Below are 288,358 nucleotides of genomic sequence, written 5' to 3'. Positions count from 1 at the left end.
GTTAGAGATTGTTACATTTATCTAAATTCTTAAACATAAAAAATAAAAATGATGACTCGTGGATCCAAGGCGCGCCAGGCGGAGGAACAACTCCAGCTGGCGCTCCAGGAGCTAAAGACATACAGGGTACAGTGTGAGCAATTACTAAGGGAGAGAGACGAAAATGAGAAGGAGTTGGAGAAGATTTTCAAAAAAAATACAGAATTAAAAAAACAAATGTCACAAATGTATACTGAATATACTAATGTAAAAAATGAAAATGAAAATCTTCTCAAAATAGTCAATGGGTTTGACCAGTGCAGAGATGAGTATGAGGAAACCCTCAAATTCAACAGTGAATTGAAACATCAGCTGCATGAGGCAAATAAACAAGTTATTCAGCTTAAAAATATAAACCATAGTCTAACAGCCTCTCAAACCCAGTGTCTATACAATGAATTGGTTGAAAACGCACCAAACTTAGTGTCTTCTGTCTCAAACTTGAAAAATAATATTAGTGTAATAGATTTAACCAGTGATGACTCGAACACTACCATCCCTATGCCAAGTAAAAATAAATTAAAAAAATATATCAAAATTAATAAACTCATCAAAAAATGTCACAAATTCTTAAAAACAAAAAATATTTATAAAAAGTATAATAATATTTGTAAAGAGAAAATAGAAATTAAAACAAAAATGATATCATACTGTCAAGAAATTAATATATTAAAAAAAGACTATGAGGCGGATGTTAGCTCACTGCAGTCTGAGATTGGAAATTTAAAGCATAGTTTAGAAATATTAACATCTAAATACAGTACTGCTCAGAAAGAAATTGCTGAACACATATCTGCCATGGATGACCTGGTGAAACTTGGCAACAATAACCTCGAGCGTTTTGACTCTTTTATTAATTATCATAATTGCGAATGCCACATTTCAGCCTCCGGTCCAACAGGGCAGATAGATACTAGCTTAACTAGTGAATCCCTTACTCGGCCTGCGGGGACTCACACCGACCCCAAATATTATAATGTACAACTACCTGTACATTCCATATCTATTCCTGAGGAAAAAAATAAAATAAAAATTTACAGTGATGAGTTAGGAAAAGGTATGGGAGTATTATTGAGTGATTTTTGTGTGGGCCAGCGAGTAATCAATCATTGCATGCCCGGAGCCACTTATAATCAAATAGTAAATAGCATTTTGAGTGAGGCTCACTGTCCCAACACAACTATTATTTTATTAATTGGGAGAAGGGGTAATGTAAACAAACACCTAATGGAAAACATTTTAAATAGATTGAATCAGTTAAATATAAATAAAATTTTATTGTTTACACTACCTTATTTAGCTAAATTGCCACAGGAAAATAGGTTAAGATATGACATTAATAATCTAATGCACACAATAACTACTTGTAAGTATTTAAATGTAAATATTAAAAAAAGTAACAAAATTGATGTTATTGACATAAATAATTTATGGAACAATAATAATTATATGTTGACATATAGTAGGCTGAGCCTACCATTTTTCTTTAAACGACAGATAGCATCTGTGCTATCATATTATATACAAACAGACATAGCCAATAATCTGGTTACTTTGATATCTGCTCATATTGAGCAAAACTGTAATATGACATTTTCTGACGTGGAATCCGTTCCAAATAATAATTTAAATTAATTATTAAGACAACAGAGGAAACCTCTAGCATATTAATAATCCATGACATTAAATCAGATAAATGTCATAATAATTTGGTAAGGAAAGCCCACAGTTGTAAAAATTTATATACTGTAAACCTGGTGCACCAAAATATACAGGGCATGCTAGGTAAAGATCTTGAACTGGAGTTATTTATGAATGGTGAAAATATCAATATTTTATGTTTAACAGAACACTGGCTCTCTATTTCCCAGTCCATATTTAACTTCAGCGGTCACCAGGTAGCTAGTATGTTCAACAGAGAAAAAGCTATACGCGGTGGCTCTTTAATAATTGTAAGTAAACTTTTTAAATATAAAGAACGTAAAGACATTGTGAGCCTCTCTGTTGAGCAAACTATTGAATTAGCCTGCGTAGAGCTTGAGCACTTCATTGTTGTATGCGTATACAGACCTCCTAGTGGGTTATATGAGTACTTTGAGAAAGTATTGGAAGAAGTTTTGTTAAAATCAAATAATTCTAATAAGGCTATTGTTGTATGTGGGGATTTTAATATTGATTTATTAGATAATTCTAATATAAGTCTGAGATTTAAGTCTATGCTTCTATCATATAACCTACATAACTTATTTACTGAACCCACTAGAATCACTGCTACTAGTGCTACATGTATTGACAACATATTTACAAACTGTAAACCTTATTCTAAAGCTATTATTAATAAGTTAAGCTCAGACCATTGTGGCCAGTTAGCTTCCTTTTCTTATTCTTTAAATGTCAACAAAAATATTTTAAAAAAGACCTTTGTACCTATAAGTGCTACACGTGTGGAGAAGTTTAGAGGTAGTATTGTGGCAAAACTTCCTTATTTATCATACATTAATGACCCTAACTACTTATATAACTCTTTATTTAAATTAGTAAAAACTGAATTTTCTACAATATTCACTTCAAAAACAGTCAATTCAGGGGGTCTCTTGACATTTGGTGAATGGGCAACTACTGGCATATACAAGAGCAGGCAAAGGCTTTATGAATTGTACAGTGAAAAAGCCTATAATCATAGTGTATCGTTTGCTTCTTTTGTAAGTGCCTACTCAAAAATGTTTAGAAGAGTATGTTCCATGGCAAAATCCTTGTATATTAAAGACAAAATAAGAAATGCGCATAATAAAATTAAAATGACATGGAACATAATTGCTTGTGAAAGTGGAAGAGTCACAGATCGCAGCTTCGATTTTAAGTTAAATGTCAATGATAAATTTGTTACCTCAGACCGAGAAGTTGCATCTGAGTTTGAAAAATTTTTCACTGACATTCCGCTTTCTACAACGCAATCACTTAATTCGTCTCCAGGCATTGCCGAATTTTTGCTAAAGAAAAACGTTAAAGAATGTAATGTAATATTTACATTTAAACCTGTAAACCCCAAAGATATAATAATAGCCTTCAGAAGCCTGGACGTCAAGAAAACAGCTGATCTATGGGGTTTATCTGTAAAAGTCGTTAGTTCGATAATTGATGTTGTCGCACCTCATCTAGCTACTATATTTAATGGCTGTATAGAACATGGTGTGTTTCCTGATCTAATGAAACACAGTAAAGTAATTCCTATTTTTAAATCAGGCAGTACCCTAGATCCTAATAATTTCAGACCAATTTCAGTACTCCCAACATTTAGTAAAATTTTTGAAAAAATCATCCTCGGGCAAATGTTATCGCATTTTAATGCACACAATCTACTACATAAGAAACAGTTTGGTTTTACAAAAGGTCGCTCCACAACAGATGCTAGTGTTGAGCTAATTAAAAATATTTTTGAGGCATGGGAGAGGTCGCAGGATGCTCTTGGGATATTCTGTGACTTATCCAAGGCCTTTGATTGTGTGCACCATGAGACGTTGATCAGGAAACTGCATCATTATGGGATTAGAGATAAGGCACTCGACCTCCTGAATTCCTATTTGAATAATAGAATACAGAGGGTTGATATAAATGGTAAGAGATCTCCTGGGGCTCCTCTGGATATGGGGGTTCCACAGGGCTCTATCCTTGGCCCATTTCTCTTCCTTATTTACATAAATGATTTGCCATTTTTTGTACAGGACAAGCATGAGATAGTATTGTTCGCTGATGACACTTCACTTATTTTTAAGGTGAAACGTAATTTACTTATATACGACGATGTAAACGATGCTCTCTCAAAGGTTGTCTACTGGTTTGATTCAAATAATTTATTATTAAATAAAAAAAAAACAAAATTAATAAAATTCACGACACCTAATGTTAAACTTGTTGATAATGGTGTAGAATTGGGAGGAGAGATGTTAAAACCGGTGGAGTCCACTAAATTCCTAGGCATCACTATAGATTCGAAATTGCGGTGGGATCTTCATATTGAGGGGATAGCGAATAGGCTCAGCTCTGCAGCGTTCGCGGTTAAAAAAATCAGACTTATTACTGACGTAGATACAGCTCGCGTAGTATATTTTAGTTATTTCCATAGCATTATGTCATATGGAATCTTATTATGGGGAAATGCAGCTACTGTCAATACTATTTTTGTCCTGCAGAAAAGAGCTATTCGTGCAATTTATAGTTTAGGCCCTAGAGTATCATTAAGAGATAAGTTTAAAGAAATAAAAATATTGACTGTTGCTTCTCAATATGTGTACGAAAATGTTATGTATGTTCATAAAAATATACACGAATTTCCCAGGAATTGCGACATGCATAGCATTAATACTAGGAACAAACATAAACTTGCAGTGCCTGTAACTCGCTTACGCCGAGTCAGTAATTCCTTTTATGGACAATGTATACGCTTATACAACAGGCTCCCAGAAAACGTTCAAAAAGCTTCTATTGCTAAATTTAAAAAAATTGTGAAAAAACGATTGTGTAGTAAAGGATATTATTCGATTAATGATTTTCTAGAAGACAGTACGCCTTGGGAATGATGTGATCGCTTCCAGGCTATTTCAACTTATAAAATTATTGTTCAATTCGATTTGCTTTGGGAAAAAAAAAAAAAAAAAAACATTACTGTAAAAAAAAAAAAAAATATGATATTAGTCCCGCTGAGTTTCTTCCGCCAGTTCTTCTCAGGTCAGAGGCTTCTTCTTTCCGAACTGGTAGTAGACTCATGACGTTCAGTAAGAAATTGTAATAATTTTATGCTGAATAAAATATTTTGAATTTGAATTTGAATTTAGATCATAGTTCATAACTCCGCCGTTGCCGGTCCCAAGCCCGGATGTGAAAGGAGGAGGGTTCGTGAGAAGAACCACTCACTGGTAAAAACCAGCGGTTTAGGCTACCAGAAGCCTTAGGTCTCCCTAAAAAGACTGGCCCTGTGAGCACGGTTGCAAAGATGGCAGCCCCGTCACCGTGATCGGGATGCTGTGGGCTAATCACCTGCACATTCTTAAAGTAACAGATTGTGAAACCCTCAAAGAGAAAGAAAGACCGATCCCCCTTATTACCGATGACCTTTAGCGCGAAATTACGGACACGGATTGGATGTTGGAATGTCAGAACCATGACTCAACCTGAAAGGCTTCCACAGATAGCCAAAATCATGCGGGACTACAGCATTCATATCCTAGGATTAAGCGAAACGAGATGGAACGGATTTGGTGAAATAACATCTGATTTTGACTCGACCCTTCTGTACAGTGGAAAAGAGGATGAGAACGCAACTTGGGAGTACGGCGTGGGGCTGCTCCTAAGCCGTAGCGCGAAGAACAGCCTTCTGTCTTGGAATCCGATATCGGAACGAATCATCACAGCTCGGTTCTCATCTAGAGTCAGAAAAATCACTGTGATCCAATGTTACGCCCCAACTAACTCGGCATTGCCGGATGAAAAGGAGAGTTTTTACGAGCGGCTGGAGTCGACCTTGAAGAGCACAAAGAAGCAGGATATAGTAATCCTGATGGGAGACCTGAATGCCAAGATGGGCTCAGACAACGAGGACCGAGAGCATTACATGGGACGCGAAGGGGCCGCCGGAGTAATAAACGAAAACGGAGAACTCTTCGGCGACCTGTGCTCTGCACACGATCTGGTGATCGGAGGAACCCTGTTCAAGCACAAGGAGTGCCACAAAATCTCTTCTTGCATGACGTCAGAGCTAGAAGTTCGAATTCGAAATAATACAGTGATAATAATTCCATTCATAAAAGTATGCAATTTTTCATTAATGTTTCTTTATGACGTTATCACGTAAAAGAATCGTCCGTAAACCGACTTTACCGACAATTAAATTTATTAAGTTTTACTTCAGACTTCAGTCGTGTGTGTCAATCTCTAAAGAGCTAAGCTTCTAATTTTCAAAACATAATCTTTTTTTTTAATAATCACTACACACCTAGTATAAAACAAAGTCGCTTTCTCTATCCCTATATCCCTATGTATGCTTAAATCTTTAAAACTACGCAACGGATTTGGATGCGGTTTTTTTAATAGATACAGTGATTGAAGAGGAAGGTTTATATGTATAATAACATCCATTAAATAGTGGAGAAATACTGTTATTTTTGAGGTTTGTAATGTGATGTCGTAAATAATTACAATTTTTTTCCGCTTACATTGCAAACGCAGCCTGAACCCTACGAGATTTATCAAAATAATGTACTAAATATTGTACACAAAGTGAAAAGGTCTACAGAAAACTCCGCTATGGTATATGTCTATCTCTTATGGATATCCCATAATAACATTTTTTTATCATTTACTTTTTACATAGAGCAACACGGAGGGGAGTAGCCATTGCGTCTGCTACCGATACAAAACTGTCGTCATTTTTTGCGGGGGGGAAATTACACACATGCACACTTTATCTAATTTCCACACAAAAATAATCGTCTGTCACTACGAAACTCACACATACTAAATTAAAATAACACTTACATTTTTCACATACGCATAAATACATTCTGTGTCATTACAGTATAATGACACGCCGCAACTACACTGACAAGTTGCTTACAGCCGTGGTTGTAACAACTGTCGATATCCATTATCGATAAATTCAAGTACTCGGTTAGGGAAATAAGGTTTTTAAAGTGATACAAATAGGTAAGATGTTATTATAAAAATAGACTTAATTTATTATATACTACAAATCAAACATCCTCATGTAAAATAAACGATTATAAAGAGTAAAGATTTGATTGTTTGTTTGTTAGCATTGAATAGGCTCCGAAACTACTGGACCAATTCAAAAAATTATTTCACCGTTGAGAAGCTACACTATCCTTGAGCGACATAGGTTATACTATATTTTCAAAAATATTAGGGATCCTTACTAAAACTCCAATAATGTAACCGTAATAGGGATAAAAAAATAACCTAAAAAATTCCTTACATTGCGTGCGCTGCATATAACATAACTAATGATAATAGAAATACAAAATGTAGTAAGACTTTGTAGAATACATCATTATCTACTATAACTGTATTTGCTCGCAAACGGAAACAAAACTGACTTCAATTACATCGACAAGTAATATAATATACGTAATATATACGCGTTATCAAAGGTTACTCAAAAAGTTGCTATCAGATCTCGATGAAATTTAAACGCGACCACATGATAAACATCAGCTTTCTGTTAAATTAAAAATCATCAAAATCGGTTCACCCAGTCAAAAGTTCTGAAGTAACATACCTAAAAAAATACAGTCGAATTGAGAACTTCCCCTTTTTGGAAGTCAGTTAAAAAGTGTCGCGACAGCCTATGTCTAACTATTATAATTATGTCACAATATGTTTGGTGCAACGTTGTTGTGCCAAACAATGCCAGTCTACAATAAACGATTTAAAGTTAACATACATTTTGAGGAGTTGATGATGTACCCGGTGATGTCAACGAATCGGGAGTAGGGAGCGTGACACTAATGGCATCATAGGATGATAGCTTGTCATCTGCTAAATTGAATGATTTGTTGATGACTTTGAAAGGATGGACATTGTTAATTTTCAAAGTTGATAAATCTAAGCTTCATTTCACTACTATGACTAAGGTGAACCATATCTTGATTACGTTGTACATGAGACAAAAAAAAAAACTTACGGGACAAAAACAGTGGCGTTAGTGTTGGTTTGGTGCCCTCGACTAATTTCCTTCTATTGTTCGCCAATACTTGAAAGTTAGTGGTATTGATATGATCTGAACAAATTACACTATTTTTTGTGGGCGTCCAGGTTAGTCTGTTATTACCATTTTTCCCATGTATCCCTTAAATTTGGATTTTTAGAAAACCTGCCAAATTTTTATATAAAACATTATGGTGGAAGTTCACAATAAGTAATTCTAGTAAAATGTATTAATACTCATAATAGGTGTATTATATTTAATTTAATGCAATTTTATTATATAACTATGTTTATTAAAAAAAAGCTAGCAATATAATATTTTAAATAAATCAAAATCTCAAAAATGTCTGTCTCCTCTTTTGCCTTTGCCGTTTTTATCGATAACCATCTACAAACAAACCGGTAACAACACTATCGCTCGGCAACAGTGACTTCTCGGAAATAGACTCCGATCAGTCGCTCGACCGGTCCGCATATTGTATGAGGGCGAGCAGCCTGTGTTGGTAAACAAATCGAGTCAACACGACCGATAATATTTGTAATTTTTAAGTTTAAAAAAGGTTTAAAAGAAGTATACAAGTAATAATGTGATTAAAAAAGACGAATGAAAGGTAACGTCATGTTTTAGTAAATTTGACGTGGCAGATCTTTTTTTGCAGCAAAAAACAGAACGATTTGGCATTTTTTGAAGCACGTTTATTTAATTGCGCAACTAGATTTAGTCTAGTGATCAGTGCGGCTGCAACTAGTTTTATTGTTTGCATATGGCCATTTGGCCTTATACCTTGACAGAGGGGAACGCCTGTACATGGCTACTCCCCTCCCTGTTGCTCTTTGACTTTTTACGACAAATATAATTTTCGAAGCGATTTTAACCAATACAGCATTAATCCTTATCTAATTAAATACCTTAAATACATTGTTGATTTAATATAGATCTATATACCTAGCCCTTTAGAGCATATGATATAAATTAATATTTTCGAAGATATTACAGATTTAAAAATTGCGATACGTAGCGTTTGTTCGGCGGTTCCGGCCGGCTTTTACTCTAAAGTTAACGCGTGCGGGCCACGGGCAGTAATGAATAAATCAAAACTACTGGATCGATTTTAATTATTTTTTCAGTGAATGACATATGCTATAACTATATTTTATACCCGTGCGAAGCCGGAGCGGGTCGCTAGTATATTTATATATTGTATTGTGTTTGTAATTTTGTATCTTAAATCGTTTTCTTTTATATGACATTTATTTAGTTTGGCAATATTATTAATATTTAGACAGGTAAATCCCGCAACGTATAAAAGTGTTTCTAGCCTGTAAATACTAAAGATAAATCACCACCTTGCTTATACATATTATAAGTATACTTAACTTTAAATTACTATGCGTCTTGAAAACATCATTACGTCTCCGTTTGCATTGAATTTATATTTTATCAGTGCTCTGTAAGTGAAGTAAGTGCCGTAGTAAAGTTTAGCTCATGTCATGTGCATAATTGCATGTTTATTGTTCCGTGGTACATAATAAATTTACAATAAAATATGGGTTGTTTTTTTTCAAAAGAGGTAAGTTTTATTTATATATTATAATACTACATATTTTCTACATAGAAGAAGACTAGAGACCCGCTCCGGCTTCGCACGGGTATAAAATATATAGCTTATGTCATTATCATTAATCTATTCGAAAATATTTAAATTATAAATAATTATATAATAATTATATAAAAATAATTATATGCTGTAAAGGCCCATATTAATCTATACTAAATGCACAATGCATTTATGGTTAGTAATTAGATAAAGTTTAATGCTGTATTGCTTAAAATCGCTTCGTTAATAAGCCATTATTTCTCGTAAAAATTAAACGTTAAAAAATGGTTATTGTGGGTTATCCCTGGGTTATAAAATCTCGTAGGGTTCAGCCTGCGTTTGCAATGTAAGCGGAAAAAATGTAATTATTTACGACATCACATTAGAAACCTCAAAAATAACAGTAATTCTCCACTATTTAATGGCTGTTATTATACATATAAACCTTACCGTAAAACATGGCAACTTTGCCCTAAAAATCAAAATATTTTTGCATTAGTTGAGTTATTTTGGAAAACGCAAATGTATTTAATATTGTGTTTGTACCACACAATACTATATGTTCATGTTTCGATATTTATTACTTAACATATCCTGAAAAATGTATGCGTGTTGGTAAAAAATACAATTATAAGTGTTGGGCAAAAAATCATAGGTTCTTGGCAACTTTGCCAACTTGAAATATTTCTAAAATTACAAGCCGTATCATTATTTTAAAAATAGCTAAATATAAATACAGGGCAATGTAGTAAAGTATCAAATTATGAGATCAATAAACATATTTGTTGTTATTAAAAATTGAGTGGGCAAAGTCAAAAAGCCCTCTAGAACATTTTTCCTATATAATGATCAATGTCCAAGGGCTGTCACCATTGAATAAATGCAACATACAGTTTTTAAATTTTAAACATTTTTTAAATTGCAAAACTTTTTAATGTGGAATATTTTATTGATGAAAATGTCACATAGGTAAATAATATAGGTAAGTTATGATTTAAAAAAAAAAACACTACAAGATACGAATCAGATACTCCGTATTTGGCATTTGCAGATGCCGATAGATAAGTACAATTGAATAGTGTCATGGTAATAAAGATTTATAAATATAATTAACTAACTTTACATACGATCACAAAATAATTTTCAATGTGCCAAGACAGTCACAGCGAGAAATTTGAAAGAAATAGTAGTTTTATGGATTTTTCACACAAAATACCGGTAAATCCTTCCATGCGCAGGGAGTGGATGATCGGGCTCGAGCTGTAGATTCTATCGTACTGATGGCGCAGCAACGTCTTTTTGGGTTTCGATGCGTGCACGCACATACTAAATGCTAACAAGGACACACCGATGCTAGCGCATAATAGTTCGAAGTACCTAACGGATAAAATCGCATAAACGTCAAATTTGCGTGGGGATTTTACTAAGGATTATCGGTATTTTCAAAATCGAATATCTTTTTTCCCCTGCAAGCTACAAAATTGCTCCCATACAACAAAAAAAAAATATTTTTATAGACCTTTCTAATAGTACCAATTTAAATCTGCTACGAGGTGGGTACGTTTTGTTCCATGTTCTTTAAAAATAAGTTACAGGAGACAACCCTACGGGAAAAAAATTGGTGGGCAATGTCGTCAACAATGCTTCAAAATCGTGCATGTGACTTTGCCCACCAACGTATTTTATGATTTTATAAGATTTATTGTGTGTTATTTTAATGTATATTAATCATTTCATATATACTAACGGTGGCAAAAAAATTATTTACCTGCTGTAACTGTAACTATTACTTTTTGGCAAAGTTTTTGTACTGGTTTTTGCCCGCGAAAAAACACTACCAACTTGTACAAGTTCTTACAGGCAACTGAAGTGACATCGGTGATATTACATCACTTAATGTTGTCAGAAAAATAATTAAGTTTCTATCACAGACATAAAAATACTTCAAACTACAGACAAATTAGCTATGTGTCGAGTTTTCCAAAAAATACCTAACTGGGCAAAGTCAACCCTCAAGGGCAAAGTTGCCATGTTTTACGGTACTCTTTAATCACTGTATCTATTAAAAAAAAACCGCATCCAAATCTGTTGCGTAGTTTTAAAGATTTAAGCATACACAGGGATATAGAGACAGAGAAAGCGGCTGTTTTATACTATGTAGTGATGAAGAAGAAGAAATATACTTTATCGTGCATAAAAGTACATAGGTATCTTAGAAAAAAAACTTACAAAATAATATGCACAAAGACGGTCTTATTGCTAGGTAAGCGATTTCTTCCAGACAACCTTGGGCTAGAGGAGATTTTAAAACAAAACAGAGTATGGTCATCAAAAAGGCAAAACAAAGTGAATCCTACAATCTAATAACCTAAGCCTAACCTAACCAAGTACCTGGGTGACAGCTTAGCTTGGTATTCTTAGTAAATCGTGTTTTTTTGACATCATATTTAAATACGAATTACATATTGATAAAATATGGGCTATTATGTACATAACCGGCCTCTAATTTATGGGAGGTTAAATTTTTGTTATTTCTGATTCTACCTTATCTCCGGTGCTGCGGGAACTGCACTCATGCTCCGTTCCACGACTGTCACACGTTATTTTCGAACAAATGTACGTAAAAACGATCTCTACTGCAAGATCAACATACGACACGAATTGACCTTTAACGACTGACAAATAGACACTTTTAAACAAAATAACGCATGAGATATAATATTCTAATAAAATTAGAAATATTGCGTGTTAGAATGTAGGTATAGAAATTCTAAAAATACCCAAAACCGAATCGGAGCGGCCCACTGTCCACTTGGTCTTGGTCTGCCCTACCCCTAGATTTTATTAAGCCGGAGGCGCGGAGGGCGGGCGGCCCTCGCCCGCCGTATTTTCGGACGCAAGGGCTGCACTTCTCGCAGCGCCGGAGCCACGCGTTATTTTAACCTCAAAGGTGGTAGGTTAATTTTTTCCAATTTAAAAATTTAACCTCAAAACTTTAACCACGATATCTTCGTAACCACGGGGTTTACACGATAATAGTTGTCCAGGGTGGTAAAAAAATCCAACCAATCCTCCCTTCACCCCCCCCCCAGCCCCATAAATTAGAGGCCGATTTTGTACATAATTACCCAAATATGAATAATATATTCCGATTTTACCAACATAATAAAAATATGAACTGGTTATTTAAATTAAAAATCATGAATGCAATTAGAAAAAAAAAAGGAAAATTAATAATCGAACTGGAGCCATGGGGATTTGAACCTTGGTTTTCTCGGTCGATCCCTACCGGCCGATTTCCCACCTGAACTATTACAACTTTATTGTTTACCTACGTATTCTAACGATATTGTAGCAATTTTTTCACTGCTTAATAACAGGGCTAAAACGACATTTTCTAAAAATGAATCCTAGCTAGATCGATTTATCGCCCCCGAAGACCCCTGCATACTAAATTTCATGAAAATCGTTGGAGCCGTTTCCGAGATTCAGATTATATATATATATATATATATATATTTTATACACATATATTTATACACAAGAATTGCTCGTTTAATAGTATTAGATAATATAAATAAATAATAAACATATAAATAAATAAATAAATACACAAATAAATACATACCCATTATATTATGTTTTATCTAAGTACTAGTATTTTATCTAAGTAACATTTAACAACTGGGTTTATTTATTTTTAAGAGTAATGAATCAACAACTCCTTACAAAAGGAGAGTGACGACAAACATTCACGACGATATACTTGGTATACACAGACGGCAGACCAATCAGCATTTTACACACCCAAGACAACATGTGGCCCTATATGTAAGTCGAATTTAATCATAATTAGCCTATCATAGCCTATGCCTACTATTTCATTAACTAACTTCAAAAAAGGAGGAGGTTACTCAATTCGACCGTATATATATATATATATATATATAATGTACGTTCGGGGATAATTTCGTCGTTTGTGAACTGATTTTGATAATTCTTTTTTCGTTGGAAAGGAGATATCCCAAGTGTGGTACCATGATAAGGAAACCAGGATCTGATGATGGAATCCCAGAGAAATCGAGGGCAAAATCGTAATGACAACTAGTGCGTTTGTTAATTTTTTTCGTCTACTTACGTTGTATTACTTGTCGATGTAATTGAAGTCGGTTTTTTCGTTTCTGAGCAAACAAAATTATTTTATTACGTACATGGACATAGTGTAAGTTTATTATATAGTTATAGAATCATTCAATTTATTCAATTTTATTTATCTATTGACTAAATTTTGATTAATTTAATGTTTTGATTCATGGCAACTTTACTCGGTCTTACTTATTTTAGTTTTAATAAAGTAAGTTTAATATGTACCTATGCTTTAATATGGTTGTACATTTAGAAATGTAGTCTATAATAAACTTAATATTGTAATGTATCATAAATGATCAACTGGTAGCAAACCTTAATAAATAAATGAATTTTATTTGTTAATCTTAGGAGCCTCAATATAGGAACACTGAGTCATATCAATTAAAAACTCGACTGGGAACTCGGAATAACACCACAACTATTAAGGCTGCCGTAGAAAAACCTCTATACGGAGAATATAAATGCAATAACTGTGGTCGGTTTTGGAATAGTCGACTTTGTTGGCCTGGGACATACCAACTTTGTAAAAAATGTAAAAAACCAGTTTTTCCACACATTACTGTAAGTAGCATTACTATTTTAAATAACAAAATATTAATCTATTAACAATTGTAAGAAACTTTTTGCTTCATAAATATGGAATGTGTAAAGTTGATTTATAAATTTTTCGTCTTAAATATGTATGTATATTGTTTTGTCTTTGTTAGTTATATTTTTTGTTGCCTAGATTGTATTTGGGCGACAGGTGAATTTTAAAAGTCAACTATTATTAGATTCTTATAATTATCTACAATAATTCTAATTTTAATTCAATTCTATTTACAGAGAGAATTACTTCCATCTGATCATAGTAATGATAAAGAAAATAAAGAGCATGAAAAAGAACTCTGTCAAATGTGTAAAAGTTTAGGGTATTACTGCAATAACAAAAACAAAATATATAAACATTCATTATATTAGTACACACAGTATTTAGTACAAAAGGTATTAGCGTCTATTAGTTTATATAAATTTTGTATGAAAATTTTATTTGAGATATTCTAAATTGTTATTAAATTGACTGTACTTTTAAAATAATATTTTAGAAACAGCATTAAAAACAAATGAATTAAATTGTGTTTTCACTGTAATGTATCTTAAGGTAGCTTAACAAAAACAATAAAGATGAAGTTTCATTATGTGTATTTTTAGTTTTTCCTATTTTTTAAAAACATATCATAAAATAAACTGCAAAATTCCTTATATTTTAGTTTATCTTTTGTCTTTTGTACTGTTTCAATACTAATATCTGGCTTTGCTTCTGCTATGTATGATAATAAAGGTATAAATGTTATAGCAAAATGGCATAAATCATGTTCTTCTATTAACTTTTCTGTTAGTAGAAATTTGTTGAATACTGCTGCTACTTGATTATCAGTAATTGAATCCTTCAAGAATTGATACTGCAAAATTAAAAATAAAATAATAAAATATTGTAATAATAAAATATTAAAAAAAATTATACTTTTATTTTGCACTAGATATGTTCACATACAACAGGAATTAAATTTCTTACATACCCTTATTGTACACACGAAATTTTGCATACAAAACATTAAACATGCCTTGCTAGTTTCTGTGTGAATTGTTTTTTCCGCTACAAATAATAACAGTAAGGCATCATGAAAAAGATCCAGTAATTGTCTGTTTCCAAATTGTTGCATACTCTCCCAAATTAGACACCATTCTTGAACTATAGTACAACAAAGCACCTGAAATTGATATTTCATTAATGTTGCAGATCAAGTCATAAATCACTTGTTTTTTATAAAATTAATCAGTAACAATATATATTTTTTATTCATTTAATAAAGGCCTAATATATTAATTATTTATACGATTTTTGTGATATATACTTATACATTAATATTTATAAAATAATTCAATAACATCAATCTATGTCTTACATTTTAGAATGTACACAATACACACATAATATTAAATTATTTAATTTTAGACTGTAGGTATATTAAAATTAAAAAAGTACCTTAGAAAGCCATAATGTTAAATTTTCTTTATCCATGTTTTTATGTATTCTTATACCACTGATAACCTCAGCAAATGTGTTTCCTGGTGGGTCCCAAAGGTACCTATAGTAATACATATTCAGTGGGTTAATATTTCTTATCTTACATCTTAACCATCTGCTGTCCTTAGCTGTAATATTAAAATTAATTTAGTAATCTTTATGCACATTTTACTAATTATTATAGTTCCTCTTTCTTTTAATAGGTCAGATTTTATTTTCAATTTATTTTATTTATATACCCTTTAACATTAATTTTGCAAAATTGTGAAAGTATATTTATTACAGATGATTTTCGTATTTAAAGTATAACGCATTATAATTGTATTATGTTTGTTACCTGGAATCTGTAATCCATATGTGAACAAAATCATGGTTTGTATTTTAATGACCCGTTCCAAAGTCATAGGTGCTATTGGTGAATAAGTATCCATTTTCCATCTCACAGTATCAAGTACTTGAGCAAACATGGCTAGTATTGGTGGTCTATAGTCTATTAGTTCTGGGAGAGGGTAGCATTCTTGTATGAGCTTGCAATGTAGATCAACATCAAATATATTTTTATTTAGAAGTGCCTTATGCAAGTTTGGCATAATTATAAGTAAAAGTAATTTTGGTCCAGGAATAGCCCCTGACTTCTTAAGGGAAATTAAAAATCTTATAAAATGATTTTGTTTCGTTTCACATTCTAAAATACTGGCAATTATATCTTTAAGTACTAGTATAATACATGGTTCAGTATCCTTTTCGTAGTAATGATTAAAATATTTTTCGAATGGTTTCATCACTGCGATCATTGTATTAGTTTGTTCCGTACCATCACAAGCTACAGTAAATATTTTGGTAAATACTTTTCGAGGATTTTGTATAAATACATTAAAAACTTTAGACAAATCCATATTTGGTGTATTAATAAGTTTATTAAAAATTTCAGTTACCATACTATCAAATTCTGTAGTTTCCAAAGTATCAATAAAAATGTTTTTATTAAAGTGCATCTCAATAATGTCATACTTCGCAAAACTGCTACAACGTTGAAATATTTTACTTGCTAATATTTTTTTTTCTTCATTTTCTGTAGCAACATTTACGTTTAGGTATTCATACATTGTTTTAAACAATCTGTGACATTCGTCACTATCAAAAAGTTCTAAATGGGTTTCGATTAGCTCAACAAGAGCAATGTCTTCAAACAACTTGTGTCTATACAAAAGTGCTTTAATCCATTTTTGTCTTTCCTTGTCGTTAACTATTTTATGTATAATATCTCGTGCGCTAAGTACATTAATTATTTCAGCAAAGTTTACGGGTTTATAGGCAATCTCTCTTAAAAAACTTTGTACCGGGTGATTTTTAAGTTTTGGTATTCTACATATTATACACAAAATCTTGTAAGTTAACATACCAATAACTTTTTGCATACTGTTTTGACCTTGAAATTCAAATTCACTCCAAGCACAAAATACGTTTACGTTAACATCCATGGCTAAATATTTACAAGTGTCCAATAGAGCTTCATTAGACTTATCCAAAATTTCCAGCAAATTTTTATATTTATTAGTGGTAATTACACACGAATCTTTGTTTACAACAGCACCTTGCCTGTAGGTTAATTTGTATAGTTCTTGAAAGTCAGGTGATTTAAATTTTTTGGTTAAACAATAATTATCCATACTCTCTATTATTACACACAGGATAAAATACATTTGCCTTCCCATAAAATGATATTTTTCATCACCTTGAAGTGTTTTCAATTTTATTGCATTAGGTAGTTCCCTAAAATATCTAAGGCACTTTTCAAAGTTTCTAAATGCCTGTGTTAGCACATTTAAATCAATTTTAAAGTAAACTAATCTCTGTATCATTCTATAACACGCAGAGGTCAACGTTCTTATTTTAAGCAAGGAATCTGTTGGATTAAAATATTTAAAATTTTCTAACACAGCATCTGCTACTTCTATAGCTAATTTTGGACAGCTGAACACAATTATTTCATAAATATATCTGTCCATATGTAGTTGCCACAAAATTTCACACATCAAATATTTAGGCATTATAGGTGAGGTCCAGATAACATATTCAAGACCATCGAAATCAACTAAATCATTCAATATCTTAAGGTCCGAATTGATAACAATATAAAAAGCGAATTTGCGCAAATCATTTATAGATTTCGAATTAACTTTGTTTCCAACGATGTGATTTTCTTTGGCTAAAAAATCCTTGAATAAGTCTACAATATACCGTATTTTAGATTCATTACCTAAAATATAAAATTATATGTTAACCAAAAGCTGCCTCTATTTTTCAAATACCTATAAACACAAAATATTTGTTTACCTCCTTTTGAAGTCAATGTAGAAAAAGAATACGTGCTGTCAGCTGCTATAAGTACTCCTTGAAATGCCGTTAAACTTGGAGTGAATTCCATAATGCCAAATAATGTGTAATATAAATAAAGAAAACATAAATTTCCCACTGTTTCAAATAATTTGAATTGGTTGCTTTTGCTACTTCAAATCCAACAATAATGAATTATTTGACAGCCGTCCGGTTGACGTTAGTGTATAGTTCAAAATCTACTAATAATAAAATACAATACATTGTACTACGTATCAGATCAAAATTAAAATAAATTACAAAAACATGAAAAAGTACAAAGCGTGGACTTATCGCATAAAACAATTTCTTCCAGGCAAGCTATAGATGGAAACAGTAAAATAAGCCTCAAAAACCTCAAGTGCTGTTTAAAAAAACCATTTTAAAAAAAGTATGCACTTTTTTTACAATGGTCAATGAAATGCAATACTGGATGCGCCCATTTCACCCACAAAATATAGGTGGTTCAGACTTGATTTAATTTAGAATTAATGGCTTTCACTAGTGCCGAATAGCACAGATGATTTCGCCAATGTCACGTAAGACGGGAAAGACACGACGAAGATTGTTCGGTGAATTAGAGGTAACAACCTCAATAGAATTTTGAAGACTGCCGAAATAGTAGGTAGTTTAGATCCAAAGAGCAACACGGAGGGGATAAGCCATGTACAGGCGTTTCCCTCTGTCAAGGTATAAGGCCAAATGGCCATATGCATACAATAAAACTAGTTGCAGCCGCACTGATCACTAGACTAAATCTAGTTGCGCGATTGAATCAACGTCCTTCAAAAAATGCCAAATTGTTCTGTTTTTTTGCTGCAAAAAATGATCTGCCACGTCAAATTTACTAAACATGACGTTAATCACATTATTACTTGTATACATCTTTAAACCTTTTTTAAACTTAAAAATTACAAATATTATCGGTCGTGTTGACTTAATTTGTTTACCAACACAGGCCGCTCGCCCTCATACAATATGCGGACCCACACATATTCAAAAATGTTTAGAATTCCTATAACACAAAAATAAAATCGTACATATTAAAAATAGCATGGTGTCGTCTCCTGTCAAAAATTTTCATTGTAATATGAAACTCTTTGACAGGAAACTTTTTTAATTGTTACGGGTCTCTGTAAAGAACTCACTATAGACGGCGCCACGGTTCGCTTAAACCGAAAATAAAAATCATCATATCTAAAAATTTCGCTCTAGCGGGTACATCGTTCCATAGCTTAATTGGCTAGAGCGCCGACACGGTCAGTCGGAGACGCGGGCTCGAACCCCGCTGGAGCGGTCAATTTTTGATATGATATTCAAAAATGTTTAGATAATCCTCATCTTGCGCGACAGGCAAATTTTCAAGAACAATTTGGTTTAACCATATCCATACCACAGATATAACCATAACCACAGATGGTTAGGAATTGTCAACGAACAATGAATTGGCCCATTTCAATTACCTGACTGATTGAATGGTGATGAATATTTACACTTTTTAAGAAATAATCTGGACCCTCTGCTTGAAGAAATTGATTTAAAGACGAGGCGAGACATGTTTTTTCAAAATGACGGCCTAAATGAATGTCACTAAGGATTGTCAGAGAATATATAAGCAGGCGTTTTAGAAGCAAGTGGATCGGGCGAGCGGAACCATAGCGTGGCCCCCGAGATCGTTTGACCTGAACCCCATCGACTTTTTTGTATGGGGTTATTATAAAAAAATCGTGTATGCAAAAGAATCAACAAATTTAGACGATTCCCCTATCTCACTCTAACACTAGTTCATTAACTCTATTTGTCACTTTTCGAACAACTGGCGCGGCTATCATACCGTTTAACTATTGCTTAGAATACAAAAGATTCTGATAGGAATTGTTTTTTATCTGTTTGCAATGTCATACTCCCAGTAAATACGACCAAATTTATTACAATTTTATAAAATTAAGTTTTCAAATATCAGACTTGTCGTCTTTAAACCAAAATTTGGGGATGATGCCATAAAGTTAACTCATTGAATTTTTTATGGTAGAAACTAGATAAACTAAGGAAGTTTTTAAGATTCTTTTAAATAAATTATTTTGTTGCTATTATTTTTTTTAACCTTCGAAGTTATGTTTTTTTTTTTGCACTTTTCCTTTTATAAGTACTTCTATTATGTTTAAGCGCATGATTTTACTTTTAGGGTTTATTTGTGTATGTATTAGTTAATTATTTACGAAGTTATGATCAAAAATAGCGCTAAGGTCGAAAAACATTGAAAACATAGAAAAAAATCATATCTCCTAAACTATAAAAAATCGGATCATATACATAGGGGTGATTTGGAATCCCCAAGGGATGTTCTAGCTCTGGACTTCCGCTTGACAGTCTTTCCTGGGACACCCTGTATATATATGTACGGGTTAACGCACATTGAGCAATATGATTGTTTTGCAAATTAGTAACCTCTTTAATTTAGGTGAGCTATTAGGAAATCGATATTTTACTAATGCAGATTTCTAATGAAATTGATATTTGTTTGCTACGAATGACGTCAAATGACGTCTGTACTTCTGCCTATATATACTCAAAATAATCTTAATAAATTTTGTGTTAGATCGACTTTCATTGGGTTTGGTTTCTCTCATAACGTTCCCTCACATGTCATCTCTCACTCAACCATAGACTGTACCATACAATATATATATATATATATATATATATATATAAATTATTTCAATAAAGTAGAAAATAAAATTAAATATTATAATAACGATAAATTTAAATATCGTACGATGTAAATGGACTCTGCTTATTATTTAACTTCGTTACCGATCGATTGTTTTTCAAATCTACCGACATCGACATTGTGCTTACTTGCTTACGTCTCGTTTACGATCTATGTCTTCGCTTGCTATTTATTTAATATCTAAGTGCTAAAGTAGTGTGAATTGTTATAGTGTGTCATTCAATGTACTCTAATCTATTGTGTTGTGTATTAAACTATCTCTTAGTGCTGTAATTTGACTTTCTTTTCTCTGTACGACGACCCGGCTTGCATAAAGGTACTTACACCGAAAATTACTACACACCCCTTCTGAATTGTTATCATAATATATACAGTGGTAGTGAATAATCTGATTATAACTACCATTACCACCATACCATCTATCTCTATAAAAGAAATTATAACATCCCTTCTTAGTTAACAAAAGAAGGAATATGAGGAAATCGCAAATACCCTTAAATCCCTTCAACAAACGAAGACAATTATAGAATCGAACATCTCTCTGTTAACATTACAAAACGAGGAATTTCAAAAGAAGATTGATAAATTAGAATCTCAATCAAAAAAGGGTTCTTCAGTACATATCACTGCTCGAAGATAAAATAGAAGACCTTCAAAGATCCTTACGCAAAACGAACATCGAAATAAAAAACGTTCCTTGAAAAACGGCTGAGAGTAGAGAGTATTTAATTCATATTGTTACGAACACACAAAGAAACTAGCGCCATCTAGTGGTAACCATTGAAACTACACAAAGACAGAGACCGCATGAACGTTGACATGACCGCTCTCTACTCAATACTAGATGGCGTCAGAGGAACTACTGTGGAAATATATCTACTCTATATATATATCTCGCTGAATGTGTTGCTAAGCGCAAAACTCGAGAACGGTTGGACCGATTTCCCTAATTCTTTTTTTTTAAATATTCCTTGAAGTACGAGGATGGTTCTTACGGAGAGAAAAATTCTAAAAAAAAAATTAATGAAATTAAAGAATCGACTGTTAGGCGATACGAAGTTCGCCGGGTCAGCTAGTAGAAGTATAGTTTCGAAAACCGGGTACATGCGCGAACTTTCCAGAATGGTCTGGGACTCGTCCCGGCCGATATAAATAGCCGCAGGGAGGCGAGCGAGTTCTATTGAGTTTGAGCGATCTTCGAGGCGACTTCAAGAGTGAAAACTAGTGATCAAGAGTGATACCAGCGAAACCTACGACATTGGCTACGACTTAGGACATCGTTAGTGCTTAGTGGTTGAATCTAGTGCTTTGTGTTGGACCTAGTGCTAGTGAATAAAGTCTCCAAAAGAGTCAGCAGGTCTTTCTCTCCAAATCCTTCGAACCCTAACACGTAACAATATGATGACTTGTCTTTTGAAAACCATAAACCTCGATCTTAGCCCACGCGATATAAAGGACATTTTCAAAATAAAGGCGCGTAATGATAGGGAGAGCAGCCCCACCATCGTTGTGGAATTAGTTTCCACGGTTTTAAGAACTGACATGTTAAAAAAACCCAAGGAATTTAACATAAAAAACAAGTGTAAGTTGCAAGCTAAGCATCTTGGTTTTACTACAAATGTAGAAACGCCTGTATACGTGTCAGAACAGCTTACTGCTAAAGGTGTCCGACTATTTGTCCTGGCGCGTGATCTCGCCAAAAATAAAAAGTTTAAGTACTGCTGGACTGCTTTTGGAAGAATTTTCGTGAGAAGCGATGACGCATCCAAAATCATCTGCATTCAAAATGAGGCTCAAGTACACCAGCTCCTCCAGGATATATGACTGTCTTCAACCACTTATTTGGTATTTTTGTTATTTCACTTTAATAATTTTTCTTGTTTTTATTTACTCTTAATATAAATTTTGCATATGCTGAATCATTTGTAACTACGCTTCACAAATTCACACATTTTCACACAGTTATAAAAATATATAGGTACACAAATTTCACTCAAATCCAGAATCACAACCACGTATAAACAACACCTCAAGACAAAAAACAACTAAGTTTGTATTTAGATATGTACATCGCACAATTGCTATTTTTCATACAAAGTATCTACTCTCATACAAAACATTTTTTGAGCACTTTTAAACTAACATCCACGTTCACCTTGTACTTCTACATAAAAAAGCATCTGATGAATATTTACCATTGTAATTTGTTAGTGTGTTACTGTGAGTACATCATAAGTAACTCATTTCATGTACAACCTCAATTCAATGGATAGTCATCTACGCAGGAATTGGACTGCATGCAGGTGGCACGCTCTGGTAAATATGGCATACAAGATTGTTTTAACCATATTAATAGATCTTCACTCAATAATTTCACTGCTGTAAAACAAAATATAAGAAGCATATAAAGAAACTTTGATGACCTACAGGTAACTTTGGCACAAATTCAGTATGAAGCAGACGTTTTAATTTTAACAGAAAGTAGAATTAATTTAAATACACAGCTGCCATTATTAAATAATTATATAAGTATGGAGAGGAAGTTTCCTATCAAACAGCTAAACTACAAAATCAAAATGATGGTGTGGTCGCGTATATCAGAAATAATTATCAGGCAGTTGTTACCGAACTTGACCTCTCTCACGCAACTGGACTTCAGATAGTTGTGATTCTCTTGGTATTATCTGCTGATTGTGTTTCTCTCGGTATTTATCGCTCCCCATCTTCTCCTAACGCTGAAAGTTTCATCAGCTCTCTTGACTCACATCTTGAAACTATCTTACATTACAAAAATGTGTTTGTTATTGGTGAAATTAACATAAATTTGATTCCGACAGAGACGGAATAACCTCATGCACGCCGTAATAGACACAGTTACCTAAATGTGCTTTCCTTGCATGGTCTCTTACCCGGTCATAATCTACCTTCGAGAGAGAACACCTGCCTTGACCATGTTATGTTGAAATTGGATGTAAGTTTTAACCCAGCTTTTGTTGCTGTTATTAACGCTACTATAACTGATCATGATCTTATATTACTCCAATTATCCAATATTTCTACACCTAAGGATACTAGCAGGTCCAAAATTATTATTGATTGTGATAAAGCCCTTTAAATTCTTAAATCTACTGATATAATCTTCCTACAATTACGTAATAATCCTAAGGTTTATGCCAACTCTCTTTTAGTGTCATAAAATCAAGTATTCAAGCCAATTTAAATTAATACACTTCAAAAATAAATACAGGATTTTAAAACCTTGGATAACTTCCGGGGTCTTAAAATGTATTAGGCTTAGAAATAATATGCAGCTAGGGCTTAGAAAAGACCCCCACAGTGTAATATTAAAAATTACTTATAAATGTTTTCGAATTTTTTGTACTAATCTTATAAATAGGCTAAAGAGGCAATATCACAGTGAACTCATTGACAAATCTGTCAATAACCCAAGAAAATTCTGGACCACAGTAAACGAGATTGTTCAATATAAACCTCCTAAGACGAATAACGTGGCTCTTCTAAATTCCAAACCGCAACAAATAGCTTCTGTTAACTATGTTAATAATTATTTTGTGTCTGTTGGAGCTAATCTGGCTGACGTTATTATCAAACAGGCTGGATTATATGGTAATGGCTCTGTTACTCCCAATTTTTACTATACTCTTCCATCATCCTTGGTATTTCTGGACACTGATGTTGAGGAAGTGCATAGTGTCTTAATGAGTCTTGACTCAGGAAGTGCACCGGGTTAGGATGGGATTGGTACTGTCTTTTTGAACATGCTAAAGACTTTGTTGTTCCCTGCATATGTTATCTTGCAAACCTTTGTTTTAAAACTGGTGTCTTCCCCAGCGCTCTTAAGAGATCTATTGTTACCCCTGTATACAATAGTGGAGACCAAACAGATGTGAGCAATTATCGACCAATCTCCGTCTTTACTTCAATCTCTAAAATCATTTAAAAACTGCTTAATAACAGATTGGTTATAGTTACTTAAATAGATTTGAAATATTATCTAACTCACAATATGGTTTTAGGAAGGGTTTATCGACCCAAGATGCTATTCTGAAACTGACTTCTATCATAGTGAAGGAGGTTGACTGTGGTAATAAATGCCTGATTGTTTTTCTAAACCTGAGGAAGGCTTTTGACACCGTCTCTTTCCCTATTCTCCTGCAAAGACTGCAGGGCATAGGTGTTAGAGATATTGCGCTTTCCCTTTTTGCAAGTTACCTTCAAGACAGAACCCAGGAGTTAAAAATTGATATTTATCAAAGTGATAAAGCCAGAGCCCAGGGAAGTGTCCTCAGCCCGACTCTTTTTAATATACATTAACGAATTATGGAATCTTCGAAATGTCGCGGGTGCGATAATCTCCTACGTAGATGACAATGCTATTGTTTTCACGGGTAAAACTTGGGATGTAGTACATGCTCAGGTTGAGCGGGGCTTAACTAAAATATCTAATTGGCTTCGGGATAACCTACTAAGGCTTAATATTCAGAAAACACATTATATCTGTTTCACTCCTTATTCTTCGTCGCAGCCAGACTGCAAATATAAAATCAAAATACACTGCTGTCCAGTACCTGGTGCTTCGATTTGTAACTGTCCACCCATTGAGAAAGTTAAGGAAATGAAATACCTAGGTATCATACTAGACCAACGGCTTAGCTGGTACTCCCACTTGAATTCGCTAATTGATCGAACCAGGAAACTCACATGGTTTTTAAGTCTTTGCAACAGGTTATGTCCAATAAACTTAAGAATAAAATTTACATAGCCCTGGCACAATCAATACTCACCTACTGCATCTAGATTTGGGGCGGTGCCAACAAAACTTATTTTCTTGACCTGGAGAGAGCGCAGAGATCTCTTATTAAAGTCATGTACTCTAAGCCTTTAAGATATCTAACTGAATCCCTTTATAGAATTAGTGGTCTTCTATGAGTGAGGAAACTCTATATTCTTAATCTCGTTTTGCAGTGCCACAAATCTCTAACTTATGTCAAACTCAGTCGAAGAAGAAAGGATATAATAGTTCCCTCATGCAAAATTCGTACAGCCTTTGCTAGAAGACAATATATTGCCCAGTCCACTTACGTCTAAACAGAGTCAACGAAATACTTAATATATACCCTATACAAAGCTATAAATGCAAAGGAATATTAACTAGATGGTTGCAATCTCTCACTTTTGTTGAGGTTGAAAACCTTATTGCTAAAATAAGTTAATAATAAATGTTTTACTACCGCTGCTATTGGTCACAACTCATACAACGTACAATGATCCCCTACTTAAGCTTTATTTAAAAATCATAGATAAGACTGTGTATTCACATACACACACACACACACACATACTCACACAGAACACTTAGTTTTAATTTTAAAATTTAAAATGTTAAAATGCTAAGTGTACTATAGTCTTAGTCGACCGTAAGGGAGGTAGCGAGTCATTCCCGATATAAGTGTCTCTGACTACTTACTGGGAAGAGACTCAGTGATGATTTGTACTAGAGATTATAGAAATAAATTATTATTGGATCTGAGGTCGCAATAATTTTGTATTTATTTGAGCTGAAAACTTTTGCAAATAATAAAGACAAGATTTTCGTAATCGAAACTTTCGATTTTCGTAAGTAGACGAAATGCAAAACGGTTCAATATATCTACAAACAGTTAATAAGATTTTTTTAGTAGTTTGTCAAGAAACTTGACAATCATTCAAATGACATTTAATGTAGCCCTTAACCCTAACCCCTTAATTGCGTTATTTTTCAGCTATCATCTAAAAGAAAGAACTCTCTTAAAGTAAAGTGGTAGGTTTAATTTTCTAAGCATAGTTTTGAACTTCTCTGTTGATATGTATATTCTATTTTTTTGGAAGAGTCCTAAATAGTAAACAAATATGGCGTACTTCCGACCACAGACAATAGAGTAATATTGTAAGTATAGTAAAGTGACATAAAGAGCAAATGAATGAACAATATCAATAAGCCATAGACGAAAGTAAAATTCATTTTATGTTTAAATATTTTACGCTAACATATTGCTAAAATTGTTTCAAAACCTAATAATATATTGAATATTTTTTCTAAGAATTAGTAGAGGTACAGAATTACGAAAAAAAAAAAAAAATATTAATCGAGCATCGAGCATAAAAGGCAACAAATTTATATTTCGTTTATGTAAAATGGTCGGTAAAAAAGACGTCAAAAATAAAATTTACAGCAAAATAGGGGCCACCTGTGTCTAGAAAAAAAAAGTCGACCCTATTAGTATTATTGTCACATTATTTGTATTCAACTGTGTACTGTGTGGCTACGGTACTAAAGAATAGAGCCACCCCCTCTCTTCCCGTGGGTGTCGTAAGAGGCGACTAAGGGATAACACAGTTCCACTACAACCTTGGAACTTAAAAAGCCGACCGATGGCGGGATAACCATCCAACTGCTGGTTTTGAAATACACAGGCCGAAGACGGGCAGCAGCGTTTCGGTGCGACAAAGCCAGCCCTGCGGTCACTAACTCGCCTGCCCAGCGTGGTGACTATAGGCAAAACACATGAGTTCGCGCTATTTTTTGGCGTGAACTTGTGGAGGCCTATGTCCAGCAGTGGACTGTATAGGCTGTAATAATGTAATGATTATAAAACAATGTTACCGTAAAGCGATTTGTTATTATGTTTTAGATATTGTTTTTTTTTTTATTTTTTAATTGTTTTATAACTTACTAACAAATTATGATTCGTGAAAATTTAAAATATAACTAAAAACCACGGCCCATTTTATCGCTCATGCCGTTCATTCTCTTATACTCATTCACCTCTAAAAATATTATGACCACATCCCTATTTGCGTCATAAAAAAAGATATTATAATGTCATTTTCGAAAATATTAATTATCTGTACGCTTGAAATCCGTATTTTAATAATTTTTATGTGTTTAAAATGATAAATATTGATATTTGTTTTTAGTGAAATAAATAGTAAATGGAGTCTTACAAGTGTCCGTAAGCTAATGTTGTGAAAGTGAGTGATAAATGCGGAAAAAACGTAAATTACGATTGACAGGGGTTTGTTTACGAAATAAGACTTCTAAAAAAACGGAATATACTTGTAAATATTGGTATCCAGATGACAGAGGTGGCTTGTGACATTTTTTGATAGGGGTTGACAAAAAAATAAACGAAAAACTACCCTATGGAAAAAAATCTCATAAAACATGGACAAATGCAGACCAAATTCTCATACCAAGTTATGAGAATCTACGAGAACTCTTATGCTCTCATAACATGGTATGAGAATTTGGTCTGCATTTGTCCATGTTTTATGAGATTTTTTCCATAGGGTACCATTACCAGCTTATCATTTATATTATTTGTATCGAAAATCCATTCCGTCTATGCAGATTCACCAACACAAAACAGAACAGAAATCAAATTAATTAAAAGCTTTTTTCACATCCACACAACCTGATGTGTTTTGAAATGTTATTCATACTTAAAAACACTTGGAAAAAAGATTTAGTTGTCATACTAAATTATTGAGTGAGTGCAATTTCAGGACGTGGTGGCCCCTTTGCTTTCATTTAAGGCGTATTTCTTATCATACTGTTAATTAATAAAAGATAAACTGTATTGTTCTATTTTTATCAAAAACTATTATTCAATACTTATTTAACAAGAAAATGGCGAAATAACTGACGAAGCCGACACGTATGTTTGTATACATAAGAACGGCAACAGGGTATAGGCAGGCTTTCCCGTGGCGTCCCAGAAAGAATGGATAATCCCGGAGCACCTAATAGTTTGGCTATCAGGCGCTCTAATAAAAAACACAACAAAATATATTCCAATTGGTGCCAAAAATATGAGGTTTTTTAATAAAACATAGATTTTTATTGACCTTATTGTACTTTCATCTACACCACGACCGCAAATAGGGGAACGAACGGTTATCAGATTAAAATCTATAATATAAATGCTAGTGTAGTCGACTGGTTAGGGGCTGTGGATGGTAGGTCAGTTAATGAGCAAGTCGATATCTTTAAATCCTTATTCACTCAGCTGTACGACAATCATGCTCCAATTAGACGGATTCGAATTAAACATCTCTCTGCACCCTGGATTACTACATAAATCAAAACATTACAAGTGAGAAAACTTAGCAAAAGTAAAATATAGGTCAAATCCAACAGTTGAAAACGAATCCCGTTACAAAATAATCCGGAATCGCTACAACAAGCTGTGCAGAGATACACATCAACGGCATATTTTCAAATCTGTAATACAAGACTACAATACCTCTAGAGTTTGGAAATTTTTAAAAACACTCGGAGTCGGCAAAGTACACTGACACTGTTTATGGCTTTTTATTGGAAAATCAACATTATGAAGTACTTTTTCAAACATCGTGGAATACCCTATTGGAGTAACTCATTTGGTCTGAAAGTAAATCCTGTGAAAAGTCAAGCTATTATTATTGGCAGCCACCATTTAATTCGTCGTTTGGATCACTCTCTTTTGCCGTTAGTTATATTTAAGAACAATGTTATTCCTTATAGCTTAGAAGTAAAAAATCTAGGTAATATTGTTGACCAAAATATGATCTGGAATTCACAGATTATGGAAGTTAGTCGTAAAATGTTTTCTGCTATTAGTTCCATTCGTAGGCTACCAAATCTTTTGCCGATTCCTACCAAGATTGCGTTGGCACAATCCATTCTTCTTCCTATTCTCGACTATGCTGACACCTGTTACCTTGAACTCAGAGAAGATTAATTAAATAAACTCGAGTGTATTTAGAACCTTTCTATTCGCTTCATATTTGGACTTGGACCACATTTCTGAGTTTTGCAAAAAGCTCGGGAGGCTCCCAATTGGACTTCGCCGGAATACTCACATTTTATCACTTCTCTACTGCGTACTGTTTATTCCAAAGACGCCTCGCTATTTAAAAGAGCGCTTTGAGCTACTATCAAACTTTCACGACCGGTCTCTTCGACCGGATCGGATTCGATCTTATTCTTAAAATTACTTCTCATGCTTCTCCATTTTATACCAACTCTTTTTCGGTACAAGCCGTTCGGTTGTGGAATGCTTTACCCGTAAATATAAGGCAGGCACAATCACCAGACACTTTTAAAAGTTAATTAAAGAAACATTATTTAAACTCAAGAGTCACTTTATAAGTTTATAAACATACTATAAGTTTATAAATTAATTTACTGCAAATATATATTATTGACAATGAATTTGGTCGGTCCATCCTCTCTTCTGTCTTATGTATATTTGTATTTTTAATTTTTTTTATATATTATGTTTATATATATTTGATTATATAGTTTTAGGAACCAGATTTGGAATCGAAATAAATAATTGTGTTTACTCACAAACGAAAAAAAAACCGACTTCAATTACATCGACGAGTAATACAACGTAGATCGACGAAAAAATAGTCAAGTAACTACGCGTTATCAAAGATTACTCAAAAAGTAGTTATCAGATCTCAATAAAATTTATATGTGACCACATGACAAACATACAGCTTTCGATTAAATTAAAAATTATTAAAATCGGTTCACCCAGTAAAAAGTTATTGCGGATTTTCAAGTTTCCCTCGATTTCTCTGGGATCCCATCATCAGATCCTGGTTTCCTTATCATGGTACTAAACTAGGGATACCCCCTTTCCGACAAAAAAAGAATTATCAAAATCGCTACATCCAGTAGAAAGTTATGCGGTATATACAATGCAGGTCGACGAAAAAAGTGTCAAGTAAAAACGCATTATTAGATATAACTCGAAAAGTAGTTATTAGATCTCAAATAAATTTAAATGGGACCAAATGACCACCTTTCGATTAAAAGAAAATTTGTCGAAATCACTCCACCCAGTCAAAAGTTCTGAAGTAACATACATTAAAAAAAAATAGCCGAATTGAGAACCTCCTCCTTTTTTTGAAGTCGGTTAAAAATGTATATCAGCTGATTCATTAACAACGTAATGGTTTTGCGCTATACTACCATACTTAGATAAAAGGCCGTGACTGTTTTTTTACTCGCATTCATCACATTCAGCCTGTAGCATCCCACTGTTGGGCATAGGCCTCTTTCTCCATCTAGGATAAGCATTGGAGCTTAACCACGCTGCTCCACTGCGGGTTGGCGGATATGATCCCTACTATGAGTAACGATCGCTATCAGGTATTTATGATAACAACCGGGACCGATAGCTAAACGTGCTCTCCGAGGAACTTTGGTGAGACCCACAAGGAGAGACATCCAAAACGAAAAGGAATATTTGCTCAAATACAAATATCCTTCCCGAGCGGGAATCGAACACGCAAACCGCCGGTGTTTTAAGCGACTCCTCGCACCACTACACCAGAGCGTTTTTTTAACTTCTTTCGTAAAATATTGACGCCATTAGATATCTTTTATGATTACAATAAAATAATCAACTTAATGAACCTATATTATAATACCATTTATTAAATTCAAACAACTCCTTAGATATATTTAGATTAGATATAGCTCGAAAAATACTTACTTACTTACTTATTCTTTATTGTACACCACACAGAGTAATTTCATACAGAATTGTAAAGAAAAGAAAAAAAAAAGTATAATGCACAATGAGGCGGCCTTATCGCTCGATAGCGATTTCTTCCAGGTAACCTTAGGGTTAGGATTAGAGGAAAAAAAAAAGAAATAAGTAGGTGGTGTATAATAAACGTACATCAAATAAAATAAGATACAAATAATACATAAATAAAATTTATATGATAAACTATTCAATATTCCTATAGGTATAAATATACACGTACATAACAATGAAATATAAGTACACGGTAAATAATACACACATACATATATACATACATACAAACATTTATACACACACACATATATATATATATATATATATTATATATATATATAATTAAGTCCTATTAAGAGACAGATAATGGTCTTTTATAAGTTTTTTAAATGAACCAATGCTTTGAGCTTTGCGAATATGTAAGGGTAAAGTATTCCACAAAATAATAGCCTGAACAGCAAATGAACCTCGACAATATTTGGTCTTATGTACAGGCATTCTAAGCGTAAGATTTCCAGACGAACGAAGTACTTTACTGTGATCTCCAACGAATTCAAATTTGTTCTTCAAGTATAAAGGACTAGTTGGTTTAAATAGTACACAATACAAAAGTGAGAGAATGTGTAAATTTCGGCGAAGGCGGATAGGAAGCCACTTAAGCTTAGAGCGAAAGTCAGAAATGTGATTGAATTTGCGCAATCCAAATATGAATCGGATTGCAACATTTTGAAGCCGCTCAAGTTTATTAAGTTGATCTTCAGTTAGGTTGGTATAGCTTGCGTCAGCATAGTCAAGAACAGGCAGTAGTAAAGATTGTGCTAACATAGTTTTAGTGGGAATGGGAAGAAATGACTGCAAACGTCTCAACGAGCCCATGGCCGCGAATGTCTTTTTACTCAGTTCTTTTATATGATTGCTCCATGACAAGGTTGGGTCTAAGTAAATGCCTAAATCCTTTACAGAGGTGCAGTAAGGTATTACAGAAGAATTATATGTTACAGAAGGAAGGCTACCCCAATCAACTCTCGACATGATATTGGGACTACCAATGACAATGACTTGTGACTTGCTAGGATTAACTTTGAGTCCATATGATTTGTTCCATTGGTATATAGCTTTGTTGCCAAGTCATTGTTAGTGGCAACCACAGCAGAGGATAGGTTATCGAGACTTGACTGAGTATAAATTTGCAAATCGTCAGCATACATGTGGTAGAGAGAAGTTATTTTTTGGGATATGGAGTTTATGAAGATGGAGAACAGTAATGGAGACAACACACCACCCTGGGGAACGCCAGCTCGGACTTCACACCAAGAAGATAACGAATCTTCAATTTTTATTCTCTGCCGGCGCCCACCGAGGTAACTCTGAAACCAACTCATTACGGATGGAGATATGTTAAATGTACGTACGTACGAAAAATAGTTGTTAGATCTCAAATAAATTTAAGTGGAAATCGAACCCAAAACCTTCGAAGCTGAAAGCAGCGACACTACAAACTGCACCAACGGGCTAGTCAAAAATTCGCTCACAACGTCCGCGGCGTTTTTTAAGTTAGTGGAACAGCAATTTTAGCAGTCGTGATCGACGGCGTTGTGGGTGTTAATAAATATCCATTAAGATTAATTTAAAACGCTTTCTGAAAATTTGTCCGATCTCCTATTAGTGAAGTTTGTTGTGTTTTGGTGTTATCTTTTTCTTCATAGATTATACTATTAGAAATGCAGTAGTGTGAGTATCTATTGTACTTTTTTGGAAAAAATATTAACATAAATTTTTAGCATGAAATTTGTTAAAAAAATAATTTCGACAAAGTTTGAGAGCCTTTCGTGAAAAAAAAAAGAATGAAGACCTAAGCGGCCAACTATTTCAAAAATATGCGCAATTAATACAGTTTACAAGCTAGAAGTAACAAGAGAAGTGACGGAGTTGATAAACAGAGAGAATAAAAGAGGACTAAGTATACCGCCTTGAGGAACGCCTGCATTCAAACAACACCAATTAGAGTAATTCTGATCTAAGCGAATAGCCAGCCGACGCCCTCGAAGATATGATGAAAACCATTGCATAGCGGAATCTGGGAGATTTTCGTGAGCAGGACAAGCAAGAAGCAAGTCATGTTCCACAACATTGAAAGCATTGCTAAAGTCAATGTTGTCAATGAGGACAAGAATTGTGATGCTCTTGTTTTCCATAGCTTTTCTTATATCCTTAGTTTCCTTATACAGTGCTGTAGCAGTACTGTGTCCCGCTCTAAAACTGGATTGGAATGGGTTATTTGGCGTTGGGGAATATGTCAAAGGACCATTCGATCAGGCACTTCCATTAAACCACAGTAGTAAAAAAAATCTAACCGAACCTAATGAACTAATTGTCTAATTATGTATACAGTGTTGTTTTTAATTAATTACAAAAAAAAAACAGCCTACCTAACCCAACGAACACACAAATTTCACAATAAAAATTAAAGAGCCAGGGGGAAAAAGGGTTTCAAGTTAATTTTTTTTTGTAAAATGTGTCTTTGACTGATTGTTATAGCTTTTGATAAATGAAAAGAAAACTCTGTATACTCTGTCACTTAAAATTTTTTAATAAAATAGTGGCAGAGATTTTTAGTCCCTTTTATAGTGGTAGCGTGTTTAAGTGGTGGCCTTTTTAACATGAGTAAATAAAACTATATATCATTCACGCATTTGCTTGATTAGGAGTGTGAAAGATTAAGTTGGGTTTCTGAATAATATAATCCTTCATATTAGTAGCTTTATTTTTCTTTGATGGCTGTTTCTTTTCATCTTGATGTTTATAAGCAGAACACTTGAAACATCGTCGCTATATTAAGTCTGCAATCTGTGAACACAGTCTAGACACAGCTAGCCATTATATTAGATTCGATAAACCACAGATCCTCGCAAAAGAACACCGATTCCAACCAAGGATGATCCGTGAGGCTATTGAAATTAAAAAACATCCAAATTTCAATAGAGAAGATGGCTGGCAATTACCACCTGCTTGGGACCCCATTATTAATATAATTAAATCAAAAACCAAGCATAATTTACCACAGATTAAAGACTCAATTAGCACATTCTGCGTAGATAGGACTAAATAAATATTGATGTATGTCGGGTAGTTTCGAATAACTTTGTAACGTTAGGACGTCTGACACCTCAGTCCTCCCGTGACCATGGTTGCTGTAAAGTATCCGAAACGTCGGGAATCAAAATTTAATAATAAACCGCGATAAAATCCGAAAAAAGTGTTTTATTAAATTGTTCAAACCATTTTGATAAAGCTTGACATACGGTACGGTACAAAACGTGGACTTCGCAGAGTACCATCACGTATATACTACTACTTACTACTAAGTATTTTAATGTTGAATTTTTTGTTCTAGGACCTACCGGGTGAGTCTTAAATTAGTCGTTAACCAAGATTCAATCTTTGATACAGCTAGAAAACATAAACTGAGAGAAAAGTTAAAAAAACAGGAACTTTATTTAAAAAAAAAAATGTAAAAAAATTAAATCATTACAGCAAAGAGTTAGACGTCTTTAAAATAGGAACTTGCCCTTCAGAGGAATCACCAATTACTTAAAAACGCAATTTTCATTGACACAGATTTATATAATTCATTAAATCAAAACATGGCTGCAATAGATTTATTTAACAATTTGAAGCAAAAAAGGAGTAAATATATTTAAAACTATAAACAGATTTTTATTTTCGCATACCCATTTTACCCATATTAAATTAATTGTGTTTAATCCCATTTAATAAAATTTTCAGGGACTTTTTTTAAAAAGTGTCAACACTTCACTCACTCACACATATTTAAAAAAGTGGCTTCACTTTTTTGTTCTAAGTGCGTTATCTATTCTTTTTACTTGATCTATGATATTAGATTGATAAATTTACGAATAAAAAAATACGGGCGAATGAAGCTCGCTGGCGGGCAGGTAGTATCACCATCGTCATCATCACTTCAGCATATCGCAGTCCTCTGCTGGACATAGTCATCCACAACTTGGCACCAAAAATGGCGTAAATTTAGATAGTATCAAATAAAACAAATATTTAAAGATAGAACAATTTTTTTTACTCTTTATTTTTTATTCTTTTTAAATTACGGAGATTTTTAAGAGCGCTGGAAAATTTGGAATCAATTTTTAAAGCCATTTTATACATTTGTATTGCTGAGTCATATTTTTTCCATCGATGATATAAAACTCCTGTAAAAATATCGATTAATTACGTGTAAACGTTATATGCCCAACATTTAGAAGAAAAAAGTTCATAAATACCAGAATTTTAACCTAAACCACTATTACCTACACAATAAATTAATAAAATAATGTTTACCAAGGTTTGCGTAATGTATAGCTTGAACGCGATTTTTAAATAGTTTAATAGCTTTAAGAAAATATTCTTCAGCTTCATCATATTTATCAATCTTTCCATAAATATTCGCAATTGCAAAGTTAATAACTGGTATATCGGGTAATTCCTCGAGTGCTTTTGGTATTATTTGTAAAGCCTTCTCTATTTGTCCTGAAAATATAAAATTTTAAATTTCATATATTTTTGATATACATGTCATCACTGAACAAAAACACTTAAAAATAAAGTATAATTTTTTATTATTATATCTAAAATTATATTTAACTGGATAAAGATGATTTCGTTTCATATTTACATCATAATAATTATTAAATAAATATATAAAGGTGTGTCGTAAATATATATTGAAATCTGAGAAAATTCAGTTCAAAGGAGTTGTTTGAATTTAATAAATGGTATTATAATATAGGTTCATTAAGTTGATTATTTTATTGTAATCATAAAAGATATCTAATGGCGTCAATATTTTACGAAAGAAGTTAAAAAAACGCTCTGGTGTAGTGGTGCGAGGAGTCGCTTAAAACACCGGCGGTTTGCGTGTTCGATTCCCGCTCGGGAAGGATATTTGTATTTGAGCAAATATTCCTTTTCGTTTTGGATGTCTCTCCTTGTGGGTCTCACCAAAGTTCCTCGGAGAGCACGTTTAGCTATCGGTCCCGGTTGTTATCATAAATACCTGATAGCGATCGTTACTCATAGTAGGGATCATATCCGCCAACCCGCAGTGGAGCAGCGTGGTTAAGCTCCAATGCTTATCCTAGATGGAGAAAGAGGCCTATGCCCAACCGTGGGATGCTACAGGCTGAATGTGATGAATGCGAGTAAAAAAACAGTCACGGCCTTTTATCTAAGTATGGTAGTATAGCGCAAAACCATTACGTTGTTAATGAATCAGCTGATATACATTTTTAACCGACTTCAAAAAAAGGAGGAGGTTCTCAATTCGGCTATTTTTTTTTAATGTATGTTACTTCAGAACTTTTGACTGGGTGGAGTGATTTCGACAAATTTTCTTTTAATCGAAAGGTGGTCATTTGGTCCCATTTAAATTTATTTGAGATCTAATAACTACTTTTCGAGTTATATCTAATAATGCGTTTTTACTTGACACTTTTTTCGTCGACCTGCATTGTATATACCGCATAACTTTCTACTGGATGTAGCGATTTTGATAATTCTTTTTTTGTCTGAAAGGGGATATCCCTAGTTTAGTACCATGATAAGGAAACCAGGATCTGATGATGGGATCCTAGAGAAATCGAGGGAAACTCTCGAAAATCCGCAATAACTTTTTACTGGGTGAACCGATTTTGATAATTTTTAATTTATTCGAAAGCTGATGTTTATCATGTGGTCACTCATGTATCACGTTTTTGAGTAATCTTTGATAACGCGTAGTTACTTGACTATTTTTTCGTCGATCTACGTTGTATTACTCGTTGATGTAACTGAAGTCGGTTTTTTTCGTTTGCGAGCAAACACAATTATGGAGTAATAATATTGGGGTTCCTATGTTGTTAAACCTTAAGAACAGTTTTTCAACAAGACATTGCTTTTTACATAATTAAAAATCAGAAAAAGCATGACTGTTTGTCTTCTAAGTACATAGTCTTGTTCCACTTAGTTTCGAACCCAATATGTCAGAATATTATAGAAACAGGGCTTAAGACTTCTAGACAGGTAAAAGAAAATGCTCAAGATCCATATCACTACTATTAACACAGTGGTAACTTTGTACCTGTATTATCCAAATATGCCAGTAAGTTAGTCCAAGCAGAGACATGTTTGGGGTTTAAATTGATCGCATGGAACCAATTTTCTAAAGCAGTTTCAGTTTTATTTAGTTGTAAGTACTAAAACAGAACATTATATACATAATAAGAATTTCAGTATTCTGTACCCATTGCTAAGTCATTATAATAATAATATATGTTTACCAAATTTCCTAAATTATAGTAACAATCTGGATAATGCTTTCTATATCGAAGTGCAGTCTTGTAAGCATATTTAGATTCAATATAACGACCTGTATGAGCTAATATGATTCCTAAATTCATCCATGCAGCTGGAAAATCCTGTCTAAAACATGAAATTTTTAAATCTATGAATATTTGTTTGAAGATATAATTATGAGTAAGGGGTCAAGTCACCAGTTATGGATAAGGCGGTTTGATGGATAACGGTATCTAACGAATAAATGTTTTTGATATATTATTCTTTTTTACCATCGAATTCTACTATATTTATGAGATATTTCTATTCGCAAATAATTATCAAGAGTTGTAGTTTATTAATTGACGAGAAACAAATCCTTATGCCTTATTTTACTTCGTGCTGTTAAAGTCTATTTATAATATAGCTTTATTTGGAAAATAAATTTATCCACAACTGATGAAAGGCAGATTACTCATTGACACGGTCTTATGTATAATGATTTCAATGGTGAGAGATTAGTACGATAATGTCATAACTTTTCGTTTCCGTAAACGCCACTGTACGTCACTGTTATCGATGTGTGCGGTCACACGGCGCGGTGCGCATTGTATACGCCGGTTGAGTGACTAATTGGTTATTTTAAAACATAAATGCGTGACTAGTGATAGAAAAAGAGACAGAATGCTGTTCTGTTTTCGTTGCACAGCACACCCATCGATCGTCATGTCTTTGGCGGCTGTAAACCATTATGACGACGCACCCCCACTATTGTAGTTGTTTATACACATGATCTTATGTCCGTGCTCATTGATCACTCACTTTGATGTGCTTAAGTGAATACAAGTTGTTTTTTCAGTGAACTTTTATTTTAACTGTGGCTTATCAAAATGAGTGATCAATGAGTAATCTGCCTTCCCAATCTTCTTAAATTTAACATTGTTAACAAAACATGAATAAAATTTAATGTGCAGTATAAAAATGTGCCTTTTAAGTTTTAAATTACTCAAAATAGGTGTTTTTTTTATACATTATTCTTACATAGGTGTTTTTGCTTAATTTGCTTACTTGTGATGGAGAGCATTTCTTAAATGATATTCTGCATCTGAATACTTTTTTTGATTTTTTAATAAATTTGCTAAATTATTCATGGCTTGAATATATTCTGGGTATAATCTAAAAAAAAAGTAAGACATTGGGAAAATATCATAGTTCAAAGTATAAGCGATTAGTAGTAGTTATCGATGTATTTTATAAAACATACAAAACTTAATAACAAGAATTTGATCGACTCTTAAATTTGAAAAAAAGAAAATTATTAATACAAAATATAAATAATTCTGGATTATGATCAAATATTATCTACCTGTTGATAACTTATTGGCGCAATGGCTACAGCCCCCACTGTTGCGATGGCGGTCGCGAGTTCGATCCCAGCTCAAGAGAAACATTGGAATAGGCCATACAGATTCACTTTCCCCACTACTGTGGAACATAGTAATAAATGACCTCATAACCAGACTGAACCAGCACAACTACTTCACGATCGGGTATGCTGATGATGTCTCCATTTTAATTAGCGGCAGAGTCACAGTACCGTGTGCAATGTCACGCAGTAGGCGCTACGAATTGTGGCGAGATGGTGCATAGATAACGAACTGACCGTCAATCCTAGAAAGACGGAACAGGAACCCCACTAGACTGTTTGGTACGGAGCTACAGTTCAGCTCGGAGGTAAAGTATTTAGGAAGCATTCTGGATAGCAAACTGAAGTGGAGCAACCATCTCAACAGCAAGATCGGCAAGGCTACAATAGCCTTCTGGCTTCTATAGTGTCGCAGAATGATAGGTAAAAGATGGGGTCTATCCCCAAAAATTACTCTGTGGATGTACCCGTCCGTCATCAGGCTCATTATCAGCTACGGTGCAGTGGTTTGGTAGCCAAGAACCAAACTAGTTACCGGTGAAGCAAAGTTGCAACGACTTCAAAGGCTGGCTTGCATGGCGACTACGGGCTCTGGGAGCCCTACTGAACTTGCCGCCGCTGCATCTGTTTATCCAACAGGAGGCGGAAGCGGCTGCGGTAAGACTCAGGAAGCTAAACCTAAGGAGGAACGTAAAAGTAACACACACAGGAATACTTGGCGAACTGGTAAACAGGGAACCGCTCATCGAAGCGGTCACCGACAGGATACCCAAACAGTACGTATTCGATAAAAAATACAGAATACAATTACATGAAGACCCAGGGGAGGGCCTCAAACTTAAAGAGTTAAGAATCTTCACAGACGGGTCGAAAACATCAACAGGTACAGGTTCTGGGATTCACTCAGAAGACCTGAATATCAACATCTCATCGCCATTGGGAATCCATAATATTGTCTTCCGGGCGGAATGCATGGGAATCATAATGGTAACAACAGCAATCAACTCCAGAAAGGTACAGGGTTTTCCAATCCGTATACTGTCTGATAGTAGATCGGTCCTGCAAGCCCTGCAGAGTGATACTATGACATCAGGGCTAATATACGAGTGCCACCGAGCTCTGACGAAGGTAAGTGAAACAAACACCATTACTCTTCAATGGATAAAGGGTCACAGTGGATTGCGAGGCAACGACGCGGCTGATCGACTGGCGAGGGATCGGAGTTGAGAGTCTACGGACCCGAACCTATTCTGCTCCTGCCTTTCGGATGGTTGCGCGGCCAGCTGTGATACAACACCAAGGTAATGCACCAAGAATATTGGACAAACCTAGTTACCTGCAGGCAGACCAGGGAAGCTCTTCCGAGGATCAACTCAGGATTGTCCCGCAAACTTTGCGGTTATTGGAGAGCTCAACTCACACTACTGGTCGGGGCTCTTGCTTGACATGCCTTGCTTAACAAACACACAATTTAGGTGTTACAGACAGCCCCTATGCAGAGCGTGCATGGAGGCAGAAGAAACGGCCTCACACATCCTGCTGGAATGCGCTATTGTGGCGAACTACAGAGCACTACACCTCGGGACACCGAGGTGGCTCCAGGAAGTCATCGGGAACGTGAAGGGTCTGCTAGGGTTCGTTAAGGAGCTGGGCTGGCACGAATAGTGTCCACAGCCAGTCACGCAAAATAGGCGCACGGAGACATCGATTTGCGAAAAATGGCTCGTTCATCATCATCACCACCACCACCATCATCATCATCATCATCATCGTCGTCGTCGTCATTGTCATCGTCATCATCATAGGCCTTACAGATATATGTCGTGGTCTATCCGTAATTGTATATTGTGTGTATTCTGTACCCTCGACATAGGACTAAAGTCAACTGCAAGCCTTATTTGTGAAGAGTTATTTGTTATATTTGTTATTTTTAATTTTATATTTCTTATTTTACCTGATAGCTTCTTCATATTCTTGTAAAGCCCAGTCTATGTTATCTTTGGCATCAGCAACTTTCGCAACATTGTAATGAACTTTTGCATTTAAAGGACAAATAGACAAAGCATTTGTGAAAAGTTGATATTCATTTTGCCAGTCATATGATCTTTGCCAACTTCTTAAAGCAAAGAAACATATACTACAGACATATAGTACTGATACTAGCTGAAACATTAAGCAGTTTGTCAATTTTATTTTTTGTATTTGGTATAGCTATTGTTACATAATTTTGAATAGAGGTAGGGCACAGTAGGAAATATCTTGCTCAAAATTTTGAGAAGCTTGATTGGAGAAGTGCGTCAATTTTACAGAAGAAACACACACGCCTCAGCCTGTAATATCCCACTTCTGGGCATAGGCCTCTTTTCCCACGTAGGAGAAGGATCCAGAGCTTAATCCGCCTCGCTGCTCCAATGCGGGTTGGCGGATATATTCCCTACTATGAGTAACGATCGCTATCAGGTGTACATGATAATAACCGGGACCGACGGCTTAGCGTGCTCTCCGAGGCACGGTGGGGAGACCCACTAGGACTGCACAAACACCCAGACCACGGCAAACACCTGTATGGCCAATACAAATGTTTGTCATGTGCGGGGATCGAACCCGCAACCGCCAGCACAACAGATACAATCCATGGCTGTAACCGTTGCGCCAACGCGGCGTCTGGTAGTAGGCGTAGTAGTCGCGGCGGGAGAAACACACACACAGCTAAAAACACTGTTCTCAAGTAGTATTGTGTTCCTGTGGTGAGTAATGTAGCCAGTAAGTATGGTAGCTAGAGCTCCAGGGGAAGGTCAGGGGTAGGGTCGGCAACACGTTTGCGATGCTTATGCTGTTGCTATCATCCATAAGCTACGGTATCCTCTTACGATCATTACGATCATACAGACCATGTTTGTTCGTCACCTTTGTAATAAAATAAAAAAACATTAAAATTTTAGACAAACGTATACATTTCTCAAAGAAAAAAACTATTGATACATACAAACCTTATAGTATTTGTAATTTAGTTTTGATATTTTATATAATCCAATAGAAATAAGAAAACAATAACCAATGGATGGAATGTAAAGAATTCTTTCAGCAATAACAAAGCCAACTGGATACACAATATTAGCAGCTGGTAAAAAAGGAATTATCAACAAAGATATTGCTAATAATTTAATTCTGAAATGAAGTTTTGAATGTATTTATTAAATAAAAATAATATCGTAATTATGTAAAAATATATATTCAATTTATTATAATATGACAAGTGTGGCATAATGTATAAAAGGTTAAAAAGTGAGTTATTGAATAATAATTTCTCAAAATCTAGACCAGCCAAACTGAGGAACTACCTTACAGAAGATCACAGCAAAATTATACTGCTTTCAAGCAGTGTTGTGTTCCTGTGGTGAGTATGGTAACCAAAGCTCATAGCGAGGGATTCGGGGGTAGGGTCGACAACGCGCTTGCGATGATTTTCGTGTTGGAAGACTTCTAATAAGCTATGATAATTGCTTATCATCAGCTGAACCGTACGCTTATTTGCCAACATAGTTGCATAAAGAAAAAATAATAATCATAACATGTTTTTTAATAAAAAAAATTATGTTACCTCATAATTGAATTTGTGCTTTTTACTCTTACAATAGACGCAATATATAATATTGCATAAGTGTATAACAATAACACCAAAAAAACTCTATGATCCGTGAAATTTTTTAGAAGAGGTATACATCCCATTGACCAATCATAGCACAGCCATTGAGGCCATGTTAATAGAAGTATGTTAAGGAAATAAATATAATTATATGTTGCTAACTGGAACAAGATATCATAAATATTAAAACCTAGTTCTTCATAATCTATACTACTATTAGAGTTGGGTTGCCCATTTATTTAGGAGGGCTAGAGATTATATGACTTCACGCTAAAGCAAATATGATCGGAGCATCAATGACAAAATGTTGAAAAGCAGGGCTAGCTGTTAGTATGATAGATATACAAACAATTTTTGTTTGATGGAAGTAAATATATTATAAATTCACATTGAACAATAAAGGTCTCTACAAACTTCATCAATGGACTAATCAAAATGTATTAAAGGAAAATAAAATTACTCTTTCTTTCTTTCTTTCTTTCTTATGTACCTTAGTAAATATATTGTCACTGAAAGCTGTTGGATTATCAGTTGCATTAAATTCAGGTCTTGTACCTCCCATTACACTCCATCGCGCATACAATAACAGCATTGCAGAGAACATTGTACAAGCTATTCTATAAACACATTTAATGCCAATTTTTCTATTTGAAAAATTACGTAAAATGTCTTTTGTTTTTAATTTTCCCATTGTTTTCACTCTCGTATGGGTAACTAAGTCATAGATGCAGCAGAAACCCTAAAAAGGTTTTATATTATTATTCATAGTTTAACATTTTTTATTAGTATAATAGTATTGATTGATTGCATACGAATCTTAATACACACAGGAGAAAAATATAGTAACAATGTAAGAATTAATTTGCACCCTCAAAGTATAAAGTAAACAAATATGCCATACATAATGAGTTGATTTGCTGTAATTGAAATACATTTTATTTTTATTCTGAACATGTTCTACATAGATACTATTTTCATTAATATTAATGAGTTTAAATTTATTATTGAAAAGAATATTGTTTCATTACCATGTACATAATAAACTATCTAATATTTTCTTGAACTACACATGCAATGTACAATGTAATATAAAAAAGTATTTAAAGCTCTCACCAACACTGTTATTCCATTTTCCTTAAACAGCATTGAAACTCCTGCTATTATAATACTGAGAAGTAAATAAATATTTGTCATACTTTTAATATTAAATGCTTTATCATATAGTAGGAATGACAAAAGGAATGTTATGGCAGCTAAAATGTCTGCTCTACCAACGGCACCACTTACTGCCTCCACATGAATTGGATGTACACTGAACATAATTGCTGCTAGAAATGGTACATTCAAGATGTTATTTTTCATCTTCATCCTTTTCCAAATACAGTCATATGTTATCCATACAAGTATACAACATATTATATGACAAACGAGATTTGTGACTTTAAAATAAAAAGGAGATAGTGTGCCATTTAAAAAATAATTTAATCTGGAAAGGAAGCAAATTAAGGAATTTATTGTTGGCTTATCAAATAATGTTTTTATTGAAAAGTTTAATTAACGATTTTTTCACATTAATGAGTATTTCATTAATGAGTAACTCACCTAAAAGATATTATTAAAGATATAAATTAGTACGAATGAGTATTTTCATTATCAACTCACCTAAAAGAGATTATTGTCAAAGGCCGATAGGATTTATGACTTAAATTGCTTTTGATATTGGTTCCCCAAAAGTCATTACCAAAGGGATTTAACCAGGAGTCTGAGACAACATCTTTGTTTTTAACGATTGCTTCAGAATCGTCAAAAACAAAATCACCGGTTAATGTGAATATAAATGGTAGACTCGACGTGATAACAAGACATAGTAATCTCGTAAACATTTTAATGAATTAAATTATACTCATTTTATACTCAAGCTCACATTTTCAATTATTACAATTTTGTTGTTTCACAAATTTAAAAACATTTATTTATATTTTAAAGGCATCACAAAATATTAGCCAATAACATTATAGGCCCGTTTTGACATTTGTGATCGAGACCATAGATACCTAAGTATAATATTTTTGTAAGTATTACTATGCTCTGTGGTATAATATGGTGTATAAATATGGTGTACAATCGAGTCGTAAATAGCGAAGTAACCATACGACTCGGTCTTCGATACTCACGATAAATCACGATACAAGTTTGTATGAGTATTTGATCGATTAGATTATGTTGTGTAAAGTGCATTTGATTAAAATTTTGATCAGAGATTTAACAAACTTTAATATTGTATTTTATATTTTATATTGTTTTCTATTGTTTACACGAATTTTAATCATTATATTGAAACAATTTTTTTTCAGATTTTTTTCACGGTCTATTAGCCAAATCCAAATTTTTATTTCCGGCTTTGAGCGCCAAGCTCTTTTTTTTCAGTAAAGATCACTGCACAATATTTAATTACGATTAAAATCGAATTAAGCTGGTGAAATTCAGTAATTAATACTTGGAGTGAACAGTGAACAAGTTGAACAGGTGAATGAGTTTGTGTATCTGGGTTCAAAGTTTACAAGAGATGGAAAGTGTGAGAGTGATATTGAAAGAAGAGTGAATGCAGGAAACAGGGTGAATGGAGCTTTGCACTCATTTATGAGCAGTCGGAAGGTGTCTAACAAGGCTCGTTTGGCTGTGCACGAGGGGGTGTTGGTTCCGACGCTCATGTTCGGAAGTGAAATTTGGGTATGGCAGAAGAAACATGAAAGCAGAATAAATGCAGTTGAGATGAGAGCGTTGAGAAGTATGATAGGAGTTAAACTGAGTGTCAGGATAAGAAATAGTGAAATAAGGAAACGTTGAGGTCTGAAAGAAGATGTAGTGACAAAAATTGAGAAAGGTATGCTCCGATGGTTTGGTCATGTCGAGAGAATGAGTGAAGAACAATTGACGAAAAAAGTGTATAAGGCAAGTGTGGATGGAAGGGTTGGAAGGGGTAGACCTAGGCAGACGTTCCGAGACCAAATAAGGGACGTCTTGAAAAAGGCCAGATCAAGAGTACCCTAAACCGAAGAGCATGTATGAAGGGAATAATGAAAGTGGACGAAGCGAAAGAAGTATGTAAGGATAGTAGCAAGTGGAAAGAAGTGGTCTCTGCCTACCCCTACGGGAAAGAGGCGTGATTATATGTATGTATGTGTTATATGTGTGTATGGTACTTATTTCCTTCATAGGCAAACCTATCAAAAAAATGTGGGGTATTCCCCTTTTCATCGAATGGAATGTAACTATATCTTTCTAATATAAATTATTTGAGAGGGAAAGCTGTTGGGGGAATACCACATGTATTAAAAAGATTGATTAGGTAGGTATATCTTTAATTTTTATTCTTTTCGTAACCATTCGTGCCGTGAACCAGTTATGTAAAAGTTATCAATTGATCACTGCAACTCGCGATTTTGGTGAATAAAAACCCATAAAATGACTTTAGGGTATAATCTCCCGATTTACTCTATTTTAGCACATGAAACTGAAACGATTTACGAGGTTATACGAGTTTTGAGGTTTGTAACACTGTTTGTACCTAAATTTAACTTCATATAAATGGTACTTTAGTCTTGGGCTTAATCGGACGTTGTCAGGTGCGCACTTTATTCGTACAATTCAAAAAATGTACTAGTGCACCTTATTAGTACTATATGTGACCAAATGACAATAAATAGTACCTGGCTACAAAACAGTGTGCAGGTTGAAATACTTTTTTTTTTCATTATTTTGATTTTTTTTGTCTTCTAGCACAAAAGATACGATTGTGAAATAACAAAACTCACTATACAAATTATTTGATTCCCACAAAAATAACATAAACAAATTCCTTTTACGTAAAAGTGTATTTAAAAGGTTTTTTAATCACTAAAATTCTCAATATTTACTTACCCGCGCTAAACAAAAACTATAACAAAAAAAAAAATACTTTTACGCAAAAGTAATTAGTTTACGTTGTGTTCATAAAACTTTGATTAAACAGGGGACATTAAAACGCGAAATGGATAGAATCCGCGACGCGATGTAGCTCGTTCGTTCGTACTGTTCTGCTGTATAGCTCTGTTTTATTTTAGAGCTAACGAACGTCGAACGTCGCCTTTTACGTAAAAGTGTATTTAAAAGGTTTTTTAATCACTAAAATTCTCAATATTTACTTACCCGCGCTAAACAAAAACTATAACAAAAAAAAAATACTTTTACGTAAAAGTAATTAGTTTACGTTATGTTCATAAAACTTTGATTAAACAGGGGACATTAAAACGCGAAATGAATAGAATCCGCGACGCGATGTAGCTCGTTCGTTCGTACTGTTCTGCTGTATAGCTCTGTTTTATTTTAGAGCTAACGAACGTCGTACGAAGGTACGAATAACATCATCTCGGACAGTCGAACAGTTGGACAGTCGGATAGTGTGATACTCGGACCCTTAGACGTACAATACAAACTCGTCGCACCGCGGTGAACGTAGTTCAAGTAACATAGATTATACAATTGATAGTACTGTTACAGTGTACGATTAGTCCGATTACGTCCGAATAGCGATTGACGTTTGGTACTGTTACATTTCGTAACTCGTACTAAGTAACGTAACTTTTTAGAACATCGTACATGTGCTACCCAAGACTATGGTATTTCCCAGAGACATTTTATATGAGCCTCTTATTAAACAAGCCAATTTAAGCTGTATTTCATATACATTAAGGATTAAATATTATTGTTCTTGCAATGTAGGAGCTTCCCACAGTTATCAATTCCGAGTAAAACACAAAAATTCAATAAACAAAGTAGAAAACGTTACAGATGCTAAGAAATAGGGCTTCCAAATCAAATTAATGGTCCCAAAACAGCTTTATGACAATGTTACCTAACATAATGAACCGACCATAACTCGACCACAATTTAAAAATACCTATATTTCTGTAGATTTTAATTTTAAGTAATAAACATTGATTTATCTAATATACGGTGTTTTCTTGGTTCATCTTATTGTTTTATCGTTAAAATCAAGAGAATAATATTATACTTTTTCGTTGTAACACAACAGCGAAAACATGTAATAGGTTTTTAATATTTTCTCGTTCTCTTTTGCTAGAATTTATAGTTTTTAACCTCCACAAGCAGTAGATTTGTGACGGTGTACGCGCGCATTCTAAAAATTTACTCTCATAATTTTTCCCTAACGTGTCAAAAGAAGTATAACTTCAAAAAATAACTGTATTGGGAACTGACCAAAAGAGTCATGACATTTGGCGGTTGTAATTTTAATTTTTAATTATGGGTACGTTCCACCAAACACCTCTGTATCATTCCACCCACCCTATGGAGAAAGTCTCATAAAACCTCATAAAACATGGACCAAATGCTCATAGATCTCATAACTCTGTATGATACTATTATTCGGCTAATTTATTTATTGTGTTTCTTAAAGCCTACTATAACTTTAACTTTTGACAGAACGAAGTCTGCCCAGACAGCTAGACTAGCTGCCCGGACAGTAGAAAATAAATAAGCCCGACTTAAATATTTTGTCAATATGTAACAATAATTCATTATAATGTACCTATTATTTTAATAATATCTAATAAGGTAAATATACTGTAAATAATATAAACTACAAGACAGATAATAATAAAAACCAATAGAAAACTTTAAATTTAAGGTAAATGAAACAGCTAATAGATAAAGTACATTTATTAAATGACAAGATTGATACTTGATTACGGTAATTAAATAAAACAAATCTCAGAGTCAAAGCACTTGTCTTCTTTTTTTAGTACGAAATAAACTTTCCATCTTAAACATTGTATATTTAACTAGCTGAACCCGCTAACGTTGTTTTGCCATATATGTTAATAATCCCCTTAATCCCCCCCCCCCTCTCCTATAACTTAGATTTATGAAAAATAATTGGTCGATTCTCAGATTTATCCGATATGTAGACAAAATTTCATAAAAATCAGTCCAGCCGTTTCGGAGGATTATTGTTAAAGATTTTGTATCTATGCTCTACACCGGATATTGTAATTGGCTTTGGTATGACTGTAGTCGTGTTGACGTATAGTCTATTGTTAACTTCACTTCCGTTCTTCATCTTGAATCGTTCCATCTGCTTGTGACAAATTGTTAAATTAATTGTATTATTGTATTTTACTTTTATAATCCGACAGTGTAATGCAGTGATAGTTTATTGAAATAAAACTCACATTTCATTACAAATTATATTTGTTATTATTTCGTGCTGCTACTCTCTTGACGATCTCCACGACGCAACCTAACTTTGCTAACAATTATTTAAACTAGCATTGTGACACGAGAATTTTATATATAAGATTTAATGAGGCATAGATGTAACAGTAAAGTTGGTAGCGAGTGGTTGGAGCGTGTGCTTGATGTCGAGCGCCGTCCTTGGGTCCCTGAGTGCGGCGGCCGCGTGTGCGAGTTGTAAGGCACACTCCGGTGGAGCGTTCGTAGGCAATGATGCACACTCCCTTTCTAAGGCGCTACCCACACATGTCAGAAGCTCCGAGAAGCCTAGGGATATCGCTGCTCGTCGTAATCGGTTTAGCTCCTGTATGCATATTAATTTATTTATTAAAAACATATTTAATGGGGCAAGTAATCAATAAATAGCTTATAACAAAATTAAAGAGTTTTGATTACCGTATTAATAATAAGCAATATTGTTTTCAGCGAGTCAAGAGGCATCATGATATTAATTTTTTCGACACCAGCAATTTATACTAAGCTAATTCATAAAAATGAACTTTACAATAGAGGGTTATAAAAAGGAAAAAACGTGATACCTTTTATATTTGTTAAGAAACTGATTTGAAATTTGGTATCTTTAATCGTTAATTTATTCATTGCAATTTCACAATTTTTATTATTACAAAAAAAAAAACACATTTATTCAAGTTGTATTAAGAAAACCAACTTATCGAAAATTCGAGTTGGCGTAGTATAAATTGTTGGTGTCGTTTTGACTCTATACGTCGGAAATTTTAATGGGAAAATAGTATAAAAGGAATTAAATCGACTTTAATGCAACTTATTACAATCAAAGAATATACTAGTTACAACTTAACATAATATTATTATTTTATTATTTATTATATTATTAGAACTCAACATTAAGTATATAAAGTCTATGAATCCAAGAGTCTTAAAAGACACCAATAAGGTTCTTTTTAGTATAAGTGAGCACTTAAAAAGAAATTAATATGATTAAAGGATTAAGGAAATACGTATAAATAGATTAGCAATAGTGCTTCCTTATATATACTGTTTTGTCTGTATTTTATAACGTAACTACAACATATATATGTATGTCTGAAATTGTAAAAAAATATATTTTCTGTTCAACAAATTTCATTTCATTTCATACATAAAGAATGTACATGCCTTGTAAAGGTGCTGCGTTTTGTCCGGCAGCTTTCGAGCGTGTCGTAGAACCTTTTGCACGTCTGCGAGTAGCGCGTGTGGGCGCGCCCACGCACATCCCGATCCGCCCCCACTGTACGAACGCCACGACCGTACTGGGAATGATTCCGCTGGAGACAGAATGCCGCTAATTAACTAAAGCTGTCAGTCATCTTATTTTACACTATAAAACACACAGATCTCTCTTATGGAATATATTGTAAATTTTTTCAGTGGCCCTTTTGCTAAAGATTTATTTTGATACTCTCTTCAATATTATTAAATTGGAAAACAAAGGATATATGTAATCGCAATATTTGTCCTTTTTCCATCGATTTTTTTAAATATAACTTAATTTTAAATTATTATTTACTTGGTCAAGGTTGAGTTAACCACAAAAATTAAATGTGTTATTGACATGTTGCAACTACAGTAAAATTAATGTAGTTTGAATCGTTTAAGGTGGCTCATTGACAGATAATCTATACATAAACGATTAAAACAAAGTATGTTAAAGGAGAAAAACGTAAAAACAGTAATTGAAACTGTAAGTGTCCTTAATGTGGGATATATTTAGGAACTTACTTGAAGTACTGTTTTCTTCGGAAGGTCCTAACTGATCCAAAGGTCCGAGCCAGGGAGCCGCAGAAGCCCCAGGTCTGAGGATGCTTAACAACAGACAAGACCTGCGAGCCCTAGACACTTCGCACCAAGCTGACAGCGTACCCCACCAGTCTGATCCAAGCTGTACTATTGCCGACATGCCTTCTACCTGATTGGATGTAATTAAAATGTGTAATTTCTTATTTGGAATATTCTAATTATAATATTTATATAATAATTCTAATGTTTTATTAAACAATTTAAACAGAATGAAAAATAATTGTGTTTGCTCGCAAACGAAAAAAAAACTGACTTCAATTACATCGACGAGTAATACAACATAGATCGACGAAAAAATAGTCAAGTAACTACGCGTTATCAAAGATTAATCAAAAAGTAGTTATCAGATCTCAACAAAATTTATATGTGACCACATGACAAACATTAGCTTTCTATTAAATTAAAAATTACTAAAATCGGTACACCCAGTGAAAAGTTATTGCGGATTTTCAAGAGTTTCCCTCGATTTCTCTGGGATCCCATCATCAGATCCTGGTTTCCTTATCACGGTACCAAACTAGGGATATCCCCTTTCCAACAAAAAAAGAATTATATAAAATCGGTACACCCAATAAAAAGTTATTGCGGATTTTCAAGAATTTCCATCAATTTCTCTGGGATCCCATCATCAGATCCTGGTTTCCTTATCATGGTACTAAACTTGGGATATCTCCGTTCCAAGAAAAAAAGAATTATCAAAATCGGTACATCCAGTAGACAGTTATGTGGTATAATACAACGTAGGTCGACGAAAAAAGCGTCAAGTAAAAACGCATTATTAGATATAGCTCGAAAAGTAGTTGTTAGATCTCAAATAAATTTAAATGGGACCAATTGACAGACACCACCTTTCGATTAAAAAAAAAATTGTCGAAATCGGACCACACGGTCAAAAGTTCTGATGTAACCATACATTAAAAAAAAAGAAAAAAAAAAATACAGTCGAATTTCTTCGAATTCTTCCAAAAAAGGAGGAGGTTCTCCTCCTCCTTTTTTGGAAGTCGGTTAAATAGTATAAGAAAACACCTTGAGTGCTCCGTGGAGTAGAACACAGAAGTTAGGAACTTTACTAGGATCGGACATATCGTCTTCTGTTGTAGTACCCTCAGTACTGCTACCTTCCTGAAAAATATAAAGATTGGGTGTCTTAGATATGGTCTTCAATCAAATTTCGAGGTCTGGTTACCTCTCACAAGATAGAGTCGGAGCTGTGAACTCAATCGATTCAAATCAAATCAGTTCAACTTATCTGTGGACTATAAAACGGACTGCGTTCGCGTCGCTGAGTGCGTGAATAGAGAGGGTATTTAATTCATTTGATCGCATCGAATTCTATAATCGAACGAAGTTATTTGACCAATAATTTTTAACGAATAAGAGCCTTGAGTTGTTTATTTAGCAAAAGAGCTGCAGCTCCGACTCGAATAATAAGTGCTCTGAATATTTGAACCAGTTTAGAGCTGAGTTACACACCTCTACTTATAGATAAACTAAACCTGCACCTCTATCACAGCAGTCCGGCTGTTTTATTCCAAAAGCACTTCGTTTTGCTCACATTTCGTTCAACTTCGAGCATGTCGTTTTTTGAATTGCTTAATTCTTATGCAGCTAGGATAAAAACTTTTTATAAACGTTTTTTAAGATTGATCTCTATTCTGTCTATATAAATTACATATTTTAAATTTATTTATTTAAAAAAATATAGCAATTTCTTAATTTTAATACGCACTATGTATTATTATGTTAAAAAAAAATAAGCAGTAGGTATATTGTGGCTTCCAACCTCTTAAATTCCTGTTATTTCTTTTTAATACATTTTTAAGACAGTGAACAACAACAAGACAGCACATAGACAAGCAACCTTGATCAAACACTTCACACTGAATGGTCCCATGTAGAATTTTCTTGTGTTGGATGGCCGAAACAATCCGCTTAATACACAAGCACAAATTCCCAGACCACGACAACAATCTGTACAGCTAATACAAACGTTTGTGGCTAGTGGGGATCAAACCCTCGTCCGCAAGCACAACATCCAATGCTGTGACCGCTGCACCAACACACTTGTATATTTCGATATATTTTATTAATTATAAAAGCTTACCTTTGTAGGTGTTTTGGAACCATAATTTTCACGATTTGTACTGTTATTACCAACTTGAGCTTGAGGTATCACTAGATGTTTGCTTATTGCTATAGGTGTACCTATTAGAAATCAAAACATTTTCAAGTAGTACCAATATATTTTTAATGTTATAAAGGTAAAACGCGTATTTACACTAGAAGAGATGTTCAACTAAAACCCAGAACCACCCAATATCAAAATTAAAAGTCTGTAATCGATCGATGTGTATTTGATCCAAAAAATGACAATGTTTCAATGTTATATTTTAATTTTTGAGAATATCACACGTAATTTGTTTCTATTTGTATTACCCTACAGTGTAGCAGTGTGATGGATTAAATGTTCATATCTTAGAGGATGGATTGGCACAAATGCAGAATATATATAATATTATACAAATTAAAAAAAAAATGTAATAAACAAAATAAATCTACATATATTTAAAGATTCTTAACTAAGGGCACAGAATGAAATATTCTGCCAAAAATCTGGAACAGCATGAAACAAGAAGAAGCTTGCGATGCTTCTGGTGTTGCAAGCGTCTATAAGTTACAGTGATCAATTACCGTTAGGTGAGCCGTACGCTTGCATGCCAACCTAATTGTAAGAAAAAAAATTAGTTACCTAAATCTTGTTGCTGTAGGAATCCAATTACATGTAGTTGATTAGATAATGTGTAACTAGCTGATAAACCCTCGTGAGAAGCTGGCTGTGGAGCTGGGAAGAGTTGTACCCTTGTCTCGAGTTGACCGCACTTGAGTGTGCACCAAAACTCTTGATAATGTTGCTCACAAAGACGTGTCATTGCTGTTACAACCTTGAAATATAATTATAATAAAGTAAAGTATGTATAACTTCACATTATTAACAGTCACCATGGGCTAAAGTTTAATATTTGTCTAGATTTTCAGAAATTTGTCAAGTATGTTAAGATCACATAAAAATTTTTTTGTCTACTTGCTTATTTGAAATTAACAAATTTTTGCTTGTTAAAAATATGTGAACTTAATTCTTTATTGAACAATATACTGTATTAGAAAAATGTAAAATTAAGATTATTTTATACCAATAATTCATAATATCAAGTTATATTGCCTAGAAATAAATACATACTCCTGGAACATTCAATTGATCTGGACAATAAATAGCACCTCTCATTATGTTGCCATTAGTATTGTTTGTTGTGTTACAGGCCAGGTCAATAATCTTCTGATAGAGTGGCATAGCTGGAATATAATAAGAGCTTATTTTCATGATAAGAAAGCTATTGAAGAAATAGTATAAAGTTTCTAGCTGCAATGCTAAGTAGCAAGACAATAAATGCTATACAATTATTCTAAGTAGTCGAGTGTTAAATGCTACAAGTAGAAATAGTCAAATACTAGAAACTACGGTTCTTAATGGCCAAATTCTACGAATTCTGAAACACTACTAATATAATATCTTTATAAATACCATGTTGCAAGCTTGAATCATGCGGAGATACCACTGGTAACACATGTATCTTTCCTGGATATGTTGGTGGAAGGGGAAGTGCTTGGATTATTCTATTTCTCCCAATTGCACCAACACCGCTACTGCCGTCTGTAACCTTTTAAAAAGAAGGTTTTTGATTTCTTTGTCATCATTGATTTTACATCACTTTTAGTATACATGTTTATTAAAAGTATTACCAATATGATTTGAACCGGTGTTTGGTAGCCCCATTCATTAAGAATCAACTGATTAACACCATGAAGAGCTACTTCTATACATGTTTTGTCACCTTCTTCTAGTTGGGGCAATTTGACCCTGATGTTGTCAAATTCACGGGTAAAAGGCACAGCAACTGCAATCATTAAAAAATACAATCTGTTAAAAATAACTATAAAAATGTAAGATTGTTATTAAAATATTAGTAGATAGATTTTGTATGAGTACCTTCATAAACTGAAGAAAAAGTAACTAAAGCAACATATTCTAATTTAGCATGTACGCATAAATAGTCAAGAAAAGTGTTTATAGCCGCCGTAGCTAATGTAAATCGAGTGTGGCTTTCCGATGTATCGGTCGTCGGCACTGGCCGGGACATTGAAAGGGAAACATCTAATAAAATGACCGTTGGCATTGTTGGTGAATTACTTAGTCAATTATTTTCAATAAGTTGATTATTATGTCCAAATAATGTATGGAAAATCGAACTTATTTATATTAAAAACACTAACAACAACACAAGTGACATGATTACAATTTATTTACATTCTAAGATTGACGTAAATCGTGCGCAAGTGTCAGTTTTGACATTTATAGTAGTTTCATTGCTTTTCGCCCTGAATGTAGTTACTTTTAACCATTTATAAGCTTTTAAAAAATCTAATGTATCATATGTTTTGCGATTTTCTATTGTAATATAATAGAAAATACAGTAAACTACCATTTTTGAAAAGTTTGATTCTTGGTGATTAAAAGTGGATCACGTACGACAATACATGACAACACATGCTAAAAGATCATTATAATAATTGTGTTTGCTCGCAAACGAAAAAAAACCGACTTCGATTACATCGACGAGTAATACAACGTAGATCGACGAAAAAATAGTCAAGTAACTACGCGTTATCAAAGATTACTCAAAAAGTAGTGATCAGATCTCAATAAAATTTATATGTGACCACATGACAAACATCAGCTTTCGATTAAATTAAAAATTACAAAATTTGTACACCCAGTAAAAAGTTATTGCGGATTTTCAAGAGTTTCCCTCGATTTCTCTGGGACTAAACTAGGGATATCTCCTTTCTAACAAAAAAAGAATTATCAAAATCGGTACATCCAGTAGAAAGTTATGCGGTATAATATAACGTAGGTCGACGAAAAAAGCGTCCAGTAAAAACGCATTATTAAATATAACTCGAAAAGTAGTTGTTAGATCTCAAATAAATTTAAATAGGACCAATTGGCACACACCACCTTTCGATTAAAAAAACATTTGTCGAAATCGGACCACACGGTCAAAGGTTCTGATGTACATACATTAAAAAAAAAATACAGTCGAATTGAGAACCTCCTCCTTTTTTGGAAGTCGTTTAAAAATATACACAAAATCTTCTTATTATTATTTGACCCTCCTCCATTATCGATGCCTTGTTTTTTCGACTTTTCCCATGTAGGATAAGGATTAAAGCATAATCCACCACGCTGCTCCAATGCGGGTTGTGCGGATATGTTTCCTACTATGAGTAACAGTCACTGTCAGGTGTACATGATAATAACCGGGACCGACAGCTTAACGTGCTCTCCGAGGCACGATGGGGATACCCAAACATCTGTATGGCCATACATAAACATATGTATGTATGGTGTAGAGAAATGTTTGTCCTGTGCGGGGATCGAACCAACAACCGTCAGCGCAACAGCCACAAACTAGTTTTGTGACCGTTGCGCTAACGCTTCGTAAACTACTTAATTAAAGTATTATAATAAAATTAATTAACATAGTGGCACTTATACTCGATTCGATTGAAGACAACCATGATTGTGTAGTGCTAGTGTACGTTTTATTAGTGGTAATAACAGTTCCGAATCCAATTCCTATTCTGAGCTGAAATTTGTTATTTACAATTATTCTTTACAGCCTTGTTGGTTGCCTGCTTTGAAGAGGACGTAATATTTAATTATTTCTTGTCTTCCTTCGGTGTTTTCTTCGTTGAATATTTGAGCAGTTTTAAGCGAAGAAACAGATAGGAGAATTTATCGACTTTATTTCATATTGAAAGGTCACAAAAAGTATTAAGAAATATTCATTTTATTGTTAATTAGAAATGGCTTAAATGATTTTTACACGTAAAGCAATTTTTAATTAACCAAAAACATTTAGAATACTTATTACTTACGTAGATACTTAGATAGAATAGGTATGTAAATAGGTTTTTACTTTTCTAGATTTTAATAATAATCAGTTAATAAGTAATGACAACACTACTAAAAGAAACCTTCTCGAGTTTTTATCAATATATTAACAAATAAATATTTTTGTGAAGTTTAATTTATTGTCTCGTTGTTTCAAGAAAGTATGGAAATGGAAAATAATTCTGAAAGCACTAAAACTATTGCAGACTTGGAAAGAGAAGAGTATAAATTCAGTTTTAATTTTGTTAACGAACCTTGGGATGATCGTTCGAACAGAAGTAAAATTGGCATAATTTCATTACTTGTTACTATATTTATTTCTACAATGGCTTTGGTTATCAATAATTTGTTTATGCATTATAGAGGTTTTGATTGTGGCTCCTTCAATAGTAATGTTGAAATCGATTGTAATTTAGTTAAAGTGGACAATTATCCATATGCAGCACGAATCCATTCTGTATCATCAAATAAACTCATATGTTTAGGAGCTGTTGTGTCTCCTACTTCCGTACTAGCAAACGAATTATGCATAAAATCTGGTCCGATATGGTTACGATTAGGGAACCCTACAAAGTAAGATAACTTTATTACTTTAATGTATTATTATAAATTAAGTGCGCTATTTTATTTATTATCAATTTTAATAATTTAAGAATTGTACAATAATACAAAAGAAAAATGGGTTGAGATATTTTTTTCACGCGGAACGTGATCGTATTACACCTAGAGACCCCCCCTTTTTTATGAACGCAGTTAGGAGTCGAACATCTTACTATTTATAATTTAAGAGCCATTTCACAATTTTACGCTCTGCAAGTTTAGGTAAATTTGGTCGCATCGCGCGAGTCGTACGAGCCGCGCGATCTTTGTGCTAGTAAGTATAGTGTGACAACCAAAAGACCATCGTGATCATTTTCTGATGTATAATAAAAATTATAACTATGGTATAAAATGTTTTTTACATAATTAATTTGTTAAAAATTTCAAGTATGTTATATAACAACAGTCAATAAATTTAAAATAAAATTAAAAAAATCAATTTTATGAAACAATTTTTTTTAAATTGATTTAGTTTTTTCAGTTTACGAATGAATCTAATATTTACGATATGAATAAAAAAGCATTTAATGACATCGACACCGACAAACATATTAATTAACAAATAACAAGACACACAGATTGAAATGCCTATTTGTATTGATAGTGTGAGAAAAGAAAATTAAATTATACATTTTTTTACAGAAATTATCATTATATTATTTTACAGTCATTTTCGTAATATGTTTATTTTATTTATATTTTATTATGAAAGTATCAAATGCGTTTTATCCGCTATAACAACAGGCGCTTGGCGCGTGTGAGCGAAAGAGACGGCTGCGCAGAATTTGGCGTGGACCTTACCTCTAAGAGCGCTAGCGCTCGACTGATTTACCGGGCTTGATGCGTGGCAATATATACTATCTTTTTATTATTTAATATAAAATGTATTAAAAATAATTACATCTTTTAATTATTTTTTTTGTATTCCTTAATGATGTAAGTTTACTTTGATGAAGATAGTTCGTTAAAATTTCTTAGTTTTCTAAGAGAAATATCGCTTTTAAAATTGTACTTATTCGGAAAATATTCGTAACTTTAAATTTTTTTTATCGTTTAATAGAGATACAAATGGAATAAAAATCTATGATAGTGGACAACAAAATTATATTCCACATATTATGATATTTTTTTAAAATGGTTTCAACGTAGAGGTTATTGAAAAGTAGGACTTCAAAGTATACATTGCGACCGTTTACCCAGGGAGGAGGCTGATGAAAAGGTTAATAATTTTATACACATAATATAAATCAAAATTCTGATCTGACTATGGACTACAACAAAGGTTGCTCTATTATATTTCAAGAATATAAATTACATTATTGCATCCAACACTGAGATTAACGACGTCAAAATATTACAATTTCGCGGATTGTTACCGATTTTTGTGAAATGGCTCTTAAACATATTAATTTTTTTATTTTGGGCTTTTTTAATTTAAACCCACATTTTATAATTAAAACCTTTGAAGACTACACACACACTCACGCACGGTGAGCGTGGCTTTGCCGATTTCGCGGGAATTCATTCAATTTTTTAATTTATTAAACAATAATGTTTTTATTTTGTTAAAGTTAATCTCGTACAATGATCCTTAATCTTATGTGCTACGTATAGTATTTTTTTTATTTAGAAAATTTCCAAGTGTTGTCATTTACTATGCAAAAATTTAATATTGCATAATGAATATACTATAGGTGGTACTTAAAAAAATTGTATAATAAAAACAAAAATGCTAATTTTGTATAGCTAGAATACCTACCTGAAAATTCTGTTTTTGTGCACTTTAACGCCCACAGAATACGTGCAAAAGATTCCTAAATATTTTTTAATGTTGTTTAATTTTAATTGTTGCAACAAATTGTTGATTTGTTTGTTTGTGTTTATTTCAGTCCACGATGTAAAAAAGGTTTTTCTATTGACTCCATGGATTCTATTCCACACGACGGCACAATCACAAAGAGCTTGGTACTTTTGACCAATTTTGAAAATATGAAAGAATGTATCGAGGAAATCAAGATTGGCGTTGATATAGATCCTAAAAATGATTTTTACATAATTGGGCGACCCATTCGTGGTGAAAAAACATTGTCATTACAAATTGCTACGTACGATGCTCATGACAAAACTGCTTTGGAAATTTTGCGAAGTTACGACAAGGATAAAACAATCTGTGTGCAAACTGTTGGCAAGTGTCCTGTAAGGGCTGGAGATCTACTCGTGCAGAACAATCGCTTACTTGGTCTAGCTTCAACCAGTGTACATAGAAGAGATAAGACGAATACTGCTTGTTTTGCTTATTTAAATATCGTTAATAAAGAATTAAAGGCTTTTCATATTGATATCGAGAGTAATAAATTTTAAATCACTGTCGAAAACGAGTTGTTCAAATCCAGAGAATTGTCAAAATAATTAAACGTAACGTTACGAACACATAATGTATACTTATTATACTACACCATCATTGGCCTTAGTCCGTCTATTGCAGACGATTTAAACAGTGTCAGACAGACACTGTGTCGCCTAGGACACTCTTAGGAAAACGCAGGGAGCGCATACACGATGTAGTACATACACTTTATAAGTCATAGTAAGTTCTTAATTTTTAGAGCCTACAGGGTAAAAAACCAATTCACCTAGCGACAGCCAGCCACATTGCCTAGCGAAACTTAAGCAAAACTTCGCATTATTATATAAATAAACTAGCTGTGCCCGTGGCTTCGCCCGCGTTGAAATCAGTGTGTCACATTGTTTTCCCGGCAAACTTCCAGTGAAACTCTATCAAAATCGGCTTAGACGTTCTGTAAACCTTCCGCTTGAAGGCCTCTCTCCATTGGTGAAACCGTATGAAACCGTTCAGTAGATTTTGAGGGAATCGATCACATACACTTTTGAGGACTTTATTTTATAATACACTAACTGTTGCCCGCGACTACGTCCCTGTGGTTATGAAGATATGCATTACTATCAAGATGTTTAACGTAAATTATTTTTTTTTTATTTCAGTCACTTGAAATGCTTATCACACTGAGTAACTTTTTAAAAGGCACAATTTAGTATAATTTAATAGTTATTTTTATAAAACCTCTGTATACACCACATTTTTAGTTTTATTTTCAGGCTGCAGTATAATTAACCTATCAGGCAAACTTATAGCTATTGTATATGTTTCATACAAACTATCAACCCCAATTAAACCCCCTTAGCGGTGGAATATCGCAAAATTCGTTCTTAGAGGATGTCTACTAATTATAATTTCGCTTCAACTGTAATATCTTACTCCTGGGCATAGGCCTCTTTGTCCATGTAGAAGAAGGATCAGAGCTTAATCCACCACGCTGCTCCAATGCGGGTTGGCAGGGCTAACTATAATTTACCTCCCTGCTAAATTTCATCTTTGTTCATTCTGGATGGATGTTCTCGTGATGAGTGAGTCAGTGACCTTTCTCTTTTATATATATATATATATATATATATATATATATATATATATATATATATATATATATATAAAATACGATGCATTATTTAAACACCTTCTCACCATCTATAGAGCATACATTTTAAATTTCAGGTCTCTTACTTCAAAAACAAAAGACTTTCATACAAACTTTCACCCCCCGTTTTATTCCCTTAGGGATCGAGTATCATAAAATCCGTTCTCAGCGGATGTCTACACCCTATAAGAAACCTACCAGCCAAATTTCAAGTTTATAACTTTTATAGTTTCGGAGATTTCGTGATGAGTGAGTCAATCTACCATCCCCCGTTTTAACTCCAAAAGGGAATTGATTTCTAAAAATACATTATTTTGACACCTCACCATCTATAGAGCATACTTTTTAAATTTCTAGTCTCTTACTTCAAAAACATAGGACTTCCATACAAACTTCCAACCCCCGTTTTACCCCCTTAGAGATCGAGTTTCGTAAAACCCGTTCTTAGCGGATGTCTACGTCCTATAAACAGCCTGCCTGCCAAATTTCAAGTTTGTAGGTGTTATAGTTTTGGAGATTTCGTGATCATATATCATTATATTATAGATATATATAGATAAATAAATCATCAATTTTTGCTTGTTAGGTACCTCTAGGTACTGACAAAAGTTATAAGTACATACACAACAACAGTTTTGTTATGGTTTCTTATAAGCCAAAATAAATATCAATGAAGTATTAAATTGTTTATACTATTTTTTACATTTATTTTATTTATCAACTCTTACGACAATTTTGTTTTTGACGTATCGTGTGCCGCATAACTCTTACAGAACCGAGATCTATTTCTTCCGGAGCTGTAAATCCTTTCCAATCTTTAGTCAATAAATACATTGCGAGCACAACCACGAATGTTAGCAGGGTGTAGGTAAGCAAATTATTATTTTCTCGTGTTATATTCCTCAAACTTTCTGTGTCTAAGATAACTTTTATATTCGACTTCGTACTACGTGATCTTAAAGACATCATCTGAAAAAAAAAACATCCATGTGTACGTTAAACCGAATAAAATGTTTTATCACTTTTTTACAGCACAACGTAGCAAGTAGGTAACCTTATTTCTAAGGAAGTTAACACCTAAAGAAAATTTGCTTCTTTCGAAGCTAAAACACATACAGTTTTGTTCACACATAATGAGAATACAGTGAATTTCCGTAGCTTTTTTTAACAATAGACTGTAAAACTAACAAGGGTTAAAGCAACTAAGCCCAAAACTATTGCAAATGCAAATAATGCATTATTTAAAGGCTTACTTAAAAAATTGGTTACTAACGTAATTTTAGGTTCTACTTAACACATTCTTTGCTAGTAAAAATATAACCCATTAATTGCTTGTCACACGCCCGATTGGACGTCACACGGCTGTCCTGAGTGATTTTCCAAAGCTAGTGATCGTCAGATGAAAGTCGGCTGCTAAAACGACCTGGCACATACAATTAAAATGTTAATTTGTTCCAGTCGCCCGTCACCGCCATCATAAAAACGTCTAGTCAATGATTGACAAAATTGTAATCTGAAATGACACATAATTTCAAAAATACGCTTTTCTACAGTAAATTTTGTCGTAGTTCTTAACCGACTTCAAAAAAAGGAGGAGGTTACTCAATTCTTATACATGAATGTATGAGAATCGAACAACATCTATTTTTCATCCCCCTAAATGTTAAGGATAGTCCCCTAATTTTTTTTTTAATTTTTAGATAAATTATTTATTTTTTATTTTATTATGATTTGGCGTTGAAAAATACATATAACCCTAAATTTTCATCCTTCTACCACCAACATCTATTTTTAAATAGCGTTTAGCGGCAAGACAACGTTTGCCGAGTCAGCTAGTTTATATATATATAATGTATGTTCGGGGATAACTTCGTCGCTTATGCACCAATTTTGATAATTCTTTTTTTGTTGGAAGGGGATATCCCAGGTGTGGTGCTATGATAAGGAAACCAGGATCTGATGATGGAATCCCAGAGAAATCGAGGGAAACCCTCGAAAATCGCAGTGAAGACTAGTTCGTTTGTTAATTTTTTTCGTCTACTTACGTTGTATTACTTGTCGATGTAATTAAAGTCAGTTTGTTTTCGTTTGCGAGCAAACACAATTAATATATTTAATATTTATACACAGTCAAAATATTATTTCTGAGCTATGTTAGTCGCATGTATAATTAAGTATATCCCACAAACGATTTCGCAATTGCCAGTGAATAAATTTAATATTTGTATTAAAAAGATTTTATGGCTAATTATTGCTTAATATTCGTTGCAGGGTTATATTAATAATAATGATGTTTGGATTTAGTGACGCTGTATTTTATGCAATGTGATACCAATTTTATAATAAAACACAGTTATTTTTAAAGACTAAATGCGAATCTTCTTGCTGAAACTTCTCTGCTGAATTTACACTCCGAATTGATAGTACCTTAATTTTTAACTATAGTTAAATATTTAAGGTCAATAATACAATTTTTATTTATAAAATGACCGATTCATGGGTGCTTTTGAAGCCTATTTGAATCAAGTAATTTGATTTTTACTTAATACACACATTATTTATACAAAACCGTATGTATACTTAAACGAATTTACTCACCTTAACAGTTTTTTTAAACATTAGTAGCTGTGGTAAAAGGAAATGCTTAAATAATGTTTTAACAATTTTAATATTTTTTCGTGTAAGGTCAAAAATGAAATCATTATTTATGAGGAATGTACTATTTTTCCATTGTTAAAAGTACTTATTATTATAAATAATTGATATCGACTGGTTAATGTCAGTGACTTAATGACTACTGATTGTCACTTAATTTTTTTCAATTTCATAAAAATAATTACCAAAAAGTTTCTAAGCCAGCCCTTTGTAACTTTATAATTACTTACCTTTTTCTTTCGTTGTTATATAATAAAAATATATATTTTCGAAGTTGATGAAAGGTGTAATGAAACGAAAAAAAAAAAGAAAATTATATAGAAAATTACAATTTAAGCTACAAGTAATTTCATACTTTCATAAATCTTAATTATAATTTTGCTGCTTTTGTCATGCATATTTTGTACTCTGTAGGAACATTTCCATTTAACGAATGGTGACAATGATCACATTAATAAAATAAAGAAAATTCTATGGAGAATTTGGAATTAATGGCCGTACAGCTGTCGATAAAAATATTAATTGCTCCTATATTAATTGCTTGCCTCATAAATATTTCAAGGAGATAAGTCATATTTGCGATACGCCATGTCTTTTTATCGACCTTAAAAATGGAATTATTGAACAACTATAATGTATAAATCTTTATACATACACATATCACATGGATTTATTTCATTATGTATTTGTAAAGTTTTATATACATATAGTATATAAGAACTGAAAATATCACAAATTAAACTTAGCAAGTAGCATGCAGATGAAAATCTATAAAGAATGAGTGTGCTTTAGACCACACGACTAAAGTAAAACTAAGAAACGTAACTCTCTCTCGTTCTATCTTTACTAACTTATATCTCCCTCTAAACTCTCGTCACGCCTTCACCAGCTTACTCTCCAAGACAAGCGTGCGTAAAGAAGTTTTACTTCAAAACTTAGAATGGAAAATCTCAACGCAGGTATTTATCAGGTTTCCCAAGGGAGTCATGTGGAGTGGTGGATAGGGGAACACTACTCGCCTGCGAGTTGGAGGGGTCTTCGGACCCCTGTGGACCAAAACCAGCAGGTGAAGGTGCGACCCGTGAGCGCAGGTGATGGAGCGGAGACGTAGGGGTCGGGTTTTCCTTCCCTCACGCGGATTTTGCTCACCCGCTCTTAGGGGCGCAAGCGCATGCCACCGCGTAGTGCTGGGCACCCTGCAGTTTCTGCAGGGCAGCTAGGTGTGGTCCGGTGGCCGAGGACGAGCTGGACCTCAGAGTCACCTGAACTCAGGTGGTGGGCAGCTCCTAGACATCGTCTCCCTCCTGCAGACGGCGGAAGCTGAAAGGCCATCACCCGGGGTGTCGTGTTAGTGTGCGAAAGCGATCCCCTGGCGTGCCCACTGCGGTGCCGGCGGAAAAAGATGTGGTTTTGATGGATGGTCTGGCATTGCACATTAGGCTGGGAGTTCCACACTCCCGTCGCCCTCGGGTGGCGGGGCTAGTGCATAAACTGCATTTCTCCATCTATAAAAAAAGGTATTTATCAGGTTTCTATCTGAAAATATTATACAATTTTATTATGGACTATGACTGATGAAAGGTCAAAGGAGAAAGGTAGGTATTGCTTATATATAAAGGTACAAGACGATCCAACCACAACTATCTAGTGTATCGTAGATTGACTATTGTCGTATGAAAAAGACCGATATAATTCTTATGATGCGCTTTCGTTCCGGGCATATACCGCTGAATAGGTTCACACACCTCATTAAAAAGTTGACTCGCCAAATTGCAATACTTGTAATACTATAGACGCCATAGAGGATGTTATATATTTTAGCGGATTGTGCTCGGAACAAAAGTTACAGACAACATTTTAAGAACTGTGCTTATAATAGTGGATATTTGATTATTGTATTGGCTAATCTATATTTAATACTTACTCTGTCGAGGCTCGGCGTATATTGCGATTGGTGGGGATTCACATTGACGACAGATGATTCGTACAGCCGGTCTCTTTCTTATTACATTTAATCTATTAAACACAAATGTATTTAATACCAAGCGACATAGTTAGAATTAGCTGTCAAAACTCTTACAATTTTAAAGATAAAAAAAATATAAAATGCTTTGATACTGCTTTGGCAAGAAACTGATTTAAAAGAACTGGAATCCAATATTGGTCTTCTATATATGTTTTTCATTATTTTTTTTATACTTTCTGTATTTCTATTCAGTATTGCATGAAATCCATTAGTTCCTCTGATGTTACACGTGCTCACGACCGGTGGTAAACACTTATATATTACTTACTAGTTTGTACCGACTTCTTCGTAGAATGATCTCCAAAATAACTATAAATGTTGCCGATTTATTTTTTTGAATGAAATTGTATTTTAGAAAATCCGATTACGATACAATATTACTGTCATTAAATTGCTTAGACTTTAAAATTGAATTTGCATCTTTTCCGGTCTACTGTATTCGATAATTGTCGGTTGTCGCTTCGCTAATAGATCCAAACAATTTGTTTGTGTAAATGCTTGAATATTTTAACAATTTGCATAAAGTAGATTATAAAACTCCTTTCTTAGAATGTTTTTCTAGTAAGATTTGAGTGTTTGATTAAGTTTGCTCATATCTAAAGTAAAAGTGCCCTTTTCGATTTTGCATTTGTTTGTGTGCTTTTAAGTTAATTAAGTCTGAACTCATCACATTTAAATCTAGCTTCTTCTATTCTTTAAAAATAGTAGTACTTGTATGAAATTTGGTAAATAATAATTTTTACTTTGTTTTCAAAAAATTATGTATCTTAGATTTGACATATTTTAATGTAAAAGAATGTTAGAAATTTACTATATCTATAAATATTGAACGACTTATTTATACTTACTACTAACCAGTAACGTTACATCAGTCAGATCGTGGGAATCAAATTGAAAACTTCAGTAAATAATATATTTAATCAGTGGTGCAAATAAATAAAGTTCAATGACATACACATCAAAACACAGTCACGTAATAATTTGGCGACAATACTGGTAAATTATTTATGTCGCGAAACTACATCATTGCATTGTGACAGGTTCGCGGGGACGAGGCTCCGAATACTCCGCGGTTGCTAGACCTTGAAGGTTCAATGTCGTTGTTGATACCGGTAATCGATATTTTTTCCTATTTGTTCATTACACTAACAATATGCTAAACTTAGTCTATTGCACGTGTAGGTAAACACCTCTTGATACAAAACGTGGTGAAAATGATTTTATTTATATTACTCATTTGTACAACTTTTATTAAAAATTAAGTTAAAGATTTACATACCCAACAGTATATGCTAATATTGTAAAGAGTTAAGCTTTGATTTTCTGGGTTTTGAACAGATTCAAAAACTATAAACTCAAAAAGTACTGTACCCATACATATAACACTGAGGTATTTGATAAAAATTGACTCGCTTAACATGAATAAAATAAAATAAAAGTGGTTTTGTAAACAAATAAATGTTTTAGTTAACAATATGGTGACAAATATGTTACATATATTTTGATATTAAAAAGTATATTAAAACTCGTTAAAATTCAACAGGAAAGGATATATAGACCTCCGATCCCACGAGAGTAAAACTTTAAAATTATGTTTTCTGACACAATAAGTATTTGTTATGTGGGGTTAATCATTTCTATGTCACATAATATGATTTTCTATAATAATGTAAATATTTTATATTGTGATATAATTTTATTGTTGCATAGATATTTTTCAAGTAACGCTAAAAATATTTTGTAAGCCAACTTGTATTACTTTAAGTTTCATTATAGTAGTATTTCTCAAAAAAATATGTCACAGAGAGACAAAAAAGCATATAGTTATAAGCATATAGTGTCGAAAAGTTGTATGAATATAAATTGTTTGATTATGTGATTCTTTAATTCCTTTTATATGCTATGACGCTATGAGTAACAATCTCTATAACATATCTATAAAAACAATCGGGACCGACAGCTTTAGATGCTTTCCGAGGTACGATGGGGATACCTATAAGATGGGAATGTAAATATGAAGTTATAAATAAATTTTCTAGGTTAATATATCAAAGGAATCATTAAATCATAACTGTCACATTAGACTCGTTAATTAAACGTACACAGCAAGTGACTGACTGACAGACAGACAAGAAGAGCCTAAAGGTGGTGATAGACGTACGAACTTAAAGAACGCGGTTTTTAAGATCGCGGCTCGACGTCGGTGACACACGTGAAGCTTACTCATTCTGTATTGCGATGTCGTAGGAATTGTATCGTATTACATTTTAAAAACCAAAAAAAGACGAAATTCGGAAATAATTCATTTTGAGTAACTTCACAATCAACAGTAATAAAAATTACAAATACCTACACTATATACGTTGCGCGTCCACGGACTGGCGAAACATAATTATATTTGTTCGCAAACAAAAAAAAAACCGACGTCAATTATTTTATTTATTTATTTTTATTTTATACTTTATTGTACACCACAAATATATTACAAACAAAGACGAAAAAACAGTCAAGTAAATACGCATTATTAGATATAACCCAAAAACTACTTATTAGTTCGCAATCAAATTTAAATGGGACCACACAACACACACTACCTTTTGATTAAAACAAAAATCATGGAAATCGGTCCACCCAGTCAAAAGTTCTAAGGTTCCGAATTAAATTGAGAACCTCTTCCTCTTTTGGAAGTCGGTTAAAATTGGCGGCTCGCGGCTCGCAGTGCTGCCACACGCAGGAGCGCAGGCAGGTTACGAGAAAGATTTCAAACTTGTCGGATCGCCAACGAACTTACTCGGCGGTTTTAAAGTACGCGTACTTAGGGTGACACACGAGCGAAAAAAGTCGACGAGCCGCAAGTTCGCGAACTTACTCTATCGGGGTGATAGAGTAAGTTCGCTTTAGCCGTTGGATCAAGAAGCATAAAATTGTCACGTTTGATTGATGTCGTGCATTACTTTACTGTACATCGGAAGTGAGAAAAAAATCGATAATTTATCCTCTCAGAGGATTAAATGGGATATGTAAGTTACGTCGGAAGCGTGCATATGGCCCTGTGTCATTGTGCTTCGATGGATTTTCCTAGCTTGGATAATGCAAAAATGCATTGCATGTATGCAGATAAATGAAATTTGTTCGGAAAAACTTACTTACTAATAATTATGTTACAATGATTATGTTACCGTTCATCTAATTCAAGAAGCAAGTACTAAAAAGTTTACTTGTAAATAACTTATAATAATCTTCTCTTAAGCTTAACTGCTTATAACGTACTTTCTTATTCGTCGACTAGCCATTGGCGCAGTTTGCAGTGCTTTCCACTCCACGTGTGGTTGTGGGTTTGACTCCTGCCTAAATCTGGGTATAATATTTGCATTCATATATTCATATATGTATTATTCCTATAGCCGACTGCGACTGCTATAGCTATATCAGTCGGCTGTTACCAATAGCACAAGCATTAAGTTGCTTACCATAAGAAGAGACGACCGTGAGTGTATGTTATAAGATATAAAAAAAAAACAATCATCAACATAACAACAACATCGACATTTAGCCGAGACACCGTCAGTGCTGCTGTGGTTGAGATTGATCATCAAAGCAATCCGGAGGCTGAAGATGTAAATGTTAACTAGCTTACTGTAATAAATGCAGATATAAGCTGGACCGCAAAGAAAAAGGGTCGGTTAAAAAAAATCTTTGAAATCTTCAAAATGGGCCATTTTTAGTAGACATGAGTAAAATCGCGGAGGCAACACAAAGAACTAAAATGCGTGAAAACAACACATCTGTAACCAATATACGCATTTACCAAAATACTGGAAAAACTACGCATTTTTATTTGTGTTACATTGATTGAAAACAAAAAAGCTTGATTTTTTTTTCATTTAAGCACATTAAAATATAGTAAAATTTCGTCTTTATGTAATAAAGCTAGGGCAAGTACTTTTCAAGAAGGTTGAAAGTCACCCTATAGCATCTTGCTGTGAGCTTATGTATATCTGTCCAAAGCCCGTTTAGGAGTCAAAGTAAATTTTATCTACCAGCAGATGTATTCTTGATAGTGATATACAAATAACTTCAGACATAAGTATTTAAAATTATAATTAATATTGGTGAACTGAGCACGGAAATCGAAAACAGTAGGCACTAATATAGAAGCGTAGCAACATAATACAAGCGCCATAAAGTAAAATACTTAATTAGATAAATAAATCTCATGTCATTTCTTTGTTAAGTTTATGAACGTTTTAATTTGCATGAGTGGTGTGAGAGCTGGCTGTAAACTGTAAAGATTTTATTGTTTTCTTTGCGATGTATATACCTTAGAAGCTTTATCATGTCGACGCGAGGAGAAAAACAATTAGGTATATGTACGATACCTTTAATGTGACGTTCCATGTCACAAAGTTTCAGGCGAAGTCTTTGCAGTAATAGGATAATCACCTTGCAAAAATATGAACAAATATAATATCATTATTATCATACTATTTTTATGTTGGTAATACTATTAAGTCGATTCGTTAACTAAAAAACATAAGAAGTTACTAGTAACAATCAATCTTCGTCATTTTTAACCGACTTCAAAAAAAGGAAGGTTACTCAATTCGACCGTATATATGTTTTTTTTTATGTATGTTCGAGGATAACTCTGTCGTTTATGAACCGATTTTGATAATTCTTTTTTTGTTGGAAAGGAGATATCCTTAGTTTGGTACCATGATAAGGAAACCAGGATCTAATGATGGGATCCTAGAGAAATCGAGGGAAACTCTCGAAAATCCGCATAACTTTTTACTGGGTGTACCGATTTTAATGATTTTTAATTTAATCGAAAGCCGATGTATATCATGTAGTCACATTTAAATTTCATCAAGATCTGATTACAACCTTTTGAGTAATCTTTGATAATGCGTATTTACTTGACTATTTTTTCGTCTACCTACGTTGTATTACTTGTCGATATAATTGAAGTCGGTTTTTCTTCGTTTGCCTGCAAACACAATTATATTTGAACAATTATCATAAAATCGTACGATTAAAATAATAAAAAATCGTAAATCAAAATTTATTTTTATTTATAAATTTATTTTCATATTATAATATTGTTATTCTTTTACCTCCTGGGGGGATTGGGGATTGGGTCGGCAACGCGCTTGCGATGCTTCTGGTGTTGCAGGCGTCTATTAAGCTACGGTAATCGCTTACCATCAGGTGAGCCATACGCTTGTTTGCCTACCTAGTGACATAAAAGAAAAAAAAACCTTATTTATTTATTTACCTTTTTTAAATATTATCTTAATATTAAGACATAAACTATCTTTTACCTTTTTTTTCTCAGTTGTTTTATTATTCAGTACACTAATAATTTAACAGAATGGCTCTACTGTCAAATTTTAAGGTGTTGGAGAGGCTGTACCTAGATTTCAGTTAATATTGCAGCATTAGGTCTTGCAATGTCATTGCAATAATAGTCTGATAAATACCCAATAAATTAGACATGTATTTGAAATGAAATAAAATAGACCTTAAGAGAGATAAATGGACGAGCGTATACATTACAACTTTTAAGACGAGGCATGTGTTTAATGAAAACATTTAAGTTCGCGCTATTTTTGGCGTGTACATGTCGAGGCCTGTGTCCAGCAGTGGACTGTGATAGGCTGAAATGATGACGATGATGAATGATGATGTGTTTAATGGTAATAAGGTATTATTCTAATTTAGCCTTTTTAGCCTATTATTATTTATACTATTTAGTATTTATTACTGATACTAACACAATTATACATATTACATGACAATAATATTAATACGATGGTTCCTCTGTTTAGTAAATCTTCCACTTAAGATGTTTATCTAACATATTCTTCTCTATTGCGATCTTTCAATGTCATCCCCAACATACTCCTTTTCATTGTCCTTTGACATGATCTCGATTTCAATTAGTGTTTTTGAGTCAGCGCCCAACTTTGGCAGCCTTATGGGGCAGGATACACGAGTTGAACACCCAATTTAACATATAAAATAGGTATTTGGATATTTAAAATATTGTTCCTCATTCATTAATACCGTATATTATAAACGATTTATCCAAAAATAATAATATACAAATATAATATATTTGAAAAATATAAAAAAATATATTGTTATGTAAAAAAATAATATGATAATAAAACAGAAAAAAGTTTTAGACCCTACATTTTAAACAGTACGAAATAATTTCTTTTCATGAAAAATTATTTTATTACTTTGTCAAAAAAGTATAATATACTATATTTTCATTTTATTAAAAGTAATTAAAAAGGCATTTGTGATAAAATATTCGATTTAAGTAGAATTCGTTTTTAAAACGTTTTAATTTTGTTTTGTGACTTTAAGTTCGCTTTTTGCTCACTTCAGCTAAAGTATGAAAATTTAAAAACTTTTTTAAAGTACGTTTTGAATGTTCCAAATTTCTAACTGGATTATACGGTCATAGTAAGGTCAAATTTGCCAAACCACCACATTACTTTTTTATTTAAACTAGAAGATGGCAAACAAGCGTATCTTTCGCTTGATGATCAGCGGACACCGTAGCATATGGACGACTGCAACAATATAAACATTGTTGTCGCGGAGCATCCTTACTCTTCCCAGGAGCGCTGGTCACTTTACTCATCACGGCAACACAATTCTTGACAGTAGTATTATTTAGTTGTGATTTTCTGTAAGGTCGAGGGACTTCCTCAATAGGGCTAAAAATTGTTTCGAGTAATATATTTCCTACTGTGCTCTACCTCAAAACATTAAGCTTAAAAATGGCTTGCATAATCTTCATGACTATTCGAAAGCCGAAATAATGCGTAGGGCGATAACCAACAGTTTTGTCATATGGGCGTAAGCAATAGACTTTCTGAGAAGTCTAGGTACTGATCTGTCGATGGAGGTACAAAACATATACAACATAAGTGTCTTCAGACGAAGCTTTGTTATATCTCGAAAAGTATCGTTTTGATGATATTCTGAAAGGTCACCCAGATGAAGAGAAAGTCGATAAATTTAGGTACTAAGTGGGACAACTGCTTCGCGCCGGAACACCTTTCTTTCCCCAAGTTTTTTCCATCTTGGAGTACTGCTCTTACCTCTAGGTTGGTAGCAATAAAACTAAAACCAGCTTTTTCTATTTGACTCTTTGCAATACCAACAGTTCATATTCTTAAGGACCATGTAGTCTAGATAGACGATCTATAAACTTTGTTTTCGGAGAGTCCTTACCTGAACCTCCTTAAAGTTTCTACCACTTACTAATTATGTTTAGCTTATTTACTCTTACTTTTCTCCCCTAATCAGTCAAAAATCAGTTACTCAATTATTATCAATCCTACAATCCCATTTCAACAATATGTAGGGGCTATGTATAAGTTCTTTTTAATAAGACAATATATAAATACTAAATGTAACGATATCATTGCTGATAAAAAAATCTTGTTCATGATTCACGTTATTTTTCTCGGGCTAAAAATAAGCCACAATCGTGGATGTGACAGAGCGAATGAAATTTTTCAACGAATTTGTCTGTTTAGTATATAATACAGTCAGGTTAGACGGAGCCATCCCATACAAGTCTATAAAGGATTATATGCTATTTGTAAATGACATCGTATTACTAACGCTTAAGTTATATTAAAAAAGTGTTTTTTTAATTTAATTTATTGTGAATAGCAGTGTCATATGCATAAAAGATTAAAGTTGACATAATAACTGCACTACTTAGTTTAATCTTCTGACAAAATTTATTATTGGTTTAGTTTCATACTTCATTTTGTTGGAAATTTTTAACGATAAATGATTAGAGGACGACTTTACAAATTGAACTGACTTTCAAGAAGTATTATGTCGCTTAAAACTGATCCTATGATCACAGATTACATCATGTTTTTACTCTTTTTAAATAAAATAAAGACCGATTCAGTTTTCATAAAATAAACCTTAAAGCGTTCTGAAATATTTGAAGTTGTTACACTAGGATGTTTCGTCGTTGTGGTGATGATTACTCAGAGTATTATGCTAATAATTAGTCAGATTGATATAGATAACAATAAGTATTTGTCCCATGAAAAAGATACCTTTAAAAAAACAGACGTTTAATTTTCCGTGTAATTGCTTAGTTTTCTTAACGTGTGTATATTATCAAATCTGATTCAGATAATTAAATTATACAAAATAAAAAATAAACATTAATCATGATAATTATACCTTAGCATATAGAACAGTATATACACCAGTTTAGAAAGAGTAAGAAAGTGAATTGGTTAAGTGTAAATGAGCCATAATGTGAATTTACATAATTTGATTATAATTACATAACAAAAATGACATATGATGAGCGATGACGGTTGCGGAGGCGGTCATTGAGAGTATGCGATGAATGGTGCCGGCGCATGCGTGTGCTGCCCGTCTTCTTAGATATAAGCACGCGCCCCGTACCCAGCCCTCATAACTTTGGCGCGCCCAAACGTTCCGCTAGAAGTTGGTGAACGAACGCAGAACATCGCTGATCACGTACTTTAACTATTTTCATTGTACTTTTTCAGTGACTTGTGATTAGTTGTCGTGTACGAAACTTTTATTTAAACCGATATAGGCTAACAATTAACATCGAAACTCGACGATTTTAACGAGGTAAGTTGACTTTTTTGTTTTTTATATAAATAATTTTTTTTTAAATAAGAAACAATGTTATAATTTTTAACTTTAAAATTGTATTTGCTTTTATTATTAAATAATAATATAATATAAAGTTTTAAAGTTCAAAATAAAATAAATTGTTAGTTTTATATATTATATATATGTTAATTAAAAATTATATTTACCTCATATTATTTCAATTAATATCATTTTTCTTGTTTTAATCAAAATTACATTAATTGACAAACATAATTAAAACTAAAATACGTCACGAGTTACTCACATCGCAATATTTCGAAATATTTTTTTTTATAATTTTTTTTTTTTGATATTAAGAAGGTTATTTACAAAAATTATTTATTTTTATGATATACACAGTATATACTTATTCCATATATTTATTTACGATTAAAGTAGCCTAAAGTAGTTGCGACAAGTTTATAGTTAATTTTTAGCTGTAAATCCGAGTCTATAATAGCAGTAAAAAAAAGACTTCCTGCTTGGTTCCGATGTTCCAATTTGAAGGATCTCTAATTACTAAGCCTGGGTAGAATATTCCATTAACTTTTCTCGTTACGTTCGTTAAAGTATTTTACGGTTACCTCGAATATAAGCTATATTTCTAACCATCTTTTTACGTACATGTTTAACTTGACGATTTAAATTGAGGATTACTTAAATTGTACAATTAATACTTCTTTAACACAATAATTTTAATTGAAAATATTAAGTTGGAGATTTTGTTATTCTATGGGTTTAAAAAAATTAAAGCCTGCAAAAAAATTGTGAAAATCCTAAGGTTTTCTTTTTCTATCCATGGTAAAGCATAACAACTCCATCCCCGTTTTATGTTTCGTTCGCTTAAGTTGAAACAATGGTAAGATTACGTCGAGGATTTTACTTTATGAGTTATTTCTCTGAAAAGATTTCACTTTTTTGTTTGTAGAGATTTTTCAAAATGCGGATACGAATATGGGTCTCATAATTATCTGGATTTAATTTAATATCCAAATAAAGAAATATTATAACAATCTTTAAACATATATCTATCATAGATTTGATTGAAAATTCCTTTCTGAGTATATAATATGTAGTATGTGTTACATTATTTAACCACAATCTTACAACACAAGAATAGCTTTTACTATAATGGAAGGTAAAATATTCGTAGCTTCTTAATGACGTTCAAAGTCATATCTCGCAGGTTAATCAAACCTGAGTACGTCAGCCAGTGAACTGTTTTAAAGCACGGAATAGATCTCGTATTCTATCGTTTTATTGCTTCAAGAATTTATGCCATAGTTTATTGGAACTATCGTTTCCATATCTATAAGTAACAGTTATTCGAGTGCTTTATATTATTTATTCTTTTGAATTAATCGTCCTTTGATATCTAAATATATAAAAATGAATGTTTGTCTCATGCCTTTTATAGAATTGTAAACTCTGCGTTTGATCATGTCATGATCTTCAGCAAAGCGTTGTGCATGAACCCACAAAGGTTTCTGAGTTGTTACGACCAAACAAAAAAAAGCGTTGCAACGCGCGCAAGGTACAGCTAGTTCATTATTACATTTATTACATTAAAATAAACAAAAAAGTCTGGACACCCTAATCGTCTCACGTTATGAAATATATTTTATGACCTACACTCATACCTACCAAATATATTTATCAGGAGTAATAAAAATCACTCGAGTCATGTCGAAAAAGTGCGACCACACAAGATTTATATGTATTAGAACATAGAAAATAACAAAACTCGTTTGTTACCAAATGACTTCAAGCAAAAAAAAAGATTAAGGTAATGACTCCGAGTTATATATATTTTGTACCAAGGGAAACTTAAAGAATGGATGAATTTTTTTCTTACGCTTTACACGTTTATCAATAATCTAAAATACGCTAAAAATAAATAAGCTTTTTATTTATTTATATGTAACAAAATTATGATAAAAACTGATAAAATTAGAACTAACTACAATCATTAAAACGTTAAACACCTGAAATTTTTTATTTGTACCTAACGAACTCCTACAAAACGTCGACTTTGTTTTGAATCTTGTCTAGACTGGTATTTTTTTTAATTGTCGAATTCCATAAGTGGTTTTTTCCTACGTTTAAGAAATAAGGAATCGTCCTCAAAATTTAGCGATGTTCAGCTTTAATGTTTCCCTGTCGTGTTTTTCAGTACGCCGCTAACACGATTTTGGTATATCGGTGGCGACAGATTATTATCAAATACACATATCGCTTAAATGTATACAGGTATCTATACAACTTAAAGAATCGTACGATAGAATTAAGAATTCATGACCATCATTCATGTAATTACATTTTGATCACAAAAGTGTGTCGAGATTCGAGAGACCTAGATGATCAAGCTTTGCTCGGTATTTTTTTTGGAAATATGAATAATATTTTTCGATTTTACCGACATAATAATAAAAAATATGAACTGGTTATTTAAACAATAAATCACGAGTGCTATTAGAAAAAAAGGAAATAAATAATCGGACTGGAGACATGGACTCGAATCGGGGTCTTCTGGTTTCGGAGCCGCCCGATTTCCCACCTGAGCTATTAGGTATAACCTAGTAGACAGTGGCATTTCGCCGCTACCTACAAGGTAATTTACCTTCGTATTCTAATGATATTGTAGCAGTTTTTCATTGCCTGTAAACACGGATAAAATGACATTTTCTAAAAATTAACCATAACGAGATCGATTTATCGTCGCCGAAACCCCCATACTACGTCTACATAGTAAATTTCATAAAAATCGTTGGAGCCGTTTCCGAGATTCAGATTATATCTAATATATAAAATTCTCGTGTCGCGGTGGTTGTAGTTAAACTCCCCCGAAACGGCTTGACCGACTCCCATAAAATTTTGTGTGCAATTTTGGGTAGGTCTGAGAATCAAACAACATCTATTTCTCATCCCCCTAAATGTTAAGGGTAGTCCACTCCAAATTTTTTTTTAATTTTTAGATAAATTATTTATTTTTATTATTATTTTATTATGATTTGGTGTTGAAAAATACATACAACTCAGACTTACTCAATATGCACATAAAGTTTCATAAAAATCGGTCCAGCCGTTTCGGAGGAGTATGGTAACTAGCATTGTGACACGAGAATTTTATATATAAGAAGATATACACAAGTATTGTCGTTTAGAGGTATTAGATGTTCGTTTAAACTAAATAAAGTTAAATCATGTTAAAAGTTTGTTTGTTGTTGTTTTATGGTAACAACTTATTAATGTTATAAATGAAAGTTTCTGTTTATGTCAGTTAATATATTTTTCTGTTCATACTGTACTGATTTTAATGAAACTTGGTACATAGACAGAGATCTAAAATAATACTAGGCTCCTTTGTATGCCGATATTCGTATATAATCGGAAATTAACAACGGCGAAAACGCGAAACGCAGCTAGACATCTGTAGTGATCTTCTGGATATCTGTATCCGCATCCGCAGATATCCGCGGGAAAAATGAGATTCGTATCCGTATCCGTATTTGTCTCTTTTCTCGCGGATCTTTTTCGGATCTTTTATTAATTTTCAAATTTAATTGACAGGATAAAATGTTGCATAATAACTTAGATTACGTCATCAAGTAGTATAATTAAAAAGATTTGGCACCTTTAATTGCAAACATATATTCTAGTAAGTTATTACCATACTAATCAATTATCTTGTGATATCACTATTACATAAAGAAAGTTATGATATTACTTCTATAGATATAAGAAAATGAAAAACAAATAACTTATCGAAATAACTTTTTCGGATTTCACCGCGGTTTATTAAGTTTTTTAGATGTCCGACGTTTCCTGGACCTGGTTGCTAAGCTCCCGAGTCGCGACAAATAATAAAATCTCCCGAAAAACAACTTCAGTTTAGAAAACAATAATTTTAAGTTCCGAATTTTCGTCAAAAAGAAACGTAGCCGCTCGGCGCTCCGTCAGTATTGGAAGTACCTCGACATTAATAATACTGATCACAGCTAAATAATACTGATTTCAAACAGTGTTGTGTTTCTGTGGTGATGAAGGTGTCCTTGGGGGATTGGGAGAAGGATCGAAAAGCGCTTGCGATGCTTCTGGTGTTGCAAACGTCTTTAAACTACGGTAATCGCTTACCATCAGATGAGCTTGTTTGCTGACGTAGTTGTAAAAAAAAGATGCTGTAGTGAGTAAGTTACTAGTCAACTCAAAGGCCGAATGCAAGATAAATTTTATGGCAGTAAGAACATATGTATAAGATCTATTAAGTACTTAAAAGAACGATTTGATTTCAGTGAGAACTCCTTATATAAAAAACTCCCAATTTTCATTAAAAAAGAAGACTTTGTTCTTATGGAATGAGCTCTTGGATCAATAACGATAAATTGTAAAATGATTATTCTTTTTTAAAAGAGACATTTAATTTAAATCACCTCCTAGAAGGAAAAACGAAAATATCCAATGACAAAATATGGGCCTATTTTATTAGTAGGTAAAAAATAAAATAAAAAATATGTGTCTAGTGCTGTCTATTCCAGTAAATAATGCTTATTGTGAAAGAGTGTTTAGTTTACCGAACAATCTATGGATTTAACAAAAGCAGAGGTTATCATTTCACTCAGTTTTGAGGTAAATTGTTTGAATTACAAGTTAAATAGTGGAAAACACAAAATACATGTGGCAAGCTGAAAAATAAATTACTTTATTAAATTTCATTGATTATTGATAATATAAGTAATGAGAGAACGATTTTCTGCGTTTTTTTTTGTTAGTATTGATTCATACAGACATTTATGGGCAGCGAATGATAATAACGCTAAATGTTGTTGTTTTAAAAATATATGTATGAACTTATCCCGTTATCCCGACCAAAATTCCAATATCACGAAAAACTGTCTTTTTCTTCCGATAATAGGGTCATTCGATCTGGTAACCCTAGTCCTGCTAGTCGTTGCGGCAGGCGTGACATCAACTATCGTTTCAAGGTCATGTACCAACACCGATTGAGTGAGTAAATAAAGATCCGTATCCGTATCCGCGGATCTTGACACTAAATATCCATATCCGGATCCGTATCTGCGGATATGCATTTTTGAGGATCTGGCACATCACTAGTCATTTATAAACGTCTATTCATTTAAGTTTTCGCTCTTTGTTTTATATTTAAGACAGATGACAGCTTCTGTTTTTTTTTATCTTTCTTATCAGTAACGAATTTTTTAAATTAAAAAGCGTAATATTGATGTCACACTAGAAAATGAGAGATGGGCAGCGTTAACGTTAAATAAAAGTACGCTCTAAATTTAATATTTCATTAACGTTGTATTAAAATTATGATAAGAGCTCGATTAAAATTAATGCGGTGGTATGTTTTATCAAATAGTGAATGAGACTCAGAAGAACAATGGTTAGATTTCCAGCAGCGTTTGAATAATTAACGTTAGATATACGAGTACATTGCTCGCACCCAGTTGACATCGTGTTAACAAAGTACAATAGACTTTAACACAATTATGGTATATAAAAGAAGAGCAAGTCATGTTGATATTACTAAGCATAATTAAGTGACGGCTAAAGATTTTATGATTGACAATTTCCGCTAAGTTTTGATATTTTATATAAATGCGCTTCTTACGCTAAATACCACACGACGATAAAGAAAGTAAAGGTTTTTGATGCATAAAAGCAAACTAAAATAATTTCGTTCGAACTATTTACGACAAATTTAATATGACTTACCTACGATCTTACTCATTAATAAGAAGTCTAAATAAATAAATAAAAATATTAATTTCGAACCCATCAAGATCAAAAGTCCATCATCATATTTTATTCATATTCAGCATGTTCACTACATGCTGAATATGATGATGCAGCTCCTTTACTTTGTAAATTTATTAAAACATTTAACTATAACAATATTTTATTTTTCTCGAAAATTGTTCTCGTTTGTTTTGTCCATTAAGATAGACGCAATTATTGTTTTAGGGGAATACTGAACTAAATCTTCTTATCAAACATCCTTACACTCTCCAGGGATACTCCCTAGGGTTCATCTAAACGGTGCATGAGCCATGAATACGGCTTCAAAATTATTTGATCAAACCTGCTCAAGAATCCTAATAAATAGAAATAGAAATTTCTTATCATATTTATCTAGAATTTTTAGAATTTTATTTAGTTGTAACCATTAATTTTCGTATTTTACATTTGCCTTAACAAGGCAAGATAGCAGATTTAAAAAGGTTTTACATATCTAATCACGTTTTTTTATTAGTACAGTCCAATTTACAATGGAAATGATAAAAAAAGAGTTCGTTTTAATCTCAAGGGTTCGCAACCAATTATTTATACTTTTATATATTCACTGTAGCTAAAGTTATTAATTTTAAAGCACTCATATCCAAGTCACGCAGTTTTTGCCTGAAAAATATAAATTCCCAACAATAAAATAATCTATTTAGGGTCTCTACACAAGGAAAAAGTTTAAACCTAATAGTAATATAGTATTTTAAGTACAAGTACTAAATATTTTTGAACGAAATTAATGTAATAGACTTATAGGGGTGTCTGTGACCGTCCAATTTCCCTTTGACAATTTTAATGTATATTGTCAACTTTTTAACTTTATTGGCTCAACTAAAAGCCATTAAGAAAAGTGTTGAATTGAATTTTATCAAGACATTTTAAAGTCGTTTTAAGTGGTCTAGTAATGAAGTGGAAAAAATAGTTCATTTATCGTTTCACATTGCATTTAAAAGATTAGCTATTATCTCAAAATAGTAAAACTGTAAGAGATTTCCTTAATTATTTACGTTATTGTACAGTTCATTGATGTCCACAGGAACAGTACTATATTGATTAACGTTTATATATAACGTACGAATTGTAGGTTACATGTATGAAATTACATGATTATATAGGTACATCTTTGATTACGAAAAGTAATAAGTTTTCAAAAATTATCGTTAGGTTCTTTTTAGTTATTTAAGTATGTAATTGACTTGAATCAAGTACGTCACTGCGATTGAGTTTTAATATATTGGCTGATAGTACTAAACTGTTAATCGAAAGATTTAAATGCAAAAAACTTCGTCGTGTACCTTTTTTACTGAATTCAAAAAGGAGGAGGTTACTCAATTCGACCGTATATTTATATATATACGGTCGAATGGCGACACGAGAACTTTATATGTTAGATATATATCTAACATATAAAGTTCTCGTGTCGCCGCGGTGTTTGTAGTTAAACTCCTCCGAAACGGCTTGACCGATTCTCATGAAATTTTGTGTGCATATTGGGTAGGTCTGAGAATCGAACAACATCAATTTTTCAACCCCCTAAATGTTAAGGGTAGTCCACCCCAAATTTTTTTTAATTTTTGGATAAATTATTTATTTTTTATTTTATTATGTATGGTATTGAAAAATACATACAACCCTAAATTTTCACCCTTCTACCACCAACCCCTATTTTTAAATAGCGTTTAGCGGCAAGACAACGTTTGCCGAGTCAGCTAGTATATATATATATATATATATATATATATATATATATATATATATATATATATATATATATAATGTATGTTCGGAGATAACTTCGTCGTTTTCGAGATATCCCTGGTGTGGTACCATGATAAGGAAACCAGGATCTGATGATGGGATCCCAGAGAAATCGAGGGAAACTCTCGAAAATCCGCATAACTTTTTACTGGGTGTACCGATTTTGATAATTTTTAATTTAATCTAAAGCCGATGCTTATCATATGGTCACATTTAAATTTCATCGAGATCTGATTACAACTTTTGGGGTAATCTTTGATAATGCGTATTTACTACTTGACTATTTTTTCGTCTACCTACGTTGTATTACTTGTCGATATAATTGAAGTCGGTTTTTTTTTGTTTGCCTGCACTCAATTATTCTATGTATTGTAGGTATAAAAATTGAAAAGAATTTTTAAAATCGAATTTAATGAAAATAGATGAAGAAATTTATGTTTTTGAGATTAGCAATATAAATTAAATAGAAATAATAAAATAATAAAGTCCTGAGAACCAAAGATGATGATTATTTTGACGTTATAAAAATAATTGTAACTTAAAGGATTAATAATGTTAGGAGTAATTAGATATTTATTATTATTTTTAACTAAAATATATTCAATTTGGAATATATATTAAAAATTTGAATCATAATTTGGAAGTTTTTAGGCATATGAAAAATTACTAGTAAGAAGTTCGCTTAGAGCTGATGAATGAAGTCTAAGTTTTGAATTTAAAAAAAAGAACAATATTTATCCATCTCACATTTCGTTTAACATTTATAATAACTTCTAATAAAATAAGTTTAGAACTTTTTGAGTTCAGTCTACTGAACTCATTAATTATTATTACCGTACAGTATTATGGTCTATTGAAGTCATTATTAATTTACATAATTTTATTTAAAATTATTTATATCATATTTATAAAGATATTAGTGTTTCAACACACAGCGTATATATTGGATCTTAAAGTTTTAGTTACTTTGTAGAAGATATTATGATACGTAACATAAAACTTAAATCATAACAAGTTTAGCAATATGATTTAACATTCATGCACGTTGTAAGAAGTCTATACAGTGTCATTTAGTTAGATAGTATAAGTCCATAGAGCAAACAGAACGTCGAACACGACGTATGGAGAGAATGAGGGTTTGATAGGCTCTACGATCCTTACGTAAATAGAAAAACAATTGGACTTTTATTTTTCTATGTGAATTTCTGGAAAGAAGAAAAAGGTACCTATTGGCTATTCTGGATGTATGTATATGTTAATAGAAAATAGAAAAACAAACGCGAATGATTAATAAAATTTAAGAATTAAAAAATATTGAAAGAAATTAAAAAATAAATAGATATCTGTTTAACAAAATCTAAAACTACAATAATTATATCAAAAACAAAAAAAAAAAAAAATTAAAATTATCTTTTATTTTTTGTGATCGCTTCCTGCAACTCTTCTTCTCTTTTAGTGATGTAGGAGGCTTCATGGAAGAACATCTAACATATTTTTATACCATTAGAGTGGCCAATAAGCACATGGTCCACCTGATAGTTCTAGCTATCTTAGTTACCACAGGAAAGCAACACTTCTTCAAAGCAGTATTATTTAGCGGTGATCTTCTCTAATCTTTGAATAGTCCGTCTATTTAGTTGGCTATTATGATGCCTTAAGGATGTACCGATCCGTCGTTACTTTAAATTTCTTACAGCCATCGCCATTTTAGCTTACCGTATTTCAAATAACTTTGACTAGTTTTCTGATGCTAAATTTAAAATAGCATTAGTGCTAAGTTCATATAAAGCAATACTAGGTAATTAAATGTTGAAAGGTTTAAAGAGTTCGGAGTCAGAAAATCGTCCAAGTTTTTAATCGTTACTCTTAGTAGTTTCTTCGATAGTAACACTTCATTTAGCTTGTGTAACTTAGCGCTAGTTCGCGATGCCGCCCCCTGGCTGACTTCATTCAATACTTCACTTCGAACTTTTAAAATCTGATTCTACTCGTATCTTTAGATATATTTTGAGATTACTTTGAGATTGGGTCGCCTTAACTCAATATCTGTATAAAAGTTGTAATGACTAAAATAATAACTTTTTAGTATTTACAAATGTCTTTAATTAGTACTTAGTGAGGTCGTAAAGTAACGCGTCTTTTTAAAATTGAATATTACCGATCATAGACCGAAATAATAGTATTCTCCGTTTTTTTATAGTATTTTTTTCATATACCTAATTTTCTTTACTATAAATTTTCTTTATTTAAATAAAGAACTAGTTATGACATACTTATTGAAAAGACAACACAATTAAAAGAACGTGTTTGGTGATACCCTTTTGTTCACTGTAACAAAGTACTTCATCAATATCCTCAAATTCCAATACTGCCTGAATAAAATAGATAGCTTTTAGACCCACGTGAATACAAAACGTACGAAGTATTTGGTAAAATTACAATGAAATAAAGTAGAATTACTAATTTAAAGTAGCGTGATCACGTTCATTCTATTTATAACCTAGTTTTATCTTTGCGTTGTTTAAATATATATATATATAAACGAAAAAATAATCATAATAATGAGATCAGCGTTGAAACAGGATGTTCAACAGCTTTATCCCTTGAAACGGATTAAGTATCTTTAACGGTGTTGATAAGAAAAACCGAAATAAATAATTTTAAACTAATTTTTTTATAATATCAGGCTTTTCCTTTTAACGATGTCTGTTCTTTTTAATAAGAAAAAAAAAACATTTCATTTTTTTCTGTTTTATCTCAGTCTCGTAATTGCTTTGATCATTTTTTGCTTTTGAGTTGTTTTATTTACGTTATCTAAGACAAGAACAACAGTTTCGTTTATTATCAAATAATTTAAGCGTTTAATAATAGCAGAATATTTCAAGTGAAACAGACGAGATATTGTTCCAACGACACAACTTTGTAGTTAAGACCAAGGCCTATTAATCCCGTGTCGAGAACATATTTTGAATTGATTACCTACGTTAATTCGACAAGTTATCAGGTTTAACTTTTATTGCTTACAAAAGCTTAGTTTCTTATTTTTCTGGATTTTCATTATACTGTATAGTTCCGTTCTCTTCGAATTAATTTGTCATGAAAATAATTCTACTCTTTTGTAAGTCCATTATTTTAATTTCTACTGAGTTTTTAACTCGCGTCGATTTTAATAACAAAATTTTACATCATTATGCTAAACCAAAATGAAACGTCGGCGACATTAGTGTTACGAGGCCTATTTCTATTTCCATTTAGAAGAACATTAAATTCAATTTATTCAACTGATAACGCGAATCTCCCTCCGCTTCGTCATTTTCGAGTTTAACTTTTCTTTACTCGCGCATTGGTCTCACAGACCGACAAATCAATATTTCGTTGTTTTGTTTAAAAATAACAAACACTGAAACGTTGGGCTTTCCAGTAGTTTCTTAATTTGTTGTTAGGCATTGACTAGTGCGGCGCTAGCGCTGGTATCAAATGTAGGTGTGGGTTATCGGTCTGTGAGACTGAAGCGAGTATATGTGTATTGCTTTTTCGCGTGAGTATCTAAAGGTTCAACAGGACGTAATGTAATTTTTTTTTAAATAACTTATTTAATAAAATAAATAGATTAATAATATAGGTATGGAAAAAATATACAAAAGTGTTGGAGTAATCCGACTGGGGAAACACCTCAACTACACAAGATCACAGCCAACCTTAACTAAGGAGTTTATATGTATAAACAATTTAGGAAATATTTACAGTCTTAATTCATCATCATCATCATATCTAATAAATTTTAAGCGTTGATTAGAGATGATACTCCTGATTTTGTTCGTTTAAAATATTACTTAGGCTGTAATCTAACAAGTAAAATTCTAATAAATGTTTACTTACTAATTGTACCATTAGCTAAATAATTATTTAACAACACTTATTAATTTATTCGAGTTGATGAATATCATAATTACATATTATATGTTAAATTACGATATAAATATATATACTAATACTATATTGCCAAATATTTCATTAGATTGTTCGAATGCTGTGATGTCTCAAGTTCGTTTGTTACGATTTTGTAATTACTTTTTGCGAGAGTGTGTTTGTTGAGGAAAGTTAGTCTATACGCTGTTGTTGAATATAAAATGTATTAAACGTGTACGCTACGGCATATAGCAACGGAGCAGTAAAGATAAATTAAAAGGTTGTCGCAAAAGGTTATAAATATTTTAAAAATTACTTAAGATACAATTTATATATCATATTTTAAACAAAAGAGTTTTTAACGCAGTTTATAGTTATTGATAATAAATGTTAATCTAAATAAGTGTCTGAACAAATCGTTCATAAAGTGCACTCGGCATAACGCAGCTGTCGCGACTCGTGAGCGTATGGCGCGTAAATCTGTCATCGCAGCGTATTGCCTGCCTCCCATATCGATGCATATTAAATGAATTTTATTTATAACCGTGAAACTAGTTCAAAATAAAACGTTTTAGTAACTAGAAAACAACTTTTCATTATATATTTTAATAATTTTGTACAAAATGTCGAGCGGCTTAAGAAAAATAGACTAATACGTTGAAGGATTTTTAAAAATTGTAGATTCCAGTAGGATTTTCGGACAAAGTAAGAATATAAAACGATTCTTTAATTAGGCGCGATAGTAATTTGAAAATCATTGTAAAAAACTTTCAATATAAATTTGAAGGTCAAGTGAATTTAGAAAAAAGAAATGGTTGGCAATCCATTTAAATTTGTATAGTTAGGTAGACACGATGACCGGTAGAGATGCCCGCAAGTCCACTCCGATTAAATTACCCGGACGAGTTTAAGTATCGTCGACAATTACCTAACATATTCGACAAAATGATTATTATCGCATGCAAAGTTTTATAATTACATAATGTTATATATTTTATTTTACATTGAAATTATGTGTTGTTTTAATTACTTCGAACCTTTAGAATAACGTATATTGAAAAGGTTTCTTCGAGCAATCTCACGTTTCATTAGTAAAAATATCGATAATTGTAATTATGTTTCAAAAACGGTCCTTTAAATTGATCAAGAACCTATGGAAACCATATAAGCTCTATAAAATAATGATTAATTGCCGCGCTCAGTGGAAGAATAGAGTTACGAAAAAGCTTAGTACCTACCTACAAATATTTGTTGAAATTCTTAGCTTTTAGTTTTAATATGTACGTTTTTAATCTTAGTATCAAGCTGTCAAAACGTAGAAATTTTTGTGTACACTTATCGGAATTAATTTCCAAATAAATTACTTTACAATACCTACATATATACGGAATGATTTCAGAACAATTTTTGTGCAAAATTGGTATTTATTAAAATTCAGTATTTTACTATACTTCCATATTTCTAGTATAGTATCAAATCAAGTAATCTTTTGATGGTTTAAGTTATAGCACAATAAATTGTTCTAATCGCAGTTGTGTTCTTTTAAGCATTCTTTAGAGCGAACTCGTAATACGCAACTTTAGTGCCTTTATCGAATTCGACCACTATCAAAATTAAGTGTTTTTGCATTATTTTAAGAATTAAAGACCATATAGTATTAAAAGTTGACACGAAATACTTCTTTAAAACGATTTCTCTAAAAACTTTATCTCTTTACTCAAATACGACAAACTCTAAAATGTAGCGCCTTTAAATCAATCCAGAACGGGATTAAGAATTATTTTAAATTTCATTTTTGTAAGTTGTAGGATTAAAACGTCGGCTAGAAAAGTGTTCGTAGCAGACTCACTTAACAGGGACACGGATTCAAAGTTAACGCTTTAATTCCATGCTAAGCTCTTCCTTAACCAATATAACTTAACACTATTTAGGGAAACACCGAGATTTGAATTCATACGTTCATTGGGGGGCGATTCTTATACTCGTAGCTAGTTAGCTTTACTTTTAAAAAATAACAATCACTTTAAAATTCTAATTTGTAAAATGACGACTCGAAAGTCCTTTGAAGCCTATTTGAATAAAGTTGTTTTTGATTTTGATTTTATGGTAACACGGCTATTTTTGCTGTAGAAGTTCAAGTAGTAGGTGCTTTAGTTTATACAAGAGTGTGTTATATGCCCGCTATCATTTTCCCTAATAAAATTACTATTTAATTTTTTAAAAATTTTAATTGAAATAGTCCTGGTGATCGCTCTTTCAGAGTATATATGTATATAATATATTATACGATTACATGAATCATCTATAAATAATTATTTATACAGTATTTAAACTTAAAATTTTTTTTTAGTATTTCTTTTTGCAAAAATATTTAATGACAATTTTCAAAGTAAGATATGGTATAGTTTTTACAAAAATGTAACGTAACTTCATGCAAAAATTGTGAAGTGTAATTAATCTGTATAATGAAAATACAGCTTAATAGCATACATCGCATATACCTTACAATACAGAGACTGGTATGATTATTGCTAGTATCAAATATGTGGTGCAAGGTGCTTTAGATTCACAAAATTCCAACCTAACCGATAGACGAAGTGAAGCTAGGTAACTTATTTGGGTGATGCTAGTGTACGTCTAAACAAAGTACATGATAAATTAGAAATAAAAAAGTGTTTTAATAATGTTACTAAGTAATTAGTTAGTTATAATGCGTATAGTTTCTAGTTTATTTACAATGTCAAACTGCATCACGCCACGGTCACGTCAGGATTTAATTTATTAACTACTAGCTGTGCCCGCGGCTTCGCCCGCGTTGAAATTAGTGTATCACAAAGTTTTCCCGGCAAACTTCCAGTGAAACTCTCATCAAAATCGGCTTAGCCGTTCCGTAAACCTTCCTCTTGCCAATGGTGGAGCCCTTTCTCGAATGGTGAAACCGCGTGAAAATCCGTTAGTAGATTTTGAGCGAATCGATCACATACACTTTTGGGGACTTTGTTTTATAATACACTAACTGTTACCCGCGACTACGTCCGCGTGGTTATGAAGATATGCATTACTATTAAAATGTTTAACGCAAATTATTTTTTTATTTCAGTCACTTATCGAAACGCTTATCAAACTGAGTAACTTTTTAAAAGGCACAATTTAGTATAATTTAATAGTTATTTTTATAAAACCTCTATACACCACATTTTTAGTTTTATTTTCAGGCTGTTTAAGTTTCATACAAACTATCAACCCCAATTAAATCTCCTTAGCGGTGGAATATCGTAAAATCCGTTCTTAGCGGACGTCTGCTGACTATACCTCCCTGCAAAATTTTATCTTTGTCCAACCTGGATGGATAGACCATCCAGCGGTTTTTCAGTTCTCGTGATGAGTGAGTTAGTGACCTTTCTCTTTTATATATATATAGATTACGATGCATTTTTTGGACACCTCCTCACCATCTATAGAGCATATATTGTACATTTCAAGTCTCTTACTTCAAAAACGTAAGACTTTCATACAAACTTTCGACCCCCGTTTTTTGGATCGATCCCCCCTTAGGGATCGATTTTCGTAAAATTAATTCGTAGCTGTTTACACTCTATAAGAAACCTACCTGCCAAATTTCAAGTTTGTAGGTGTTATAGTTCCCGAGATTTCGTGATGAGTGAGTTAATCTACCATCCCCCGTTTTAACCCCAAAAGGGAGTTGCTTTCTAAAGATACATTATTTGGTCACCTTTTTACCATCTATAGAGCATAAATTTTAAATTTCAAGTATCTTACTTCAAAAACATAGGACTTTCATACAAACTTCCAACCCCCGTTTTACCCCTTTAGGGGTCGAGTTTCGTAAAATTCGTTCTTAAAAGATGTCTACACTCTATAAGGAAATTATCTATCAAATTTCAAGTTTGTAGCTGTTATAGTTCCGGAGATTTCGTGATGAGCGAGTCAACCTATCATCCCCCGTTTTAACCCCATAAGGGAGTTGATTTCTAAAGATACATTATTTAAACTCTTTCTCATCATCTATAGAGCACACGTTTTAAATTTCAAGTCTCTTACTTCAAAAACATGGGACTTTCATACAAACTTCCAACCCCCGTTTTATCCCCTTAGGGATCGAATTTCATAAAATCCGTTCTTAGCGGATGTCTACGACCTATAATGAGCCTATTTGCCAAATTTCAAGTTTTTAGGTGTCATAGTTTCGGAGGTTTCGCGATAAGTGAGTCAACCTACTATCCCCCGTTTTAGCCCCAAAAAGGAGTTGATTTCTAAAGATACATTATTTGGACACCTTTTCATCATCTATAGAGCTTACATTTTAAATTTCAAGTCTCTTACTGCAAAAACATAGGACTTTCATACAAACTTCCAACCCCCGTTTTACCCCCTTAGGGGTCGAGTTTTGTAAAACCCGTTCTTAACGAATGTCTACGCCTTCTAAGGAGCCTATCTGCCAAATTTCAAGTTTGTAGGTGTTATAGTTTCGGAGATTTCGTGATGAGTGAGTAAACCTACCATCCCCCGTTTTAACCCCAAAAGCGAGTTGATTTCTAAAGATTCATTATTTGGACACCTTCTCATCATCTATAAGGTATACATTTTAAATTTCAAGTCTCTTACTTCAAAAACATGGGACTTTCATACAAACTTCCAACCCCCCGTTTTACCCCCTTAGGGGTCGAGTTTCGTAAAATCCGTTCTTAGCGGATGTCTACGCCCTATAAGGAGCCTTTCTGCCAAATTTCAAGTTTGTAGGTGTTATAGTTTCGGAGATTTCGTGACCAGTGAGCCAACCTACTATCCCCCGTTTTAACCCCAAAAACGGGTTGATTTCTAAAGATACATTATTTGGACACCTTTTCACAATCTATAGAACTTACATTTGAAATTTCAAGTCTCTTACTTCAAAAAACATAGGACTTTCACACAAACTTCCAACCCCCGTTTTACCCCCTTAGGGGTCGTTTCTCTTAAAATCCGTTCTTAGCGGATGTCTACGTCTTATAAGGAGCCTACCTGCCAAATTTCAAGTTTTTAAGTGTTATAGTTTCGGAGATTTCGTGATCAGTGAGTCAACCTACCATCCCCGTTTTAACCCCAAAAAGGGGTGTATTTCTAAAGATACATTATTTGGACGCCTTCTCATCATCTATAGAGCATACATTTTAAATTTCAAGTCTTTTACTTCTAAAACATAGGACTTTCATACAAACTTCCAACCCCCCGTTTTACCCCCTTAGGGGTCGAGTTTCGTAAAATTCGTTCTTAGCGGATGTCTACGCCCTATAAGGAGCCTTTCTGCCAAATTTCAAGTTTGTAGGTGTTATAGTTTCGGAGATTTCGTGATCAGTGAGTCAACGTACCATCCCTCGTTTCAACCCCAAAAAGGGGTTGATTTCTAAAGATACATTATTTGGACACTTTTTTACCATCTATAGAGCATACATTTTAAATTTCAGGTCTCTTACTTCAAAAACATAGGACTTTCATACAAACTTCCAACCCCCATTTCACCCCCTTAGGGGTCGAGTTTCGTAAAATCCGTTCTTAGCGGATGTCTACGTCCTATAAGGAGCCTACCTGCCAAATTTCAAGTTTGTAGGTGTTATAGTTTCGGAGATTTCGTGATGAGTGAGTGACCTTTCGCTTTTATATATATTATATTATTATAGATTTGCCTGGTCCTAATAAATCAATTTTATGGACAGATTGCTCTTATTGAAAGTTTCTAGTTTACTGATGGTATTACTTAGCAATGTGCGCTGTGTCTTTAAACTCAAAATAAATCTAAAGATACGCTTAATTTTAAGCTTCTTAGAATTTGGTATTACTGAAAACGTTTTGCGTTTACAAATAGTTCCTTTCCACACACCAAACAAATTATTTTCGTGAATATACCTAACATGTAATCGATACTATTTAATATTATAAATCTGAAGAATAAGTTTGTTTATTTGTTTGAACGCGCTAATCTCAGGACCTACTGGTTCAGATTGAAAAATTCTTTTTGTGGTGGATAGCCCGTTTAACGAGGAAGGTTCGCTCCAGCCTATAATATCCCACTGCTGGGCATAGGCCTCTTTTCCTATGGAGGAGAAGGATCAGAGCTTAATCCACCACGTTGTTTCAATGCTGGCTGGCGGATATATTCCCTACTATGAGTAACGATTGCTATCAGGTGTACATGATAACAACCGGGATCGACGGCTTAACGTGCTCTCCGAGACCACGGCAAACATGTATATGGCTAATACAAATGTTTGCCATGTGCGGGGATCGTACCCGAAACCGCCAGCGCAACAGCCACAAACCAGTGCTGTGACCGTTACGCCAATGCGTCGTCGAGGAAGGTTATAGGCTACGTAAAATTTTAGTAACTTTTTGCCTCAAATTAAAGAAAGTGACACAGCTAGTATTAAATAAAAGTCAATAGGCATTCATCGGTTTAAACCTAAACCTAAAATTGAGCACTACTTAGAAAATAAATTAATAAAATGTATTCAATATTATGTAGGTATATAGAGCTTGGTATACCATTGCTTAAAATAACTGGCTGTTTTAACGATAAAATTTAAAATTAATGAACTCATATTTTTATAAACCTACACAATAAATTTATAATAATTACTTACTTAAGTTATAAGTGATACTATATTATTTTTATAAAATTTTTCGACAATTATTAAAAAATAAAATAAAAGCAGTTACATAATGCTTCAAATGTTAAGCCATTTGTTAATAAGCTATTTTAGTATTTACCTACACAGAATATAGGATTAAATATGTTATAGAAGGTACGGTGTGATGAATTCTCTAAACTAATCTGAAAGTTTGATTTGGAATGCATGAGAAACAGAATTGTGGAAATCATTATTCATGCGTTACGTTCGCGTGATTGACTTTGTTTAACACCTACTAAGATAAATGAAAACTTTATATTTTAAAAGTTGCTAAAAATAAACTAATTAAGTACAGGGAGTAACTTAATTTTTAGCAATCTTTATTACGATTAAAACTTGTAATTACTTTTGCAGACGGACTTGGTGATTTTTGAGAAAACTTTTGATATATTCGTTGATGTCTTTTTTTCTCTGTAATCCATTAAACTTATTTCAGCGTTTAATTACTTGCGTGTGCCTGTAATATAATATACTTAACAGTGATGGGACAATTGAATTATAAATAGTATCTGTTTTTATCTTTTTGTTGTGCTAGTAGTACCTATTTAAAAATATATAATCACATTAAACGAAAAAAAAAACCTTATTAAAAACAAGCATTTATTTAAATTTAAAACTTTTAATATCAACATGTGAAGTCATTACACAATTTATATAATATATTAAGGCTTGTCGCAATATTTAAGTGCTCATACTAACTTTCGTCTTGGTTTTGAACTTTTTAAAAATTAAAATAAATCAGATTAACTTATTAATTGCTTTTACATACATACATACATATATACTTACATACATTGCAATTTAAATAAAAGCCTTTGAAATCTCGTGTCACGATGTTTGTCCCTGCTAATATCCTAAACTACTCGAGCGATTTTCATCAAATTTTGCACAGATATGTAGCTTTGTCGAACTTAAAATATAGGCTATATTTTATTTCGATTTAATGACTGCGAGTAAAACCGCGGGGCACAGCTAGTACTTTATAAAAATCAAAATTCGCAAAAACGGTTTGATGTATAAGTATATACGTACATATGTATAAATATTTGTTATTTCATTTTAAATTCCGATAAACTAAAAATATATGCCGAAAACGGTCTTAAAATTAAGTTACTGTTTGTACAAAGTGGACGAACGGAAAATTTTCCAACAAGATGACTTAGAACTTGAATAACAAACACTATTGACTTACAAACATTACTATCCTTCTTTTTGTCCTTGTTTCCTTAACTTTACTTGTATATTAAGAAATATTATTATCAATTTTTTTTTACAAAACACTTTCATTAATGAACAATTTAAATTATTAGTGCCTCTAACGTAATTAAAAGGCATGAAGTATCACATAAAATTTTTACATAAAGTCAAAACTCTATCTATTATGACAAAGCATATTACGTTCATGACAATATGTATATGTTTATGCTCGGATTATTTTATGCAATGATGCGTTCAATATCAATAGCGATACGTGAACTAACGTTTAAATATTTTGGTTAATATTTACACTTATTTTACTTACTTGTTATTTTTAGTTTTAGTTAAAAATCTAATACAAAATATTATTAATAATTATAATTTATGTATTTTAGAACCAAAAGAAGGAGGTAAAATAGAAATAGAGCGCAAGAAAAAATAATAAAAAAGTAACAATACTCGGTATTGCCATTAATATAGCGATTCCTTCCAGGACATCCTTTAGAAAAAGGATTCGAAAAAGTATTAAGCGGTGTAGGGGTGTATAACCACAAATATATTTTCATTAGTCATTCAGTAAGTTCCGTCTATTGCAGTCCACTGCTGTACATAGGGCTCCCCAAACTCGCGCCAGACATCCCGGTTTCCAGCAATCGTCAGCCTACACTGGCAATCTTACGTAGATTGTCAGCTTAGCGAAATGGAGGATGTGCCATACTGCATTTGCCAACACGCGATCTCCCCTCCAGGAGACGTCTGCTCAAACGACCATCGGTCATATGACACAAACGAACAGTTCAACTTGTTTAGTCTACGGGCTATTCCTTTTCAGGCCACTTTCACTTTTGTTCGCTCGCGGATAGTCTTATTTCTAATCATATCGGACTAGTTGGATGGTGTGACCTAGGTAAACATAATCCTGAACAACTTTGAGAAGAGTACCATCGACGAATACCGGTATCGGTATAATTATACTTGTAAAATTTCCATCCAAATTCAAACCGAGACCGACTCGTCGGGAGGACTCATTTGAAGGCCCAGCATTTGGTCTAGCTCGTCCAACGTCTCCGCAAAGGTGATGATATCGTCGGCGAAACGAAGGAGTGAGATGTATTCGCCGTTGACATTGATGCCTCATCTTCCCCAATATAAGGTCTTAATGATATCCTCCAGGACAGTGGTAAACAGTTTCGGCGACATTACATCCCCCTATCTTACCCCACGACGAAGGATAATGGGTCTCCTTCGCTGGTCTTGTATATGGACAGTTGGACGGTTATCGTTGCCGCTTGGCTCGACAGAGTCAAAGGCTTTCTATTACTTCTTGTTCTTGCTTAGGTCCGTAAATTTTCATACCTGCAACAAATTAATTAACTAATTATTCAAATAAATTCAATTGATAGTAGTTTACTTCGTTTTAATGATCGTTTGATAGTAGATTAGGAGTTTTGTAGTTTTTTTTTGTCTCGGCAAGCAATAATTTGAAGTATATAATTATATCATTAATAGATCTGTAATATGTTATATCTTATCTTATTAAGAGATCTATTAATTATATAATTATATACACAGAATATAATACACGGTGCACTGTACACACATCACACTAAATAATAGAGCTTGTTTTTCCATATTAGTGGTTATTTGTAGCAGTTGGGTTTTTTTTTAATAATTAATTTTTATATACAACTATTTGTTATCTTGGAAAAGATTTTACACATCTAGTCCCTGTATTAGATTAACTAAATAATATATGACTTGTAGGGATGTATCAGTGCTTTGTAAGTAAAGACGGTAATTCCAGATTTAAATTAAAAGCTTAATAAAATGTTACATAAAGCTGTTTTCAAGGTTTCTTTTCATTGCGGTATTTTCCGTAACAATAACCAGTCCACCGCTATTTGATGAGAATGCTCGGATCTGTAAGAAACAGTTTTTCTGTTTCACTTGGATCCATCTGAAATGTTTCGTAAAGTAAAATATTATTACAAATGAAATTGTTGTTTTAAAATTATACTCACACAACAATATTTCTTAGTAATACGCGTACGCGAGTGTTTTATTATTTTGAAATAAATATAAATATGAAACATAATTGTTAGCGGCATTCATTTTAAAGGATATATAGAATTTACGGTTACATAGCTTATCTGATGTAAATTTCGTGTTGGACATTAAGTCATGTCACGTTAAAAACTGAAATCCACGTAAAAAGCAAATTAAGTCTGAAATATCGGGCCTGAAATTTTACCATTTATTGGAGTTTTGTCTAACGATTGTGAGTGGGTGCAAGCAAATTCAAAAGTCTTATTTTATTTGGCGCTCCCCTATCTTTGGACCATTTGCCATTCGGGTTCGGTAACTTTATACAACTTGGCACGACCACAGCCATTAACCGTAGGTATCAGTTAATTTCGGTATTTGCTTAGGATTATGCAAATAAAATCAACAGACTACCATTCAAATGGAGCATAACTTGACATTCAGTTTCGTCACTTGTTGAATGCCTGGTTTGAGGATACAAATTATATTTAAGTTAACTTCTGATGTTAAATTTGATTAGGACCTTTTTAAATATGTGATTATACGAGTTGGACATATTTGTAGAGCATTGAAACTGAAATACATATTTTTATTTATAAATTTAATGTGAATTTATTGTTTCGTGTGATCTTTATTACATCGTTTTTTTCTTCTTCAAAGACTAACTGTTCCTAAATGAAAGTTCGTATGTGTGTTCGTAAGAAAAAGATAAAATATTTCTCGATACAACTATCGAGAAATATTTTATCTTTTTCTTCACCGTTTTTCTGCGATGTTTTTAGTACAAAAGAATCCATAGTTGAAATATTGTGAATAAGGAAATGTTTGTAGATATCATGTGCAGCAGTCCACTTCAAACGTAGGATACGGCTATTGATGTGTAAGGACGCCGTTTAAACAACTCGAAATGGTACTCAATGCTTACATCGGATATTGTAAATTTTTCAAACAAATAAAATTTCAAACATATGATTGCTTATTAATAGCGATTTCTTTTCTTCAATTATTCAGTTAGATTTCATGAGAAGATTTCGATAAAATAAAATAGACTCGAGTATAAAAACCTAACGTTTGAATAATAATGAAATGTAAAATTTTTATTCAATTAAACGTCACAGTCACTTAAGAGAGATATGAATAATAAAAATTTTTGGTAATCAATTAAACTGACAGACCAGCGAATTGTTTTAACTGAGAGGTGCAGCCTCTACTGAGACGATTAATACCTGTAATAATTGAGTACCTTTTCTTTTAAATAGTGCCAGAGATTATTTTTCAATAATGATAAGCAACAAGATATTTTACAGGCTTGTATATTGTTATTTATAGGCTAGTATAGTAGCTACTGTGTACAGAGTGAGTACTAACCACGAAATAAAGAAATAGCATCTCAGGCATTTGATAAATGTAGCTTCATTCAATATCTTCTTACACTAATATTTGTTTTGCTTGTCATATATGATAAATGAAATAAAAGTAACAAGAGATAAACTAAGTTCTGTGCACGATATGATAAATTATCGTATAAAGACGTATTTCTCGTCTGGATATACATGAACTATGAGATTATCTTCTCATACAACGGTAAATTTTATCGAATATGTTAAATATTTAATATATTTTATTTCTGTACTCTCATAATGTGGGTTATTTTAATCGTACATCAAAGACGTTCACACATTTTCATGTTTGTCCGATAGGCTGACATTGCCATGGGATACATAGGACGGGGATACGTAGGACGGGGTCTCTAATAGTAGTTTTATAAATTACTAGTTTTTCCGTTTCTTGTTCTATTTTCTCTTATTAAAATATTGCTTATGTCACTCAATAATAACGTAGCATTCTCCTTGTGAAAGATTTTTTTTTAAATATACGGTCCGGTTAGTATTTAAGTAACAAAAAATCTAATTTTTTTCTTTATAATATTAGTATAGAATGTAAGTAAAGTAGAAGAGAATTTTTGAAAACGATTAACTAAAACTCGAGAGTAGCGATTATCAAAAGACTTGACTTTTATTGTATGAGACTAGATTTAAAACATTAACTTTAATTTTATTATACACCCGTGACTGAAAACATTACTTTGCTCAAAGTCAGGGATATTCCTGGATATACGTACAGGATTAAGTCAAAGCTATTTTCTGTAATGGCTCGTAATAATTATGACAATACGTTAAACGTGTTATAGGAAAACGTAACAGTAGGTTCGCGACGAGAACAATTTATTTCTTTCGTCGTCAATTTTACGAACAGCGGGACAACCATAAGTAAACTATGAAGTTATAAATATAACATTTTTGTAATTAAAAATTTTCACTTTTCGCTTTAGTGGTTATTTTTATAATTCCTTGATAATTTTAAGAAAAATTTAATTATAGAAGTAAAACAAACTCTGTCTTGAGTAATTTGTGTAGTATGACATATACTTTTTATACTAATCGTAAACTGCATGACATGAAATGCATGCATACATGGTGAAAGTACCTGACGTGTAATAATTAAGTTTTGTAAGTTGTTAGAAGATTAGTAGCATACGAACACAAGTAGAAGTTTGTCACCGTGAAAAATTGTATGCAAATGTGTGTATAGCTTTAATTTAAAAATTCTAGTTATAGTAAGCACACATAGCTTTTAATCATAAAGTAATACGTATAAGGTTTGCCGTGTTTTAGGGAAATGTAGAAAGATTAATTTATTTTCTTTTTTATATAAAAGCAGTAGTAGTTTTTAGATAATTTAAGAAATGTATAATAAAATTATACCGCGCCGGGTATTTTAAATAGGTCACTCAAATTTCACTGATGTTCTTCATTTTATAAAAATGCTTAAAAGCATAAGCTCCTTACTTTATTAATAATTACAAAAACAAACAATTCATTTATGACGAGTATAATCCCGACACTTAGTTTTTTTTTTTATATTTACAAAATGTTTTTCATGTTTGCTTTTTGAAGTCTTTAAGAATGCAATGCTTTGAAAGTTTTGATTAGTAATTTAAAACGTCGATCTAATAAATTTTTCTTTGGAACTGATTCACGTTGAGGTCGCGGGAGTGTGCGATGGACAGATCGGTTTTGTAATCAAGTTCGTATTGAATGTGATGTGTTTAAAGTGGTAAATACATAAATATCGACGGTGACTAAAAAGGAAAAAATAATGGTTGTGTAGTTTCATAAAACTGAAAATTCCTTAAAAAGTATTTATTACTTTTCAGTAATTATTAAAACAAACAAAAAGTAAACGAATAGTCCAGTTCTGACATAATCACTTTAGGAAAAATTGTCTCTAGCGAACTCCAAATAAAACTTTCGTTGTCGTCGAGAAACCTGTGAATCTCGTTCTTCGTCGCCAGTGCCGACTTGAACACAGAAAAATAATTCGTATATTACTTTCGATATTTCCACAAGCTCACTTTGAGTGCCACACAGACTTATCCGTTAGTTTCGCCACTTGTGTGTTTTGTTCCTAAATGGGTCTCATATTCTATTATATCTTTAATATTTAGAAACCGTTTCCTCAAAGCACTAACGAATCAAAGGAAACAAGCTCTAAATTCATTTATATTGCGTGCTATGTTTTACTAAAAGAATAATTGATTTTATATACATAATAATAATGTGTTGTAGCAACCTGTAAATCTGTAACCAGAGGCATAAGATAATATGTTAATACTTCTCTTCTAATCTCGATAATATCAGAGCTTAATGTCTCATACTGCTTTACTTCATATTACCGTTTAAAATATCAAAAATATTTTTACAAGAATATTTAGAATATGTTTTTCTATACCACAAGATATCATTTTTCTTAAAAAAAAAAACAGATTTACGCTTTACTTAACTTTTACCTACTTCCTATTCAGTTACTCTGACTTAAAGTTATTTCAGTTTTAATGCTTCTCTTTTTGTACCACAAAGGTACCAAAGACGTACGTTCAACCTTATGCTTAAGCCTTAAGCTTATGGACGCTTGCAACACCAAAAGTATCGTAAACGCGTTGGTGAACCTACACCAGCTCTGTCAAGAGCTTTAGCTACCTTACTTACCTCAGGTACACAACACTACTTAACAGCAATATATATTTGGCTGTAATTTTTTGTAAGTGTGCGATACTTTCCCAATCGGGCCGCTCTAGATTTTGAGCTAGATATTCCTTGTTCGGCTCTATCTTAGTTAAAACGCGCAGTATTATTAAATAAAAGTAAAAAAAAAGATTTAAATAAAGATATTAAATATTTCCTTACTTAAACATCGAATCCACTTTAATGATGTTCTCATCAAAGGGGTCAAGGAGATGTTTGTAAAAAGAAAAGTAAATTTTTATGTCTCAAACACTTCAAGAGTAAGCTTTTAAACTAATTGGTGTTTGTACTATACATAACGGATAAATAGTGCAATTTATTAAATCAATAATTATAACAATAATAATTATTAACTATTACCAATGTTTATGCAGTATTAACATTTTAGCTACTTTTAGTCATTACAACATATGTGTAATAGTACCATTTAACTCTAATATACTCATCATCATCACTCATCACTTCAGCGTATCGCAGTTCACTGCTGGACATAGGCCTCTACAAGTTCGCGCCAAAGATAGCGTGTGTTGCCCATAGTTAACATGCTGGGTAGGCGGGTTGGTGACCGATGACCGATCTATTGTACTACCTTAATGTAATAGTACCATTTAACTCTAAAGTAGTACGACAAGGTACTACTAAATACTTCAATCCGACTTTGTATCCGGCTAAAACTTCTTTCATTTCAATTGTGCACGAAGTTCCTACTTTTCGAAAAATTTGAATTTCTCTTTGAGGTCATATTATTCTTTCAGGTTATCTAAAGTTATTAATAAAAGTAATAAATATTTTTGAACGAGGTAAATCAATACATTTAGAATAATATGCATGTTACTTCAATAATAAAACCTTGTATTGTCACTTGACTCACTCATATAATGTGTAAATATGTATAATGTATACGTCACGGGACAAAAAGATTAAAAATAAATGGGCATGAAATGTCGAACAAGTTGTTCGAGTGTTAGTTTCCGCATAATAATTACGATAACTCGCTCGTTTGGTTTTTACAAATGGTAAAATTATACAAATGTGTGTGTTATGACGCTATCACGTATATTGTTAGTGTTTTCGTCGCGAGTCCCGATAATCTGCACTTTTACCCTCTTTTCATAGCGTTCGTAATAAAATTATCATAGGAATCGCGCGTTAGATTTCGCGCGTGAAGTTGTAGCGCTATGAATAGGGCTTGAAGCATAGTTTTGTTATTTTTCGGCTATACAATTAGGTTTATGTGTTCAACACTTGCTCCTTTTCACATGAAAATAGTTCATGAACAATTTTTAAATGAGCTTTGCAAGTTCCTAGCAGTGGTTTTTTTTTTTCTTTTCCTCCGATATGGATGGTCGGAGCACGTTTTATGCTATTTACTCTTTTATACCAGTTCTCGCTTTCATGCCTTTCGTACTTTCATGCCGCATATTATTCTTTATTTCATTCATCTCTTTCTTACTCGAGGAGTGTTCCTCACTACTGTTAGGTCTACATACGTACATCCCCACTACTGTTAGGCCTAGCAGTGGCCAGTGGGTTACATTAAGGTGTCATTATATTTTTTGACTTGAGTTACTCATATAATTTGTTGTCATCATGATCTTCTTGTTTGTCTTGACGTTTCGGTGTTTTTTTTTTCCCAAATTTCCCCCTTCTTCCTTTTCCCCCTTCAGAGAAAGCTCTTTGTTTTTTTTTTTTTTTAAATTATTCTGGAGGCTGTTGAGTTTTAGGAGTAGAGTGTTTAATAGGAGATGCGAAAGAGACGAACTTCACCCATCTCCTTAATAGATGAAAATTATTTTATATTTATTTTGGTATATTAGAAAAAAAACGCGGAAGGCCTGGCTGAAAAATTAGAGGTCAAGTTATTTTTAATACGAAATTGAAAAATTTATTTTTATTTAAAAATGCACCCACGAGTTTAAAGAATAAATTTAATACCTACTGACAGTATGAAGCATTTGTGTGTATGTTAGACTATTTGTTTCATTTGTAAAGATATCAACGTGGGCTTAATGATATTTTCAGACACTTATACATTGTTGTAAACAGTATTACAAAAAGTGTACTAAAACAATACTATATTATTGAGAATAAAATACATTGATGCGCAAAACTGAATGGGATGTCATCTATGTTTATATAATAACAATATTGCATTCCAAAGTTTTCAATGTTCTTTGAATCTTTCACTCCGATCCGACATTAATCTTGACCGAAGCACAGTCATCACTATTTAATCAATCCTAGTCAGTCTTTGATTAATAGCGCAATGAGCCGAATACTTAAACATTGAATATTTAAGCTTTCGACAGGACCAGGATTAAAAAAGGTTCTTTATTTAATGACTTGATAAGACTATATCGATACCGAATATTAGATTGATTTTGTACTTTACTGTTTCGTTTAATTCTTAAATGAGTATAATACAGACGGTGTTACATATAATTGTATGGGTATACTCGTACTCGCTAATCGTAACATTCTACGCAACCCTGTTGCCTGGTAGAGAAGGCCGCGAATTGTATATAATTATTACAATTGTATAGGTTTTGTTTTACATGTATTATTTTATTCTTGGCTTACAATAAAGACTACTTATTTATGAAAACTACATACGCAACGACATTTTAGAACATTGTCATTGTTAAAAATATTCATTTTATATAAGTTTGACTAATACACGTATGTTACCTATTTTAATTTTTTAAAAATCGATGTGTAATTTAATTTTGTTTAAATAAAATGCGTTCGTGAAAGTTTTTATTCGCTCTGTACAAATTGGTCCGTTGACTGATTGACACTCGATTATTAATTGGATATGCGAAAAGCTTGTATTACAAAACGATTGATTTGATTGTGCTGTGTCATATGTTTCTATTTTAAAGTCTTTATTGTCGTTTAATACGAACTTAAAACATATATTTTTTAATAATGCTACTATCGATATATTGCTGTGTATTTTTACAAACATATAATAATATTTGTGTTTTTTTTGAATGAATTTGTTCAAAAGTATTTATTGCAGTATTTTTTTTATTAAATATAGTTTCACAACAAAAGACATAAGAAAAATATACTTTCAGGATTAGTGATCTAACGGGTATAATTTTTTAAGCAAATTAATTTATAATTTGAAAAACGCTTATTGCGTTTGACAGAACATTTCCTCAGACTCGGTTAAACAGAAGTCGTTAAGAGTTATTGAATAAATTACAGAGTGATTAATTGACTATTAATTACTCTGCCGCTTAGCACCTGAGCTTTGTTAATTAATAGTCGAATAGTAATCAATGTCGACTATTAAAAATTTCTATTTAAAAGACCTATCTTATTAATTCAAAATTGATTTATTGACGGAAACTGCTACAAGATATCAGAGGAAAACTTTAACAAGTATTTAATTTCAAAGATTGTCCCAAACAATGTCCTTCTAGCGCGTATCTGCAATTAAGCTTAAAGAAATTGCCCGTATCTGACATAATTAAATACCTACCTAAATATAATAGAAAATAATTAAACAAGCGTTTTCGAACAAGTGCAATTATTAGTACAATATATAAATTTGCCGTGGTGACGTTCAGTAAAATATATTTTTTCTAAATTTATATTTTAAAAAATAAAAGATGTTTCTCTTGTCATACCCAGAGCTAAAGCTGTCGTGTTCAACAGGCTAAATAAAAACTCGTTGTTCCGCGAAATCCAAGACAATATGCCGCATAATAAAAGACAACAGACAGGGTTAAAAAAAGATCGTCTTTGGTTTTCATTTCACGATAAGGTTATTTTAATTACCTGTCTTTAGCAAGGTAAGAATATTATATACTTTTCTAATAAAATAAATTTAAATAACGAAATTAAGAGTTGTTACTTTGAACAATCCTTTTGTATAAGCTTGACGAAATTATTTTCCATTAAATTGGCACTGAAAATTTCAAGTACGTAATATTTTGATCGTTAACACGAGCGACTCTTTGATAGGTCGTTTATTAAAATTGTTCTACCTATGTTATCATCGATATGACGTACCTTGTAGTGACAATTACTCGAGCTAAATTTTATTAAAATTAATATTTTTAAAGAGCGAGAGTAATTTTAAATTGCAAACTTGTTAAGAAACACTTGCAAAACTTAAAATGAAGTGTTTAGTTCATAAAAATCTCTTTTAAATAATTACCACGATTATACTCGCATTGTATATTAACTGTATAATACTACTGTAACAGATTTTCAGTAGTAGTACATCTTTATAGTCACGTTAAAGAAATTTTATTTTACCTAATAGTGTAATAAAATTTAAACTTATACATCACACACTAAATGAACATCGAGTTAAAATTAAGTACCTACAGCGTTAAAAATATATTAACTATTTTAATGACATAATTTTAACACATTTTAATATAAAGAAACACATTTTTATATTAACATTTTTTACAATTTTTGTCTGTCTGTTTGTTTGTTCCGGCTAATCTCTGAAACGGCTGCACCAATTTCACTAGCTAATGTAGAAAGGAGTATCTTTGGAAATTTATTTATTTTATTACTCTGCGAACTGTATCATAACTTTTTAGTAAAATTTCGCGAGGACAATGTCGCGGGCACAGCTAGTATGAAATATTTATTATAACAAACTTGCAACTTTTAAAAATATGAATGAAAATATATTTAACTTGCTTTTTTACTATCGCATAGACATTCTTGTCTACGGTATTATTAAATTTATAGTCCAGTAACTTTTTAATTCAATAAATATAGCTCAATTATATCTAAATGGATCTTAAGAACTATAATAACTCTTATATTCTTGAATATAAATAATAAGTTAAAGCTAATATTTAAGTATATATTTCTTATAATATAGTTTAAGTAATAAGTACTCTTATTTTAGCATCTTTAAATGATAACAGTCTTTAATTTGTCCTATAAAGGTAATATATAAATATACAAAATTTGTGTGCATTATTATTTCTTTAGGGATTTATTTTCTTTCATGTCCAATGTTTGTATATAATGCAGACAATATTTTTTTAATTATGTTGATTTTGGCACTATTTTATTATAAACATTTTTTTGTAAAAATTAAACTATTAATGTCTAGTTTTCGTGCCCTTTATTTAGACAAAGTATATTTTTATCAATATTATAATATCATAAAATAATAAGTATATAAATAATAAGTATTCACGTATTTTCCACTCGATGTGACATTTCTGAAATGTGCTTCTTTGCCACTGTTACATTAATCCAAATCAATAAATGGATAAGCAAGTATAATGTCACTAATTTTGCGTATTATTATATTATTAATAACAGTATTAGGGTAAATAGTTTAAAACGAATTGATTCAAAGCTATAGGTATCGTAATTGGTGATAATATGAGTGGGTAAGCACGTATTATTACTAATTGCATCTTGTTAAAATCTAAACACGTACGGTATTCAATAATTATGACGTTACTGACCGCTCCATATCACTATTATTGCAGATAATACAATAATAACAGACATTGTACGAACAGTTAATCTCAGTCCTTTAATTAATAATTTAAATTAAACTACGTGATATACGAAAATTCAAGAATAATATTGAAATAAATAAAACAGTGTCTTTTACATCTTCGTTTTGTTGTTGTTTCCGTTGCTTTTTATTAATGTATTTAAAATTTTCAAAAATACTTCTTTAATAAAATGTTTATGTTGTAATTGTATTGAGAGGTATCTGTGTCATAACATATATCTTTGTTATAACATAAAAGTTTTTGTTAGATTATATTTATAAGAAAACCCAATTTTTCTTTGTAACTTCACTTGAAAGTAACAGGCAAGTTTGATCCAGCTCAGAACTGTTAAGGAATACAATTTACATACAATTAAAGTTTTGTAAAAGTCAATCGACAACTAGTATTTTAAATAATCTGTATAATATGTTATATATCTCTGAGTACTTTTGGGCAACGAATTGGAAATTTTCAATGGATACTATTTTTGAACTTATATATTTCAATTGTTTACGAATCGGCTTCAAAAGATTTGTGCTTGTGGCAGACATTCACCCAGAAAGTTTGAACTATATTTTAAGTGATACCTTTAGTACCTATAAACGTTGTGAGTAAAAAAATACATTTTCTCTACAAAAATAAATATTAATTTTATACTCGAAAACTGAATCTGAATTGAATCAATTAACGGGCTTACTTAGTGATTTGGGTGTAATGTGTCAGTAGCAGGTGTCGCTACCCACTACTGCGCGTCCGACTGTATTGTTCCATTGACCAGCAATCAGATATACGAGTAAGGATGCGCTTGATTGAAAGCTCTACCAAAGACTCGATTGTGCGGTAATAATTACCTACTAGCATCCCTATAGACGGCGCCCGAAGCGCTTTGTAATACGATTTGATTAACATAAGAGAGCTCCATTAAAACATGTATTCACATGCTGATATTTCAACACTCAACCACTTTAGCATTTAAGCGTGATGAGATCATACCTACAATTGAATTACACTTATTAGTAACTAGTAAGTTGTAATTATGTTATAAATGAAGAAAGTGTTTTGTTTTACTTTTATTTGCTTGTAAAGTATTAATTAAAATGAAAACGGATAACTAAAAACACTACGATAATCTAGCTTGATGTAAATTAAATTATTCTCACCAATTTGCAAGGGTTCAATTGTATTCATCAATCCTTTGGTTAATTTTAATAATTACAGAAAATTGTTAGGACCTCTTAGTTTCTTTATCAAATGGATTACTAAAGAAGTCAAAACGAAGAAAAAAGTCTTTAAGCCGTAACTCACCAGAAATATAGCGGTTAATATTTTTTCCCAGTCTCTTTCTATACTGTACTTTTTCAATTAAAGTGAATACAATCTTATTTTGTTTTATAAGACTTTGAATATATTTTTCTTGTTGACAAAAGAAAACATGGACAAAAAGTTGCAAGTTGTTTCAATGTTTTTTTAACCGACTTCAAAACGGAGGAGGTTACTCAATTCGGCCGTAAATTTTTTTTGTATATTCGGAGATAACTCCGTCGTTTATGAACCGATTTTGATAATTCTTTTTTTGTTGGAAAGGATATATCCCTAGTTTGGTACGATGATAAGGATTTGATGATGGGATCCTAGAGAAATCGAGGGAAACTCTCGAAAATCCGCATAACTTTTTACTGGGTGTACCGATTTTGATGATTTTTAATTTAATCGAAAGCCGATATTCATCATGTGGTCACATTTAAATTTCATCGAGATCTGATTACAACTATTGGAGTAATCTTTGCTAATGCGTATTTACTTGACAATTTTTTCGTCTACCTACGTTGTATTACTTGTTGATATAATTGAAGTCGCTTTTTCTTCGTTTGCCTGCAAACACAATAATTAAATTAACGACTGGAAGTTAATATGAAAAAATTAAACTTAAATCCAAAACAATAATAAATTTTAACATAAAAAAAATTCTGTCCTCGTGTCATTTACTTTACACTTATACAGCTTTAAATATGCGTAAGCACTAATGTATAAATAAGACTACACATAAAATGTGTGTGGAAGTTATAAAGTAGAAAATTTTAGTTTAGTAGTTATGCATAATATCTCCATATTCGTGTAATAAGAGGACTGAAGAGAGAAGGCAAGAAGAGAGAGAGAGAGAGAGAGAGAGAAATAAAAGTATTTATATAAAAGGTAAGAAAATAAAAGTTATGTATACATTTAACTAGCAGTTGTCCGCGGCTTCGTTAACGTGGAAATTACAATCATAATATTGAGATTAGATTGACAGAGAAGCTAAAGCAGCGTATAATCGTTATATTACCTATACCAACCATAAATGATGGTTCATCTTTTGTCCGCTAGACCTAACAGACAAACGTTGCGAAAAACAGTTTTAGGTCTTCTTTAGCCATTTTTAGATAAATGTCAGTAATACGAACTAATCTCCTATTTTACCATACAGAATTTCCGCAAATCTATATAAATAAAAATGAATGTTGCTAAGCGCATAACTCGAGAATGGCTTGATCGATTCGACTAATTTATTTTTTTTGTACTTTATTAAGGCCCACGGAAGGTTTTAATACTAAAAAATATATTTTTCTATTAACTTTTGACATACGAAGTCTGTCCGGGCAGTCAGTACTGGAATAGTTATTTAAGTTATATGCAATCAAAAAGCTAAGTTCTTAGCGGACGTCTACTTATTATAAACTACCTTCCTGCTAAATTTCATATTATAAAAAAATATATAAATATATAAACTCTACACGTATATTATTATTTATTATAATTGTGAAAACTAACTCCTACACAATCCGAACTACCAAGTAATCGAACATTGTAGAAATAAAAAAATCAAAGTTATAATAACGAAAATTCAAGAATGTAACAAACAAATGAGTGTATCGTATGAATAAAGGAACCATTAAAAATCTAGAGTGTAAAACGCGTGTTCTAGATACGAGCTCGGACCAGAATAAATTAGGTCATGTCGATCATTTCCTTCTTCATCGGGAGCTTGACATGACACACGAAATTATATTAATTACACTATATATATTATAATTTACTTACCGACAGACGTTTCTTACTCAAATATACAAAATATGTATAACATACACACGTGGTTGTTTTTTTTAAGGTAAGCAAATTACTGCTTGGAATTTAGGTAACAGCCGACTTCAATAGATTTTTTTCCTAATAAATGTGTTTTCTTATAAATAATACATATATAAATAGATATACCCAGACTAAGGGTGGAAATCAGGGCAGCTCCAAACTGCGCTAACAGACTAGTCAAGTAAATCCCTACTACATTCCTAAATATCTTATTTAGAAAATATCAAATAAATAGTATAATATTATTCTAGGTCAAGTCAAACAAAATAAGTCAACTGTGCCTTTTTATAGGCTAATCATCGTATCATTAAATTTAATTATTTGAAGTAATTACATCATATAAACATGATGATTACATCTGTTTTATTTTAATCCACATATGTTAACAATAAAATTAGTCATTTTAACGTACTAAAAGTACCTACATATTCAATTATCAATGTAACCCTGATAAAATATTTGAATGTTAACTATTTTTTTCCTTGAGTAGCTTTCTTTAAGCTCTTTTTAAGCGTCTTCAAAAGAGGAGAAAGTTACTCAACTTCACCGTATGTATGTTCGGGGATAACTTCGTTGTTTATGAACCGATTTTGATAATTCTTTTTTTTTTGTTAGAAAGGAAATATCCCAAGTGTGGTACCATGATAATATAAGGAAGCCAGGATCTGTTAATGGAATCCCAGAGAAATCAAGGGAAACATCCGAAAATCGTAATGACGACTAGTGCGTTCGTTAATTTTTTTCGTCTACTTACGTTATATTACTTGTCGATGTAATTGAAGTCGGTTTTTTTGCGTTTGCGAGCAAAAACAATTATAATTTATATGCTTTTTAACAAAATAGTAAAGTACATTAATTAATTTTATACACATCGTTTTTATAAAGTTGTTTTCATTTATTTCAGATATTTACCTGGACAACTCGCACCCTTTTATTGACTTCGTAAAAATGGTAAGCAAGAATTTTGAATCACTTTTTTCTTTTTTTTTAACACTAGCTTTATTTAAAAAAATAAAAATTATATATATGTATGTATGTATGTATGTATGTATGTATGTATGTATGTATGTATGTATGTATGTATGTATGTATGTATGTATGTATGTATGTATGTATGTAGGTATGTATGTATGTATGTATGTATGTATGTATGTATTTTTTGTATGTATGTGTTTATGTGTGGTGTTTGTGCTGTGTGGCTACGGCACTAAAGAATTTAGCCACCCCCTCTCTTCCCGTGGGTGTCGTAAGAGGCGACTAAGGGATAACAAGGTTCCACAACCACCTTGGAGCTTAAGAAGCCGACCGATGGCGGGATAACCATCCAACTGCTGGCTTTGAAATACACAAGCCGAAAACGGGCAGCAGCGTCTTCCGTGCGACAAAGCCAGTACTGCGGCTACCAACCCGCCTGCCCAGCGTGGTGACTATGGGCAAAACACATAAGATCACGTTTTTTTTTTGCGTAAACTTGTGGAGGCCTATGTCCAGCAGTGGACTGTATAGGCTGTAATGATGATGTGTTTATGTATGTATGTAAGCAAATATATTTAAACGTTTATGTCTCAATTTGTACACCTACACCGACACAACACCATCTCCTCTGCCTCTAGGGTGTCTGGAAGAGATCGCTTTTCAGTGATAAGGCCGCCCTTTGTACCTTATGATACTCTGTAAAAATCAATCTGATATGTATTATTTCTGTACTGGTGTACAATAAAGTGTATTGATATGTTATGTTAACAAAAAAAAAAATTAAATACGCAGAGCTATAATAAAATAAATAAATTTCTAAAATAAAAGAAGCCTAAGTTATTCTCTATTATATCAGCTATCTGCCAGTGAAATTCCCGTCAAAATTGGTCCAGCTGTTCAGAGATTAGCCGGAACAAACAGACAGATAGACAGACAGACAAAAATTGTAAAAAATGTCATTTTGGTACATATACATACCGAGTATAATTCCATATGCATTTAGTAGAAAGCGGTTAATTTCATATTACAAACAGACACTCCAATTTTATTTATTTGTATAGATAAGTTTAAAAAAATTCTCTTGAAAACTTATTGAAGTAATGATTGATTACCTGATATTTACAAAGATGTGTTACGTATCATAATGATTTATGGCTTAATAGACCTAAAACATAGGAAGTGGGTTTATGTACCTACAAAAAGTTTGCATTCTTACTTAATTGTTTACTAATTTATATTATAAGTCAAAATTAATGTTATATAAAAAAGTTATAATAGAAGAAAAGATTTAGTAATTCTTGGGAACATTGTAAAAACAATATATATTTTAAAAAAATTTAAATTTAAAACATGGAGGTAGAATTGTTCTTGTAAGAGAATTGCTTTGAATGATTAATGTACATTCCTTCCATTGACGAAAAAATTTTTTTTGCTAAATAGTGTCTCAAAAAAGACTTTTCGAATTTTTCTAAGCACGTACTGTTCATGTTCTCCCTAATGTAATTTTTCGTGGTCAAAGAATTGTGTAGGAGTTTTCATATAAAAATTGTGTTACTAAAGTAACATTGGCTTTTGTGCAGCACATGGGCCCAGATTGAGGTTTTTGCTAACACTTCTCTACAGAATCCACATTTATTTACACTTTCGCACACCAATCCAAAGTTTTAACAATATAACAATAAAAGAAAATACAAGTTGAATTTCAATGGTCGTCTTCAGACCGTGACTTTCAAAGCCAGCAGGTATCCACCTGGTTTTCTCACCATCGGTCGGCTTTTTAAGTTCCAAGATTGTAGTGGACCTTTGTTATCTCTTAGTCGCCTCTTACAACACTCACGGGAAGAGAGGGGGTGGCTATATTCTTTGCTGCTGTAACCACACAGCGCTACTCATGGTAGGGAATATATCTGCACACTCGCAGTGGAGAGCGGGGTGGATTAAGCTTAAGTTCCGACTCTTCAAGTCCTAAATGGAGAAAGAGGTCCATGCCCAGCAGTGGAATGTTACAAGCTGAATCTGTCACTCAATCATATAGATACAAAATTACAATTCAAATTTTATTTACCTTACAAAACTTAGCTTAACTTTTTTAAAAGCAAAGTGAGCTATTGTACTAAATATTCATTGTTTAACTTTTAAAAGCTAAGCGTTCTTTCAAATTTTTTCGTAATATACTCTAATGTATAATTATGAGTTTAAGCATTTAGAATCTCATCTATCATTTTCAATTATTAAAATTAACCCTGAAATAACGAATATTTTCCTATTATTATTTCAATCGAAGTATGTAAAATGAAATAAAGGACGTGAGAATCTCCGTACATGTAAGTGCATTTTAATCACTCATTTTCACCCAACGAGATCTAAAAAACTACAAAACTAGACACTTCTTTTTGAAATGAACATTTCTGAAAAAGATACGAGGAGGCACAATAAATCGTTACATTTTGTTCATGTCATTTTACATTTTTAATTTACTCTACGTCTACTAACACTACAAATGATTAGTAGGTTTGATGAAGTCATATAGTCAGTTTCATACTTCATATTTCAGTTTTTCAAATATTTTTGTAAATTAATAGTTACATCTTATCCATAGTTAGTAATTTTAAGTTAGTAATTATTAGTTTTAGTTAGTAATCGATGTAGTACTTTAGTTATGTTACCTAAATCATGTCGAAACCTATATTGCAAAAAATCTTGAGACTCAACTTTTACAAGAACAAAATAGTGATAACAATATTTTTTTAACTCAAATCATTATTAATATCATCAACTTTTTCTATTAAATTTGTCCAATAAATGTTATAATCGAGAATGTTATAACTTACAAAATGATACAACGTACACGGCGTCTGAAATGAGGCCAATTACTTTCCGATTGAATTTCAACACTTGTCCGTATTGGACTAGGTGCGAGTCGATCTGAAATGCATCTCCAAATACTATATTGGATTTCTGATAAACCTGCCAATGTACACGAGATTTTATTTGTAAAGTTCATTTTGTGTGCTCGTAAAATATTATCTTTCAAATAGCTGATAAATCGAGTTCTAATGAATTACGATGTCTACGATTACTACAAAATTATTTATTACAATACTGTGAGTGTGGTTATCAATTAGGGAATATTTACGAATAATTGATTTTACGTATATGCCTAAATTTCACCTGTAACGTATAAAACAGCAATAAATTACAATACCTATTTTGTATAAAAGGTAGAGTTTATACCTCTCAAAAAGGTTTTAATTGAAAATTTCTTTTGAAACAATAGTAATAATTATAATGTGCAAGCAAATTAATAAATTTATACATAAACCTTAATTGTAAAATCGTATGTACCGTTAAAGAATATTAAAGTGCAGCGGAAGTTCCTAGCAAAGAACTTCCGGCCGTGAAACGACGTCAATATTTGTAGACATCTAAACGCTATCTGTAGCACTTGTTGCATGAGTCTATCGATGGATTTCAGTCAACTGCAAAAGTGTTACATGCATTTTTTCTTTTTTAATAGACTCGTTTCAAAGTGAAAAGTCTTTAATTCTGTTATATTTGTATATTTTTCCAAAGACTCGAAAAATTTCGGTTTAAAAATTACCGTAGTACTTTTTTCGACTGTACAAATGTCAATTGATAGTTTGAATAGTATGTAATATTACGTATAATTTGAATTACATATATTCAAGTTACTCTTCTCCAATTTTAGTAATACTGTCATTGAACTAAATAAACCTAATAAATATCGTGTCGATTTTGGGGTTTTTAAAAGGAAAACATTCTTATATTACAAATTGAATGGGGCTTCCAAGACCGTTTTACGCATGAAGTCACGTAAGACTACCAGATGTTTCAATTTTCAATATTATTTACGTTTTTATTTTTTATGAGACTTTTTTAACACAATAATTTATCGGCTTTAAAATTTCATTTCGTAGTACTAAACGTTTTAATACATCAAACTACGGGACTTGAATAATTTGGTACTTCATAAATCCCGAAGAGTTTCTCCATCAATTTTTCATATGTTCGATGGTATTAGATGGTGTCTAAGCTGCTACGATATCGCAAACTTAACTCGCTTAAAAAGGCTTATCTAGTAAAATTTATTATGGGGTTTGACCTGTGAACTATACGACTTAACAACGGATAACGCATAACTTGAACAATTTATAGGCAAAGTTTTGGATGGATTTCGCTTAGCTGGTTTATTTCTTCTATTCCTGGGCATAATGTTATTATCATGCGCTTGTTATATATAATTACGTTTACAATCTAAGAATTGTTATTGAAGTGATTGATATTAGCTTGAGTAAACAGTTTTTTTTTTTGTTTTTGAAGAATTTTAAATATGCCTTTAATTTAATTAGAACTGAAATGGTATCAAAAGTTACTGTTGAATAAAGAACATTCTTCTATATAGGAAAATAGGCTGGCGGTTGCGGGTTCGATCCCCGCACATGACAAACATTTGTATTGGCCATACAGGTGTTTGCCGTGGTCTGGTGATTGTGCAGTCCTTGTGGGTCTCCCCACCGTGCCTCGGAGAGCACGTTAAGCCGTCGGTCCCGGTTGTTATCATGTACACCTGATAGCGATTGTTACTCATGGTAGGGAATATATCTGTCAACCCGCATTGGAGCAGCGTGGTGGATTAAGCTCTGATCCTTCTCCTACATGGGGAAAGAGGCCTATGCCCAGTAGTGGGATATTACAGGCTGAAGCGTTCTATATAGGAAAATAGATGTTAATAATACTATGTAATCTTGTGTTCCTGTGGTAAGGTTATTAAGTGAATTGACAGCAAAGGATCGGCAAAGATCCTGTGATGCTCCTATTGTTGCAGGAGTCTATGTTATAGGCTAACGTAACCACTTAACCGTTTGATTGTTTGCTTACCTCATGGAATAAAAAACATTAAAGTTTAAGGGGATTACATTTATTATTCATTTATTCTTTTGTTACAAAAACAATGCACACATCATCGATCAATGTAAAGTTAGTTTGTTCATATTATAATGTTGATATAATAAAACGACATGATCGATCACATCCTTGTGTGTTATTTTCTTAGAAAGATAAAATACAGTACAACAATGGATTTTAAGAACTGATCCCAAATTCTATTGATATTGTAAATATATTGATAAACGCAAAAAAAAAACAATTGGATATACTTACGTATGATTTGTTTTGTTTTATGTTTTCCTTGTACTTGCTACTTAAAATATTACATTGGAAATAATTTTATTTAGAAATTCAAAAACGGTTTTCTTTATTTTTACTTTTATTATTTATTTATTTATTTATTATATATAATTAAAATTACATATGGCGACTAACGTTTTACATATATGTTAGTTCTTTTTGTAGGTGTAATGAAACACTACGAGATTTTTTTTGGTCTAGCTATCTTTTTTTAAATTAAAGTAAATATTTCGTTTAAACGCAACACATTTTTAATTTTTTGTGTTTCGAAACTTGTACTTAACTTAAGATACTGGGAAGTACATCGAGTTGATGATGTAAGCTATTTTTACTTGTCGACAACATAACAAGGTCGAACACAATTACTAAGCATGCTCTATAGATTTTCTATATGAGCAAATATATAGTTTTACCTTTATTGTTATATTATTTGCATTATAATTATAAAATTGAGAATAAGGAAAATAGAAAATAAAAATCATGAGTTTAAATAATTGTTTTGATGTTGAGTTTATTTTTTATAGTCTAAAAATATACTCTTTAAGTTTTGCGCATTAAAATTTGATTCTTGGGTAGTAAAAATCTGCAAAAATACAAAGTGTGCATGCATACTGTAGTCCGTATTTAGTAACGATTCAAACGATGCCAAGCGTTCACATTTGATATTGGCGTTATATGTAAGTGCTTATTCTTAACATAAGTATTCATCTTTTGCATTTACGATCTATTTTGATCAGCTTTCATATTCAATGCTATCGGCCTGCATTGACCTCCTGACCCTCCTGAACACAATATTTAGTTATCTTTTAAGAGTTTCTTCTTCGATTTTAATTTTTACACGCTATATTGAATAATAATTTTACCGTTTCTAATAATGAATCTCATGCATAAGTGCTTTTGTGGAGATTCTTTAATAGATATAAAAATAATAGTTATTATTATCTATTATTACAACTTACATTAACGGTTGCGTGTTTTTATTTTATTACCGTTGAGTTTTTATAGTGTTACATTTAGGCTAAGGTGTGTTAAATTATTTGACTGTGTAACTATATAGTTTTGAATATTATACAATGAAAGTATGTTATAACTATATACATTAAAGTTTCGTAAAAAAATTCAGAAGCCGTTCATCACCAGAAGATGACTTATTAAGCATTAACACTTCTACTTCGTAGGAGAACAGTTCACTACATAAAGTCACTCGTAACGATCATCATTTCACACAGTTGAATAAGTATTTCAGAGTTTTAGTCAGAAATAAAAAATCGAAGAATTTTCGGATGCACGGATCTCGGTTCGTCGAGATGATTACACAATAGCGACTGAGCTTGTTCCCGAAACGATTTTTCATTGTTCTCACAAATTATCACCTGGCTTCGAACTGCGGACTTTGAATCAAACGATTTTTTTTATAGCAATTTTGTATGCGATATTATTTGCGTGAATTACTCTCCTCGAGAGAATTATTATATTGAGATTAAGTTATCATCAAATGTGCGTTGGTATGCTGCGAAGAGCTTGAATACATACACATGTAAGTGTGCGTGTAAAATAGGTTTTGAGCCTATAAGTCAAATTGTTGTTATTACTTCCATAATATGTTTACAAAAAAATTGTGTATCAAATGTGTAAATTATTTTCATGACAAGAACTGGCAAGAAAAAAGAAGGACTATAAAACTATATAAAAATGTGTAATCTATCGAATTTTAAGATTATTTTCGTATAATGTCACTTATAAGAGTTCATTAGCAATCGCTAATAAGGTATTTTATCTAACCATAGAGTTGGTGTGGTTTAGAGAACATTTGTCGCATCGGTCATAAATATCGTGGTTGCATATTAGCAATTACTAGCATAGTCACTCAGTCAGTCAGTCAGTCAGTCAGTCAGTCATTACAGGCTTCCGCTTCCCCAAGTTCGCGCTAGACATCCTGGTTTTCCGCAATCTTCATCCAGCCTACACCGGCAATCTTACGTAGATCGTCGGTCCAACGGGCCGCAGGACATCCCACACTGCGTTTGCCAAGACGCGGTCTTCACTCCAGGACCCGTCTGCTCTAACGGCCATCGGTCCTGCGACACAGATGACCAGTTCACTGCCACTTTAACTTGCTAATACTAGCACACATACAAATAATTTTAAGCGATTAATATAAACTAGCTGGGTGATTAATATATAAACCGCGGGGCGGTTTCACCTGCGTTGATTTAAGGAAAAAATAGCCTTTTTTCTTCTTAAAGCATACCCAACCTTTCTTTTTAAATAATTAATTTTTTTTTTTAGTTGTGGATGCTGGTAAAGTAAGCAGTTATCTACAAAATGAAATATTATTTATGTGGAGCAATTCTGAGGTTTTTTCTAAAAAGGGAGGCAAACATCTTAAGCCTTAGCGTATTACTACATATGATTCGTTTTCATTATATCGTCAAATATTTCTTTAATGTAAGAACATTGTCATACACCTTATTCATCATTTATTACAATAAATCATACAGTAGGTAGTCAAATATCGCTCCATGTATAATATTTAAATTAAATTACTGAAGATCCACAAGCTTGATATGTACGAGTAGGTACAATAATTCTAATATAGCAAATTATCCTTTCTGATTTATTGACTGACTAATCCATTAATGAATATCAACCTTGCTGTACATGAACATTAGGCATTAAAAAGTAACTTACAAATTTACATTTAACTTTACAAATTTTACATCATAAAGGAACGGGAACCTTCTGTCAATTCTATGTCAAGCATCATAAGGTTACATTAAAAAAGTTTATACTGTCCAAAGCGCTAAGGTTAGATTAGAAATAATTTTGTATAGTGGATAAGTATTCTTGAATTACTAATTTTCCGTGCAATTTTCCTAATTTTTTCTTACATAAGAACCTTTTCCTGTCAATAACAATCACAACAAAAAAAAAAAAAAGAATTAGCGAAATCGGTCTAGCCGTTCACGCGTGATAGCGTGACCAAGGGAAATAGTGATTCATTTTTATATATTATAGCGGACCCGGCAGACGTTGTCCTGCCTGAAAAACAGCAACCGGGTCCAATTGAGATAAAAACTACCATATCTCCCATGTTAGACCAATTTACAGATACTTACAAAATTTGATAAAAATTGGTTTAGTAGTTTCGGAGTTACATACCGATAGCAGCGTCACCTATCCGGTCCAACTGAGATAAAAAGTTCCCTATCTTCCAAGTTGGATCAAATTACAAATGCTTACAAAATTTGATAAAAATTGGTTCAGTAGTTTCGGAGTTTATCGCCCACATACATCGTGACACGAAATTTTTATATAACGGAGAAGGGTCTCTAGAGTAGGCTTCTTATAAAGTGACGTCATCAATATGACGTCACTTTATTAAGTTACGTTTGTCTCACACTTATCAAGAGGTTTTTATCTTCCACTTTTTAAAGTAAGAGAACTTTTTTATAATTTATATTATATAGTTATGCGCGACCAAAACTGCAAACTACAGCTAGTATTGTATTCATACACGTTGAATAGGTACTTTTACTTCGATAGTTGGTTATTCGCGAACAAACTTTACCCCGACTTTGGTATTAAACGAAATACGATTTCTCGAAGTTATGCCTTTATATGAAAATGACGAATGTTTTCAACAGATGAACTTTAGGAGTCTAATAATCTTTCATTCGTTTTTATAACAATAGGTACGATTCGTATACATACGAACAATCATTGTAAAAATAATGAGTTCGAGATATCGTTCAGTCTTTAGAAATAATTTTTCGAAAACCAGAGCACTTTAAATGAAAAATCCTTTCATTACACCTACACGTTTCGTCAGCGCTTTATTTGAAATTGAGGTCTTTTAAATGTAAAAACTTTAAATTTTTGGTACTAGTTAAGTGTAGTTGTTGTATAGTTCTGTGGTTAGGAATTATAAAGTCTTGTTTTAGATAACTTAAAACATGAATTATAAAAATTAATGAATCTTGATTGAATTATAAAAAAGAATGTTCTTTTCGTTATAGAAATAAATTTTATGTAACTGTGAACTCTATTTTAAAATTTAATTTTGTTGAGAATCTAGTGCTTATTATTATTACTTAAAGTGGAAATTCTATAAAAGTTATATCAGAAACCTCTTGTTACAAATTCATGTAACATTTTATTGGGGATAGGCACAGCAGGATATATCCTCCTCAAAATCTGGAGTTGCCCGTCAGGGGAAGCGCCTAAACCTTACAGATGATAACAGCCAAGTAATACTGCTGTTAAGTAGTGTTGTGTTCCTGTGGTGGTCAATAAAATGAACAGAGAGGCCTCAAGTTGCTCAAGATTATGTTTACCTAAACCATACAATTACACTAGGCCGACCTTAGCTGTGTGGCTACGGTATTAAAGAATTAAGCCACCCCCTCTCTTTCCATGGGTATCATAAGAGGCGACTAAGGGATAATAAAGTTCCACTACTACCTTGGAACTTATAAACCGACAAATGGTGGGATAACCATCCAACTGCTAGTTTTGAAATAAACAGGCCGAAGAGGGGCTGCAGCGTCGTCGGTGCGATAAAGGTAGCCCTGCGGTCACCAACCCGCCTGCCCAGCGTGGTGACTATGGGCAACACACGTGAGTTCATGCCATTTTAGGCGTGAACTTGTGGAGATCTATGTCCAGCAGTGGACTGCAATAGGCTGAAATGATGAAACTAGGCCGAAACGACTTCGAAAAGGAAGCCGATAGGAGGATTCGCTTGGGCTGGATGGCGTTTGGCAGGTTTACCGAGTCTACACTTTGAAGATTCCGCCATGCTTGAAGACAATTTTTCTTCGAGCAATGCGTCCTGTCTGTTTTGAAATACGGTGCCGAGACGAAGTGGTCAATGACGAAGGGACTAGTCCACTAGTTCAAAGTCGCTCAACGCGCAATGGAAAGTGTTATGCTTCGGGTCTCTCTCAAAGATAGTATAAGAAATGAGCCTTACTACGAGAGAACAAAAGTGACCGACATAGCCTATATAATAAACAAGTTGAAGTGGCAGAGGGCTGGTCACCTTTGTCGCAAGACCGATTGTCGTTGGAGACAAATGCAGTGTGGGACGCCCTCCGTTCCGCTGGACTGATGATCTACGTAAGATCGCCGGTGAGGGTTGGATGAAGAGTTCGGAGAGCCGAGAAATTTATCGCGAACTGCCGGTGTCCTAGGTCTAGCAGTAGAATTCTATAGGCAGAATCGAGCGAGTGACGTTTAGGAGAAATGTCTCTTAAGTAAATAAAAGCATGACAATACTAAATAATAATTTAATACGTAACATAAATTTGTGTCATTGATATTCATAAACACTCAAATAAGTAGCGATAGAAATAAACTATACATCTATTTATATCTATACAAATAAATAAAATTGCAGCGTCTCTTTGTAATATTAAAACTTTTTACTAAATGTATATGGATGTATACACGGTACATATACTAAAACAACATTTTTTACAATTTTTGTCTGTCTGTATGTCTTTCTGTCTGTCTCTCTGTTTGTTCCGGCTAATCTCTGAAACGGATGGACCGATTTTGACGGGAGTTTCACTGGCAGATAGCTGATGTAATAAGGAGTAAATTAGGCTACTTTTATTTTAGAAATTTATTTATTTTATAATTTTGTGAACTGAAAAATATTTTTTTTTAATTCCACGCGGACGAAGTCACGGGCAAAGCTAGTCTGTTATATAATTGTGTGACTAATTAAGAAGTTGTACTATTACCACATAAATAGAGGTAGTGTGTGGAGTCCTGTGCAAATAACGCTCTCAGAACACACTCAAATTAAGTGAGACCGCGGTAACACTCGCTACTAATGGCTAACTTGAGAAAAGTGCAGGTTGTTTTCCTTTTCATTATTTGAAATGAATTTAACTCGCAATTCCGTTGTAGTATATCCGTGTGCTTGTGTTGTAAAATAAAATAAGCTGTTACCTTATATTTTCAAAGGTTATATTAGTACCATACCTCCGTGGTTTAATTGACGTATATCTTAATTTTAAAGTTTACCAACAATTGCTTACACTAATACAAATGCACTAATACACTAATACAATGCTGTGTGGTTACGGCATTAAGAATATAGCCACCCCCTCTCTTCCCGTGGGTGTCGTAAGGTGCGACTAAGGGATAACACAGTTCCACTACCACCTTGGAACTTAAAAAGCCGACCGATGGCGGGATAGCCCTCTAACTGGTGGGTTTGAAATACACAGGCCGAAGACGGGCAGCAGCGTCTTCGGTGCGACAAAGCCAGCCCTGCGGTCACCAACCCGCCTGCCCAGCGTGGTGACCATGGGCAAAATACATGAGCTCACTCCATTTTTGGCGCGAACTTGTGGAGGCCTATGTCCAGCTGTGGACTGAATTAGTGGTTACAAATGATATTACAATATATATATCCTAATTACATTTATGTGTAGTATAAATAACTATTTGAACTTAAAAAACACAGTTATTTTGATATCACAGCTAGACATTTTAAATTTATAGACATTTTAAATTATATGCATAGATATATAGATAAAACATAAAATATTTATTGGTTGTTCCTTCATTAATAATATCTCCTATTCGTATATTACTATTATTTAAATTACTTTTTTAAATCTCTTTTACTTATAAATCTGATAAAAATACATTTGTTAAAAAAATTGAAATTTATTTTTTAATACCATGTACCTAATTTTAATCCGTAATATAGTTTTAAGTATTTGTAAACCGATATGCGTTCCGCCGTCAATTAAGTTGCTTTAGAAATATTTGAAAAATAACTGAATTGACCGAATCCCGAATAGTACTCGAATATTTGTAGCATCTACTTTAAATAGCAGGCGAGAAATATCAAATTAAATCAAATGGAACGTTAGTTTATTCAATAATGCTTCAAAAGCACTTTTAAATCGTATTAAATCATAAATTAAAAGTATATTATTTTTCAATCAACTAATAGTAGATAAATGTGAATCTACCGCCGATTTGAAATGTAGAATATAAAAAAAAATATTTAAAAAAAATCTATCAATTATTATGAATTTAGTCGTGTAAAAGATTTAATCTAGTATAAGCAGATAGAGTTCTACAAATGTTTACATTACAGATGGCCTGGGCGATCTGGTGCGCTATGGTGGTAGCGGGTTGCGTGTGTACGGACGCCGCGCCAGCGTCGAACGCGCTTACACCCGCTCTCGACTGGGCTCAGTTCGATTCAACGGGACCCGACGATGTAAGTAGATATTTAAGTTTTTAAATATTATCTATTTATGTAAATAAAAATTATTTCCTAAATGTTGCTAAGAGCAAAATTCGACAGACTGGACCAATTGGCTATCTTTTGTTTTGTGTTTCTAACGCTCTCTTAAGGTACTAAGGGAATGAAAAATAAATAAAATTACGTAAAAAATTGCATTTTTTTAAATGTAACGATCATTTAAAATTCTCTTGCTTGACAGTTCGCAAGATTGGGCAACTCCTGTCGGGTCAGCTAGTTTATACAATAAAAATATACATGAAGCTGCTTCAAAACAGATTATAGGTTTGAAAAAGAAAACTACAGAAAGTAATGTGGTATAGCTAAATAAGGCAAAAAAAAAATCATAAAAGAAATTCCAAGTCAAATAACAAAATGAGCTCGTGAGTTTGTTGCACTGAAAAGTGCTAATAATTTTGAAAAGCAATTTATAAGGTCACGTCCGAAATTCAAGATCGTCACTTAATTTTCAAATTTGCATAGAAATGTTCCTTAAACATCAGATTACATTGAGACCGTAACTCCAAAGACTTAAAAAATATATTCGCGTTAATATTTATTACCAAATTTAAAAAATAATTTCAATCTAATCGATTTGTTTTGTAAACTATTTTTTGAAAGATTAACGTTATTAACGATGGAAAAGTTTTAAGTGCTTACTTGTGGTCTCCCAGTGGTCGTAATTCGACCATAATTATTTTAAATTATAAGTTTGAACATTAGACAAAAGAGTATAATTATATGCGTATGTGTGTCAAATACATGGTAGTATGCGTAATGTTTTTTTGTTGATTTAATGTATGTTTTATTCTTAATAAAAAAAATTAGCATTCTGCGCTCCTTCTTCATATAAGTGTGTGAAATTTCATACTCCTCCGTCAGCGCAGTTTTCGTAAAAAGGTGTACAAAGATTTTGGTTCACGTATATAGACATAGGTTGTTACTATTTGCATGAATTGATAGGATAATTTATACCTAATTTTGTATCACATGATTTTTTATATACGAAAGATTGTAAAAAACACTGGCTAACTAGGAGAGTTTCGTATTCGCCTTTTTTTCGTGAATATACCGATTTATTAAAAAAAAATCTGTTACATAAACGTAGTCATGATAAGAACGAAAAAAAAAAATCTGATTTGTTGCAGTTGTTTCGAAGTTATGCACGTACATACACTATTTCAGCGATTAATTTTTATTTAAACCTATAGGTAGTATTATAAAATTTGTTCGAACGAAACAAAAATATAATGTCAACCGATTTGACGCATCCATGCGAAATTATGCTACTAAACAATAACTTTTAATGCAATAAATTACAATAGTTCATAGGAACTTGTTATCGTTTAATATCAGTCAAACCTTCATAATTCAAGTATTTGATAGTTTACGAGTACTGCAATCAAAATGTCAAAATGTTAACAATTTCTGTTGGAAGTTTGCAGACGTACATGTAATAACAATTTAACTGAGGGCCTGTTTCATCGGTTAACGTTAACTCTATTTGACTGTTGACGGTATCCAAAAGATAAAAGTTTACGATTTACTATTCTTATTCACATTTTAATTCTAGTTTATTTATGGGATATTTCTATTCGCAATTATGAATCTAAACGTTGTAGTTTCTTAATTGAGGTGAAACAGGTGATGACAGTATATTTCACCGCCTGCGGTTTAAGTTTTTTCGTAACTTATTTGCTTGATAAACGTTATCAACAATTAGATAAACAAGCCCTTAAGGTGTAGGTGGAAATGCCAATATTATGAAATTTATTTATAAACAGTAAATGAGTTTTGAAATGTATTTAAGAAAAAAATTAACAGCATTTACAATTTGGAGATCTATGTCATTACGTTCTTGCTTATTGTAAATTTCTTTATTAAAAGCTCCTTCGTTTAAATAAGATAGATATGTCCGCCTTTCTGTTTTAAGACAGTATTCAGAGTATAAAAAGACATGAGCGACTAATAGCCCGTAGATTTTGTCTCATAGAATAAAAAAAAGTTTCAGAGTCTTCACAGCTTAGTTCTATAACTAAATAGGTACATGTTTTATTTAGAAAGCGTATTAAATAATAATATACTTTATTGTATATTTAAATAAAGAACAAAATTTACATAGCAAGCAATTATAGTCACAAATTGTACAACCAGGCGATCTTATTGCTAAAAAGCAATCTCTTCCAGACAACCTGATAATGAGAGGGATATTGCTTTTCAGATGGACAGGCGGTATATAAATATAAATAAGTAAAAAAAGAATATATTAAAATATAAAATAAGATTTTTATTAAATAAAAGTACGTAATAAAAGTATCTATTGTCAAGTTCAATGCTTACTTTTAACTTTATTCGGGCCTAGCGCCAAAGTATCACCACTTTAAACTCTGGAATTCTATCCGCATAATTACGGAGCTAGTTATTCCTATATTCCGCTTTGAAGAAAATATAACTTTAACAAAGTCATAGCGAAAAAACAAAATTAGGCTACACTACTCCTAACTTTTATTTCAGTTACAATAAACGCCATAAATTGTTTACGCTTATTATATATACGCTTACATTACATTAATCATATTTTAAAAAAAAGATGATTTTTCTATCGAATTATTCTATTACACGTATTAAATTTATATAATCATATGAGAGAAAAAAATAATTATCGTAGGTATTATTTTACAAAATACGCAAGCTGACTCGATAAACATTGTGTTGTTTCGCAAAATGTCAAACTCGTAAAGTATAAGTTTAAAAAGAAACTGGACCGATATATGACCGATATATTCTCATACTTACTAAATAATACATAAAAATCGTAAAAATGACAATACAATATTTTTATATATTAGGTTACATATTGACGACCACACACTTCAGCCTATTGCAGTCCACTGCTGGACATAGGCCTCCCCAAGTTCACGCCAGACATATTGACGACCGCTCTGGTGTAATGGTGCGTGTGTCAGCGGTGCCTAAACACCGACGGTCGCGGGTTCGATTCCCGCTCGGAGTGGATATTTGTGTTTACACAAATATTTATCCCCACCGTGCTTCGGAGAGCACGTTAAGCTATTGGTCCCGGTTGTTATCATGTACACCGGATAGCGATCGTTACTTATAGTAGGGAATATATCTGCTAGCCCGCATTGGAGCAGCGTGGAGGATTAAGCTCTGATCCTCCTACATGGAGAAAGAGGCCTATACCCAGCAGTAGGATATTACAGGCTGAAGTACGTAGCGTAGGTTACATATTAGACATTAACGACATACATATGACACAAGTATTTTAATGATTTGTACATGGTGAACATTATTAATTATATATTATAATTTGTAGGAGAGCCTCGGCTATGCTGTTTCTCCTATGAGCGGGCGTCTGTCGGCTGGTGCTCCTTGGCTATACCTCCTAGCTGAAGTACCCCGTGATGCTCAGGTATTTCATATTAATTATTTCTATATAATTTACCGACCAAACCCGGTTTTCGATCAAAACGGACTTGACTTTTCCTAAATACTTCGGTACATACATACTAGAACTGTAACTTAACTCGAATACCCAAAAAATGCAAACCGTGCTGTATCAGCAAGGCAAGGCTAGTAATATATCATAACACGTGTAGGATAAAGCCGCTAGTCCAATAATAAAGCAGCTTGGCACGAACCTTTGGGTTTGATCCGCAATCGCATTTGGCTGATTACACATAATAAAAAAAAGTTTTTACCTTTGTTTATATGTATACAATTATCTTATTATCGATATAATTTATTTTTGTAGAATAAACGATTTTCAGTTTGTCGGGATTTTTAATAAGCGAAAAATTTGTTGTAATTGTTAATTATAAATATTAAAACGATGATTAAGTATCTCTCTTTAATTACAAGGCTGGTATCACTTAAAAACTAATTGTCTCGAGAAGGAAAACGGACTGTCTTAATTATTTTCTATGTAAAGTTGCAGAGTAAACTTGATATTCTTTGTTCCTCTTAATTTTATTAGACTTTACTGATTAATACCTTATAAAGATACAATACAATACAAATACTCTTTATTGTACACTATCAGAGAAAAATAATTTTACACCGAAAAAGAACATATAGACATGTACAAAAGGCGGTCTTATCGCTAAAAGAGCGATCTCTTCCAGACAACCTTAAGCATGAAAAGGACATGACAAAAGAATTAGACGGCATGGAGGTGTACATACATAATATATACATATAATACGTAAATATACATACATATACATATTACACACTCATACACACACATATACATATATATATATATATACACATATATATATCAAATATATATAAACATAATATATAAAAAATATGAAAATACGAATATACATACGACAGAAGAGAGGAAGGACCGTTCCGAAAGATACGTTCGCGCTTATTATTAATATTGTTTTCTCGCAACAGACATTGATCATAATTATATGTATATAATATAATATATTAATACGGTAAGGTTTAAAATGTTTGCCTCCCTTTTTAGAAAAAGCCTCATAATTATTCCACATAAATTATATATCATTTTATATATAATTGCTTGCTTTACTGGCGACAACAATAAAAAAAATTGTTATTGCTTTTTTTTGTAAATTAATTAATTATAAAACTATGTATATATGACGGCTTTAATTTTGAAACAATGTCAACACGATTGACGGTCGGTAATTTTTTGTTGTTCAATTTCAAATCAACTCACGTATAGATACTTAAAAATAAATTAATAATTATTATACTTATTTAATGCGACTTATTCGCACGGGTATAGCTAGTACGTAATAAATTGTTAATTTACCAAAACATTAACAGGAATCTCATCTCGTTAGGTATCATCCATTTAATATAATATGACAATGTGTGTTTCTTAAAATAATTAATAATATGAAAATATGAAAGAGGTAAATTGTTGAGTAGTTTTGATAAATATTCTCTGGGCATAAAGTAAAACTTGTGAACGGATATTCACGTCCTTTGCAATGAAAGCCTTTTATTTGGACGGCATGTCGGATGACGCAATATTCTGCATACAAAGCGATTTACAGATGTGACGACGAAATAGATAAAATGTTATTCGCTGTGAGTATAGGTATATAACGAATAGGATGTGTACAAAGGTTCCAACTAATGAGGCTATGGCTCGCACACGTCGCACCCTCTACGTATCCGTCAACCCTGCTGTGGAAGTTCTTCAACGAGAGGCCTACAACAATTTCTTGGAAAGACAAGCTCACGCAAATCGCGATTTTCTCAACTGCGTGGGAAAAAGAGGTTAGAATGAAACTGTTTAAACTACGTTTGAGACAGCACTGTTACAAACTTACATTTGTTTGCTTCCTAAATGGAAATTTGCTGTTTTTCGTTTAATTTCATGTTAACATTCATGCACGATGGTAGGAGAGAATTGCAACTTTGTCTCCATTTTTTGCGTAGTATTTGCAACTTATCTACAAACTTTAGTAGCGTACGTTTTTAGCATTATGAACATATTCAGACTGATATAACAAGCGCATGTTGTAAAGTTATTTTTGTCCAACTAAAGCGTTTTGTTGCTTACCTCCTTTTTTATTTATAGTGTAGTTGAACGTTGTAGCTCTTCAAAAACTGAAATGTAATATTTGTCTGTTATTTTATAAACAGATTAATTCAAATTAATAATAACAATTATATATCTCTCGTAGATCCCTGGAGCAACCCAGACTGCTTTAACCATTAAATTTTCACAAATTAGAAGATAGATACTAACATCTGCCGTCCTGCGAATAAAAAAAAATAACGTAATTTAATGATTTGGTAATGTAAAAAATTTAATCTTAATAATATTGTAATAAAAAGCCTTATGTTGAGGATAAATAAAATGATTTGAATAATATATTTTTTAATTTATTACCTTTTCCTTTAAGACATACAAAACTACATATTTAAATATTATAAAATATTATAACTATCATTGTCAACTTATTTAAGAGCACAGTACTTGTAGAAATAAAATAATAAACCTAGAATTGTACCAGTAAATAGAAAAAATATTTATAAATTTATTACTCTTATTATTAATATTTATTACTTTATACTACTATCCAAGATTTTACCATTTTTTTTAATAAAACAACTGTTTAAATTATACAAATACAGCCTAATTCATATACTTCATCATTACATTGTAAATGTATACGAAAATTATACGTCAAAAGAGTTTGTTTTATTTAAAAACTTTATTTCAAATTCCAGTATCAAATTTTTAAATTCTTTTTAAAAAAAAGGTTCACTTGTGGAATCAAATAATATATCAACACAAGTCATACAAAACGTGTCGTGTAGTATATTATATTGAGTTATAATTATGAAGGAGAGTGAGCGTCTGAAGCGACGCATGCCTCAGCTGTCCATCGACATGCCGATGTCCGTGTTGCGAAACAAACTGAACCTCGAGAAGGAGAGGAAGGTTCAGGCCCTTCGCGCTGCCATCAACAGGAGCTTCCTTAATGACATCGGAAAGAGAGGTATGTTTTAATCGTGTGAGACCATTGTAGTGTTCTAATACTGTATCTAGTTTCAACTGAACTCCTCATATTATACCCTAATTTTTACGAATCTAATATTTCGTTAGTCATAACAACTAATCTCTCTTATTCTTAAGATATTGAATATATAAAAGCTCTTTTTCATTTACTTATATGGTATTCATCAATAATAATATTGTTTTTCTTTATCACAGGTTTTGTCTTAAGCCCGTCAACGGAAATGGATAAATATTAAAAGATGCAGTTCATCGCCTTCCAGGAATACTGTTATTGATTAAATCTCCAACGATTACTGCCTTGATATTTTAATGTTAGAATATGATATTCAACTAGTTGATATTTGTATAGCGAACTTATGAAAAGGTGTATGGTGTACTGTTAATATTAAAATCATAGATTTAAATTGTTTTATTGCTTACTTATTTGTTTGTTACACGTTAAAAATGTGATTACCATAATTATGTTAGATAATGTAATTTTATTTCGAAATTGTGCGCTTAATGTTAAGGTTTACCATAAAACAAATAAAAATCAAAATTAGTTAATATTGTGGTTTTATTTTCAAAATTCGTTCATTTAATTTATTATATTTTGACGATAATTAGATACAATTACATTATAAATACCATTATAGTTCAAATTTTATTAAATAACTTATAAAGAAAGCTTATATTATACACAAGTACATAATATTGTTTATTTCAAATTTTGAATACAAAACCTTGTAAAATATAAATTACATAGTCTTTAATATCGGCAATCTAGTTGTCAAAGCAAACATGTTACTTTCAATTAATGAGCTGACGTTAGGAATAAAAGATAGTAAACTTTTTCAAAATAAACATTTACTGTTCAAAGAATCAAGACCTAAAGAAATTTGTCATTTTTATATATTTTTTCTCTTAATAAAAGAAAAACATGAAATCTAAAAAAGTAAATATGTATCGTTTACGTGCTTAAGCCTGCAATACCATAACCCACTGCCATGTAGTAGAAGTATCAGAAATTAATCGACCACGCTGCTCTAATGCGGGTTAGCAGATATATTCACTACTATAGTAACCGATCGCTATCAGGTATACATGATAACAACCGGGACCGACGGCTTAACGTGCTCTCCTAGGCACGGTGGGGAGACCCACAAAGACTGCACAAACACGCAGACCACGGCAAACATCTGTATGGCTAATGCAAATGTTTGTCATGAGCGGGGATCGAACTCGCAATCGCCAGCGCAACAGACATTGTGGTTATATAATTGATATGATAACAACAATAGTAAAAATAGCGATATTATTGCCGAGAGTCGGTATTAAAAATTACATACACGGACGAAATTAACCAACCACGCAATCTCTTGTTAATTAGCTGTATCAATTACAAAAGTCAATAAACTGCTTTGAACGTTGTTATTGACATACAATCAATGGTTATTTAATGAAATTAACATTTTTGACAAAAAATGATGTGCTAATAAACTTCGGAACAAACGATACTGGCGTGGTGTTACGCTAACGAGCGAATTTCGTTAAAATTTTCCTATATTCAATTTGTACTCGTACGATGCAACGTGTATTTCCCTGTCAGCGATATACAAAATATATGCAAATTTGTATAGAAATAGTTTAAACTTCTTGTTCGAGACTTCGACGAGGTTCGTGTAATGAGATGTTAGATTTTTATTTAAAGTTTATTTATTGTTGTAGAGTTTGGGTGAAGTACATGAGGGACGTGCGAGACCGAAGCGAAAGATGCCATCGCTGTCGATCAACAACCCCATGGAGGTGCTCCGCCAGCGACTCTTGCTCGAAGTGGCCCGCAAGCAGATGCGTGAGGCAAGCCAGCGACAAGCCGTCGCCAATAGAGTCTTCCTGCAGAACGTTGGCAAACGAGGTCTGTAATAATTAAAAAATATAAATAACAATTATACTAATTACATCCTGTTTCATCCGTTCTTATTATAATTTTATTCATTAAATAAAATAATTATTTATTACAAAAAAAAAACTAATAAGACTAACATAGTAATTAATTACAATTAAATTTAGTAAAATCAAAACAATGTTTACATAAATTAGCAATCAAAAATAAAATTTGTTCGAAGCTATTAATTGAAACTTTTTGAACTTTCTCAATTTTATACTTCGAAGTTTTTGAAGGACGGCGTTCTTTTGCTTTTTAATTTTCAACCTGGTAAATAACCTCAATTTTTCTTAATTTAGTACTAACGATAATAAACTAGAATATAAAATAGTGGTTATTTTTATTTTTATTTTTATTTTTTTCTTTGACAGGATTTTGGGCAAATTCAGTTCCATCGCGCTACGACAATTAAAAAGAGCAGGAATCCTTTTTTAGTTCCGCTGATCGTCTCTCACCGGCTGGGTACAACACTCTGTGACACCTATATTTTCGAGAAAGCAACCCAAACAATATGTATAATTTAACTAATCGTAACAATTGCTGTACTATTTGCTCCGGTACATTTGAGTCATGAATACAAAAGTAGAAAGTTTAGACGCTAAGCTTAATTTAAAAAAAATAAACTCTTCGTAGTTATTAGAATGCAAGGCGACAACATGACGTCTGCTTTTGAATTTTTCAAGAATATAAAGACCGAGATGCTATAATTAACAGAATTACCGTCCTTATTTTAACTGCTTATAAAAATAGTTAATTACGTTCCTTTTACAATTAGTTCGGCTTGAATGTTAACCAGCTCAACATTCACTGTTATTGTAATCTTATTTTATATGTCTCTTTTCTTGTCTACGTAGTGTTCTTAATTATGTTGTCTAGATGTAGAAATAGTTTTATATTTTGTGCCAAATATATCTTATATAATATAGAGTGATACGATCGCTACAGTTATATACCACCTATAGATATATTTTAGGAGATTGTAATTAAATAAAAACCAGCTATTCACCTATTTTTATGTTCCTTATAGATATGTACAGAATAGCTGTTACATATAATACTTTTTAATTGATCTCTATTAGCTTAAAATGTAGGCGAATGTAATAGTCAATGATATTGAAATATTATTTACGTTCAATAAAAACGTTAAATTATTATTTTTCGTTTTATTTTCCGACTAATATAAAGATTTGTATAATTTCTGTATTACAAAGGAATTTGACGTAACATTGTAGCCTTGCGATAGCATTTCTTAGACAACGGCAACATTTAAACATTATGATCTTAAATATGTTAATGAAAGCTCGGGGAAATATGCGACGTATGACTTTGCATCGTTGTTCTTGTTGTGTAATGTAAATAACATGTCTATTCTCTACCTATATCATCTTGAGGCCACAGCAGGAAATTTACTGCTCAAAATATGTAGCAGCCCGACTGGAGTACTACCTCGATCTTACAGAAGATCACAGCTAAATAATACCGCTCTCAAACAGTCTCCTGTTCCTGGTTATGACCAGAGCTCCTGGGGGGGATTGGGGATAGGGTCTGTAACACGCTTACAATGCTTCTGGTATTGCAGGCGACTATAAGCTACCGTAATCGCTTAAAATCAGGTGAGACCTACGCTTGTTTGCCGAACTAGTCTATTTGTAACATTAAAATACTTTTTAGTAAATGCATATTAACGTATACACGATATATAAGCCAAACTAACATTTTTTTTAAAATTTTGTCTGTCTGTCTGTTTATTCCAGCTAATATCTTAAACGGTTGGACCAATTTTGACGGGACTTTCACACTGACGGATAGCTGATATAGTAAGGAGTAACTCAGGCTACTTTTAATTTAGAAATTTATTTTATTTTATTATTCTGCGAACTAAACAATAACTTTTTTGTTAAATTTCACGCGGACGAAGTCGTGGGCATAGCTAGTTATACACACACACACACATATATATGTATACATATATGTATATATATAACCCAGGAGTATTTAATAATAGAGACAACTACCGAACTTGTGCTTATAACGAGGACAGTAAGTTTGTCGAAACAAGAAAATAACAACGTCCAATGTTTCAAAAGCAATACAAACTATATTTTAAAGATATCTTGCCTTTGTGTCGTCAATTTATTTGTAAAAATATTTATTAAGTGTATATTCAATATTCAAATATAACATCTTAAACCCTACGGAGGGTAAAAATACTTAAATAATGTTATTTAACTGTAATAAAATAACTAAAATAAACCTGTTAAAGTATATAACCAGTTGAATGAAAAATAATGAAATTATCTTTAATAATAATTATTACAAAAAATGTCTTACAAATTTCTTATTGTTAATAATTAAATTCTTATCTTTTTCTTTAAATTGTATCATTAAATAAAGAGGTCGATTTTTAGCCATAGTCAAATTGGAATAGCCTTATAAAGCACTCTCATCAACTTTCACTCTGAAATTTCACTTTGACGACGCTAATTAACTTTTTTAGAAACTACCCGAAGTTTTGACTCACAGTTATCCATACCTATGATATTTAATATCTACTAAAAATAACAATAAACTTATTGTAACGAGTATAAATGTTTTCATTAAATTTAAATACCTGATTTAAAGTGCATTATCTAAATGAATAAAAAAAAAAACAAATTAATTAGCATTTCAAAAAGCATAAACCACAAAAATTAAAATAAATTAAGTAATAATTAAACAAAATTAATAACATGAACGTTGTTTTACATAGTAAACCGGTAGATAGTTCGGCTAAAGTTTGGTGATAGCAGGCAATTGCCCGCAAGATACAAAACTCAAACATCAAACGAGCTCCATCATTCACTTGATAAAGGTTAAACAACGGCACTTCCTACTAACGACTTCTATTTGTTTGAAACCTGATATCATATGACTCGCTCAACTTAGAAGTTTCAACTTCTTATCTGTTATATAATTTATTTAGTCTTTTTCAAAACGACGAACACGGAAAGTCCATCATTAGTAGGCAAAACGTTCTTATTTATTATAGGAAACTTTATAGAGTACTAGCTGTGACCGCGACATCGTCCGCGTCAAATTAACAAAATAGTTATTGTTTAGTTAGCATAAAAAAAAATCTAAAATAAAAGTAGCCTATGTTACTACTCATTAAATCAGCTATCTGCCAGTTAAAGTCCCGTCAAAAACGGTCCAGGCGTTTCAAATATTAGCCGGAACAAACAGACAGACAGACAGACAGACTAAAATTATAAAAAATGTTATTTTGGTATATGTAGGTACGGTGTATCACTACATAGTATAAAACAAAGTCGCTTTCTTTGTCCCTGCACATGTATGTACGCTTAAATCTTTAAAACTACGCAACAGATTTTGATGCGGTTCTTTTTAAAAGATAGATTGATTCAAGAGGAACGTTTATATGTATAATAACATCCGTAAAATAGTGGAGAAATACTGTTATTTTTGAGGTTTCTAATGTGATGTCGTAAATAATTACATTTTTTCCGCTTACATTGCAAACGCAGGCTGAACCCTACGAGATTTATCAAAATAATGTACTAAGTATTGTACACATTGAAAAGGTCTATAGAAAACTCCGCGATGGTATATACCTATCTCTTATGGATATCCCACAATAACATTTTTTTGTCATTTACTTTTTACGACAAATAATGGCTAATTTTTGAAGCGATTTTAACCAATACAACATTAATCCTTATCCAATTAAATACCTTAAATGTATTTTTTATTTAATATAGATCTATATGGCCCTTTACAGCATATGATTTAAATGAATATTTTCGAAGATATTACAGATTTAAAAATCGCGGTACGTAGCGTTTGCGGCGGTTCCGGCCGGCTTTTACTCTAAGTTAACGCGTGCGGGCCACGGGCAGTAATGAATAAATCAAAACTACTGGATCGATTTTAATCATTTTTTCAGTGAATGACATAGGCTATAATTATATTTTATACCCGTGCGAAGCCGGAGCGGGTCGCTAGTACATTAATATGAATTGAGTAAAAGGGGGTTATTTTAATATTACAAACAGACACTCCAATTTTATTTTTTAATTTGTTGTAATAGATCAAAATTTTTATACATATTTGCAAGTTTCCAATTTAAAGTTGTAACAATACTTGTAAGAAAGTTTAATAATAATAAATAAAGGCCTCACCCTCAACTCAGTTCAAAATATCATTTCTATGAAATGGAAGAAAACGTGTAGTTCAAGGTCTATAATTTTTTTAAACATGATCTTAACTGAATTTTTTGGTAGGTACTGAAAATTTGTATGATAGTCTTTCATTTTTTATGCTAAAAATATTACAAATACTACAAATTTAATAGACGTCCGATAGCAGATTTAAGAAAAATTATACCTCTAAGGGCGTCAAACAGGGGTTGAATGTTTGTGTTTGACATACAATCTGCCCGTCCGTCATTTCTTTTTAATTCATCATTTTTTTTTAGTTTTAAAATAATTAAACAAATAATTAAACGCGTATTATAAGCATTACTGGATAATCTACTCTTAAAGGGATGACATAGGGGTTGTAAGTTTAAATTAAAGCTACGAACATCAAATTTTAGTTAAAATGAGTGAACACGTGTTTCAGTTTTTGTGAAAATTTTAATCTTTAAGGGTCGAAATAGAGGATGAAATTTATAATATGGTAATCCATTATTTCTGGAGTTACAAGCTTTATATTTTTTTCCATAGACGTTTTACTCTTTATGTAATTTTTACGTCTCAATATGTCTTGAACGTTTTTCTGTCATATCGGAGGCAGACATTTTAGAAGTATATCTCTATGTATTATCTACATATTTCTACGCGAGCGAAGCTGCTGCTAGTATAATATAAAGGTAATGAACAAGGCACAATATAAATGTAAGAACAACCTAATAAAAATCTGAACCGATCAGGAAAATTTAGGACACTAGGCCTTTTTATAAAGAGAAAAACAAATTATTTTAATTTACGGAGTTTTGAGTCATTCAAAGTTAAAGTTGAAGTCAAAATGAAATTCTTGTTTTGAATAACTTTCAAAGAAGAGAATTTGGCTAAAAATGTTTAAGAATTTTTTTATAGGTGATTAAATTCCCTTCAAAAACGTCGGAACGTTGGATTTTTTTTCGAATGTATACTGATTTTTGAGTGAAGTAGAAAATTCCCAAAGTTAAAAAATGAAAGTGTGAAATCATACAAAATTTCAGGGCGTGGTTATGAGAAAACGTTTCATCTGACAAACGATTTCAATCAATTTTTTTTTGTAGAACATTTAATTCTCTAAAAAAATGTTTAGAAGTCACTTTCATTTACCTCGATGGTTTAGGAGTTATGAGACGAAAACTTGCTCAAGAAAAAAAAAAGATGATGCGATGACCTCTTAATATTAATATTAAGGGCTGAAATTCTCACAATATTTTTCCTTTGTCATCCCAAATTATATTTTCGATATACTTTAAAAAAAAAGTTGATGTTTTTACCCAGCATAATATACACACATGTACATACTGTATGTGCCTGTAACACCCCACTGTTGGGCATAAGCCTCTTTTTCAGGTAATTATGATAACAACCGGGACCGACGGCTTGTAAGTGGACAATTTTTCTTTACATTAATTAACACTTCAGGGGTCCATAATAAATTATTTCTGTCACAAGAATTTTATTGAGTCAGAGCGTAGTAGGTAGCTAGGAAATATCTTGCTCAAAATTTGGAGAAGTCCGACTGGGGAAGTACTTTATCATTACAGAAGACGACAGCTAAATAACAGTGCTCTTAAGTAGTTTTGCCTTCCTGTGGTGAATAAGGTAGGCAGAGCGCCTGGAGGGTTGGGGATAAAGATAGCAATGCGTTGCTCCTGGTGTTGCTGTCTTCCAAAAGCTACGGTATATAAATAGACACCATCAGGTAGGCCGTACCTTTTTTTTCTAATCGTATGATAATATCTTTTAAAGCATTTAAATTTATATCTATTTATATGTATAAACAACATGTTCTTTATTGAGATAATCTGCTAGAACAACACAAAAAACTCTCCTACAAAATATATGCATTATTTTCAATATATTGAATAATGAGTTAATTCAAGTTATTTCTAATCAGATGTTTTTTACCTTTACTAAGCAATTTAATATGACGGAGAGTTTAATTTGGAAATTAAATCGTAAAGATAATTTTCTTTACAATAACCCAAATAAACAGGGACAAGAATAAAGTTACACCTTTTGTTTATGTGGAAAATTACCTGTACCTCCTAAGGCTGAATTATTAAGGTTTGAAACTGACGAATGGAGTTCTCACCAATTCTTGTCCGCCTAAAACCTTTTTGTAGTATTTTGCACATTTAGTATAGGCTTATTTTAATTCAATGTGGACGTAATTTTATGGATGTCAAAAAGTTATTTGAAAAAAAAAGCAACGACAAAATGCATTTAGATCCTGATATACCTGAAACCTTGGCTAAGTTATATAACAAACATAGGTATATAGAATAAAAATATATAGATCAGTGGTTAGTAAGTACTTATACTGAACTTTTATAACATTTGTATTATATTTATAATAATTAAAAGAATATATCTGTTTTTAATTTTCCATAAATACTTACTTTCGCGAAGTTTAAAATAAATTTCAGAGAAGCGATGGTAAAATTCTAAGTATCGACAATGAATTTAATTACGCCTTTTCGTGTTTGTATTTTGCGTTTACTTAAGATTTATAGGAGTTCGTTGTTTTCACTGTTACTTGTGATTGATCGTAACAACTGTCCCAATTACTATAAAAAAAGGTATTTTGATATCCGTAATCATTTGTGCACTTTATTTATTTAATGTTACTAATTTGTTTTCATAAATAATGTAATTATACAAAATATATATTTTGCTTTTTTACTTTACAATTTGTATTTAAGCGTAGAATCAAAAAATACGATAACACTTAAAGAACTTGTTTTCTTTGTGTAAACTAGCGGCTACCTACTACTTATTAGCTGAAAAGATATCTTTTCTTCTTTTCCTCTATACATACAAACTACTAATTAACATTATTCGCTGCACATTCTGCCTAAAACATTCTGCAATTAGCTAATATCATTTAGTGCATTAGCAACAGTTGTGCTAATGCTACGCTCGAAGGCTCACCGGCAGCGGGACGACGAGACACCGACACGACGACTCTACAAATGTCAAGCGATAATTAAAGGTCATTTAATTTGAAGCGGCACGCCGAGAGCCACATGATTTCATTACTCACTTCTCGACACGTTTTCGTTAAGTAAAGAGCCCCATATATAGCCACTTAAAAATTATTTCATATTTTTTTTTTATTAAATTTTTTCCGTGAATACGTAATTACATACTTTTTTGTTCATTTAAATTCGACGCATTGATTGTTCATAGACGACGCGTTGGCGCAACGGTCACAGCAAAGGTTTGTGGCTGTTGCGCTAGCGGTTGAGGGTACGATCCCCACACATAACAAACATTTGTATTAGCCATAGAGCTGTTTGCTGTGGGCTGTGTGTTTGTGCAGCCCTTGTCAGTCTCATCACCGTCCCTCGGAGAGCACGGTTAAACCGTCGGTCCCGGTTGTTATCATGTACGTAGGTAGCGATCGTCACTCATAGTGAGGAATATATCCGCCAACCCGTATTGGAGCAGTGTGGAGGATTAAGCTCTGATCCGTATCCTAACCATGTAGGAAAGAGGCCCAGCTGTGAGATATTACAGGCTGAAGCGAAGATAATCATTATGAAGACTGTTGCCTTGAGTATTAGGCGGATGCGTACTTTCACATCCTTTTCTTTTACTTTTCCATGCTTACTGCTATGTCAAAGGAATTTTTGACAACTCCTGTAAAATCATATATTTTTATAAAAAGCATAACTTAAAACCCAAGTATAATATAACAAGAAAAAAAAATCTATCTAAAACAAAACACTAATGAAAACAATCAAACATCCAAACGTGGTGAGTTGAGTTGAGAGTGAGTGGTGAAACAGCCTGTTTCACCTAGCATAGCGTATTAAAATCGGTTTTCATTAGGTTTGAGCTATATGTATATCATGGAACACTTAGGATAAAATAACTACTTATTTTTTTATTATACTTAAATCGAGGGAAATTTATCATTAGGATAAAAACTTACTTTTATCGATTTTTTTTACCTAATTTTATAAAGGAGAAAATATTAATTTTGGCTCGAAAACGACAACAAGAGGGCTGGCGGACGGCAAAAGTGGCAAATTAGCCATATCACAAAAACTATTTAGGGCTTTTAGATTCCGAAAAATTTACGTTTCATCTCTCCTCGCTTTTCCCGTCTATATATTCGCCCTTGACTCTTTGAAAAATAAGGCAAGTGTTAAGCTTATTATTTATACAATTGGCAACTGTTGTAATTTTTTTACACATCTACATGCTCGCAAGAAGACGACATAATCATGACTGATATAAATTTGCTCTTTAAACCTTAATATTGCATAAATAGAACTCTTAGTCAAAAATTGCTTTTACTTATGTATATCGACTTAGACAACATCTATTCTATGTTAGATTATGTTCAAAGGCTTTGACGGTGTGAATTTTTTATAGATTTAAATGTCAATTTTTTAAAGCCTGAGCTAGCTATGAGATCAAAAAGTATTAGCCCTAAATTAAGAAGCAAACAAATAAACAAAAGATGATGACCTGAACGCGGTAAAGCAATTAGGGTTCTGTGTTAACTGCGGAATATCACAAAATTAAGTTAAAAGTGTAATTAACGAATAACCAAAAAGTAGTTATCAGCAACCTTGAGCAAATAAGTCCTTGTGTTTGAAACTCATTTTTAACCGACTTCAAAAAGGATAACGTTACTCAATTCGACCGTATATTTTTTTATGTATGTTCGGGGATAACTTCGTCGTTTATGAACCAATTTTGATAACTCTTTTTTTGTTGAAAAGGAGATATCTAAGTGTGATACCAGGATAAGGAAACCAGGATCAGATGATGGGATTCCAGAGAAATCAAGGGAAACCCTCGAAAATCACCTCGAAGGTCACATTGAATTTTTTTTTTTTTTTTTTATTTATTTAAGTTAACAAACAGTGTTCACAATAAAGTTTTACATAACAGACTTACAATACAAACATTATTAATCGTGACACCAACATCGTCAACTCCAGATTACAATTTTATAATATTAAAAAAATGCACATCAAGGAAAAGAAATGGTAGGTATCTAATATACATAATACATCACAAATACATTTTTTCCCTAAATACCATCAACCAAACACTAGTGATTATTATTGTTATTATTACTCAGCTAGAAATACATACTAAGCAGACAACTTATATCTTTCTATCTCTTAAAAATTAACTGTACATTGCGCAGCCAAAGTAGAAATAGGGTGCATTTTTGTCGATATGGATACCCTAGCCCTACGACTTGCATCTTGGGATCAGTGGTAACTACTAGGCTACCCACACCGAGTCCGTATGCAAGGTTTGAATTCAATGAGTAAACCCGTTTACGTTTGTACTGTTAATGCAATAATTCAAAAATTTCTTTTTTAAACTTAGCAACTCTTGCGAATAAGATATCCACCGACAAAAAATGCTTATTATAAACATCAGTAACTCTATACAAGGGTGAGCGTTTACCAGCATTTGTTCTACAAAATGCAGTGGCAAATATGGAATGTGGCTTACGAGAGTGCGTTCCAGTTGGAATCTTATAACATAATTTATTATTTAGGGGGATACAATCATACTTATTATGACATAAGTCGTAAAGCATCATTAATTCAAGATATGTTCGTCTTGATTTAAGAGTGGAGAGTTTGTATTTGTCTAACATCTGAACATAAGATAAATGCGAAAAGCAATATTTATAGTGCATACAACGTAAGAATTTTTTTTGAACTGTCTCTAGCGCATCTATATATTTGCCATAATATGGGTTCCATATAGGTACAGCATATTCAAGTTGAGGACGTATTAGTGATTTATAAATATGAAGATATGTTGAAGCCAACTTAAACTCATTACAAGTACGCATCGCAAATCCGTATAATTTATAAGCATTGCTAATTATATAATCGATATGTATATTTAAATGTAGCTTTCTGTCTAGTATAACCCCAAGATCTCTGATGTGTTCCACAACCTGAAGACGCTCACCACATAACATATAGGAAAAACTGCTAAGTGTCCTTTTTTTTGTAAAAGTTATAGCTTTGCACTTATTTAAGCTAAGCGCTAATTTATTTACCGTGCAGTAAGCTGAGAATCTGTCAAGGTCCTCTTGCAGTCTCCTATGGTCATCTGAATTTTGGATTTTATGATATATTTTAAGATCATCCGCGTATAACAGAAAGTAACTAGACTTGAAACAGTGGTGAATGTCGTTTATAAACAATATAAATAATAATGGCCCCAATATAGAACCTTGTGGCACTCCAGAGCTAATAGATACGAAATTAGATTCATATCAATTGATCATTACTTTTTGGGTGCGATTTGCTATATAAGATTTAAACCAACGCCACAAGTTTCCGCGTATTCCATTAAAGGCAAGTTTCTCAAGAAGTATCTTGTGATCCACCCTATCAAATGCCTTTCGAAAGTCATTATAAATACTGTCTGATTGTATGTTAAGATCTAGTGCTTCAAATAGATGACTAATATAAATTAATAAATTTGTTGTCGTAGAACGCCGCTGTACAAAACCGTGTTGCTGTTCTATTATATTTTTATGTAAAGATGGGTAAATATTATTATGAACTAATCTTTCAAAAAGCTTCGACAGAGTAGGTAGAATGGATATGGGCCGGTAATTTACAATGTCATTTTTAGTACCACCCTTGTGTATCGGCACAATCCGAGCGGATTTCCAAACAAGCGGAAAAGTCCCTTCACGTAAACAACAATTAAATATTATTTGCAGCGGCCTAGAAATAGATTCTGCAACATTTTTTAAGAATATTGGTGGAATGCCGTCCACCCCTGCTCCCTTATTAACATCAAGTGCTTGCAGTTCTTTATTAATTTCATTTTGGGTTAAAATAATAGTACTAATCATCAAATCCGAATCATGATTTTTATCCGGAATATCATCAATATCAAAAAAATCTATCATCATAAACATTTTTGAATATCATATCAAAAATTGACCGCTCTAGCGGGGTTCGAAGCCGCGTCTCCGACTGACCGTGTCGGCACTCTAGCCAATTAAGCTATGAACGAGCGGGTGCAGCTCGAGCGAAATTTTCGATATGATGATTTTTATATTCGGTTTAAGTGAACCGTGGCTAATGTGGGTAACACAAAAATAAAAATCTTAGATATCTATCATCATCATCGAGATCTTAGAGAGATCTCTAAGATCTTTAGAGATTACAAATTTTGGAGTAATGTTTGATATTTACTTGACTATTTTTTCGTCTACCTACGTTGTATTACTTGTCGATGTAATTGAAGTCGGTTTTTTTCGTTTGCCAGCAAACACAATTATCAGTTTATTTTTTGATGTTTTTTTTTGTGATATAAATTTTGTAATATTAGATATTTTAAATGTTACGTTCTTTTATTTGATATGATTGCAGGCAGCCACCGAGGCCTTTATCTTCGTTGGGCCACTGATAATAGCTTTAGTACTACGTCATCGTATGGGTCTAATTGTGCTTAACTCTGTTTGAGTATCATTAATAATAATGTTTATAAATAATACTTCTAAAAGCATTGCTGTTGTATTAGAAGGCGACTAATCTATACAAATATAACAAGGAGAAAAGATGTGACTTTTTTTGAGAACGCCATGTAAAATTTTACTTATTCTTCACAATCCTTTGACTGATATATATGACCTGTATATGGTGAATGAACCACGGAATTTTTGACTCCTCGCTTGCTGAATTAATTGGAAGACTGAGTTTCTAGTCCATTTCAATTTTTAATTTCGTCACGACGAACATGTTTTCACTGAAGCTCCGTAAACTGAGTAGGTACTGAAATATGTGAATTAAATCACTGATGCAACACTGTAGCACTGATACTGAACTGAGTGAAGACGTTGATGGAACTGTGGCTTCACTTGTACATGGGTAGATAATCTGCAGCGGGATGTTACAGGCTAAATCGAAATGTTAGTTAAGAAGTATACATGTCAACACTTACATAATTCAATGAACTCTAATTTTCTATTATTCTACGAGTGCTATAAGTTATTATTTCATAATTTTTTTGATTATAAAACGATTGTCTAACAAGTGAATTTCTTAATTCACAAGTCGATATCTATACAAATAAATAAAATTGTAGTGTCTGTTTGTAATATTATAATAACCGCTTTTTACTAAATGCATATGGATGTTTACACCCTACATATACCAAAATGACATTTTTTACAATCTGTCTGTCTGTTTGTTCCGGCTAATCTCTGAAACGGCTAGATCGATTTTGACGGGATTTTCACTGGCAGATAGCTGATGTAATAAGGAGTAACTTAGACTACTTTTATTTTAGAAATTTATTTATCTTATAACTCTGCGAAATAAACAATTACGTTTTTGTTAAATTCCACGCGGACGAAGTCGTGAGCACAGTTAGTTGAATAATAAAAGTCAATTCAACTAAAATGCTAGGTAATTTTATTATTTTAATTTTAATTATTGTTTGTAACATAATTGTTTCTTTGTAATAAGGACAATGTCGGTAAAGCCTTCTGCGAAAAATGAACCAGTTATCATGTTTACGCTTAAACAGCTGCAGCTGTGTTTACAACATAATATATAGTTAGTACCTGGGTGACCGAGCTTAGCTCGGTATTTTTAGTAAATCATATTTCTTGGAAATCATTATTTATTAAATATTTTTTTTACCAACAATAATAAAAAATATAAATAAATATAAAAAATAAAAAAATAAAAATTAAAAAAATAATGATAAAATATGAATAATATTTTTCAATTTTAAATACATTATTAAATAAAAAATAACGAGTGCAATTAGAAAAAAAAGAAAAAATAATAATCAACCGCGGATTTGAACCATGGTCTTTTCGATCGCGATCGGTCAACCTCAGCTATTATAACTTTACTGACAATTGTGAAATTTACCTTCGTATTCTAACGATATTTTTTTATAGCTAAAAACTGGGATAAAACGACATTTCCTAAAAATAAATCCTAGCTAGATTTATTTATTTCCCCCGAAGCCGTTTCCGAGATTCAGATTATATATATATACAAGAATTGCTCCTGTGTCATTACTCAGTTCGTAGTGAACCCTGCTGACTTTGGGTGCATTATGCATCTATTTGAATATGTACATATTATTACGAAAAAAAAAAAAATATTTTCCTATATCGGCAGGCTGTGACTTAGATATAAGAATTAATAAATTTAATGTTTACTCGAATTTCACTCCTTATAATGAAACAACTTTTTAGGGTTTTTTCGCGGCTTATTAAGTTTTTTACATGCCCGACGTTTCGGATAATTTACAGCAACCCTGGTAACATATATCCGCCAACTGGCATTGGGAGCAGCGTGGTAGATTAAGCTCTGATCTTTCTCCGACATGGGGAAAGAGGCCTATGCCAGTAGTGGTATATTACAGGCTGAAGCGTAAAAAAAAAACCATGGTCACGATTCAGACGTCCCTTCGTTACGAAGTGAAACGAGCATCTAAAAAACTTATTAAACCGCGATAAGACCCGAAAAAGTTGTTTCATTTTAATTAATTTATTAATCTAACTAAACTATTTTTTAAAATATGATTTTACGTGCACACATAAACGACAGTCATTTTTGTAATACATGAAGTATTTGCCTTCTATTTTACTAATAGATTTAACGTATAACATTTTATTTACGAAACTATTCACAAGCCGTATAATAAATATATATATATTGCGATCAAATAAGCATAATAATATAATAAACAAATGTGCGAATGTGTTTTTGCGTTCATAATGGATGTGGTTTACCTTACAAAGACAGATTAAACAAAAAGCTTTACTAATAGGGCTTAGTTCAATTCTTAGTATCTATAATAGCAATAGGAGCAAGGGTTATCGAATATATTCAAGATGTCAATAATAGGTATAACTTAATATGAACTGTTATGAAACTGTCTTCAACAGGCTAAAATTTAATAACTTACGTAACAAGGAATAATAAGGAACCACAAATATTATAAAGCTGGAGAGTTTGTTTAATTGTTTGTATATAACGTGCTAATCTCAGAAACTATTGGTCTTTTTACCGATTAAGCTTATATATTTTAGTACATTTCTTCCACAAATTAACGCGGGTGAAACCTTAGGGCATATTTATTAAAAAGTAATAAATAGCACTTTTAATAAATAATATAAAAAAAATTATGTAAATTAATAATTAATACTTTTTGTGCAAAAGTTACAAATAAAATTAGCAGCTAAAGACCAACTTTTAGGGCTCAAGAGACAATTTTTAATTTAGCTAAAGTTAAATTCTGGCGTAAAAGCATTAGAAATTCAATGAATATAGATCAAAATGTATATTATAACAATTATATAAAAATACTTAAATTTCTGAGGCGATTTTTATATTTATAAAATGTTTCCAGTGAATTTTAGTACGCTTTGTAAAACTTTTCTCATTGATGTTAAAATGCTATTTTTTACTGAAAAAGGCGAATTTCTTCCTAAGAAAGTTTTAATAATGTTTCTGCTTTTTTGTATTTAAATGTTTTTAAATATTAAATAGTATAACAAAAAGTTAAACTGTAAAGATTTAAGGTCGTTAAATTTCTTATAATTTTCATTACTTCTTTGTTTTCTTTTTATAAATTCGGTAAGGGCCTAAATTTTTGGAAATAAATAAAATGATTATGCATCAAAAAAAAATTAATAAAAATAGTTTATTAAAAATTTAATAAAAATAGTTTATTAAAAATTATACATATTTGCAATTCACAACTTAAGAACTAAATATTTACTGATAGTTTTGGTACAAATCATGTCCGCGTGGAATTGTGTATAGTATGCTGGCAGCATTTTCCCGTTGAATCGAGATGCCGATTCTCTGGACAAAAAAATGCACCACCCTTTGTCACCAGTGGAGGCAACAGGGCGAGGAGTTATCTCATTTAAAAAAATTTTAACATTGCTACTCAACAAGGTCCAAGTGTTTCTACTGCAAACGGCAAAAAGATATAATTTGGGACTAGTGACGAATATTCGTGTCGATTAATCGTTTCAGCTTTTTCCGCTGCAGCTCCCACTATTAAGGCTGTTTCCCTGACATGAGATAGAGCAAGTGTGTCAACGTAGGTTGCGTCCCGCAAAGCACCCGTCTCCTTTCCCAGGAAACCAACGTCAACACATCAGGTCTCTTGCCATCATCGTGACTAATTCCAGTAGGCTCGATAAACTTAAACTTTTCTCACTTCTTTCTCACTTAAATTTTTCCCAAGAAAATTATTGTATAGTTATGCACGTTAATCTTTAAGTAAGCAGGATATTTTAAATGTATACTAATATTATAAAGAGGAAAGATTTGATTGTTTGTTTGTTTGCATTGAATAGGCTCCGAAACTACTGGACCGATCTGAAAAAAAAATCCCTGTTGGGAAGCTATACTTTCAAAAAAAAATGTTAAATACCCGTGTAGGTGATGTCTGGCGCGAACTTGGGGAGGCCTATGTCCAGCAGTGGACTGCAATAGAGTGAACTGAAATACCTGTGCAAAACTGGGGCGGGGTGCTAGTATATACTAAGTCTTTATGATTGTTAAAAGTAATTAATGAAATTTTGCTAAGTGCTTTTTCAACTGCTGTTAGTTTTTTAGTGATTAAGTTTAGGAATTTATATTTAACTTATATTTTATTAACAACCGCTCTGGTATATAGTGGTGCGAGAAGCCGTTTTTGCGGGTTGGATTACCACTCGGGATGGATATTTGTATTTGTACAAATACTTATTTCCGTTTTGGATATCTGTCCTTGTGGGTCTCCCCACCGTGCCTTGGAGAGCACGTTAAACTGTCGGTCCCGGTTGTGATCATAAATATATAATAGCTATTACTCGTAGAAGGGAACATATCTGCCAACCCGCAGTGGAGCAGCGTGGTGGATTGGCTCCAGTCCTTCTCCTATATTGAGAAGGAGGCCTATATCCAGCAGTGGCATGTTACAAGTTATATGATTAAATTTTATTAATCCGTAAAATCCGTGTATATTTTAGGTTCATTTTACTAAGCGTACTAGTGTATCTACGTGTTCTTGTGAGGGCTCTTGTTTTAATTAATTTACATTACTGATTAGTTACAAATTGCCAACGAGTTTACAATTGCCTTAATAGGCGATACAATTAATTAGCTTAAGCTTCTTATTTGGTTCAAGATTACTTTAATGATGAAGATGTGATCATTTATCAGCCCTGTATTTCCCACAAAAGATGACTAAATTTAAAACGATAGACAGTTTTGATTATGAATTTCTTGCCAATTCTTTTTAGTAGAATCTACATTGGGAATCGGTGATAGCACGTTAACAATTAATAATTTACTAAAGACCAATTTAATTATAATTTGTAAAATGACGACTAAAGTGCTTTTGAAGCCTTGAATAAGGAAATTTTTGATCTTGCAATTTTTTTGACGATTCTATTTGGTCGGATCCGTTTGAAGTATCATTAACTCATTTTGCCGAAGTCATCTGAGAACATTTCAATTCTTTGAATTAAAGATTCTCTAATGAACTTACCCGAATAAAAAAACGTAACCTTGATCTGCAGTAAAACTTTTTAAGTATGTAAAAAAAGTGTACGTGTCGGCTCTCGACACGAGACTGAAAATTATCTTTTAATAATTGTGTTTGCAGGCAAACGAAGAAAAACCGACTTCAATTATATCGACAAGTAATACAAGTAATACAACGTAGGTAGACGAAAAAAATGTCAAGTAAATACGCATTTTCAAAGATTACTCCAAAAGTTATAATCAGATCTTGATGAAATTTAAATATGACCACATGATAAACATTGGCTTTCGATTAAATTAAAAATCATCAAAATCGGTACACCCAGTAAAAAGTAATGCGGATTTTCGAGAGTTTCCCTCGATTTCTCTGGGATCCCATCATCAGATCCTGGTTTCCTTATCATAGTACTAAACTAGGGATATCTTCTTTCCAACAAAAAAAAAAAGAGTTATCGAAATCGGTCCATAAACAACGGAGTTATCCCCGAACATACATAAAAAAAAACATATATACGGTCGAATTGAGTAACCTCCTCCTTTTTTTGAAGTCGGTTAAAAACGGTTAACGTGATATTAAAAAAATTAAAATGTTCTATTATTAAAAGATTCAATACATCATTAATTAACATAACGAAACATTAAAATATAAGCGTAAATTGACGCTTGCTATTCGTAATGATCAAACTCAACAACCTGAGTGCTTGTCAAGGCGAATCAAGCAGGCTTAAACTCGATATGGGTGCGTCCTTTTATTACAGAACCATCAAAGCCACCTTCCAGGCCCTTATTTGATTAGCTATCTACTAATAACTATGATGATAGGTGTTTTACAACAGTTCGACTTTCCATTCAATCGTAAATCGTAGTGGATCAAACTTAACTTGCAAGATTAATTCATAGCAGATAAACAACAGGAAAGGTGTAACTTGGAATTGGAAATCTTATAATACCTATTTATTATTATAGTTGTGTACTTAGTACCTTTTAGGGTTTACATTCATTCATCATTCATAAACTGCGTTAGTTTTACGTGTTTAGAACACAGCTCTTAGAATTAGTAAGTCAAAGAGGTAAGATAAACAGAAACAGAAAACATTTTTAAAGCGTACCAATTCCAGCGCTGGCATTTGAAACTAAAGACCCCTATTTAGCTCCTACAATCCAAATATCAAAGATCTCTTCAAACTGCATTTTTTGTAGGTAAAGACTTAGGTCAACGAACTATGTACAAGTACATTGGTGGGTAAAGGTTTTGTATATAATATCGTAACATTTAGTATTTATATACATAAGCTCGCCCCATGCAGATTACCTATCTCAAACGAAATTCCCCGCTGCAAGCACCATCAGTACCTACACATAGTGATCGCTGAAAATCTCCCAGTCCGATTATACGTATATAGGTAGCATGGGCGTATTTAGCTTAGGGCCAAAAGGACCGTGGCTCGGGGAGGCATTCTGGCAGAGGTAGCATTCTGAGAGGGGCGGTAAAAGCCGAGCACTCTATAGTATGTGAAAAAATATTCGATTTTTACAAGATTAATTTGCTATAATCAAGTTGTACCTTAAAAAAATGTTAGTCGAAATATAATGGGTATTGTTATATTGTTATATTCATCGACTATTATTAAAATTACATTTTAAACTATGTTATAAAAATAAAATGGAATATGTTACATCAAAGATCAGCTGAAAAATAAATCGACAAGATTATTAATCAGTTATATCAAAAATCATAAAGTCACATCCCGTCGCTTTTACCTTTTCTCTTAATTTATAGGGCGGCAAACTTTATTGGCCCGGGGCGTTGAATCTTAAAATAGACCTCTGCAGATGAGTATAACGTGTACCTAAATAAAACTTAGGAAATAAATCTCAGGGGGGTTATATATTGTTTTGTAATAATATAACAAGACTTTGACCTTTACATATTTTTCATTTGCATGCTTTTCCAAACAATTACTATTCCACAAAAAATTTACCTCAATAAAGAATGACACAAATTTAGTGCTGAAAATCCAACGCCAAACTGGCACCAAGCGTCGACGTTAAAAATTTTAAGACCAACTCTTAAATATCTTTGAGACGTTTTAGAACATTTAAGCACAATTATACACAAGAAAATCGATTATATAATATAGCTATGTCATTTCCTTTATAGTTTGAAAAAGTTTTCTTTGATGTCGCTATCTCTGTAAGCATGATTTCCACGAGCTTTATAAATTCAGATACTGTTCACTCTAGAAATGTGGTCTAACAATGAGCCCTTTGGTCGAGTGAAGATGACATCGATAAAGATTAACTGACGGCTTTTCTGACAGCAGATTCAATTTATACTACGCTGGAATTAATAGTAGTCTTCAAATAATTCTATATCGATTTATTTACGTCAAATTCGGAAGATAAGAAGTTTGGAAAGTATGAAAGCACCGAAAAAGAATATACCCACTTTAAGATGCCTAATGATAAAAAATTCGTATTTCAGATTTTTATTTATTTAAAACAGTATACTTGTGATGGAAGTAGTAATATTGTTAAAAACGATTGATTTTAGCTAAATTCACCACGCTGTTCTATTGCGGTTTGTAGAACTCATACCTATTTCTCAGCATTTTCCGTGATAACCAGATTTCTTTGAGATAAACTCTGCTACCGCCGAGCACTAGTTTCTTTAATAAGTATTTTGATGATTGATTAACTAAGCTTAAAACTGAATAATGATATATAATAAATTATATTATCTACCGATCCGCAGTGAAGCAGCTGTTGGATTAAGCCTCGATTCTTCTCCTGCGTGGAGAAAGAGGCCTATGCCCAGAATGCAACAGATTTCTGAACAAGTATTTAATAGTTTATTCATCACCATCATCACCCAGATCTTTTTCTGTCACAAACAGAGGAGGTTTTATTGTACCTATGAATAGCTTGGTACACAAACATTTGACTAATACTTTACCCCTTCCTGTCTGAAAGAACGTTTCAAATTCCTTGGTGATTCCCATGAACTCTGTCTTCGTTCTGACAGTAATTTTCTTCTTGAAATTCCTTCTTACTCCTCTTCCTTTTATGATAAATCTTTTATAGGTCAAGCCTCTCGCCTATGGAATACCTCGCCCTTAAATATCAGACGTGTACAAACACCTGCAACTTTTAAAAAGACTGTTTGGAAGCATTTTCTTCAAATTCAACAATAAAAAGTAACTTATAATTATAATGTATTTATATGTATGTATATATATATATATATATATATATATCAGTATGTATGTATGTATTTATGTATATGTTTAATTATATGAATATTTATTATAAATTTGTTGTAACTTGTACACCTATGCTGACGCTAGACCATTTCCTTTGCCCTAAGGTTGTCTGTAAGAGATCGCGTTTTAGTGATAAGGCCGCCCTTTGTACCTAATGAATATATTGTTAATATTTTTCTTTCTTTGCTATGTATTATTTCTGTTTTTGGTGTACAATAAAGTGTATTATTATTATTATTACTTTGTGTAATGCAATCACAGCGATTCGGTTCTATTTATCACCCCACTCTATCTTAATATCCCAAAATATTTTACAATGTATTGGTGCGAAAATGAGCAAAAACACAATGAATCTATATACATAAAATCTTCGTGTCACGATGTATGTAGCGATAAACGCCGAAACTGCAAAATCAAATGTTGAAAGCATCTATAATTTAGTCCAACTTGGGAGATAGGGTAGTTTTAATCTCAATTATTGATTTTAATATTAGTTAGTGCAAATTATATGTTTATTGATGGCGGTTTGGCATCTAAGTTGCACAGATATCCGTTAGATGGCGTCGTATTTCTATTTCTAGATTATAGATGGTGTGTTTGAATTTTACATATATTTTAATAAATTATAATTACTGAGCCACAACAACGCGTGGCTGGGTCAGCTAGTAATCATATAAAAATAAGAGATTCCAAATTCAAATGTAATATTTTGTTAAATTTTAATTGTAACAATATTCAGGGCAAGATATTTATAATACTTACTAAATGTAACATTATTTTTAAAATATTATTTTTTTAATTTTGTTTATTTCAGACATACTAAAATGTGTCAAATTAAACATGGTCAAATTAATCATGGTCACAGGAATTGATTGATTTTTTTTTATACAACAAGGTTGGCAAACTAGCGTACGGGGTACCTGATAGTCGCGGTATTACCGTAGCTTACAAACGCCTGCAACCACCTTACTCTCCACGGGAACACAACACTGCTTAAAAGCAGTATTATTTAGCTGATCTAATATATGGTCAAGTAACTTCTTCAATCGCGCTGCTCCAGATTTTGAATAGGATATTTCCTGCTGTGTAGGCACAGTTAATAAATAAAATAAAAATAGAAATAAAAAATCATGTATTTCTATAAACTCTTTTACAATTCATCGCTGATTCTTTCCAGTAAGTAGTCAGAGACACTTGTATTGGGAATAACTCGCTACCTCCCTTACGGATGACTAAAACTATAGTACACTTAACATTTTAAACTTTAAAATTAAATCTAAGTGTAAGTATTGTGTGTCTGTGTGTCTATGTGTGTGTGTGTGTGTGTGTGTGTGTGTGTGTGTGTGTGCGCGTGAGTGTGTGTGTGTGTGTGTTTTTGTTTGTGTGAGTGTATGTGTGTATGTGTGTGATGCGTGTATGTGTGTGTATGTGAATGCACATGTGATTGAGTGAGCGTTTATCTATGATTTTTAAGTAAAGCTTAAGTAGGGGGTCATTGTACGTCGTATGAGTTGTGACCAATAGCAGCTGTAATGAAACATATATCATAAACTTATTTTAGCAATAAAGTTTTCAACCTCAACAAAAGTGAGAGATTGCAACCATCTAGTTAATCTTCCTTTGCATTTATAACTTTGCATAGGATATATATTATGTATTTTGTTGACTCTGTTATACACGTAAGTGGACTGGGCAATATATTGTCTTCTAGCAAAGCTGTACGAACTTTGCACGAGGGAACTATTATATCCTTTCTTCTTCGACTGGTTGGTTTAACATAAGTTAGAGATTTGTGGCACTGCAAAACGAGATTATTAAGAACGTAGAATTTCCTCACTGATAGAAGACCACTAATTCTATAAAGGGATTCAGTTGGAAATCTTAAAGGCTTAGAGTACATAACTTTAGTAAGAGATCTCTGCGCTCTCTCCAGGTCAAGAAAATAAGTTTTACGTACACACACACAGTACGTGCTCTGATGTGTTAGCAGTCGCGGGTTCGATTACTGCATTTGATAAATATTTCTATACTACTTATGTTTTGTAGGTTTCTGGAACTTAAGAAAAGCAGGATCCATATCCACATACAGGAAGGAGCATGAGTATGAAGTGTTTATCATATTAGGATGTACTTCTAAGAGTAGATATTACTTTTTTCCTAAATAATAACATTCGATACATAATACATAATTATTGTATCACACACATTATCTTCGATTTCCCTCGATTCCTTGTTGAAATCTTTGATTTGTTTGATACAGTACCAAAGAAAGATTAAATCTTCTCGAAAAAATGTGTAAACTGAACATTATAATCAAACAATGCGTAAATTATTTCGTTTAATGAATTCCTTAAATATTTTCCCGAGTGCGATATTTAGATGTAGGCGCGTAAAGGCGAAAAACATCAAAGGATAAGTTAAAAGAGAACACGGTAAATAGTTAAAAACTGCAAGAATTTAAGCGTGAATGGGCACAGTACCTTTATTTTATTTCTATTTATTTACGACGCATACTACTACTACACACATATAGAAGTGACTAACAACGAGTATCCTAAACTATCAAATCTCGAAATTGATAGCAGAAATTGAATGCCAGCATTTTTTTTGTAGCTAAGAAAATAAAATTTGTTTGTGAGTTCCAGAAAATTAAAATCCCCCTTACTTACATTTGAAATTCCTATGATATTCTTTGATTACATAATATACATGTAAAATACTTTAAATCTGTGAGCCTGAACGAATGACGGTCTCTCATGTATATGTATACTTACTAATTTTTCTAAGTATTTGTAGTTTTAGCTACTAACTATTATACTATAAAAACGTATTAAAATAATTTTTTATTTAGTTTTCATTACTTAATTCTTTGAATCTAGTGGGTAACCAAGATATTGAAATAGATTCTTAATAATAAATTATTTAGAAAATTTTAATTTACTTAGAAATATTTGCCATTTATTAAATAAATATTTATTCAACTTCCTTTGACCCGAAACTATTTACTAGTTATATCTTTTTTATTTCTTTGAAAAACTATTTTTATTTTACTGGAGATCTTTAAGACTATTTATACCGTTGACAATTTCATTGAATATCAGATTAAATTTAGTAAATGCTAAAACCATTTCTGAGCAAATAAATGAAGTAAAGTTATGATATTGTTATATACTCCTTAATTGACAAAACCAAGAGTTATACTATCTGATTATGTTTATGTAATTGATCAAATACGTGAGGTTGCTTAGTGATAGTACCTACTAGATATATTGTAAGTGTAAAATGCTTTACCATCAAAACTTGACTGCAAGGAAATACGTTCTCCACCAAATATGGACGCTAATGAAAGGTGAGTTTTATTTTTGTGAATTCATTAAATTCCTATCATAGTAAGTTCACTTTAGCACTAAATACTTAGTGTAATAAATGAGTATATGGTAATTTTGATTGGTTCTGCGCCTCCAAGTTATGTGACTTTTTATAGACTCTACTATAGAGATGATAAAGGAAACTAAGTTCCTTTTTCTTTTTTTGTACGTCCATTTCTATTTCAAATAATCATAACAGTGTCATACGAGTAAGTTCATACATACATCTAATGTAAGTCTAAGTCCGAGTTGTATTTTATTTCAAATAGATACATAAATATGTTTACATTATATTTATTGATATAGGTATATGATTTTTTTAATAAAAACTCATAATTATATTTATAAATTATATATGGATTATATCTATACATTGGAAGAACTACTATGAAAAAAAAGTAATTAATAATTAAGATAACAGATTTAAAGTAATGTACAAATTAGTGATTCTCTCTTCTATGAAACTCTATACGATTTAAGAGATTAAAAGATTTGAAGAGAAGTCAGACATTGATAGGTTATGAAATCAGTTATTATAAAACTTGTAAAAAATCTGCATCGGCTACAAGCTATATAATACCTCTTTATGACATTTATGACTATTCACAGATCGTCCAATATACCTAAAAATTTAACAAGATTATTCAGTTATTCAAGTTTCAGCTATTATAATATTTCTATGTAAAACATTTTGATATAATTTTAATACACGTAATTATGGTCAATAAGTATTCAAAGTTTGAGAAATAGGATGAGAAAAGCTTAACATTAATTTACATTGAAAACAGCTAATAATAATTTAAAATACATTACTGATTATTTCGAAACAGAGTTAAAAATAAGGTTCTTTGTCCACGAAGGTATTAAAAATTAAGTAAAATAATAATATATAAGATAATATTTTTAAAGAATATTTAAAGTTATCAAACTCCAAAATTAAGTGCTTCGTCTCTGTTTCATTAACCCTTTGTCTTACTATTATTTTTATTGGTAAATAAATATCTAGATGATAGACTTTACAGACTTATGTAAAGTAAAACAAACAACATTATAGAAAAAGACGCTTTTATAAATAAACCAAACTAAAAAGTAGAAAATCGTATTAAATTAGTGTATTGTCATCAGTCCTCAATAAGTCTGAACGTTTTAAGTGGGTAAAAATGAAGTCCAAAGAAGTCGGTTACAAACATACAAACATACAGGTGAAGCTAATAATTAAAAAAAAAACGTGTAAAAAACTACGTCCAAAAGTTGCTTTGATAACATATTATTTCTGACTTACTTTTAACCCCTGATGCAGATAGTATTATAAATTTGACCAGCTTATATGTGTGTGTCTATCTTTGGTATACGGAACTAATAAACGATACTACATCAAATGTGTGGACGCATCTTTGCTTTAATGTTTTATTTATTTTTTAGAAGCCGACGTAATTAGACGTTTGATTATCAGACTTTAATTCTTTACTTAAAAAATGTGTTTAAAAGAAAATTTTACAGCAGATATAGCGTTTTTTAAGTCAAAAAATGATAAAAATAATGTCAGTGCGGGCATTGTGATGAACTTATAATATTTTTTAAGATTTGTGTAAATTAAATTGATATTAAAATTTAATGTAATTGTGGAGTAATTAATTATAATACATTATTTTTTGGGCCCAGTATAATATTACATAAGAACAATTTAGTTTTGGACGAAACAAAAAAATGTATAAAATTCTAATCCTACTTGTAAACATCTTTACCGTCATATCTCATTTTAATACAAAACTCATAATTTTTACAGATAAACTGGACTAGAGATGAATATTTTTCTTTTGTGTACGTTTAACTTCCTAAGTAGAATGCCAAAACATTTTAACAAAAACATTTTTCACCGGATGCTCTTTTGATGTCGAATGGAAGGTACTCCGCAGTTAATTACAGTTGTATAATCCTTTGACCCACCTTAATGTATCTGCGCAACCTTTAATACGGTTTTCTATATTAAGATCCGTGATTGCACGTATCTATAAGCATTCATACAAATATGATAGCGTTTTTCTTTCTTCCTGTCTTTATGTCTTCCAAACTCTATTGCTAATAATGATACTTTCGTCTAGCCCGTTGGCGTAGTTTGTAGAGGCCCTGATTTCTGTTCCCGCCCGAGTCTGGGTTTAATATATGTATTTATATATGTATTATTTCTATATACCTGACAAAATTCGTCTTCACTAAAATCTATACACATTGTCGTTGTGATGAAAAAATACTATCTAACATTTATTTTCAACAAAAATAATTCAAGTGAAAAGTTCGATACGGTAAAGTATTCGGCGTTGTTTTACAAGAGAAATGAAGTGATGAATCAACAGATGGCGCTGACCATAAATATAGCGCTTACTAAACTTCTAGACTGCGATGTCAAGATTTGCAGAACACCGAATGACGACTAATTAGTGTTCTTAAATATCTTTTGAATTCCATGAACGAGATTTGTAATAGGGTCGTAGTTCTGTAGTTATTATCAATTCTCGTTTTGTGATTAGGTTCTTTGATATATTAATAAGTGCGGGTTTGCCCTATATTTGTTGTATTTGTACACTAGGATTTAGTATTCAATAAATATTGTGACTAAGTTAAGATATGAGATGAAAAGAAAAATGGCAGAATGAAACGTGAAGTCGAAATATAAATTTAATACATCACGGGCTAGAATAGGTATCGCTTTTTTTGTAAGTTCTTACTTCTCACTAGAATCAAACACATACCTACATAAATTAACATATTGATATTGCTTAATGGGCTAAAACATCTTCGTAAATGAATTCTAAGCTAACAGTTTATGTAACATTTGTACAAAAATGTTTCACTTGAATATACAAAAATGTAATAGAAATAATTGTGTTTGCTGGCAAACGAAAAAAACTGACTTCAATTAGATCGACAAGTAATCCAACGTAGGTAGACGAAAAAATAGTCAAGTAAATACGCATTATCAAAGATTACTCCAAAACTTGTAATCAGATCTCGATGAAATTTAAATGTGACCACATGATAAACATCGGCTTTGGATTAAATTAAAAATTATCAAAATCGGTACACCCAGTAAAAAGTTATGCGGATTTTCGAGGGTTTCCCTCGATTGCTCTGGAATCCCATCATCACATCCTAGTTTCCTTTTTATGGTACCACACTTAGGATATCTTCTTTCCAACAGAAAAAGAATTATCAAAATCGGTTCATAAACGACGAAGTTTTCCCCGAACATACATAAAAAAAATATACGGTCGAATTGAGTAACCTCCTCCTTTTTTGTAGTCAGTTAAAAAAGCAACACACGCCGAACGTTATATAAATACCTATAGGTAATAATATTAACTGATCGTATTTTAACTGATGCAATAATATGATAACTATACGGAAATTGCATTTTCAAACCACATACTGCCTTTTTAATTGAACTGCAATAATTATTATCATCAAATAAGAACAAGTGCGGATGATAAATTAAGTAAGTTAAGTTAGAGCAAAAAATGAAATTTTTAATGGTAGAATTTGTTTGTTACGTTAATTAAAATCACTCTTATTGTTAGATAGCAAATTGAACCCTACTGCGAATTTAGAGTGTAATAAGTTAAAGAAACTTCAGAGTTTCGCCCGAATATTTAGAAATTGTTGAAAGCACTTCACTTAATAACCAATTAATTCTATAATAAATGCTTAATTGGTTTTTAAAACAGGGTCACAATTATGGATGCTATACTATTTGCCATTAATTTGGAAGTCATGCTGCTTCAAATGAGGATTTTAGGTAAGTGAGATCAAAGTTATAGTGTGTTTTGTGTAAACTTTTATAAATAAGATTTAAACTTAGAAAAAACAGTAATATAAAGAATATCGTTTCAGCCTGTAATATCCCACTGATGCGCATAGGCCTCTTTCCCCGTGTAGGAGAAGGATCAGAGCTTAATCCACCACGCTGCTCCAATGCGAATTGGCGGATATAATATAGCGGATATGGCCCTACTATGAGTAACGATTACTATCCGGTGTACATGATAACAACCAGGACCGACGGCTTAACGTGCTCTCCGATGCACGATGGGGAGACCTACAAGGACTGCACAAACACCCAGACCACGGCAAACATCTGTATGGCTAGTACAAATATTTGCCATGTGCGGAGATCGAATCCGCAACTGCCAGTGCAACAGCCACAAACCAGTGCTGTGACCGTTGCGCCAACGCGTCATAATAATAAAGAATATATCTACGTTAAATTCATTTACATTTTACTGTTTTACACCGTTGTTGTATGGGCCATGAAATGTAATCACTGAATAAAATTTGTTCCTTGGGCCATTTAGTTAACGCTATAGGTAATATCCTCTGTACGTATGTGCTCCACGTACGAAGGATGATCATTTTTCTAGGGTGACCTAGGGTTGCTAGCCGTACAGTAAGTGTATCTGAGTATATGCATATTGTATTGTGTTGTGTTTACTATAATGTTGTGTTTGTATGTGTAGGATCTAGTATCAGATGCAGTTTAAAGAATATACAATCAAAATTAAAATGGGAAATATTTAAATTAATAGTACGAAAAATATCGGACGAAGTCGCAGGCATAGCTAGTTATAATTTATAATTAGTTTAATCGCTGTCTTTCAACATTGCAATTTAAAAATTACGTTTTAAATTAATAATGTACCTATATAAAAGTATTTTTTTAATGAAATGAAATATTTGTACGATAACAATTAAGCCTGTAACATACCACTGCTGGACATAAGCCTCTTTCTCCGTGTAGGACAAGAATCGGAGCATAATCCACCACACTGCTCCACTGCAGGTTGATGGACGATGTGTATTGTAAAAACAATAAGAGAATTTTTAACTCATACTTTGCATTTTATTGTATTTAAATTGTATTATTGTTTTTGATTTACTTCGCTTTTAACGAATGCCTTCAAATAAATTATTTATTTTTTATATAATTATTAAATCGAAATCATAAATTGAAATAGAATCAACATGCGTGTTTCATTAATTAAAATATGCGTTTCATATACTTATTCATATAAATTCTAAAATAATATATGGATATGTTCTACTTGTGAAATTATTTTATTGCTACTTTTAAAGCCTGAAATGTCACAATATTTGTATATTTTTAGTTATATTGGAAAACACTATTTATCTCAAATAAAATCTTGGCAATCCTGAACTGAGGAGTACTGAAACTGTAATGATATCCGCATCGTAATAAAATGTACAACAACTACCTACCTACTCTATTTTACGCTTTTTAACGTAGTTTTATTACCTTCTCCCAAATAATACGTACCTACTTCTTTTTTACATTCTATAACATACATTTCAGCTAAAGTTCTTACAAATTAATAAAATAATATCGACGGATAAAATAACTGAATTAAGATTTTTAATGGATAACTTTGAATAATATTTATTTTAAAAATCATAAATTAAGTAATAATTGTTCATGCAACTCATTATATTTAAAAAATTTAACATTAATCTAACTCCATCTCTCGATAATTTCCATTGCCAGAAAGAAGAGCTGAACGAAAGTTTCTAGAAAATGGGGTTCGAAACAAGACGTTGAAACAGGTCTATGACAAGCTTGTGAGAGATCGGTAAGTTCCACGAGTAATATTGAGATGGCGCTGTTATAACCTCTTTCTTGTTAAGGTCATTAACAAAAGTAAAAAAATATATATTTAGATTTCTATAAAATTAAATTATGATAGTACATAGAAGCGGTTTTAATTTACTGTAAGAATATTTTAATAAGAAAATATAATAAGATGTAATTTTAATATCAAATTATATATTTCAGTAATATTATTAAGGAGATATCTTTAAGAACTTTAGTGGAGCTAGCTGAAGGAGGTGAATGGCATACGCTGAAGCAAGCGGTGGAAATGTTTGAAAATAATGCCAATTCCGCAATATCACTCAGGACGAGAAATGAAAATTTAAAAACGTAACCACACCTTTTCTTTTTCAACTATTGTACAAATATTATTTCTAAAGTAATAAACTCAATTACTGATAAATTATCAGGTCTTTGGATAATGTTTCTATGGATTTGAAAAGAAGTAGCCAACAATGGAAGCTTGATCTTCGAAATTATGAAATTAAAATTGCTTGTCTTCGGGACAGCATTAAGGTATTCCAAAGCTAATTTTTTTTTCTTTATGTACTTGTCAATGGTTTTAACGTATATTTTTATTTTTTTAATTCAATTCGATTGTATTTTTTTTAGATATATAATGTTACCTCAAAAGTTTTGACTGGGTGGACCTATTTCGATGATTTTTTTTAATCGAAAGATCGTGGGTGTCGTGTGGTCCCATTAAAATTTATTTAGGAACCAACAAGTCTTCTTCTGTTTCTTTGCTGTGTGCCTACGGCATTAAAGAATGTAGCCAACCCCTCTCTTCCCGTGGGTGTCGTATGAGGCGACTAAGGGATAATACAGTTCCACTACCACCTTTGAACTTGTAAAGTCGACCGATGGCGGGATAACCATCCAACTGCTGGTTTTGATATACACAGGCCGAAGACGGGCAGCAGCGTCTTAGGTGCGCCATAGCTAGCCCTTCGGTCACCAACCCGCCTGCCCAGCATGATGACTATATGGGCAACACACATAAGCTTATGCCATTTTTGGCGCGAACTTGTGGAGGCCTATATCCAGCAGTGGACTGCAATAAGCTGAAGTGATGAGTGATCATGATGATGATGATGATGAAGTCTCCTTAAAACTTTTAGAGTTATATCTATTAATGAGTATTTACTTGACTATTTTTTAGCCGACCTACGTTGTATTATACCTCATAACTTTTCACTGGGTGTGCCGATTTTGATGACTCTTATTCAATCGAAAGCTGATGCTTGTCTTGTGGTCCCATATAATAAAGATCTGATGACTACATTTTGAGTAATCATTGATAACGCGTATTTTCTTGACTATTTTTTCGACTTCCTACGTTGTATTACTTATCGATGTAATTGAAGTCGATTTTTTTTCGTTTGCGAGCAAACACAATTATTTAGTTTGTTGTCACGACCTCATCAATGAATTTTCTTCTATTCTACATAACTAGCAAAACTTTTCGTCCTATATGAAGCCACAAATCCAAATAAAAAATGATAATTTTATTTGTAGGACAACGAACTAAATTCGCGCTTTCAATTTGAATATGTAGACAAATGGTTAAGTGCTCGTGCTGAATCTTCAGAACTACAATTACAAGAGAAAACTAAGCCCTGCCCACGGATCGAGTATGAAGACTGCGTTCATAATGAACTGCTACGAGCTTATGCACTACAGATAAAGGTAAAGATTTATTTACAGAAACTACTTAGCTCCTTATTTATTTCTTCCGTGTAAAAATGATTAAAAGTATGGTAAATTATTAAATATGATTGTCCGAAAATTGTTTTATAAATATTTCTATTCATGCTATAAGTGTCATGGACTATCATGTTGGGATTGATTTTAATTAAATTTTGATTACTGTTTTAGGAAAGAGAAGAACTTTTAGAATACTGGAAATTACGATATGCAAAGGATACCTCTGACTTAGACATGCGGCTCAGCGTACAATGCGAAAAATTACGTATCACAGTAGACCGCAGAGGAGAACTAGAGTCGTTGGTAAAAAAGTATTTCTTTTTAGCATATTCGAGAAACATTATTATAAATACTTATTATGTATTTATGCGTATACACAGTAAATTAAGAATATCAGCGTTGTAGCTGCCTTATGATCTTTATTTTCGTTATATAAATTGTAAAATAAACAGTATTTACATGAAGAATCTTTGTAAGGTTATGATTACAAAAAAATTAACTAACCGTTATGTATTTAAATTTTTATGTGTTTTAACAGTACAAATTACATGCGGGTGAGATGCGTGCATGGTTAACTTTCAAAAAGGAACGTGCAGCTAGACTTGTACGTGAAGAACGCCTGCGTCGAGCAGCAACACGCATTCAGGCGTGGTGGCGCGGTCTCATGGTGCGCCGCGCCATAGGATCGTTCCGCTATTTAAAAAACGCGAAGAAATCTGTACCTAAAGCTAAGAAGAAATAAACTAATAACTATATTTTGTTACAAAACACACACATTCATTTTGTTTCAATTTTTAAAAATTGCTAATTTTAATCAGATTATTGTGACAGCCTGTGGTCTGCCTACTTACTAAGTCTACTACTAGTCGTCGAAGTATTGTGTTTATTTGCAAACAAAAATAAAATAATTGGGTGTGTACGCAAACAAAAAAGCGATTTCAATTTATATCTACAAGCAATATAGGTAATAAGCGTTGATCACCCCTGTATCAACACAACTTGAACACGTTACGAAAATAAATCTATCCACAGTTGGCGGAATAATCGCGTATCCAAAATACAAAAAAAAAACATACTTTCGAATTGAAAACCACCTCCTCTTTTTTAAGTTGGTTTAATAAACTTTAAATTACATCAACAAGAAATAAAATGAGAAATCAAATAGGTAAACATTGTTAGGGATAGCTCGAAGACTAACTAGTCAGATTTTAATTTAAAGAGCATCACATAATAAGCGCGAGCTTTCGAATAATTACAAAAAGAATTGTAAAAATCGCAAAATACACCCAAAAGATATGAGCTAACATACATAAAGAACACAGTCGAATTGAGAACCTCCTCCTTTTTTTTAAGTCGTTTTAAAATGCCAATATTAGCTTATATATCACGATTGCTACATAAATTTTTACATATGAAACTAATACGTTGTAAAAATTAATAATGATCGTAAAAACTTAAAAACTTTTATAACTTAACTTTTAATTTGTTATCAAATATGTCGGAATCAGTTTTATATTATGTAAAGTTTTGTACAACGGAACGTTACGAAATTCTTGTGCCTCGTGTTGTCAGTGTCAAATAAAGCATGGCTGCCAGTTAGTTGTCAAGTTGAGGCAAATTCTGACAAATGACAAATCATGTCAGTTACGTTTTCACTGCGGAGCTGGTGACATGTTATTGACATTAATTTATATTATTAGTAGTAATCTTTTTAGATTTGAATTGTTTATAACAGAAAATTAACTTATAGAGATATCTTTTTAATAACTTTACATGAACGGAAGTTACTTTAAAATGTGTAGTGAATAAATCGTGTCTTTCTAGTTGCTAATAAGTTTTTGCAGTTTGAGTTCTGAGAAATTTGGATTTTATCATCTTTGGTTTTGGTGAGTAATCTTTTTTACTTAGTATGTTTCTTTTTATAAATTTTATCGCGATAGGAAATCTACAAATATTAGCAATTTGTTGTAAACAGGTAAAAAATACCATCGTTAATGGTATATAAAAATTATATAGGTATTTATAATAAAAGATAATTATCTTTACGTTGTTTTTTCAATTTATTTCAAATATAAATAATTAATAATAATTTAAGAGCTTTTAAATGTTATCCTAAAAAAATAATATTTAAAATTTTACAGCAAATTAGCGGCTTATATATATTATGTATGTATTAAATTTTGTTCATAAATTTGTATAAGGTAAATTAATGAAATATTTATTGTTATCTTATTTTTTATATCATCTGCTCATTATTTTTAATATATTAATTTTTATTTTATTATTTTATCATTTTATCAAAATGTATGTAAGTAAAGTAATAATGTACAGAAATATATATATGTTTTTGAAATAATATGATATTAATACCTAAGAGAACAATAATTATGTTATATTATTATAATATTTTACTTCAGTTATGGTGCTTACCATTTGTAAAAGTAAAATATCAATTCTTTATTCATTATTTATTTATTTAAATAATAGCTGTTAACAGTGATCACAATAAATACTATCCAATAATATCATACCTTCGTTTCATTAGTAAATTGCTGCTCTAATTATGACCAACACTGAATTCATAGACAAAATAAAAGTTAGTTAAATTTTATCATCTGGACCAAAATCAGTCATAGGTATTAAGTACCTCAATCATATTAAATTTACAGGTAAGTCTTTAGATTAAGACCCGTCGAAAAAAAAAAATAACCTAACCTATCTAAGCTCAAAATTTGACCATTTATCAGCATAACTTCATTACAAATAAAATATATAACCCTAACCTATCTAACTTCAAAATTTGAACCATTATTGGCATAATTTCGTTACAAAATTAATTCGACAGGTCTTAATCTAAAGTATAGCTAATTTACCAATAAACTAATCAAAACATAACAAAATATTATAAAGTAAACTAATGTAGTACATTAAAAAATGTAGTTAAATTTAGGATTCATGATTTATTTTTTCATCATCACATTTTTTACAACATATTTACATTAATAATTCTCAATCAAAGAGAAAATTTGTTTTCAACTTTTACCCAAATATCAAATATATCAAATATACTAAGTCAAAAAAATTATCTACATGTTCATTAATCAAATTAATATATATATATATATATATATATATATATATATAAAATTTACTACAAAAAAATCTCTCATCTCTATCTCATTTTAATTTATCAAAACCTTTATATACCATAATAAACCTATGTAATATGCATCCTATAAAAAATCATATTATGTCGTCATATCATGATAATACTTTATTATTTCCAACGACAAGACCAATTATTGAATTATTTATTCAAAAGAAAATTATATATTTTATAATAACTTAAAAAAGTAAAATAATACAATTAGTCACAAATAATTTATTATTAGTCCAAATATTACAGAAATACAATTAGCTCTAGTGATCCATTATTTCAGAGTGCTGTAATTTTAATTTCATTGTAAACTACTAAACAATGATGATAAAGATAGATGCATGAAAAAACAATTGTTTATTGTATATCTTTTATCATTAATCAATAATACTATATACTGAAACATATTTAAAATTTAATTTCGTATACCTTGATCTTGACATTACATAGTGACCAGTAGGTACATACATTTACATAATTACCGTGATTACATTAAAATGTATACAGCAATTATTGTCCTAGTTTGCTTAAATCGTATATTAAATACAAGAATAATTGATTATAAATATTTATGACTGTTTTAAAATTCAAAATCACAACTTTACAACTTACTTCACAGAATCGTTTTAATTAAACTTAAATGGTATATGTAGAAGGGTATTCTCAGTCTGTTTATTAAATAAAAAATCGTCCACAAGTAGACATATATGTAAGCTAATAAACAAGTTGCAGGCGCGCTGCCATATCGCGTATGTAGAGAAACTAGCGTGCATTTTTTGTAATACCTCCGCTCCGTGGTATATGCCGGCGACAGTGGACAGTAATTAGTACGTTAATCGTCCTAGCCGCAGCACTTGATGCAACTGCTTTTCCGAGAAGGCGATCAGCAGAGCTTGCGGAGAGGGGCGGCAAATTGCCGTCAGATATGTGTGCCATTTGTTGGTAATTGCAAAAATCACCCGTCCATCACAGCGAGCTTTTGTTCACCGTTGTAGCCACACGAGCTGGCTTATTATTAAAGAAAGACGAAATACTTTTGAAAATTCGCTTTGAGCTTTTGACTACTAATAATAATAATATGTAATACTAGCTGACCCGGCGAACTTCGTATCGCCTAACACAAACTTTATCGTATGGTATTAAAGTTCGAATTGACTTTTAAGTATTATCACAAATCTTTTGTATGGGAGTATAGAAAAGTGTTGTTTTTAGACTTTTTCAGAAAATTTAATTTTTTTTTTTTTTAGAATTTTTCTCTCCGTAAGAACCATCCTCGTACTTCAAGGAATATTTTAAAAAAAGAATTAGCGAAATCGGTCCAACCGTTCTCGAGTTTTGCGCTTAGCAACACATTCAGCTACTCATTTTTATATTATAGAAGATTAGAGTTTAAAAAATTATTACCATTACATTTTTTTTTAGGATTTTAATGTCCGATTCAAAGAAATACGAACAAAGCCGTTTATTTAACATTTCCTTTAAATTTTCTTTTGTGTTTCGTTAATCTTAAGCGATTCGTTATTGACTATTGCCGTTTTACGTTCTTCTGCACAAAAAAAGAACAAAGAGAACAGTTAATCCGAGATAACACCGAGAAATATTTATGACAAAACAATAGTAACTATGCAGATAATCTTCTTTTATGAAATCCGTTACTAAATCGTATTCGGCAGGTAAAGCAATAACAAAAAATAATCTCTTGTCGAAGACATACATCATTAAGAATGTCGTTTTCTACACTTTACTTCACATATAATCTAATATATAATAAAATTCTCGTGTCGCGGTGTTTGTAGTTAAACTCCTCCGAAACGGCTCGACCGATTCTCATGAAATTTTGTGTGCATATTGGGTAGGTCTGAGAATCGAACAACATCTATTTTTCATCCCCCTAAATTTTAAGGGTAGTCCACCCCTAATTTTTTTTTTAATTTTTAGATAATTTATTTATTTTTTACTTTATTATGATTTGGCGTTGAAAAAGACACACAACCCTAAACTTTCACCCCTCTACCACCAACCCCTATTTTTAAATAGCGTTTAGTGGCAAGACAACGTTTGCCGAGTCAGCTAGTTATGTACATAATAGTTAGTAAAATATGAATAATATTTTTTTACCGACAATGATAAAAAAATATAAATAAATATAAAAAATCAAAAATAAAAAAAAATTAAAAAATAATAATGATAAAATATAAATAATATTTTTCGATTTTACATACATTATTAAATTAAAAAAACAAGTGTAATTAAAAAAAAAAAATAATCGAACGAGGATTTGAACCATGGTCTTTTCGGTCGATCGTGACCGGCCGATTTCCCACCTGAGCTATTACAACTTTACTAACATTTGCGACATTTACTTCGTATTCTAACGATATTTTATCATTGTCTAAAAACTGGGATAAAACGACATTTTCTAAAAAAGAATCCTAACTAGATTTATTTATCTCCCCCGAAATTCTCTGCATACAAAATTTCATGAAATCGTTGGAGCCGTATCCGAAATTCAGATTCTATATATATATATATACAAGAATTGCTCGTTTAATAGTATAAGATATAGTAAGAATGCAATTTTACAGTGTTATTGACAATATAGAGGGATATTTTTAATTGCACATTAAAACACTTCTCACCCAGCAATACATGTCCATTAAAAAATATTTTTTACATCAAATATATTATTTCGCAGCAAGTGATTATCAAAGCTAACATAACAAATACTTCGAAAAATAAAATTAAGAGTTGTTTGTATTTTTTTCTCAGATGTTAGACAAAAAATTGTTTTGTACGCAATTAAACTATTTTCATATCAAATATACTGCTGATACTTACTTTGGTTTTTTTCTAAAATCATAATGACAGTATTTTTGTATGGTAAAGGTCAGAAAACACACAGAACACACGCACACACACACCGTTGAAATACACAGGCCGAAGACGGGCAGCAGCGTCTTCGGTGCGACAAAGTCAGTACTGCGGTCACCAACCCGCCTGCCCAGCGTGGTGACTATGGGCAAAACACATGAGTTCACGTTATTTTTGGCGTAAACTTGTGGAGGCCTATGTCCAGCAGTGGACTGTATAGGCTGTAATGATGATGATGATGAAAGGTGAAAACATTACGTATTAAAATGCGTTAATCTCACAAGTTAAGCAGTCTGATTTGTGTAATGCTTTAGTTATTAGTGTTTACGTTATTTGGTATTTTAAAACCGTAATCAGAAATCTGTTGATGATTGAGAAAATAAAGACAAAAAGTAATAACATATAAATGATTTTATTATTATTGATTTAATGTTTTATAAATACCGTCAAGATATGTTATAGGTGCATTTTTTGTTTTTTTATAAAAACGCAAATCATTAACTTATTTTTTATATAATTCACGGTTTGCAATTTAAACTTACAACAACAAAAATAAAAAACGAGTGTGCTTTATATCACACGACTGAAGTAAAACTTACGAAACGTAACTCTCTCTTTTTCTATCTTCACTAACTTATAATCTCCCTCTCAACTTCCTTTCGCCTCGTCCGATCACACTTTTCGTAACGCACTAGTCACGTAAGAAGTGCTCGTGCGTAAAGAAGTTTTACTTCGATAATTCTTCTCTCGAAATCAATTTTGTTCATGCAATATTATGAGCGTTATAAACGCGTAATGAAGGTACACGTGCTTTGTAGCTTTCCATATAAATCAATTTCTATTAATTGAAATTATCAACGTGAACCGTATCGACACTTAAATATTTAATCGTATATCCACATATGTAATACAATAAATCCCCTGTTAGTAGTGTGAAAAGGGTTTGAAGTAGAAACTGAGTGATTTATTTTAAACGTTTATTTATAAAAAGATATAATTTTCTATTATCAAAACAGACATGTCAGTACACCACCATAACAAGTTGAAATTGTTTACGTTACAGCTAATGCATTGTGCTATTAATCAGAAATTTGATACCTATTGCACTTAAAGCGTTATTAAACGAACGGCGATGACAATAAAATAATATTTATTTATTGCTATTAATGTGAATTTTAATTTTTAATATTACATGATATAAACAGAACTTACGGTAGAAACGTTAGTCTTTCCCGGTAAACTAGTCACTCTCAAAATTACAACATTCCCGGAATTACAGTTTAGCTGGAATTTTGTCCTGACATCTAGGTTGTTATGTCCTGTCTTTATGCCTTTTATAGATGTTTTTGCGTTTTATTTTTTTGCGCGCCAAACTACATTAGTAAAGGTCTTGCGTATGTCAGTCGGCACTTGTTTCTCAAGTTAAGTTTACATCAGTTAAAAGTTCTTATGTGTGTAATTTTAACATTTTTTCTTTAGTTTAAAAGGCAAGAGACTTTTTAAAATCTAGTTTTTACACGTTAACTTTTATACGGCTATCGAGACATGTATAAATTAATCGAATTTTCTACTGTATAGTTTTTAAACGAATAGTGTGGCGTTTAAAGTTGAAATTAAAGTAAAAAGCTACTTCAAATGCTATTTATTTTTATCTGTTATATAACTTTATGTTACGTTATAACTTATGTTTCTAATTATGATTGATGTTTTATAATAACTATCTATAACATACCTCGAATCCAAACAAAATTTGCTAAAATCAAAATAGAATCAAAATTTTTGACTGTAAATTATTCTTTAATTAATCAATTTATTGTAATAATTATAGCTAATATGAAATTACCAACGAATCGACATGTAGATTCTACTGAAATCTATTTAATATGAGTTTTTTTTTTTTTACTAAGTACAAAATCTTTTAGTTTATGAGCTTTCAAATTAACAACTGAACTTTAAAACGTTAAAATGAATGACTGAAAAAAGAAGTAATAAAATTACGACAAGAAAAAAAAAAAAAGACTAAAATATTTAAATCTGTAATACATAATTAAATAGTTTCATAAATGACTAAATAATAATTTTCATGTCAGTACGAAAATCTTTCTTTATTTGTGCAGGTACATACTAGTCTACTAATATAGACAAAAACAGTGAATAAAAACCGATACTATTGTTAATTTATTATAATCTATGGACTTTCTATAGTAACGACACAATTGCCTTTTCCGGTTCGGACTTCTTAGTAATAGAAACAATTAGTATTGTCAATTCTAAGTAAAGGTAGTAACCTTCTAACGATGTAAACCTATGACGAGCTTTTAACTTTAACCTTGTGTATATATTTATTATTTCTGCGAAAATATGAGAGAATAGTAGGTTGTATTGAAAGTATATTTATACTTCTATACTAATATAAAAAGCAAAAAAGAAGGAATAAAATATTAGGAGGGAGAGTTACAGAAGAAAGATTTGATTTTTTGTTTCTTTGTAGTGGACTAACTGAAAAGTATCGGACCGATTTTAAAAATTCTTTCATCTGTAGAATGCGAATACGAAACAGCCGAAATCGTGTAATCCATACATACGGGCGAAGCCGCGGGAGGAATATTACTTGTCAAATATTTACGTGTGTAATAGTTTAAATTAATGTGTTAATAGTATAATCGTGAAAGAGTAATAGATAGATATCCATCTGTCGTCACAAACTAATGCGTTTGTGATTCGAGTGTATGTTTATTTAATGATTTACAAAGATTACGTAATTCTACGGACTAACTAACAAGTATCTAAAGAATTCTATAAACATTATTCCAAATTGGTAATGAGTTTTTTGAACGCAGTAATTAATAATTGATTTTTATTCGCAGGATGTAAATCCACCATGTGGGTTTTATTGGTGCTGGGTGTGGTGACGAGCGCGTCCCGAGCGCTCGCCGCCGGCTACTGTTCCACTAACACGTTCCAGAGGAACTCCTCATCAATGCATTTTAGTAAAGAGCCAATCCCATACGAGTACGGTTTCCAGGACAAGTTCAAGAGCATTCACTGCTGCGTGAAAGGATACAGGAGCATAGAGTGGTGAGTGTTATTCTATAATCCCACTAGTAGCTAATCGAAATTTCGCTCACGGTATGACTACGTTGTAAAACATTCGTTGAACAATGCACAGTATTGAACGACGATCATAAAAACTCTTGGAAATTTTGTCCGTTGTGTTGTGTTCGCGAATAAAATTATAATTGCCTTTGGTGCGTCAATGACTGGGCACCATGGGACTACGATCATTCAAATGCCTTCAAGTACCGATCGGACGAATGCTAATGAAGTGAGCGGGACATGTAATCTTAAACATACTTTTTTTATACATAGGTCTACTTCTGTGGTAAAATATATGACTTGCAAAAATACAGTATATTTTAAAGCTTACACGGGAAGTTCAAATAAGTAATTTCATTGAACGAACTCCATTTAGCGCACCCACTAGCACTTCTATTTCCGAAGTACAATAAAAAATATTTCCTTCTATTATTTCTTTCAATTAATATCGGACTTCGTGGAATCGTCCGCTAGCGTCGTTTTATTCGCTTCTTTAATATTGGTATGTAATTGTTTTCCTGGGACGCTCCTACGAATAGCTATGTATGTGTTTACAACCAGTTTTCACATGGCAAGTACGTTGATTATGTATTTACGTCATCATTACAGCCTATACAGTCCACTGCTGGACATAGGCCTCCACAAGTTTACGCCAAAAATAACGTGAACTCATGTGTTTTGCCCATAGTCACCACGCTGGGCAGGCGGGTTGGTGACCGCAGTACTGGCTTTGTCGCACCGAAGACGCTGCTGCCCGTCTTCGGCCTGTGTATTTCAAAGCCAGCAGTTGGATGGTTATCCCGCCATCGGTCGGCTTCTTAAGTTCCAAGGTGGTTGTGGAACCTTGTTATCCCTTAGTCGCCTCTTACGACACCCACGGGAAGAGAGGGGGTGGCTAAATTCTTTAGTGCCGTAGCCACACAGCACATTGCATATGTATTTACGTATGCAATAATTATTATACCGGGTCAGTTTACTACCTATATTAATTGACGTAAGCATATTTTCTCATACTTTTATGGTACGATCATAACGATGCATAATGCGCTACCTTCAACTGTTAAAGGTAACACATGAGACATGCAGAATAATTTCCATTTAGCCGAGTCTGGCCCTGAGATTAGATCCTTAAAGTGCCGTTGTTTTTTTTTACAATCACAGCCCCAACTACGCAATTATAATCGACACGGAACTATAAATTCTATCTATAGGCAAAGAATAAGTTCATTTCGTAGCACCTGCGGTCTGCGCAGCATATAATAAAACATTGCTTTATTGCACCTGCGCAAAAACAGGCGAGCTTCCCAGAAGCGCTGATTGCTGCTTCACTGGACATTGTTCGATTCGACGCCCACGCCAGCTCCTATGTAACGCGTTCCATCTGTGACAATAATGTGCATATTGTTCATAAACTCTATAAGTTAATATAGCATTACCGAGAACACCTGAAACAATTGCGAAGGATAAATTTGTTAACATCTTACGCTCGAACGCTGTGTCATCCCAATCGTCGTTTATTAACAAGCTGTGGCCTGCGGTTACACACGCGTTAATTTGAGAAAAAAAAAGACATAATGAAATAATATATTATTGGCCCTATAAATGGGCTATCCAACATTAAAAAAAACTATGTATTTCTCATTTCGAACCAAATATTCCTGAGATTAGCGCGTTCAAAGAAAGTTTTTTAAGTTCAAACAATATTTTGTATAGATATCGGACATCTTTTAAATTTGAATAATCAATATTGGTTATTGTTTTATTTTTAGGTGATCGATAAACGCGCCATCTCTTATCTTTATCAGATCTCTTTGTAACGATTAAAAAAATATTATCTCGCACGCGAAAGGTTTCAAGCCAACGTCCAGTATTTTAACACTTACAAACGGGTAAAAAAAATCTGAAGAAATACGTTTCTTGTATGGCAGACTTTTTTATTCTTTATTTTTTATTATAAGAATGTGTATTACTATGGCTTTGAATTATAAAACTCCTAGTTATAATATTTCGTAAAAATTATTTCTATTTATTACGACGAAGACAGTAAATAACTAAAGCCGTCATAGACGAGACGTCACAAGAGATTCCTAAATATAAAGTATAGGTACGTATTGCAATATTTTTGAAATGTCGTTCGTTATTCATTCATACACGTGTCAAATTTTTCCTTAACACGGCTAAAATTTGTACGCGTTCTAGGTATTACTCAAATGACACACCTAGTGCATGGATTTCTACGTTCCACTGAAAATAGAAATCGTTATATTCATTTCATCATACTTTCCTCACACTTTCACTCCTGAAATATGTCATCGCTGTTATAACCATTGGCGTTATCGAGAAATTTATCCAGTAGTAGGTAAATAATAAGTATTGTACTAATGTATCTATTGAATTCATTTGCGTGACTCACAGCATTTGTGATATGAAACTCTAAGCCGGCGGGCCAATGGATTATGTCATTATCCACTTGTTGTAACTTGCTAAATTGTAATGTATAAAATCATCATGCTAGATAGACACTTCTAAGAAATAAATGTGGTCTCTGGCGCGATTCTTTTCATATAAGTTCGGTTCCGGGGTCGTGGACATACCATGCGGTTTATAAAAAGTCTATAAATACATTTGTTCTAACTAGTGCACTTTAACTTTTAAAATTTTAATAATCCTCGTGTCATTTCAAAATTAAGGCACAAAACTATTTAAAGGCGCATTCCTTTAAAATACATTAGAATGTGTCATAAGTAGGTGACGCAATCGATTATTTAAAACAGTAAATATAAGTAGGTAGATTGATTATGTTACAATTAGTATCATTAAAATATTTCAGAACTTAATTACTTAAATTATAATTAAGGATTATAATAATTTTAACGCGGTATTCAATAAATATCAACATACGTACGTCATTATTAACAATGCTTTACATACAAATATATTATTGACTCGTTTACGAACATGTTAGTTTGTTTACCGGCAGCAATTCTCAGAAGGTGCCGTAACGATTCTTTAGCGACTGTCTTTTTTTCTAATCGAATTTTCCATGATCTAGTCTGATGAGAATTGTCAGGCGGAAAATGAATAAACGCTAATTAAACTGTTACGTGGTGTGGTTAAAACTTATAATTGATTTTATATTGACTTAATTTAATCTTTTATTTAATAGTTTTTAATGTTTTTAGTTTGATACAATTACGTATTATTTAATTAAGTTTAATTGCTGGCTTTGAAATACACAGACCGAAGGCACCGAGGGCAGCAGCGTCTTCGGTGCGACAAAGCCAGCACTGCGGTCACTAACCCGCCTGCCCAGCGTGGTGAATATGGGCAAAACACATGAGTTTATGCCATTTTTGGTGCAAACTTGTGGAGGCCTATGTCCAGCAGTGGACTGCGATATAGGTTGATGTGTCTTTGTAATTAAGTTAATAATTTCCGAATAAAATTCCTTATTTTATAGACAACCAAGAAGAAGAGTTGTATTCGAGATGACCCGTGGATAATCGAGAATATCACCACTAGACCTCGTAAATCTAAACTTGTTGGTCTACCCGGGAATTTATTTTATTACCCCACTTTTACTTTCTTGACTTCTTAACTTCTATCAAATATATTATCCGGTTTTTACTTTTGCTTTCAGAAATCTTGCATATGATTATGTTAATCTGGTGACATGATAGTCTGATGTGTGATCTATCTTCATTCCTTTTCTATACCTTTGATTTAATTATAAATATTGCTACCGCGAATCACGATGTTATCTCGTTTTACGTTCGCACATGCTAAAATTCAAAACACTTTTTTTGTGCAAACTTATCAAATTCTAATCTATCAACGTGACTTTTTTGCGCGTCGTCGAGCGAAATCGGCTTGCTGAATTTCCAATAAGTACGAAACTCGTTTGACGAGTACCGTAAACCGTTGTGTCGTTATGGTTGACAAAAGGGCTCGGTGAGTACCTGGCCGGTCGCGGCCCGTATCTGCGAAGGTATCGCACGTCGCAAACCTGTATTGTGGCGGTTCCCGGAAGGCTCTTTGTTGCGCACCGCGGCCCGCTCCCCTCCGCGCCTCGCTCCACGACTTGCATCGCCCGCGCAGCCTCATGCATCTAACTTTGTGTCCTCTATGAGAATTCATTTGTTTCTGTGTTGGCTTATATCTTAACAGTGGTGCCCGTCATTTTTTGGTATCATTTTATTTTAATGCTTTTTTTCATAATATTTATTACACCTATCATAAGGAAAAATTTTGTGCAAATACTGAGCAACTCAAATAAAATTATTGAATATATTTTTTTATAATTTCTACAAAGTATACGCTGACATTTAAAATCAATTCTGGTTACTTATAAATTTAAAATCATAAAGAAAATCATGTAAATTAATAAAATGATGTAGCTACGGCTAATTCTTTTTGCCTTCCTGCTCTTATCTCTGACGTGTCAATAAAGGTGTTCCCAGTGGTCGTTTTAAATTCAATACAACTAATGAAGTGGCTATAAAACATACAAAACATCCAAAGGCGTCCCACTGCTTCCTAACACGAAAAAAAAAACGAATCTTGTCTTGACATGTTAAAACGACTCGATTTGTTGAACCGATTATTTTAAAGCTGTTCTTTAAAAGTGGCCGCCCTACAGCCTACAGGTAGATTGTTCGACAGACGCATTTTTTTTTAACAAACATTTATTGTTTTTAGATTTTAAAACGATTTCAACTACATTATAGTTAATTAGATGTAAGAACGTTGTTAGTAGAAGTGATAAAGTGTATTAACGACTAATTTTAAGTATTTTGCAAGACAGTTAGAAAAGTAGAAAGGAACTTGCCTTCATGTATTTTCAACACAAGAAATCTATCTTCATAACAAGAAATGACGCACCTATTGTAAATGTATCCCTTACCCGTATTTCTTACGACAATAAACATGGTTCTTTACTATGAATCTTCGTAAATCTTGTATTGTTTTGAACTCCCTTGAAATGTCCTAAAAAGTCAAGTTCTGTGGTACAGCTGCGTTTAAAACATTTAAACGTACGAACAATAAAAACATTCCATTCTTCTATTTCCATCGATTTTTATTCGGCGTTAATTTTGTTACTCTGCAATGATTGCCGGCGCAGTTGAGATGCTTCGTTAGTAAAAGGCGTTGATTTGATTGGGTGGTTTCTGTTTATTAACAAGACTTCCCTCGTGGTTTACAATTTACATGTAGGTATTTATTGTTATTAGTGTATCTCATAAATAACAGCCGGTCTGGTGTAGTGGTGCGAGTAGTCGCCTAAAACATGGAAGATCTGCGGGTTCGATTTCCACTCGGGATGGATATTTGTATTTGTACATGTATTTCTTTCCGTTTTGGATGTCTGTCCTTGTGGGTCTCCACGCCATGCCTCGGAGAGCACATTAAGCCGTCGTCGGACCCGGTTGTTACCACTAACGCCTGATATTCCACTCGGGATGGATATTTGTATTTGTACGAGTATTTCTTTCCGTTTTGGATGTCTGTCCTTGTGGGTCTCCACGCCATGCCTCGGAGAGCACATTAAGCCGTCGTCGGACCCGGTTGTTACCACTAACGCCTGATATTCCACTCGGGATGGATATTTGTATTTGTACGAGTATTTCTTTCCGTTTTGGATGTCTGTCCTTGTGGGTCTCCACGCCATGCCTCGGAGAGCACATTAAGCCGTCGTCGGACCCGGTTGTTACCACTAACGCCTGATATTCCACTCGGGATGGATATTTGTATTTGTACGAGTATTTCTTTCCGTTTTGGATGTCTGTCCTTGTGGGTCTCCACGCCATGCCTCGGAGAGCACATTAAGCCGTCGTCGGACCCGGTTGTTACCACTAACGCCTGATATTCCACTCGGGATGGATATTTGTATTTGTACGAGTATTTCTTTCCGTTTTGGATGTCTGTCCTTGTGGGTCTCCACGCCATGCCTCGGAGAGCACATTAAGCCGTCGGTCCCGGTTGTTATCACTAACGCCTCTGATAGCGATCGTTACTAATAGTAGGGAACATATCCTCCAACCTGCAGTAGAGCAGCGTGGTGGATTAAGCTCCAATCCTCCTACATGGAGAAAGAGGCATATGCCTATAAACAGTATCTTGTTGTTTTAGTTTCTTCTCAATAAGCATTTTTTTTATTTTGTTGAAATTGCTGGGAAGTAAATCGCCCATGACTTAAAAACGTCGGATGTGCAAAACAGCAACTTTACAGGAGAGCAATTCAAAGTGTAAATTGCGTGTATCTTTTTTTCTTATTTTAAGCAGGATCGCGAAATTTTAAAGTAATGCTGTACAGGCTATTTATGTTTAATATTATTACGAGCCGGTATTTAATGTGTAAATATGAGAAAAGTCACTTGTTACATTTTTAACGGGCTAAGACTAATAGGAACTGATTTGTCAGAAGTACCACAACTAACTAAATACTGTTGTAAATATATAATTGATTGCTTAAATAGTTGTTGTTTCCTAATTTTATTTACTCTTAAAATTTAACACAGTAATAATGGCCGTAAATAAATATTACAAAACTTATTATTATTTGGACGGGTAATTTAAGAGATTGCAAAAGAAGGGAAAACTGCTAATAAAACAATTTTATCTTTCTAAAAACACGGCACCGTCCATTTTTTATTACTGTTTAAAGATTATTACTTATTACTGTTTAAATGCAAGTACCTACTGTTTTAAATTTGCCAATAATTCATTCTAAATAAAAGGTACCTTAAAACTCCAAGAATCGATTTGTTACCGACACTTAAGATTCAGATTGTCATAAAGCGCAGGTAAATCGAAGAATGCAACAAAATCATTGTTACTATAACAGTTGCTACGCTCACAATGGTAACACCTTTTATTTATCTCAGGTATGATCTTTGACAGTTCTCTGTCCTCCCCACTTTAACCTTAATACAATAGCATTGTTAATATTTTTTAACGAATATACAAATGTGTGTGTGCGTGTGGACAAAAAGTTATTCAGTGTTAGGGGTAGTCAATTATAAATGTATTATATTGTTTTTTTTTGTCAATGTGCACACGTTGTAAAATAAATATTTGTTTAGTAGTTGTTGAAAATATACTATTTGTGAAAGCAAAAGGAATGTATCACTCATACGAGTACCTAGTATTTTTTGTTAATTTTATGTTTTTTTGCATACATATTAATACTGAAATAAATATATAAAATGTCGAGTTAAAATCATTGGTAAATTTCGAATCGATATCTGATTTGAGTTGAGTCTTTAACATAATAATTCAATTGAAATACATAAGTTTATAATTGTTAATTAAAAAGTTGTCTACTCTGTATTATGACGATAATAATCATAATCATTCATACATATAATATTTATTAATAAAGATCTAATGACCGTCTCTTGACAAATGGCGATGGTATAGGAATACCCTCAAAAGATCATAACTTTAAAAAGTTGTTTTCTACTATGTGTTTATTGACGGATAATTAATATATTATATTCAGTTCTGTTTTTGATCAATCAACGTGGTGTTTATACAGGCGTATCAATACATAGGTACCTATAATAAAAATGTATCGGATCGCTGTAGGTACATGGAAGATATATGAGAAAAAATATTATTAGGACCTTTATGAACGCAAATAGCACCCAAAACAATGATTGTTATAATTTTTATCTGTTTGTTTGTGCGTTTATGCACGCTATTCTCAGAAACGGCTTATCCGATTTAGATGTGGTTTTCACTAATATACTGTGGTAAGAAGCTTACTTCACTTAACATTTAGTTTTTGTTTCATGTCAATTAATTCATAAATAAAGTTATGCTAATTTAAAGAATCACATTGAACATGCAAACGACGGTGTTTACAATCCAAAATAAACCAAAAGACATCCAAAAAAATGTTTTCCAAAGTCACTATTCCACGCGGACGAAGGCGTAGGCACAGTTATAAAAAAATAACATTCACAACACAAACATAAACAGTTTCCAAGTAGGTATTTCTGATGTTATGTGAATATGGCCAATGATTTATATGAATTTTATTTTTGTTTTATTGACAGTAAGACAAGTTACATATGATCGTTCAGATATTAATTTAATTGGTTGCGTGCATGCGATGCGGGTCCTATACGTATATATACGTATATCATAATTATCAATTAATTTTATCAATATTAATATAAAATGTTATAAATTTGTTTAGTTAGTACTTCTGATAAAAAAGAAGTTTTTTTTCTGTGGATGTGGACATGATTATCATATTTCTACTCTTGCGGTTTGTTTGCCGTTGATGTCAAAATATAAGATTATCTTATTATTATTAAAAATCACTCAAAATTACTCTCAGATCTCATTCCAATTGAATTGATACCCTATGACATCATCAGCTTTCAAATAAAAGTACAGTCGAATTGAGAACCTCCCCCTTTTTAAAAGTTGGTTAAAAGAGAATTACGAAAATTAATAGATACACCCAGTAAAAAGTTATGAGGTAACTAACACATAAAAAACCAACCTCCGCCTTTTTGTAGTCGGTTAAAAAGAGTAAAACCGGGAGGGACATTGTAGAACTTTGTTTTAATTGTAGCTCGACTTAAGGCTTCTTAATCTTTCATTCTTTGACATAAACTGATCTATTAGTAGCTGGGAGCTTATAAAATAAAATCGTCCGTTTTCTATATTCATTCCAAATGGCCTTAGGTTCTATCTATTCAAAATTCCCAGACGCTTGTTGCATACCTAACAAATTGGCCCCCATAACCGTCTAGTCGTCTACCTGACTGATGTAAACCGCAACACCCTTCGATATTGAATATACCTATTGTTTTAATATCCACACATATTTACGCTTAACGAAAATTCTTAATTGAATAAATATCCAAAACTGTTTTTTTTTTTTTTTTTTTTATTAGGCGCTTTTACGTCAAATAATTCTATTTTTTAAAATCGTTTTTGATAATTTATTTGTCAAGTGATGTCATTGGTTACACAATTTTTTTCTCAAATCAGTAAAAGCAAATCTTCTCTCGCCTTTGGAATTTTCTTTCGCTTCCAATCAGACATGCTCCTACTCCAGCTTGTTCTAAAGAACCATTATATATGTCTCTTAACACATAATAACTGTCATAATTTAAATATATATATATATATATATATATATTTAGAAATAATATACATTTTTATCACATATTCAGTCCTCTGATACTGATCCCTGTGTGAATAAATGGCAATCAGTGATACGATGACAATTTGTCAGATAACGAGATATCAGAAAAAATGCTTTAGCGGAATTCATCGTTTTCAGGAAATAACGACATTGCCGATAAAACGATCACTAATAATCAATATATATTTATTTTATTGTACCGTCAAAGTTTTACAAATACAGAGTGTACAAGGCCTTATTATTAAAGCGGCTATCTCTTCCATATACATATAATTATGTAAGTATATGATTGGTGTCATGAAGTCTTATTAGACTGTTGGAAACAAAAAATTCAAATCAGTCTACTGACTATAGTAGATAGGTACCCATTTTAAAAATATATACATTCATCAATTTTGATGTACTTCCTGCCGCCATTTTTTATGGATATATTGCTTTTTTCTCTTTTTAACCGATTTCAAAAAAGAAGGAGGTTACTCAATTGGACAGTATATATATATTTTAAATTAATGTTGGGGGATAATTTCGTCGTTTATGAGCCGATTTTGATAATTTTTTTTGTTGGTAAGGAGATATCCCAAGGGTAACATGATAAGGAAACCGGGATCTAATGATGGAATCCCAGAGAAATCGAGGGAAACCCTCGAAAATCGTAGTGACGACTGGTGCGTTTGTTGTTTTCGTCTACTTACGTTGTATAACTTGTCGATGTAATTGAAGTCAGTTTTTTTTGTTTGCGAGCAAACACAATTTATACTTACCTTGTCCCGACAATTACGAACACACAAAAAAGAATTGTCCAGTTTCGTGCAGTCGTTCGAAAGTTATGCGCGGACATATGTACATCTTAGCGGTTTATTTTTATTTAGACCGTATATAGATAGATTTAATTGCGTAAATGATGCAAAAAATACACTAGGTACTATAAAAATAAAATAATACCTCTATTTTGATATACGTTTCATAAGCTATATTATTATATATAAAAGCGAACGAGTGACATGAAATTTAAAATGTATGATAATCTATATATAGATGGTGTGGAGGTATACTAGTAATTTATCTTTAGAAATCAATCCCCTTTTGGGTTTAATTAAAACACGGGATGGTAGTTTGTACAAAAGTCCAATGTTTTTATCTTCCTTTGACTTTTTCCTTTCATTAGGTATTTAGCTTTTTCGAATGTAATTAAAAATTATGTGCAAATAATTAACTCCACGAGTACCAAGTCGCGGGTGACCGCTAGTATATATGTGTATATATATATATATATATATATATATATATATATATATATATATATATATATATATATATTTCTTGTGTGCGTGTGTATGTCACTTAACTTCTCCTGCTAACGGCTGGACGGATTTTGATGAAATTTTTTGTGTGAGTTCAAGGGGATCGAGGATGGTTTAGATTCACAATTTGGTCCACTGGAAAATGTTTATTGAATTAATTTTTCATTTATAAGTAGTTGTTAATTTTGGAATGTTTTACATTGGATCCGGTAGACTGCGCTACCATCGCAGCATCAAATATTAAATATTATTCTATTGTAATTTCAGTTTGTCCGGTCAGTTGATGCTGCGATCAAATTGAGAAAAATATTTGAAATTTTGTGTTATGGCAAAACAACGTTTGCGGGGTCAGCTAGTATACCTGTAGCACCATTGTTTACACGCGTCGAAATGAAAGCTAATGAGTGGTAATGATTTCAAACGGAAATGTCAGTTTGCCGAGATCGGATACTTGTAGCCTCCGCCCGCGCCGGTTCACACGATTCCCTTTTGTACACTTCTATACAACAAACACAAACATCGCAGCACGGTGACAATAACACGACACAGGCGTTTGACTATACTTGGAATCATATACCTATTTCCTATCAATAACGAATACAACATATATTTGAACTTACTGTTAACTAATTAATATATTGACTTTAACTGTGTGTTGAATTGTATAAAGTATGTTTGGAAATTTACTCAGCTAATGCTAATTATAAAATATTTAATAAAATACATTTAAAAAAATATATCGGGAAAAATAAAACTGTCACCTTAATATTTTGTCTTAAATTATGTTTCTGACTAAATAATAAAAATGTTACACAAGATGAATCCGAAAAAATATGCCTACACTGAAATAACATAAAAAAAACGAGTTTGCATTAGACCACACGACTCAAGTAAAACTTCTTTAGCAATAGGCCTGCACTGTGTCTTAGATAGGTATACGTAGCGTAACTGGCTATGAGAGAAAGAAAGAAAAAAAAAAGTGTGCTCGCACCTCTCTTGCTCCGTTTGCCTCGCACGATCACACTTTTTGTAACGCTCTCGTCACCCGTTTACCAGCTAACTCCCCAAGTCAAACGTGCGTAAATAAGTTTTACTTAAAAAAAAATTGTTATTTCAATCAATGCATATCATTGCATTGCACAAGCTATAAAAACGAGTGTGCTTTAGACTACACGACTGAAATAAAACCTCTTTAGCTCCATCTAACTCATATCTCCCTTTCAACTTCTGTTCGCCTCGCCAGATCACACTTTTCGTAACGTTATCGTCACGCATTCACCAGATTACTCCCTAAGTCAAGCGTGCGTAAACAAGTTTTACTTCAATAAACCTAAGAAAAAAAATTTTTATTTCGATTTCGCAGTCAAGTTAAAATAAAATTTAATCATACATGTTACTAACTGCGGTATTTAATTAAAATTTAAATTGCGGCCGTAAAGATTGTTCCCTTTGAAGATAATTATTCAAATATTTCTTAATTGTCTGCTATTGTGCATTATCATCAGTGATGCGAAAGTTTTATGCATTATTATTATACTGTAATGATATATCGCATCTCAGACCACCGTGTTCGCTGGCAGAGAGGAATGTCGTATGAGAAACTTGACACCGAAGTTTAAAAGAACCATGAATGGAATCACGCAAGGAGTATTCATTGTCACAACGTTATAAGTGTCACCTTTATTTGTAATTCGATAATCTTAACTCTTGAGTAGCTAAAAGATACGTGTTATGTACCTACAGTTAATAAAATTAATTGTGATTGATAGTAGTCAAGTTAACATTAACATATTGATGCAATAAATGCGATGTAACATTTAACACCTCCACCCCAACAGCCTCCCACCGGTACCTGCCTACACTTTGAACTCATACATTACAAACGTTCCGATATACCGAGAATGAAAATTATCTCAAATATTGATCACATAAAACCGCATAATTCACGCGATAATAGATATTGCAAGATCGTCGCATCGTATGGGTTTCGAGAAATGTAGCTCGAGCTTATTGTATCGTCTGTGCACGTCCGTTAAATGGCTTCATCGTGAAAATTAACATTCGGCCAGCATCACGGCGATGCGACCACCCTCCCCCCACTTACCTCTTAAATAAATATTGGACCTTACTCCAGACCTCCGTCGAGGTGTCGCATTCTTAGTATCGGAACGTACACAATTTTTTACCTATCACCCAGAATGAATGAGAATCGAGAAGCCGCCGTTACAGTGCTGTTTTTTATATGACCAGTTTTAATTAAGGTGCGTTAAGAAGTGACGAATGCTTGTATGATATTAACAGCCATTTATATCCGCTTTATAGCGCGATATAGTTGTTAGTCTATTATATCTTTAACAAACATTCTTAATTTATGTGTTGATTCGTGTTCGATAACACTGCCAACCAACCAACCACCTTGTGAGTCATTTCTAGTCCTTATATTAATTAACATTTGATAATCAACTTTATTCCTTTTATCCTTATTTTAACTATAAGGAAAGTATTCTGTTATTTACAAAACTTGTTGGAATATCTTTTACAGTAGAAAGTTTTCGTGAAATAATGTTTTTTTTTCGTCGCTGTTTTATAGTAAAATGTCTCACGTAACCTTTGCAGCAATTTGCATTTGTATATAGGTACTTTTTGTTGGTCGCTTATCCATTGTAAATGTTGTATTAAAGTCCTGTAGTGTAAGATTAATGTGTTAGCGCATCATACAATATAAATCTTTTTATGCTATTGTCTTAATTACTTGATATCTGGCAATAATGCAATTCATAATTCTGATATAATAGTACGATTTGCTACCGAGAAGACTAATTGCTAAGTGAGGTCGGCGATACATCGCCTGATTAGCCGGAAGATCGTTGCGTGCTCATAAGATCTGCCGACGAGCCCTGCGGCCGCTCGCCGCATTGCACGCGATCACGCGTTGTTCTCTAGCACTCAGATTTTACGTAAAGACGAATCTGAAATAAAACGCTAGAAAGCTTCCAAAATATGAAAGGTTCCTCCGGCTTCAGTAATTGATTGATTCTACAAAGAGCATCTTACGTTAAACAGGATAAAAATATTTTTAATAATAGGAAACAAATAAAATATAAAACAAAAAAATATATAAAAACCTATATAAAAAGTAAAATTTAATTTTAGCTTTAGGAACACTTCAATTACATTGACAAGTTTTACAATGTAGGTAGACGAAAAAATAGTCAAAAAATACGCGTTATTAAAAAATTAAATAAATTAATTAAAATATCCGGATTTCGGAAAACTGGGATGTCTGGTGCGAACTTAGGAAGGCCTATGTCCAGCAGTGGACTGCAATAGGCTGAACTGATTGACCGACGCGTTATTAAAGATTACTCAAAAATTATTAATTATACATCGATTAAATGGGGTCGCAAATCAAGCATTAGCTTTCGATTAAAAACAAGAATCATCAAAATCGGGGCACCCAGTAAAAAGTTATGAGGAATACAATGTAGGTTGACAAAAAAATTGGTAAGTAAATTGGCATTATTAGATATAACTCGAAAAGTACTTGTTAGATGTTAATTAAATCTCAATGGGACTTCATGAAAAGTACCACCTTTCGGTTAAAAAAAGAATCATTGAAATCGGTCGACCCAGCAAAAGTTCAATACATAAAAAAGAAAATACAGTCGAAAACCTCCTCCTTTTTTGGAAGTCGGTTAAAAATTAATAAAAAGGATCTCATGACTTATAAGTGATACGCTAATTTTGATATGATATCCAAATTACGAACCTGAATATTTTCTATAAAAATGTAAATGACAATCAGTTTATTAATAACCAACAAGAAAAGTACCTATCCTTTCTGTTTTTGTTTTATGAATAAATGCCACTGAGACAGGACAGTATTGATACCTTAAAAATTTTCTGAATAAAATTATGTTAAGTTAATAAATTTACAAATGATACCCATAACAATATAAAATTGTATATATGTATAAGCGGTCGACTATGGCGTTATCGCACGCGCATCTTGACAGTGATGCCCATAGTAACGTTATTATGCTGTCGCCGTGTACTGCGCGTCCGTCTCCATCGACTGCGGTGGTCACCATATATTACTTTGCGCGTACGGTTTTGAATAACTTACATTTTATAATATATAAGTTCCATTTTCGCATTTACTACATTTTTACTTTATTAGATGGTTAAGAGTCTTGAGCTACCAACTGACATTTATTCAAATATGCACGGACTCCTCATAAGAAAATGATTTAAACGTGACCTTTATTATGGCCGCTGTCCCACGTCCGCGCCTCTAAGAACGATGTTATCGAGGAATTTGAAGAAGAGCGGCGCCGCCGGAGCCCTCGTCATCCAAATCGATCATTTCACGCACCCGCCGCGCATAATGAAAGAGCGATTTCCGGCTCATTCGCGGAATTTGATATTTAATATTTTGCACAATCGAATGCTCGTCGCCAGAGCACGCACGGACAATTCTGTAGTCTGCGATTACCTACCTATTTAGCATTCGTCGCGTGACTTATAGCATCAATAAATTCCTGTGCACTTGCAGTTTCACGTAGTGCCAAGAAACCACGGTCGGCTACCGAATGTTAAATGGCTATTGTTTGATAAATCTTCAAACTTGTGTCATCTATTGGTATAATAATAAAATCGATTCCTACTGCTGAGTGCTAAAAATTGGAGATTAAAATATATCCTGTATTTATTATGCTAGACTTATCACCAAATGTTGGGTGAACGGTTCCTGTTTCCGACTACATTCACTTCATTTAAATACAAAGACGTTTCAATACCGGTAGTGTTCTATAAATATGGACATCGATGACCGCCCAAATATTTTTAATAGTCTAAGAATTTGTTAAGTGTTTTAATAAATTGCAACAGTATTTGGTAGTACAAGTTACACAATACGAAAAATTGGACCGCAATATTAAGTCTCAGAAAACCTAGTAGGTACAATATAATAACCTATACTGTATAACAGTCAAATCACTCATAAGGTGAATCGGAGAAAACTTACGATTAAACCTTTGTCTACCTATAACTTAGTTTACGAGCGATACTAGGAAGGCCGCTATCAAGTACCTGGATCGAGTTTTACAGATGTATAGCGATCAGTGCGAGCTGACGGACCTCATGTTCCCAGGCGAGGTAGAGCGCGGCGGCATTCCTTGCCCATACGCAGTCGCGCGAGCCACCTGTCTGTTCCGGGACGCGTCATTACTTACCTCTAGAATACATTCCCTGGACACCAAGACAGTAATCACAAAGTGCTCTTTTCCTCTTTGTAGTTTTTACTACATTTCCTGCATACTCTCGTCGCTGTTCAGGATCGCTCTCGCGTTTTATGACCAGGCGACTTACGTAATCGCCTTTGTATGAATTTTCCTTTTTGTGTGAAATAGACACGTTAAATTTCTTCTAAGGCAAACGACTTGCTAAAAAACTTGTAGGACATGCTAAATAGACATGTGTTAGAACCCCTACCATGAGAAAGATATCGGATTCTTGGAACCAAACGAAGCGAAGGTGAGCTTAAATTCGCAACGTAAACATTATTATAGAAATACTTTTATTCGCTGAATTTGTTATTGCGTTGTTTAGTACATTTATTAGAATTATCATTGAACTACGTTAGTCTTCATTCCGGGAACTCGGTTAGGGCATTTATATTATCCGTCTTTAATTTTATGAGCATGACGAATATGCGTGTCTTAAAATCTTATTCATTTCCTAAATATATAACCAAATCAGTTCAAGGTTTTTACGAATGCAATTTAATTCAAGGTTTTGTGTATCAGTTCTCTACTAGGTAAAATATATTGTCCTGCGTGACAATGTAGGTACAAGATTTTTTCCAAATGTAAATGCTGACTTTTTTTCATATATCAGTCTAATATTCATTTCTATTGATGATATTTACATGTTTAACTATTTTTATTTTATTTTATTTTTATTTGGGAAACATACAATTTTATATTACATTATTATATTATGACTAATTACAATAACTGAAATCAATTCAGTTTCCACTATTAGCTAATACATACAACAGCACCATACATTGCGTAAAACATGTTGTTTGAAAAAAAATTGACAAAAAACAATGGAGAAAAAAATATTCTAAATTTAGTGTAAAAGAAAGGAAAAATCTTTTTAACTATGGTAACCATTTTGTATGAAGTTAACCCTCTTCCTAGCAGTGTTTTAACCGTTTGTTTCAACAATTGTTATTTGTCGTCGCGCATCCCTTGACCGCGCTAACTGTAAGAAATTGCAATACTCGTTAACAGAGGAACGCTTTTACCCGCACACTAGCCATATTATTTCTGCAAGTTTGTTATCAATTGAAATGCCAACATGTAGTCCAACATTCTTTACTCCTATATAATTACCCATGCCGTCTTTGTAACCGGTAACAGCTAGGTGCACATCGTTCTCGCTGGAAAAAACGTACCTATACTATCTTAATTGTTTGTCGGTTTCATAAAAAGTAACGTACGAATGTATAAGACGTCGATGTAGCGGTACGATTTATTAAACGGTTTCGACTTTCAACTGGATATAAATTCGTGGAGAGGATTCAATAAATCATGAGTTTATCGCGAATCGCTGTATATGGTGAGGCGCGTTGCGTGCTTGTGGATATCCGATCATTGACGCGTTACTTTTCTGCTTGGTAACTTCGTTCAGAACGAACACCATAACGACAGAAGAATACATACGGTTTTTATTTCAACTACAGAAATATTAATATAGTTGTAACTTATTAAGACACTAAATGTGGCACACTGGCATGAGCCTATGTGTCTAATTACTGCGTTATTCTCTGTATCGATTTTAATCATAGAATCGTGATTGTGTGACATCAATCGACGATTATAATGATCGAATTTGCTTACTTTTAAAACACGCTTGTACCTCTCATGTTCTGTGAATAACGTCATTTACCTAGAAAACGGTTTGACGTAGAAACGTAACGACTATAATTCTGTTAGCGCACTTTATACTAATGGATAAAAAAATTAAATTAAATTATCAACTTTAAATTTAAGTTTTAGTTTTTATATACAATTCGTATTTTGTGAAAAAATTACTTCATATATGTATAAAAGTCTAGATTAAGAAACTACAGTATATCATTGTGATGTATATTTTATTTCTTATATATGTAAGAGGTACTTATCTAAACGAATGCACTCCATCAGTTAAACAGGCTTCTATTAGCACTTTAAAAAAATCCGTTAAGGAACTCAATAGTAATTCTTTTAAAACCTAATTGATTTTCGTACATTTCATAATATTTAGGTTGTCTTACAAACCGCAAGCATTTATATCGCTACATCTATTACACGTACAATAAAGTATAAACATATCAAATGCTAGTTTTCAGTAAATAACTACATCTTTATTTACCATTTCCCACAAGCACGCAGATAGTCACCATTATTGTCAGCGATGCGTGACGGACAGACATGTGATTACGGAGTAATGTAAGGGCGACGTCGTTTCACCGGCGTGTGACAAGTGAACAAGAAATACCTATAATTGCGGTCGTTTCACAGAAACCATCATCATACGAATGCCAACAAAGGAAGTCGTGGTTTGCCCCCGTTTCTTGGACCTTTTGTTAATTTGGTAGTTTCGGGCTTAATTACCTATACGAATCAAGATAGTACATGTTACAATTTTTAACGTTGCCTGATTGTCTATGGTCTGTAGTAATCTTTGTAAGTATTTCGGCTCATTAAATATCTATATCTATATCCGTAAAGTAATTGAATAAATACTAGTACTTCAATAAAATACCAATATACTAACTATTATACCAATTTGATTTAAAAATAAGGCACATTAGATAATCAGTTTTACAAAGCGATAAAATAAATATATTTATTATCAGACAAAAATGTATATTAAAAGCAAATAAAATTAACAATCACGTCAATAGCATATGTACGGTCGGCCAAGAAAGTGATGTACCAGTTTTGATTTAGTTTCCTGGTCATCGAAAATTACAACAATGTTCGTTATTAAAAGATATTACTGAAAGAGACATATAATAATGACGTAAACCTAATAGATAAGTATTCATACGTCATTATTATACATGACATTTTAAACTCTATTTGGTATAAATAATATCGTTATCAATAATCAGATAAATACGGCAATAGAAGTTGTCAGATCGATCTGCAAGCGAAACTAATCTTTATCATCTATGAATCTGCAAGCGGCTTCAACCTTAGGGTGGTACACCACTTTCTTGGCCGACGGTACATACGTAGCTAACTATATAATTCGACACAATTTATTCTGTCCAAATTTTTATACATTACAAATTTTAATTTAGTTAATAGGTTGTCAGATGATGCACTTACGAATGCAGCAAAAATGAGCAGCATTTTATTTTTTATTTTATGTAACTCTATACGTTTGCGGTTTCACCCACACTTTATCGGTACAAACGAACCTTTTCTCTTTATAATATTAGTACTAATGCTTGTTCGCACTTCGTCTAGATCGTGTCGTACAAATATACTTCTTTTTTGCACAAACACTAAAATTAAAATAATTAAGTCTAATTTTTGCACGTCACTATAATTATTATTGTATAACATAAAAAAGACTCAGCCAAAACTTTTGGCATCAGTGCAAGTCATGATATTTGTTGATCTTATTTCAGGCTTTCTATACTAAATAAAATGGTCTATTTTATACTCATAAAATTATTAATTATTAAAAAAATATTTCAAAAATAATATAATTATTATCTGACTAGTTTTGACATGTGAATGCTGTGTCACCTACAAAGGTGCACACATCCGAATTAATTTGCATTTTCTATTACATAAATGTTATCATGTGTGTACTGCTGGTGTCCTCTTTAAATAAATAAATACATTTCGGCAATTTATTTTTATTAATATAGATAAATATTGTAAACCTAGATATAGTGTAGACAAAATCGCTTATTAAAGGCTGCCTATACCTAAAGTCTCGTAACAAGTCGCAAAAGACACCATCCATATGTCATTACACAGCTTATACGGTTCTGGATTCGGGTTACAGTGTTATTGTTTACGAAACGAAGGTAAACCGATTGACGATCATTCATATTGATTGAACTTGCCACTGTATGGTTCAATAAATCAAAATTGGGTCCACGGTAAACTGGATTCAAACAGGTATAGGTACTTACTTCGTTTTTTTTTTTTTTTTGTAAATATTTTGAGATTTATAAGTATGAAGACGTTTAACATATATATTTACTTAAAAATATTATCATAGATTCATATTTACTTACTGATACAAAGAAAATAATGGTATTAACGAAGCATTTTTGAAACGTTACCTATAGCCTAATGTCGTGTAGTTGTAGAAGTAGTAGAAATACGAAATATACGAGTCGTATGCAGTTATACACCATTATTGAAAAAATAAAATTTTAATATGTCTATATTATAATTATATATTAATAATTATACAAAGGCGGCATTATAATAATTATATAAGTTTACGTAATAATCAAATTGTTTAATAAGTTAACAGGAAATGCAGAACGTAATTTACAACAATTAATTCAATAATCTTGTAAAAGTAATATTTGATTCTTTGTCTGGTGTACTAGTTATCTTTATAAGCGAATTTGCTAATTTTAAATACGAGTAGTAAAAACAATGAGTACAAGATTGTGATTTGATTCCATGTACCTACTAAATAAGTAGTTTGTCACAGTGACGACTTAAATTCAACATAAAATAATATTACTTAAATTTATTAAATACTAGCTAAAAAATTTATTGAATACTACCGCCCCGGCTTTGCACGAGTGCTGATACTAAATATAAAATAAATGTAATATATACAAAGCAATAAAATAAATGTAAATACATAACATTAGAGACCTCTAAAGCCATCAGTGTTCCTCTACTATTTATGTACGTGTTATACGAATACATATAAACCTTCCTATATATATATATATATATATATATATATATATATATATATATATATATATAATTTATAAATCTCAATTATTTTTTGTCACATAAGACGTGTTACTATTTTTTATGTTTCGTAATTACAGCATGGACATGTTACCTAAGTTACTCTCATTAAGAGGAAAGGGTACCGGGTCTTTCTCCATACAAACGTAGTCGACTGTTTTCTCCCTGGATAATGACACTAGATCAAATATTTTTGTGACATAGAACTCTTTGCTGCCATGACCATGCCCCTATGTTTTGATTTTTTTCATATTCTTATTATCATAGGAATTAGGAGACTTCAAAAACTCGAAATATTGCATAATTTTTTGTACATTTTTAGACACTCATTAAAAAAAATATATGCATATTTTTAAAAAAATGAAAACATAGGGGCATAGCCGAAGTCTTCTTTTATTTTCTAAAAAAAAATTTTTTAAAAAATTGCCATGTTTTGAGGAGAAAACAGTCGACTACGAAACACTGTTTTGGTCAAAAATTATATACCTAAAACGGTCTGAGCTGCAGTTGTCCCTTTCTTGCTTTTTGGGGGATAGGTCTGGGGGAGGGAAGGGTCAAAGCAATACGTATATACGCCAGCGAAGTGATGCCTCATAGTCGACAATTATATCGATACATTAGTGATGTAATTTTTAGTCGATATTTTCTAAAATTCGTATTAACAAAATTAAATAATTTCTCTTTTCATAACTACAATAAAACCGTATTTGTATATGCGGTTTTTATTGTAACACTGTGCAAACCTGGGCTAACGAAGGGTTTCGCTAACAAATTACAATGATAATTATGGTAAATAACTGTGATGTTTGTTTTTGGTATCAAATTAAAGGGCTCAATACAAGGATTTCAAAAAAGTATATTATGATTATTATTACCGTAATACTAATAAAAAATACAATATCGAAAATTTAAAAAATTAGGACTCTGCTCTTTCCCATGCCTATGCCAAGCAAGCTGCGAGCCGCGCTTCTTCCTCGCCTCCTAGGCGAAAAACAACTTCGGGGTTTACTCTTTCCAATATATTTTTTTTATCACTTTCGGAATACTCTGTAAAAAGCTATGCATGGTCAAACATAAATAAATATAGGTACGTGGCGACTTTAGAACCTCCTCTGTTTTTTTTTCATCGGTAAAAATTGCTTAGTTTTATTTTCTTGACATTACTGAGGAGCAGATTATTAAATTTGGTCGAATCTATGTACCTATGCGATTCGTATTTGGACTTCGCAAATAGAATCATATTTCTGAATTGCGTAAAAAACTCAAGTGGCACCACTGGCGTAGCATTCCTTGGAACCCCGGGAACCTTGGGGCCCTGTATCAAAATTAGTGGGGGGACAGGCAAATGATGGGTAAAGATTTCTCACAAAAAAATGCTTGCATTGAATTAAAATAAATATTTATTGATTATAAGTTATTACTTCCTCCTAGAATAGACAATAGTGAGTGTAGTCTGCTGTAGCTGTTCCTGTTCCATCGAAATCCTTAGGTAATTTTTTACCAGTTTTAGTTTTGAAAAACATCAAGTTAATACCTCCGGAAAACTGGATGCAAGGTTATTGAATTTTATCAGTAATAATTCCATGAGTTCTTTAATGGAATGAATGTTTTGAATTTCGGATTTTAAGCTAATTTAAAGAGCTTGTAGTTCCAAGCTGGAGAGTTATTAGCCTTGACCTGCAGCAATAGATGCGGGGATCGTTCGCTTCAGCCTGTGAGGCCAATACTATTAGTGTATTCCTATGAATCTTCCGCATCTATAAGGGGGATTCACAGGCGCATAACCTGAAGAAGAGATTCAACGCTGCCTCCAGGTCTTACAGGTAGTAAATCGCTAGGGCAAAGTTCAAACACAGCAGAATTGGCGAGAGACTATTGGGCTTTCCAAATGGAACCCGTGCCTTTTGTTTCTTACAAAAGCTGTCGAAGGTAACTTTTTTTAGTCTACACTTCCATCATTGTGCGAACCTGAAGGCTCTCTGGCATATTATGCGAAAAAGTAAGCGAAATTCTTTGCACTCTTTTTGCGTCGAATTCAACTCTTGACGATGAGGGAAAAGCACCACCGAGCATTCCACGGTGCGAGCACGCGATGCGTAATGTGCACTATGAGCAGTGTCGTTTGTCGTGTTCTGCATTCTTTCGATGTCAAGAAGTCTAGTGGTGCTAATTGTATCCACCAGTGGTTTGCAACCAATGTGCGAGCTTCGTGCGCAATGTTTCCGCGTACGTTCAAAGTGTGGAATGACCTTGCTAAAATTTGGGGGTTTTAAAGCGTCTAGTGTCTACATCTTTTCTCTAAAGGCCATGGGCGACGGTAGCCGTTATAAATCAGATGGCTTCGTCTGCTTGTGTGCCCCATTCTTATATAAAAAAGATTAATTCATTATTCATAATGATTAACTGAATCCCGAAATAAACGATACAGAATGTTATCAACAATTGGGCGCACGCTTGACTCGGATAAAAGGGGATTGCTTTTCAGACTTCAGTCATTTCTGAAGTGAAAACTCTATAGGTATGTATGACAGTTTATTCTTTTTTCCAGGAAGCACAAGATTAAGTGACATTGTGGATAACATTTTACTAATTTTTGCTTACACATCTTAGGGGCCCTGTAAATAGGGGGCCCCGTATCATTGATATGGCTGATACGGCAGTAGTTACGCCCTGAGTGGCACCCAATTCCCTACTGCGGGAATACGTATATTCTCAACTTACTTTACTCTATTCTTTTTAACCCTGTTGTACCTGCTTATCTAAAACGACGATTTAAATTTCTTAGTGATGCCAATGAACGCAGTCTTCGTTCGAAGGAAAGCTTACTTCTTGAATTTCCCTCTCACTCCTCTTTCTTTATACTAAATCTTCCACTGTTCAAGCTTGTCGACTTAGGAATTCTATAGACGTGTAAAATCGGTTTCTATTTTTAACCGACTTCCAAAAAAGGAGGAAGCTCTCAATTTAACTGTATTTTTTATGTATGTTACTTCAGAACTTTTGACTGAGTGGACCGATTTCAACAATTTTTTTTTTAATCGAAAGGTGGTGTGTGTCATTTGGTCTCAGTTAAGTTTATTTGAGATCTAACAACAACTTTTCGAGTTATATAAATAATACGTTTTTACTTGACTATTTTCGTCGACCTACGTTGTATTATACCGCATAACTTTTTACTGGGTGTACCGATTTTGATGATTTTTAATTTAATCGAAAGCTGATGTTTATCGTGTAGTCATATTTAAATTTCATAGAGATCTGATAACAAATTTTTGAGTAATCTTTAATAACGCGTATTTACTTGACTATATTTTCGTCTACCTTTGTTGTATTACATGTCGATGTAATTAAAGTCGGCCTTTTTTTTTCTTTGCGTACAAGTCGAACTCGGTCCACCCAGTCAAAGTTCTGAAGTAACATATATACAAAAAAAAGAAAAAGAAAAATACAGTCGAATTAAGAACCTCCTCCTTTTTTGGAAGTCGGTTAAAAATCAATCTGATACGTATTATTATTTTCTGTTGGTGTACAATAAAGTGTATTGTTATGTTATGTCATGTTAATCAACCACTCTTTAAAAGAATTCAATCGATTACGTAATTTGCCTAACTAAAAAAATAAATAAAATAATAATTGAAAAAGTCGCCTTCATGATTTTTGTAAGTGTAGGGTAAGGTGGGGTACAGTGTTACAAAAAAAAATAAACTAGAATATAGTATCAAAAATATTGTATTAATCAGCATATTTTTGGCAAGGAAATAAACTTTAACAATCTCTCTTTAATTAAAATAACTCAAACATTAACATTATTAGCAACTACTTAATTTAAATTGCACATTAATTAAATCAGTCGATTGTAACACTTAGCCCCGTATCTGGGGTAGTCTGTTACAGGGTCAGGGGCTCAATGTTACAACATTTAAAAAAGTAATAGAAAAACTAACAATAAAAGAAAAAGTTCTAACAAATATTAAATTTCTTTAAAATATCCTTTTGGGAACTTATAGACATCTGTCTGACATGCTTTGCATTTGCTGCTTTTCGAAGACTCACGCCACTTTGGAAGACTCACGCCACTTTCAACCATCATAATCGCTTCTGCCATATCTTTTTCACTATGAAGACCGTAATCCGTCTTCCTCTTACGATTTCGCACCATTTTCTTTTAATACCTTGAAATAGTATAAAAATGTTAATTGTTACAGTGTCACACAGTGCCATGTAACACACTGCCCCAGAGAGGTAAACCAAATAAAAAAATTCGTAGCGTATTTTAGGTTATGTTTACAACAAACTACTTACAAGTAATTTTTAGCTAAATATACATTAAATAAAGGAAAATTACCATCACTTACCTAAATACAATACCTCCGGAAAGAAATTAAAAACTTTGAAATTATTTTTTCGTCGTTTTATCACATAAAAACCTTTTTTGTTTATTATTTTTTAAATACGGTACAAACTGCCGCGATGAGAATCGGTTAAAGATGGCTGCTTGGGAGCCTGACAAACGTCTATACCAGCATCATAAAAGTAAAGGACAGGGACGGAGATATATGCATTGTAACATTGTACCCCGTGTAACACTGTACCCCACCTTACCCTACAGTATACATAATGTTTGAAATTGGTGTGATTTATTTAGCTATCTTTTTGTAATTATTGAATTTTTATCTTGTTCCAGCCTTTTCAATTGACTTTCTAATAGTTGTTCTTCACGCAGGCGGCTTTTCTTGTTTTTTTTTTTAAATTATAATATTATTTTTAACCATTGTTATATCGCCGCAATTATATGTTAATTAATATATATAACCTATACCTATGTATTAATAACTGCGACAAACATGAGACATTACAAATTATATAGGTACTAAGGCAAACATTTTATACTGTGTATGTACTACATTACATATATATACTATACTTACACTTATACTATGTACTACATGTATACACTAAAATTATGTATGTATTTCATTACCCATTCTTACACACACCTCAACCATGTAATTACATACCTAATTCATAAATAAAGTACCTAAGTATTTCGATAATTACTCACAAAAATATAGACATGTATCAAGTCACAAAGAGTATCCAAGTCAAAATAATAAAACATAATAATAAGTAGTTTACGAAATTCAATAATAGTAAGCCGAGTCACAGCAATACGATGCAGAACAAATTCAATAAAACAAGCCAAATTCAGAAAAATAGCACTATGCGCTATATGTACTCGTAGTCAATCACAAACGAGAGATGCGAATACTAAAATATCGTCAACAATTAATAGCTGAATAGCCGGCGCACGCACACTAACAACACGACAGTCACACATAGAAGAAACGGAGCGGAGATGGCGCGGGGCGCGGTAGCTGCATGCAGCGCGACAGAAACATTTTATTCAAATACCTATTTTTGAAAAGTCTCTTCGGTACCCTTTCCTCTTAATTATTTAAATTCGGAAGCTTAGACGATTTTTACAGATTAGGAATTTATTTTTAGTTTCAAAGTGTTACATTTACCTATTTTTTATTAACTTATTTTATAGTTTTATCCTTTTAATCTTAAATCTAGAATTTTCAATTATAGTCAAGTCAAAGACCGACCTTTTTTGATTTAAACATTTTTAATGACAGGAAGTTAATATCGAATTCTGTCACTTTATATTTTTTTAGCTAAACACGGTATCTTAAACGAGTTTTATAATGAAAATGGATAATTACGTCTTTATTAACATGTAATATTTTTTACTATATATAATTAAACATTGGTCTTAATTAAAACTCTTAAAATTATAATGTTTGATTTTTAAATAAAAATTGATTAAATTAATTGCGTTCACTCACACAACAACGAGTTTAATGTGTGAACAAATCGAAGTCATATAAATATACGTTATGTTATAAATAAGTTACTAATCTGAAATTTTCCTTTTTGGACTCATTGAATTTCATGAATAAGTAGATAGGTATAAATTTAAAGAGATTTACAATTAAGTTGTTCCTTTTTCATTTTATGTTTAAAGTAAATGGTCCTGTAATTGAGATTTAATGACATTCATATTAACAGCTTTTGTGAGGTCACCTATCATGGAAATTCGTAATACGTGTACACTATAAAAAGTGTTTATACTTATAAACGTTATAAAATATGATATATTTGTTTAATATATAATTATACAGTGGTGTCCATTGTGCGGAGTTTGGACGCTCAAATGATTTGTGGCTGGATCCTGACTGCAACCCGACACTCGGGTCAAAGACCGGTTCGCCTTTCGGAAATATTCGCAAGATGCATGGCCGGACGAGACGCAATGACCTCATCGAAGGATTTTTTATTTATTTCATTTTGTTTTTTAAAAGAAAATCTGGTGAGGTTCAAATAAAGCGAGCCCAAGCTCAAAGCATTTTAGCTATCAGAAAAAGCTCTAGTTATCAGAATATTTTCTATGAAATTTGATCAAAATCGTTTGTTATTTGTCTACTTGTTTTATACATATACAAGTGTATCTGCAAATAGACGTAAATATTCTATACGTGCATACGACAATATCGACATTAGGCCTAAGAGACCAGGGCGACCTTAAAAGCTATGAACAAGCTTCTACCGTTAACTTGATGATATTTAATGTATTTTTACACATCGAAGAAAAACGTTAACATGTCATTAATGATTGTCGTATTTATTCGTAATATATTTATTAAAATTTTTATCAAATTATTTCTTTGTTATTTACGTCAACTAATAAACCTAAAACTGACGGAGAAAATATGACTAAAACTAAAATGACACGATAAGAAATAAAGAAAAACGTTTTTTGTTATGTCGACTACATAAATTAAAATATACATATATATTTATTGAGGTATTAATAATTGTCTGTATTACACAAACGATATTCTTCCCACAAAATATTAAAAAAAAAAAGAAAAAACGCACACTGACAGACTAATTTCAAAATAATTGCCTTCGAGTTACTGGAGACGTCATGAACATTTGCACCGAGATACAAAAAATGAGGATCGGAGCCTACAAAGTGCACCGCACTCCGTCTGCATTCGTTTTTTTACCTTTTTCCCCTTTACTCTGTTACAATGTTATGGATTTCCGCTGGCAAAACCGCGTGCGTGCACCGCAACTCGTTTCAATATTTTTTCTTCGAATCTCCGCTCTGGCGGAAAAATAATGGTCTGCGAATGACACACAGTTATGATGATTAGTTAGTTCTCTTACTTTACAATATAAATCCTACTTCATACGAACTTGTTCATTAAGTAGCGATTCGCTGTAAAATTGTTTACAGAATATACATTTTTATTATCAAAAGTACTATTTGACTATTGTAACGTTCTATATGCACGTTGCATGAGTCACTGTCATAGGATATAAAAATATAATGAACGTTCTCCCAGGGACAGTGGTGGTAAACGTACACAGCACACGTTTAAGAATTTTTTCTCCGAATCATATTGTAAACTATCTACTGTTTTGTAATGAGAACAAAATATGTAGAACGATTTGAAAGTACCATCAGCTTTAAAACGCTGCAAGATAATGTTTCACGGTACAGTTATACTCGCGAGTGTATCTTCGCAAATAAGCCGATGTAACCGGTGAATCTACCTATTGGATATACACCAGGTCGCGCTCCGACGCCGATTCTTGGAAACGATCCCCACGCGGCCTTGCGATGAAACATCGAACAAAATGTTTGTTTTACTTTCAAACGATTCAAAAACGGCTCCCGCAAATTTTAACTGTTCGCGAGAATCGTTAGTTCCTAGTGACGTTTTGTTTGTGCTAGCGCCGTTCACTGAGCGATTTAAAGCCCATCATTTACAATAATACCGATGACCGCGTCCGAGTTATGGGAATCTAAATATTTAACCTTTGCAGTTTCTTAGAGGTACTCGCCGAGGGCGAGATTATCTGTCACTCAAATGACATTTGAAGCCTTAGAGAATGACAATTACTCGGCTTGCGATAGTTTAATAATGTAATCTTCATTTCTTGGAAAAGCTGACAAACGGCAGCTGCAAATGGATTATGCCACCGGCTGCGCCACGCGACTACCCGCCGGGCACTACTCGCACCACCGTGCACCGCGACCGACTCTTAAATTGTAATCTATTAGGGCGACTGAACATTGCTTGCGTCATAAACGCAAATTACAAGAATGGACTTTATCTCATCTCTAATGGCAAACAGTGTAAACACTTATCCGAAACGACTTTATCTCTACGATCTATATCTAAGTTAACGTAAATTGTTCGCATATAGCACACAACAGACGCAATTCCGTCTGTGCTTATATTATCGTTAGAATATTGAAAATGGCTTGCGTAATTATATTCAAGTGTCGGTTTCATCACTTGCGTTTTAGATTCGAGATAAGTTACATCGATAAAATTAGAAACACATACACATGTCATCAACATATGCTATCGTAATAAAGCTCCCACGATTTCGATTCGTAATGCGTGCGCGCCGCCTAGCAACCTTCTCGTGCAGAGCCGACGTGTGTTGGCAAAAAGTTGGACAATTCGAATGAGTCATGATAAAGGATAGTCTTAGAGTTACGTATGTTACGTAAACTGTTTATTATATGGATTTGTATATTAACGTAACAAGTAGTATTAAAAAAATTTAATCAATTCCTATGTAAGTAAATTTTTCCCATATAATAATAATAAAATTAGTCAATTAAATTTAATTAATGATATTAAAAAAAAATATTAACATTAAGTTTCATCAACTACAACTATAAAAACGATTGAAAATTTGAACAAGAGACATAATTATATGTAAATATTAAATATATGTGTAAATCGAGTGTGAACTCATAGTGAGAACACACAAACGCAGGTAAAGCCACGCGGAGCTAAAAGCTTATTTAATAGCATATAAATTGTATTAAGCCAGATTCATGTTTTATTTTATTGCATGACATCAATTCATCGAGATTACGTGTGATATTAGAATTATATTTCAAAGATTAGATATTTGCGGGTTATTCCGTTCTTAAGCTTTGAACATAATTTCTTTTTATAATCAAAGGATTACCTATAATTTATTAGCGCATTGCAGTACAATAATAATGTGGTGTACGTCTATTCAATTTATACTTCATAGGGTAAAAAACGTGTTTATAAAAAACAAGTTGATATTAGCTATCACTATGCCAAAATTAATTTCAACGCACGTTTTTTCACTTTTATTCACTTATTCCACGTATTATTGGAAATATTAAATTTAATTCAAATGTTCAGACATTCTCCCGTTATTTTCGCAATATATTTAGATAAATAATATTACACCGTAATTATTTTTTTAGGCGTCGGAATATTTGAAAGCATGTTACGCTAACCAACGATATTATCTCTATTTTAATCATATTTAAAACGTTACTAATTGCCTTTAATTTTCCACACATATGTATGAATGTGTGTGCATTTAATATATAAGTGAAGTTAGGTGTTTTTATGCGCACAAATACGTACTACATTTATCACGATCCTGTTTTATTCTATAATTGCTCGAGAAAAACCAAGTCGTCGTGTCCGCTTTTATCTAACTGCCTAGCATACGTCTTAGTTATTGCTACTTAATATCCATTTTAATGTCGAAACAGATTTTTTCAGAATTATTGTTATTTGTGACCTACTAATTACTATCTATAATGTACCTATTTGATAATATTTTTATAATAGTAACTTACAATAACTAATTATTAAGATAACTAAGTATCTTTATTTCTTAAATGTTTGTTTTAAGGTACATGTTTTATTTGATAAACTTAAAACTATTTTTGAGCAATAATGTTGTGGCCGTGACTGTAAACTTATAACATCGACAATTTATCTATTAGTGATTATCTGACTTCCCCTACTTCCAAATACAAGTCTGATATAATGAAAATATAAATTATTGAATACTAATTGAATGTGTTGTTACAGGTTTAAAGACGGAGTAGCCTACCCTTGGTCAGCAGGAGTGTCCAATTTAATTCTGTACCCTGAAGCGGCAAATCAAACTTTGTACACAAGACGAGCCGCGCGAGCTGACTCCGGCAACTACACCTGTCGCCTCAGCAATGAAACGCACAGCGAGACACATACTGTTCGACTAGACATCTTAGGTGACTGGTGTACCTATCTAACTTATACTGCGAAATCTACTATTCAAGCATTTAGAAAGTATCGCTTCGATTGTTCTTTAACATGGCAATGAGATCTAAATGAGAGAATGTAATGTTTGCGCGAAGCTTTCACTCGAATGAGAAAATTAAATTTAATTAAATATCGTAAAAACTTTATAGCTTTTACAGTTATTCAAGAAGTTATCGTTTCATCGTGCGATTTTGTTTTCACAGAAAAACCAACGGATGCGCCGAAAACGATGTTCATTTCGAAGGATCAGTGGGTGGAGGAAGGGACCGAACTTCGACTGTTCTGCGAAGCGTTGATTGGTAAATTTTCACTTTCACAAATTACCGGAATAAATTATTAATAACACATCTCTGACCCTTTTTAATTGACACTCATCCGCTCACGAACGTTGCCAGCGATTTTCGGAGAAATTAGCCGATTGTATTTTTAGTGGTGGCTACTTATAACGTTTCCAATTAAAATGAGAGGATAGACATTAATTATTATTATTTTTAACGTGTAAATAAAGCTATTTTTATATGTTTAATATTGTTATAAAATATGTACAATAATTATCAATTATCTTACAATAGGTACTAAACGTCTCCCACTTGATGTGATTGAAGTACTCTGTGTACGAAATTGTTAGAATTTGTATTGGTTTGTGTGTATCTTTAAGCTTATTAGTTTTATTATGCTCGTGTGATTATATCATAATGTGATAATTTCAGGTCGATCATATCTAGCGGATGCTAGGAGCGACCTTCGTTGGTGGAAGGTGTGGCCAAATGGTACCGAAGGCGACCTCTTACTCACTCAGACTGAGATTAAAACCGCAAGGTATGACATTTGATTACTGTGGATTATTGTACATTAACAATATCATTAATTGAATTTAAATGTCTGCAAGAAAGAAACGCCCTTCACCATTAAACGATTTCGGCTGTTCTGTTGTCTCCCGTTAAAATATAGCCTATATATACCTGTGATAACGTAGCTATATATATATATATATATATATATATATATATAGTATAGTTTTTTAATTTATTAATTAGAAACAAAAAATTTAATATCCTCTTTGTTATATAGTAAAATATTTATGTTCTTAAACTGCAAATTCAAAGAAATGTTATGTGTATCTTAAAGTGTTTAGAAATTCATGTACATGTACAATGATATCACGATACTAAATACATATACAATATTTTAGTCATGAAGTAAGTGTAAATGATAAAGTGTGCAAATATACAAAATGTACTCAAGATAAAATGTTTGAGCTAGACTAAACTTCAGCATAAATACATATTTCGCTCTATTTGCTTTTAATTTAGATATCATTCTTTTATGCCTGATAAACAATGGTTTTGTAACATAACACTGTTTCACTCACTTATTGTTACTTTTTTGCCTTGTTACTATACTGTTAGCGTGAAATATATGAGCTATGAAACTTACTTCAAAACAGGGTTTCAAATACAACTTTATGTAAACTGTCAATGTCTCGATTTCCAGAAGGTTATTGCCGTTTAACGAAGAAACTGGTACACTTTTATGTATTCGTTTTGGTATGCTAGGAAAAAACTCAAAACATACTCCCAATATAATATAATCGAATCCTTATAATCTAAGCATATTCAGAACATAACTCTGTTTAAACTTCATCTCTGTAATATTAGATCATAGAAAATGCTTCGAATCTCAGAAATATGGACATATAATGTCATCTCAATTAAGTCGATTGGATCCATTAAGAAATTAATTCATGGTTCATTTCCTACTGTAAACGGAATTCGATTTTCCGCGTATCGTGTAAGCGATAGCTAATTGCGATGTGACATCCGTATACGAATTATAAACGAGGAGGCTCGAACACGTGAATTGAAGTTCTAAAATAATTTTTAAATTCTCGTCTCGTCTTCGCTAAGAGACAGTTGAAAAAAATCTGTATGTTTCTATGAAAATCAGAAATGTAAGTCCAATCTGCAACTGAAAACCACTATAAATTAAAGTTCAATTCTTCTTCTTAATGAACTTTCGATGTTTTTTTATAAACTCTTTTCCTTAAGGCAAAATCCAGCAATAGAGAAACCGTAGGGAAACAATTCTGCATGTTTCCGTAGAAATTTCGGAATATACGTACCTGTTCAATCCATAGTTGTAAAGCATTATAGGATAGGAATAGGGAAAAAGTCTTTCCCCAGCAACACGATATTTACAATCAGTTCAGTGTTCAAGTATTTTAAATCATTATGAAATAAGATCTTGAAGTGCAGACTAATGCAGTCATTTTTATCGTCAAAGAAATTTTGAAGTAATTACAATTTGTTCGTTATTTTAATGTTTAAATTGTGTTTTGAACCGGATGTTTTTTAAAAAAAGATATAGATAAGAAAGGAAATTGAAATATAATGCTATATTCATATAAAAACAACTTATATGTCCGGTCACATGAATGGAAATCAAATTTGATATTTTTTGTTCGCGATTATTTATCAATCGTATCAATTTACTTTAGTAAGTAGAAATCGTTTAATAATTTAATTTTATTAGTAATAATAGCAACATGATTTTATTCATATAAAATATATTATTAATGGTTACAGAAAATGTACTTTTCAACACTTAAAACATTCAAAAAAAAAAAAAAACATTTGTAACGATTTTATTAATTAATAAAATTGAAGAGGTAGATTAAAAAGAGTTGTTTATACTTGATATGAATTAAAAAACTGTATGCAGGGAGGACGTAGAAGACATAATAGGCTCCTACCTCAGCATCAAGCAAGTGACCGCACAGGACTACGGCACGTACGTGTGCGTCGTGCACAGCAACGACGTCGTCTCCAGGAACTACGTCACCGTGCACTATAAACGTAAGCCGAATGTTTGTTTAGCTTAATCAGAATTTGAAATAAGACTACATTCAAGGCGTAGACCTTCTTGTAAAATTTAATATGTTTTTGAAAATTATTTTTTCATTAAAAAAATTGATCATTTTATACAAAAAAAAACCTTTTTTTTTGGTATTTTCGTGTTTATAAGAGTTTATAATTTCTAATGAAATTTTAAAATATTTTTGCAATTGAAGAAGTTAGTATTGACTATAACTAAAATTCGATTATGTGCTTTGGAGGCATTAAAGTAATCTATTATTGTATGAAAAAATTATTGGATGTAAAAGTAAATTCGCGTGATTAAAAACCATAATTTGTGTAGACAAACCTTCAGGACATTCTAATCTAATTAATAAGACTAGTTCCAAACATGTCACTTTTTTTGTACTATTACCTAAGTAATAGTACAAAAAAAAAAAAAAACAAATTCGAAACAGTAACCGTTTTTCACAGTTTAGTTTATTAGCCACTGCATTTCTTTTTATGATTACTATTGTAAAATCTAGTTTTAAACCTTTACTAATATAATAAACACCGTATATTTGTTCAAACAAATCCAAAATTTTTCTTTAATAAAAACACAATTTTCTCTGATTTTGATATTTATCATTTACTGTCTTTTATTTTTTTTAGTCCATCATGTCGGCAAACAAGCGTACGGCCTACACGACGGTAAGCGGTGACCGTAGACTAAAGAGCTCTGGCCATCTCACTCACCACAGGAACACAGAACTGTAGCGCATATTTAGCTGTAATCTCTCGTAAGGCTCCAGAGTCTTTAGACTAACACGGCCGGCTCCCCACAGAGCACGCGGAGGGCGGCGCGTCCCCGTGGTGCGGCGGCGCGGGCGTGCCGTGGCGCGCGCTGGCGCTGGGCGGCGCGGCGGGCGCGCTGCTGCTGCTGTCGGCGGCCGCGTGCCACCGCCGCTGCACGCCGCGCCTGCTGCTGGCGGCGCGCCACGCGCGCGCGCGCGCCGCCACCGCCGCGCACCGCGCAAGAGGTACTGCGCTGCTGCACTTGCCGCTCTATTGCTGCTGTGCTGCTTTGCTGCACGTTTATTATAAAAAAAAAAAAAAAAAAAAAAACTAGCTAATCAATTCTGGTCATCTAATTTTTTTCCGTTTAGTGACGAAGTACCTACTTTTTCTGAATTATTATATGTTTCTTTTTTTTTTTTGTATTACATTTTTATTATTGCTAAAGTACAGAAGTAAAATGTAGATGATGAAACTCAGGTATTGATTTTTACTGTTTAGTGGTCCCAGAGATTAACTTTTATTAAATTACAAAAAAATTAACTATTAGTATTGCCGCACACCGCGCCAGAGGTACACTTGCAGCTTCTGCGGTCTCGCATGCTTATGATTAAAACTTCCAGATCAATTCTACCCATCATATTTTTTTCTCGCTTAAAGATAGGTCACTTTTTTCTGACTTGTTTTACGAATGTAACGATATCCGTGGTACTTAAAAAATATAGCCTACACTCAATGCTGTTGATTTCTATTAATAAAAGAATTTTCAACAGTTTCAAAATTCCAGAGAATATCCTTGCAACCTACAAACAAATGAACAACCCTTACCTCTTTAAATTATTAATATAAGATTGAACAAACTAATAAAGTCCGCCCTACACTAAACCGTTTCTGTAGTCTATGATCTCTTACTTTCGTAAGCAAAATTCATCATCAAAATTAAAGTAAATTCTCTGATAAGCGTCAACTAGTCCCCTCATGAATGATTTCTTATTTTCGTAATCAGTTTCGGACTACAGTCAGAGTATAATAATTCGGTGTGTTCACAGTGCTAGAGAAGGAGTTCGACGTCCTGGTGTGCTGGACGGCGGTAGACGGCGAATTAGTTCGCGGAGCCTTACTGCCTACACTGGCGCTCAAGTATAAGTACCGCGTCCACGCAGCCACGCTCTCTACCCAGCCCGACCACTGTGAGAATCCTTCAAAATCTATAAATAAATAATTTATTTATTATTTCCCGTTAGCGCAACGGTCACAGAACTGGCTAACAGCCGCATTATCTGCACTGTCAGAAAAAAAAATGAAACATCGCTTGTTGATTTTAGAATTATTTTTCAGCATACAATTTTTCAGACTTGCGTGATACATATGTAAACTGGAAAAGTGAAACTCTATCTCATAAATAACTCGGAATTTTATCCGTCTGTGATTACTTAATAATCAGTGTTTGAATTAACATTTATACGATAATGATTTGCTTAAATTATAAAGATAAATAATGTGTCACAAAGGATAGCTTATCTTCTACGTACTTTTTCAGTAATTCTATAGTATGAGTAATATTAGATACAGCGGTGTATAATGAGGGTAAAAAAAATTATTATGTGAATGCTTAGGTATATAGATTAGTATGGGTCGACAAAATTTCAAGTTCGGTTAGGTATTTCTCTTCATATTCTTTGAAACTGAACTGATTGAGTGGTACTGTGGTATGTAGATAATTACGCTCAGCCTGTAATATCCCACTACTGGGCATAGGCCTCTTTCCCCATGTAGGAGAAGGATCAGAGCTTAATCCACCACGCTGCTCCAAGGCGGGTTGGCGGATATATTACTATGAGTAAGGATTGCTATTTACGCACGCACACACGCACACACACGCACACACACGCACGCACACATGCACACACACACGCACGCACACACGCACGCACACACGCACACACATACACACAAACACGCACTTTTTATTTTATTTATTTAATTATTTTTTGATCTGTTTTACACTTCACGTTTAATTGTGTGATTAAATGTAGATTCCTAGAGGGGAAAACCCTGTTATTCTGAGATACAGCTATCTTACCAGTTCAGATAACAGGTGCACTTTAATTGTGAATACATTTATTTATATCACCTGTGAATTGTACCTTTATTAGTTACCAATAAAATACTTTTTTTTTAATAATGCGCGAGGATCGAACCCGCAACCGCCGGCGCAACAGCCACAAACCAATGCTGTAACCGTTGCTCCGACGCGTCGTCAGTGTAGATAATTAAAGAGCACTAAATTAACGCAGTAATTTAAAGAGTAATACAAGTATTTTATTATTATTCTAATGTAATCGGGACCCACGTGAGTAAAATGGCAGTGATTTATAAATAAATTTGCTGACCCCACAAACGTTGTTTTGCCATATGTATATTAAGCTCCTTTATCCCCCTCCCCTCTTTATAAATAACTAATAGGGGTATGAAAAATAGATGTTAACCGATTTTCAGACCTACTCGATATGCACACAAAATTTCATAAAAATCGGTCCAGCCGTTTCGGAGGAGTATGGTAACCAACATTGTGACACTAGAATTTTATATATAAGATCTATTTTCGTCCTCAGGGTACAGTGAGCTAGTAGGGGAAGTGTCTCGATGCCGGTCTCTAGTCGCCGTGCTGTCTCCAGCGCAGTACACTCCGCAGCAGTTGCTCACCGCTCTGAGGCAGCTGAGAGCGTTACCAGTGCCCCCCGTTGTCGTTCTTCTCCAGGTGTGTTGTGTACTTTGTGTCGTAGTAATGTTTGACTTCATGCAATAATTGCTGTCGCCATGTATTGGTGAGATTGACTCTTTAAGCTTTAAGGTTATCGGTCGAATATTGTTTGAGAGTCAAAATCGTATTTGCACAGCTATCGCGCAATTTATACGCTCTTCTTCACGATTATTGCATAACTTAAGCACGCTCTTCTCTAGTTTTTAAAAACTATGTCATGTATTCATAAACTATTCGTTTTGTTAATGAATCGTTTAGTCCGATTGAGGACGTACTTTGACCTTACAAAAGGTAACAGCAAAATAATATTGCTTTCAAGCAGTGTTGTGATCCTGTGGTGAGTAAGGTGACCAGAGCTTCTGGGAGGGTGGGGGATTGGAGGTATCAGGTATCAGGTGAGCCTTGCGCATGTTTGCCGACCTACTTGTATCAAAAAAAAAATCGTTTTATAAACTTATGGTACTGCAGGACTTCAGTCGATTGAAAAATAATGTGATATGAAACCGCCAGGATCTGCCGAAGCTGAAGCGCGAGGCGAAGGAGTCTGGCGAGAGCTTAGTGGAGGTGCTGCGGCGCACGCGGCTGGTGGCGTGGCGCCACGTGCACGAGCGCGCCTTCTGGACCGCGCTGCGCCTGGCGCTGCCGCTGCCGCCGCCGCACCGCCCGCCCCGCGAGGTACCGCCCTCCTGCCTACACACCCACCTACTTCACTTAGTGGAGGTGCTGCGGCGCACGCGGCTGGTGGCGTGGCGCCACGTGCACGAGCGCGCCTTCTGGACCGCGCTGCGCCTGGCGCTGCCGCTGCCGCCGCCGCACCGCCCGCCCCGCGAGGTACCGCCCTCCTGCCTACACACCCACCTACTTCACTTAGTGGAGGTGCTGCGGCGCACGCGGCTGGTGGCGTGGCGCCACGTGCACGAGCGCGCCTTCTGGACCGCGCTGCGCCTGGCGCTGCCGCTGCCGCCGCCGCACCGCCCGCCCCGCGAGGTACCGCCCTCCTGCCTACACACCCACCTACTTCACTTAGTGGAGGTGCTGCGGCGCACGCGGCTGGTGGCGTGGCGCCACGTGCACGAGCGCGCCTTCTGGACCGCGCTGCGCCTGGCGCTGCCGCTGCCGCCGCCGCACCGCCCGCCCCGCGAGGTACCGCCCTCCTGCCTACACACCCACCTACTTCACTTAGTGGAGGTGCTGCGGCGCACGCGGCTGGTGGCGTGGCGCCACGTGCACGAGCGCGCCTTCTGGACCGCGCTGCGCCTGGCGCTGCCGCTGCCGCCGCCGCACCGCCCGCCCCGCGAGGTACCGCCCTCCTGCCTACACACCCACCTACTTCACTTAGTGGAGGTGCTGCGGCGCACGCGGCTGGTGGCGTGGCGCCACGTGCACGAGCGCGCCTTCTGGACCGCGCTGCGCCTGGCGCTGCCGCTGCCGCCGCCGCACCGCCCGCCCCGCGAGGTACCGCCCTCCTGCCTACACACCCACCTACTTCACTTAGTGGAGGTGCTGCGGCGCACGCGGCTGGTGGCGTGGCGCCACGTGCACGAGCGCGCCTTCTGGACCGCGCTGCGCCTGGCGCTGCCGCTGCCGCCGCCGCACCGCCCGCCCCGCGAGGTACCGCCCTCCTGCCTACACACCCACCTACTTCACTTAGTGGAGGTGCTGCGGCGCACGCGGCTGGTGGCGTGGCGCCACGTGCACGAGCGCGCCTTCTGGACCGCGCTGCGCCTGGCGCTGCCGCTGCCGCCGCCGCACCGCCCGCCCCGCGAGGTACCGCCCTCCTGCCTACACACCCACCTACTTCACTTAGTGGAGGTGCTGCGGCGCACGCGGCTGGTGGCGTGGCGCCACGTGCACGAGCGCGCCTTCTGGACCGCGCTGCGCCTGGCGCTGCCGCTGCCGCCGCCGCACCGCCCGCCCCGCGAGGTACCGCCCTCCTGCCTACACACCCACCTACTTCACTTAGTGGAGGTGCTGCGGCGCACGCGGCTGGTGGCGTGGCGCCACGTGCACGAGCGCGCCTTCTGGACCGCGCTGCGCCTGGCGCTGCCGCTGCCGCCGCCGCACCGCCCGCCCCGCGAGGTACCGCCCTCCTGCCTACACACCCACCTACTTCACTTAGTGGAGGTGCTGCGGCGCACGCGGCTGGTGGCGTGGCGCCACGTGCACGAGCGCGCCTTCTGGACCGGGTTTCGAAATAAATTTATTTGTAAATGATAGACATAATTGTAAACTTTTTATCAAGTATAATTTCAATATTTCAGGATAAGTCGAAGACAATTGAATCGGAGGAAAGCAAAAACTCTCGCTCGGGAAGTCTGACGGCTCTCGTGTGAGAAATTAGAAAAACCCATTGTAAACCCGCGCGTCGCCCGCGAAGTACCGCTGGCAGTTATGAGACGTGTATAAAGGAGTGATAGTGAGTGACACTAAACGAGACTATGTTGCGTGAATATCGTAAGGGACATTTGTGCCGCCAATACGTATGAAGACTGTGAGTAGTTAGTAATTATAAAAGAAATTCGATCACATTAATGGTATTTTAGTTAGTAACGTAGGAAGACTTGAAATCTGTATACAGTTTTCTAAGATCTCAGTATTTACTTCTCTTTCTCTCTCTCTCGTACTATTTTCGTTTCTCTTTCTTGTGCCAAAGGAAAATTGCAAACATGACAATTATTATTTAATTCTTTGGTTGTACTTTATTTATTTTATGTTTATGCATAATTGTACTATCGTAGAAAATGAGTATTATTACTTTCGATTCTATCATTTCCTTAGTTTTATTGTTGATTAAGTATAAAATTGTTTTTTAAAACATGTCTAAATATAAAAATAAATGTGACGGTTTTTAGGTCTGTGATAATTAATCAAAATGCGGTGTATAGACAGCAATGTTTAAAAGCTGTCAAGTATCTCACATTGTGTAAACTTGTGTTAATTAACATTGTCATTGGGTGTATCTAGTTGATTAATGTTATGACTTTTATAATCTTCAAGTATTTTGTACATAAATTCATAACGAACCAAAATAAAAAGGCCTCTTAACATCATACAGATGAAATTTTGTAATATATCTTTTCAAAGGCTGCTATAACACTTAATGTTGTGTAATTATAACTGTGTATTTACCGACACGGATCTTGAACCCTGACCTTTAAACCTGCACGGAAACAAATTTTGGATCTCTTTTAACAAAGTGAGGCACAGGGGCGACGGGGGCGAGGCAATCATATTATGATCTTGATCTGGCTTAACGCGGCAAAACTATATCTCCTTTCAACCGTATCGTCGTTCGTTCCTGTTTCGTTACGTATTACGATTCGAATACAAAATACTGCTTCTATTTTATTAATTTTCTTACTTCTATGAAATTTAAAAAAAAATATAAGGAACTAGAAAATAATTAACGCGCAAATCGATCCCTTGTTGCTGAAAGCTCAAGATCCGTGCCAGTAAATATATTACCGTGACAAACTTTTCTCATTAAGTCCTTATTTTTTGTTTGTTTGTAAATTGTTGGATAGCATTTCCCAACAATATTTAAATGTGAATAATATTTAATGCCCCTCACCTTTTCTAGTATTATGTACTCCTTACATTCCAGAAAATTATAATTGTGTTAAGTTAATATACACTTATTGTATAGAATTATATAAATTTCGAAATAAACAGATAAGAAACCTAACTCATTTTTTTTTAATAAACATCAAATGGTGTTTCCCTGTGTTTAAAATAATAATAATAATTTAATTCAGACGTCCATATTTTTGCTAGTTACATTTTTTTCCTAAACTATGTTAGTTTTAACAATTGTGACAAAACAAATTATACCAAATCAAAATTCAATCAAACCCAAAATTAAAATCATCACCTAATTCAATACTAAAATTCAATCAAAACTGGAATTAAAATCAATAAAGAAACAAAAATCAATATTAAAATAAAAACAAAATTAAAATTGAAACTAAAATCAAAATTCAATCAATTAAAAGGTTAAAAATAATGACACTCAATTTAAATAAAAAAATTACAATATATTAAATTATCACAAATTATCAACGTATTCAATATAAATTCAAAATTAAAATCACAAATCTAAACTAAAATTAAAACTAAAATTAAAAATCAAAATCGAAATTGAAATCAAAATTAAAATGAAATGTCAGTTACAATAATTCTTAACAACTATGTTAGTTAAAAAAATAAAAGCTATAAAAATGTATTTATTTAAGCTTCCCTCGCAGCTTCGTGTGCACCATCCCAGCGTCTCCAGAGGGGACTGTCTAGCTTTACAGCCAATGTGCTGAGGAGGTTGTTGGAGCTGTTCATTAATCTGCGCATTGCGGACGCGGTCCGCTTGCGCATGATCGCATAGAAATCATCTATATGAGCATCCGTAAACATTGCCGACGCACTGCAGTACCGAGGCTTCTTCAACAAAACCCTCAGCACATTGTTGTACTGTACACGCAGAGCACTATATGCTCGCCGAGTGTAATACTCCCATAGACTGCACGTGTAAAAAGACTGGTAAAAGGCTTTAAATAAAATTACTTTTACTTGTGAAGTACATCGTGCAAATCTACGGGCCAACATATTGCCTCTAGACAAAGCTCTGCGCTCGCGCTCGATATCGCTTTCATCATCCAGGCGTTCATTCACAATATGGCCAAGGTATTTGAACTCAGATACTTGTTTTAGAGTTCCACACAGATGTATATTGGGATTGAAATAAACGGTTTATTTTTGCCTCGAAAGATTAAAATTTCACTCTTTTTAGCATTATATCTGAGTCTTAGCATATTCCTCACAGATTTTTATTAATTTTCGAAGACCACTGACCGAGGGGCTCAACAGAACCATGTCGTCCGCGTAACTAAAATTGTTCATTACAACTCCGTCTATCGAGTAACTGACACCTGCTCTGCTAAGCCTCTCTATCAGGTTGTTCATGTAAAGATTGAACAGCCTGGGTGACGTAAGCCCTGTCTCCCTCCACACTCCAGTGTGTATGGATCACTAAGTGCATTACCCCACCTTATCACATTACTTTGAATACCATACCAGTACTTCAGTAGTAATATCAACTCGGGTCTTAAATGAGTTTCTGTTTCAAGCTTCTGCCATAGAATTTTATAGGACACGAGGTAAAATGCTTTAGACAGATCCAAAAAGCACGCAAAAACATGGGTTTTTCTATCGGTTTAGTACCTTACAGCTTGCTTGAGACAGTATTGCACTCTCAGTTGATAGTTCTGGCCTAAAACCGAATTGCGCATCGTGTTTATCGACTGCTTTACCGAGTTGTGTATCAAGCAAGCCATCAAGAACCTTCGCTGTGATGGTAGCAAGAGATATCGGTCTGTAGTTAGTTCTGTCTACCGCATCCCCGTCCTATTTTTGATAATTATTTTATGCGTCTGGTGTATTTTATTATTAGTTACTGAATTATAAATTAATTGTAGTTAAAAGTAACTGTATATTGTTTAAACTTAGGTTTGATTTTAATATATTAATAATTATTTTTGAAAGTAATTTTTTGTGATTTTATGATGATCTTGCTCTTGTTAACTCTGACTTCTTATATATCCATAGATATGCAATCTACAAAATGGCTTTCATTATCTGTACGGTATGACTAATAGATTAACACAGTAATGTGAGTTAATGTGATACAAATTTATCAAAAATGAAGTAAGGAAGTTATCCAACTATAAATATTACGAATAGTTTGATTAAAAATAATATTGAAATACAAGTGGAAAAAAATGTATACTCTGATGTTTTGTACAGTAATGTAACACGAAAAAAAGGGAAATGTCAAAGAAAAGACTTTTTAGCAAATATAAAATTTGTATTTTGTTGCTATAATAATCTAACAAATTCTCATTAAAAATAAATTTCCTAAGTAGCCAGGCACTAGACACATTAAATTCAATATCACTCGATTACTCTTTAGTAACATTCGAATCACTCTGCGAAACATTAAAAATAATTTAAGAGTTTCATTACAGATCAAAACTTATTTCACAAACGGTAACAAAAAATCACAAAAAAAATTTACAATTCAAAATTATCCTAAGTACATCATATAAGTAACAGACATGATTACAGGATGATAATTATAATGAAAATAAGTAACAAACTATTATAATTTATCGTGCTTACATTTAAGTACACAAACCGTACTTGCACTTATAAATATAAAATTAAATTATACGGTATATATAATAATCATATCAGGAACATTTCATTCTCAATTGTATTTCGAGCAATGATAAGCTCAATATTTCAATTCGTCTAATTTATAGTATAATATAACAGCACGAAAATTTCCTTTATAAAGGTACTGTTAACTCACATCGGTATATAAATACATTTATTACAATCATACTATTGTATAACAAAAATAAGATCCATTAAAATTAACCTACAGTAATTTAAAAGAAGTAGTTTTAACTCAAGTAATTAAAAAAAAAAAAAAAACATGAAACAACCTCTAAATTACCATTAGTTAAAATTATGTAATTACTATGTGAGATTTCGATAAGCATGGCATTATATTTTTGTCAAATAAAACCTCATAAAAATCATTATTCGAAGAAGTTTAAGTAAATAGTCTATCTAACAACTTTAAAGCGTTAATCTGATCCCTCTGTTTCATGTGAGTACTTTTTTTTGTAGGCCTGAAACAAATATTTACAATTAGTCATCGTTACATTAATTAAATTTGTAGATCAGTGTGATAATATGACACAATCAGTGGGATATATACAATTAATTTTAACCAACTAATGTTTGTACTGAGATTTCAAATAAAAAATATGAAGCTTTCAAATGTAAGAATATAAGGTCTGCTCCACCATGGCACGCAGCACGCCGCCGTCACGCTGCAGCAGCTCGTGCGGGTGTGTGAACCGACATAGGGATACGAGGAAGTTACCTGCAGCGCGACCCGGGCCAGCGTGTCGGCCATGGCGCGGCCGGTCTGCTCCACCATGGCACGCAGCACGCCGCCGTCACGCTGCAGCAGCTCGTGCGGGTGTGTGAACCGACATAGGGATACGAGGAAGTTACCTGCAGCGCGACCCGGGCCAGCGTGTCGGCCATGGCGCGGCCGGTCTGCTCCACCATGGCACGCAGCACGCCGCCGTCACGCTGCAGCAGCTCGTGCGGGTGCGCGAACTCTACCATCTGCCCCGCGTCCATAACCAGAACCTACGGATTGGTGTTGATATAACAATTATATTATTATTTTTTAGCAGTAATAAATTTTAAACCCCAAAATGTTATCGAAAAAAAAAATCTCGATAATTTTACTACTATAAATAAAAAATAATAATAAAATAAACCTTGTCGGAATCCATGACAGTATGTAATCTGTGAGCAATTGTAAGTACAGTGCAGTCAGCGAATTTCGTTCTTATCGTTGCTTGGATCAATGCGTCCGTTCTGCAAAATCAGGATAAAATTATAAGACATAGAAATAAAACAATTAAAAAATAGAAGTGCATTTGTCAACACGCATCAGCAATGCGCAAAAATTTTTAATTAAAAATTGCAAAACAGTGAGATCCACTATAAGAATAAAGATATGAGAAAGCCTTTTTAGGGATCCGTACCCAAGGGTAAAAACGGGACCCTATTACTAAGACTTCGCTCACTGTTCGTCCGTCCGTCTGTCTGTCACCAGGCTGTATCTAAAAAACCGTGATAGACAGTTGAAATTTTCACAAATTATGTGTTTCTGTTGTCGCTATAACAACAAATATTAAAAACCAAATAAAATAAATATTTAAGGGCGACTCCGATTCAACGAAAGCGATTTTTTTGCCTTTTTTTTTTTGCTCGATATCAATAAAAGCAATAGGTAGGCTTTTGAAATATTCACAAAATACTCTATTATACTTTTAGTTTCATTTCTTCTAGCCGGATTTTATAGTACTTGAACATTTTAATTATATATTTAGATTCATCTATTAAGATGTAATTTACTTATAATTTATGTAATAGATTATAGATACATAAAATTTGCACCTGAGGTAGCTAAGAAATATGTATGTAACATTATTAAAACAAAACGTCAAACACAAATTGTTTTCTCGGTTATAAGACTACAGGTCGTTTTGTGCGATAATTGTGTATTTACGATTTTGTATCTCAAATAATAATCGAACGAAATCCTTAGAGCTGAAAGAATTAAATACCCTCATCAATAGTACAATATACATTACTCGAGAGCAGTATTATTTAGCTGTGACCTTAAACGGTACGTCAGCGATTGAGACCAGTTTCTATATACAGAATAAGATTCGTTTTGTTCCAATATGGGAGCCGGGACGGGACGGGCGAGTACTGACTGCGGGTCGACGTTGGCCGTGGCCTCGTCCAGCACGAGCAGGCGGCTGCGGCGCACGATGGCGCGCGCCAGGCACACGAGCTGGCGCTGCCCCACCGAGAAGTTGCCGCCGCCCTCCGACATGCGCGAGCTCAGCCCCGCCGGCAGCTCCATCACCGCCTCCTTCAGCTCCACCTGCGGCAGCGCACACTCCTACTGTCTACTGTGCACTGTGTACTCCCCGCAAGGTTCATCGTACGATATGAACCCCATTCGTGTGCCATTCGACATGTTATTTATTGCGACTGTATCGAGAAGTAGACGAGAATAAATGTGGGGATAACTTCACATATTGTATTATTGCTCATTTTCTCAATTTGGAGTATGTACATATTATGAACGGTCTCGATAAATTTTATTTATTGGGACAGTATGGAAAACAACAATAGCACTAAAAATAAACAATAGTTTTAACGCAGAAACGCGGGGATGTATATTACAATAAGATGTCACGCGAGCGATACGCACCTCCTCGAGCGCGCGCCACAGCACCTGGTCGGGGTACTCGTCGAAGGGGTCGAGGTTGTGGCGCATGGTGCCGGAGAACAGCACGGGCTCCTGCGGGATGATGGACACCTGGCTGCGCAGCTCGTGCAGCCCCAGCGACGACGTCTCGCGACCGTCGATTATTATCTCGCCCTCGATGGTTGCTAGTCTGTCGAGTGCGTTCGTTACGTTATTTATTTATTTAATAAAACTTTATTGCACCCATAACAAAAAACCATAACCTTTTTTTAAATATTTATTGTATGTTTTTTAATGATAAAAAGATGCTAAGTGTACTGAAAGGTTTTGTTCAATTAATTTTATAATGCGTCACTTAGATTGTTAGAGGCTTTGGGTGTACGTTAAATCGCACTCATACTAGGGGATCGTTACTCATAGTAGGGATATATCTGCCAACCCGCATTGGAGCAGCGTGATGAATTAAGCTCTGATCCTTCTTCTACATGGGGAAAGAGGCCTATGTCCAGTAGTGGGATATTACAGGCTGAAGCGATTAAATTGCACTTACAAAATGCATAGTGATAATACTCGTATACTTTGATTCAATTTGGTATTGTTGATACAGTGACCAGTGTTCATCATCATCATTTCAGCATATCACAATCCACTGCTGGACATAGGCCTCCACAAGTTCACGCCAAAAATGGTGTAAACTCATGTGTGTTACCCATAGTCAACACACTGGGCAGGCGGGTTGGTGACCGCAGGGCTGGCTTTGTCGTACCGAATACGCTGCTGCCCGTCTACGGCCTGTGTATTTCATTGCCAGTGGTTGGATGGTTATCCCGCCATCGGTAGGCTTTTTATATTTTCTTAGTGTTGTTATCTAGTAAGTATGCGATTAATGGCATTTTTAATTGCATTTTTTTTTTAATATTTAATGGCATTTTTATAGCAAAATCGTAATTGATATGTAGTTGTTATTACAGTCCACTGTTGGACCATAGGCCTCCGCGTTTTCCACAATCGTCATCCAGCCTACACCAGCAACTTACTAGATCGCACAGGCGTTTACCAACACGCATGTGGGTGGTGCATGTCATGTGTATGATAAGAAATCAAATGCGTTTATTTTGATATTGAAAACTGGTAACGTGCTCATGCTACTTTGATTCTATGAAGTTCGTAGAATATCATTTATGTATACTTAAAAATTAAGCGATTGAATAATTCAGAATTTCGTAATTAAATTATTTCAAGGGTTTAAAAGTAATACTTTTATTTGAAGAATTCTTTACGTACAAAGTAATAACATTAGTACGAGTACAAATAAATAACATTAATTACCTAAAGAGTGCGTTAATGAGCGAAGACTTCCCAGCTCCGGTGCGTCCGACGATCCCCACTTTCTCCTTCGGCATGATATCGAAAGAGAGGTCCTTCAGTACGGGCGGCTCATCGGGCGTGTAGTACAGGAACACGTGTCTGAACTGCAGCCGGCCCTGCTCCGGCCAGGACGGGGGAGGTTTCTTACTCGGTTCTGACTCTAACGGCGGTTCTGATTCTATTTGTGAATATTCTTCTATCCTGTAATAAATATAGTAACTTTTAAAAGACAAATTAGTTCTTAAACAAGAGGTAGTGTGGGCTTTCCTTAGCGTGATGAAATGTGACGAAGGATCTCGAGAAGGGTCAAAAATGATAAAATTTCTCGTGACGTATTCTATGGATGGCTTCTTATAGAGAATTAATAATTGTGGAGTTTATTGGTTCTTGATTTTATTATCTCTTAATAGTTATATATTTTTATAAAAATCGGTTAAACAAGTAAAGAATTAAATATGATTAAAATCAATAAACAAATAACGTTTTATTGGACTCGCCTCTCGACACTAGTCATCTGGTTCTCCAGCTCGGTGGACTGTCGCATGCCCCACTGGAACATGCCGGTCAGGCCCATCGCCTGCGTGATCGCCAGACCCACATTACCGCCATACTCTTCTGCGAGATTCACATAAAATCAATTACTTTTTGGTTTTTTGGGTGACATTAAATTCGATTGAAAACAAGGTCAAATCTACAAGCCTACAGGCACAATCCACTGTAGATTACACCCTTACAGTAAATATTATTCATATTGTTATTTACAAAAACGAACTAAAATTAAGTTACACAATATTTTTTTATAATATTTTGGCAGACCATGACATAGGTAACACACACAATCTACGACTCTTCTAATGTTAGTAGACAAATCCCTCAGTAGCAATTCGATAATTAATAAGACTAATCCTTAAAACAAATCTCAAAATAATTGAAAACAAAAATTTTTTAGGTATATAAAAAATCTTACCCTTTCCGAACACGAGGAAACTTAGCGTGACCACAGCAATATAGACAACACAAACGAGGTCGAGCCAAAAACCAAAAGCACGTGAGCTTGCAATGAATAGGTACCTAGAAAAATATTCCATACAATTCGAACACGTCATCACGTTTTCACATTCATAATTAAACTTGGCCTTAATGAACATTAACAACACTTTAAAGCCATTAAAAACATATATTATTTAAACTACAAATTAAAATGAATAAAACCGGAACTCACCAAGCAGAGCTATGTAGATCTTGATGGTTATCAAACTCCCTTATAAGAGCCTCTTGAGCACCGAATGCTCGTATGGTAGTGATGCCTTGAAGAGACGCGTTGAGATGAGAGAAAACGGGACTTCGCGCTGTGAGGGAAATGTATCCACTATAATTAAGTTATTACACATATTGTTGAGACTTTAGCTGAATATAGATTATTCCACTTAACAAAAATATTGATATGGCTTTCTTTTTTTTATACTTTGAACTTAGAATTTACAACTTACTTAAACTATTTTAATTCTAAGCTTCAATAACTCTAAGAGCAAAAAAGTTATAGCAATAATCCGTGATTTTAAATCTATAATTTTTTTGTGAATTAGGGTACCAAGTACCAGCTGAAGACTTGAATTAATAAGAAAAAACTAAACGCCTTATACTCAACGGTCACACACACAGACACACAATCATAAACGCCCAGACAACTGCAAACATTTGTATGGCTAATACAGCCCCTCAATAAATTGTTTATACTGTATAAACAGATTGGGTTAAAGGGTTAAACAGTATAGCTACCCAGTTTTAAATATAAAATTAACCATTAACCTACAAAACAATGTGTGAATTATATAGCAAGGGTCGCTCAGAGATGACTCACTCACACCCTCGAGGCGCTTGATACTGCGGCTGGACGCGATGTAAAAGATACGGAGCCCGTAGAACACTAGTCCGATGGCGAGCGTCGGTACCAACAGCCAGTAGTTCACTACAGCCACCACCACCACGATACCGATCAATGAAAGCCCGATCTGTAACATTGGGAAACTAGGCATAAGTGAACTCGTTGATGTCTCATGGATGGGCAAAAGCTTTATCAGGTCGATTGGCAGTTCAATTCTTCAGTGTAGACATATACGTTTCCTGAATAAAGTGGCTAAATGGAGCCTGCTAAGATATTATATATTTATATCTCACGACCATGGGTTGACTGGAAGAGATCTCTTTTAGAGATAAGTTCGCCCTTGCCAACATCTTATATTATAATGACTATTGTAAAATTACTTAGTGCAATAAAGAATATATATGGTATTATTATACGTTATAGTCTGCAAGTGGAAACATAATCTGTAACAATCTTTAAGCTTTGTGAAGTAAAACTTATTTATGTACGTTTACGTTACGCTTGACTTGCAGAGTAAGCTGGTGAATGTGTGACGAGAGCATTACGAAATATGATCAGGCGAGGCGAACGGAGCAAGAAAGAGAGGTGCAAGCACACATTTTCTTTATCTCTTTCTCTCATAGTCAGTTTCGTTTTGCCTATTGCTAAAGAAGTTTTACTTCATTTGGTTGGTACATTCATTGGTCTAAAGCACACTCGTTTATTGAAATGTATTTGTGGTGTATCTAGCGTAAATAATAATAAAAATATAATGAGTGTTTGACAGAATAAACGATTTTAATTTACAACGATAAAATAAAAAAATATATACAAAAAATGAGTGTTTCAAGTGTTGGACGTAAAAGAGATGACCTGGTAACCGCCTGAAAAGATCATAAATTGCATCTAAGAACCGCCTCAATTACGCCAGCTTTGTAACAAAATACCGTATCACGATCAGTGAATTCGTTTAGGAGCTACGGTGCCACAGACACATAGACACGTCAAACACATAACACCCCTTCTTCAACAAAAACGATATGACCTGCAATACGTCGAGTAGGGCGGACGGCAGAACTTCGTCGACGGCGCCCATGTCCTTGGAGAACCGGTTGAGGATGCGGCCGGACGGGTTGCAGTGGAAGAAGCGCATGGGCGCGCGCGTGATGGCCGCGAACATGCGGTTGTGCAGGCGCGTGGACGCGCGCATGGCCAGCGAGAAGAACAGGAACGAGCGCAGCAGCGACACCGCCACCAGCGCCACCACCATTACTGGAACACGACATTACTTTCGCTCTAGCCGCTCTGACTCACACTCGGCGGCACCGACTTGGATTTATCGTTACTCCTTTGTCGGGGCTCGGGGGTCCGAAAATATTTAGTTATTTTATATTTAGATAATGTAGATTTTTTTGTATTTAGATAATAATGATAAATCTTTGAAATCTCCCAGTAACTTTTTATTAAAAGAATAATAACAACAACAACGCACACATAGCAAAATATATAATCAATAATTGTAAAAAAGAATGTGAAATATAAATTATTGAAAACAATTTTAATAAAAATATATGCATATAAACAAAAATTAGGTTTGATTATTATTCTAATATAAAAAGTTTGTATATACATCAAAAAACACACAATACACAAGCATGACCACGCTAAACATATATGATCGATACAAATACATGTATATTATGTGCTGGGATCAAACCCGCAACAGCCATACGCCGGTGCTTACCATCGACCGTTGCGCTAAAGCGTCGTGCAAACACATTTACTTTTAATTTTTATGACAATCAAAAATTGTAACTTCCCATTTAAGAAACATGCAATAAGTTTAATCAATGAAATCAAATAAAAAATCAATATTAACAAAGTTAAATAATAAACCTTTATTATAGGACTTTCTGTGACCCGGAAGCACGAGGGTAGTCTTAGTAATAATTTCTCGATCATAATCAATTTCATTCTGTACATATCAAGTGGTGACGCGTTAATTACAAAACATTACTTCCTAAGAACGATTCTTAGAAACAACACATGTTTAAAACTATATTTATCTCTTTCTCGCAAGAGTTGTTGCACAGTAAAACATCATTCTCAGGGCAGGTAAACATTAACACAACAACTGTTCTACACGATTTCATTCCGATTTTTTCATACCGCGGGTCTTATGATTCTCAGGGAGTAATGATCAAAAGCTCGTTATTTATTGCCGTTACAAGTCGAATTGTTTAAGACAATTCATAATGCAACTTACCATGACTTCCGGTACTTATTAATTAATATTAGCAATTATTAACAAACAAAATTGCTAACGAACTTTAGTTCCAATCTATTAGCAGTTATTTAAAGCCGTTTCTCTTTTTAACCAGTTAAAAGTATGTATGTGTTAATAATATGAAATAATAATATGATAGTTTGCCTCTACTGCCTCTATTATCACAACAAAATAAAATTTAGCAAAACGTTGTCCAGACAAGTAATTATTTTCTTTACATTCATAACTTTTTAAATTTTCTTTTAGTATATATATAAACAATTCTTATACTTACTGGTATATATGTAAATACATTCATATCTAGTCAGACCAGACTTAAATTGTGCATTTTCTGGTAAGCTTCTCGTGAAGTTGGCTGAAAACTGTGTCGGGTCAGACAAGTTGCTCGAATCTAATCTTTCTATTACTGATCTTGGATGATCTTCTTCTTGGTTAACCCTATAAATAAAAACAAAAAATAAATAATGATAAATAAAATTATACAAGCATTGCTTATACAAGTATAATATTTTTACATTAAAATTTTGTATACTCATATTTAAACGCAGGGAAAATACCCTGCAATATTTTGGTGCACGCATCTAAGTGGAAAAAATTAGAAAGGTTTTTCTCTCGGATTCTAGGCTTTTAGAGAACAGCGATCCTTAAATGTACCACCTTTTTTAAATTTTAATTTATTTTTTTGACCAAGTCCAAATTTATGCAAGGCCTTGTTACGCAATGTTGAATTAATTACATTTTGGGCAGGAAGCCACTCACCAGTAGCTAGTCCACCAGTCGGAGCCCGAGCCCAGCAACTGCGCCAGCACAGCCACCATCACCATGAGCGTGACGACCACCGGGTGTCCGCTGGCCCGCAAGTAGGCCCCGTACACCTTCCCCGACACCGCGCCCGCTGAACGCATCTCCGCCTCTTCTCTCCCGCCCTCTGGTGGCGCTGTAGCCGTTAAGTTGTCCACAGAGCTTACCTAACATAAAGAAATATATTTGAAAATTATTAAATGTGGATGACCTTTATAAATACTTTTGTGTATTAGATTTAACCGTAGCTTTACAATTTAATGGTACAGCTATTGTCGAATTAGTGTGAATTTCGAGACAAATGTAACATTTCAGAAAGAATAGAACCAAAATTGGTCATATATGGTTCGGTAGTTTTAACCAAATGATAGCTATCGTATATCTAACCATCATAACAAAGTTTCGGCTTATAATATTTATATTACAAATACTATTTCATATCATTTAATACGCTATACTCACAGAATGTATGCTCATCTGCCGTTTCCTAAAACTTCCTTGCAGCACTGACTCCTCAGTGTCCGCAGTAGTTTTTTCCTCGGCAGCGGGTTTCTCTTCCTCTTGTTCGTCTCGCGCTAGTAACGTGGCGAAGTCAAGACCGGAAGCGCTTAGCGTTTCAAAGTCACCCGCCGCTGCTATCGAGCCGTTTTTCAATATAATTATCTGTTAAAATATTAACTCTGTTAGAGACAAGATTATTATTTATAATGTATAAATTGTATGTATTTTTATTAAATATACGTAAATATTTAACGAAATAATAGCGTATTATCGTAACTTATTGACGTTGATTTTAGAATTATTTTTATTTTCTGACTTAGCAATAAACAATCACAAGAACCAAAACTGAATAAAAACATACAGCATATCTTAAACAAAGACATATGGTCCGCCTGAACGTAAGCAGACACCTTATGCCTATGGTAGCCTATGGACGCCTGTAATACCAAGGGTATTGCAAGCGTGTTTTCGACCCTACTTCTAAACCTCCCCAGCTCAGGCCACCTCACTCACCACAGGGAAGCAATACTATTTAGCAGCACAGACGCAAAGTTATAAAAATGAGCGAGCTTGAGACCACACGACTGTACAAACTTATTTAGCTCCATCTATGTATATAATAATAATTCAAATTATAAGAGAAAATGTGTGCTCGCACCTCTCTCTCTATTTTACCCCTACAATAATATTTTTTTTTTTTTTTTTTACGACAAATAGGCAGGCATTTGACCACAATCTCACCTGATGTTAAGTGACGATGCGGTCGAAGGTGGAGCATGCCTGCCCAATAACAGCCTATTCACTCTGGCCTTGAAGGCACTCAGATTGTATCGTTCGGGAAACACAGACGCGGGCAACGAGTTCCATTCCTTAGCTGTGCGCATCAGGAAAGTAGAGCCAAAGCGTTTTGTGCGCGTAGGTGGCATATCGATGACATAAGGATGGAACGATCGACCGCGCCTAGTGTCCCGATGGCGGAAGGTTGTTGGGGGAATTAGATCGTGTAATTCCTTCGCACACTCACCGAAATATATTTTGTAGAACACCGACAGACGAGCTACCCTACGCCGATGATCGAGACTCTGCAACTTGGTGTCTGTCAGAGTAGGGTCACCTATGAGTCTCTTAGCTCGTTTTTCCACCGAGTCCAAAGTTGCCAGTTGGTATTTGGCGGATCCATCCCAAAGATGGCAGCAATACTCCATACAAGACCGAACTTGTGCTTGGTATAGTTGGAGCAGCTGTTCTGGAGTGAAGTATCGCCTGACCTTAGAGAGAATACCTAGTTTTTTTGCTGCAGTTTTTGCTTTGGACTCGATGTGTTGCCCAAAGTTCAGATTGGACGATAGCTCTACACCGAGGAGCTGTAGGGAGTCGGTAATTTCCACAGAAACATCCCGGAAAGTCGGAGCCAGGTGTAAAGGGCTCCGTTTAGAGGAGAACACACACGCCTGTGTTTTTGTAGCGTTGAACGTGACCAGATTGGCATCGCCCCATTCGGAGACTGCCTGGAGGGCGACGTTCAAGCGGCTGACCATATCCTCTCGACAAGACTGGATAACACCCTTACTAGCCCTTGCACTCGAAAAGTATCTGTCCGTCACTGTGCAGTCGTCAGCGTACCCAAAGGTACCGGGGACGAGCAGATCATTAATATGCAGCAGGAAGAGGGTAGCGGACAAGATTGATCCCTGAGGAACACCAGCGTCGATAGCCATTTGGTCCGACGAGTAACCGTCAAGGACAACTTGTATTGAACGTTCGCTCAGGAAGTCAGAAATCCAAGTGCAAAGGCCAGGTGGAATACCATATGAAGGAAGCTTGCTTATAAGGCTCGCGTGCCAAACCCTGTCAAAGGCCTTCGAGATATCGAGAGACACGGCAAGTGCTTCGCCGTGCTTGTCAATGGCCTCACTCCAAATATGTGTGGCATACACTAGAAGGTCCCCAGTCGAACGGTGCTGGCGGAAACCGTACTGCCGGTCGCTGAGGAGATCGTTACCTTCCAAGTGGGCCAAGAGTTTGTTGTTAAGTTCACGTTCCATAGTCTTACAGAGTATGGATGTGACCGAGATGGGACGGTAATTGACAGGGTCTGCACGACTACCTTTTTTGGGCACAGGCTGCACGTTGGCAAGCTTCCAAGACTTCGGCACTGTGCCAGTCTTAAGTGACAGGCGGTACAGGCGTGTAAGAGGTGGAGACAACTCAGGGGCACAGGTACGCAGGACTATCGCTGGTATACCATCCGGTCCGCTGGCCTTGTTCACGTCTAGAGTTTGCAGGATTTTAAGGATCTCTTTTTGGCGTATGCGTACTTCCGCCATAATGCAGTCAGCACGAGTTGAGATTGGTGGAGCTTTTCCTGCAACATCCAGACGCGAGTTCTCAGCAAAAAGAGATGCAAACAAATCCGCTTTCTCTTTCGCAGAGTGGGCCAGTGATCCATCAGTCCTCAGCAATGGTGGAAGTGACGGCCGACAAAGGTTAGATTCAACGGCTTTTGCCAGGGACCAAAACGCTTTGCTCCCAGAAGGGTAAGAAGCTAGTTTGGCCCCAATGCGGCTGATATGGTTGAATCTAGTCCTGCGTAACGTCCTTTTACATGCCTTGGCGGCTTGGTTAAAAGCTTTCTTCAAATTCCGAGAATTTGGAGACTTGCGCGCTCGAGCTTCAGCCCATGCAGTGTATGCCGACCGCTTTTTGGCTTCTGCATGATAGCATTCCGCATCAAACCATGGGCGAGCTTTTCCATTCGTCGCTACGTCAGAGTATGGTATAAAATATTCCATACCCTGGCGTATAACCGCGGTAATGGCTTCAGCGCAGCTCGACGGATCATCAGAAGCAAAGCATACCTCTCGCCAAGGATAGGACGAGAAAAAGTGACGCATCTCATCCCAATCCGCTGCCTTATATCGCCACACCCGTCTTGGGCCACATGGGGATTCTTCGGGAGGGGGAACAGACGGATATTGATTTTACCAGACAGTGGTCAGAAGTACCCAGTGGTGCAGAAACTGTTGTTGAGTACCTGTCTGGATCAGTTGTTAAAAAAAGGTCTAAGCAGTTGGCGGTATGAGAGTCTACGTCTGGTACCCTGGTAGCACAATTTACGAGCTGGGTGAGGTCCAGCGTCAAGGCTAGCTTACGCACTTCTCTCCCAGCATGGTCGGTCACCTGGTATGGGTACAGCCACTCCTGGTGGTGGGCGTTGAAGTCCCCCAGGATGACTAACTGTGCCGAAGGGTAACGCTCTCGAGCCTTATCCGCCGTTAGGGTAAGATGGTCACATAACTGAGTTGTCTCCACGTCTCCACTGTGCGAACGGTAGACACAGGCATACAGGATTTTCTCCTGTCCTGTGTCCACCAGAACCCATAGGATGGAGTAACTGGGTGTCTCAAGGTGCTTAAGACGCTTGATGCAAATGTCATCACGGACGTACACACGGACGTACGTTACTCTTTTTCTATCTTACTAACTTATATCTCCCTCTCAACTTCCATTCGCGTCGCCCGATCACACTTTTCGTAACGCTCTCGTCACGCATTCACCAGTTACCTACCCAAATCAAGCGTAAAGAAGTTTTACTTCAATAATCATTTAGCTATTCTTATGCATCGTAATTAATTGAATTTATCTTCTATTTCTTCTGTAAGGTTTAGGTACTTTCCCTGATGAGCTGCTTTAGATTTTGAGTAGGGTGTGTTATTAACAAGCGCACGCTCGTTTGTCGAGCTAGTTGTATATAAAAAGGGTCGTTACCTGTTCGACGTCCCTGAGGAACTGCAGCTGGTGCGTGACGAGCACGCGCGTGGTGTTCCGCAGGTAGCCCACCACGCACGACTCGAACAGGTGGCGGCCCACGTGCGCGTCCACGGCCGACAGCGGGTCGTCCAGCAGGTAGATGTCGGCGCGCTTGTACACCGCGCGCGCCAGGGAAATGCGAGCGCGCTGGCCTGGGGGGGCGACGCTTTCTTATTAAGATATTAGAGGTCCATGCTGCTCGCGTGCCCGGGGAGAGAGACCTTTTCTTATTGAGGGCAATGCTAGCGCGCGTGCCTGGGGAGAGCAACCTTTCTTATAAGATATTAGGATGTTTGTCCGAGGAGAGCGACTTTTTCTTATTGAGGGCAATGCTAGCGCGCCTGCCTGGGGAGAGCAACCTTTTCTTATAAGATATTAGATGTTTGCCCGAGGAGAGCGACCTTTTCTTATTGAGTCCAATGCTACTGCGCGTGCCTGGGGAGAGCAACCTTTTCTAATAAGATATTAGATGTCGATTTTGGCGCACTGGCCTGAAAGAGCAACCATTTCTTCTATTATGTTTAATGTATATACACAGTCGTTTTTCTAAGCTAGGAGACTTAATCTCTGTGCTTTAAGTAACAACCTACTGACATAGCATTAAATTTTATGGATAACGTACCCTCAATAACACTCAAAACTAATATAGTCTAGTATTTATTTAGTGTATGTGTTATTTTTCTTTATTCATAATTCTGCTAGTATTTTGAATTAGTGATACTTATTTTTGGAAAATTAACTGGTTTATGAGTTATCTTATTCCTACTTCGAAAAAAAAGTTGGAGGTTCTCAATTCGATTGAACTTTTTTATGTCTCTTACCTCAATTTTTTTTACTGAGTGTACCAATTTTGATAATACTTTTTTTTTAGTTCGAAAGCTGGTGCTCTTTGTATGGTTTTATTTTATTTAGATCCAGACTGACTAGTAGTTTCGTAATAAAGTGTATACTATACTTGTCAAAATAAATTGTAGTCGGTTTTTTTTAAAGAACAAACGCAATCACGTTATTTATGATTGTACTGTTTGTTACCTGATATATATGTAAGTACCAAATAGTGCAGTGACTGTAAAATGTTATTGTGTTAAAATAATATGGCATAATGAGGGTACGTCAGTTCCGTATTAAATGTTAACTAACAACAGGTCTTTTCTTTGGCTCCTGTTTTGCAATTCCAAAATACTTAAACATACTATGGGCTATTCTATTATAGCCCAGAATAACAAACGAGTAACAAGGCGCGACCTCCGCTGAGGCTGACGCCGCGCTCCCCGACCACGGTCTTGTCGCCGTGCGGCAGCAGCGAGAAGTCGCGGTCGAGCGCGCAGCGCCGCACCACGGCGTTGTAGCGCGGCCGGTCCATGGGCTGCCCGAACAGGATGTTCTGGCGCACGCTGCCTGCGAGTACACCAATACTTTATTCATTATTCAGTTATTTCTATTGCACACATTTTTTTTTTTATATCACCAGGTCGGCAAACAAGCGTACGGCTCACCTGATGGTAAGAGATTACCGTAGCTTATAGATGCCAGCAACACCAGAAGCATCGCAAGCGCGTTGCCGACCCAATCCCCAATCCCCCTAGGAGCTCTGGTCACCTTACTCACCAACAGGAACACAATACTGCTTGAAAACAGTATTATTTTGCTGGGGTCTTCTGTAAGGTCGAGGTACTACCCCAGTCGGGCTGCTCCAGATTTTGAGCAGGAAATTCCTGCTGTGCCCTACCTCAGTTAATACCAAAAAATCTACAATTAAATAAAAGTGTGTGTGTGTGTGTGTATTTATGTACGCACTTAAGAAGTTATACTTCATTGGCTAGCAAACTTCAGGGTGTCGATTTTTTTTTCGTGACGGTGTACGCTCGTATCGTAAAAATTTACCCTCATAACTTTTCTCTAACGCGCCAAAGAAATATAACTTCAAAGTCAGTCATGGTCATCAGCTATCAATTTCAAAATTGCTACAATATGTAATTGTGTAATGTTAACATTAGGTACATATATACATAACGAACTGAAGTACCCAATGTATGCAATAAATAACAAGATTTATTATTTTGCCCTGATCTCTAGTGTCTGTAGTCGTTAATAACTATTTATAATCTGGTTCCTAAATCTATAAAACGGTTCGTTTTTCTTCAAGATTCAGCCTGTAACATCCCACTGCTGAGTATAGGCTTTTTTCCCTATGTAGGAGAAGGATAATACACTACGCTGCTCCACTGCGGGTTGGCGGATAAAACGAATCGTTAAATTGAGAGCATAACTAGTTCGAAATTTAACTATAAGGTAAACGAAACCTTTTTTGAATACATCCACAGAAGTTAATTTATAACTCGATAATGTATAAATCTCGTTAAACTTCAAGAAAAAGCTACTAAACTAACCTAAATTTTTTGTGTTTAATTTGTTTTCGCGCTCGACAAAATAAAATTAACTGGAATCGGTTCATTGCTTGCTTGCGTTTAGGATGAAAAAAAAGTAATAAACAAACAAACATCCATTTTTAATAGCACAACTAAAAAGATATTTATTTATAGCTACAAAAGCATAAAAAATAACTGTCTTTAATATCTCTATTACATATTTACATTTCTGACGGTTATGTAACTTCACGCAGGCCAAGTTGCAAGTAAAGATTAATTTTATTCATTAATTTGAAAAATATGTAATGTAAGGTTATCTAATAAAAGATAGATAGAGAATTATACAATATTTGTAAATAAATTTTTTACCTGCAAATAACCATGGCTCTTGGCTGGCATACGAAATAGTGCCCCCAATATGAACACTGCCGGATTGCAGTGGTAATTCTTTGAGCAATACATGTAACAACGAAGACTTTCCAGCTCCCACTGGACCGATTACTGCTATTAATCTGTAAAGTTTAAAGTGAATTAGAGTTCATTGATATTTAATATCGAACCAATAAAGGAAATATAGATTGAAAAGCTTTGCCACTGCCAACTTAAATACGTTTAGCTGATTGATAAGCTAGCGATTACGGGTTTGTTACACGCACATGACAAATATTTATAAAGGATTTGTGTTTGTGTACAAAGGATTTATACTATAGTGACTTGTAAAGTGCAAGGCGTTTATTTGTTTATAGTTAGAATACCATGCTTCAGAGAGTAAATAAAGCTATCCCAGTTGTTACCATAGACACGCGATTGATAGCTATAGTCACTTACATAAGAGGTTTTATTTGCCAACCCATAGCGGAGCAGCGTAGTGGATGAAGCATCATCCCATCTCCTTTATGATGAAAGAGGCCTATACCCAGCGGCGGGACGTTACAGGCTAAGGCAATGAATAAAAAATTAATAATATTCATAATCTCACTCACTTCCCAGGTTTGATGGTCAGAGATAAGTCAGTGAGCGTGTTCTCAGAATGCGAAACTATCCACTTGGCGGTGGCGTGTTTGAGACGAACTCCCCGCGCGTCCTCCTCCACTCTCCGCTCTAACTCCTCGTCGTCATCTTCTCCTGATTCTAACGGTGCGTTCTTATCTGGTAATGTAAAAATTATTATAATATGATTACTCAAATTCAACATAATATAAATAAATAGTTGATAAACATCTGACACGCAACGGGCCCCAAAAGGAATTACTAATGTGTGGGAGGTCCGTAAACACACACATTACAAAAGCACAAGCGCCGAGACAATATAAATAACAATATCCAATACAATTTGTACTAATTGGAATTTCGAGCCATTCGGATCCCCGACAGTTTTAACATTGTGCTGGGAGCCCTTGTGTGTGAGATGTTTAAGGCATTAAATATTTAATTCATAATATCCAAAAAAAAAACATCATAGTAATTGTGGAACAATAGCAAAATATTACTTACCACTAGCTTTTAAAATGTCATCTTTCTTAACATCTTGGTCATATTGTGGCATATCTTCTTTAGACTCTAATGCCTCTTTAACAGAAGTAGCTGAATCTCTCTTCTCTTCCTTTAAGTCCTTTTCCTCTTTTAAGTCTTTTCTTTTCTTCTTTGCGGACGTTATAATATCCGCCAGGCCCGGCACCGGTTTGCTTGTATCTTCGTACAGCATGAAGCTTTGTAAACGTCTGATTGATATTGTAGCTTCTGCTACTTGAGCTATACCTATGAGAAATTAATAACGTATTTAGATCATTTGAGATTTTTTGAATTTTAAACACTTGAAAGGGTACATATTTTATAATAAATAAATATCATATAACATAGACACTCAGTCGTCTGTTCCTACAGTAAGCAACTACATATTAATTTGTTATCCTTTAATTTAACTTAGGGATCTTTGCTCTCCGAAGACATGTTTGTCCCATTGCAACTTATACTTACTATACTTAACTTTAACTTATAAATGTATTCACCTTGCGGGAAGAAAACAGTCATAGTTTGCCTCAGTATGTTGTAGAAGCTGGTGACCACGAAGACCTGCTTGGCGCTGATCACGTTGTTCTCGAGCACGTACGCGAGGATCGAGCAGAACAGACATATCCGGGTGGTGAACATTATGAATGATGTCAGAACACCCCGGATGTACGAAGTAGCGCGTATCTGCTTTATTTCTTGCCTGTAATGTAGCAATATATGTATTAATTGTATGTCATTTTATTTATTTAATATTTATATCACCCTAATATCTTTCCAATTGCAATTTTATATATTGCTATAGTAGTTTTAATGAAGCTATTAAATAAATAAATATTATTGTTTTAGGTACTGTAAAGGTTAAAAAAAATGTCTTCACGCACAATTTCATATTTACGAAAACAAAATGTTTTAGAGTTTATTATTTCTGATAATACTATAAATTGATATTATACAATTTAATAACTAACAATTTTTTTAATCAATCTGAAATAATTTTTAAAATAACAAAACATAATATGAAAAAAAAAAAAGTTTTCTTTCAAATACGAGTGCTACATCAAAATCAAAATAAAAATAGTTTTATTCAAAAAAAGCACCTAAGTACCTTGGAATCGTCATTTTACAAATTAAAATTAAAATTATTTTTAAAAGTAAAGCTACCGCCAGTTCGGAATGTAGATTCAGCAGAAAAGAATCGGCAAGAAGTATATAAACTATTAGGATACAATTTTAGTGATATCTTGCATGAAACACAGCGTCACTAAAGTATACACATCTTTATCATTCATGTAATCCTGCATCGAATAATAAGCTTTAGCTATTAATTTCTTTTTAATACAAACTTTTCTAAGACTTAGACAATTTCAATATCTTTAGTTAGTTTAGATTTTGTTATACATACGAATAATCCAAAATAATCATCCAAATCCACAATCCAAATCCAAAAAGGAGACGTATACATGCGAATACCATAATCCAAAAAGGAGACGTTTACTCTGCACAGCCAGAAACTTGGGAGTTACAATTTTGTTATTCCTTCTCGTGTTTATACTGCGATTATTACTATTTATATCAAAAAAGTTTCACTTCAAGGGATAATTTTTGACCGTAGAGATCAGAACTTAAAACAATTATAGCGAAATCGTAAATATTAATGTTACTACTAGTAGTAGACGTATTAACTAAAAGTAGAAGATGCCTTAGTGACTTAAATTGTTTCAAAATATACGTGTATTAAATTAAATGAGTAATAATAATACAATAGGAATTTCAATACAATATATTAATACTCACTTCCTAGCTTTAGCCACTAAATCTGCGAACGGCTTCTCCCAGGTGTACATCTTGATAACCTGAATACCGGATAGGATTTCGTTCATGAGTCTCACACGCTCGTCTGTTCGTAATGCTGTCTTCAACCGAAGAACCGATGTACGCTTTCCTAAATATGCTGTTTGAGAAAAAAAACCTTTAGTATTTTATCAAACAAATAGAGAGTAGTACTGTTATTAATGAGATGTCACTGAAGAAGCAACTTTAGTATATAGAAAATAATGAATAAGAAGAACACTATTTTATTACGTAAAGTTTTTTGAATAATAAACTTCTATTGAAGAAATAATTTGAGTAAAACATAATAAAGCTAGTAAGTAAAAATATTGAAATAAACCAAAATTTTAACGTATTTTATCCTACGTAACATTAGAGAGACAATCTGCGCTTTATTAGCACTATTGGAATTTGGAACCCAGTAATGGAAACAAAAATTTAGCGCAACATAATTCAAACAACTTTAGAGACTATACAATTTTTTTAAAACATTTTAATAAATTTAAAATAGATAGTAGAACAATTTCGTAAAAATATTACATTATCTTTCATAAATTGTAATAATAAGTTATTGAACTTGCGTTTAAATAAATAATATTATATCATATATCAATTTAATCGACATTTAAGAGTAATGAAAATGTTTCGTAACGATTTAATAATGAATAAACACACATTAGTTCAACAACCGTTACCGCATAATTGCAATAAATTGGACTCAAAGGACGCCCTTGTTATTTATCTGTGTTCACATGGATCAATGTACCGCCTGACCGCGTTCTATCGTGGGACAGTTTATTACGTGGATTCTATATAAATATCTACATAAGGAGCTAGTTAAAATTATATATAGATAATTGATTAGTTAATATATGCAATTTTAAAAAGTTTTTATAATATATTTTTTACACAGAAAAAATAATGATAATTGCAAAAAATGTTTCAACTGTTAAATAACAACGTATTGTTAGTTTTTTAAAGTCAAATATTGAGATCTAAGACAACAAAGGGAGTGCGTATTAAAAAAATGACAAGTTGAACTTAGTAAAACAGGGAATGAAAAAAAGACGATGAAATTAATTTATAGACAAAGATTGAAATATTTAATTAAATCAAAAATGCAAAGGTGCCATAGCCCTGTTGCTTGAATCGGTTTATTGATAATCTTCAAAATTATTTTAATTAGATTTTAAGCGAAAAAAGTTTCGACCTTGAGAAACGCAAGAGATGCTATTTTTAACCTAATTCCAAAAAAGGAGGACGTTCTCAATTCGACTGTTTTTTTTTTATGTATGTTACATCAGAACTTTTGACCGGGTGGACCGATTTCGACAAATTTTCTTTTGATCGAAAGGTGGTGTGTGTCATTTGGTCCCATTTAAATTTATTTGAGATCTAACAACTACTTTTTGAGTTATATCTAATAATGCGTTTTTACTTGACGCTTTTTTCGTCGACCTACGTTGTATTATACCGCATAACTTTCTACTGGATGTACTGATTTTGATAATTCTTTTTTTGTTGGAAAGAAGATATCTCAAGTTTAGTACCATGATAAGGAAACCAGGATCTGATGATGGAATCCCAGAGAAATCGAGGGAAACTCTTGAAAATCCGCAATAACTTTTTATTGGGTGTACCGATTTTGATAATTTTTAATTTAATCGAAAGCTGATGTTTATCATGTGGTTACATATAAATTTTATCAAGATCTGATAACTACTTTTTGAGTAATCTTTGATAACGCGTAGTTACTTGACTATTTTTTCGTCGATCTACGTTGTGTTACTCGTCGATGTAATTGAAGTCGGTTTTTTTTTTCGTTTGGGAGCAAACACAATTATGTAACTCAGACACAAAAAAAATTAAATAAAACAGATGCTAGGAGTATAAAAGACATTGCCGAGTTCAATGATCTTAATATTTTAATTAATATTAAACATAAGATTTAATTATTAAAAACAAAAAACTCGACAGCTATAAATAACCACTAAAAATAGAACAAAAAGTTTTAAAATTTTGTGTGAAAACTAATACAGCCTATCTTTCAAGTTGGATCAAACTGCACACGGTGAGCAAATTTGATTAAAATCGGTTAAGTAGTATAATATACTGCCGTGTGGTTACGGCAGTAAAGAATATAGCCACCTCCTCTCTTCCCGCAGGTGTCGTAAGAGACGACTAACGGATAACACAGTTCCACAACCACCATATGAATAAAATAAAGATATAAATATATCAGAAAGATATTTCCTCAAGTGTATCATAATAGAGTAAGTTGTTGTTGAACGTGTTGATGAACATTATGAAAACCAATGAGAAGCCTCAATTTAATCCAATATTTGCGTAATCAATATACAGCAATAATTTAAAATAACCAAAATAACTCGGCAAGTTAAACTTTGTAATAAAAATTTATGAATTTCGGAGATTCCCCTATAGATTTGGAAGAATCAGAATCAGAGTATGATATCACATATAGGCCACAATATCATAGAGTAATACTGTGAAAAAAAAGGAAACAAGATGGCGATCCTCTTAGTTTGGGGTTGCCATGATGATAGTTATTTTTTAAATTTGGTGTGTTTTTTCAGTTTCTACTTTCATTAGCCAGACTCAACAACGAAGAAGGTTCTTTAGAGTAGGCTTTATAATAAAGTGACGTCAGCAATATCACGTCACTATCTTCAATATAATCATGTTCGTGCTGTACGTCGTGATAATTCGTTTCATAATAAAAGTATTTGCGATACATAATAGTAACTTTGATTTTACAACACTTATCAAAAACTTAAACGTTACACTCGATAACAATATTTCAATGAATACAAATTCTATCATGAATACTCAAACAATAGAAATGTTAATAGTCTGACGACTCGAATCGAATAAGAATGGATGTAACGCGACCGTCATATAGAGACAACAGACCAAACATGGAGGCATCTTTCCTTTTCGTAAAATCGAACGATATATGAACATTTCGTCTCATATTTCACTTATTTTCGTGCATCACGAAAATAGGTGTTATCTATATAGCACGTATTTTTGTGAAAACGTGCCTTGTGTGTGTGTGTGTGTGTCGTAGAAACGTGTCTTTGACATCAGAAAGTGACTCGCGCCGACATATATATACCCCACTCTTCAATATGATACCTCACTCAATAGGTTTTGTAATATTTTTTTTAATTTTGAATTTTAATTTTGTTATGTACCTACCCAGTGCCATTTGAACCATCAAGACGAATCTAACGACACCAACGTAAAAATCCTAAATCCTATCAAACGTTAAAATCCTTCAAGCCATTTAGGCTGTAGCGGAAATCATAGAAATCTATGTAGATTTCTATGATTCCGTGTATGTATATACACTCAAAAAAAAATTACCGTATTTCAGCAGTCGTGTAATAGGTAAGACACTTCCTTGGAAAATTAACCACGCAAGGTCATCAAAAAAAAATCCAAATTCAAATCGGTCGCTTTAATTACAGTTGTTTATATCTAGGATTAACGAATGACCTTCGAAACTTAGCTAAGGTAAGCCACTGACATATTAGGAAAGATTATTCGATTAACTGAGACGTGAAGCGTTAATCGTCACACGCTCACCATGTAGGTTAAGATGGGATAAAGCAGCGTATGTATAGGATTGTACTACATTCATATGAATCGAACTGAAATATTCGTTTTGTTTTAATGTAAAGGTCAGTCTGACATTGAATCTATTCTAATTTTTTTGGTACCTTTTTGGAGTGTTAGCTTTTTTACGATGTATAAATAGGATCTCGTTTGAAACGATTTATTCTGATGTATCCGAAAAAATAACCAATTTTTATGAATGATAGAGTGTACCGACATATTTGATTCTCTCTATTTAATAGAAATACCAATAGGTACTACAATATATTGGAAATAAATGATATAGAAATGTCTTAAAAGTAACAAATTATTCAGTTTGCTGTAAACATTTATTGAAACACTATATTGCTTGACGACAGGACATGTCAAACAGAATTGCGTGACCAAGACGCAAACAAGACGAATGCTATACTTTAATCATCCTTTTGTCTGTTTGCACATAGTAACGTAATATTCCACCGAAAAGTATGACGTACATGAATGGATAACCTCAATTTTTCTTAAGGAAAAAATTATATAAATATATGCAAACATGATCCGCGGCCGTACAGGAAACAGGCTACTATCTAACGGTAAATTTGTTTTAAAAAACTTTGTCCTTGGCCGTGGTTCTGAGAAGCCAAGACGTATCAGCGTGGCTTTATTATTAACGATGGCATTAGGAGTACGATTTCAGATACTAAAATTATAGTACGCGAATATGATAATGTTATTTCACCTACAGTCACAACAACATGAAAAATTTATTAATTATGTAAAGTCAATTTATACAAAATAATTTAACGATTGCTAATATCGATATAGGAGGAATTTTAAAAGTTAGTACATTTATCGTATTTGTATGTGATTTCCATGTACATACTACAAATTGTCTCCTGGATAAATTAGTGGATATAACAAAAAATTTGCAGACTAATATTGTTGAATTTTCAAGAAGGTAATAAAATAAGCTTAAACTTTAAATTTTATTTCGAGCTCGTTAGTAAAAAAATACAGTAAAACCTGCATATCTCAGAAAAAAATCTGAGACCTGCATACCAATGTAGTAGAGGAGCTGATTACATTCCAAGGCTTGGTAATTGGTATGGTTTAGAAACTTGCCTGACAACAAAACATTAATTTTTTTTTTGTATAAGAATAATTATAGCCTAAATTAGTTCCTTTTTTCTATTAAAGGTTATGAAAATTTTGCATAACATAATTTGTTAATTAATCCCAGCTGGGGAAACTGTGAGTGACTAAGCTTACTAAAACGTATAACCTCAGACGATTTCAAAATGTATTTGATGTTGTTGTTATTCATCATAAATAAACAAAAAACGCTTATTCTGGTTTTATCCAGTAGGGGAGACGTACTTTATTTCTTACAGTACAGTTCCGTTTTCAGTAACATGCATAATAACAAAATAAGTGGGGGAAATAGAGTTCTGAAGGCCGAGCTCAGTGGTTTGTCTTGAAACAACAGTGGATGAAAACTGAATGATGATGAACTTGTTAATATTCTAACTATTACTTTATCATACATTTTTACAACTATTACTGTTATATGCTATATTTCTTTTATTAAAGTACCAATTTCAGCGGAAAAGTCAATAATCTTACCTTGTAAAGGTATGAAGGCAAGCATGACCCCGACACCGACGACCGCAGCCCAGTTGATCTCGCACCACATGAAGAAAGTTATAATGACCGTCGCCAGTGGACCAATCCAGAGGTAGTGGACGAAGATGACGGCCACATCGAAACGGTTCACGTCATTAGATAGCAGGTTCACCACCTGACCGACTGTGGTTTCACCGAGCGCGGTCTTCGAGAGTCGTAGAGACTGATAACAATGATAATTTAACATAATTTTAATGTTTCAGCTTTCACGGTCATTATTAACACATTCATTTATACGGAGGACTACAATTCCCGTTATTTGAATGTCCCAGGAATAAAGCGGTAAGCCCCAATTGAATGATATCCATATTTAAAAAAATAAAAAATAAATAACTAGCTAAACTCTACTCTAGAGTTATGGCACCCGTCATTTACAGGGTTCGTCACCGATCTATGAATAGTAATGATTATAGTTAATTTTACTACATAATCAAGTAATTTTTTAATGATGATCGACATATCAAAATCGGGTTTACCATTTTAAAATTAATTTATCAAAATAAAAAAAAATTCTTAACTTATGTAATTTTGTCACGACTCGTGTCAGTTGAGCATGAAGAAACTTTGATCGCGGACTCTACGGTGAAAACTCAGTTGTGAGCCAAAAATAATTTACAAATACTTGAGTTTTACGAAGGCCATATAATTCAACGAATATTTGAAAATAAAACTACTCTAAAATATATTTTAATGTTTCTGATAACAATTAACATTTAATATATAACTAACTATATATATGGTTAAAAAGTGGGTTAAATGTTTCGAATAAAATAATCATTTGTAGAATTTATTGTACAAGTAACGATATATTAAAACAATACAATAACTTTACATATTACATATCATCTATACAAAGAAATAAAATTGGAGTGTCTGTTTGTAATATTAAAAAAACCGTTTTTTACTAAATGTATATATATACATCATACACGGTACATATACCAAAATAGCAATTGTCTGTCTTCAGTTTTTGTCTGTCTGTCTGTTTGTTCCGGCTAAACTCTGAAACGGCTGGGCCGATTTTGACGGGACTTACGCTGGCAGATAGCTGATGTAGTGTGGAGTAAATTAGGCTACTTTTATTTTAGAAATTTAATTATTTTATAACTCTGGAAAATGAATAATAACTTTTTGTTAAAATTCACGCGGACGAAGTTGCGGGAACAGCTAGTTACGAAATAAAGTCATAACTAAAATTCAAAAGTAACATAACTAAGCATATACCTATTATACAGATGTTGGTCAACTTGAGACTGCGAGACACCATTATGAGGCATTATTTCAATACTAGCTCTACTCGTCTTGCATCTGAATTGTACTTGCCTACAATTTATTCCGTTTAAACACGTTATAAGTTTTTCATGGTATTTACCTTGTAGCATTTTTCCTAGTAATTAGTGGTGAATATTACAAGTGTTAATGTACACACAAAAATATTTTACAGTAACGATAGTATGTTAATATTGGAATTTCGTGTATATTTTTTTGTCTTTACTTTAGTCTCTGCCTTAACTAATTGTGTACTTAGAAACACATTGAACAAATAAAAACTGTGTTACGTAACGCGCGGTCACTTACGAGAATAAATTTAAGGAAAAAGAAGACAACTAGGTATAATATTTGAACTTTTCATAATGAAAATTAAACTCCTATGATTTGTTATATAATTGTAACTTATTTAATGTTTAGCTGTGTGGCTACGGCATGAAAGAATATAGCCACCCCCTCTCTTCCCGTGGGTGTCGTAAGATGCGACTAAGGGATAACATAGTTCCACTACCACCTTGGAACTTAAAAAGCCGACCGATGGCGGGATAACCATCCAACTGCTGACTTTGAAAGACACAGGCCGAAGACGGGCAACAGCGTCTTCGGTGCGACAAAGCCAGCCCTGCGGTCACCAACCCGTCTGCCCAGCGTGGTGACTATGGGCAACACACAAGTTCACGCCGTTTTTGGCGCGAACTTGTGGAGGCCTATGTCCAGCAGTGGACTGCAGTAGGCTGAAATTATGATGATGATGATGATGATGATGATTTTTAATGTTTAATATATTAGTGACCCAACTCCATTTCAGCATGAGACATATTAATATTTTGAATTAATAGGTGCAAAAATATCATTTTCAGTCTTATTTATTGATTTATCTTCTTTTTCCTTGACACCGCAGAAATTTTTAGTAAATTTGTCGGTTAATCTGGGGGCACGGTAGTGCCCCCGCCAAGACGAGCCAAAAAAAAAAAAAAAAACGAAAAGCACTACCTATCTTTTTTCGAAGTGCTTCGACGTTTTTTTGAACCCCCGTAACTTGGGTTTGGATTATACTAGATAAACAAAATTCTCGGAATATAATGTCAATAGTGAACTTATTAAACATATAAAGTTTCAATTACATAGCTCTTATACTTTAGATTTTATTGATATTTATATATTTTCACAGTTATTTAAATATTAAAGAATCTAATTTTAAAAACAATTCAAGGCCAAAGGCGGTTCAAATTCTCAAAGATGGGGAGGGGAATTCTCGAGGCTGACATTATGTAAATAAAGACGATAGTCGATGATAATAGGTAATCGGCACGCAAGTTCCTCCAGTCTATATCAATGTGGCAGACAGCAGTAAAAATGTATTAGTAAAGAAATATACTAGTAGCGTGATTACGACACATAACCTAACAACGATATAATTTTAGTAGGGCCTAACCGGGCTATTAATATTTTCAGTTAAAACTCGGCGACAATCAGGGTAACCTTGAAGACGTCATCGTTACAATACACATAGGAAATTTGTACGTATTTCGCAAAACAGCGGTGTGCTCTTGTCATTAAATGTTTTATACGAGTTCAAATACTTATAATATACGAGAACAAAGAAGTACACCAGCATATTTTTTTATTTATCAACCGCGTGTTAGCAAATTAACACTAATATTCGGATGTGACTCGAGACGTGAAGCTGACGATATATAAAAATAAAAGATAACTAATTTATCTAAAAATTAAAAAAAAAATAGGGATGGACTACCTTTAACATTTAGGGGGGGGGGGGGGGTGAAAAATAGATGTTGTTCGATTCTTAGACCTACCCAATATGCACACAAAATTTCATGAGAATCGGTCAAGCCGTTTCGGAGGAGTTTAACTACAAACAGCGCGACACGAGAATTTTATATATTAGATATCTCACCTTTCTATATATAAGAGAACAGCAAGCAACTCTGAACTTCATGCCCATGTGAAGAATAGCCATCATGTATGGATGTACCACAAAGACATTGAGCGCTGAACATAGGACGACTGCACCCGCGTAGAGATAGGCTTCCGTTGGCTTAACCGTATTCTGATCCGGACTGTAGTACTCCACAAGCCATCCGAGGAAAATTGGTTGCGCTATTCTGCCATAAAAAAGTCCCATTTAATTTTACTTCTAAAATTTTAAGTCATACGATGTACTTTTATAATTCTAGTAATCAAATTTTCATGCTCAATTGCAAAACATTGCAATAACATTAAAATAACTACTAATATTCAAAAATGTTTAAAATAACTACTATATAATTATTTTGAATTTTAATATTCCATACATTCTGTCTAACTCTAAAATCGTACCAAAATAAAATATTTATGTATAGGTATGTTAACTAAGTTTACAACGGCAACTGTATTAAAATTGATAGTGATGTTCTATTGTGATTATATTTTAACACAATTATACCGACTACTCAAATAAAACACATGTTAAACAACAAATTCAATATACAATACCTAAAATAAATCTTTATATAATGAAATCGATTTTTGATAAAACTAATGGATTTTTTACGTCAGAAAGGTCACAAGGAACTTGACGAAATACGATGAATATAACATATACGATGAATATAACATATACCATGGAGCATATATGTTTGAAACTAAATCAAACTGCAGTCGGAAGAAAGGTAGTTCTAATGCTACTGATTGCTCGTAAATCATCTCACTTTGTGAGCGTATCATTTTGCTCCGCACGCATTACTTTGTCTCTGAGGTCCAACAGACGGCTATGCATAAAAAGTTGATTCTCTTGTCCGAAGTAGCCGATGAAAAAACCGAGCATCCGCGGTTGTTGGATACTACGACAGATTTCATTAAATTATATCTATTTAAGTACAGTCAATAAATAAGTATTTTCTACATGTAAATGTGTGTATGTGTAATAGTGTTATTGACGCGTACAAAAAATAATAGAATACAAAATAATATTTTTATTACAGATGCATTTATGGTTTAAATTTAATTAGGCGACATAAAGGAGAGTTCGACTTTCGTAATATTTTTAAATCTCACTTCCCACTCTGCCTTAAGCAGTCCACTGCTGGACACAGGCCTCCCCAAGTTCGCGACAAAAATAGCGCGAACTCATGTGCTTTGCCCATAGTCACCACGCTGGGCAGGCGGATTGGTGACCGCAAGGCTGGCTTTGTCGTACCGAAGACGCTGCTGCCCGTCTTCGGCTTGTGTATTTGAAAGCCAAAAATAATTTAATATTAATAGATCTTACTCGTTTAAAAGATAAGTTTCGTAATAAAAATAGCAGTCTAATAGTTTTAAAACGTGCTAGTAATCGTAAGCAGTATATTATAATTTCTAAGAATTATGCTACAAAATCTTACCTGACAACACAGTTTCTTTAGCAATCCTAATATTAATTATAAATCAGCTATTTTGCTTTGTCGAGAAAAAAACTATGAATTAATTAGTTTATGTAGCGCTGGCGTTATTTAACTTATAATGGATACATAATTAATTTATGAGTCATTAAAATGTATACAACCATAAAATGTGTAAGATTCGAGTATTTCATTAAATGAGAATGAAAATGAAGTGTTCTTTTATACTGCATTTTACGCATGTTTAAAACTATATAAATAAAAATGAATCGCTGAAATTTATGAAAGTGCATAATTTCCGAACAACTGCACAAACTTGAATAATTCTCCTTTGGTTTTGTTATTGTAATATGTTATTTTCATTAGTTAAATTATTATCTTGTGAACAAGACATTCGTAGATAATGTCGAAATATCGAGATTCACAAAATAAAACTAAAAAACATAGTAAATAGCTCATTTTAAATAATTTTAGCTGTGTATTTTGGTTTGTATAAAAAATAATGAAAAAAAGGCGTAATAATACGTCAAGTTAACGCGTTCAGTCAGATAAAAATGTTACGTAATCGTTGTTTACCGAACTGTTAACTATCAGTTACACTTGATTATCTCATTGTCAAACTGCTGAAAAAATCTATTTAAAAAAATATAAGTAGCAGATGCTGCTTTAAAATTAATCACTTGACAGTACTGACTCCTTTACATACCGGTTCGTTACAAATCAGTTTAGTGATTTTTGCGTAAAATAAGGAACAAATATCCATCATCCTAAATTCTGAGGACGGATATCCTCAAAAATTTAGAACTCATAACATTCAAAGCCAGTAGTTGGATGGCTAACCCGCCATCGGTCGGCTTTTTAAGTTCTAAGAACTTACGGAGGCCTATATCCAGCAGTGGACTGCGGTAGGCTGAAGTAAAACTATTAATTTTTTTTACATTTAGTTAGTTGTTTTAACAAACAAATGGAATTGATAAGTTTAGTAATGCGATTCTATTAGTGTCGAGAAGGCAGAGATAATCATTTACTGACCATCATTAATAATAATTTATTGGCATTCGTAATGTTCTTTTACAACTACAAATCTGTCTCTTCCATGTAGTTTAAACAACGTAAATACTTAGTTGTTTCAATCTTTCAGAAAAAAGATTGATGAAGAAATTAATTTCATTTGTAGAAGTCATTTAATTACTAGATTAAAATTCCAGAAAAACCACTATAATACAAGTGGTCTACAATCTACATTATTTACAAAAAAATACAATTTTAAAAACGTTCGATTCAGCCTATAAGATCCCACTTGCTGGACATAGGCCTCTTTCTCCACGTAGGAGAAGGAAATTATTTTGAAATAAAAATATAATGCATAAATAATATAATGTATATTACATCCCAAAATTTTTAACTTAACAGTAAAATTATTTCCATTTATACGCTTTTTGCAGATGTAAACAATAGATAGAATTAATTTGCTGTTTTTAATAAAATCAAACAATTTACAGAATTGTGTGATTGTTTAGTACATTTCTTTCTCTTACATTTTTTCTCTAGACACCTTTATTGTTACGGAATCGCAATACTATTGTAAAACTAGTTTGTCCACAACTATTTTCGGCGAGAAGAATTTATTCATTTTCTATATTTAGACTATGCATTAAATATTATAATCTAAACAAATAATAATAATTGTTTGCAGGTAAACGAAGAAAAACCGACTTCAATTATATCGACAAGTAATACAACGTAGGTACATGAAAAATAGTCATGTAAATACGCATTAACAAAGATTTCTCCAAAAGTTGTTATCAGATCTCGATGAAATTTCAATGTGACCACATGATAAACATCGGCTTTCGATTAAATTAATAATCATCAAAATCGGTACACCCATTAAAAGTTATAAGGATTTTCGAGGGTTTCCCTCGATTTCTCTAGGATCCCATCATCAGATCCTTGTTTCCTTATCATGGTACCACACTTAGGATATCTCCTTTCCAACAAAAAAAAAAAAGAATCATCAAAATCGGTTCATAAATGACGAAGTCATTCCCGAACACAGATCGAACATAATTATATCGAAATCGGTCGAATTGAGTAACCTCCTCCTTTTTTGAAGTCGGTTAATAAAATGAATATTTAAGGGGGGCTCCCATACAAAAAAGCCATTTTTTGCCTATTTTTGCCCGATATCAATAAATGGTACCGTTGTTTACCTAGTCAATGGTACGGAACCCTTCGTGCGCGAGTCCGACTTGCACTTGGCCGATTTTATTTTTAATCTTGTTCAAGTTGGGACGAAGTATTATTTTCATCATACACTTACAAGTTACAGGATGTAAACATGGTGAATTTTAATATCCGAGAATGATGGCCAGAGATCAACACTGTATAACAAAGCCCACATAATTAAAATGTCATTTAAATGTATTTTTACTTTTGAATCAACCACTTACTTCGTTGACGTCAACGAAGTAATTACAATGTTTGTAATCATATATATTGTTAGCATAATCTCGATTATTTTAATATGTTTCGTGACGTCGTGCAACAGTGTTAATAAAAATAGTTCCCTACCCGCTAATACGTTTTGTAACGTCATGCAACAACGTCAATAAAAGCAGTCCCTACCCGTTCAGAGGGCTCTTTTGCTTCTCGGCTTTCGGAACGATAGGTCGTTGTTTCATGACGAGTGCGTTGATCATTTTTATATTCAAAGTCACGGGTGTTTGCTTGGTTAATTTAAATTGTAATTCTCGGTCATTATTTTCGATTAAGTTAGTGGTTAAGGTTAATTTCGTGATAATTGTTATATTTGTAAAAATGAGTAATAAATAGAAGTTAAGTGTTCGGTTTTCTGTCTTTTTTTTTAAATAAATAAGTGTGTTTCTCCTAAAATCAGAAGTGGGATTGCTCCTTACGACACCACTTCATAAGCAAACAGCCGTTAATTTGAAATCGTTATGCCGCGTTCACGATCGTGCGGTTCGTGTTCACATAGTCGATCAGGCAGGATTCCTAGCCGTGAAAATAGGCAGTCCCGCGGTAAATCTATAAGGAACGAACAAACGCGCAATAGGCCGTCACGGGTAAATCGCCGTCGTCATAGATCGCGAAGTGAATCTGACGATGAAAGGTTATCTCAGGTGTGTGCAATCGTCGCGAGTGGGCGCTGTGTCAACTTACTGAACGTTCCCTGCGACCACGCAGGCTGTGTTCGGAGAATCGCGAACGGTTATCACGCAGTAGCAGTGAGTATTCGTTACTTTCGGGTAGATATCGTTCGCGCAGTGATAGTAGTTCAATTAATCATACGATAAATGCGATTACGACTCGTCTGTCTGCTACCGAGCAATCGACAGTCAACTCATCACGAAATTTGTTGCAAACTTACGTACGAAACTGGTAACGTATCTGTAGTGGAGAACGATGCGTCCACGAGAGCCGCAGAGTTATGTGTCAAATTTTGATCCAGCTGTACAACATTTTAGAGCGTGGTATAGTGAAGTTGACGTGAAGTAGACGTGTTATAGAGAAGATTTTGAGGGCTTATCGCGAGTCGCTAATTGTTTTAAGGGTGATGCCAAGACTTGATTAAACGAATGGACCAGTAATGATCGTTCGTCGTTCAATTTCTGTCGCGAGTTTAGGTCGTGTGGGTGGTTGTTTACGGGATGAAGCGCGGTCGTGGTTGAGTGATTGTGTGACGCGGGGTCGTTGTGTCCTCGTTGCATGGACTCAGCTGCCGTTTCGTTCGACGTTATGGGTGCCGACTCTAACAATGAAGATCTAAATCGTAACGTGTAATAAGTACTCAATGAATGTAGGTAGTAGTGCCAATGCGTGCGTTATTTTTGGTTGAGAGGGTCATAAAAAGTGGCATTGGCCCAAGAAGGTTAAGGTTTCTAATACCACGCGTCTCTCTGAAAAACCAGTCATACGTTCTGATGTCTACAGATAAACTATCTCATATCTCAATTTGTTGGTAAATATTTTAATTTTAACAGAGTACCCTACTCCTACTACCTATCGTTGTTGCGTGGAATAGGAAGTCAGGATATCGAGGCGACATCATATGTAACGAGTGTTGTTGATTTTCCAAAATTAAGCCTTGAAGTAGATTTGAACGTTGTTTGTTCAGAGTGTATTAACGCTTCAATCTCAATTAGCACTGATGCACTTAATCGCAAGGGGGTAAAATACACTCGAACTGACGATGATCGTATAAGTGGAGCCGTGTTCGTCACTCCAGAGCGACATTATAAAAATGCCCTAGGGTCTGGCTAATGCTCCAGTGGTGTATCGGAGAATTGTAACTAAAATGCTTGAGTCCCTGATAGATTATGGGAAGGTCCTTACGTATATTGATGATGTTTTAATTTTGTCTGGCGCGGTGGATGGGGGCTTACAATGTTTACGAGAGGTTCTAACCACACTTAAGGACGTCGGGTTTTCGGTTAACCTCAAGAAGTGTAACTTTTTGGAAACAGGTGGAATATCTTGGTTGATTAATTCACCAAGGTCAGGTGAGGCCGAGCTTTAGTAAAATTGAGGCACTTATTCAGTCACCAAAGCCTACCAACGCAAGAGAGGTTAACCAATTTCTAGGTCTTATAGGCTATATCTGTATTGCCAAATTATTAAGAAACGGCGAATCTTTGCTGTAGAGGACCTTGTCTTTGTGATTAAAATCTAGCAAGCACTTACAGTGTGCTTAGCGCACTCCCGCATAACCGATACGAGTTGAAGTTGCTGGCAGGCTCCTATGGTAAGACAATACGAGCAGCCTCTGAACACATGGTTCAGTGGCTCGGTGAGTGGACGCCGGACACGTGCTTCGTATTCTTCGATAGCGGTTGGTATACACCGCCATGGTAGCAGTACGGGTAAGCAAACGTGGAGCCTCTGCTATTATTATCATTACAGCCTATACAGTCCACTGCTGGACACGGGCCTCCACAAGTTTGCGCCAAGCGTGGCGTGAACTCGTGTGTTTGGCCCGTGGTCGCCACGCTGGCTGGGTTCGTGGCCGCGGGGCTGGTTTTGCCGCGCCGGGGGCGCTGCTGCCCATCTTCGGCCTGTGTATTTCGGGGCCAGCGGTTGGATGGTTGTCCCGCCACCGGTCGGCTTTTTGGGTTCCATGGTGGTGGCGGAACTGTGTTGTCCCTTGGTCGCCTCTTACGACACCCGCGGGAAGAGAGGGGGTGGCTATGTTCCTTAGTACCGTAGCCACACAGTACTATATTTACACTGCTATATTTTTCATGAATTAGCAAGCTAACCAATTGCCGTATTTTACAGCAATGTACATGAATAGTGTGGTATGTGAGATGCCTTTACGTGTGGTCACGCGTGTCGGCGTAGTCATGCGTTTGGTTGCTCCGTATATGGGTGCGGCGTGGTGCGGAGCTGTACACATGCGATGGCACTTGCACGTTGCTGGCACGACGTGACAAAATGACCGTTTTGTTATTTGAGACAAGCGTAATACTGCCTCTGTCTGCTTTCTGTGATGGGTATTGCGTAATACAGCCTCTGCCCAAGGGATATCGCGTAATACTGCCTCTGTCCCTGGATCACATCGTGGGTATCGCGTAATACTGCCTCTGCCCGTAAGATAAAGTAAATGTTGTGTGATGGGTATTGCGTAATACAGCCTCTGCCCAAGGGATATCGCGTAATACTGCCTCTGTCCCTGGATCACCTGATGGATATCGCGTAATACTGCCTCTGTCCGTTGATTACATAGTGGATATCGCGTAATACTGCCTCTGTCCCTGGATCACATAGTGGATATCGCGTAATACTGCCTCTGTCCCTGGATCATATAGCGGATATTGCGTAATACTGCCTCTGTCCGTTGATCACATAGTAGGTATCGTGTAATGCTGCCTCTGTCCGTTGATCACATAAGTCTGCTACAGATGATGAATGTGACAATGCTCAGCTTGGGCCTTCGACGGCTCCCGCTACTGCTTCCCCAGGAGTTCTCCCTGGAGACGGCGAGCTCGAGTCCTTATCAGCGTCCACCGACTAGCCAGCGTTCGTGGTGAAAATGTGCACCGGGGACGGCGCACTGTCAGGAGAGGCCGTGTTAGCATAATCTCGATTATTTTAATATGTTTCGTGACGTCGTGCAACAGTGTTAATAAAAATAGTTCCCTACCCGCTAATACGTTTTGTAACGTCATGCAACAACGTCAATAAAAGCAGTCCCTACCCGTTCAGAGGGCTCTTTTGCTTCTCGGCTTTCGGAACGATAGGTCGTTGTTTCATGACGAGTGCGTTGATCATTTTTATATTCAAAGTCACGGGTGTTTGCTTGGTTAATTTAAATTGTAATTCTCGGTCATTATTTTCGATTAAGTTAGTGGTTAAGGTTAATTTCGTGATAATTGTTATATTTGTAAAAATGAGTAATAAATAGAAGTTAAGTGTTCGGTTTTCTGTCTTTTTTTTTAAATAAATAAGTGTGTTTCTCCTAAAAATATATATAATACTATCTGTACCATGCGCGCGTTGTTACGCTTTTTTTTTTGGTCATACAACTCAGAAATCTTTTTGGGCTCATGCACAACACTTTGCTGAAGATCATGACATGATTAAATGCATAGTTTACGATTCTAAAAGGACATACAGACACATTCATTTTTATTAATATATAGACGAAGATGTATTGTTTAAGTTTTACTGCGATTATCGTTTTGAGACTGCGGTATTTCTACCAGGTTTGGGACGTCAAGGTCACGGAACCAGTCGACCAAGAGATATATCAGGAAATTCAAAATGATAAATGCGGTATATTCCGTTTAACATAAGTTAAAATATTATGCGATAAACTAATATTAACACAGTGTCTTTTGAATCTCCACATCTATTCATCGTCGTCATCATCATCACTTCAGCCTATCGCATTCAACTGCTGGACATAGGCCTCCACAAGTTCGCGCTAAAAATGGCGTGAACTCATGTGTGCCATATCCCATAATCACCACGCGGGGCAGGCGGGTTGGTGACCGCAGGGCTGGCTTGATTTGTCGCACCGAAGACGCTGCTGCCCGTTTTCGGCCTATGTATTTCAAAGCCAGTAGTTGGATGGTTATCCCGCCATCGGTTGACTTTTTAAGTTCCAAGGTGGTAATCGAACTGTGTTGTTATACCATATTGTGTATTAAATAATATTTTATAATATGGCTTTATAGCCAGCCCTGCGGTCACCAACCCGCCTTTTTTTACGTGGGTAAAATCTTCTATGGATACCCTACAGCGCGGGGGCGCCAGAGGGTTATGTCAGACTCCTACTGACTAAAAAACCACCACGTGTGAGCAGTCGTCCGCCTGGATGGGGCGAGATGGGGTCGCGCTAGCATTCGCCACCTCGCCCCGGGTCACCAACCCGCCTGTCCAGCGTGGTGACTATGGCAAAATACATGAGTTCACGCCATTTTTGGCTCGACTTTGTGGAGGCCTATGTCCAGCAGTAGACTGCGAAAGGCTGAACTGATGATGATGAACTGATTAAGTAATAAAATTTATTGACCGCTGGAAGCAGCCCAGATAAGTTATAGTTTTAGATTAAAATAGAAATTAAGAATAGAATTTATAATTGAATTGTCGATTGTGATCTAGGGTATTATGGGACTGACATTTACAGCTTAGCTGTAAAATTTCCCAAATTCAAAATTAGATTTAATACCGTAACCACACAGCAAATTTGGTATTGGATATTCAGGGAAAATGGATATTAGGTTCTGTAAAGGAAAAATGAATAGTAAACGATATATATGAATAAATAAATCAACAGATGACTTCTCATGTAACGCAAATTTCTGGCAACAATTTTGTTTTAGCAAGATAATATAAAATGTGCTGTGTGGCTACGGCACTAAAGAATTTAGCCACCCCCTCTCTTCCCGTGGGTGTCGTAAGAGGCGACTAAGGGATAACAAGGTTCCACAACCACCTTGGAACTTAAGAAACCGACCGATGGCGGGATAACCATCCAACTGCTGGCTTTGAAATACACAGGCCGAAGACGGGCAGCAGCGTCTTCGGTGCGACAAAACCAGTACTGCGGTCACCAACCCGCCTGCCCAGCGTGGTGACTATGGGCAAAACACATGAGTTTACGCCATTTTGGCACGAACTTGTGGAGGCCTATGTCCAGCAGTGGACTGTATAGGCTGTAATGATGATGATGATGATGATGATGATGATGATGATGATGATGATGATGATGATGATGATGATGATGATGATGATGATGATGATGAAGATAATACCAGTTTTCACCGAGCACAGGTGGTTAGAATATTTGGCTGAAAAAAATATTCAAATTCTTGAATTAATTCAGATTATTACAGTGACTTGAACACCATTTCAAATTGTTGAGGAGATTTATTATGAGTTGTCTATCGCTGATCAAGACAATTTACTACAGTCGTAGAGTTGAAGAAGGTACAACTAAAGAGCTATATGACAGTTTAGCAAATCAAATGATTGAAGTATAATAAGTAAAAGTGGATCGACTGAATAATAATTAAATCAACAAAGTCGTTTTTTGACATATTTCTCTTGAGTTTTTTTGTTTACTTTTAATTGCCTGGGTTATAATTTTTTTTTTTCGCCGCAAAACTCAATATCATCTGTGTATTTATTTATTTTTATTTAAGAAATAATATATGTATAATATAATAAACTTAATAGCACGCTAATTTTGTGTATTAGTGATACGTTAATATAACTATAATTCTTTAGCAGATATTACAAAATAAGATGGGATGCTAGCGGAGTGTAATAAACATTAGAAAAAATTCTAAGTAATCAACTTGCATCAGGGGACCTCCTCGCCTTTGGAACAATAAGTAGACGAAACAGCGCGGTTTATCTATTTTAAGTATAATAATTGTAAAGTTATGAAATTATAATTTTTTTGTAATTCCAATTTTTATTTGTTTTTAAAGTTCACCTAGCAAACTGCCAATAAAAAGATGCGACATCTCGCTATGAATAACAAAAATAATACTATTTAAGTAATCATAGGTGATACCGAGTAAGTACACGAGTAATAAGTATTACAATATATCCTTTAACTTCATTGGTGGTATCTGCTTGATTTTAAACTCCTTTGGTAGAAAATCTGTTTATAGAGGTCGCAAAAATCCAGGGTCGACATACTCATGGCTGCGACATAATCAGGGCAGCCCCTGTCTAATCGTTTAAACATAAGAAATGCCAGACATAAGGACACAACGAGCCTTTATTCAGCCCCAAAGTAACAGTATTCATCGGCAAGCAAAAAATATCGATTCAACATGGAATTTTCGAACTGAATCGAGGGAACGGATTAAGGTATTCTACTAATCTTCCTAATATTACAAATACGAAAGTTTGTGTTAATAGATGGATGGATACTTGTTACTCTTTCTCGCATTAACTATTTAACTGGTTGTATTAAAACTAGTAGAATATATATCTACTTAAATATCTATTGGTACTACTACTTACAAACCCATTACCACGCAATAATAAACGGTTTTTAAGTTTAGTTAGATATTATGCTGTCTCAGACAATCACGAAGACAAACGTCATAACCACAACAAATATCTATGACCTATACCAACATTAATTTGTCACAACGATCAACCCAATAACGTTAACGAACCAAACAATTGCTATAAACAACTACACTAACGCATCGACAAACTTGTACGAACTTGATTGTTTCGAATATAAATGTAGATTACATTTTTATCTTTCTTGCTGAAGTGGTACAATAACATTTATTAGTTTGGCTTGGAATTGACACAATATAAATAAATAAAAATGCGTGCGTACAAAGTACAAATGTCGGAAGTGAAACTTCATTGGCAAACTAATTTTTAAGTCTCGTTTATATTTATACAAATCTAAAGCTTTAGGTTTCCGTTCCAGCGCCATCGACAAAAACGTTGTCGCAGTGTTGCAAAAGTGTAAAATTAAAAATCGGTATATTTGGCTCCGAAAAATCGGTAGAAATCGGTAGATTTTTACTCGGAGTAAAACAAAAGTATTTTAAGTCAATAATGCGTTCATTTATTTAAATTTATTCCGTTAAATTAAATCAAATTCTTTATTTGCATGAATATAGTTAATACATAAGGTGTTATTAGTTAGAATGTCTCATATAATCTACCTTAAACGGCATGCAAATTTTTGTTCCATTTTTAATTATGATTATTTTACATTACAGAAAAAGTAAATACTCAAAAGCGTATACGTTTTATCACTAAGAAACATTAATTATAGAAGTAGTCCATACAAGCATCATAATTACAAACAAATCAAAGATAATAATTGCATAATTTCATTCTTCACAGCAACTGCTAAATTGCTAATAATGAAACAGATTACTAGTATTCCCGAATTCCCGTGGGAGCAATAGAATAGCACATTGCCGTGAAAGAAGTATAATCATTACAGCCTATACAGTCCACTGCTGGACATAGGCCTCCACAAGTTTACGCCAAAAATAGCGTGAACTCATGTCTTTTGCCCATAGTCACCACGCTGGACAGGCGGGTTGGTGACCGCAGTACTGGCTTTGTCGCACCGAAGACGCTACTGCCCGTCTTCGGCCTGTGTATTTCAAAGCCAGCAGTTGGATGGTTATCCCGCCATCGGTCGGCTTCTTCGGTTCCAAGGTGGTCGTGGAACCTTGTTATCCCTTAGTCGCCTCTTACGACACCCACGGGAAGAGAGGGGGTGGCTAAATTCTTTAGTGCCGTAGCCACACAGCACAAAAGAAAGAGTATAAATTAGCGATGAATTCGCTTAACACTTCACAAAATTTTGCAACTACATTTAATTTGTTAAATGCGAATTGAATCTTCCCATGTCAATAATGAATCCGAATACTAATCCTAATCCATCGATATAATCCAAAAATAATCCATCACTAGTCTTATACCTAATTCAAGAAACAAACCCGAAGAAAGTTATCTTCAGGGATTTTCCCTTGTATACTCACCAGACAATAATAAACTCTATTATATGACGTGTTAGTACAATTTGTTTTAACACACCGCGGATTTGAACGGTCATATTCGACGTCGTGGGAAGAATTTCGGGAAGTCCCCGTGCATTGATTTTGTGTTACCGTTTTCTTTTAGTGTTACCGTATTAAGAATATTATTTTACCTTTTTTTTTAGAAAATTATTTTACATTAGTTGAAAATTCAAAAATTCGGTAGATAGCACTACTAAATCGGTATATCGGTAGACAAGGGCCAAAATCGGTAGATCTACCGATAAATCGGTAGCTTTTGCAACGCTGCGTTGTCGTTTTATCCGTAAACATTTTACCCTCATGCGCCTAAATAAGAAGTTTCACTTCAAATTATTTCTACAATACGACATTGTAATATGTTAGTTTACAATCTATAATGTGATTTTGTTTATTGTTATTTTGTATTTTTGAAATTAAATAAATAAATATGAAATTTGATACAATTCCACTGACTATATATTTTTTAAGGCAGCCTGTAAAAGAGCACACGGATCACTTGATGGTCAGTGATTATTGCAATCGGTAAACACTTTTAGTCACAAGAGTATATTACTACGGATGCCAGGATATGTTTTAACGGTTGCTGACAAAACTATCTGACATATAACGGTGCTCAACAGGTATAGATTCAAGACATATTTTTTGTTTCGTTATAATCAAAGTTTACTTTATCTGTCAAATATGTGTGGAACCAAAGAGCAACACGGAGGGGAGTAGCCATTGCGTCTGCTACCGATACAAAATTGTCTGTCATTTTTTGCGGGGGGAAATTACACACATGCACACTTTATCTAATTCCCACACAAAAATAATCGTCTGTCACTACGAAACTCACACATACTAAATTAAAATCACACTTACATTTTTCACACACACATAGATACATTCTGTGTCATTACAGTATAATGACAAGCCGCAACTACACTGAAAAATTTCTTACAGCCATTGTTGTAACAACTGTCGATATCCATTATCGATAAATTCAAGTACTCGGTTAGGGAAATAAGGTTTTTAAAGTGATACAAAGGTAAGATGTTATTATAAAAATAGGCTTAATTTATTATATACTACAAATCAAACATCTTCATGTAAAATAAACGATTATAAAGAGTAAAGATTTGATTGTTTGTTTGTTAGCATTAAATAGGCTCCGAAATTACTGGACCGATTCAAAAAATTATTTCACCGTTGAGAAGCTACATAATCCTTGAGCGACATAGGTTATACTATATTTTCAAAAATATTAGGGATCCTTACTAAAACTCCAATAATGTAAGCCAAGGGATAAAAAAAAATAACCTAAAAAATTCCTTACATTGCGTACACTGCAAAAACTAATGATTCATTCATATCACTACTATGACTAAGGTGAACCATATCTTGATTACCTTGTACATGAGACAAAAAAAACTTACGGGACAAAAACAGTGTCGCGTTAGTGTTGGTTTGGTGCCCTCGACTAATCCTTCTATTGTTCGCCAACACTTAAAAGTTAGCGGTATTGATATGATCTGAACAAATTACACTATTTTTTGTGGTGTTCCAGGTTAATCTGTTATTACCATTTTTTTCCATGTATCCCTTAAATTTGGATTTTTAGAAAACCTGCCAAATTTTTATATAAAACATTATGGTGGAAGTTCACATTAAGTAATTCTAGTAAAATGTATTAATACTCATAATACGTGTATTATATTTAATTTAATGCAATTTTATTATATAACTATGTTTATTAAAAAAAGCTAGCAATATAATATTTTAAATAAATCAAAATCTCAAAAATGTCTGTCTCCTCTTTTGCCTTTGCCATTTTTATCGATAACCATCTACAAACAAACCGGTAACAACACTATCGCTCGGCGACAGTGACTTCTCGGAAATAGACTCCGATCAGTCGCTCGACTGATCCGCATATTGTATGCGGGCGAGCGGCCTGTGTTGGTAAACAAATCGAGTCAACACGAACGATAATATTTGTAATTTTTAAGTTTAAAAAAGGTTTAAAAGAAGTAAACAAGTAATAATGTGATTAAAAAATACTTACGTATGAAAGGTAACGCCATGTTTTAGTAAATTTGACGTGGCAGATCTTTTTTTGCGGTAAAAAACAGAACAATTTGGCATTTTTTGAAGGACGTTGATTCAATCGCGCAACTAGATTTAGTCTAGTGATCAGTGCGGCGGCAACTAGTTTTATTGTTTGCATATGGCCATTTGGCCTTATACCTTGACAGAGGGGAACGCCTGTACATGGCTACTCCCCTCCGTGTTGCTCTTTGTGTGGAACGTACGAATTGAATGAATGTTGTAATCTATGACTTGAGGTGAAACAATCAATAACATCTGAGGGCCAATTTCACCGCCTGATAAACCATATAAGTACATTTTATGCGGGAGACGACCCTAAAAAACTTTTAATAATATAGTTGATTTCGGCTTGTACAACTAATCTTACTATATATTAATTAAAAACTTCTCATTTTACATTAATCTTTGATTGTTTTTTGTGAAACCATTTCTTTCGTGATGAACAAAGTAAAATAGAGAAAGTACTAAAACGTCCAAACAGCGGTATTTTTTTAATTAAATGTATACGTTTAGTAGGTTGCATCCTATATGTTATATAAAAAAGAGGCTTTTGCCCAGCAGTTAGACGTTTAGGTACTGGTTGTTTTAGCTGAGCTCAGCTCCGTCGATATCACAGTCGATGTAATTGGTATTACTTTTACTACCTAGTTAGCAACGTTTTATTTGATACACTAAGAATAATATTTTTTATCTTTATGTTGTGTATATGTAAACAAGTGAGCAGCCACATGAATTTTTTCAAGTAGTTCTTTACTTGCTTGTCGTCTCTGCCTAGCTGTTGCATGCGCCTTCTTTCGCATAAATAATAAATCGTACGAATATTGTCATATTCCGTACGTTAAGCTATCAAAAGGGATCAATTTCAGAGTGATGTTTAACTAACAATAACACTAAAAGACTCCCGGTTTCCACCAAACAAACTCTTAGGCTTTGTGATATTAGGATAGATAACGTTACCTACATGTTATCAATTTTAGACTCATTACTGAAGTCTAAATTATAATCGTAAAATACGTTAGAATGAAATCGTTTTATGAGCGCTTTCGTTTTGTAATATATTTTTTATGTAAATTTATAACCATCCTAATTCCTTAGTATGAGAATAAGTATATTTTCGCTAATTTTTAATTTCATTGTAGATACATTCTTGTATTTATTTTATTAACAACATATTGTTATTACGAGTAGGTATTTACTGATTTCAATATTAATTTCAAACATTTTTGACAAATGAATGATAATTTATTATAGTGTTAAAAACTACAGTTATCTTTTTATTTTCATTTCAGTGCACATACAAATTTCTACTAAAATTAATAACCAAAACAATATATATATATAAACATAATCTATTATAATACAAAAACTAATGTGAAGGATGATTTAAATGGCCCCCAAGCCTCTACACAACGCCACCATTTTTTTCTGGGTCTCTTACCGCCCCCTTTAGGCCTGCAGCGCCCACAAGGGGCCGTTATCGCCCACTTTGGGAAAGGCTGATCTGGACCATTTTGCGGTCAGAGGTCTTGATATTGTGTCATAAAATTCGTCTTTTGCGTTACGAGTATAATGATCTTATTAAATTGTTTTCGTATTATACTAATAATTTAAAACACCGTATGTAAACAATGTTTAGTATCATATCACCTTGTCCTTTAATCAGAACAGCAAACATTAACCCGATGCATAACGTAAATAAATAATTAATACATAATCTATACAAATAAATAAAATTGAAGTGTTTGTTTGTAATATTAAAATAACCGCTTTTAACTAATTTCATATGTATGTTATACACGGTACATATACCAAAATAGCATTTTTTATAATTTTTGTCTGTCTGTCTGTTTGTTCCGGCTAATCTCTGAAACGGCTGGACCGATTTTGACAGGACTTTCACTAGCAGATAGCTGATGTAATAAGGAGTAACTTAGGCTACGTTTATTTTAGATATTTTTTTTTTATTTTATAACTGCGAACTGAACAACAATTATTTTGTTAAATTCAACGCGGACGAAGTCGCGAGCACAGCTAGTTTTGATAATAAAGTCTCATTACAAAACTTGAAATCATCTATCTATTAATCAAGACTAGTGGTCGCCCAGAGGTCGAAATTCGACCATAATTAAAAATTTAAATTAAAGAAAACTAAAACATTATGAAAATAATGAACCTTTAAAAAAAAATAATTAGACTGCAGACTTTGACAATCAACAAATAATATGCGTTTGTGTGTCAAATACATGGTAGTGTGTAATGTTTTTTTTATTGATTTAATATATTTTTATGCATTACTCTAAAAAAATATATTAGGATTCTGGATTCCTTCTCTATAAAAACTATAAGTGTACGAAATTTCGTACTCCTTCGTCTGCGCAATTTTCGTAAAAAGGGGTACAAAGTTTTTTCTTCACGTATTAATATATAGATAGATAAAAAATACCGAAACGTATGTACGTGCATAACTTGCGAACAACTGTATCACATACAATTAAATAATAATTATTGTTCGTTGGTCAGGACAAGATATATATTTTGTATAAATATATTTTGTATGTGTTTAGATATGTGTCTATATGTTTATGTAGGCATATACCGTTTAAATGTGTTGTAAATTAATTTAATTAATTGCACGAATTCGGGTCAACTAGTTTCAAAGGCTTTCACAGTTATTTATTATTGAGTTATTAAATTTATTTATTTTTTCTTTTCTTTAATTCTTTTAATGTTTATTATATGGAAATAGGGCCTTTGCCTAACAGTGGAATGTTACAATATGATTTATAATTGTTATATTTTATCTTAATTAATAAGCTTCCTATTAGAAAGTTAGACACATCGTCGTCGATAAAATATTTATATTTTAGTTTTATTAACCGACTTCAAAAGGAAGAGAATCTCAGTTCGACTGTCTTTTAATGTTTTATCATATAACCTTTAACTGGATGTACACACATTTGTTTGTATGTGATGTTAAGATTTTTTTTTTAAATAAAGCTTGTGCTTGTCGTGGTGTAGTGTTTATTTACAAATAGTTTTTGAGTTACGTATATTACGTATATTATACGTACTATTGTACGTATTTGATTGATTATTTTATCGACTACCTACGTTGATGATGTTCTCATTTTATTACTTATCGATGTAAGCGGAAGTCGATTTTTTGTTTGTGAACAAACAAGACAATTGTTTGTACAAATGTGTTTTATATTTAAAAAAAAAACGGTTTATTATTTTCGCTCGCTTCGTCTTATATGACAAATTATTAACCATATATAAATAAAGCTTTACAAACGGATCACTTACCAACGACTAAGGTCAAAGCGGACAAAACCGCGTTAATTGACTGGTAAAAGAATTAGGTAACAAAAAAATGAACATTTAAAACATAATTATTATTATGAATCCTCATATTTTTTTAATAATATACTATATATATAATATATTATATACTATATGTCAAACATTTTAGTGAAGTTTTCATTGTTTTTCGAACCTCGTAGAATTAAAAAAAAAAAAACGTGTGCCTTAGAGACCACGACTGAAGTAAAACTTCTTTGGAACTGTCTGAAATATACGAAACGTAACTGGCTTTGGGAAAAAGCAAGAGAGAAAGAAAATGTGTGCTAGCCTCTCTCTCTTACTCAATCGCCTCGTCCGATCACACTTTTCGTAACGCTCTTGTCACGCATTCACCAGCTAACTCCCCAAGTCAAGCGTGTTTAAAGAAGTTTTACTTCAAAAATTCATAATTATTGGTGTTTTTCGTATCTATGTGATTATATTTATCACTCCGGTAACAGCAACGCAAACACAGCATAACTTTACCTCGGGAGGTTGAAAATCGATAGATTTATGATATCAATATATACATCAGACTATGTTTAGTGTTAATACAACGATATTTAAAAAATAGCATCGTAATTATTGTAATAAAAAATCAAAATTTAAAAATATAAAACGCCATTTTATAAGACGTCTTACTTAAATGATTACCTACCTACCTATTAATAGTTCATACATAGTTTTACTATATAGTTTTTAATATCTGTGTTTTATTGCCCCAAACGTGTAGCTTTTAAATAATACACATATTATTTACATACTGTTTATAACAATAACGTTTAAAAAACTTGTCATAAATGATTTTTTATTCCCGTTTTAAAATTCAATTTTAAAAAGAAAACACGAAAAAAATATAATGGCCTAAACTCACAAACACGTCATTTACGTAAATTTATTACAAAAAAAAAAATAAGTTCATGACTATGCATTAATATTGTTTTGATTTAACGTTGCCTTTTAATAAAAATAACTTACCGAATACCGCATTCCATGAAAAAGAGGACGAATCCGTAGAGCATGCATCGCGCGGCATACGCTTTTAATATAACTCTAAGGAGGCTTGGAGTGCGTTTTCCTTGCGCACGCTCCACTTCCTCTTCCCATAGACGAGCGAACTTGTCTCCAAGTGGACCTGATTGAAATTATTATTTTCTAATACAATTTATTGTACATTAATGCAAATATTACATAGAAAACAGAATACAACAAAGTATCATTAGGTACGAAGGACAGCTTTATTCCTGAAAAGCGATCTTATACCAGACAACCTCAAAACCGACCAAAACCCCGCGGGAGCCTTTAGCCGCTTTAATTGGAGGGTCCCGGATCTGCTGGCAATAGGATTCCTCCAGCGACAGGCTGGCCTCGGCGAAAAGACCAGACTTCTCCTCCATGGGGACTTTCCGGCTCACCATACCAGACAACCTCCATTAGGTTAATGGTAATCCTTACTAATATTATAAATGCGAAAGTAACTCTGTCTATCTGTCGCGCTTTCACGCCACAACTACTGAACCGATTTAAATGAAATTTGGTAGACAGAGAGAGCCTGAGAAAGGACATAGGCTACTTTTTAATGCGAAAAAGGGGTGTAAGGGGTTGAAAGGTGCGGGTGAAAATTTGTATGGAAGTATCGTCATTTTTAGAGCTAAAAGCTTGAAACTTATTTTTAGGCTGTTGATTCGAAATAAATAAACATGACATTCAAAGTTTGTAAAATTTTTACCCTCAAGGGTTAAAATAACAATAGGAATAGAGGATGAAAATTTGTATGGAAATATGTAAGGTGAATGTTTCATAAATTTACCACAAGAAACAAACATGTTTTCTGATGTCCAAAATAAACCAAAAGATATATAAAAAAAAATGCTGTCTAAAGTCACTATTAGACGCGGACGAAGTCACGGGCACATCTCTAATACAAAACAATAAGCTTTAATAAAGACTTTAAATTAAACCATACAATCATATTATATTGCATCCGTGGTAAAACCGCGAGATAACAAACATATACTTAAATATCCTGTCTAATTAAAAACAAGCACTTGACCATATTAATTGAAAAATTGGCAATTTAACAGAAATTTACATCAAGATAGTTCAAATTAAACATTTAGCTACAGTTAATGACAAAGTAATTATCAGGAATAAAAAGGTTTGAAATTAGATTACTTTTTAAGATACTACAGTTTTGTACAAAGTAAGACAATGATTAGCAACATTATGAAAATTGACTACAAATCAATATATTAACCAGACCGGTACATACTATGGCAATTGTGTAAACACATTAGACTATGTAGACATTATCATCAATCATTCATGTTGAGTGGATACAAGTTACAGCATTTAATAATATTTTTTGGTAATACTTAGATCAATTCAAGGTTATTTCTACATATTAAAACATTAATTATTTTGTGGCTTGCTATTTCAATTAACTTCATCAAACTTGATAATTAAAACTAATGAGAAATAGCTATTAAAATATCTATAACATGAATTACTTATTTAGTACATATATATAACACATAAACAATGTAATGTTTAATAATTGTTTTCAGACACACTAGTATGTGTTTGTAAGAAATGCTGTATTTAATATGAAAAACTTTTAAAAACTATTTTAATTCATCATAAATTTTATTTAATAAAAGTTAATTACATATTTTTATTATTTTGGGACTGGGACAGTGCATATTATAAAAAAAAAAAAAAAATAAAAAAAAAATATAATCAAATTTTAAATTTAATTAAAATAATAAATATGAAAACAAACTGACCTGAAGCATGTTCTTCTAAGGGTTCATACAAATCATATTCCTCAATTTCCTTCTTAAGACCACTCCAAAATATTGGTAATGTCCATCTAAATAAAATAAAAAAATTGTTTAATTATTTACTATAGTTTTTAATGTGAGTTTATTATTTATAGAATGCAAACTTACGCAAAAGTCAGTGCAGAAAGTGGATTTGCTTTAGCTCGTGGATGTGGTGGACGTCCCTTTTTTTTGGTTGATTCCATTACTTTATTTTAACTGCAAAATTTATATTACACACTAATTCTTATATTGCATTAAAAACAGTAAATTGTAGCTGTTTTGTGTAATTTATAAAAAAATAAATAAAAAAATTTCAACAACAAATCTATTTATTTGTGGGTATGTTACGTATTATTTTTAAGCTACAGAAATACGATTTTTTACAACTTTGATGTACATAAAAATCATAAGAAAAACCATATACAAAAAAATATATTGAGCATTTACTACATGTTACTTGTTTTAAAACTAAAACGACAACTTACTTTGTGTTTCTGTTTGTAAGGGGAAACTATGTTGATTAAAATCTAAACAATTGCATGGCGCCACTTCGAATAACACGAGTCTCAGTCTGTGCCAATTTATTTTATTTCTACCCTTAGAATTAATAAAGTAACTGTTAACGATATAGTTATTTGTTGCTCACAAAAAATATTTATGATAATATGTGTATAAAATGTATAAAAAAAAAAATCCGTATAAAAAACGCTATTTAGTATGAAATTTATTACAAATCGAAAACATTTGCACCGTTAAAATAACCTATTCACCACTACAGAAAAAGTACTACTAAAATGACATTTGCAGCACCTGGCACAACGAACCAATTTTTTATAACTGACAAATGACAACTAGTATTATGGCTCAGTTACACTACCTACCTCTCATTACTTAAGTGTATTTATTTTATAACGTAGATATTTATTATTTTTATTTTATATACTTATTTGTCATGATCAAAATAAAAATTCTTGTAAAAAAAGACTTAAGCTAAGTGATGTTTATTTTTTTGGTTTTGTTTCGATACCTTTTATTTGTAATTAGTGACAAATATTTGTGCTGTTTAGTCGTTTCAGCTTCTTCCGCAAAGGCTCTCACTCTTAAGGGCGTTTCCCTGAAATAAGACAGTGCAAGCGTATCAACGTAAGTTGAGTCTCACAAAAGCGCCCGTCTTATTTCGCAGGGAACCAACGTAAATCCATCAGGTTTCTTGCCATCATCGTGACTAATCCAAGTAGGCTCGATAAGAGCAGGAACGACAATGGTGGCAAAAGCTCTTTATGTTTTCAGATACAGAACCGTGGCGGGAAAATGTACCCGAATTCTTGTTGCAAGAATGATCGTATAGTTCGAAAGATTCAACCTCCTTTCCTCACGGATATTTGTGTTCAAAGCACAGTGGAGCTCCCAACCGGAGACCGACTGCAATTTTAAAACTTTCATTGTTTGAAAGTGTCCCAAGGTTTTTTTGAAGGCATTGCATGTAACCAGTGACGTCAGGTCACTATTTGACACAGCTAGAAGCCTGGCACGGTTTTTGTCACTTGTAAGATTTAGCGTCAAATTTATACAAGTATTGTGAACTAATGGCATATCTCAATTTTTTTTTATAACATTCTTTAGGATATATTGCCATTAGGATAACTTAACTTCCAATTTTCTATTGTATCTGTAATATTGAAGTACAAAACCCAAAATATGACATCATAAATTGAATAAACTTTAGATATTTATCAGTATAAGTTATCTATTCTTTCAAACTTTTGGTCCTTGTCCTTTTAGATGCAATATAATATGAAAGGAGTTGTTATTTCTTATCTGAAGTAGTTTGTTCAAAGCTTTGTTTTAATTTATTCTTACACCATATATTTGTTCTGTTATAAGGTAAACGTTACAATAATTCTAGTGTGTTACAAATTATCAGTGTATTATCGTATGATGTGTTCATGTGTGTGTTGGTAAGCTTTATATGAACCTTACCTTTAATCTTTGGTTCGTGACGGCTCCACCGACTCTTTGGCTCGACCGGTACAGTCATTGTCAAATTGACCTTTGAAGTGCCTTTGACATTGATGACAAACAAAAATAACCATATAAAGTAGGTAACCTGTTATAGTCGCTGTATACAGAGACGTCACAAAATAAGAGACCTGTTTTGACATTTACATATACCCTAGGCATAGCGTTGCCGTTGGCGCAACGGTTACAGCAATGGATTGTACCTGTTGCGCTGGCGGTTGCGGGTTCGATCCCCGCACATGACAAATATTTGTATTGGCCATACAGATGTTTGCCGTGGTCTTGGTGTTTGTGCAGTCCTTGTGGGTCTCCCCCCGTGCCTCAGAGAGCACGTTAAGCCGTCGGTCCCGGTTGTTATCATGTACACCTGATAGCGATCGTTACTCATAGTAGGGAATATATCTGCCAACCCGCATTGGAGCAGCGTGGTGGATTAAGCTCTGATCCTTCTCCTACATGGGGAAAGGGGCCTAAGCCCAGTAAAGTGAGATATTACAGGCTGAAGCGATATGCCCTACTACGTAACTTGGTACGAAACTGTAAGAAACAATGGAAGAATTATTAATAACAGTGTTTTTAAACAGTACGTAAATTTTTTGGCGTGTTGGATAATATGATAGAATATACTGGGAGTATTCTTTTCGCGCTTACTTTATAGTAGCATGCAATTTCTTAGTATTACGAAACGTCTCAAAAACAGTTACGTTCTCTTTTTTTCTCTTAATACTAGTGAAGTAACTAATTAATTACTTAAATTCACCAGATTAGATTTTTAGATCACCAGCATTAGATTTTAATCGTAATTAAATATTGTATAGTGATCTTGGTGCTTAAAGCAGCAAATAAAATTGAGATTTGTATAATAAACCGCGATAAAATCCAAAAACACATCAGAAAACTATATAAAATAAATACAAATTGACCTTTTTTACCATTGTATTATTTCAAATTACCTACAATATTAAAGTTTAAGTTAAATTTTTGATTTAAATTTTAATCAAATGCACATTACATTACGTATTCTAATCGAACAAATACTCATACAAACTTGAATCGATTTATCATGAGTATCGAATACCGAGTAGTATGGTGACTTTGCTATTTGCGTCCCGATGACAACTGTCAAAACGAGCCTATTATCTTTATATTATCTTATAATAAACTTAAATCATAAAAAATATTATATAATATGCGTTATAGTAGAAATCTAACGAAATGAAATTTTTATTTTTAACGGACACAAACAGACATTCACAAAAATATTTCTGGTGAATTTCAAGTTTGTTTAAATGTCCGTTCGAAATCGATTAAACAATGCATATTAAATACATATAATGTTTGCTTTACTATTAAGGCGATATAAAGGCATGATCCTTGCTAGTATCTTATTCTTTTACTTAGGTTGTGGTATAACTTTGAGTTTTATAAGGATAGATTGTGTGTCTTCCTTATCCACCACTAATAATAGAAAAAGTAAAGATGATTTTAATACCAATTTAGAAAGAGTAGAATATGCTGTACTTATTGTAAGTAGCCCTATGAATGAAGCAAAACGTGATTGCATTCGAGCAACTTGGGCTAATTTTGTTCATAATATAATCATAGAAAATGGAGAACATTTATATAAATGGAATCACACTTGGACTGAAAACAGTGTGCCACAAGATTTTATTAAATGTTTCTTTGTCGTGGGGGTCCAGGGCTTGGATTCAGTTAAACTAAAGAAGATCCAGTCTGAACATACTCGAAGTAATGATTTATTAATCTTAAGTGATTTCGAAGATAGTTATAAGAACTTAGCTAGTAAATTAATTCATTCTTTAGAATGGATGAGTAAAAATTTAAAACAATTAAAATATATTATTAAGTGTGATGATGATTCATTTGTCAGAGTTGATTTAATTGTGAGGGATCTTGAAGCTTTTGCTCCAGAAATGAATGGACCAACCATCAGCCAATATGTTACTTATAAGGTACATTACTTTTAGTCTAAAAGAGGTGGTAAAAGGTAGTTAATTTATGGCCTATTGGGATCATATAAATTAAGAAAAGATTAAGACAAAAACAAACATCTTTTATCCATTTTATTTCATAGTCATCTAAGAGTCCGGGTAATATGTATTTTTTTAAATAGGACATAGAATAAAAGAAATCTATACTTGTTTCAGAAAACTCTACCATCATATAAAGGCTTATACTGGGGTTATTTTGATGGCAGAGCAAGAGTATTTTTAAATGGTAAATGGCAAGAAAAAGACTGGTTTCTTTGTGACACCTATTTACCATATGCATTGGGTGGTGGCTATGTAATATCTCGTAGCATAGTGGACTACATTGCCAAAAATTCTGAGTTTCTAAGGTAAAGAACTAATACCATATTTTATATAGGTAATATATATATAGATCATGTACTATTTAATTTTGAATATATTGCATGTTTTTTGCATATGTGTATGTGATGTATATGCGTGTGTATAGAATGTGTATTTTGCAGAAGCTGAATACATTTTAAGCGTATTTCTCATGGGTAGACTGGAAGAGATCCCTTGATAGGATAGTCCACTGCACGCTGTATTTAATTGTATAATTCTTGTATGTTACTATGTGCAATTATATTAAAAAGGTTAATATGCAAACTATATGAATGAAATTATAAAATTATAGTGTGTTTGTTAAAACAATCATGTTAAACTAAAACAGAGTTTCAACAAGTTTGCAATATAAATCAATTATTAAAATGTAGGAAGAGATAATTAATCATTGTATACAGACACTTGACACTTTATATTATTTGTATAGATTATTACAATAATAAAATTAGTGTTTATTAATTTTTAGTCAATACAATTCTGAAGATGTTTCAATGGGTGTATGGACAGCGGCACTTGATGGAATCAACAGAGTTCACGATACTAGATTTGACACTGAATGGAAATCTCGTGGCTGCGACAACAACATGCTTGTGCGCCACAAACAAACACTAAGTGACATGTTTCAGATGTACCGAACGTTGGTTAATTCACAAGGAACTAAGCTGTGTAAGACTGAAGCTGCTTTAAGGAAGTACTATCAATATAATTGGAATTCATTGCCAAGTGTTTGTTGTAAATAGTTTAACATCATACAACTTGTATGTTCCAAAATTTTGTGATTTATTATTTACATTTGTGTCACGTTACATTAGTGTACCCATTATAATTCTGATTGATAAGTACATATTTTGGTTCTATTTTGCATTCTTAGTAGCTACGAGATTGAATAAAGTTTTGTGTAAGTGTCCTCTTTAATAAATCTGTGATTTCTCTTTGTTTATCTTTACAATATTTAAATTATTTTTTATGATAAATAAAATACAGGTTGTGAAGTATAAAAACTTACAATAAATCAGTGTTTTCTATGTATATATATAATTTGCACGTAAGATATACAGTGGAAATTTACTTACTATAGTCTATCCCACTGCAAAATCATTACGTTCATCAAGTTAGTACTTCACTTCAGCCTAATACAGTCCACTGCCGGACATAGGCCTCCACAAGTTCGCGTCGAAAATCGAGTGAATTCATGTGTTTTGCCCATAGTCAACACGCTAAGCAGGCGGGTAGGTGACCGCGAGGTGGCTTTGTCGCACCGAAGAAGCTGCTGCCCGTCTGTGCCCTGTGTATTTCAAACCCAGCAGTTAGATGGTTATCCCGCCATCGGTCGGCTTTTTAAGTTCCAAGGTGGTAGTCGAACTGTGTTATCCCTTAGTCGCCTCATACAACACCTACGGGAAGAATGGGGTAGCTATATTCTTAATGCCGTAATCACACAGCACTCATCAAGTAGGTAATCAAATTCTAATTTCCACAATCCTTTATTACCTGTTTACACCTGGCTGCTAAGTAGTAGCGGCCGCTTGGACTTCAGCACCATGTTTGAGATGGTGCAACATTCTTTGACTTACACTCTTATGACTTTTGTAAATAATTAAAAAAAATATATTTAGGCTTATTAATTTTCATTGCATGTTGAGCGACTTTAAACTTGTGGATCAATCCCTCAGTCAGTGTTCACGTCTTGTCTACATATGTTAACATAGGCGCATGACGCATTGCTCGAAGACTTGTCTTCAAGCATTGCGGAATCTTCGAATTGAATACTCGACGAAGCCTGCCAAACGCCGTCCAGCTTAACCGAATTCTCCTATCGGCTTCCTTCTCAAAGAGAGTATCCGCGAGAGAACGAAAGTAACCGACACACCCTATGGAAAAAAAAACTCATAAAACATGGACAAATGGAGACCAAATTCTCATTCCGAGTTGTAAGAGGTTATGAGATATAATTATAAAGATTTTATAAACTCTCATAACTCGGTATGAGAATTTGGTCTGCATTTGTACATGTTTTATGATATTTTTTCCATAGGGTAGCTTAGTAGCTTTCCACAGAATTAGCAAATTGAAGTGTCAGTGTGCTAGTCACCTCTGTCCCAGGATCGATGGCCGATGGAGCACATGGAGTGAAGACCGCATCTTGACAAACGCAGTGTCGGACATTCTCCGGCCCGCTGGACCGACTATCTATGTAAGATTGCTGGTGTAGGCTGGATGAGTATTGCGAAAAACCAGGATGCCTGGCGCTAACTTTGGAAGGCCTTTGTTCAGCAGTGGACTGTAACTGGCTGAACTAAGCTGAACTGATTAATTTTCACTCACAAATATATCCTTTTTTGCCTATAAAATATTATAATTATCCCAATCACGATATCTTGATAATAAAAGAAGTATTTAACAACAGCAAATTTTTATTCAGAAATTTGAACACATAACCTATGTGAACATTAATAAAAATACTGTGATAAATTATAAACAAAATGCACTCATATTTTAACATTATCAAAACATATATCTCGAAAAAATTAGGTACTAAGATGGCTGTGAAACTAATAAAAAAATAAGTAAAGTAAGGAAGTATGAAATACGCACGGTTTTCTTATAAATTTAAATTAAAAGTCCACTGAAAGCAATCTGACAACTAAGATTTTAATTGGATTATGTGCCAATATATTAATATTATAGTATAACAATACAAACAAATGCAGAAAATTTCTATGATAAATAGAATGTAAATAATTATCGAAAAGATTTGTTATTATAGATGCAGAGAGCAGTTGAGATTGAGAAACAGTCTAATGTTAATTCATATAGCTTTTATAATTTTCTGCTGTGCTAAATCTATGTAGAGTTTTAGATTTTTTTTCTCATGTATCTATTGTCAGTAATTAATATTATTTTTTATTATACAACCACGCTTCAATATTAACAAAGAGATTTTCAGCACTAAATATTATTGAAAATAGTACCTACAGTACCAACAATAATGCTAATATCACATTCATCGAGGATATCTATTGTTAATTTTCAATGCGGGCTCTTTACTTTCACATCCATGTATGTCTGGTTGTTGTAAAATGTTGTCCTTGATAATTCTTCTTTAAAGTAATCTATCGTTCTTTGCAGCCCGTCTTGTAATGATACCTGAAATAAAAATAGACTCACTCAAATCGACTGTCCCTACGTACAGTATCGAAACTGAAAATTTTCTATTTTTTTTTTATTGCATGAAAAAACTACTTTTAATGTATATTTTCAAAGAAAAAAGAGAAAATGCTATAAAATACACATAAAATCACATTTGAGCTTTTATACTCAATATCGATACTTAACAAATCATTCAGTGTAAAAAATGTAAAGTGCCTTTTTCAATTTCGATATTATACGTAGGGACAGTCGAAATATAAAAACTTAAAAAAAAAGTGGGTGTGTTCTTATAATTATAATTGTGTGTACTTAAGATTATTGTCTTTTAATACCTTTGGAGCCCAATTCAATTGTGTTTCAGCAACGGTAATGTCAGGACGCCGACGCTGCGGGTCATCTTCCACGGCAGCGCCAGTAGCTACTGTACTACGACATCCGGGGACTAGATTCTTTATTATAAGAGCAAATTCTGAAAAATATACAACTATTATTTAGCATTATATGGCACTAAAATATATATATATAAGCTCATAATTATGTAACTTCCATAGTAAAGTAGCCACCACAGAAAATTGACATCTCATCTTTTTCTCATTCTAAACTTCCTTGTACGCTTTTTCATCTCTTTAGCCAGTAATTTGTGGCTCCTTTTGTGCCTAAAGTGCTTACAAACTGCGGTGATCACTTAAAATTAAAAAAAAAGGTTATTCAGCTTACTTAAAAAAAAATGTTACCTTCTATAGTATGTTCTACTGGATTTCCTAGATTTACTGGTAACGTATAGCTAGAAGCCATAAGGGCTAATAGACCATCTACTAGATCTGAGACATAACAAAAAGATCGCGTTTGTTTTCCATTTCCATAAACCTGAAAAATTATATATTTCTTTAGTAATGATTGCTTGCTTAAAAAAACTATTTATTTTAGAGCTTATTTAGAGTAATATATCTACGAATGAGCTACATTACACAAATCAACAAAATTGAGCAATATTTTTATTAATTATAAAGAAGGTTTGACCATAATATACCAATTCTGAAGTATAATTTATCGAATCTACTAAAATGATAATATTTAGTTTTAAAATAAGATTTATAATCTTAGTCAGTTATTGAGAAAGAATACACTTCAACTTCTATTAATTAGTCATTATGAGTAGTTACCCATTGTTCGTATTTGTTATTGTCAGTATAAGGTTTCTACAGAAGAAAACCAAAAATAAATTGAAACATTTCAGGAAACAAATAAAAATATGCTAGTATGAAGTTTTTCGAGATAAATTTTTTACATAAGTGAAACACGTACATGTATAAAAAATGTATGTAAAAAATATATACAAAATATTAATTATGAATAGTGTTTTGCCTATAATTAGAGCAGCAATTGTTCATGAAACAAATGTATGTATATTATTTCATATTTTTTATTGTATGCTGTTAGCAACTATTATTTTAAACATATCAATAAATAAAATCTTATCGCATTTACTTACTGTTATAGTTAAATTTTGTATAGCTTGCATAATAAAATTGGAAACAACACGTCCGTCTGACGCATGCATTCTTGGTCCATATGTATTAAAGATTCTAGCAACTCGTACGGACACCTTCTCCTGCTTAGCATATGAATACGCTAATGTTTCTGCGACTCGCTTGCCTTCATCATAACATGCTCGCGGGCCTGTAGATAATACACATTAAAAAATTATTTTTAATTTAAAAATTATTTACTACTAAACCTATCCAGACATAGGTTAAACTGGATACTGCATTGTTAACTGCCATTGACCTAAAGAAGAAGAAGAAACTGTTGTCAAAATGTGTAATTTTCAAAAAGCTTTAAGGAAATATTTTAAACAAACTACTACTGTCCATGTCGCATGTAACTTTTGTTAAGTCATTTATTATTGAAATAACAAGATATTAGTCATTTTATGACAACTAACTACCACGTAAAAATGGACAAAATCTTCCAGAACTTTCGACTTACGTCGATTTCAGACAGAATTTCACACATTGACGTCAAGTTGGCACTGCAGTCTCAGAGTTGGCTGTTGCACTGTCGGTCGTGGGTTCGATCCCCGCTCATGGCAAACATTTGTATGGTGTTTGCCTAATCTGGGCGTTTGAGCTTGTGTATTGTGTGTTTCTGTACTCATGACACAAGTGTAAAATCTACTGGGGGCTGTTAAGTGTGATACTTTTGTTTATCATCATTATTCTACATGCACTACATGTGCTCATATATTCCATGACGACATAATTGAATAATTACAAAATAACTATATATAACTACGATTATAAGATGTAATAGCAAATATACCTATAGGGTTGACATGTCCCCAGTAAGATTCTGGCTGGGGATGTACCATTGGATCTCCGTAGACCTCTGATGTGCTTGCTATTAAAATCTTTGCTCCCACTCTCCTTGCTAAACCTGAAATTTTTCTATATCATTGCTATGTAACAATGTTGATAGATTTGATAATGTTTTATTTTTATAATGACACAACTTTTTCGGATTTTATCACGGTTTATTAAGTTTTTTTTTTAATGCCCAATGTTACAGATACTTTACAGCAACCATGGTCTAGGCAGGACTTATTGCATACTAAAGGAATTTACATCTAATAAAAATGTATATAGTTACCAAGCATATTTATGGTTCCCAAGGTATTTGTTTTGATTGTCTTTACTGGATTTTGCATGTAATGAGGTGGACTCGCTGGACTAGCTAAGTGATATATTTCATCTGCCTGAAATAGAGTAGAAACATTACATACATCAAAACAGTTTTTTACTATTAGTAAGGTTATCTCAAATAATTTTCATTTCAGTTGGTTATAACAATTAGTGCAAATTTAGTTATTTCAAAAATTATAAACTCGATATTTTGTCCTTATCTCATCAACATTCTAAACAGAAGTTCAACACCATTCTGAAATCTCTTAAAAATACATATAATGCAAATAAATATTTAATTCAACTAATTTTTTCAATATCTTAGACAAGTGAATATAATTTTTATTTTATATTTTTCAATAGTTACTTAGAAATATTTTTAAATAGGAAAATCTAATATAAAATTGTTTACCTCTATATACAATGGATTGACTATGTCATGATGAATCATTTCAAAGTTCCTGTGTCCAAACCAATGTTCGACATTTCTCTTCCGACCAGTGAAGAAGTTATCAACAACTATGACTTCATGACCTTGAGTCATAAGAACATCTACAAGGTGGGATCCAACAAATCCTGCACCTCCTGTGACCTGTAAAAAAGTTTTTTGAAAATAAAAATAATTACTTGATTTAAGTAGCCTGTGTAAACACTTCTGAATTTATTTAATTAATTAAGTAATTATAGTTAAAATTGAGCTATCACCGATTTTGATTGTAGATTCTGCAGCATGCATTTTTAAATAATAATTTCAAAAAGGTCAAGTACGGTCAAGTAAAGGTCATATACTTAGGTCAGTTATAAATTTTGGAGGAAATTTTGTCCATAGAGATTAAATATTTTTAAGATAAATTGATTAATTTAGCCTGTAACATTCCTTTGCTAGGCTTCTTTTTACATGTAGGCGAAAGGTTGGAGCTTATTGCACCCTGCTGCTCCATTTCTAGGTAGGCAAATACATGTAGGTATATTTTTAAGAATAAATTTAATTGTATCCATTTCTTCTGACTATTGACAACAAGTTGGCGTTGCGGTCATAGCACTGGCTGTTGTGCTGGTGATCGCGGGTTCGATTTGAGTTTGGGTACGACAGACATTTGTATCTACCATGCAGATGTTTGTCATGGTCTGGGCGTTGTGCTTGTGTATTGTGTGTGTTTCCGAAGCATTTATTAATTATTATTATTATATTCTATTCTTTTCGTCTTCTAATAAAAAGTTACTTATATGCAATATCGACACCAGCAATTTATACTAACTCTTAAAAGTGAACGTAACAATAGAGGCTTATAAAAGGGAAAAACGTGATACCTTTTATATTAATTAAGTAACTTATTTGAAATTTGGTATCTTTAATAGTTAAGTTATTCATTGCAATTTCACAATTTTTTTATAACATATAAAAACAGATTTGATCAAGTTTTTATTAAAAAAACCCAAGTTATTGAAAATTCGAGTTGACGTAGTATAAATTGTTGGTGTCGATATGATGTCCAGCATAATTGTTTAGCAAAGTGTATAAGTAGACAAAAATATAAATATTAGAAAAATGTCTTTATAAGTTTATATAAACAAGAGAGCAATCAATAAGAAAACATTTAATTACGCTATTTTTTAACTACCAAATTTTGTAACAACTAAGAAGGTGATAAACTTAATTATCTTATCAGTATTTTACTGAGATGACTTACTCTCAAGTTAAGAATATTATGTGAGCTCAATGTGTTGTATGTAGATGTGCCACACATACACACACACACACACACATAATTAAATTAATGCGTTAAGTAATGTTATAAAAAAATCATACCACAATTCTCTTTCGTTCTTTGTATCCAAGATATTTGACTTCAGGATATTTCTGCGGTATTCTGCCCTCTAAAATGGCTAATTTTTTTTCCAATACTTCTATTCGAGCTTTAGCTTCTTGAAGCTCTTGTTTTGAATTATCAACACCTTTGTTATTAGTTTCCATGTCTTTTAAATTATGCTGATTGTAGTCATTTCTCTTTGGCATAATATGATTAAAATCTCTGTATGCTATGTCCTGGAATTCATTTTCTACTCTTTGGTGTGGCCTGTCATTTATTTTTTTACTTATTTTGTCTTGCCTAAGAATAAGAAATATAAAAATAACTGCAAAACAATTACATGTTTATTAAAATATATGCTAACAAGCTATACACTTTCTATAGATTTAGTGACAAAAAGGCACGAAGTAAAGTGCAACTTTTAACAACTCCAACATATTAAAACATATTTATGTACTTACGTAAAGATAAAACACAAACGATTGTTACAGTCTTTCGAAATTTTAAAGATTGTCTTATCATTTCTGAAAGCAACTAAGTAATTGCATTTGTTCACATTTCATCTCTTCGATTTATTTACTGATAAAAAATATTTACAAAAATGTTTTTAGTAGGTCATTATTCTAAAACACTCGTGTGAAAAAGCAAGCTATAAAAATATAATTGGAACTACAATTCGACCGGATTTTGACATTATTGACAGTGACAATTCAAAACAAAGTGATTAGTATCGTCTGACAGTATATTTTTCTCTTGAAATTCGGCTTTGAAGTTTAGGTTTTTTAATATTAATACAATGTTTTTCCCCCAGAGAATCGGCATAGCGATTCAACGGGGAATGCTATTAGCATTCTTGGCAATATTCCACGCGGACATGATTTGTACAATAACTACCTATAAATGACTCGTTGGTGCAACGGTCATAGCCATGGATTGTAACTGTTGCGCTGTCGGTTCGATCCCCGCACATGACAAACATTTGTGTTGGCCATACAGGTGTTTATCGTGTTGTTTATGCAGTCCTTTGGGTCTCCCCACCGTACCTCGGAGAGCACGTTAAACCGTCGGTCCCGGTTGTTGTGTCATGTACACCTGATAGCGATCGTTACTCATAGTAGGGAATATATCCGCCCCGGGGCGTCATGGCGAATACTTTTAGTGGTCCCGTGGCGCCCCACCAGGACGACGAGGGCACCGCTGGTTTTTACTGAGTAGTCCGGCATTGCACTCCCCGCCGGGAGTCTCAGACTTCCGTCGCCTTCGGGTGACGGGGGTGCGTAAATGCATTTTCCAGCGTAAAAAAAAAAAAAAAAAAAAATGGGAATATATCCGCCAACCCGCATTGGAGCAACGTGGTGGATTAAGCTCTGATCTCCTAATGGGGAAAGAGGCCTATGATATTACAGGCTGAAGCGATATTTTTAATTCTTAAAACATATTTTATTGTCAATTAAGATTTAAGCTAATGTAAATTTATGAAGTTATCCCGACTGAATGTTCTTTTTAATCTAGAATAATTGTGTATTTCTAATATAGTTTTAAAATATGCTTTAAACCACGTGAGTAAAGTAATACTTCTTTAGCTCCATCGAACTTATATCTTTCTCTCAACTTCCGTTCGCCTCACCAATCACACTTCTCGTAACGGCCTCGTCACGTATTCACCAGCTTACTCCCCGAGTCGAGCGTACGTAAAGAAGTTTTACTTCAAAAAGTAACTATAATTAATTTGTAAAAAAAATGAGTTCAAAAGTCTTCTTATATTAATATTTGGTAGGTATAAATTGATTTTAGTTAAAATAACGTATTATATAAAAATATTTTAAGAAATAGGTACATTTTAATTTTGTAGTAATAAAAACACAACAATAATTGTATTAAAACATTTAATCTCAACGAAGCATCAATCTTTAACATTGACCTCTAACGCGTACCAATATATCAGGTTGATCGACAAATAATCCATCTACACCTGCAGCTAGAAATTTTTTGATTTCACCTTCAAGATTTCCAAATTCGAATAATGAGTTACTGCTTTGGAACTCTCTGGGTAGATATACATTTTCAGCTCGAAAAGTCCATGGATGAACTTGAAGACCCACAGCGTGGGCATTCTTAACAAATGACGTTGGTGAACCAAGAATGTTGAAAATGTTTCGAGGAATTATATAGCTTTTTTCTGGACCTACAGCTGCAGCATATTTAGCGACGTCAGCAAGCCCTTCTGCAGTTGCCATTTTATCATAAGTGAGTCCTGTACCGAGTTCAGCTTGATCGAATGGTTGACCTACACTTACTGTATATAATTGCAATAGTCGAAGATCTGTTATTGTTTTGAGTTCTTTTAAATTACTCACTTCAAATGATTGTATATAAACAGGAGCCTCTTTACCCGTATAGCCATTTTTGTGAAAAGTATCTACTACTTTTTGTTCCATTGCTAATCCTAAACGCTGGAAATATAAGCCATATTTTAATTCTGGATAAATTCCAATCGTGCGATTTTCACTTATTTCCAAAGCTTTTACTAAGTCAATAATTTCTTGAAACGTTGGTATTTCGTATGCTTTATCTAATCTTGCATTTCCCGGGCGTGTAAGTGGTATTGGCTCTATAGCTCTTAATGTTTTTATTTCAGCCAGTGTAAAGTCTTCTGAAAACCAACCTTTGACTATTCTTCCACTGACGTTTTTAGTACTATAACGATCAGTAAATTCAGGACGCGTAGATACGTCGCTGGTACGGCTCAGTTCGTTTTCATGGCGTGAAATTAAATGTGCGTCGCGAGTCATCACTAAGTCAGGTTCAACGTAGTCGGCTCCCATTGTTATTGCCAAGGCGTAGGAGCCGAGGGTGTGTTCAGGTACGTAACCACTTGCCCCTCTATGGGCAACAACTACTGGTTTGCAATCATCAGGTCCACGTCTCCCTAATTTCTCTATATCGTCTAGAGATCTCACTGTAACTATATTTAAAAGAATGAACAGTAAAATCACACGTCTTTTCACAGACATTTTTTGTTTAAGGCTGAGCTATCACGATTATCTTAATGATTAAGATAGATAAAACATGTATAATTATCAAAAAATATTTTCTTGTAAATCCATTGTTTGTTTCACGTATTTAGATGTGAAATTGTGAAAAAAATCCTTATTAATTATTATAAATGCGAAAGTAACTCTGTCTGTCTGTCGCGCTTTCACACCACAACTAGTGAACCGATTTGACTGAAATGAAATTTGGTACACAGATAGTCTAAAACCTGATAAAGAATTTAGACTACTTTACAATGAAAAAAAGGGGTGTAAGGGGTTGAAAGATGAGGATGAAAAGTTGTATGAAAGTTTCGTCATTTTTAGAGCTAGAAGCTTGAAATTTAGAGTTATTTTTTAGGATGTCGATTTGATATATATAAATAGATATGATATTCAAGGTTTGTAAAAGTTTTACCCTAAAGGGTGTAAAATAACAGGGGGGCGGGGAGTTGCGCGGCGTGGTGTAAGTGGGAAAATATGCCTCGTGAGCTTACTCGAAGTAATAAGCTCTTTGTAGTGAAACGCTGCACTTAGGTCATTTAAGTATTTATACATCATTTACGTACTTATTTGTAAAATAATTAGCCTAAATAATTAAAAATTATACCCAGTCATTCATATTCCACGCGGACGAAGTCTTGGGCATACCTAGTATATATATATATATATATATATATATATATATATATATATATATATATATATATTGTTACGTGTTAGGGTTCGAAGGATTTGGAGAGAAAGACCTGCTGACTCTTTTCAAGACTTTATTCACTAGCACTAGGTCCAACTGGCCGTCCAACAGGCCGAGACGAAGCCCAGACCATTCTGGAAAGTTCGCGCATGTACCCGGTTTTCGAGACTATACTTCTATATAGTTCTACAGTAGTTCCTCTAACGCCATCTAGTATTCAGTAGAGATTTTCATGCGGTCTCTGTCTTTGTGTGGTTTCAATGGTTGCCGCTAGATGGCGGTAGTTTCTTTGTGTGTTCGTAACAATATATATATTTAATTTTCTTTATTTATTACAAACACTATGTTTGAGTACAACTCTTATTTGTATTTAGATCATAATATTGGGAGTACAAATTAATTCGGCCCGTTTTTAACCGACTTCAAAAAAAGGAGGAGGTTACTCAATACGACGGAGGAGGATCTGATGATGGCATCCCAGAGAAATCGAGAGAAACTCTCGAAAATCCCCATAACTTTTTACTGGATATACCGATTTTGATGATTTTTAATTTTATCGAAAGCCGATGTTTATCATATGGTCACATTTAAATTTCATCGAGATCTGACGACAACTTTTGGAGTAATCTTTGATTAATTTCATTCATTCATTCAGATTAATGGCTTCCAACAGTGCCAAACTAGCACAGATGATTTCGCCAATGTCACGTAGAATGGAGAAGACACGAAGGAGATTAATCGGTGCGGTTGAGAATACGGCATCAATAGACTATTGAAGGTCGTAGTAATAGTAGGTATTTAATAGTTAGCACGTTACCTAAAACGACACAAACATACAGAGTACAACAAACAGATCCAAACATTGTTAGTAATCTATGTACAGTTAAGTAATGTTAGAACCATCAACACATATTTACAGTTTAATTTTATTTCGGTAATATTTGATAATGCGTATTTACTTGACTATTTTTTCGCCTACCTAAGTTGTATTACTTGTCGATATAATTGAAGTCGGTTTTTCTTCGTTTGCCTGCAAACACAATTATTTAAAGATGGTTTTGATTGTCATGCAGGTATGTTGTTTAAAGATAGAATATTGCGGTGGTTTCTGAAAGTCTATACGTCTGTGAATAATAGGGTACATATTGCTTTGAGTTTTTGAAAAAATATTTGTTTTACTAGTGTTACGGACTAGTTATTAGTTATAAGTGTAGGCTACTAAAATAAAGTATAATTAGTATGTAAGATATATAGAGTACCTAAGTATTTTGTATCTTAAACATTAAAAGTAATCGAACTGTAAATAAATGTAAGAGTAAGGCGAACGTATGCGTTAGAGAGAGAAAACAGCAAAAGGAGAAACAAACGAGGAAACAATCGAAGTTTAATTTAAGAAGTCTTGTAACCTCAACAACTAGGTTGAATCTGTACAAATATACTTGTTATAATTTGCGGAAGATTTTACTTTGCTGCTTTAATTTGATATAATGTGCAGACAAAGCGTATAAAATGCTTACAGAATCTTACAGTCACAATGTTCTAACTGATAAATTACGCAGAGAAAGATTTTGACGTTTCAAGGGTCATGTTTTAGTTTTGAAAAAGTCCTAGCCTAAGCAGTCTAAAAATTCGAAGACAAAAAAGTTGACACGATAGTCGACGAAAATCAGATTCACATAAGTAAAGCTAGCATAATCACTAGTAACGCCACAATAAAATAAGAGTCTTAGGTCTAAGAGTCTTAGAAGTCAACTGCTTCAAAGGCAAAAAAAGAAAGGTTGTTATGCATAAGTATGTCATGTAAAGGTTATGTTAAGCTCTTCAATCGTTCTTATCAACTCCAGTATTAACACCAAAATTAAATATCCATATTTTGAAGGTAATGTTGTGTATCTCGTGGGACCAGGAAAAGGGTAATTATGTATATATGACCTGTTAAAACCTGGTGATTATATTACGGGTATTTAAAAAAAATTGTGATTGATAGACTTGAACCGGGTCTTACGAGAAAAGTGACCAGTGTACGTTCAGACTCATACTGAATCATTCATAAAGAATTATTAAATAGCGGGGTCGTGGGAGATTTTACCATTACTTCTGTGTTTGCCAGACATGGCTATTTAAGATTAATATTTGTTCCAATGGATATATCATGATTAAGCCAATTAACAGTACATTGCTTTCAAAAAATGGAAATAAATTGTTAAAATTCGGTTAGCCTTAAAACATGAAATACCTAGTTCTTGAAGTAGAATTGAAAAATGAAGTAAGAGATGGCAAAAAGTAGGAGCTTTCGTGGGACTTACTTCGATTAATTTGTTTATTTAGGTTGTTTTCTAATTATAACACTTATCATACACAAAAACGGACCGAATCATTTTGTAGTCCCGATAATATTTTATGATTGTATCCAAAAATTTCATTTCACTTATAATTAATAATCACCTATACTTCTTACACGTAATATTGTAAAGTGATTGCTATTTTTTTTAAGTTACACACAATAATATCGTAATCTGATTCTGATATACAGATACAATAGTATCGTAACTACATTTATTACAACATTAAGAGCGTTAACAACATCGTATGTGCTGTGTCCATTATTCAAGATATCCAATGTAGGCTACATTTTAAGCTTAACTTCTTTTGAAAATGTATCTGCTTATTTATTTAGATTTACATAGCTCATGTAAAGATTTGTATTTATTATATTTTCACTACATATTTAAATTACTGTTATTTAGCTATGGTATCTAATAATATTTGTTAAAAACATATTAGTTACAAAAATTGAATGTTTGTTGATGTGTTATTACAATTGCTATAGTCATTTAACAATAATATGATACGTATATAAAAGATCTTTATTTTGAATTCATTACAATTTTGTCGCAATAACATAATACGATTATCCACTAAATTTAATGCCATTGTTATAAACATGGGCCACGTAACCGTAAAGCTATGTCTGGATGATCTACAAAAATACCATCGATACCAGCATCAATGAATTTTTGCAACTCACCCTTTAAATTACCAGAAGCAGATTCAGATGGATTATCACTTTTATATTCCTCGGGCAGAAATGAGTTTTCCGCACGGAAAGTGTAAGGATGAACTTTTAAGTTAACAGCATGAGCATCTTGGATAAAGGTAGTTGGATCACCAAGAGTATTATCGTCATTACGTGGAATTATATAGCCCTTGTCTGGCCCGACTGCCGCAGCATATTTTGCCACCTCAGCTAAACCTTCTGGCGTAGACATGTTATAATACGTAAGCCCTGTATTTAGCAAAATTTGATCAGCGGGTTGAGTTGATTTATCGCTCTCATACAATTGCAAAAGTCGAAGGTTTGTTAATTTCTTCAATTCTTTCAAATTGTTCACTTCAAATGACTGTATATAAACAGGAGAACTAGAATCTAAATAACCGTTGCTATGAAATGTATTGACAACGAGTTCTTCCATTGGCAAACCTATATTTTTAAAGTGACTACTGTGTTTTATTTCAGGATAAATACCGATGGTACGGCGTTGGCTTATTTGCATGCTTTTGACTAGGTCAATTATTTCTTGGAATGTCGGTATTTGAAAACTGCCATCCAGACGAGCATTTCCAGGTCTTATATCAGGTATACGTTCAACAGTCCTTAAGGTTTTGATTTCGTCTAAGGTGAAATCTTCAGTGAACCAACCACTAAGCTCGATTCCATCTATTGCTTGAGAACGATGACGATGAGCGAATTCTGGATGACTAGCAACATCTGTAGTTAAACCTAATGAATTATCATGCCTTGCTATTAGATGTCCGTCTTTTGTTATAACCAAATCAGGCTCTACGTAATCAGCTCCCATTAGTATAGCGAGAGCATAGGCGCCAAGTGTGTGTTCAGGTACGTAGCCACTTGCACCTCGATGAGCGATAATGACAGGTGTACAATCATCGGGTCCACGGTCAGTCAATCTTCTAGCCGAAGATGTAGCAGGGGCAGCTAGACCAATCGTTACACCTACTATCACTAAAATCACTACTATTCCCGTGAAGCTTACTAATTTTGTCTTCGTCTGAAAATAAACAACAATTATTAGAAAAAAAACATTTGGTAACATGTACCTACATAAATAGTTACACAAGGGCCAAGGGGTCCATCTACAAATTACATCACACGAATTTCACGATATTTTGAACCCCTTTTACCAAGTGTTGTTACATATTTGGCAAATTTTTACCTATAAATGATTTTTTTTTAAATTTAAACATCAGTTTCGACATTATTTTTACTTTCCTTTAAATTATTTATCAATAAAATTATCGTCGATCCCACATATGTATGAAAAATAAAATTATTTTAATAATAACAATATCATTAGCGCCTTACATATGAAATTGGCGTTTTGTCGTACTGGCCACTTTGATCTCAAATATTTCCTGTTTGGTTAAGAATTCCAAATTCAAATTTATACAGCTATTTACTCATGCGTTTGCGTCTCGAAAACCGTAATTCATTTGTTTTTCTTTTATTTTTCTTATCTTTGGGTCACTCAGTTCTATTTTTGGGTCACTCAGTTTACAAAATGGACAACTTGAAATATCATGTTATTTAAGAGTACAAGCTCCACCGTGGCACCAGTGCTGCAGAAACGGCCCGAAGGGCTAAAGATGTGTATGACTGTGGTGTCGTAAAATAAAACACAGTGCGTTTTGGTGCCAACGTTTTCGTTCTGGCTATTTCGACCTGCAGAACAAGCTCCGTGGACGGCCGGAGACCAAATTTGATAATGAAGAATTGAAGACTATTGTGTAAGTGAACCCATCACAAGCCACGATCGAGTTAGCTGCTGGCTGCGGTGTAAAACTGTTTTAATCCACTTGATGCAAACTGGGAAGGTAAAAAGCATGAGAGGTGGGTACATCATGAATTTAGTGAAGCAAATCGACAAACGCGCTTAAACTGCTGCGTTACATTACTCAACCGGCACAATAATGAAGGAATTTTAAATCGAATCATTACATGTGATGAAAAGTGAATCATATACAATAATCGGAAGCACTTATGCAATGGCTGAACTCTGACAAGCCAGACAAATCCTGCCTCAATCGAAAATTGACTCAAAAAAAGTTACTTGTGAGCGTTTGGTGGATTAATGCCTGTGTCGTTCAATACAGCTTTCTTTAATCTGGCCAGACGATAACGGCATATGTCTTTTGTCAGCAACTGCAAACCGTGATGGAAAAGCTAGCTGCTAAACAACCGAGGCTAGTCAATCGGTCTAGGCCACTGCTGCTTCAGGACAACGCCAACAATAGGCAACGTAAGTGCTACCCCACACTGCACAACAGACGGCTAACATATTAGAGGAGCTTCAATTGGAATTTCTTAGAAGTCCACCATAGTCCCCGGACCTTGCTCCAACAGATCACCATTTTTTTTCAAAATTTGGATAACTTCTTGCGAGAGAAAAAATTCAACTCCGACGGTGCAGTCCAAACCGTCTTCAAACGTTTTATTGATTCCCGTCCAAATGTTTTTTTTAGTACAAAAGTGCATCGATAGTAATGGTACATACTTTGATTAGTTAAATTTTTTTATATATATATATAAAAAAATCTACTTTATGTTCCGACCATACAAAACGCCAATTTCATATGTAAGGGCCTAATATATTTTGAAATTTGTTGTCACAAAATTTTGGACACCTTCCCACCTCTTGTCACACAATGTCAAACTTCGTGGAACTTTGTTCCTCCCTTAAGGTATGATATAATTTATGGATGGCCCCTAAATCAGACACATAATATATATTATTATGTATATTGTAATCGTTCAATATTTTATGCAGTGTTTGTTCACATTTAAATTTTTCTTGTTTGATATCAAACAATCTTGCAACCTTGAACTTTTTCTTACTTTTAATTTAAATAAACGCTATTGAATCGAATTACTAACACAACTGTCTTATTTTCAAAAAACAAAAACTTTATACAAATATTAAGTACCTGAACTGTACCTAAGTACCTATATAAAAAATGCAATTACTTTAATAATTAATAATTATGCGCTAGATATTTTGTGTTTTATTTAACATTTTATAATAAAAGTATAATGATAATATAACTCACCATTTTCAACGTAAGCATTAAAAATGAAGATCACAAGCTATCCACTCGAGAACCTCTATCTACAATATACATTTACAGACGAGTAAAAAACTACTAAAGCCATTGCCATTCATTTATTTTATTACTTTAAATAAAGAAATGTACACATCTGCCAGTTGAAGATACCAATAATAAAATGACAATACACTTTAGTATAAGGAAAAGTCGATGGAAATATGACAATACAAATTATATTATTTTCCTGTTCGTCACTGAGAAATATAATTAAATATCAACGTACTAATACAAATGAAAAACGAGTTTGCTTTATATCACACGACTGAAGTGAAATTTTTTTAGTTGTCCCTAAAGTAATATACGAAACGTAAACGTAACTTTCTCTCTTTCTATCTTCACTAACTTATATCCCTCTCAACTTCCATTTTCCTCGCCCGATCACATTTTTCGTAACGCTCTCATCACGCATTCACCAGCTTACTTTTTATATTTTTTTATTTATATTTTACTTCAAAATAAATAAAGAGACAAGACTAATAGCTACGTCTATCTCTTTCTATTTACGATTAAAATTCATGATTAATATTCGCTAAGTATTTTGTAATCGAGGTCAACTTTGGTCGTTACATGCGCTGTCTGTACGAGTATAATATTATTGTGCATTTATTTACTAATAATTGTACCAGATTTCACGTCCCTTACTGTTATGAAATAAACACGTAATGAAACATGTGACCGTTTATATTAATTTACACACTGTTTGTAATATACATTACGCAGACTATGTATATTAGTAGTATAACTTTTAACTATGATTAATTAATTAAAACAAATATAATTTTAATGTTTAAAATGACGATTCAAAAGCGCCTTTGAAGCCTACTTGGATAAGGTATTTTTTTATTTTGATTTTGATTACTTTACATTTCGTTGCAGCTAACGGGTTTATATAACAATTTAATTGAATGGCTCGGGCTTTTATTGGATACTTCTATTATAACAACCTCCACAAGGCCTCCAAAAATGGCGTGAACTCATGTGTATTGCCCATAGTCACCACGCTGGACAGGCGGGTTGGTGACCGCAGGGCTGGCTTTGTCGCACCGAAGACGCTGCTGCCCGTCTTAGGCCTGTGTATTTCAAAACCAGCAGTTGAATGGTTGTCCCGCCATCGGTCGGCTTTTTAAGTTCCAAGGTGGTAGTGGAACTGTGTTATCCCCTAGTCGCTTCTTACGACACCCACGGGAAGAGAGGGGGTGGCTATATTCTTTACTGCCGTAACCACACAGCAGCAAAAATAGATTAACTGTCTGATATTTTTGTTAGAATAAAATGGTTAACAAAAAATTTGATACGTTGAAAGATTTGATCATAAGGTATAAATACGACCAACAATTATTTTAGGTCTCTAGCGATAAGGTGAGTCCAGACCAAATTTCATTTAAATTAGTACATATTTTAATTTCCACGTCTTAATGTAATACGTAAGCTGATACGAATGTTTTTATTTAAAAATATGTCATTGACCTTTTAATTGACTTAGTTGATTGTATTGGTATAAACAATTAACCTTTATAAGAACGTCATGCGTATTACATTAAAATAAGTATATGTAAGTATATATTATATATCAAGGTAGGTGCGTGTATATTTATAATCGTACCGAGTGAAAATTATAATAAAATTAAAACTAAATTTGGAAATTTATTAGGCTATTTATACTTTTATTTAAGTTTTTTTTACATCAAAATTTTATTGTAAGTGATACTTATGGTTTTATGATAGAAAATAGGTTTTAGAATAAATAGATTTTAATTTAAAATATGTATCCAATAAAGTAACGCAGACTAATTTGAATTAATTCTGAGTTATTACAATTAGTTATTTTTGTATCTTTATAGTGTGAAAAATCATACCCACACTAAAAGTTACCTAAATTTTCGTATTTATTTACTATTTGTATACCTAATTAAAAAAATTAAAAGCCAGCCCTGCGGTCACCAACCCGCGTGCCCAGTGTGGTGACTATGGGCAACACACATGAGTTCACGCCATTTTTGGCGCGAACTTGTTTCCACCAGTGGACTGCGATAGGCTAAAGTGATGATGATGATACCTAATTTAATAAGTCCAAGCTTTATTTAATTTAAAACTAATCGAATAAAAAAACAATATTTATTTAAAGCTGTTTTACTTGAATGTACAATACCTATTACATTCAAGGATTTAAGATAAGGGAGATAAGCTACACATGATGCCAGATATGACACTCTGGTTGGTTTAATGTCAATTATTTATCATAGACAAGGTCTGGTCTAAGTCTCTTATTTTTTCGTTAAATCGTTTACAAGAATGTTAGTTCGAAGTATATCATAATACACGTTTTGATAAAGACGAAAATACCGCGTGATAGACACATGATTATCATTACGTTACATAATACTTACGAACCTACGTACTACGTACGATTATTCAACGTTATTTGAACACCAGCAACGATAAATGATAAATTATTATATTGTAGCTGTAAAGTTGGCAGTTTTTTTCATTTATTTACTTTTAAATAGACCTCATTTTTGTTATACCTATTGAGAGAGATGTACAAGACATAAAAGTAATCCAGTATTCAATTTTATGTGGTCATATTTTATTATAATTACCTATAGAAATGATAAAGACTGATATTACACACAATTAAAATATTTTTCATGTTCTTTTTCGATCACTTTATATTTGAAGCATTTTTTGTTAAAAATCACGATCTGGTTATAAATAAAGCGATTATAGATATTACTGCAGGGTAAATAAGTTTATTAAAAACGAATAGATCCCCGGAGGCAGACTAAACAGAGCCCCGTTTGTTGACACAGAGATTTGATAAAGTAGGGTTGACTCCTTGCGATATTTCTGTTTATTACAACATACAAAGAGCTACTCTATAAAAAAAAGAATAAATGTATTGTACATTATCTATAATTTAAAAGCATTGTACCCTTTAGTTGTTTTTAATTTATTGAACAATTGAAATTATTTTAAATAGATATGTTCTGATAAACGTAATTTTAAATTATATAATATTTTTTAGATAAAATTTTATATTGATTGATTTATAATTATTAAAATCTTTTCATTTAATGTTAAACGTAGAAAAATATAATATATGGTATGTTATAAATAGTGTAAAGCGAAGACCCTACTAGAGGGCGTTTAAAAGATCCCTTCGTTCCGTATCCCTTGCAAAATTCGTTTGTTTTTTCCTACCCTTCACTACGTGGCATCATCTAATCCCAACAGATCGAATTAATGAAGTTTGTCGTTAATCATTATCGTAAGCTGCGAATACGGAATTAGACATTGATTACAGCAAGGGTGAACGGTTAAGGCGACTTTATTAGCCAACAAGATTTACTGCTGAATAAAAAAGTTGATTATTTTTGATTTAACGGATTTAAGCGACTAACAAAAGTAATAAGAACCCTGTTTCAAAGTAGACAGTACATTTATCAAATTATAAATCAATTTCTTTAAATAATTAACATACATAAAATTGATAAGGCCTACATATTAAATCCTCTTTAGAATGTAGTATACAGACAGTGTACCTTATTTAGTTCCTATATGAGTTCAAATCATTCTGTACCTCTTGTCCTGCACGGCGATAGTCTCCTTCTGCGAGACAGTAATGTCCCAGAAGGAGAACGACGAGCGGATGAGAGAGGAGGCCACCGACGAGGCTTCCGTCCGCAGGCGACGAACGGGGGTGCGTAGGAGGCGCTACTTAATGCGCCTCCAGTAACGCCCCTGTGCTCGTGTCGGGCCGGGATGGGAACCCGGTCCTGCTAGATATGGCGTCGTCGGGATTGTTCAGAGGTGAGCCGTACAGTCCCCGTGGAGGAGAAGTCTGGTCTTTTCGCCGAGGCCAGCCGATCGCTGGAGGGATCCTGTTGCCTGCAGATCCGGGACCCTCGAATTAAAGCGACTGAAGGCTGCCGCAGGGGTTTGGTCGGTATTGCACCCCCAAGTGCTGAAGCCGACATACGGTCTAGGACTGCCTACCCGGGCGTCCTGGATATCACCCGTAAATGGGTTCCCCTGCAATACCAAAAAAAAAAAAAAATCTGTACCTCCTGTGATAAGTGTGATAATTCGAGTTCTACATACCCTTTTTGTGTCTTATTACCAAAAAAGCAACAAATTTTTTGGTTCAATTCACGTTTTTCTATCTGCTATAGGTAGTAGGTGCGGAAATATTTTTTCACAAAGTGAAGAGATTGCTTTTTAGCAATAAGTACGCCTGGTTATTCAATTTGTTCTTTGTTTAAATGTGCAATAAAGTATATTATTATGTATGATAATTTATTTTTGCCTTTGGCTGGTTTGCCTACATTTACGGGTCAAAAGCAAGTAAATGCGGCGTGTGGTGTGTTAAGCTTATGTGTTGTGTGGAATGTCGTGTTCGTCAATTTGCAAGAATTTTCTTACGATTCAGCATGTATTTTAAATGACAGCTTTTTCTAAGGTGGTGTAAATGGTATCAATTATTTCTAGTAGTTTGAGACCATAATCGTTTGGGATAACACCTGTGGTAGAAAGGACAATTGGAATTATGTACACATACTTCATTTTGGTTCCAAATTCTAGCTACTTCATCCTTCAGTTCAGTTATTGTTAAATTTTTAGAAATTGTTTTTTGTAATGACAGACGTTTGCCATGTCAGCTAGTAGAAATATAAAAAGAAATTATAATAAATAGTGTCGGAAATTAATTTGTTTTTGTTAATTGATATCCTAAAAAACTTGATGAAA

At 33.4% G+C, this 288,358-nt stretch overlaps 13 protein-coding genes and 1 long non-coding RNA gene across 15 annotated transcripts; 7 read left to right on the top strand and 7 right to left on the bottom strand.

Moving 5' to 3' along the window:
- The first annotated feature begins 9,106 nt into the window (after window positions 1-9,106).
- LOC123664558 lies at window positions 9,107-14,683 on the top strand. The gene is made up of 4 exons (XM_045599091.1): window positions 9,107-9,329; window positions 13,062-13,187; window positions 13,854-14,066; window positions 14,331-14,683. Exons 1-4 carry the CDS (start codon window positions 9,306-9,308, stop codon window positions 14,463-14,465), a joined length of 498 nt encoding a protein of 165 aa, XP_045455047.1. The 5' UTR covers window positions 9,107-9,305; the 3' UTR covers window positions 14,466-14,683.
- On the bottom strand, window positions 14,443-18,096 carry LOC123664580. The gene is made up of 5 exons (XM_045599107.1): window positions 17,911-18,096; window positions 15,911-17,833; window positions 15,532-15,701; window positions 15,065-15,256; window positions 14,443-14,947 (listed from the first exon to the last, which is right to left on the bottom strand). The coding sequence occupies exons 1-5, from the start codon at window positions 17,999-18,001 to the stop codon at window positions 14,693-14,695; spliced, it is 2,631 nt and encodes an 876-aa protein (XP_045455063.1). The 5' UTR covers window positions 18,002-18,096; the 3' UTR covers window positions 14,443-14,692.
- Window positions 18,097-35,357: 17,261 nt separating this feature from the next.
- Window positions 35,358-44,569, bottom strand: LOC123659426 (protein O-mannosyl-transferase TMTC4-like). Its single transcript, XM_045594644.1, has 11 exons — window positions 44,349-44,569; window positions 43,800-44,172; window positions 43,177-43,425; window positions 42,642-42,847; window positions 42,027-42,208; window positions 40,995-41,199; window positions 38,683-38,790; window positions 37,620-37,761; window positions 37,421-37,535; window positions 35,644-35,832; window positions 35,358-35,513 (listed from the first exon to the last, which is right to left on the bottom strand). The coding sequence occupies exons 1-11, from the start codon at window positions 44,567-44,569 to the stop codon at window positions 35,380-35,382; spliced, it is 2,124 nt and encodes a 707-aa protein (XP_045450600.1). The 3' UTR covers window positions 35,358-35,379.
- A 4,090-nt stretch (window positions 44,570-48,659) lies between these two features.
- On the bottom strand, window positions 48,660-55,030 carry LOC123664478 (integrator complex subunit 14). The gene is made up of 11 exons (XM_045599019.1): window positions 54,844-55,030; window positions 54,597-54,751; window positions 54,379-54,514; window positions 54,037-54,149; window positions 53,548-53,740; window positions 52,903-53,003; window positions 51,825-51,920; window positions 50,721-50,907; window positions 50,118-50,266; window positions 49,009-49,284; window positions 48,660-48,699 (listed from the first exon to the last, which is right to left on the bottom strand). Exons 1-10 carry the CDS (start codon window positions 55,028-55,030, stop codon window positions 49,048-49,050), a joined length of 1,554 nt encoding a protein of 517 aa, XP_045454975.1. The 3' UTR covers window positions 48,660-48,699; window positions 49,009-49,047.
- On the top strand, window positions 50,154-50,976 carry LOC123664591. Its single transcript, XR_006744855.1, has 2 exons — window positions 50,154-50,299; window positions 50,745-50,976. It is a non-coding gene; the product is annotated as an uncharacterized LOC123664591 (long non-coding RNA).
- Window positions 55,031-56,900: 1,870 nt separating the features above from the next.
- LOC123664547 lies at window positions 56,901-59,839 on the top strand. The gene is made up of 2 exons (XM_045599081.1): window positions 56,901-57,384; window positions 59,301-59,839. The coding sequence occupies exons 1-2, from the start codon at window positions 56,975-56,977 to the stop codon at window positions 59,770-59,772; spliced, it is 882 nt and encodes a 293-aa protein (XP_045455037.1). The 5' UTR covers window positions 56,901-56,974; the 3' UTR covers window positions 59,773-59,839.
- A 61,842-nt stretch (window positions 59,840-121,681) lies between these two features.
- Window positions 121,682-128,915, top strand: LOC123659420 (diuretic hormone 41-like). The gene is made up of 4 exons (XM_045594637.1): window positions 121,682-121,807; window positions 125,169-125,264; window positions 128,196-128,349; window positions 128,565-128,915. The coding sequence occupies exons 1-4, from the start codon at window positions 121,682-121,684 to the stop codon at window positions 128,603-128,605; spliced, it is 417 nt and encodes a 138-aa protein (XP_045450593.1). The 3' UTR covers window positions 128,606-128,915.
- A 1,206-nt stretch (window positions 128,916-130,121) lies between these two features.
- LOC123659411 (dynein regulatory complex protein 9-like) lies at window positions 130,122-161,803 on the top strand. Its single transcript, XM_045594629.1, has 7 exons — window positions 130,122-130,263; window positions 159,223-159,307; window positions 159,511-159,657; window positions 159,738-159,843; window positions 160,846-161,016; window positions 161,206-161,337; window positions 161,573-161,803. The coding sequence occupies exons 1-7, from the start codon at window positions 130,122-130,124 to the stop codon at window positions 161,774-161,776; spliced, it is 987 nt and encodes a 328-aa protein (XP_045450585.1). The 3' UTR covers window positions 161,777-161,803.
- An 879-nt stretch (window positions 161,804-162,682) lies between these two features.
- LOC123664506 lies at window positions 162,683-210,897 on the top strand. Its single transcript, XM_045599045.1, has 11 exons — window positions 162,683-162,920; window positions 169,930-170,140; window positions 200,604-200,785; window positions 201,020-201,115; window positions 201,527-201,635; window positions 203,538-203,682; window positions 204,510-204,693; window positions 205,498-205,638; window positions 207,064-207,209; window positions 207,723-207,887; window positions 209,486-210,897. Exons 2-11 carry the CDS (start codon window positions 169,944-169,946, stop codon window positions 209,543-209,545), a joined length of 1,425 nt encoding a protein of 474 aa, XP_045455001.1. The 5' UTR covers window positions 162,683-162,920; window positions 169,930-169,943; the 3' UTR covers window positions 209,546-210,897.
- A 2,148-nt stretch (window positions 210,898-213,045) lies between these two features.
- On the bottom strand, window positions 213,046-262,503 carry LOC123664466 (ATP-binding cassette subfamily C member 4-like). The gene is made up of 27 exons (XM_045599009.1): window positions 262,153-262,503; window positions 261,794-261,883; window positions 261,629-261,714; window positions 259,821-259,977; window positions 240,906-241,113; window positions 237,659-237,881; window positions 232,382-232,538; window positions 231,085-231,287; window positions 230,577-230,833; window positions 230,059-230,219; window positions 229,445-229,587; window positions 227,952-228,104; window positions 226,665-226,858; window positions 222,858-223,058; window positions 222,354-222,562; window positions 221,869-222,032; window positions 220,353-220,579; window positions 219,305-219,455; window positions 218,666-218,792; window positions 218,411-218,514; window positions 217,941-218,058; window positions 217,405-217,644; window positions 216,079-216,265; window positions 215,573-215,745; window positions 214,565-214,664; window positions 214,290-214,430; window positions 213,046-213,898 (listed from the first exon to the last, which is right to left on the bottom strand). The coding sequence occupies exons 2-27, from the start codon at window positions 261,868-261,870 to the stop codon at window positions 213,854-213,856; spliced, it is 4,206 nt and encodes a 1,401-aa protein (XP_045454965.1). The 5' UTR covers window positions 261,871-261,883; window positions 262,153-262,503; the 3' UTR covers window positions 213,046-213,853.
- A 2,437-nt stretch (window positions 262,504-264,940) lies between these two features.
- LOC123664536 (beta-1,3-galactosyltransferase 6) lies at window positions 264,941-266,990 on the top strand. The gene is made up of 3 exons (XM_045599073.1): window positions 264,941-265,659; window positions 265,855-266,045; window positions 266,525-266,990. Exons 1-3 carry the CDS (start codon window positions 265,021-265,023, stop codon window positions 266,796-266,798), a joined length of 1,104 nt encoding a protein of 367 aa, XP_045455029.1. The 5' UTR covers window positions 264,941-265,020; the 3' UTR covers window positions 266,799-266,990.
- A 1,464-nt stretch (window positions 266,991-268,454) lies between these two features.
- LOC123664488 (UDP-glucuronic acid decarboxylase 1) lies at window positions 268,455-274,416 on the bottom strand. 2 transcript variants are annotated; one of them, XM_045599030.1, is made up of 9 exons: window positions 274,162-274,416; window positions 273,700-274,025; window positions 272,302-272,481; window positions 271,858-271,963; window positions 271,531-271,644; window positions 270,701-270,888; window positions 269,943-270,075; window positions 269,541-269,677; window positions 268,455-269,205 (listed from the first exon to the last, which is right to left on the bottom strand). In XM_045599030.1, exons 1-9 carry the CDS (start codon window positions 274,220-274,222, stop codon window positions 269,089-269,091), a joined length of 1,362 nt encoding a protein of 453 aa, XP_045454986.1. In that variant the 5' UTR covers window positions 274,223-274,416; the 3' UTR covers window positions 268,455-269,088. The 2 variants fall into 2 exon arrangements, with proteins under 2 accessions (XP_045454986.1, XP_045454993.1); XM_045599037.1 differs by having other exon boundaries at window positions 273,700-274,000.
- A 1,153-nt stretch (window positions 274,417-275,569) lies between these two features.
- On the bottom strand, window positions 275,570-277,354 carry LOC123659401 (glycerophosphodiester phosphodiesterase, periplasmic-like). The gene is made up of 2 exons (XM_045594620.1): window positions 277,343-277,354; window positions 275,570-276,732 (listed from the first exon to the last, which is right to left on the bottom strand). Exons 1-2 carry the CDS (start codon window positions 277,352-277,354, stop codon window positions 275,611-275,613), a joined length of 1,134 nt encoding a protein of 377 aa, XP_045450576.1. The 3' UTR covers window positions 275,570-275,610.
- A 2,924-nt stretch (window positions 277,355-280,278) lies between these two features.
- Window positions 280,279-283,588, bottom strand: LOC123664458 (glycerophosphodiester phosphodiesterase GDPD6-like). The gene is made up of 2 exons (XM_045599001.1): window positions 283,556-283,588; window positions 280,279-281,499 (listed from the first exon to the last, which is right to left on the bottom strand). The coding sequence occupies exons 1-2, from the start codon at window positions 283,571-283,573 to the stop codon at window positions 280,366-280,368; spliced, it is 1,152 nt and encodes a 383-aa protein (XP_045454957.1). The 5' UTR covers window positions 283,574-283,588; the 3' UTR covers window positions 280,279-280,365.
- Between the last annotated feature and the right edge of the window lie 4,770 nt (window positions 283,589-288,358).

The sequence above is a fragment of the Melitaea cinxia genome, chromosome 2, assembly GCF_905220565.1.
Source record: "Melitaea cinxia chromosome 2, ilMelCinx1.1, whole genome shotgun sequence".
Taxonomy (NCBI): Eukaryota; Metazoa; Arthropoda; class Insecta; order Lepidoptera; family Nymphalidae; genus Melitaea; species Melitaea cinxia.
This window is presented reverse-complemented; position numbering and strand designations above follow the sequence as displayed.

What these genes read in the sequence shown, in the direction of transcription:
- LOC123664558 (XM_045599091.1), top strand. Translation starts at nt 9,306, where the DNA reads ATGGGTTGTTTTTTTTCAAAAGAG. An exon ending in GTTGTTTTTTTTCAAAAGAG is followed by an intron (nt 9,330 to 13,061) that starts GTAAGTTTTATT and finishes TTTATTTTTAAG; the next exon opens with AGTAATGAATCAACAACTCC. An exon ending in GACAACATGTGGCCCTATAT is followed by an intron (nt 13,188 to 13,853) that starts GTAAGTCGAATT and finishes TGTTAATCTTAG; the next exon opens with GAGCCTCAATATAGGAACAC.
- LOC123664580 (XM_045599107.1), bottom strand. Translation starts at nt 18,001, where the DNA reads ATGGAATTCACTCCAAGTTTAACGGCATTTCAAGGAGTACTTATAGCA. An exon ending in ATATGGATTACAGATTCCAG is followed by an intron (nt 15,702 to 15,910) that starts GTAACAAACATA and finishes TTAATATTACAG; the next exon opens with CTAAGGACAGCAGATGGTTA. An exon ending in TAACATTATGGCTTTCTAAG is followed by an intron (nt 15,257 to 15,531) that starts GTACTTTTTTAA and finishes TATCAATTTCAG; the next exon opens with GTGCTTTGTTGTACTATAGT.
- LOC123659426 (XM_045594644.1), bottom strand. Translation starts at nt 44,569, where the DNA reads ATGTTTACGAGATTACTATGTCTTGTTATCACGTCGAGTCTACCATTT. An exon ending in AAAATGGAATAACAGTGTTG is followed by an intron (nt 43,426 to 43,799) that starts GTGAGAGCTTTA and finishes AAACCTTTTTAG; the next exon opens with GGTTTCTGCTGCATCTATGA. An exon ending in GGCATATTTGGATAATACAG is followed by an intron (nt 35,833 to 37,420) that starts GTACAAAGTTAC and finishes TTATATTTTCAG; the next exon opens with GACAAATAGAGAAGGCTTTA.
- LOC123664478 (XM_045599019.1), bottom strand. Translation starts at nt 55,030, where the DNA reads ATGCCAACGGTCATTTTATTAGATGTTTCCCTTTCAATGTCCCGGCCA. An exon ending in TACTCCACGGAGCACTCAAG is followed by an intron (nt 50,908 to 51,824) that starts GTGTTTTCTTAT and finishes ACATCCAATCAG; the next exon opens with GTAGAAGGCATGTCGGCAAT. An exon ending in CGAAGAAAACAGTACTTCAA is followed by an intron (nt 50,267 to 50,720) that starts GTAAGTTCCTAA and finishes TTCTGTCTCCAG; the next exon opens with CGGAATCATTCCCAGTACGG.
- LOC123664547 (XM_045599081.1), top strand. Translation starts at nt 56,975, where the DNA reads ATGGAAATGGAAAATAATTCTGAAAGCACTAAAACTATTGCAGACTTG. An exon ending in CGATTAGGGAACCCTACAAA is followed by an intron (nt 57,385 to 59,300) that starts GTAAGATAACTT and finishes TGTTTATTTCAG; the next exon opens with TCCACGATGTAAAAAAGGTT.
- LOC123659420 (XM_045594637.1), top strand. Translation starts at nt 121,682, where the DNA reads ATGGCCTGGGCGATCTGGTGCGCTATGGTGGTAGCGGGTTGCGTGTGT. An exon ending in ATTCAACGGGACCCGACGAT is followed by an intron (nt 121,808 to 125,168) that starts GTAAGTAGATAT and finishes TATAATTTGTAG; the next exon opens with GAGAGCCTCGGCTATGCTGT. An exon ending in TAATGACATCGGAAAGAGAG is followed by an intron (nt 128,350 to 128,564) that starts GTATGTTTTAAT and finishes TCTTTATCACAG; the next exon opens with GTTTTGTCTTAAGCCCGTCA.
- LOC123659411 (XM_045594629.1), top strand. Translation starts at nt 130,122, where the DNA reads ATGCCATCGCTGTCGATCAACAACCCCATGGAGGTGCTCCGCCAGCGA. An exon ending in AGAAATGAAAATTTAAAAAC is followed by an intron (nt 159,658 to 159,737) that starts GTAACCACACCT and finishes ATAAATTATCAG; the next exon opens with GTCTTTGGATAATGTTTCTA. An exon ending in GAGGAGAACTAGAGTCGTTG is followed by an intron (nt 161,338 to 161,572) that starts GTAAAAAAGTAT and finishes GTGTTTTAACAG; the next exon opens with TACAAATTACATGCGGGTGA.
- LOC123664506 (XM_045599045.1), top strand. Translation starts at nt 169,944, where the DNA reads ATGTGGGTTTTATTGGTGCTGGGTGTGGTGACGAGCGCGTCCCGAGCG. An exon ending in GTTCTGCGAAGCGTTGATTG is followed by an intron (nt 201,116 to 201,526) that starts GTAAATTTTCAC and finishes TGATAATTTCAG; the next exon opens with GTCGATCATATCTAGCGGAT. An exon ending in CGCCGCGCACCGCGCAAGAG is followed by an intron (nt 204,694 to 205,497) that starts GTACTGCGCTGC and finishes GTGTGTTCACAG; the next exon opens with TGCTAGAGAAGGAGTTCGAC.
- LOC123664466 (XM_045599009.1), bottom strand. Translation starts at nt 261,870, where the DNA reads ATGGAATCAACCAAAAAAAAGGGACGTCCACCACATCCACGAGCTAAA. An exon ending in TTCATGGAATGCGGTATTCG is followed by an intron (nt 241,114 to 259,820) that starts GTAAGTTATTTT and finishes TTTTTATGGCAG; the next exon opens with AATAGCGCAACCAATTTTCC. An exon ending in CAGATGACTAGTGTCGAGAG is followed by an intron (nt 217,645 to 217,940) that starts GCGAGTCCAATA and finishes TATTTATTACAG; the next exon opens with GATAGAAGAATATTCACAAA.
- LOC123664536 (XM_045599073.1), top strand. Translation starts at nt 265,021, where the DNA reads ATGTTTGCTTTACTATTAAGGCGATATAAAGGCATGATCCTTGCTAGT. An exon ending in GCCAATATGTTACTTATAAG is followed by an intron (nt 265,660 to 265,854) that starts GTACATTACTTT and finishes TACTTGTTTCAG; the next exon opens with AAAACTCTACCATCATATAA. An exon ending in AAAAATTCTGAGTTTCTAAG is followed by an intron (nt 266,046 to 266,524) that starts GTAAAGAACTAA and finishes ATTAATTTTTAG; the next exon opens with TCAATACAATTCTGAAGATG.
- LOC123664488 (XM_045599030.1), bottom strand. Translation starts at nt 274,222, where the DNA reads ATGATAAGACAATCTTTAAAATTTCGAAAGACTGTAACAATCGTTTGT. An exon ending in CGTTTGTGTTTTATCTTTAC is followed by an intron (nt 274,026 to 274,161) that starts GTAAGTACATAA and finishes ATTGTTTTGCAG; the next exon opens with TTATTTTTATATTTCTTATT. An exon ending in AAGAACGAAAGAGAATTGTG is followed by an intron (nt 272,482 to 273,699) that starts GTATGATTTTTT and finishes ACTTTTTTACAG; the next exon opens with GTCACAGGAGGTGCAGGATT.